The 288,358-nt window shown below is 40.8% G+C and overlaps 3 protein-coding genes across 8 annotated transcripts in view; all 3 read left to right on the forward strand.

The window, feature by feature from the left end:
* The window catches only part of LOC309573881 (uncharacterized protein C11orf24 homolog), a 23,665-nt gene extending 20,750 nt beyond the window's left edge, over window positions 1–2,915 (forward strand). For all 3 annotated transcript variants that reach the window (XM_082283113.1, XM_082283115.1, XM_082283114.1), the window contains 2 exons: window position 1; window positions 1,144–2,915. The exon at window position 1 is cut by the window's left edge and continues 116 nt beyond it. In XM_082283113.1, coding sequence (XP_082139239.1) covers window position 1; window positions 1,144–2,291 — 1,149 coding nt within the window. In that variant the 3' untranslated portion in view covers window positions 2,292–2,915. The remainder of the gene's footprint in view (window positions 2–1,143) is intronic.
* Window positions 2,916–43,023: 40,108 nt separating this feature from the next.
* Window positions 43,024–179,432, forward strand: LRP5 (LDL receptor related protein 5). Of its 2 annotated transcripts, none has more exons than XM_082283112.1 (23): window positions 43,024–43,165; window positions 75,139–75,290; window positions 90,353–90,550; window positions 94,118–94,314; window positions 96,001–96,132; window positions 111,749–112,145; window positions 112,620–112,791; window positions 149,231–149,447; window positions 151,004–151,293; window positions 153,297–153,523; window positions 153,860–154,044; window positions 156,273–156,596; window positions 157,467–157,669; window positions 157,967–158,178; window positions 160,054–160,244; window positions 163,621–163,830; window positions 167,129–167,254; window positions 170,266–170,502; window positions 171,066–171,176; window positions 173,844–174,080; window positions 175,345–175,484; window positions 178,420–178,517; window positions 179,018–179,432. In XM_082283112.1, exons 2-23 carry the CDS (start codon window positions 75,238–75,240, stop codon window positions 179,277–179,279), a joined length of 4,419 nt encoding a protein of 1,472 aa, XP_082139238.1. In that variant the 5' UTR covers window positions 43,024–43,165; window positions 75,139–75,237; the 3' UTR covers window positions 179,280–179,432. The 2 variants fall into 2 exon arrangements, with proteins under 2 accessions (XP_082139238.1, XP_082139237.1); XM_082283111.1 differs by having other exon boundaries at window positions 43,030–43,165; window positions 75,139–75,535.
* Window positions 179,433–204,783: 25,351 nt separating this feature from the next.
* On the forward strand, window positions 204,784–255,454 carry PPP6R3 (protein phosphatase 6 regulatory subunit 3). 3 transcript variants are annotated; one of them, XM_082283034.1, is made up of 24 exons: window positions 204,806–204,892; window positions 218,578–218,744; window positions 226,434–226,666; window positions 227,609–227,795; window positions 228,616–228,753; window positions 229,276–229,341; window positions 229,790–229,902; window positions 230,360–230,473; window positions 231,138–231,267; window positions 232,372–232,524; window positions 234,448–234,597; window positions 235,077–235,141; window positions 237,593–237,708; window positions 238,101–238,186; window positions 239,366–239,452; window positions 241,070–241,167; window positions 243,110–243,164; window positions 243,843–243,973; window positions 244,609–244,727; window positions 246,066–246,219; window positions 247,511–247,617; window positions 248,554–248,704; window positions 251,957–252,079; window positions 253,997–255,454. In XM_082283034.1, exons 3-24 carry the CDS (start codon window positions 226,440–226,442, stop codon window positions 254,046–254,048), a joined length of 2,622 nt encoding a protein of 873 aa, XP_082139160.1. In that variant the 5' UTR covers window positions 204,806–204,892; window positions 218,578–218,744; window positions 226,434–226,439; the 3' UTR covers window positions 254,049–255,454. The 3 variants fall into 3 exon arrangements, with proteins under 3 accessions (XP_082139159.1, XP_082139161.1, XP_082139160.1); XM_082283033.1 differs by lacking the exon at window positions 218,578–218,744 and having other exon boundaries at window positions 204,784–204,892; XM_082283035.1 differs by lacking the exon at window positions 218,578–218,744 and having other exon boundaries at window positions 204,784–204,892; window positions 241,121–241,167.
* The last annotated feature ends 32,904 nt before the right edge of the window (window positions 255,455–288,358 follow it).

The raw sequence follows: 288,358 nt of genomic DNA on the forward strand, positions 1-288,358 counted from the left end.
GGTAAAGCCATGTTTCAGGCTTCTGGGAAATCCAGGATCCTGGTTCTTTTGCTTTAAATGCCTGTGTTTAACCCTTGATAGGCTTTCGGCTCAGGAGGATGGGTTGTGAAATGCCTGCAGGGTGATTCTGTAGGTACAGTTCACTGGAATAACTTTCACTTTGTCCTAGGGACTCTGGCACTTGCATGAGTGCATGATGTCTTTGAATAACACTTTTGTAACACTTACTGAGTAACAGTTTGTCTCCATGTTGAAGACATCATTCATTCAAACCATTTGCACGCCACACGCTGTCCTAGCAAAAATAAAGGCATAACAGATGTATTCGTTTTTTTTCAGAGAAAGGAAAATGTCCTGGCATTGTTTTTCTCTGAGATTGCCAGGATTTTGTTCCAGAGTCAACAGACTGCTTCTTTAATCAGAGCAGCAATTGCTCATGGTGACTTTCCAGTGCCAGTTTTAATAAAGTGACACAATAACAAAATGGAGCCTATTTATAATTGGGAAATCAATCTTCTAAAGTCTGTTTCAGGAGTTCACTGTGCCCAAGTTTAAAAAAAGAATTTGTGCATGGTTCTTTTGGATTGGCAAAGGTTTCTCTGCAGTATAACAACCGGTCTTGAGATAAGCAGGTGGGATTTATGTCACTATAGATCTAGCTCACTAGTTGTGAAGGAAATTATCCTGAGGTATGAAGGTGTAAGTAGAAATTTCTGCTCAGCTTTGACAAGTGAAAATTATGAATCTAAGCACAAAGGCTTTGTTGATGATGTGTAACTTTGAAAGCATGAGTCTTCTCAGGAACTGACATTTGTAAGACTGCTCCTGTTGATAATGTGCTTCTGCATTGTAGCTCTCTACTTCATTACTCCCCTTTTGTGAAATTAACTCCCTGGTTGGGCAAATACTAGAGGTCTGTGGCAGAAAAAACCAAACCAAAAAAACCTCAAAGGGATTATGTGCAATAAGGGCAGGGGGGTCTTGTGTTTTCATGTTCTTGCTGAATTCAAGACTGATTTATTCCACTTTTACTGTGTGTACTGCAGAATATGTGTTCTGGTTTGCATGTTAGGGGATTGAAGTTAGATTTGAGCTTGAGAGATTTTTATTCTTACAAAACTCATTTGTTTTGTCTTTTGGAAGAAATTGTCAGCAGCAAATGGGAAACAGCCCTGTTTCAGCACCAGAGCCATCCACAGAAAACAGAGAGGGTGCTGAATGCACGGATTGACCGACACAGTGTGGAAAACACATTTTCCTCAACTGCTCAGACTCACAGGATTCATTTGAGGCATTTGACTCAGTTTGAGGAGGAAAATGTCCCAACAAGTACCACAAAACCAACTGCAAGCCATGCTACCACCACTGCCCCTGCAACAAACATTACAAATGCATCTTTCTCTGTTGCTATGACCACTTATGAAACAACTGCCAGAGCCTTGAACACCTCTGGAGGCTCTGATACCTTTACTAAAGCCAAGTCAGCCTCTACCTCTTCTCCCTTTCATGGTAACATCTCTGCTCCCGCTTCCAGCCATGTCACCCAGATGGTGACCACCAGCCAAAATTCAGGACATAATAGCTCTGTCTCAGTATTGTCCCCCACTTCTGGTCCCCGCAGTGTTACTTCTGAAGCAGGTACCCAAGCACAACAGCCTAGCCCGGGTATCACCAGCACCAGTGCTCCTCACCCTGACAGCCCCACCTCTGCTGGAGCTGACCTGAAGGCACTGACCACAACACTGACCACCCCCATCCCGCAGGATGCAGTAACATCTTCCACTGCTTCCGCGCATGCCACGACACCCATCCCCATGGAGAGTTCTCACTCTGCAAACCCAGTGCATGCCAGCACATTGCCAGACCTAAAGCCAGAAGAAAATACAGTCACAGCATCCTTGAGTGAATCAACTTCTCCCCTGGGCTCTACTAGAAGTGCTGTGGTTTTAACTACAGCCTCTACAGTAGCAACTACGACTGAATATGGGATGAAATCAACATCTGATGTCTTTTCAACAACCATGGCTCCAACAGATGCAGCCAAAACAACAGCTTTGGGCCTCACAGAAACTCAGGACACAGACAATGAGTATCTTCTCATTGCTGCGGAGCCTCTGACTCAGTACTTAGTGGATAAAAGTTCACTTCTTGCAGTGCTTTTAGTTGGTACATTCTTTTTCATAACTGTTATAGTTCTTTTCCTCATGCAGGCCTATGAAAGCTACAAGAAGAAAGATTACACACAAGTGGATTACCTGATCAATGGAATGTATGTGGACTCAGAGATGTGAAGAGGTGGGGATAAACAGTAGGCAAGAGAGGAAGGGAGATTGAAAGTCTGCCTGACTTGTTTTTCCTTTCTATCTGCCTATGATGCAAACTGAAAGTGCTTCCAAATTTACTTCTAGTGCAATTGAGGAGAAATGCCATGTACTGTATTAAGAAAAAATAATAATTTTTTATTCAACTGTGCAACAGGTTGCTGTAAAACCATAAAAAAAAATCATTTTTAACATTTTCATAATGCACAGTAGCTTTGGCCATTATATTTCATTGCAAAACAAATCTAACAAGGTGTAAGTTGCCATCCTCTGAAAATGCTGTAGCACTTTTCAGCTGTTTACAGTGCAGGCTGTGTTTCATTTGTTTCACATGTGCTCCTCTGAAAACAGAGCAAAGGATGCTGTCACCTTTTGTGAAGTGCTCCCAAATAGCCAGATGAGAAGTGTGGAGTACTGTTGCAACAGGGGAGTTTTAATCCAGTGTGTGTCATATTTCAGTATGCTTCTTGCTTATGAAGAGATCTGTTTACAAGGTATTGTAAACTCTGTTTACTGCTAACCCAAGGTATCTTCACCACAGAGTGGATTACTGTGCCTCTGCACTTAAATGATCTTATTTTTATATTCAGTTAATAAATGGGGCCCTGGAAGGGCAGATCTTCTTGTGTTTCTCATTTCATTCCTGTCCCTGCCAGTTCAGAAGCAAGCAAATGGGCTTTTGGGGCTTAAGTAAATTAGCTCCACTTCAGTATTACAGGTATGGGGGCTTTGAAAACCTCGCTGAAAGCATGGACACGTCACAGAAGTTACTGATCATCTTCCAGAGTACTGCTTCTATAATTTAAGACCATTATGCTGCCAGTCTCCCAGGTATGCAGACCCACTTACTGCTTATTATCTTTCATGCTTAGAGCATCAGCCTCTGTTTTGGTTTTTCTTTTGCATTTAGGACCAGCACAGAGTTGTTAGTATTTTGGAAGGTTAATTGCACATGCAGTTGCAACTTGCCTCCCAAGATCTGCATCTGAGAGAATGAGTAGAAAGCACTTGATTTTTAGGCAAGTATTTTTCAGTGATTAATGCATCCTGTTTGGATGACACATATATACCAATAGCAAAGTGCTGGATTGAGGTGTGTTGGGGTCTTTTTAACCATATTGATAGCTTGTCTCTCACTTTGAATTAGTTGGCCCTTCTTAAATCAACCTTGCATGTAATCTTGAGTGAGAGTGATAATAAGCAAACCTCAGAATTTGAAACTGCTGAGTTTCAGCTTGATTATTTATCCAAAAATCTTGGGCTGTTTAGAGTTTGGAGGGAGCCTTTACCCTGGAAGAGGCTACTTTGTAGACGACTTCATCATCAGCTGAGAGTGCTGTGAAAGTGGCTGCAGAGAGCACAAGCAGCAGCACAGCCAAGGGGTTGTTTGAACAAAATAGACTGGAGAGATTTTTCTGAGTCAACACAAATTTTGAGGGCAAAACTTCAGCAAGTATTGAGGAAAGAGATGGTAACTTGGTTTTCAGCATCAGGGTGCATTTAGCAGTACTTTTGCATGGACCTCATCTGCATGCCAGCAGGCAATAGGTTAGAGCACCTATCAGGGTAAAGGGGGTAGTGTGGTTTGGGGAATCTACCTCCTTGGAAAGTTTGAAGTATAAGCCACAAAATTTACACCATGTTTCCCAGAGAAGGGGGGGAAAAAAGTTTTGAGGGTCTCAGTTTTATTGTATTCTAAGATTACTATTAACTGGTTTGCCCTGAGCAGAAGAGAACTGAATGCTGATTTCTCCATCTTCCAGGAGCCACCTGTGCAGAGCATCTGTGCAAAGAAGGTGCTGGGAACATCCCCCAGCACAGCTGGGGACTTGCACCCTGTTGAGATGCTTGGGACTGTGTTGAGCTGTTAGCAGATGTCTGGCAGATGCTGCTCTACATCCACAAAGTCCAGAGATTTATCTTTACATAGGGATCTCAGGTTTCACCTTAATTGCAGGTGAGTCACTAACCACAGCCCTAAGCATGTGGTCTTGAGCTCTGCTCCAGATACTGAGATAAGAGCTGTCTGCTGGCTCCCTGCCATCTCCCAAGTAGGGAGATGAGCTTTACCTCAGACTCGGCTCACTTCTTTTCCTCCTCGTTTAGGCAGCTTGGATAAATGCGTTATGATGGGATGAATCCAGGCAATAGTGCTCTTCCTTTTAACTTCTCCCAGTCTATGTGGTGAATTCCTGCCTTTAGGAAGTGCCTTCCTACATAAAGGGTCAGTGTTGCAGCTGTTCTGCTGGTTCTCTACGGTAGTTTTTTTTTTTCTAAGTGGCCTGAGCCATTTCCACAAACACAAGCTATGATCATCAGACTTGTAATTGCTTATCCTGGAAATGGGAAAATTTCTGATTAACAGTGGCCTTTATCCTTTGGTCTCTGTGGATCTGTTCGTAGAGCTGAAGTTGGACACCAGGTTCTGTGGAGTGGAAATTTGTGAAGTTGCATTCGTCTTTGTTTTCCTCCTTGAAGAGGTATTTGATTCCTGTACTGATTTCTTGGAGAAACTAGAAATGGAAGGGAGAGGAAAGTGACATTAATTAAAAGAAATTCTTGAGTTTTCTTTTCTAGAAACTTAAAGATTGGTATATTAAAAACAAATAAAACCCTTCAGGGATAATTTACATGGGTATGATATAATTGCAGGAGTTGGAATTGGGTTACAACTCTATTTACAAGAGTCTTGGGGAGTTTCTCATGGACATAGTGAGAATATTACAACTACATCATGGCTAAATGAAACCACCACTATAAAAATCTTTGTGGCTTTTTAGCAGGTCCCTACAGGAAGGTGAGTACTCATCAGAATCTTGATGCAGTTCCCACAGCCTGGTACGTTTATATCCAGGTCTCCTCATCAGATACTGGTACAGCCTGTCTTTGTTGTTCTTATTTGAGTTACTGCCCTTCCAGGTGTGAATTACTTTCTCAACAGAAACTGAGCCTTTTTGTGTAAGGCTGAGCACCAGAATGAGTCTTACCTCTGCATTTCTGTGTACAAGGTGGAGATCTTTGTTTGCCACGGAATTGTAGAATGGTTTGGGTTAGAAGGAACCTTTAAAGGTTTTCTAGTTTTAACCCCCCTGCTATGGCAGGGATGTCTTCAACTAGACCAGGTTACTCAGAGCCCAGTCTAACCTGACCATGAAGGTTTCCAGGGATGGGGCAACCACCACCTTTCTGAGCAACCTGTTCAAGTGTTTTACTACCCTCATAATGAAAAATGTCTTTGTTCTATCTAGTCTGGATTACCATTTTTAGTTTAAAACCATTACCGCTTGTCCTATCTCAATGGACCTCAAATTGCAGTAGCAGCTGTAGTAGATTTTTCTTTGCATCCCAATGGTCTCATATCAGCTCAGTTTAGGCATGTAAAAACAAACAAAAAGCCCCAAAACATAAAAACCTGGGCTGGAGCCTTGGCTCTGAAAGTGTAGGTGTGTTTTCTGGCTTGTACACTGAGACCCAGTTGTAAAGATTTGGCAGCTTTGATGTTTTGTGTCTAGCTGCTTGTAAGCCTTGAAGAAAGAGCAGTGGGACTGTGAAAGGTGGGTTACATGTGCAGTTTTCTAAAGGGCTCTTCTGTAGTGGTGACTTGATCTGCAGGTCTAAAGCAATTAGGATTTCTTCCCTTCTGGCTCTTTGAGCTGGAGGTCAGCAGCAGCAAACATCCACTTGGTTGTGTCTACCCCCAACCCATTGTTTCTCTTTTGGCTAAAATCATGCTCCTGGAATGGCTTCCCTTGTTTTGCTTTTCAGGCCACAAATGGGGGCACATGCGTTTCATGATGTAGTGTTGAAATAGTTAACAATATGTTAAGGGAGAAAATGCAACACCTTTGGAAGTTTGCTTGCAGAATTCACAATATAACAATAGATAGGGTCCTACCAAGTTATCTAGAAGACATCTGCCAAGAAAGTGCCAAGAATGATATTCTGCTGCTGTGAAGCATATCTGATGCATACCGGGATTCAACCTGTTGCATGGCCTAAAACAGGAACATCCTGGAATTAAATTTAGATTGGATTAATTCTAAATGCCACCTCCCTTTTGTTTAATTACCTGTATTAGAAGGACGTTGCTCTAGACAGAAGAGAAGAAAGGAAATAATGGAATATTAAACCATTAGTAAGAATTAAGAGCTTTTCAATTGCAAATTTGAGTTTGCAGTATGCCATGTGGTGTCCAGAGAATGAAAGAGCACATGCAGAACTCTTAAGCAGGACCTTTAAAGCAGCTAATGCATGTAGTTGGAAAATGCTCAGGAAGGTCTGGAAATGGAGGTATCGTGGAGTTGGTTTCTCTGGATTTGTCTGGTGGCTGCTCATTTTTTGGCATCAAAAAAGGAAACCTGAGCCCTTAGCTGCTGAAGCATTTCTGAGGGCTTTTTCCACTGTGGGTTCTCTGGTATGCAGTAAAGGCAAGTGTTCTTATTTCAGCTGGGGGAGAGTTAATTTTCCTTTCAGTAACTGGTACAGTGCCGTGTTTTGGATCTAGTATGACAAAAACCTGGATGATACCCTTATATTTTAGTTGTTGCAAGCCACCAGCTGTTTGGTACTTAGTTGCCAGCTGGGGTTAAGCTGCGACAGCAAGTTCAGATTGCAACATCTCCCCGACCAGGGCAACTCCAGCTGCCTCCCTTCCATGGCCTCTAAGTCTCATGAAACTTAATTTCCTTTGTTGTGCTTGGCTGAAGTTGGCCCGTGGGTTCAAAAGCAAATGCTTTCATCTTGCACGAAGTATGGGCTCGTACGATTGTGCTTTTCTAGAAGAAACCAGGCTGAAGAGCAGCAGAGCCTAGCGCTGTATTGATTCCTGTCTGCTGGAAGGACTAGGTGGTTCAGGGTTAGGGATTGCTTTGAGGTTTTGGTGTTTCTGGATAGCTGGTTATTGCGGGGAGAGCTGGTCTTTGCTCTACAGCGTTTGGGGTCAATGTCCTTGTAGTTTCACGTCCTTGGATCTTGTTTTTCTGTGCTGCTGCTGGGCTGGGTGATGTATTTAGAGCAGCCCTGCCTTGGCTGAGAAATGCCAGCAGGTTGTGCTGCGGGGCTCCACGAGAGCTTGCCTGTTCAGCCTCCCTCTGGCAGGGAAACCCCAAAGGATCTGGGAAAAGTCTCCGCCTGATCTGGGGCTTCCTGGTTAGCCCTGGGTGATGTTCAGCTTGTGCTTTGGCTGGAGTTATGTTTGTATTACGATGTTTGAAGGAGAGGTCCTTTGCAAGCACGCAGAACTTGCCCAACATCCTGCTGGTCGAAATTAAAAGGACTAAAGCTGTTTGGACTGGATTGTACAATCCGTTTGAAAAAGCAAACAAATAACTTGTCTTCATGAAAAGTGGCTAAATTATTTTAACTCTTTCAAGCCGGGACAGGTGAAACCAATTCCACTGGTTTTGAGGGTCATGGACTTAAGCAACTTGTTCCTGTTCATTACTGCATGCAGATGATGTAGCCAAAGCTTGCAAGTGTGAATACTGTTACATCTTTCACATAACTCTTATAACTTTGAGGAATGGAAAAGAAAGGAGGAAGGATTTCTGGAAGGTGGAAAGAGCTGGAAAAAGCTCACGTTTAGAAGTGACTACCATGGCTAATTAAAACAAAAACAACCAATCAAGATTTAACAACATTCTAAAGTTTAAATTAATCTCTGCTTTCAAATCTTGAGATTACAGCCACTGCTGCAGATTAAAAAGTGGGAATTTTCAAAAGTATCTATGTTGTGATTTCTCACAAGTGCTGCACCCGCTATTGGCATTTTCCTGAGCAACTTTGCTCATCCTTGGCCCTTGGTGCAGTTAAGCTGAAGTCAGAAGCTGACTAATGACCGATGTGGGCTGTACCACAGGGCAGAATTCCCCTGCTCTTGGGAAACTGAAATCTTTTACTGCAGTAGAGGAGTGGGGACGTGCACAGTGGCTGCCAGCTGGTCCTGCACCCTTGTGGCATCAGGCAGTGACAAGAATATCCTTAGTCTGGTGTGGTAGCCCGTGTGCTCCAGGTGATGCCAGCGAGCAGATACTGTAAAGTACCAGAAAAGAGAGTTTGCTCAGGGAGGAAGCTTTGCTGATATTGGTGCACAGGGCAGGACTGTCAGGGAGCAGCTGAAATCCCTCCTGATGGCTTTTATCAGAACTAGGTGAAGCCTGTTATGTAAGTAGGTGCTAATATGGCTGTTCAAGGGACAGAGGGTAAACGGAAGCGACTTCTGTATGATTGTGCTGTGTACTTCTGACCAGCTCAGCTATGGGCACTTGTTGCTGGTAGAAGACAGCTCTAAACTGATTCCTCCTGCATGCATCCTGCTGAGTATTCCCAACAGTGAGAGAGCAGCAGCAGTGCTCTGTGTGCTACAGTCAGTGCCTACAAGTTCCAGGCAAAAAGCTGTCTGATCTGCAGAAAAAAGCCAGCTGTCCTATCTCATTCTCCTGGTTGCTGGGTCAAAGTGTACTGCAGAGATGTTGTAAGAGTTCAAGGCAAGTTGTTTTCAGCTTTTTTTCCAATTTATTGATTTTTACATATACCTACATGTCTTCAGTATTTAGACTAAAGTAGTATTGGGTTAAAGATCTTCAGAAAACCACAAGCTTCCCTGCTAATGGAACCCTGGAGTGGGTCAATTTTCAATGGAGCTTTCCCCAGGGGTTTAAGTCCCCAGCATCTTGAAGAGGGTCAGGCATGTTCCTGTGGTCCAGAACTGCCTTGGGAATTTTTGTGGAAAGTTTTATACACTTTTCATCCCACTTCAGTCTGCAAGGAGAAGTAGAGAGACTCTTCTGCAGGAAAGAGCAATCTCATACCCCAGCAGTTTGTGACATGCAGTGAGCATCCCATTTGGAAGGAAATGGTGAGCCTCATGAACATGGCCTCCATGCCTCTCCTGAATCACACGCAGTCCTGGGGCCTGCTTATAGCCAAACATAAAACTTTTTCAAAAGATGATCTCACCCATTGAAAATCACATCCATGTGAACCAAAGCAGGAAGGAGAGCAGTGGCTGAAAGGGATGAAGGGGGCTCCACGTGGGCAGCAGATGCACATGGCTTGCAGTAGGACAGCCCGTGTGGTTTTTTCCAGCTGTGAACCTTGGTTCTGCAATCAGTGTGTGTGAGGCTTGGTAGAGTGTACTTTTTGTTGAATGTTTGCAGTTTTGTTAGACAGCGGGAAATGCTGGAAAATGTTAGTGAGAGCTGTCAAACCCTGTAATGATCTCCCAAGGAAAGGAGTAGCATCCCTACAGGAGTACAAATCTTTGCAGCACAGGAAAAATCCTGGCAATGGAAGGATGACCTGAGAGCTCTTCTGTGGAGAAGTAATGAGTGATACGAGCTGGAGAGAACTGTGTGCATGCTAAAGGTAAAGGAAGATCAGGCATTTCCATGAAGAACAGTCCTTCCATAACTGGACTGGGCTATTAGTCTTCATGCTTCCGGGTGTACAGGATTGCTGGCCAGGTAAAAGCAAAATATACCTTTGTACAGAACTGTCTGCAGTGGGAATTAGAAGTCAGAACAGAAACGTTCTTTGAGGTACATGATGTTTGTGCTCAAGTCAATTGTCTCCCCATTGAGTTGCTGGCTGAAAACACTGGGCTGAGCAGATCCGTGTGGCGGAGTCACAGAGCCAAGTTTTGGCCACAGGACTGGGTAAAGGTTTGCTACTTTACCTTTTCTTAACTTAGCTTTAAAGCTGTTCTGATGCCTGTAACTAAGGAGAGAGCACTGCAGCAGTGAGGTGAGGTTGCCTCATGTCCCCACTATGGTGAGTGGATGCCCACTGCAGCTGCTCCTTCCCTCCCTCAACATGTGTGTTCATGTGGGCATGTCTTGGTCTCGGAATTGTCCCACAACAGCTTTGAAGTATATATACTTCACCTATTGCCAACACAGATGTCATGGCTCTTTTCAAAGGAAAATGCAAGATCTCTCCTGTTTAAAAAAAAAAAAAAAAAAGGCATGTCTGAGATATCTCCTCCACATCTCTGAATCTGGCTCCAGCCCTGAACTGTGAGGTTTAATATTCCTTCATGTCTTGCCATTTCCTGCCAAAAATGACCAGCAAGGTGCCACAGGGAGGCTAATTCTTATTCTGAGATTTATTACACTACAAATCCCCCTATCGCACTGCAAATTAAGTCTAAGCTCCACTTATCAAATGACCATGTACCTTTTTGCAGGACTGCCATGTGGTATCTGTTCTCTCTCCCTGGGTTTCCTGGTCATTCCAGTGGGTTGAGGAGGTCATAATGTAGTTGAGACTAATAATAAACCTGCACTAAAAGCAGCTGCATTGTGGAGGAACTTTAAGCCCCAAAGCAAAGCAGGCAGGGACAGTTTTAACCACAAAGTGCTCTTTAATTGAAACCTGGGCTGGAGCTGACCTGCCTGCCTTGTGATACTGTGTGGGCTGGGTGGGGTTGCAGCCTGTGTTGTTAACCTACTGCTGTAATATTTACACAGATAATTTTAGCCTCTGACATTGAGAAAATGATTTTCTGTACAACTTTTTGGCTTGGGCCACCTATGTACTTTGGGAGAGAGGAGATTGCAGGAGTGCTGGCATGGGTTCTTCTGCAAATTTCCCATGCTCCTGACAGGTAAATAGTCACTGGGTAGGAGGCAGGAGTACCTCTGGGGAAAGTGCATTTTAAATCACTTTGCCTTGTCTTTGGCACATCCCCTAGCTAGATCAGCCTTGTTAAAACCTTTTTCCCAGTGCAGATTCCTCTTGCTGGGTGCTTATGTAGGCTTCACAAGAGACCCTTATCTTTAGCAGCTGGCTTTGAATTGCACTGCTGGAGCTGAGCAAGGGTGTGGGACATCCAGAGCAACCTGTGCTGCAAGCTGGGGTGGGGCTGAGGTGCCAAGGTCACTGGAAGGCTGAGACAGCCTCTTTCTTTTTTTTTTTTTTTGACTGCCAGGTTTCCAATGTGCCTGACCAATACATTTTAGCTACAGCTGTCACTTATTGGGAAGTGCTGGGGCGTCACCTCTTTGAGCCAGCAGAACTCAGAGAGAAAGGCATGTCTTCAGAGAAAGGCCCTGCTAGTAAGGTCTCTGGGCTGATTTGCTGAAACAGCTCAGGCAGATGAAGACTTTGGGTGCTGACTTCATTGGGACCTCCTGAGGTGCCTCCTTATTCCTTGGATCTGGACCACAAGTTAAAGCAGAAGGTTTCTGGAGCACAGCTGCTGCTCAGCCCCCTGCAGGGGTGAGCAGTGGCAGCCCTACCCAAAGTACAGCTGTTTTGTGTTACTGGGGCCTGATAACTTCCTCTTCCCTGTGTGTGTGCTGGTGGCCTGGCACTTGTGGGGCCAGAGCTACTGGCAGTCCTTGGCACTGCTCTCTGGGTGATGTGTGTGGGCAGGCAGCAGAAGGGAGGCCACTGACATTCCAGCTTTGGTTTCAGGGCAGGCTTCCTCCTGTTGGGAGAAGAGAAGGGGCTAGGAGAACTGAAAATGAGCTGAGGGGTGGCTGTTCTTGCTCTGTGGCGCTCATAGCTTTATTCACCAGAGTCAGGGAGTGTTGGGGTCACTGAGCCAGCTGGTGGGCCAGAGATCCCCGAAACAGCAAAGGCCTGCTGGTGGAAAAACTCAGATATTTGAGATATCATTATTAGCTCTGTAAAGTAAAGGAAAAGCCTCTCCCACAATTCCTTGCGGAAGAAATGTAACCTTACACACCCCCCAGACCCCGGGTCGGAGAAAACTACCTCTCCCAGCAGCCTGTGCGGCCGCATGCCCGCCCGGTCCCCGCTCCGCCCGGTCCCAGCTCCGCCCCTCCCCTCCGCTCATTGGTTCCGCTGCCGGGTCCCGCCGTGCGCCGCCCCCGTGCCCTCAGAGCGCTGGCTCTGTGGCGCTGTGTGCGGCTGGGCCGGAGCGCTCTGCGTGTCCTTCGCCAGGGAGGGCAGAAAGGGGGTGTTCGGCAAGCTGTGTAGAACAAGCTAAGGTAGAAGTAGGGAGCAGAAGGAAGAGGAGGCAGGTCCTTGAAGTTTTGTATCAAGCACCCCATGTGTTGAATTTTGGCTGCCTGCTCAGAAAGAGCGGTCCTCGTGTGGACAGGCTGGTGAAGAGCAGCAGGTTCCCTGGCTTGTGAGACTGGCTGGAGATGTGGGCCTGGACAGCTGGCAAAGCAGCAGCTGTGGGATGGGTGAGAGCATGGAGGGATGAGTGGCTGTACCTTGTTCCTCCCAGAGACAGGGATCTGAAAATGGATTCAAATGGCACGAGCCAGCCCTGCTGCTCATGCTCTGAAACACCTTACTGGTGAGGTCTGTCCTCCATCCTTCTGCAGCTGTCACACAAAGGCCAGAGGTATTTTAAATGTGGAAGGAGTAAGAGATGCTTCCTTAATGTTGCACTTCCCAGATTAGCTGGCACAGAAGTGTGCTACAAAGCATTTACCCTTTAAGCACGTAAAAAGAAGAAACGCTGACCAGCCCCTCCTATACAAAATGGAATTTGTTATTTAATGTTTAATTATTTAAAATATTTTAGCCATGCTCCTCATTGAATTAGGCTGGAAGCATACATATACTGAGATGCTGCCATGGCTTAAAGAGCTCATGACCAGTACAGCCTAGACAGCTTTGGGGTACAAAAGAGAGCAAATGCAGAGAAGTGGCAAGTAACTTAGGGAGAAAGAGGAGGAGAGTGGTGAAAGCAAGAGAAGTGGCTGGGCCTCTTGTTTCCAGTTTCCTGCTTCCCATCCCATCCCTGACAATACAGCTTCCCCTGTTTTAACACAAGAAGGATCTGTTGTAAGGGGGGAAGGAAACAGAAGCTGTCCTGCTCCGGAGGTAGTGTCAGTCCTGCATTGCAGCTTTCCACAAGGCACTGCCTCCCTGTCAGAGATACCAACTCCAAACAGAGCTGTTCAGGAGGTTTCCTCAGTGTGCTGTGCCACAGCAGTCTGTGTTGGCTGTAAAGCTGAATAGACCACTCAGGGTGGCTTGGAAACAAACTGCCTGCCAGGAAACACACCTTTATTTATTGCCAGGTGAAAATGTGTACAGGGCCTCAGTGGTTTTGCATGTAAGAAACACTGGGTATTTCACATTGCAGGAGAGAAAACATGGCACCAAGGCACAGTGTACCTTGAAAGGACAAGAGATGGTCTGCTGAGTACAAAGACCTAAAATCCATGGATTTTCATAAAGACCCATTTCTAACCTTGTCTGGAGTGGGGGTAGTAGCCATGGCAAAACCAGGGCGCTTTTCATCGTCTGATATCCCCTCTCCTTCTGCTAGCTGGATAAGAATCCTGTGATGAACCTGTGGCTTCATGATGCTGTTCTCTCAGCTACAGGCCCTGGTTGAGGTGTCACCTCATCAGGTGTTTGTTTCCCAGGGGTTACTGCCTCATCTGCAGTGCACTGATTCAGCTGTTTCTGCTGCTCTGCTCTGTCCTGAATTAACAGCAGGATTTGTTGGGGGTAGGTGCTGATTGCTTTTCTACTTTTTCAAACAAAAATCAGGAACAGGTTTTTTCCAGCATCATCTTCCCCTCTTCAGGAGTTGGATGCAATATTTCCTTCAAATTACCTTCCTTTGACCTCAAGGACAGGCTCTGAAAAATGACTTTTCTAGCATTCAAGGGCCATGACCTCTATCACCATTGCCACTATGGAGTGGTTATTGCCTAAGACACTCATCTCTGGATTTATTCCTGGATTTTAAGTAGAAGATTCTGGGAACGTTAGCTCAGTAGGCATTGATGTGAGTCAGCTAATTTGAGATGTGTTTTCACTGGAAAACTAACCAGTATACATCTGAGCCAACTTTAAGGTTCCCTTTTCTTGGTGAAGTGAGGGATTGCTCAAGACAAGGTGACAGAACATTTATTTTAACTTCTAAATCATGGCAACAGTTGTATTTTCCCCCGCCTACTCACTGTCTTAAAATCAAAAAACAGCTGAACCAAACTTTCCAGAAAGTTTTCTGGCAGAAACCAGAAGGGCAAAATTCCACCTGAGAAGGTTGAAGTTGCTTACAACTGAAAAGAGTCACTTGGGAATAGAAGTGTATGTGCTTCTCTTCTAATATTAACAGTAATAAGAGTCCTAGATGGCCAAGGAGTGCTTTATAGGTACTTCAAGTACCTAAGAAGATGCCAAAAATCTGTCAGGTTGACAAGCCTTAACAGTACATGACAGCATTGCACAACAGCTCTTCAGAAGTGGCGAAAACTGGTTTCTGGTGAAAATTGAATTAAAGAAAGGGAACTGTAGTTACTGCAGCTGGAATATGGTCTGGCCAGTAAGAGTTTGCTTGCTGTGAGCTCTGTCAAAAGTGGTCTATTCTCTACTTTGCATGTCACACAGAAAAGAAACCTCTGAGAGCAAAGATTAGCTGGCACTGTGCAAAGGTACAGAGTTCAACCTGGGAAGGGAATCATCAAGTAAAATTCAAATGCCACCTTTCGCAGCACAAGGTATTTTATTGGCAGCTGTTTATTCAAGTGTTGACTCAGCCTAGCTTTTGAGATCTAACAAGATTGAGAGCCCTAAGGGCTTATGGCCATGGGCATTAATAAAGCAATCTAATTAAGAGATAATTAAGTCCCATTTATTAAATTCCTAATTAAGCAGCCAACCGTAAATTTGTTAAGTAAGGCATGCTCGGTTGGGATTATTCACTTTCCACACCCTAGCAAAAGGTTAAAATGGGGGGAAAAGAACTCCAAAAAAAAATCCTCCCCTGTCTGAAATATGATTTATATTTTAGATGTGGTGCTTGTGGAGGAAGCAAAGACTAAACACCTCTGCCCTGCTGAAGAGGAGGGAGAGCATTTCCAGAAAGTTTCCCTCCTCCTAGCAGTACTAGCACAGTGGGAATGGATGTATCTGCATAGGTGCTGCTCCTCAGGAAGAAGAGAAATGCAAATCTGAAGATGGAAGGGATCTCTCTTTGCCTTCCTTGGTGCTGGCATTAAACTCAGCTCTACTGTGAACTCGTGGCCTCAAGTCTTAACTAAGACAACAACCAGACCTGAACTTCTCTAGGATATAGTATCTGACCAGAAAAAAAAGGATGTAGAGAAATAAGAGGTCTTGCTACTCCTGTCTCACAGATGAGGAAAAATAGGATGTAAGAAGAACTGATGACATACCTAAGATGACTTTGGGAGACCATAATTGAACACTCAGCTGAAGGCCTCTGAGCAGCCTCTGTTAAACAGCACGTGCTGTGAAGCCTGGCTTGTCCTCTGTATGTGACACTTCTCTGCTCTTGCTTTCCACTAGCTTCAGCTCTTCTTAGCAGGAATCCCAAACAGGCCAAATTTTCTCTGCTTAAATTCAACAACAACAACAAAAAAGCCTGCTAAATTGGTATTTATGGACTTGGGAACATGGGAATCCAGAAGAAGAATGTGCCAGTATTATCTCAGGGCTTTTTGTTTGCTGATGTAGAGAGTAGGATGACAGGAGAGGACTCCAGCAGTGCCCATGAACCTTGCACAGAGCTGGCGAGGGCGCGACGGTACCGCTGGGTTTGGCCACACCTTGGGGAGTGGATGGGAGGCAGCAGCGTTTGGCCTGGGGCTCTGGGGCAGGCTTCTAGGTGGAGCCTCATAACCTTCCTTTCCTGCTCCTCCTAGCTACTGACAGCAGTCTTGGGAGCTGTTCTGGGTTACTAATTTGCCTCCCAAACTGTGCTTCTTTCCTGAAGACTTTTTTGGACCCTATCACTAAGATAAATGTCTTGCCACAGGGTTTAGCTTCCCTCTCTCTAGTTTATATTTGAAGGGGTGGACGCACTCATAGCTGTAGACAGCTGGTGTGTTTGGACTGATCATAGGCATCTCTGAGATTTAGTTTCTCTTGTTTTTCTGTCTGGTTCAAGCTCCTCAGTTTTCCAGAAGAAGATGACAAAAATGCTGATGGAGTTACAGGAATGGTTAATCGTCTAGGGCACTGGCAGATGTCCAGGTTTACCAACTGCTAAACTGTGGCTTCAGGGCAGTAAATTCCAATTCCAAGCTATTTAAACACCTGGCCTGTCTGGGAGTTGTTTCTTTCAGCAGTCAGAGTCAGGAATATGAGATTTCCAGATCAAATGAGGATTATTTTCCTTTCTTGCAGGAAACCATGGCTGAAGATCATATCCCAGGCTAGCATAGATCAAAATAAATAGTGACTGAAGGATAAAAGTGTTAGGCGTGTATGCACACAGCAATAACCAGTTTATGAATAGTTTGTACTCCTGTTTTGTCCCTTCTGCCTTTCTCGGTGTCTCTGTCTTTGCCTCCTACTGTGGTATGGATTCCTCAGTCTGTAACAGGACCTATAGCTTTAATGATATTTTCAGGCAGAGCTGAGTCTGCTTTTTGCTGTCCCGAGTCCAATAAACTCCAGTCATCAAGTTTCAGGCTTTCTTTGGCTTGCCTAATTTTGAGAGGCCCCTTGCTTCTCACAGGCTGGGGTTTAGGGACAGCAGTAACCTCAAGGTGCTCCGAGGCTCTCAAACCCTTAACAGCCCACAGCAGAGAGCCAGTGCTGTGGATGGGCTTGTGCAAAGCAGGCTGAGCTCACCAGCATAGGGATTTAGACTAAGCTTCCAGTTAGCTTTATAATTTTCAGTATCTTCAGCCCTTCGCCATTATAGAGCATACTGGTCAAAGGGAGCTTTCTTTTTCCTTGCCCAGCTTGGGCAGTCTCATAGAAGATCTGGGTTACAAGGTGAGTTGTGAAGGTGATGGTTGGACTCAATGATTTTAAAGGTCTTTTCCAAACTGAACAATTCTATCGTTCTATGATTAAATCCTGATGATGGAACAAAAGCACTATGGTGTGGACACAGTTTTTCTGCTTCATCTAGTGCTGCCTTAAGTTATGCTGTTGCATCTTGACACTGAACCGTGCCATAAATCAAGTCCCTCCGGATGGGAGAGAATTTGCCGAAAGTCCTTGCAAGGAGTTTCAAAGATAAACTGAGACTTTCCCCTGAGCTCCAATGCTTCCAGATAGCTGTTCACCAAGTCTCATCAGAGGAACAGAGCCATCAGTGCGACTCAGGCACAGCATAGAGCACAGAAAAGCAGGAGTGAGGCCTCTCTATCAAGATTTACACAGCCTTTTAAAGATATTTTAACCAATAGTTACTAAAAACGTACATTTTTTTCACTTCCCTACCAATTATTCAGTAACATGACTAGGAACTGCGGAATTCTCTATCCAATCATTCCAAACTACTTTTACTGCAGAACATGGAGTAGTAGAAGAAGGAGAAGACGGTTTAGAGAACAACAACAATCCTCCATTTTGATATTTTTTACTCTTATCTATTTACTACAAAGAGAAGCCCAAAACCTCTAAATTTTTCACCCTGTGACAATCTTACATAGAAGTCTATCACCTAATTCACACCACTGTATTTCCTAGTTCTTGTCTGACTGTTGGTAATTTTTTCCAAGGTTTGATGCTAAAACAGTGTTGTTCAGGGGGGTAAGAACCCTTAAAAACAGGCAGAGAAATATTCTCAGCACTCTGGGTTCCTACACATCTAGTCCAGCTCTGGATTCACCTTCAGACCTTCTCTAAGGAAAGCAGGTCTGGTCAGATGAGCTGGGTGAGGGACAGAGCAGGAATTAGGGACTGAGACTACAAGGTGGATGAATTAGACAAGGAGGATGTTTTCTTTTGTCCTGTCCTTTTCCCCTTTCAAGTAGCAGGATGGTCACTCAGAGCAGTATTTTCTTGAGTGTATTTGTATCCAGGACCTATTATTGCCCCCAGTACCTGTTTTGATTTCAGCCACGCAGGAAGGCGGCTAGGCTAGAGGTGAGATTTCAGATCTGACAGCTGCTCAGAGCTAGAAGTTATGAGGATATGAAGTGCCTGCAAAATGATCTGTCAGTCTTGCCTCTGTTGAGCTAGGTCCATGATTTTGGAGGAAGGGATGGTCTTGGGAAGCAGGCAGGGCTGTCTTTGAAACACCAGGAATACTATCCAGCACTGAAGCCTTCTTTCATATGAACTTGTATTTGCTGATGTGAATTTGCACTTGCAGAAGCTGAGGGTTGCTTGTCACTTTTGTAGATTTATATTCACAATCACCCTAAGCATATGTTCCCCCATTCCCCCTCCCCCCTGCTTTTTTTTTTCCCCTTTCTCTTAGCTTTGCTTTCTCCATATGAATTCTGGTTTCTAATGAATTTCTTTCTGGTTATTAAGACTCTTTTTCTCTACACCCTTCCTCATGCCTCTTTCGTAGTCTAAGCCAAAAATATTTGTCTACCACAACTGATCAATGCCAGATTTGTTGTGTGGGCAGGATTAACAGTGAGGGATAACAAAAAAGAAGCAAATTGATGCTGCACTAAAAATAGACCTGCTGCAGAAGGTAGAAACTATTTCCTCATGTTGACGCTAAGGGATAATTAGTAAAGCAATTGGGTTGAATTTGGGAAATGATTCTTGGTGAACCACATCCTTCCTGCACTCAGTAAGGAGGCAGGGGATGGTACAGATTTGAAGCAAGCACAGCAGTGGTTAGAGGGTCAGTGTTTGCAGCCATTAATAACTAAAGCTGCCTGTCGTTTGACTTTGTTGTAAGTGGCTAGAGCACTATTGCCCAGGGTGATGCTGGCAATTTTTGATATCTTCCTTTCTGGATGAGCAGGAATCTGTATGGACCTCAGTCTCAAGTGCAGATGGCAGATTTTGCAGTGAGGGGGCTATGACAAGGTTTCTTGCTTGCTTGCTTGTCTGTTTTACATTCAGTGTTTTGCATTCTGAATCAAGCCCTGAGACTTAATCCAGGCTATTTAATTGCACATAATTTAATCTGTTGTCCTGTAAATCATGTTCTCTCCTGTAAACTGTCTGACCAAAATGATGTTTTCATCCTTTTAATACAAAATATTATAGCAGCCAATTCCCAAGGCAGCACCTGCTGCTTAATTATAGCTAATAGATTATTACCTACAAGCACTACTGTTGCCAATACAGGGAAGAAATCTGTGCCAGAAATGAGACATTTCTGATGCTGAGAAATTGGAAGTGGCTGGAGGACAGGGAGAATGTCCAGCTGAGTCTGGTGCATACTTCTTTGAAGGCAATTTGCAGTGAGAGCAAGGGAGAAATGATCATATAAAAAGTTCTGGGATAAAGTTAAAAATGTGCACTCCTTTGCTGGTCAAGTTACTGAATCAGGATATGGCATCTGGGGCCCCCAACATATGACACGCATGCTGGAGTGGGTCCCAAGGAGGGCCACTGGAATGGCTGGAGGGCCACAAAAATAACCGGAAGGCTGGAGCACCTCTCCTGTGAGGGAAGGCCGAGAGAGCTGGGGTTGTTCAGCCTGGAGAAGGCTCCAGGGAGACCTTATTGTGTCTTTTCAATGTTAAAAGGGGGCTTATAAGAGAGATGGGGACAGACTGTTTGGTAGGGTCTGTTGCAATAGGACAAGGAGTGGTTTTAAACTAAAAGAGAGTAGGTTTAGAGTAGATATTAGGAAAAAATTCTTTACTCTAACGGTGGTGAGACACTGGAGAAGGTTGCTCAGAGCAGCCCCATCCCAGGCAGTGTTCAAGGCCAGGTTGGATGTGGCTTTGAGCAACCTGGTGTAGCAGAAGATGTCCCTGCACATGACAGAGGTGTTCAAACTAGGTGATTTTGAAGGTCCTTTCCCACCCAAACCATTCTATGATTTTAGTATATGACAACTTGTGTTTATTATATCTTCGTCCAGTGATGCCCACTGATGGCGAATTAGGCAGAGGACTTGTAACAAGGGTAGTAGTTGAGCGTCTATAAATTCAGTGAAGCTCCTGGGTGGGCAGAAGAGAGGAGCACAGGTTTGTGTCCTGACCAGGGATGAGACTGGCAGGACTCAGCTGTCACACTGTCCCAGGATCTGTTTTGCCAAAGAAACATGATGTGGGCTGGCCAGCCTAGTACATGTGCTGGACAGATGATCAGCCTACACACAAGTCTCAGCTAGCAGCAAAGCCATATTGTTTTGCCTGGTGGGCATGAAACAGGGGAGGTAAAGGGTTTTTAACTGTGCAAGTCTCACAATGAACACTGGACACAGATTGCTGGAAAGACCATTGTAGCAATTCTGCTTTTATCAGAGCAGCTTATCATCATCAGTGCAGATTTCCCTCCTCTCCTACTGCTGAGTCTTTACCACATGGGATCTAGCAATTCTTTTCAACATTCTCAAAAGGCTTTAGAAATGCCAATGTGATGAAAGGTATCATTTTCTAAGGGCAACTCTGACTTCTCTTGTGTATTGCCTTGTCTATATTTTGCATTCTTTAGTCTTTGTTAATTTCGTTCTTCGCATCTTGAATCCATGGGAGTCCTAGACATGTAGGCTGGAAAAGACTTGATAAATCATGCACTCCTTCCTACAAACAGAGGTAAGATCAGCATACCTGGACCACCCTGTTGACCTTATCAAGACATCTTGACAATGATTTGTCTACACCTGTTCCTGAAGATCCTACATGAAGAGGATTCTACTGGAGGATCTGTTTCTACTATAATGCTTAACTAGCTTTATAATCAAGGAATTTTATTGGAATTATTAACTGAAGTCCTGATTATTATAAATGTAGTTCTATATTCTTATCCAGGCAGGGAACAACTTGAACAATGGAATTCAGTTTTAAAAGTTTATTGTTAAGGTGTTTTACCATATAGTCCTAGCTTTCTTCCTGTAAGGCAAAACAAGTGTGTTCTTTCTAACTTCTTTTAGTCATAATTCCTAAACTATCAATATTGTTCATTTTCCTCTAAGTAGATCACATTTTGGGTGAGAGAGATTTGAAAGAGGTTAAAACTCTGCTAAAGTAGAGATCTAGAAATAGTAGAAAGACACCAGCTTGGACAAAACAATAGTGGGTGTCTCATATGTCCAGTAATGAATAGGGAAAATTTAAAAATTGGGATATGCTTCCTTCATAAGGCACACTCAGCTTTCAGCAATCAGTGGTTTAAAAACTTCCTGAACTGGAGGTTGCATTTCTATCATCACATTTAATAGACCCTGATGGGCTAATTCAATTAACTGAAAAAGAGATTAGACAAATTTTATGGTTAATCTTCAAAGCATCTGGTGACATTGAGTTCCTCAATTTACGTGCTATCCACATGAAAAACATATTTCCCACAGCTTGTCTCAGACGTGTTTGCCTGGCAGCTTAACCACTGCTCCCACCCCTTTTATCCCCCATCAGTTCTTGCATTCTGAGAAATAGCAAGTGTCCTCCATATCATTCATGTTTGCATAGACCAGTGGCAGCAGTGGCTTTTTTCCAGAACTCAAAGTATATCACTCCAGAAGTCCTACAGTAAAATGGACTGTCTCTAGACAAACTGTGATAATTGGTCAGCACTCCTGGCTCTCCTCTCACAAGACATGCACCCAAAAGTTTGCTTTGGTGTTGTCCACTTCTGCTTGGAGTTGTCCTGTATCTTTGTTTGGCAGAACAGAAGCAGCAGCCTGTCTTCACTAAGGATCTAAACTGACTCATTTCGTCTGTGGCAGGGAATGGGAGCTCGCTTGTGGACAGTTACTGCACATTCCTGTCACATGGGCCATGAACTTTGAGAAATTGTTACTGGCTCTACAAAGCTAGACCAAGAGCCTTTTTCATCCACTTTGTTTCATGTCTCTACAAGAGAAAGTAAATATTAAATGCTGGTCCATGGCCAAATTAGTCTGCCAATTCTTCACCTTAACAGTTCCATCCAGCTAAACAAAGAAGATGATCACTTAAGGACCCAAGCTTTCATCTGAAAATTTATGGATGAGTAGATGTGCTAGGAAATATGACCCATAACAACAATTAAAACAGTCATGGGAAATTTTTGATTTTTTGAAAGCTTAGGGAGGAGGTAATGCAAAAATTTGATTTTTAGTATTGCACTGTAAATCACTTAAATCCTTCTTTGCAGGGCCTCACTACCAGAACTCAATGACTGCTTGGCACACAGGCTGTTGGGTTCCAGCAGCTGGCTGGGAGTTGGATGATAATCTGTCTCCTGGTAGCACCCTCAGCCTTGCTGTCTCTGTGCTATGCTGTGCCACCAGAGGAAGATGGAGGACAAGTTTCTTGGTGGATCTCGTCTGGGCTCTCCTGCTTGTCTGCAAGCTTTCCAGGGTACTGCATGCTGCTCCAAAGATGGATTGGCTCTGCTGCAGGTATTGTGTGTGTGTGTGTGTGTGTGTGTGTATTTGTACACATCAAGTTATCAAACTAGATGGCCTAAAACTATTACAGCTCCACAAAGTCCTCAGCAAAGGTTAGCATAATCTCTTGCCTCTCTTCCAATTGTGACCTGGCTTAATGGCTTTGGGTGTGACCATATAACCTCTAGCACTTTGTAAAAGGGAGTTCTTGCATCTCAACAAAGCAGCATTGGCAGTCAGTCAGAGAAATGTAGTAACTTTACATCTTTTCCCCTTTCTGTCCTGAAAATAGTGGGTCTTTCCTGTTCTTTATGTGTATTTCATCATGCACTCTTACTTGCATGTATTTAATACACACATTTTTCCAAAACAGCAGGATGGCAAGTTCTGGTCCAAATGCTAGCAGGGATGGCTCTGCAGGATTGTGGCTGGACTGACGTGACCTGCAGGTTTAATGCTGCTCTGGAGGACTGAAGTGCTACAGTATTCTGTGCCAGGACAAGTCCTGCTTCATTGATTGTTTTTGGAAAAGCACAGTAAATGTATTTTATGGTTTTTTATGAAGTTTTAGAAAAGAGGTTGCACATTTTTTTATTTATGAGGATAATGAAAGATCAAGAAGCATATTATGATTATAGTTTGAAATTACCAAAGCTGGTTTTTTTTTCCTGTCTTGACTATTCCTTGACCCAATCTAAAACTTCTTTCCTGCACAGAAGTGTCCCACACGCTTTCCTCCCAAAAGAGATCCACCCTGATCATTGTGCTTCAGTAAAGTTACAGGTCTGATTCAGTGAGAAAGGAATTGCTGTACAGATGTCTCTATAGATATAATGAAAATGTTTTTCTTCTCTTCCTTTTCCTACTTATTCTCCATAGCCTATCTCAGGAAAAGTATGAGGAATCTTCCAGAGAGCGCAGCTGGGTGCTGGAGCTGGTAAGTAAGTGTAGGGCGGTGTAGAAATCATACAGTGGCCCTGCATCTATGCTAAAGGGTAGTAAAGTTGTGTGTAAGGCAGGAAATCATAGACCAAATATTGGCAACCACATCCTATGTAGATTTTGCCGAGATTGGCTTTGATTGCCAACTGGTGGCCAGAAGCTGTCTCTGATTCAGTTCTTCCCTAAGGCCACCCACCTGGTGGCTCAGAGGCACTGGAGCACCCAGACTGGTTGTAGCCACAGCAATGCTCTAGCCAAAGGTTAAGTGAGCATCTCCTGCCAACACAGAATGGGCTTATTCCTTCTTATTGGTAGATTTGTATTAGGTGAGAAATTAGGAATGCTCTGTGTACTGTGGTACTAAAGAGTTGGATGTATTCATTTACCTCCTTCTTCTGGAGGAGTGCGGGTATTGGGGTTTGCCAGTAGTTTGTGAAAATCTGTTGTGAGGGTGGGTAGGAGGAAATGTTTCCAAACCATCCCTCTGGGGACTTCTGCTAACAGACTCATCAACTCACTGCAGTAAATTGGCCAAGGACCTTGTTGGGAGGTGGAATTTGAGGTGGTTGTGGATGTGGCTGGGGCTGCCCTACTTAACAAAAATACAGCTGCAGGTACAAGCTCTAGAGAGTCCCATGAAAGCTGGTGTTTGCTACTCATGGCCTTTAGGTACTCTGGTGAAACTGAGCTTCCTGGGGTATCTGAGTGATTTTCTCATCATCTGGAGCAAGGAGGAGGTGGTAGGGGAATGATCTCTCTGTAGTATGGGATCTATCATGCTGCCTATGTAGCAAAGTATCTGGACTGAGAAGGAGAACCAGGTAAGAGTTAAGAGGCAGGAAAACTTGCTTTTTGGCTCTCAGGCTGACAGAAGACTTTCCTTTCTAAGCCTCAAGAATTCCAGTGCTGTGGCAATTGTTGCCTGAAGATAGCTCAAAGGAGGGCAAGCCTTGAGGTGGTAGTCTTAATCCATCCTGGCTATTCAAGAAATAATGTTCCTAAAGGTCTGATGGGACAAGAGGGTGCTTTTTGACCTTCCTCTGCTTGGCTTTGATTTCAGACTTTCCCTCACTTGTTTGTATAACACTGGTCCAAACTTTGATAACTTAAATTGCTGGTCTGGTGCTCAAACAACTGGCAAAAATGGTCAGGAAAGAAAGTGCAGTTCTTCTGCTTTTGCCTGGCTGGTGACCACTCCTTCCCCTTATCACTGACGCCATTGGTAGCTCAGATTGCCCTTGTTCTTGTAACAAAGATTGCTGGGTAGGAGGAGAATTGAGCAGCAAAAGGCAGACAAGACCTCAGCTTTGCAGGAGCGTGTATTAAACCCCAGTCTAGACTAAGGGGTGAGCACAGCCTGCACAGGAAACCTTCTCCACAAAAGACTACACGGATCTTAGTAATATGCATCCCTGTGCTTCCCTCACCATTTCCAGACTGCAATCTGTGACTGGTGGAATTGGTTCCTGCTCATGAGAGGCTTTTGCTAAGCTCCATCACCAACCTCGTCCTTGGCAGTGACTGAGAAGAGCTGGAGGGGAGGAAGAGGAGCAGAATGGTGATGTGGGTACCAGTCATCATCTATGGAAAGATACCCTACTGGGTGTCCTAGGACCTGTCTGAAATCCCTGTGTGATAGCTGAGGGACTTGATCTAGTTCACTCTGAGATCACTGTAATATTTAAATCCACTTCATTACAACAGCGCACATTGACAGGTACTGCTGGTGCCTGAACTTATCCTGTATGTCTTGGCTAAGTCAGTAGCTTGCATATGGTGTTTTTTTCCTCTTGTGAGTAGCAAGATTTACAGATGATCATTCAGATGATCACAGAGTGGTTCAGATCCTTGCATGTTTGTCCTCGTGTTTCTCAGAGTGCAATCTACAAAAATCAATTTAATTGCTTTTGTGCGTGCAAAGGTCAAGTTCAAGACCTGGCTTTTCACAGTCAAGCAGAAAGGGTAAAATGTTTATTGGTTCACAGTAGGCACCTATCCTTTTTCTTTGTATTGGAACCTAAGCTGAATTACCCAGACTGCTTCAATTTGCAGAACTGGACCTGAAATATCCAGAGTCCAGGCTTTCCCTCTGAATTTTGCCATACTAGTTTCTGGGAAAAGCTATCAGAAAGCAGAATACAAAGTAAAACACAGGAGAGGAGAGGTGTTCACCACCTGCCAGTTTCTAAACAGGCATCCACCTGCTGAGAAGGTCTAGTACAGTTCAGAGGGATTCTTGCTGTGTCACAGTGATTTTCCTATCTCTACTTCAAACCACCCTCTGCAGTCTTTTTCAGAGAAGGGAGAATGTGCTACTGTGTTCCACAGAAGCTACTTATAGCAATGTTCATGGTGCTGGAGAGCTGTCAGCTTTGCTAAGTGGTGAGGCAGGGGGGAAGCAGAGACTCGAGATAAGAATAGTAAGTGAAATCTTAAATTTGACAGGCCTGTCAAGGAGGAAATTACAGCTTGGAGGAGGAAAAGTGGTTGTGTTTTGAATTTTCTGTAGTAAATATAAAGTCTGGGGGTTTTGGCGGTGAGGAGGCAGTTCCACCAGGAATGTGTAAAGCTTTGTTTTGGACATGCCTGCCACAGCTGTTTTTCATTATAAGAGAGCAAGAGAAGGACTTGGTGACAAGGAAACCTTGTATACTATGGTAGAGCTGGTGTAGAAGATGCCAGAAGGCAGGCGGAGATGAGTGTGGAGGGAGCCTGGAGGATGCTGGAAATCTCTTAAACAGTCCAGGTGGCACCTGAATGAATTTGGCATAAGGTTACCCTTTCTTCCCCATCTCCACTGAAACAACAAGTTGCTGACCTTACCTGGCAGTAACTGTGTGCAGTGCAGTTCCCAGCTGTGCCAGGGGCCAGGCACTTGTTTTTTCTTGGGCTGTGTTTAAGAATGTGATGCTTGCTTTTTAAATTTTATTCTAAATTTTGCTCCCAGGCCAGCTTGAACTTGTACTGTGGAAGAAGTGCTAGTATTTATGGCTGCTCTTCTGGGTTTCTGTCAAGATTTCTGCCAGAGGGAGTGGAGGGTAAAAGGGGAGGTGAGGGATGTGCAGAAGAGCTCTGTGAATCCAATCTAGAAAAGTGCCAGCACACAGGCACTCACCATCACCTGCTGTTCACAAGAGGCAGAAGGGTGAAATAATGTGTCCAGGGCCAGGTGACAAGCTGCAGTCAAAGCATGAGCAGTGCAGCACGTCTCAGCCGCTCCTGTTGGACTCTGCACTGCTCTGGATAAGCTGTCCTACTCATTCTGGGCTCCTCCATGTGGAGCATCAGCTTCTTTTTCTGCAGGATGTGTTCCTGCAAACTGAATGCAATTTCCAATGAAAATAGAAGACAGATACACCTTCATCCTTTTCTTTCCCACCAGGCTCCTGAGAAGGTTTGGTGCTGTACCAGTAATACCAGTGATGAGTTTGGTGAAGGGGGGTCTGTGGCACCAGAAATGAGAGTACTGCAGTCACAGGATGTTCTGGCCTCACTTTTGAGGCAAACTCTCAGTGCATTGTCCTAGTGTTGGAACAAAGCTGTCCAGCAGGACTGACAGAAACATTCTCTAATGGTGTGCTGTGCTGTGCAGTTTCCCCTGGATGGCACCTCTTGGATAGGCTCCTGGGCAGCTGCTTCACTGGATTTCACTAGTGATCCACATGTGAGCCATCCTCACCTCAGCAGGCCTAGGCTGCTTAGGTTGTTGGAAGGACCTTCCCCAGGGGAAAAGGGTACACTTCCCTGTGCATGAGTTAGTGGAGTGGGATCAGCTATCCTGATGTTATGAACCCAAAACAGCAGGGCTTGCGTTTCTCCAGTGTGACCCCTAGGCCCAATCTGTCCATACTTAGTGCACTCAGATGTTTAAGATATTTAAGCCCTTTATTTTGATGCTTCTCTGACTGCCAGTCCAATTTAAATTCCTGTTCTCAAGAAGTGAATTCTGAAGCACTTATGAACATTGCTTGTTCAACAAGCCACTCTTAGCTCGTGGTTTGTAAGAGATTTAGCGTGTAGCTGCCTGGGCAGATGTCAGAATGAATCTGCTCCCCTATGGATCTTTTACAGCTGGAGCCTTCAATGCTTAAGAGAGAAGATCTGATTTGAAAAATTACCTAGACATGAGAGTCCAGTAAATGATCTTGACCTGTAGAGATTCTCTAGTATCTAAGAAGAGTTTAGGTCCTGCCTCTCCCTTCCTTCTTTATGGGAATACTAGGCATCTATTTCTATGAACTCATGCAAATCTAGTATCTCTGAGCTCTCACTTCTTCTGTCAAGAATGACAGACAGTTTTAAACTATTTCAGGAGGAAAAAGAAAATTATGGGTAGCAGACAGGCACAGGTAGAGCCCTGCTATGTAAATCGAACATACAGTTCTGGTTCTGAGCCCTTATGGCCATTTAAGAAGGCCATGATAGTCCTGGAATTGTTTGTAATAAGATACCAGGATGTTTCACTTTTCCTAATTGTCCTCCTAGTTAGACAGAAGGGGTGAATGACTTTTGCCACTTCTTGAGGTGAAACTCTTAGCAGTGACAATATCCCAGCATACAGGGATATCATGTTATTGATGGGCTTGGACTTTGAATACAAAGCTGTTTGCTCCCACCTCTTCCAGAATGGATTGTGCCCACGAAGTTTCTCTCTGCCCAAATCCTTTTGGGTGCTTTCTTACTGTTACAGAGCAAATAAAGGAGAGTTCCTAGTGCAGACAGCAGGGAAATAAGGTCAGAGCCAAAAGCTGTTCTGCTCCCTGTGGGCACACACGCTGGTGTGATAAAGGGGAGCAGGGTAGCCAATGGCTAAGCCAGGGCAGTGCCAGAAAATCAGCCTGATCTTCTACCAAGGGTCTGATGTTGGATTCTTATGGTGCTATCACAATGCCAAGAGCCTGGGTCAGGGGAGTCATGGAGCCAAAGTAAATATTTTAGCAAAGGCTGATGAGAAGAGACTGCCTCTCTAACATCATGGGTTTCTCAGAAATTTGAGTGCTAAGACCTTTAGCTTTTTTCCTTTCTGCCATAACAAAAAAGTCTGCTCAGGTGACCTCTTTCTTTCCTGTCTCTTTTCCCCCATCCCTCCTCTTTCAACTTTTTTTTTCCTCCTCGGTCCCAAATCACCATTATTAATGACTTTAAAGGGCTGAAAATAAAGGTGAGAAATTGGAACAAGTATTCTACTTCTCACATTCAGATTCAGTTTGGGCTGGAGCACAAGGTATGCAACGGGCTTTGTGTCCTTGCTCTTGGAAAAGACAGTGCAGAGAAGATGTGCCAGCCATGGTGGCAGAGGAGAAGGTGGTGATAAAGCACTGCTCAGTTGAGCCTGGGTGTTGCTTCTCTAGATCTCTCTTCCTTTAGCTCCACAAACAGTTGGCAATACTTGCAAAGAAGGGTAGGTCTGGCTTCTACTTCCCAGTCAGCTGAAATGCCACAGGATGTGGCTTCTCGTTTTTTTCCTCTCTAGTCCTCTGGGAACAAAACCTTCATGTTCCAAATACAGCCACTTCAGAGGGGAGGTATAGGCAGATTTCCCCATACTTGCCTCTCTGTTTTCCCCCTTTGACCCAGCAGCACTGCACTGAGTTCTTTCCACAGCTTCTTGCTTAAGTTAACTGCTACAGATTTACCTATCACTTGCCTTCTTTTCATTTCAAATTATTCACAGACTAAGAAGTACCTTTTAGTTCAAACCCCAGGAGTCCTCATATTTTATAGTAAGCAGACACATGGTCATATTTCAGCTTGCAGTTTTTAGAGGTCTGGAAATAAACATTTGGCTTTTCTCAATGCCAAGCTACTTAATAACCTGTTACAGCCTACACCTACTAATGCTCTCAGACACAAAGGTGTTGCCTCTTTATAGATGCTTTTTTCCCTGGCATGCCTTTTTGAGGTTGATTTTTTTTTTTTTCAGTCTTGGCAGATAAAGTGCAAGCTCTTTTTTTGCAAGTAGCCACTTTAAACTTTCCACTTCAGCTTGTTATTGCCCAATTGCTAAGAATCTTATTTCCTGTTGTGTTTTCTCTTTATTTCCATTTGGTTTTGGGTAGTTCCTGAGTTATGGTGTCTTCTCACAATAACAGCAGATGTCAGCATGGTTTGTCTTGTGGCATAGATTGTATAGAGCAAACCAGTATTGCCCACTGTGCCCATTCCTGTGAGCTGGCAGTGCATCATGAAATTCCTTTAGTGCATAAAAGGTAAAGACAGACTGATTTTCATGTGAAGAACTGATGGAACCACTGTGTGACAGTTAGTTAGTGGACTTTACTGGTGGAATTGAGTGTGTTTCAGAGATTGCAGCAAGATTAATTCCCACCCTTTTATAGGTGGGAAAACCAAAGCACATGTAAAAGTTATTCTGCATATCAGGTGCTGAACTGAGAATACAACCAGAATTGGTCTTCAGCCTCTCAGACCTGTGGCTTCTCCCTTCCCTGTGTGGAGAGGGTTTATGCACAAGCGTGATTGAAAATGCCAAAAAACTATGCCTTGACTAGGTTATTTCATGGCAGCTAATGTTGACATCTGTTGATTTTTTTCCAAGGCTCACACAGAAAATGGAGAGAAAATAGAAAGGATTGAAATGTGTTTACAAAGTTATAGCAGTGATGATGAATCAGGGCAACACAAGTAGAAATCTTTCTGAAGGGGGCAGAATGCTTAAGAGTTGCTCTGACGGGAGACCGTGATGAATTGTTCAAGAGGTTGCATGAAAAGGCAGAGGGTAGGAGATCTGTCATAGAAGAAATGCTGGGGAGATCCATGGGGCATGGGGAACCCTATGATATGTCCCAGCTTCAGGACAGAAATGACTCTGTAACATCAGTCTGAGAAGTGTTTGTCATACTTGACTTCCTAAAACCTCTGGCAGAGCTGATTTCTCAATCTCCTTTAGTTTCTATTCCAGCAACCCATAACACTGTAATGTTATTCCTCATATACACCCCAGACCCCCATCTTGCTGTGATTTGATGCCTGTACTTGAGCTATTTACCAAGGGCATGGAGGGTAGGTTATTCTTTTCCTCTTTACAGCAGCTAATACTGTTCTCACCTCTCCTCTCTGTCCTCCTTCCTTTAGGCTACCAATGCTGATGAACATTGTGGCTACTAATGCAATTTTTATAATTAATATCCCAGTTGCTCTGTAGCATTTTCATCCAGACCATATTTTTCCTAGCTGTTTTTTGCCAAGGTCACATGAAACACTGTTGAAGCCCTCAGCAGTCAGTGTATGTGGTTTTATGTGCTTGTCTGATCTCTCTATGAGGTCTTTGTCATAGAAAGAAATACACTTCATTGGATGTGTTTGTGACAGATGTTGGTGGGAATTTACCTACCTCCCAAATACTGGGTAGAGGCTCCCATGTGGTTTGTTAGTTTTGTTTTCTCACAGAGTTGAAGTTTAATGAAGCAAACCATAATTCTGCCTCCTCCCTTCCCCCTTTTCTAAGATGGACATTGTCTTTACAACTCTTCTGGAAGCATCCTAGTTCTGCACGAGCTGTCAGATACCACTTCTGATGGCTCTGAGGGTTGTTCTAAATTCCTCTGGATTAATTTCATCCAACTAAAAACTATACATCTTATCTATTTTTTTCTTTATGAATTCTAACCTGAAGTTATCCGCGATATTACTGGTATAAATTTTGTTGACTGCCTGATCTGTAGTGGTTTTTTAATAGACACTGAAGCAAAAAAATTAATTAAACACTTCCTTGCTTAGTGATTTTTAATAGGAGCTCTCAATGTCTCTTAATAGATCTGTTCATCACTTGTTTTCCTTTTATGAATATTGTACAAATGCAAGCTTTAACATGTTTTTTTCTCTGTTAGTTGTATGTTACTTTCTGCCATGGCCTCTCTGATTTTCATCTCTATATATCTGTACCATCATTGCTTGTAATTTGTATCTCTTTTTCCAGAATCTACATGCTTCCCTCTCTGTGGGAGAGGTTGCTGAAGAACCATAAGATTTAGTCTCTTTCTCCATGCCGTTTCTGCATGAGGACAGTTTGTGAGTTAGGTATGCTTCGTTTAAGGATTGGAGGTGCCTATGCACTTTTTTCCTCATTGGATCTGAATTCTGTTCATTTCATTCTGTGTTCAACAACTTATTTTGCTCTTCTCCCTTTTCCTTCTCCTGAGACTTTATAGTTTTCTCCTTCTCTATCAGTTTCCTCCCCTGCTTTTCTGTTTCAGTGCATTTCACTACTGTCAGCATCAAATACTCCTCTGAGTGATTTCAGAGACTTTGCATCTACAGTATTTCTTCTTGCATATGGCTGAACAACCTGTGGAGCAGCCTGTGCTCTTGTCTCAGCTCATTCCTTGCTTCCCCTGATTACTACAGGTAACCACTGTCATGTTTCAGTTTGGCTTAAGTTTCATAATTTGGTTTCTAAATTGTTTTCTTATGGCCTGAATTTACCCCAACCATCTCTGCCCTCTCCATCAGATCTTACTCCAATTTGCCAGCCACACTGAGGAGTTAAAATGCTTGTTTTACAGAATCCCTCAGGGAAGACAGCAGCAAAGGAAAGTCAGAAATTCTGGATGTGTGTGTAGTGGAGGGTAGTGAAAATCAGTACAGCAAAGTTAACTTCAAGGCTAGCCTGTTTATTAAGTGAAGTCACTATACTGAAGATAGAGCTGATAGAATTTTCTTGTAAAGACCCCATTTTGCTCTTGAGTGAAGAGGATGAAGACATTAACTCAGTCACATCCTCCTTGTCAGCAGAGTGTTCTGCTGCACTGGATGAAACCATTGTTTTCATCTCACAGAAGTCCAACAAGTAATGAAACCTTAATCCTTCTGTTTCCTAAGCAGAACATCATGTGTTCTCTATTTTAATTGGATTGAGGCCATGCTGATACTTCATTAGTACAACTATGAGCCTTACATAAATTCTTGTGTGTGAGTTCTGATCTCCTGGATGGTGTTTCAGCTTCATGTTCCTGTGCCTGTGCGTGCTTGCTGTATTACTCTGTCAAAACTCCTGTCTAATATGTATTTGTGTTGTGCAAATATTGTATTTTTGATGTGTACTTTTATCAGACAAAGATGGGTGGAAGAAAACTGTGAAGTCCAGAAATGCCCAGTATCTGATCACAGAATTATTTGGATTGGAAGGGACAATTTAAAGATCATATAGTCCAATATGATCTTTGAGCAGGTGCATCTTCATCTATATCAGTTTGCTCCGAGCCCTAGCAGGATTTGTTCTGCGATCTTCCCAGGCACAGAGGTAAGGCTGGCAGGTCAGTAGTTCACAGGACCTCCCTTTCTACCCTTTGTTAAGATAGGTGCAATGTTTCCCTTTTTCACCTGGGACTTCACCTGACTGCCATGACTTTTCAAACATCATGGAGAGTGGCTTGGCAACTACATGAACCAAATCCCTCATGACTTTGGTATGCATCTTGTCCCATAGACTTATATATGTTTCAGGTGGTTCCTCAGCTGGTCTCAAACCTGATCTTCTCTTACAGTGGGATGGACATTGCTCCCGCAGTCCCTGCCCTGCCTCACTCAAGGGGTGTGGGAAGAGTGAAGAGACAAAAAATGGACTACCTTGTCTGTTGTTCCCAGTTTGCCAGGCATATTTATCAGAAGTAGTACATTTTTTTTACATTCTTTTCTGACAGATATACCTATAGAAGACTGTCTTAGTATTCTTAACATCCCTTGCCAAGTTCAGCTCCAGCCACATCTTGGCCTTCCTGACCTCATATCTACACATACAAAGAATATCCCTATATTCTTCCCAGGATACCTCTCCTTGATTCCACTGCCTGTGCATTTCCTTCTTGCCCTTTTATTTTGACCAGCAGGTCTTGACTCATCCGTGGTGGTCTCTTGCCATCCTTTCCTGATTTCTCATGTGTTGGGATTGAGAATTCTTGTGCTCTGTGGAAGGTGAGATCCTTGAAGATCTGCCAGCTCTGCTCTGCTCCCTTGTCCCTGAGGGTGGTTTCCAGGGGGTCTTATTGACTTGAACTTAGGAAGCAAAACTTAGGTATTTTGCTTCCCTAAAATTCAGTGGCCTGACTTTACTCAGCCTGACCCATATTCCCCAGGATTATCAACTCCAGCAATGCAGGATCACTGCAGCCCAGGTTGACTTCAATCTTGATGTCACCAATTAGTTCACTTGTGCTGGGGAGTGACAGGTCTGGTATCACATCTCCTTTGGCAGGGATGTCTATTACCTGACTGAAGAATTTGCCCTCGATGCATTCCAGGAGTTTCCTGCATCACCCACAGCTTGCTCTGCTACTTTTTCAGGATGTTGAAGCAGGATGGTAGCCCTAATCATGACTTTAAGCTTCTCTTCTGAATGCTATAGGTTTGTAAGGTGCAAACTATGTGAAGAACTAAACAGATGCAGAAAATCCAGCCCCAAAACCAGTTTACAAGAATTAATGGTTAGAGGATAGAGAAGCTCACAGAAATAGTGGTGTTGTGTTTGCTTATCACTGTGGATACAGTTCAACATGTTCAGTTCCCCCATGCTGTTTACAATACAAATTCAACAGCCACCTGCTGGCACATGAGAGTTTGAAAGTCAAATTAACTCTGAAGCGAGAACAGGTTTTGTAGTTCTGTGTGACCAAAAGTTTGTTAGTTTTATAATTAATATTGGACTGTCAGTAAAAGAAAATGAATATTCTTTAAATAGTGTTGGCAGACCAATAGGAGCTCAGGTTTTGCATCACTAGACTCCTAACTTACCTTGAATTAGGACTCTTCCAGGAATAGCAGCAATCCTTATTATAGCTGGATACTGCCCATTGCAGTGAGTCCCTCACTACTGTCCAGAGTTCCCTCGAGCTGCTGACACAGCTCTGATTCGGTTCAATGTGCTTTGTCCGACAGGGATGAGAGAGGAAAAACTAATAATTTAAAAATAAAACCCCGTGAAAAGTAGCGTAATGGCGAAACCCGCTCTGTGTTCCACATCGAGAAGTGCTACAAGCACTCGCTCTGAAATCGTAGGTGCCAGCTCGGCTCTGCGAGGCTGCGCTTCCAGGAGCGCCGCTCCCCGAGGCTGCCATCTGCAGGCTCTCCAGCTCCGCGCCGGCCCTTCAGGAGCACGTCACGCTGCGGCACGACCGCGGAAAGAACTTCATTTGGCTGTACACGCAGAGTTTCAGCCGTCTGATTTGCCACACAGCAAACTCAGGATAGGCAATGTGCACTCGCAGCCCAGAAAGCCAAATCCTGGGCTGCATCCTGAGCAGCGTGGGCAGCAGGACGATGGAGAGGATTCTGCCTCTCTGCTCTGCTCTGCTCTTGTGAGACCTCACCTGCAGTGCTGCATCCAGCTCGGGGGTCCCAGAACAGATAGGACATCAGCCTGTCGGAGCGAGTCCAGAGGAAGATCACCAAGTTGATCAGAGGGATGGAGCACCTTTCCTATGAGGAAAGGCTGGGAGAATTGGGGTTTTTCAGCCTGGAGAAGAGAAGGCTCTGCAGTGACCTAATTCTGGCCTTCCAGTACTGGAGGGGAGCCGACAGGAAAGAGGGAGAGGGACTTTTTATGAGAGCATGTAGTGACAGGACAAGGGGCAATGGCTCCAAACTAAAAGAGAGTAGGTTTAGATTAGATATTAGGAAAAAAATTTACTGTGAGGGTGGTGAGGCCCTGGAACAGATTGCCCAGAGAAGCTGTGGACGCCCCATCCCTGTCAGTGTTCAAGGCCAGGCTGGACGGGGCTCTGAGCAACCTGATCTAGTGGAAGGTGTCCCTGCCTGTGGCTGGGGGTTGGTACTAATTGATTTTTAAGTTCCCTTCCAACCGACACCATATTATGATTCTATATACCTTTATTCTTTACAAAGTGCAGATCAGGTACTGTTCAAGAGAATATTAAATGCAATTAATTTTTGTGTGTATTGACATCTAGAAACACATAAATCTTGTAGGAAACTTTATCAGGGCTTTTTTTCCCCCTAGTTTTACTGGTCTGCAACTTTCCCACACAGGTCACTTTCCTTTTTTTTCCCTCCCTTAACTTCTACTTTGTTTGGCAGCCACCAGGAGCATGCAGTGTAATCCCAGCAAGAACTGCTCCCAGCATTCTCAGTGAGTAGACGGTAGGTAGAATTGATGTAACTGCATTCAGGGCTGGTTTCAACATCCACCATTTTAATATCTAAATAGTCATGGCACTGAGCCATATCATAAGGGCATTTCCCACTGCATATTTCCATCTTGCTGGGACAGAGCAAGTCTTGCCTGGCATCTTAACCACCCACAAAAATTATTCATATGGTAACTAGTCAAGCACGGCTTTACCCCTGCTTATAACATTTTTTGTGTTTCAAAAAATGAAAGAGCAGCTTTCAAAAGCAAAAGAAACATCTAATGCTGAAAATGTCAAAAAACCTACCTCTGTCTGTGACCTTGTCAGTGATGTATTTAGGGGGGCACATAACCACCAGGTTGTTCTGATACTCTTTCTTCATCTTCCAATTCTACTTGGTTGATGCTTTTCATGGTGGAAGTGAGCTTTGTCACTGAAAGTATGAATGAATATGACAGTCATGTATTCATGTCATGTACTACTGTTTTACATGTGTGTACCAACAGCACTTGGTTGGGGTGTAACGTGAGGCAGAACCTGGCAGATGTATGAGTACGAATTGTGTTCGTTCTTCCTTCAAAACAACCGCTTGTTGCTCTCTTCAGTACCCAGACACCTGTGCAGTGCAGAGATGTTTGGAGCAGTGCAAGGGCATGTAAACATGCTACCCTAAATCATGTCAGTTTTCCATGGCCCATTCAGCATCTGTTCTTATATCCTCAAGGCAGTTCTGTCTGGTGAATACTGCATTTGGAGAAGGCTCCTCATGCTACCCTTCTCCCTGTGCTGTGGTGAGGCTCCACCTGGGGTACTGCATCCAGCTCTGCGGTCCCAAGCACAGGAAAGGGTGTCAGACTCGCTGGAGTGACTCCAGAGAAGGGCTGCAAAGATTATTAAAGGGCTGAAGCACCTCTGCTGTGAGGAAAGGCTGAGAGAATTGGGGTTGTTCAGCCTGGAGAATAGAAGACTGGGGAGACCTTGTTACAGCCTTTCGATATTAAAGGGGTCTTCTAAGAGGGATGGAGCCAGACTGTTTACCAGGACCTGCTGCAATAGGACAAGGGGTAATGGTTTTAAACTAACAGAGGATAGATTCTGACTAGATATGTGTCCTGGTTTCAGCTGGCATAGAGTTCATTTTTGTCCTAGTAGCTGGTACAGTGCTGTGCTTTGGACTTGGTATGAGAACAGTGTGATGCCACTGGTATTTTAGTTGCTGCTAAACAGTGTGACTTTAACTCAAGGACTTGCTGGTTTTCTATGCTCTGCCAGTGAGGAGGTACACAAGAAGGGAGGGAGTATGGCAAGGACAGCTGATCCAAACTGGCCAGAGGGATGTTTTGTATCATAAAATGTCAGGCTCAGTAGAGAAACTGGGGGCAGTTGGCTTGGAGCCACCAGTCACTGCTGGAGGATGGGCTGGGCATTGGTCAGCAGGTGGTGAGCAGTTGTATTGTGCATCACCTGTGTTTCTTGGGGTTTACTCCTCTCTCTCCTTTTAATTGATATTTTTACTCTTGTTATTGTTATTATCATTGTTATTAATACAATATTTTGTTTTAATTCAATCATTAAACTCTTCTTATTTCAATCCATAAGTTTTATTTGTTCTTTGATTCTCCTTCCCACAGCGTGGTAGAAGGGAGGGAGCAAGCAACTGCGTGGTACTTAGTTGCGGGCTGGGGTTAAACCACCACAATATAAGGAAGAAGTGTTTTACATTGAGAGTAATAAAACATTGGAACAGGTTGCCCAGGGAAGTGGTGGATGCCCAGTCCCTGGAAACGTTCAAGGTCAGGTTGGATGGGGCTCTGAGCAACCTGGTCTAGTTGAAGGTATCCCTGCTCATTGCAGGGGTATCGGACTAGATGATTTTTGAAAGATCCCTTCCAACCCAAATGATTCATATAGGGATTTTTTTAGTGTTTCTTCAATATTTATCTCTGTGATGACTTCTTTAATTTTTGCTATTGCTTTTGCTACAGAAATATTGATGTTGCTTGTAATAAAAGATGGTCCTTCACAACTTTGCCTTTACAGGGCAGAGAAGAGGACTCCTACTTTGAGACACTGAAGATGGTCATCTTCTCCCTCCCCTGCAAATGAATTTCCATGCCCCTTCACAATATTTCCTCTTTTTGATACAGAACTTTGATGACTAATGGTTAATTTTGCAAGCAGCTTTGCAAATGTAGCTCTCATGGATGTTTTAAAGAAAGACTTTAGCTCATACAGTGCAGGGAAATGTGGTGACTGCTGTTCTGGTAGCTGTAGCAGGGAGTGTAGTTGTAACCAGAAAAGCATTCAGAGTCCAAGAATCACCACTAAAAAAACCCACTGAACTATTTTTATGTTTTCAGAACTTTTTATGGTGACATGTTTCTCAAGCAGTGTCAGCCCCTCTGTTCCTGACATTGCTAGCCAGCAGGAGGCTTTGGGAACAGGCTCTTTACACTCACTGTCTCACTTAAATGTTGTTTCAAATGAGCTAGCAGTGGGACATCTGTCAGACTTTTTTTAATATTCGTTTTCCTCTTGCAAACCTATGTGAGCCATCTCTCTCCTTAAACTCATTTCTGCCAGGGAGCCTCTGTCCTGCAGCACTCTGATCCCTTGGCTTGCAGTGTCTCCTGATTTCCCTGTATTTGAGTTCCTGGCATGTGTGTCCCATTTATCCCTCTTGGAGCAGAAACTGTTGGCAGATGGGCCATGGGCATTGCGGGAAATCTCAAGCACTGGCAAATGCTGAAAGATTGCCATTCTCTGTCTTGGTCTCTTTCTGTGGTCCCAGAAGGTGATTTGCAGCACTGTCTTCCCTTGAAATATGCCATAACTATTTGACAAAACAATTTTTTTTTTGTGATTTCCCAGTCCTGTTTGTGAGTCCATAACCAACCTCGCTGGGGTTACCGCTCTGGAAATGCTGGGGCTGCAATTTCAGGTGTGGCACTGGAGCCCTCTCTATGCAGGAGAGTTCTCTAGCTTATATGTAATATGAAGTAAGATAATCATGTGCCTAATGCTCTCCAGTTATACCTATAATGCACCTGTGCTCTTTCACATGGCTGCCTGAAAAGAGTAGTTTCCTTCGATATTTAACTTTAACCTTACACTGAGCATCCTAAGTTTTCAAGCTTTTTCAATCCTTAAAGATTTCCCAATAGGCATAAAGAGTTCTGTATGGAGATTTTAAATGCACTAAAGTTTGACTTCCTTTTCATTGTTTCTTTTAGGACTGCCTTAAAAGGACCTTACAAGCCACAGGCTGAAAGAGCATTGATTTTAATGTGTCTGCATGGCAGACTGTGGTGGTTTAACTGTTCAGTTCATGTCAGAGTTGATCTGGGAAGGAGCAGAAGGAAGGGGAAGAAAACTGCCACACAAAGTTGGGCTGCTGAGATGTTTCGGGGAATAATTAATTTGAAAAAAATTCGGCTGTTATCCTTGTGCAATACCGGGGAAAAGCTGCATGATATAAACAAAGGTATTATTTTTCTTACTGTCATTTTCTTTATGGATAAGAAGGTGGTGATGGTGACACTTTCCCACCCTTTCAGGCAGCTTAATGAGTGGCAGTGCAGTGATTTAGGTTTAAATAGTAAGTATTATTTGGCACCTAAAACCCCACCTTTTTCAAAGCAACACCTAAGTGCCCCATGCAGCCTCAAAACTAAACCCACCCCTTACCAAGATTTCTTCAGATTTCTGCTCAGGAGTGATAATCTTAAATATGGATGAATGTGTATATATGTTTTTCTCTGTGTCTATTCTTTTGAGGAGATGAGGGAACCTGTATCCAGATAATACTTTCTGCTGTAATTTCTGACTTGTTCTAGATTACCTGTAAATGTTTTCTCTTCTGATAGAGGGTGATAAAGAATAGAGGTCCCTACACATAATTAGGTGGGCACTGCTTTCTAGATGGAAGCTGGGAGCAAAAGGGTGAAGAAGTGTTTGAGACATGGGTAGAGGAACAATATTTTGTCATATGGCCTTAGAAGAAGGAAAATGTTTTGATGGTGTCTTTGTTTTTTACTGATCATGTTACCTTTCCTTTGCAAAGCACCAAAGAGCAGCCTCAGTCTGTTCTGGTCTAGTGACTTCATCTTGACTGAACTGCACTGTCCCAGAGGAATAAAGATGTGTGTCTTGGTACTGATATTCACCATGAAATAAACCTGGGTGTCAGTTGTAAAACAGTAAATTCACTTTAGGGCCTTCTGCAGTTGTCATGAAATGTTAGCTCCACAGGAGCTGAGACAGCTCTGGCAGCTGGGAAAGAAGGATACTGTCAACTAGGGTGGGAAGGAGAAATCCAGGAGGAGTAAACATGTAGAAACATCTGGAGCATTTCAGTCAAACCAAGTTTCCCAGCTATGGCAGAATGGCTACATTATCCTGGAGGACATCTCTGGGTGCTCAGACACAGCTCTTTGTTTTCCCTGCTATATCTCTGCATGTCCCTCCTTTCTCCATCTGGGATGGCAACGGAAGAATGCAGGAACTGATCTGCTTTTACACCTTGGCAGGGGATTGGGCCCCCAGTCTGGATTTCCTCCCTTTCCTGCTTCCTACAATTAGGCTCCAAACTTGCTGCAGTTTACGTCAAACTATAAACAGAAATTATGAAAGTTAGGCAAATTATTCCCTCTGCTCTTTTATTGTAGGAAGAGAAACTGAGGAGATGTTAGACTGTGATGTGCTCAGAATTAAACAAGAAATATTAGATGAAATGGGGTATTGGCTTTTTTTTTTGCATTCTTGGGCACTGCAAGATGCAGCAGTATGAAAAGAGATCCCTCTTTCTTCAGTTAAAAGGAAGGATAGAAGTATGCTTTCGCTATCCTGGTAAGTGGTTTTTTGTTTGTTTATTTTCACATTGTTTTTTACTTTCTTGCAAAAATATGTACATCAGACTTTCAGGAATGTCACAGCTTTGCCTCCCCTAGTTTTGCTGGAGGACTTTTTGCAGGGCTGGAAAAAAGGTGGAAGGCAGTTTTCTCAGCTCACGACTTCAGATTTGCACAGCTTTAACTCCCTCCAAATTCCCCTTACAAGATATTAACTGAGTTTAAGATGGCATCTTCTGGCTTGGAGAAAGACTGTGTTCGTGGCTGCTACTGCATCTGCCAGTGCTTTAGATGAATGTCTTTAATGTTTTTTTAGCAGAGGTGTCATGGTCAAAGCCCCAAAGGTGTGTCCTGGTAAGATTTCTCTTCCCTAGTTGCCTGCCTCCATGGTCTGATCTCCTCATTTTGTTTTAGCCTGAGTTGGCCTATTACCCAATCTGCTAATTGCTCACGTGCTGCTATCTCTCTCTTTTGGTATAAACTGCTGCCATTCCTAACTTGACCATGCAGTTTGACAGGGTCAGATAGGGGGATAAGCAACTCTTGGATGGAGCAAGGATAGCAGCAGGCATATTGCATCCCAGTATGGGACCTTAGGACCCAAGTTACCAAGTGCTGGGAACACCTGCAAACTGGAAGAGAAGTTGCTGCTGCCCTCCAGCAGCCTGTGGGTAGACTCACCCCCTCCACATGGCGTGGTGCTGGCATTGGAGTGAGGGACAAGTCATCTCAGCAGCTGATCCCTGATCCTGTTCGGGCGAGGGGCAGGAAGGGCAGGGAAGCCAATTGCCCTGGTGCCATGGAGGCCATCACAGGACAGCCCGGCTCTCCCTGCTGGCACAAAAGCCAGTTTTGTATATGGCCCCCAAGCTGATTGGGGTTTGGGATGGCATACGTACACCACTGTTCCCCACTGCCTGCTGCAAGTACAACTGCTTCATGTGCCCTTTCTCTGCCTCTAATTAACCCCAGCTACTGTGATGCCAGGACTGCTGGGTAATTTCCACGATGCAGGAGGTCAGACCCATCAAAAGTAAAGTCCAATCACTGTCTTCAACAAAGAAATCTTTCTTCCAGTTATTTATCTGGTGTCGGGCAATTTCTTTAAGCAGATGCAAAACAAACCCCTTATTCAGTTGGTGTTCACACAAAGTTTTTGCATTAATGATTTACAGCAGCCTAGATTTTGGTTCCAGTTTATTACAGATCTATCACCAAAGACCAACTTCTGCTTTTCCTGCCTTCAAGAAGTTGAGATTTTCCCAGGTTTTAAATGCTGCCTAAAATGAGCCCTCTTTAAAATAAATGTTATCTGTATGTTAAACCAGAAGCGAGAGAGAGAACAAAATCTTTCTCCCTTTTAGGTGATCTTTAATGTCACACTATAAGCCTTTTGTAACTCCTTGAATTTTTAAACTGCTTTCTGAGCTAACTTGAATATCGCTGACTTTAGAAACAAACCAAATCAAAACACTTGGCCTTTTCCCTTGCAGGGGACGTTGGCAATGGAGTAACCAACAGGACCTAAACCAACCCTTGAATATTTGATCCTGGTATTTGAGTTGGGCAGGGGTTCATGGGGCACCAAGAAGAAATCTCAGCTGCTGCTGTAGCATCTACAGCAAGGCAGATAAATTAGTACATGGCACGGGGAAACCTGGAAGTCACTCAACTCTGAAATGTAACAAAACTATTAAATATCACATCCATTTGCTAAGTGCTCACTTGTGATTTATGGCTACTGCTCTGAGACTTGCAAAAATCGCTTAAAGGGGATGCCAGGTGGACCCTTGTGATTTCCACCTCTATACAACGCCATCTAGCAATCCTTCTTCTTTGTACCAAAGCAGTGACAGCACAGGGGAAAATAGACACTTAAATGAAAATTCTTGACTTATGCCGTTTGTTTTTATCCCTGTGAGGGATGCGGGGGGCAGTATCTGGCCTGTGAAAGGTGCGGGATGTTTCAGTGTGAGCCGGGTGCTGCTCAGCCCTCTGTACCCGGCCCCGGCACTACACAAGCCCCATGTCACCGGGCAGTTTCTGCCTCTTTCCTGGTGGTAATGTGTTTACAGGAGCAGGTGGCATGTTTAACACGGAGGGGGGGAAGGCAACAAAAGACTGTTGTTGAATGCATTTTCTTTGAAAACTGGTGTTCTGTAGAAGAGTGACTTAATAAAATGTTTGTTTTGGTGGGAGGAGAAAGGCAAAACCGAACCTCCAGTCGGGAAGAAAACAACCACCCTTTTTCCTGGAGACAGAAAAAGGGGCGGGCGTCCCCCCTCTTAACTTCCAAATCCACCACCGAAACGTTGCTTTTTGAACACGCAGCGAGCCATCTTCTCCAGCCTTCCCGGCTGGTTCTGGAGTAATCGCTCCTGAAGGAACGAGTTAACAAGATGAAGAAGAAAGCCCCGGAGCCCCACCCCCTCCCCGCGCGGCCAGGTGTTCCCACGCGTGGGACGCGCCGCGGCGGGACGGTGCGCCCCCGCCCGCTCCCGGGATGCGGTGCGAGCCGGGATCCTCCATCCCAGCCCCCTCCCTGGCGGCGGCGTGAGGAGGAGGAGGAGGAGGAGGAGGAGGAGGGTCGGCTCCAGCGCCTCCCCCCTTCCCCGCCTCCCTCCTCGCCGAGCGCAGCGCCCCGAGCATGGAGCCTGCCTGAGACGCTCGGTGCGCTCCGGCAGCTGCTGCGGCGGCACAACATGGAGGCGGCGGCGGCCCCGCCGCTCCCGCTGCTGCTGCTGCTGCGGCTCCTCGCCGCCTCGGTGCTGCGCTGCGAGCCGGGCTCGGCCGGGGGTAAGCTCGCCGGAGCGTCGCGGGGCCCGGGCGGACGGGGAGGCGAGCGCCGCTGTCCCTTTTGTTGTCGGACTTGGGCAAACTTTCCCCTCGCTCCGCCGGGAGTGCGGCGGGGAGGGGCGGGAGCGGGGCCAGGCTCCCGCGGACGGAGAGGACGCGCACATGGACGAGACGGGGCGGGAGAAGGACGGGAGGCTGCCTGCGTCGGTTCTCCCCCCTTCCCTCCCCCTCCCCAACTATTGCTCCTCGCCCCTCTTTTCTGCAAAAAGGGTGCGCAGGAAAAGGAGGCCTCTCCTCCCTGTTCCCTCGGGACATATCCCGCTGGGGGGACGAGGTTGGAGGGGCGAGGAGGTTTTCCCTCAGGGGTGGCTCAGGTAAATGCGCACAGTTGCAAAAAGAGAGACAAAAGTCGCCCGCCCCCCTCGACGCCCCCCACTCCCGTCCTTCCGAGGTCCCGGGCAGGGATTTCTGTGGAGTTTGGAGGGGTCGGTGTCGGGTGTCGCTCAAACTCTTGGCCGGGCCGGGGAGGGGGTGGGGGGAAGGCGAGTTTGGTGTGTGTCCCCTGTGTTTTCCCCCCTCGCCCCAGCTCCGATGTGAGGCTGTAGGTGGGCGGCGGGGGTGGCGCTGCGGCGGAGGGCCCGGCGGGAGGCGGCGGGCTGGGGTCCGGCCCGGCCGGGGCGCGGGGGTCCGGCCGCCCCAGCCCCGCGGGCGATGCCCGAGCTGCAGCCCGGGTGCCCCGTCCCGGGCACGGAGCCTGCCCTCCTCTTTCCCTTGGCCATCCCGTTTTTAAGTGAGTGTGGTAATCCTTTTAAATCGCAAATAAACGGATGCGGTGCTCTGCCTGCAGCATCCGTGGGGAGCGGGCCGGTGTCCGTTCCTCCTCCGTTTCTCCTGCGTGCGGCTTCGCTCCCGACTTTGTCTCGCCCAAAACGGGGAGTTCGGGCTGCGTGTGCAAGACTTCTGTCTTTTTGCTGCTGCATGTGCTCTGCCTGAATACATCGAGCCGGTGCTTGAGCAAGCCGAAGCCTAGTTGTTGCGATTTCCTAGGTAGTTTAGAAAACTCGGCAGTGTGGCCAAGGCTGTCAGAACATCACCTCAGGGCCTCTTTTTATTAGGCCACCCACCTTTTCAAACCTCCTGCAATTATTAGAACTGCCATTTAGAGCAAGAGAACCGACCATTTTCTGCTGGCATCATCATTCTATATTTTTAGTTGGAGCTCTGTGTGGGTGTGTATTATGTATTGCTTATTCTGTCTGCATTGTATCAAAAAGATACCCTTCATATCTCAGGGTTCACCTTCTCCATACACCTTGCCACAATCTTTTAAAAATGTTTCTGAAAACCGGAAATGTGGTTCATTCATTTCTGAACATTTATGTTTGTGTAAAGATGTTCATATTCCTGCTTGACTGAATGAAGCTAATGTAGCTTTGAGGGGGGGGGGAAGGGGGGAATCAACTTCTAGGAGTCCTAAACGAAGGCTCCTTAAAGGATCCCCTTACATTAACTTAGCAGGCTATAATGGAAAGGGATATTTTCAAAAAGGGACAACTTTGCATTTGGAATTCTTAGGAAAGTAAGAGTTCATGACAAAACTAAGGAATAAGTTCTAACTTGGAGTTTGGTTTTCATTCACCTCGTTTGAGAGACAGTGATTCTTTTTATATATTTTATGTTTGGTATGAATAGTTGCCTTCCTTAATGTGCGTGGAAGAACTCTGCTACAGATGTACCATTTTTAATAATTAGTTAAAGAGTCTTGGTTACAGATCTTAATGGCATTGCCTTTGTTCTGCCTCCTTAGTAGGAAAGTTTTGTTGTGTTGATCTGGACAGCACTTTTAATGACAGTTCATCTGTCCTTTTTGAAGGAGCATGGATGTACTATGAGAGGCTCTCCGTGGATTTAGTTCCCTTTCTGAGAATCCCTACTCTGTAAGGAGATGCCTGACTTTTAGCTATTAAAAGTATTTTGATGTGCTTATCTTACAAATATGTAAATGCATCTCTGCACGATTGGGGATCTGCTGGAGCTTCTGCAGTACTAAAGCTTCACTGAGGTTTGGCATGTTATACTAGATCTTGAATACTTTGGCTGTGAAATAATTTTGCTGTAGAGCTAAGTTCTTGCTCTGTATGTGGTGGTGTCAGGAGTGGTTTTATTTATGTGGCCTGAAATAATGATAAACCTGTTTCAGATATGGCTTGTACTTGACTCTCATTTCACTGTGAAAAGACAAAAGAATCATTGCATTTGGTGTTTCCTCAAAGGGGGGAATCTCTTGCTCATGCGAAGTACTCAATGTTTTTTCATTTTCATGAAAATATTGTAAGTTTTGGATTCTTAATATTGCACAGTGGGTATTTCATGTGGGGGCCTTAAAACATTCAAGTAAGTTGAGATAATTCTTGCTTAAGAACTATCTCAAGCAAGAATTATTTTTACTTCAACTTGCGAATACTTGCTTAACTGTGTCTTGTCATGCGCTTGAATGTTTCCCAAAATTGTGAGATTGTATCTTAGTTTTCTTTAATGTAACAGCTATTTGCCTGATACTAATGAACACAGGATACAGAAAGGGGAAGAGAGAAGCGACACAAGGAAGTGTGATGGTTACAAATCTTTGAAACTAGGGATGCAGCATGAAATAAAAAATGCATTAGAGCACAACCCTAAAGTGGCTTTTAATCCATACTGTTTTCCTGAGATAACCTAAAGCTAGTGAAACCTGTTGCTGTGGTTATATGAAGAATGTAGCAGGAAAAAAAATCACTTACTAATTTTATGACAGGGAAATGTGCTGTGTAGGAGTCTTCAAGCACATTTCAGTGCCATTTCAGTCAGTCTGTCATTGATTTAGGGGGCTGTTTTCCTAGTAACTACTGCTAGCATGATGTGAGGGTCTGTCACAAATTATGGTCATAAATCCTCTTGAAATAGTGAGGAAATACTGAAAGTTCAGGTTGACTCTGAAGTTTAAGTTGATACTTTGAAAGCAGTGAGTCTTCTCTCTCCAGGGAAAGTTAAATGGGTTTAACTGTCTTAAGGTATGGTATGTGAACTAATTTGTTACTATTTCATTTTAAATGAAATTATTTAAATTTATTTTGAAGTACACAGAGATGCTTTCAAATCACTCATACTGTAGATGTCTGAAATATGTGGATCAGCATGATACACAAAGTCAATACTTTAGAAGAACATGAATGCATCTCATTGTTACCCCAGCGTAAGTTCCACCTTTGCCTCTTGCTGCTTTAGCTTAAGAATTTTTTTTTCAGTTGTTTATAATGTAGTTGTTAATAAAGTAGGCCATGGGTTTTGTTCCAGCTGTGAATTTTCTCGGCCCTGCATGTTTCTTGATTAAGGCAAGCCAAGGTAACTTTTTAGCAAACAGAGATTGTTTCTGGGAACGTGTTATCCTTTAGTGTTAGGGTAAGATTTGGCAGCGTAACAAGAAACAAAGGTTACAAAACCTCTCCTGGAATACAGACACACCAGACTTACTATATAAGAGAGTCTACTGTAACTGTGCTTCTAGTTAAAAATTAACCAGTAGTGTACATTTCAAAGCAATTCTCTCTCTTTTTGTCAAAGCAGAAATAAATTTCACTTGGTGAATTTCAATTGGTGGTGCTCAGAAGCAGCTATAATGACAAGGCTTAGTTTCATGTTAGATCAGTATTTCTTGTGAACTTACTGTATTGTACCAAAGCAGCCTACCATCTGGAGACTGAGGACAATAACTAGGTTTAAATTCCTTCTTAGAAGGAGGAGAAATAAAGTTACATACAATACCTTCTTTCTAAGAAATCCTCTCATTTTTTTCCTTACATGTTTAACACAAGGGCTATTAAACATTCAAAGTGTTTGGCTTTTGTAAGTTCAGAATTTCTCTTGGGAGTTGATGTGACTAAAAAAACCACAATACAGCTCTGAGAACACTTGAAAGAAATTATATTTATTATATAATATTTTCTGCTCAAGGCCTTTGTGGAGAGCTCAAATAGGTACCAACCTGAGCTTTGGGGGAAGAATGACAGTAGAACAATTATCCCCCCAAGTTTGTGGCACAGGCAAGCAACAATGCAACTCTACTATGCACAGTGGAAAACAGCATTTTCCTTAGATTTTGAGTGATGTGAATTGTTCTTCTTTTTTTCCTATTCTTTCTGACAGGACATGTCCAACAGCACTGCAAGTGCGCTTAGGGCAGGAGCAAATAATTAAGATGATGGCTACGGATGCTGGCTAGCCAAACCCATGTGCTGTTTGGACACTGAGGCCTTCCTGAAGAAGGTAAAGATGTGCCATCTCCTAGTAGCTCACATCTGGGGCTACTAAACTGGAAAAAGTACTTCTGGAGAGTCCTACTGCTGCTAAGTTAGGCTATGGAAAAGCTTATGATAGAGTCAAAGGATATTTTTAGCAATTCTTGAGATTTTGTGTGATGAAACAGTTGTGGTAAGAGCAGGAAAGAAAATGGGAACTATGTCCCACAAAGTATTGTTCAGTACAGTTGTTTGTTAGGAGCTTATGGGCCAACAATTCTTCTGGTTTCTTCTCTCTCAGAAAAATCAGAATGTGGAACTTAGCAGTGTCTCATCTTTGTTGTTTCTGTTTACTAAAGATTGAAAATACCTGTTAAGCCACACAGTTTCACTGAGAAGCTCCAAAGAGTGTAAGTAATGGCTGATGGGCTGGTAAGGGTGTTGAGAGTCTATGTAATAAACAGGATTTTTAATTTAGCTGTTCTTTCCTTTATTCTTGCTTGACTCATGCTCTGCCTGCCAGCACAGACAGATGTCAGGTGTCATTTTGTATTGATGTTAAATCCATGGGCGACTTTTGCAAGGATGCCAATAAATCGACACATGCTTGATATAAATTGGTGTGTTTGCTCTGGATGATAAAAGTGTAAAAGCAATTGAAACTGCCTTTAAACCAATAACTTAAGTTGTGGTGTGTTAGATTAACTTAATGGAAACAGCCTACTGGGAAAAGAGATTTCTTGACTGTAAATCAGCTACAGAATTGTCTTCATTTCACAGGATGAAGGCTTTTTGCCATAGCAATAAACAGCACTGACAGCAGACGCAGTAGTAAGTTCCTGGTGAGATTGTCAGTGGTCTGAGAAGCTCAAATGTTGGCATGTGTGTTTAAAAATGTGCCTGGTTAATTATATAATAATTGTTGAATTCTGTTTGGCAGTTTTACTTTCTGAAATGCTGTATGTATTTTAGCTAATTCTGAATGTTCTGCAAGGATGGCATCTATTATTTATCTATTATACATAGGGAAATTGAGTTTACCCAGTTAAAGTTCACTTACTAGAAACAGTAACAAAAGCTGTCTTTGTGGCAGGCAGAATTTTTGAACTCTGGTCTTCCTGTTGAGACTATAGACATGAGGCAGGTAATTGTTCGATAAATCAAGTGTGCTGTTCCTGAGCTATGGTGAAAGATGATGCAACTAAAGAAATGAAGTTGCAAGTGTGTTAGGGTGTAACTCTCCCCTCTACTATGGAAAGTAGAAAGAAATTGTATTTCTGGTTTTTATTTGGTTACACAGAGGTCTTGATTTTCATTTTTTCCTCATGGATACTTGTTAAAGGGCATATGGAGTTCTGTGAAAGTGTATGCTTTTAATTTGGTGGTTCTGTCCCTACAGGGACACCTATGTGCTTGAGTTTTATCTGAGAGGGAGATAAATGGCTGAGTTACTTAGCTTGGCATCTCTTTGTGGCTCAGAATTTGATAATATTTTGTGATGGCGATTCCAGAGGTTCTCTCTTGCCCTTTCTTTAGTTGCCGTGACTGTATATTTAGTTTATTTCACCATGTTGTTGCATTGAATGTGATGCATTATACATTTATTAATACAGATTTTTGGAAGTGACTTGTTACACATCATTGCTAAGATGATAAATTAGCCCTGGGGCATTCTTGATCCTCGGCCTTCAAGAGTTAGACTGGAGGCAGGAGGGGGCAGTCAGTAGAGACAGATGCTTGACCTCTTCTTTCTGCAGTGTTTTTAAGAGTAAAGCAAGGCCAGAGAGTGTGAGCAAGTGTTGTCTGCTTTGTGTTTCTGCACCTCTGGGCAGATGAGGAGTAACAGTGGATTGAGTGAACTTGCTTAGTGAATTTCTTGGCTTTGGGATTTGGGAATCAAATAGTGTTACTATAATGTTTGCAGATGTTCTTTTTCTGCCATTTGGTGGTGGTTTTAACGAAACCAGAAGGAAAAGGAGTAGGGAATCTGAGAAGACTCAGATGATGAAAGTGTACAGTGCTGCTATAATCTATGGGTTGTTGATACGTCATTTGAGAACTTCTATGGAATTCTGTATGTACTTATGTCTTAAGCCATATACTCCAGGGTTTGAATTAGGCACAGATTATGCCTAACAGCAATAATGCACTTAAATCCTTGTCAATAACGTCAGCAAGCCTTCTGTGGAAATTGTGATTCCAGTTTCATGGATGCTTTTTTCAGTCCCTGTACTATTTTTCATTAATTTTGCAAAAACACATTATTTTCTGTTCTTCTAGATTGAACTTGTACTACCTGGGCTTAAGAAGGGGAAAAAAAATCTTCAGAACACAAGAAACGTAATTAAATGATGCGGTTTGGTTTTGGTTGGTTTTATTTTTGTTATCACACAATGTCACACTGTAGAGTATGGCTATCAAGAAGGTCAAGTTGATTCCTTTCAGCCTTGCTGTAAGAGATGAAATGCTTTTTTAGTGCACTTTCTGTGACAGTGGGGATCAGAAGTACCTTGTTTGTACTTAGTATGTGCTCCTAAGTGAACAGCTGGCCTGTGCATGGGATAGGTAAAGGTTTTGCAGGGTTCCCACCGTGACTCACCTCTGGGGGCTTTCTGGCTTGTGCCACCTGAATCTTGATTTCTCTGTAGTTAAGATTTTTTTTTCATGTTTCTCAGACTTCCTAAATAACACATCCTTTAAATCTGTTCCTTCAGGTAAGACTGAAGGGTATTTTTTGTGGCACTGAGTGAGTGATCTGCCAGCTACCTTATTGTTATGAAGTTTTGCTCATCCTTGCACCCAGTGGAGTGATTGGGCACTTTGTCATGTTGTTTTCCTTCAGCCCATCATTTCTAGGGTGTTGTGAAAGCTGTGGCATATTTCTGTGTAACTAGACTTTGTCTGAAGAGGCTGTTGAGTGTTGAAATCTCAGTGTGTCAAATTTTAGAAAGTCTCCTAAGCTGATTCCTCTAGTTTTAGTTCTAGAAGTGGAACATACATGATACTTGAGGCAATGTGAAAGGCCTTATGTCTTTACTGTTTTTATTATTGTTCAAGGATTATTTTCAAATAATTAATAAAGCACAGTTTCTACAGGTTTTTGTGCAGATACAAAAGTAAGATTTTTGGGGCAAAAAAGGATTGCTTTAGAAGGACAATCACAAAGCTGTGGCATTTGGAAATGTTTCTGCTGCGCATTTGTCTTCACAATCCTGTTTTTTAGTTGTGTGGTGGTTTGACCTTGGCTGGATGCCAGATACTCACCAAAGCTGCTCTATCACTCCCCTTTTTGACTGGACAGAGCAGAGAAAGTTTAGGGGAAGGCTCGCTGGTCAAGGTAAGGACAGGCAGAGATCACTCACCAATTACTGTCATGGGCAAAACAAACTCAGCTTGGGGAAGTTAGTTGAACTTATTACCAATCAAATCAGAGCAGGATAGTGAGAAGTAAAACAAAATCTAAAAAATACCTTTCCCTCACCCCTGCTTTCCTCCTGGGCTTAATTTTATTCCAAATTTTCTCCCTCCTCCCCATCAGCAGTGCAGGGGGACAAGGAAAGGGGGCTGCAGTCAGTTCATCACACGTTGTTATCTACACAATAACTTTTTTTCCTTGTTAAGTATGTTACCCCTGGCACACTCCCACCATCACTGATGGGCTCAGCCTTGGGCAGCAGTGGGTCTGTCCTGGAGCTGCCTGGCATTGGCTCTATGGGACATGGGGGAACCTTCCAGCACCTTCTCACAGAAACTACCCCTGTAGTCCCCTCAGTTACTAAAACATTGCCACACCAACCCAGTACAGGTTCAGTCACTTAGACCTGTGTCTTGCTGATGCCAGGAAAATATATTCTAAAATAGACCTATCTTTTTATCTGTTTTACATTTTATTATAGAGGAAGAGAAAAAGCAAGAATTTGCCTCTTGGATAACAACCTGTCTCTGCTGATGACAATGAATGATTCAAGGAAGAGAGACTGGGAGGTTATGAGATTTATTCTCTGTTGTATAACTAGGGAATGTCTATATGACATACTTTGTGTTCCTTCTTAGCACTTGAAGCTTGATACAAAAGTCAGTATGCTGTTTCTTGAACTTCTCAAAGCAGCAGAACTTAAAAACCAAAACCCTAATCCTTTGTTTTGTAGAAAGTTTCACCTTTGACCACTGAATCATAAATTACCCAGTGTTAGATGTATATTGGTCCCTACTTACATTGTGCATATTGTTCCAAGAGCTTTGGAGGCTTTGTGTAACTAGTTATTTCAAATAAAGTGTCACTTATGAATTCTGTCCCCTTTAAGGAAGTTTACTCATGGCTACCAAATTTCCTATTTTCTCTGTTCTGTCACCTTTTGCTTTCTTTTCAGTTGTTGAAAATTTTCTGGTTTTAGAAAAAGCTCGGAATAGAGTTGCCTGCCCTATAGGAATGAATTTTGACATAAAATACGATATAAATGATACAAATAGTTTTATTCTTGCTTTAGATTTTTTTCTGTTTGCTTCCCCTGCTTGAGATTCAGCAGCTTGAAGTATGATGTGTTTAAGCATCAATGGTATTTTTTTTCCAAAGGGAAAATGTTTTAGCCTCAGAAATCTGTATTGCTGACTTACCTGGATGTGGCTATCCCAAAAAATATAAAAGCAAGTTAAACTGCACAGTTATTTGTGTTCCCAGGTGAGAGCTAAGAGGATGGAAATGCATATGGGTGGCATTTTCTACTCAGAAAGTCTGCCCAGCTGTGGATGATTAAAAAAAAATCTATACATTATCTGCATCTTCAAAAGCTGAGTTAAAGAAATATGTAGTTTGGGGGAATTTTTGTCTGCCTGGGTTTTAACAGTATGTTTTTTACTGTCTGAATACAGTAGATTATTACTTATGTTTTAAATCTCAAGTTTGCAGGTGTTCAGTGATAGAAAGGGCATACTCAGAGTTACACATCTGGACTTACTTAGGCAAGCTGTGTAGTGAGAGTTAGTAGATCGGGTGTGACTAATGCAGGCAAAATTATAGTGGAGCCTCAATAAATTGCAATTGAATCATTTGCAATCTTTCTCTGCCCCTGAAACCTGTATGAATTTGGATTCTCATCTCATCTGATCTATCTTCAACAGCCATCCCATCCTGAGACACAAAACCCCCTGACTCGATGTCAGCTGTGACTTTGGAATCTGTGCACAGGAGGAGAAGGTTTTTTTATGATGCCATTAAAAAGGTGCACTTTCCAATTGCAAAAGCCAGGTATGGTGACTAACAGAAGGAATCATGCATCCCCTAAGGAGTGGGGAAATATTCCTTGAGACTTTTTGAGTAGTGTAACTGAATTCTTACGGGTTCTCTTAACATAGTTTCTGTGAACATTGTAGCTAACGGTGAAATTTGGAGAAATTCACAGACACCAGGAAAAATGTGAGTGTTGGATATACTTGCAGTGAATAAACCATGATCTGCAGGTGTTCTGTAAGAGTTGCAGACAGCTCAAGTGAGCTCTGTAGCTTGTGTGTAGCTACCAGTCCATTTGGTTTTTCCTTGAGCAGAGACAGAGTTGCTCCTAGTTCAGAGAAGTGCTGATCTAGGCAGAAATAATCTCTTGCAAGGTCCTGGCTAGTTTGTGGTGAAGTATTTACACAGGGAAAGGTGTGAGACTTTGGGGGGATGGGGTGGTAGTGGGGAGGTTTTCCTCTATGTCTACCATAAATATCTATGTTCTCACGTGCTTACACACTTGGTTAACCAGTTTCTCCTGCTCTATTTTTTTCCCTTTCATTCTAATGGTTGTGTTATTGAATAACCTCCTGTTTCTGAAAAAAACCCCTCCATAAGCCAAAAACCCACAACCTTGCTTTTTTATGTAGACTTTAACTCCTAATATTAAGTGTCGATACAGAATTTTAAGGAGGAGAGTTCCACAGTCACCAGGCATGGGACTGGAATTCAGTATACCTGGATTTGGTTTTGGCAATGTTACCAAAGCACGCCCTGAAGTCTGTGAACTCTCAGCATTTCCTCTGAGAACAGGTGACAGTGATACATAAATGGTCTCTGAATGCATCTTGGAGTGTTTTATACAAGAAGCCCCTCAGAGCTATCTTCTTCTGTGCACATGGTTTTTAAATAACCATGTAGTACTAAACTTGCTTTGTTTGACTCCATTGCATTATTCTCTTAATGACTGTTGTTCCATTAGAGAGAAATGAAGCCTCGAACTAACAGGATGGTAGGTAAGTTATTCCTTAAAAGGCAGGGCAATGAGTATTCTATTCATCAAAATTGTATGCCTGATCAGTGTTCTGCACCTAAATACTTGACCTTGCATAACCACTTTCCATACCTTTTGCAGTCTTTGTTTTACAATTTCTGCATGCTGTGTCACTCTCCTGTATTGGTAGTATTTCTTCTTAGCTTGAAAGCTCTTCTAGGCAGGGATCTTGTATATTGTTTTTAAAACTTTTACCTGCTTCCTTTGAGTTGTTTCCCCCTCTCCCCTGACTGAAGAGCCAAGGTTGCTAAAGGCTGAAATGTCTGTAGGTGGGTAATTTTTATTACTCAGTGGTCAGGAGAGCTCTTGGAAACTTCTTGGGTTACTTCCCTAAGTAGGATGATGAGGCAGCATCATTGAATGAAAGGCAGAAACCCAAACCCTAAACAAAACAAAAAAGCAGCCCTAAACCACCCTTCTATTTCTGGCAGTTTGGAAAAGCTGCCCGCTGTCCCTTTAGCACGTGGCTCCACTAACATTGTCTGCCCATGACAAAATTGGTAAAACTGAAGAAGCTGCAACTGAGTGTGTGTTTGAGAATTGCCGCTTTCCATTCAGCGTAGTGCACAATGGAGAGAACATGAGCAGGTGGAAATATTTTGCTTGTGACCTCTGTTGATTTTATCTCTCAACTTGCACAGTCCAAATGAAGGTTTTCATTGTTACCTGCAAAAGATGTAAGTGATCTAGGATTCATTTACCTTGGGCATTAACCACCTCGACACATCGGGTCCTTCACCATCTTGTGACAGCAATTAATTCATGGAAAATAACTCTGGTTGCTGATTCCCAGGTTGTGGAACTCCTGGCACCTGGAGATAGAGCACATCTGGTGCTGGTCCTCAGAGGCAGAAGAATACAGCCAGCCCAAAGCTTATTGCATGTGGGGAATGATGCAAGTGACTTGTTTTCTCTGAACAATGGCTATGGGATCTTTGTAAGTGTTGGCCTCTTGCCTGGTTGAGTTGTTTTTTTTTTTTTTTTTTTCCTGAGGAAGTCTGTGCAATGAGGGAGGATGTGGAGTCCTGTAAGTTCTTGGTGCAGCTGACTTGGTCCTCCAAGCAGTCTTTGCTTCATGACGATGGTGCTCTTATATTTGCAAAATGCCTGTTTAAAAGCCACTGTAGAAGACACTTGGTAGATACAGGTAAAGATTCTGGTGTCCTGTCTTTTGTGCTTTTCTAACTCCTAGGATTTTGTACAGTCATAGAAGACCATAGGGCCATAGAAGAAAGTTTTCTTTCTAAAGGAGGCGTACTGAAGTGCTCAACTTTGAGGAACTTACTCGGGGCCTGTTAGAATCTCCTTCCTTGTAGAGATGATAAGGCTTTTTCAGGGTAACAAAACTTGCTTTGTTTGAGGTAGAATAAGAATTCAAAAGCTAACAGCTATTCCACAATTACTTCCCCTGGGGTGCTTGTATTTTGGAATGGTTTCCCTGCAAAGATTAGTTCTGGAATACTTTATTGTAGTCCTTTATTCATCTTGGTCTTGGAACTTGTTTCACACTGTGGGGATTGAGAGGGAGTTACAGGCTCATGTTACTGAATCTGAGCATCTTCTGGTCACATCTTGATGTAAACTTTCATTATCATGGTTGTTTATAACATGTCACATTTCCATGTGCTTGCTGATAGCCTCTTAGGACCCTTTTGTCCACAAATAGTCGTTCCTGAGGGCGGATGCTTTCCTAGAGTCTGTGGGAACATTTTGGGTCACATGGCAAGAGTGTTTTTCAGACACATTTGGCCGCTGATGGGCAATGAGGCAGAAGGGGGTGGGAGGACTTGTTCCAATGGACAGCAAGAAAAATACCAATTTGCTTGGGAGGCCATGGTGTAGGACAGGTACACTCAACTCGTGTGTACTAGTGTGGGGTAGGAATTAGTTCTTTTACTTGTAAATTCTGCTCTTCTGGTTTTTAATTACTGTTCAGTTCTCTGGGTGTTTAGATCCCTGACCATTAGTTGTGAAGAAGCTGCTGCTTTACACATTCTTTAATGCTTATTTTGAAACTGTAGCAGCAGGTTTGTTTGGTTTTCTGTTGTGTGGGTTGGTTTTGGTGTTTTTTTTTTTTCTTTGTTTGTTTGTTTTGTTTTGTTGGGTTTTTTTTTTACTTATTTAAATTTTATGAATAAAACCTGGTCTCTGTTGGAAACTAAAATGGCTCCAGGGATCTCTTTACTGATGCACAAGTGTCATTGCTGTTGCAAATCGCTGTGTTGGCAGGCACTGATCAATGGGTCAGCAAAGCTTCCCAGCACTTGAGAGACGATGTACCATTACTAATGAAAAGCCTTTGCATGATTTGTCAAGGCTTGGGCATCAACTGGAGATTGTGGAGAGGTTGCAGAGATAAAAATATAACTTGTCAGCTGCTGTGCTCTGACTTACAGCTGCATGCAGTGCTTTCTCCTGTGTAACTTGTCTTCTGCTTTATTGTGAGGCAGAAGCAGTCCACCAAATTCTACAAAAACCTCCCATTTTCTCCAGGAACTAATTTTGATAATTTTTTTTTCTTTTTAAATGGAAATGTTTTGTATGCGAGAGTAGAGCAGTCAAGCACAGTGGGGGATGTTTAAACATTGTGTGCACACACTTAAAACTGCAAAAAGAAATTTTAGCACCAGTTTGTTATTATAAAGGCTGAACTAATGTTGGCTGTTTATAAAAGGGAATGGACTTCACAGGGTTATTTTCGTATTTAAACTTCAGCAGGACACTGGGAACAGATTACTGTGAGTATTTGAGTAACTTCTGTTTGCTTAGTGTGCTTGGCAACATTTCTTCTAATAAAAGTTTAGCTTTTAAGCTGTTCAAATTCAATTCCAAAACTTTGGCCTTCACCAGGAAGGTAAGATGACTAAAAAAAAAAAAAATCAGTGTGTTTTTTTTCCCCTTTGTTTGTTTGTTTGGGGTTTTTTGGCATTTTTTGCAGTTATTGATGTGTTTGATGTCAGTTGTCAGATCTCTGTTGTGTATGTGGCCAGAAGTGACTGTGTTTTATTATCTTTATTCAGAAAGACTTAGAAACATGGAATGGTAGTTTATTCAGAGCCTTGTCATAAATATTGCTTAATCCTAAGAGGAAAATTTTTGCTGGGATGATCCCAAAACATTAACAAATACATCAGTCTACAGCAGATAGGCAGGCACAGAATGCTTTCTCCCACGTGTGGCTGAGCATGTGCCAAATGTATGATCAGACTCTGCTGGATACTACAGATCTCCCAACTTCAGCTCCACCTGTTGCACTGGCTAAGCAGAAGTGGTTTCAAAATTCTTCCCAGTGTCTGAAATGGCACAAAACTTTCTAGTTCTGACAGCTGCAAGTTCATGTTAAAAAAACAAGGTTTCCTGAAACTTGTCTATTGGCTACCTCAAAGCACATCTTGTTATACAGTTGTAAGATTGGCAGTAGAGAAAAGGTACTAATTTGGTTTATTTGCAGTTTATTGTTTATGTTTTAGTTATTTTTTTACTCTTCCCCAGAGGCTGATTTGACACATAGACAGAACTCAACAACTGGTTCTCTTGCTGCTTCCTAAATCCTGGAGAATGGTTGTGTGGGGTTTTTTTTTGGTGGTTTGTTTTTTTTCCCCCTAATACAATATATAGGCAGAGATCATGCAAATTAAGTTTTGACAATGTAATGCCATCCAGTGAATTTACCAATTTTATATTTTTTAGAGTCTACTGGGAACTTTTCATAACTAATGGTGTTACATTAAGCCAGGAGGAGCTTGTTGGCAACACCTGGTGTAGATCAGGACAAGACTGTTTCAAATGCAGCGTCTTGTCAGGTGGTTTTAGTTGAAGCAGCATTCTGCTGCAATACCATCTCCTTCCATGACAGCACGAAAATGCGTGGCCGTGTAGTAAACCAGCGCTGAAAGTAAGCTGCTTAGTTGTCTTTGTTTTGTGGGATATCTTATCCTTAGCATTTAAAAAAAAAAATATTTTATTGCTTGATCTTCCTTCTGTTCTCCCTTCATCACTAACCCCTCCATCAAACGTATTACTAATAAATACCTGCATCAGAGAGGAGAAAGAGGGAGACTGCTCAATGACATAGACTAAAACATAACTTAAATCAATTTTTCTCTAGTCTAATAAAACTGTGATACTGAAAGATCAAGGATTTGATGGGTCTAACATATTCAGCTTTGAAGGAAGGATAATGCCACATGTTTCTATGCAATTCACATGTTGGTGAATTGCACAGCCTGTGACGTGATGGTTTTCTGTGTTGGGTTGTTTTTTTTTTAATAAAAAAATCTAAGCTCTGTGTGTTATTTTTGCAAGTCTTTAATTGTTTATGCTGCACCTCATTAGTGACAAGAATAGCATCTTGGAGAATCTTCTGAGCAATGCAGAAATGGAGCATGTGTTCACATTTATAGTGTGATGTGATGTGAAGGAGGGTTAATTGTATGGATTAACTGTTCTCTGGAGTAGAGAGATGTTTTCTCCTTTGATGTTGTGGTGTCCTTGGACAACTAATGCATGAGCTGAAGTTTTTGGTTTGAAAGTTTCAGCTTAAGTAGCCTTTAGAAGTGTTTGGTGTCATTTGATGTCAAGTCTTATTACCTCATTAAGCATATATATATGTGTGTATATCAATATAAAAATGTATTCTGCATTCTGAGGTTTTATAAAGGAAACAAATTAATGCTATAATCAGTGGAACACACTCTTGAGAGGTTTTAGATGCCCTAACTTCCTCCAAGTAAGACTTAAGAAAGCTGATGTTTCTCATATGTTGACAATAACATTGGGGAAATAAAGCGTCTTCTCCTTTCAGAGCTTCTTGATGTACAACAGTGAATGGGTGATAATGAATTGTAGTTACTGGCCCCTTGGTGGCTTTTATGAAGTGAGTTGGTGGTTTTGCATCTCCTTCCTGCTGAGGTGATAGCGTATGGCACAGGGCTGCTCTGCACTGCAAGTACTGGTCAAAGCAAAGAAGACAAAAACCTCTGAACTATCCTCAAAAGTGAGTTACTTCCTTCACCCAAGAGAAGTCTGTTGATATCAAGGGTGACCCATATTGCCCATGATAATTAACAGAAGCCTGACATAAGTAGGGAGTTCTGGATTTTAGGTCCCCTTTTCAAAGGAGAAAAAGTTTTAATTTTCATTTGCGCCTTAGTTAATTTCTGCACCAGATGAGCTTGATAAGGGACTTTCCTATTTCCAATTTGTACTACTGTTGTTGCAAAATTACAGTATTTTCTGTAAGGACAAGGTGAAGGCTGCCTTAACTCTGAGCAATTATTTAGTTACAGGAGCTGCCTAAGTGTAGTGTAGAAGTGAAGGGCTTTTGTTAACTGTGCTTCAAGTTAGTGCTTGTTTGGTGTGGCTTGGGCTGTTTTTGTTGTTGTTGGTTTTGTTGGTAGGTGCTTTTTTTGCTGTTTTTGAGGAGGAAGCTGTTTTTCATAAAAAGTGAATGTTTTGTGGTCTAGTTTACATCTAGTTTTTAGAGAGGGTAGGTTTTTCCTCTCGTTTAACAGTACTCTGGCTGTTCAGCCTTCTTTTTCAGACAGTGCATCAAAGGTTAGGTGGATGCAGACAACATGTTCAATTTTCTTGTATTTCACAAATGAAATGTCTTCTGTTTGCTTTTGAAATTACTCACATAAGGCTTACATTTGGGCCATAATATATTTTTAAGCAAGTCTTCCATCTCCAGTATGGAAAGGAAAAAAGCCCTTCCCTTTGCATGTAAATCCATGGGTTAAATTAGGTTCATAGGCCCCTATCGTATAGAGGGCAGATGTTTGTTTTGTATTTAGTCATTGTCATTCATACCTGGAGGGAGTCACTTAAATGCAAATGCTCATTTCTTGCATGTATTTCATGTTTATTAACAGTCTGCTGCACAGTCTTGGTTATAAAAAGTTAAAATGCAGTTGGTACTTGACAATGTGCTAGTGTCTGACATGTTGATTGTATGTCTAGGTTTGAAAGACAGGTGTCTGCTAAGGAAGGCAGAAGCCTCCCTTGGAATGGCAGATGCAACCCCCTTCCCTTCGAGTTATTATAATTTTGAAATCAAGGGGCTTTTAGGCAAAGATGTGGGAAATAGGAGTAACAGTTCTTTACTATTATATATCTATATATATATAACCAGTCAAACAAACAGCAATAACCATGGCAGTAACAGCAAACAATCACAAACCCAGTCCCAGCCTTCTCGGCTGTCGGGCCCTTTCCCCTCGGGTGCAGTTCCGCTCGCAGCCGGCAGGGGCGCTGGCGGCTCCCGGTGAGCAGGGCAGGTGCGATGGTTCCCCCGTGGCTGCAGGGGGCGCTCCGGAGCGAGCTCGGGGAGCACGCGGCACTGGTGCCCTGGGATCCCGGGGAAGGGATGGGACAAAGGCTTCACAAATCCCTGGGCAGCCGATCCCGGGGTCCGGCCGGACCCTCGGGAACAGCAGCTGGAACGGCAGGGACGAGCACAACTCCTGGGTGGCAGACGCGATGTATCCAAACGGGGAAACCCCCTGGATGTGTGGGCAGGTCGAGCAGGGCTACAGCGTAGCAAAGGCTCGAAGCAACGGCGGGGCAGGGCGGCCACAGCCCAGCTCCCAGCGGGGCAGGGAGGGCGGCCTTGGGGTCCCGGGGCTTCTCCAGTAGAAAGGAAAAGCAGCCGAAGAAAGCAGCCTCCCTCTCTGTCCGAACTCCGAGACCAACTGCCCACACACCCAGGTGAAACAAAAAGAGCAGCCAGGTCTTTTGTTTTTCTTAACTATCTGGCCATTTGTTCCCCTAGCAACATGTATGGGGGGGCAGGGGGGAAATTCCTTTAACAGAAAAAAAAACCCCAAAAAAACCAGGAGAGCTCCTAAAACCCCAACACTGTGCCATCTTTGTCACATTTCTGGATTGGAAACCTGATTTTAGGCTGTGGGTCATCCATAGCTTTTTGTATTAACAGTTGTATTTTGAAGTGTTTTTAGTAAGTAAAAGGATATGCACATGTTTAATAGGGAGGGTGGGATCCAGGGCATTTAAACTCTGAAACAGTCTGCAACAGATGGAAATAGAAGAGGTGTAAAAATGGGTTGTAATAAGCTTTCTGTGCTAAAAGGCTTTCACCAGAGAGCAGACACACATGGCACTGATCCTTAGTCCAGCTGTGAGGGTGTTCAGTGCTGGGCAGAGCACTGCAGTGGTGAGCGTGTTACGTGTGCTCTGCCTCAGACTCCCAGTCTGGTGTCTGAAGGACAGCAGAATTTAAATTTTTCTCAAATGCTGTGTGAGATTGAAATAGTTGTTTGGAATATTATTCATCTGAAGTGCCCTGGATGTTTTCCAGACACCAAGAAAGGTTCCCGCTGCAAAAGTCCTGGGTCATGTCTTCATTGCTGAAACAGGTGTAATTACTACAGTGATACTGCAATCTTGACGTAAAATTCCTGATAGAGTCAGTGCAATTCCATGCAGCTGATGAAATCTTGGGTGAGGAGTGAAGTAATGACACTGGCTTTTATTTGATGTAAAATTTCCAGTTCATGTCTGGCACCTTTACATTAAAATAGCTATCTCAGTGGAAAATTTACATCTTTCTCTTTAGCAGTGAAGGCACAGCCAAATAGTGCAAATGAAGGGTGGAGAAAGGTGATACGGTGCATAAAACAGGATGATCAGGTCACTCATGGCCACACATTGCTTGAGTTAGTTTTGTTATAGTAAAAACAAATGCACTTTGTTCTGCCCTCCATGATACTGCTTCCTTGTCTAATGCTAATGGGCTTGTAACCTTCCTTCTGCAGAAATAAAGGATAGGATTTGAACACAAGGCACTTGGTTACACTTCTCTAGATGTGTTGTTTATCAGAAATCCTGTTTCTTATTTGCAGTACACCTTGTCTAGGCTGCCAAAGGAATGGGAGATTTGGGGTGGCTGAGATCATTCTGAAATGGTTCATCATAGTAAAATCTATGCCTTTTTTAACAAAAAAATTGTAAGGTAGCTTGAGGCATGGAAAGGATGTAAGTTACTCTCTCTGGAAAGAAACACTGGCTATGGCTCTACTGTGGTCCTGATTAGAGCACTGGGCTCTTGCCTTGCTTGTGCCATGGACTGCATGACCCTTGATGCTGGTCCTCTGTGGGTTTCCGTTCATTCTTTGCCTTGTGTTTCTAGACAGCAAGTTTTCCAACTGTGACAGTCCTTCCCAGTGTGTCCACACTGAGTCTTTCAGGGTGCAGATCACAAGTCTGGCTTGTAGATGTCTCCATAGTATGAGTGACCACAGTTCATGTTGTGTAAAGTTTGTTGTTTTCTTTTTTCCCCCCCACCTTGTTTCTCTGCAGGGACAAAATTGGCTTTCTTCTGATTTCCCCCCCACACCCCACTTTTATAATGAACTTCAGGTTTTTTTAGACATTCATTTCCTTTCTTATTTGGGAAAGGCAGAAATGTGTTGGGTTAAAACAATAATTAGGCTTGGCTGTTTATACAGGTGGGGAAACCATGTGTAGAAGGAAAAGGAAGAGTTAAGTCTTGGCGTGACCTGGGAAGAAAAACATAATTGTGGTTCTTTTCCTTCAACCTGCTGTCAAAGTTGAGGTGCACCATATTTTTCTAGTACCCCTCCTCCTTTATGTTGCTGTATTAAGAGAGTATTTGACAACCTTGTGGCAGCTTTTCTTGACTATGCAGTGCAGACAGTTAATTTCTTATGCCAGTAAGATGTTATTGGGACTCACATGAAAATTTCAAGAGGCAAATAAGACTAACTTGAAAAATAGCTAATAATTTGTCATAGCTCTACATGGACATATTTCAAAATCTTTATTTTGGGAGTTTGTGCATGGCTAAGTTTATGCCTAAAGCGTAAGACTACAGCAGACCTGTGCGTACCAATGTATTATTTTTTTTAAGCACAAAACCTCTTCTAAAGTTCCTTTCCCTGAGCACTGTGTGGACAAGACAGGGCAGCACAAGAGAAGGTGCACTGCAGCTCTGCAACTGGACAACATTCTGTCTGCAGCTGAGCTGGGCAAAGAAGTTGCCTTACTGCCTTTTATAAATTCTATATGCCTGTTAAAACCCAGATCCTTTTGACAGGATCAGCTCAAGGAAAGCAATCGTGTGAGCAGCCAAATGGGCAGATTTCAGGACACCAAAACATCTGTGGTGTAGCAGGAGACTGGGGGATGGGGAGTGACATGTCACTGGGGAAGGGTAGGAATGGGTGGCCAATTCAATCAGACAGCAGAACAAAACCCATCTGACCCAGCCCAATACAAAGGGCATATTAAAATCAAGATCCCTCCTAACACGGTGTAGCTGCAGTTTGATTTGCACAGTTTCTGGTTTGGCCTGGAATGCTGCATTTGTCAGGGGTGTGTGTGCTACACCCTGAACTGCCCCGGGTGTTTGGGGAACCCCTCCAGCTGCTCCTCATTTTGCAGTTTTACAGCCTTCCCTTGGTGCACCACGCCACCACTTCTTTAATACTGTTTTTAGTATCCTTTTTGGGTTCTTTATCCTTGATTTTATACCACACTATCAGTAGATGCATGTCACACAATTCTGCAAACACCAGAATTCAACAGACACCAAGGAGAGTGACCAATTAATAATCTTGAGATGATAGAGAGCATTAAGTAACTGTCAAAACAACAAAACAAAAATGTTAAACAGCTCCTGTGTAACTTACCTTTTAGAGCCCCAAATTTCCAGTGCCTCTCAGACTTTGTTAATTTTTCAATAATTGTCTTGACTCGAAACCTTTTCCAAAACGGAAATGAGGCATTCTGGGGCTGTATTCCAGAACGTGTTTCCCTTCTTGCACACACAAACTACCAGTCTATAAATTTAGGTACAGAACTAATACAATCTGCTTTCTTTTGAATATTACCAACACTTCTCCAAATGTGGAGACATGTATTTAATCCTCTGGAGGATTTGAGCTGACAACTGTGTTTTCTGGAAATGTCCTTAAACTCTGCATTATGGAGAGACAAATAACATAGATGATTATTTTATGTTTCTTCAGCTAAGCTGGCAGAAGATGTTCCTTTTTGTAGTTCCATCAGTACAAACACTCCAGATAACTTGCATGACAAATACTGATGTTACAAAGGCAAAAGGAGCCATAAGGAATTGATTTGGTTGCATCAATCTTCTTGGCTAAAGCAGAATCATCTTCTGCAAGGAGTGATTTGCAAAGTTTGGAACAGGTTGTTCTGTTTATTTGCTGCCTTAGAGGTGGTAAATTAAGTTTTAGCAGTGATAAATAACCTTTTTCACCTCATCCTCTATTTTTCCTCCTTCCTAATGAGCGCTCACAAAAACTAAATCTGGAATATTTGACTGGAACATAGTCTGCACAGAAAACAGAAGTCGTGTCTACAACTTGGCACTGAAAACTTCTCTTAACTTTACACCCTCTAAAGCTCAGTATCATGTAGCAGGTTCCATTTAACAAGCTGGTTTTATTTGGGAATATTCTTAACTGTTAGAAGAAAACCACAAGTTGTGGAACCTACCTTTGAGACTGCACTTTTGTTCCAATGAGTAACATTTGTCAGCAGCTGAATCCAGCACTTGCTATTTCTGAGTCTCTTTTTCTGCAATTTGCAAATACAGTACGTATTGTACCTTTGGTGGAAATAGAAGTAAAATATCTTTTTTTCAGCTTTCTTAAGATTTGTGTTTTTTGGAGTTAATATGACATCTGGAACTGGAACTAAAAATTGGAAACAATTCAGATCAGAAACAAGCATACCTTTGTCAAGCCTGTATTTGTTCAAGTCCTGGATAAAATTTGCAAGCCAGATTTTCCAAATTATGTAGAACCACTATTTTATCCATTAAAAGTTTGGAACTTTCATCACTGTGTAATCTACTATTATTGGCCAGACAGCTGTCTGCCAAACCAAGGAGGCATACTGAAAAAGAAAAAAACAGAAAAGAACCTTGCTCCCATTGACATCCAGGATCTAAAAAGGGGACACTGCAGGGTTTTTTTCCACTCATGGATTGACCTGAACTGTTATTCCCAGAAAAAGCAATGTTTAGATGTTCAAGGAAGTCACCCTTTTGTCTGCGTTCTTCTAAACCAGTTTATGCAGAAGTAGGACAAATCTTCAGTTTCCTCTGCAGTTTTAAAATTGTTGAGGGTATCATGGGGGTGGGGGGAAATCCACGCCTATTGCATTTAGAATAACAACAGGAAAATTGTTGCCATGTACTCTGCATCACAGAATGTGAAACATCCAAGTATATTTTTTTCCTGTCACATCCCCCAACCCTATTTTTAAGCACTGCCTTCTGCACTTACCCATTTTGGCAAAGCCCAACAGCACTATCATATAAGAGACTACTTCAGTGCCACTTCTGCTTATTCTAAAATCAGAAAATGCCGGAAATCTCAATGGACAGGCTGTTTCTCACTTTTGTGGGTACAAGCAGAGTGCCATATTAATTCTCACAAAGAAAACAGTCGTGAGCCACCTGACAGTTCCAGTGTGAAATATGGTAAACACTGTTACAGAATTGGAGCTATTCTTGGTTAAGCTAATGGTTTTAGACAAAATGCAGGTTTGTACTTTAAAGAATCCTTAATCAAAATATGAAACCTACTGACAAAGCAATGAACCTGCTATTGAAGTGAATGTGCTTGCAATAAGAATCTCTATTTCTGTGACGATACCTTCCCAGTGACTTGCCTCAGAACACGGTCCTCAGAGACTTCTGAGCTGAGCTTCTGGCAGAGGTAGGGGTACTATGGGCTTTTGCATGAAAAACACTGTAAAGCAATATTCTTCTTCCTTCAGTGCAAGTAATTAGTCATTACAGGTTACCCATACCATTAGTTTTCTTGGCCCAGGGCTATAAGCTGTGAGTGCTTAGAGCATCTTTCACTCTTAGGGGGGCAGCAGCACACAGACCATAGCTTTGTATAGTTGGAGGAGGTGAGCATCCTGTGCAGTAACCTGTGATGGGTCTGGAGAAGTTGCTTGGTACGTCTTGAAATAGCAGGTGCTGTGTGGGATCTGTGACAGCCTTCCTTGTGTCACACTGTTTCTAATTTAGCACAGAGGAGGATTGGAGGCTGGCTGTGGTGCCAGTGGATCACCCATGTGTGTGTGATGGGTCTGTACTTTCCAATTCCTCTGTTTCGGCACCGTGTTGGACTCAAACATCCCAGTGCAGACCTGTGCAGATCTGCTGCCTACTTGTTCTTAGAGAAGGGGAGTTTTCACCTTTCTTGTGGAGTTTACTGTCTTTATTTAGACTGGGGTTTTCAGTGTACCTTGGGAGCTCTGACCATCATCATTGATGTCTGATGGAAATTGTCAGTTTAAGCTCCCTTGGAGTTCAGTGCAGGTTCTAATCTCCAACCAGCACCAAACTCAAAAGCTGACTTGTAAGACTGGAGGATGCTCAGTTTAGCAGCCGTTTTCAAAGTACTGGTTTCCAGAGCTTGTCGGTGGTGTCTGTCTGAAGCCAGCTCCCTAATCCCCAATAGATGGTATATTTGTATTTAAGCTGTCATGTGCATTGTGGTTCTTGAATAGCAAGTTGCAGCAGAAGCCTCAGAAGAACAAACAAATGGTTGTGAACAGTATACTGCTTTTGGGAAAATTCCGTGTATGTTTTAACCTCTGTAAAAAGCTCGGGTGAGAACCTTCCTGAGGTCAGGAAGATGTGGAGGTTCAGACTGCAGAGATTTTATCTGCTTAACATTAGCTAGTCAGGATTGCATGAGGTTGCAATCCTCAAAACTGTTTGGCTGAACACCAGTTGTGCATTGCACAGAGAGAGATTGCCAAGAACCAGTTTTGCAATAATGTTTAGAAATTTCCTCTAATGATACAGACCAAATAAAAATTGCTTTGTGCTCCAGTGAATCACATTCTTCTCTAAAAAAAAAATGTTTCAAGTGCTTGCAAGTCTTATCTGATGAGTCTCTCATCATAAGTTGATGTGTCCCCAAATCACAGCTGATATTTTGGGTTTTGTTTAACTTTTCAGTGGATCTTTAAATATGTTTTGTATGCTGCTTGGTGGTCCTTGTAGTGTTGTCAGCTCACATGGGCTTGGCTGTCGTCCTTTCCAGCTGCTAAAGCTGTGCTAGAAGATGAAATATGCTGTTCTATGTAACCAGTTTCAGTATTTGCTACAGCAGTATTAATGCAGTCTGAGAGACCTGTTGCCTGGTGCGCCAGGAGAGGCATTTGTGTGGTGTGCTTAATGGGTGGTCTTGGGAAAAGAGAGAAAAGTTTGAGAAACCCTCCTTTAAAATAATGTGTCCACATAAAAGTGGTCTTGAACACATGTAGCTTGCTTCCAGGATCTGCAGAGATGGAAGTGCGCTGAATTGTGCACACTGAATCCAATAACTCAGCTTTTTTCACGTGTGACTTTTTTTAACTTAAAGTAGGTAATATAACTAGAAACATGACACAAGAATAATGAATAAGTTCAGAGCATATTGTTGGAGATTTTAAAAATATTTAGTTGCCACCCAGCTAAATAGAACAAATCCTAAATTTCATAATTTGTGTAAAGCACCTTTGCTGGACTTCTTCAGCGCATGCTCTTCAGAGAAATACTTTGGCATCTCTTGACCAAGGGAAATGAACTAATTTAGGCCAGTGGAGATGAAATGGTATATAATCAGTGCTATATTTTGTTGTTACTGCTAACATTATTATTTAAAAACTAGGTTGCCAAACAAAACCAGTGGTCTGAAGTAGCTCTCGTCCTCCTAAAACCCTGTCATTTTTGTGTGTGTGGGAACCCTATGCAATGCGAAAAATATAATAAGATCTTCAAAAGACTTGCTGCTTGTTTATTTAAAAAACAAAACAAAAGTAGCTTGAAGTTTATTTAACAATATTTTAACATTACTATTTGATAAAGCTGCTAAATTTATTTGGGGGGGGGCAACACAGACAGTGATGTGGGTTACCGTGAAGTTCGAAAATATTTTGCGTAAAACCTGGCATAAACAAAATCAATCCCAGACCCCGTTAATCAAGATTTTCAGTGAAGCAGCATGGAGAGTTCAGTCCACTGAGCTCTTTTTATTTTAATTAGTTTTTGAGTTCAAGACTTATAAAAGAAACTCCTTTCTTGAGGCAGGACTTAACTGTACAAAAACCGTACCTGGGGAATGTCTATCCAACTGCTATTAAAAGTCACCTTTCACAAGCAATTTTGTAGCTTCTGTAGCATGCTCCACTATCTTCAGAGCACGTTCCTCTCTGCATTGTGTCTGCATTCTCTTCCCCATCAATGAAAGCCACAAAGCCTAACCTGATCTAGTTTCTTCAGTGTGTCCTGTCTCCACTGGCTAAGAAAAACTGAACTTCAGCTTCTCATAAAAGTGTTTGCTGATTGGTCTGTTGTTTTACTATTTTTTTTATCTCACAGCCTTCCCAGCTCCTCCTCTTGTTGAGAAGAACAAGCTTCATATGTTTTCTAACCCACTTAAACCTTTTTTATATACTTTCTGTGGACCCTTTCCAGCTTGCTGCTGCTAAACCAGATGTCCTTTAAACTTGCATAATTTATTTACATAACCCATGTCCAGATGTATTTGTGGCTAAAGCCGTGTCACTTCTTGCAGGTACATTGATGGATGAACAGCCTTGCTTTTACCATAGCCTGATAGCAAATAGATCATTGAGATCCTGTCTGTCTTCTGGTATTCTGCAGTGATACTCAAGACAATACCTAGCATATATAAACAGAACCTTTACCAAATACATTTTATAATAGGGGATACTAGTGTGGATTGGATTACTGCACACTGGTGTATGCCTGGTGTGACCATATAAATAATTTAAAATATAGACTGGTGAAGAGGAAAGTTTACAAAAATTGCCTGCTGTACACAATGTGTGTAAATGTATGGTGTTCTTAGTGGTCTCATCCTGAATTTCAGACCTTGATTCTAAATAAAATCAGATAAAATGGAAATGAATCCTCCTTATTTGTTAACCAGAACTCCTCATGGTTTGGAAAGCAAAATTCCTATCAAATGGATTGAACAGGAGGGTTAGAGGAGTGGGATGTAATTTGGAGAAGGAGTGTATTTTCCTCTTCAAGTAGTGCTATAAACCAGCTGTCACTGACATGATCAGCTCACAGAGAGGAGAAGTCTTAGCCATGTCGGGAATGAAAAGCTGAGTGCATCACTGAGCCTTTTGTTGGAGTATCTTCAAGTGCTTTACTCAAGCATGAGTGGCTTCACTGCAGCCCTTTGAGGTAATTAGTAGCAGAAGGAAGGGTATGTTTGTAGCAGGAGGAATGATTTTTACAAGTTGTTGGGCTGAGGTTCCTGCTCAAGTTCTTTGCTAAGGGAGAAGAAATGCGTGGGAGTGAAACCAAGAAGTCCTGACTTTTTTTAGTCTTGTGCCCTAAAACTGCTATCACCTACCTCTGTATTGGAACAAGAATATTCTGTAATTTAGTTACTACACTGGGAATTCACTTCATTTTCAATAATGTGTTTTGAGGATGGTAGCCACAGCCCTCTATTCTTCAGAGGGCTCTACCTGGCAAGCTGAAACTCAGGTTGAGTATGTGCAGTTAGTACTGGAAGATCAACATTCAATCTTGTCTTCTGATATTGTTGGTTTCCCAGCACAGGACGGACATTGACCTGTTGGAGAGTCCAGAGGAGGGCACCATGATTAGTGGGGTGGAGAACCTCTCCTACAAGGAGAGGCAGTGAGAGTTGGGGTTGTTCAACATGGAGAAAAGAAGGCATTGAGTTGACCTAGTTGTATCTGAAGGGGCCTACAAGCAAGATGGAGAGAGACTTTTTTCGAGAGCATGTAGTGACAGGACAAAAAGGAATGGCTTCTAACTGAGAGTGGGTTTAGATTCAATATTAAGCAGACATTCCTTTGCTGTGAGAGTGGTGGGGCACTGGAACAGGTTGCCCAGAGAAGCTGTAGGTACTCCATCCCTGGAAGTGTTCAAGGCCAGGTTGGCTTTGAGTGACCTATTCAAAGGTCTCCATGCCCATGGCAGGGGGAATTGGACCTTAAAGATCATTTTAAGGTCCCTTCCAACCCAAACCATTATGTGATTCTATGACATTAAAGGTCTAAGCCTCCATGTGCTCCAGAGGGTTAGGGCTGGGCAAGAGGTATCACTTTGTGTTGTAGAGGTGGTTTCTCCAATTAATTTATGGCTGTTAGGACCCTACTTACACAGTCTTGTTCCTGCATAGGAGCTATTTTTAAGCGTTCAGAGCTGATGCATGCTTGCTCCATATCCTGCCTTAGAGTTTCCATAACATGATGCAGCCTTGGGTGCAAACGTTTTGACATGTTTGTTTTTTACCATCTTGCATGCCTGTGGTAGGGGTGTGGGGGGGTTTTTTGCTCTTTGGTAATAAATGTTTTTGTGGTTTGGGACATTGACTGCTGCAAGAATTATGCTATTCTCTCTGTCCAGCCATACAGATGGCTTAGCCGCAGAGGTCTCCATTGCAATTGTCCTGTTAAGGATTGAAATAATATTTAAAATATAAGTTGGTGCACATGCTGTAATTTTGGATGGCTATTTTCGCTTGTATGCTTATTAAAATGAGATCCTCATTTTATGTTGTGTGCCAGCTTCCCAAGATCCTCAGTCACTTGTCTTAAAAGCACAGTTAACTAGGCTAAAGTTCATGGAAAGGTTTAACTGGTTTAAGAACTGGTAAGTTAGGCTTTTCTCCTGTGCTGTACATAGGATTTGTGTTTGTTCTGTGCTTCTGGTGCTTTCAAGGGTAGAAATCATGCACGTGCCTCAGTATTCTCATGTCTTTCTATTTTGGCTTTAAGGGGAAGGACACAAAATGTAGGCATGTCAACAAGTATGAAGCAGTAGTATAAATAGAACTTTTTAAAACTCTTGCTCAACTTGTCTTAGAACTGTTGCAGCTTTGCAAAAAACCATCAGCTGATGACAAATGTGCTGTTGATTATTATTCATGATCATCTTAGTCTAAATATGTATGTTGAGCCCTGTCAGACTGGATTTTAGAAAGCTATTACTAACAGCAAAGACCATATAGTGCACTATTTAGTTGTTTGTTTCATGTCACTTTGGTGGGGCTAATGGGTACTCCTGAAGCACTTACTAAAATTCAAATGCTCTAAATGTGATTGGTACAATTAAAACAAAGGAAGTTAACAACTGAATTCAGAAACTGATACTGTTTATGGTGGTCAACCAAATGAATTATACAAAAGTGTACAAATCCTCCTGTCTTAAGTTATGTCTGCACAAAACAGCTTTCCAGATTCAGGTAAAATAATTAAAATTTAGTAATTAGCCACCGACAAGGAATGAGCATTTAAAGGATCAAAGGCAAAGCTGGAAATTGAACCCTTGCTTGATTCCAACCCTGCCTGATCAGAAATGTTTCCTTTTCTGCAGTTAATAGACTGATGAGAAGCTCTGTTTTCACACAGTTGTACAAATAGGTCTCTGTGTAGATAGCTCACTACATTGTCAGGTCAAGGGTGTGTTTTCCAGTTAGCAGAAAACCACAGGAAAATTGGTGGGTTTTTGCACAGAAATAATATGTCTTTCTAGAATGAAATGGTTTTGATCAAGTACTGCACGATCCAAGTAAGATTGTAGAATTGCTGCAAGAAGAAATTCTGTAACTTTGTATAGTTCAGGCTGTTATCTGTTTAGAGTTTATTTAAAAATTTGTGAGATTTCAGGTTCTTTTTTTGTTTTGTCCAAAGACTGTGAGCTGCAGCTATGTACAGACGTTTTAAATACTGCCTATTATGGAAAAATATGAACTGTTCTAATTTTACTGAAAAAGAATACTTTTTTTTTGTGACTACATTAAAATGTCGTTTCAATTGGGTGGTAATAGACTGGATATAAACAGTTTATCCTCCACATTCAGCATTCATCCTTTCACTGTTTATTCTTCTATTTTTTCAAAATAGAAACTAGTGTTTCCTTTTTCAAGTAATTTGCAGTTGTCAAGAGTATTGCTGATCAAAATAGAGCGTAACACTGAGTGTTTGTTTGAGTCTCTTAATCTTCAAACCATGGAATAACTTCTCAAGCAAGGGATATTTCCTCCTGTGAAACAAATAAGCTCATTTGAAAGTTAATGGTAGTCAGTTACTGCTGTTCTTTTTTGGGTCTCCCCCACCCCTCTCCTCAGAAACTCCTGTTAACTGGCCTTCCAGTTTGCCTTGTCAAGACTTGTGCAGTAAAGAATTAAATGCATCAAGGATAAGCATGTTCTGTGGACCATCAAGCCCAGTTCAGGACTGAGAAGACGGCATGATTTGGAAGGAGATGGGTCTTCATGTTCTTGGGAATGAAGTTTTGATTCTATTTTCATGTGGGATTCAAAATAAACTTGCACCATGTATGGGTGGGATGACCTTGTACCTCTAGCATGGTTTATTGATAGCCCAGCAAATCAGTTTTGGTCAATGCCATTTGTTTTGATGCTTTTTGAGCTTTGATTCTCATTCTAATGCCTTAAAAACCCTGTTGGTTGTCACTGTGTAGAGTATGAAGGTATCTTTTGAATTGCTAAACTGTTTAGTTTAGTAATTTTATGAAACTAGATGCTTTGCATCTATCTTTCTAGAAACACATTTGCTATCTTGGTTGCCTCTTCCAGATTTACTGCTTACTAACTGAGAGTGTTGAAAATTTGAAAACTTCTGTGAACTTTTCTAGGGACATCTTGGAAGTTGTATTTAGTGGAAGCTGTAGAGTTACCAGAGCTAACTTTGCCTGCTTGTGAGCCATCACATTCTGATCTGAAGTTATAAATACAAGATGGTGGAAGCAGAGTACTTAATTGCTTTACTGACTTTTGCTTTACTTCTTTTATTTATATGACAGACACGAGGTTTCTTCAGCAGCGTTCCAGGCAAGAATTAGTGTAGAGAAGCAGTTCTTTTGATCACTGTTTTTTGTTAGAGTTTTTTTCTTTTCCTTGTTTGTTTGTTTGTTTTTCCAACCAGTATTGCTCTAAAAGGGCTCTGTAACCATTTTTTAAATAAAATTTGGAATCAAAAAATAGGCTGGTGGGGAGGAGCAGAGAAGTGAACACAGTTTTCAAAATCAGAGTTCTGCCTTCTCTTTTTGCCTTTTTCTAAAGGAATTGGAATACTTACTCATTCTTAAAGGGGATAAAGCCTGGCCATCTTCAATAATCAATCAGTTTGCAGTGAAGTTCTAACACAGTTGCAAGCAGGGCGATGTGATTTCCCTGCTGGGTGCTCATGGCCAGCACAATGCGGCTGCACTTCAATCAGGATGACTCTGAGGCACAGAAGTGACAGAGAACACGGTGGTTAATGTGTTATCTGCATGCTGCTGCCCTACTGTGTACATCAGTGGGGAAGAAATCCGTTGAAAGGGATGGGGAGCTGGGATAATGTTGATACTGATTGGATTAGACATTTTTCATGTCTGATCTTTAGTTAAGAAGCTGTTGAGTTCCTCTGCTGTTGATGGGACTTGATATTTCAAGTTCATTTTTCCTTTGTAGTAGCATTATTAATGTCTTCAGCATGGAAATGTCTTGATGAAAATACATCTATTCATGTTGCTCTAAACATGTTTTTTGGACAATATTTTTTTAAAATTTCTACATAGGCTTTTTACAGCTTTATTCTTTGACTGGATGTGGGGCTGGTTTTGTGAGGCAGTGTGCATAACTTGAGAAGGTCTTTGCCCGAAATTTGTGACTTACAGCCTGCTAACATGAAACTTCCCAAGTGTTCAAATGGTTTGATGCAGTGCCACTTAAAACAGACGTGGCTATGGGGAGCCAATGAGTTGCAGAGAAGAAAACAAGCACTTTGGTATTCTAGACATTTTTTTGTCTGTTTGCAATAACTAACCTGTCGGGCTTTCCTGATACTATTCCTAGTGTTTTTGAAGATGACTGAGAGGAGGACTTGGCAAGCTAGGAAATGAAATAGGAGGGATGCTGAAACTTTGTTTCTTCAAAAGTAATTCTCCTCAAGCTGTATAAACTTTCTTGAGTTAAATGTTGTAGAGAACAAAGATACTATATTTTCAGTGAAACATTAATGATAACAATTGCTTCTCTTTGCTCTCCAAGACCCTCACTAAAATAACCAGGTGATGTAAATTTTCCTTATTACATCAACATACTATTCCGTCAAAAAGGAAAATAAAGCAATCTCTTTCCTGACTTGGGGGGGGAAAAAAAAGACCGTGGAGAATAACAATAAAATCTCCGAATTTTTATGCATATTTTTGAGGTCGTCTGAAGTTGAATTGTATATTCTGACTGAGGTTTTTGGCCTGCATGTAAACATGTTAGCAGTTGTCAAGGATGTGCAGTGGCACACACTCTCCAGTAAGAATGTGCCCACAGCCAGAATTCATGAGAAAGGCAATAGCATCTGACAGGGCTGCCAGCATTGCAGACCTGCAGTTCAGACACTGTGTAAACTGTCTTCTTTTTTTAAAAATCTGCAGGAGGAATTGAATCTGAAAGACAATATCAAGAAGCAACTCTTACATGTTGCATACAGTAACATGAATTTAAAACTAAAGGTGTTTATATGGCAGGCTGGAAGCCACAGGAGATGTAATATATGCTGCTCTATTCTGTGTGTTGTTCCTTGAGTTGAGTGGCAAATGATTGGGCCTTTGCTGACTGTGCATTGGAGGCAGCACGTCAGGGGAAATGATTGCACATGAAGCTGGAAGTCAGGAGGTGACTGGTTTAGAACTACAGCAGCTACTGCTTGAGTTAGAAAAATTGGGTAGATTGGGGAAGCTGGGAAACCTTTGTCTTTTGGCTCTGGCCGCCTCTTTCATCTAACATCAATCTCCACAAACTTCCACAATCTACATCATGTCTGCCTTCAAACTCTGTCTTGAATTTCTCTTTTGTTATTGTGTGGGAGAGAAGACAGTAGTTCTGAAACTCTGTCACAAGTGTTTGCTGTTTGGGAGGGTGCTTGGTAGGAGCATTTCAGGGTGTTGTATCTGGTGCTACTAGCCTGCTACTAAAAGGCATCAGGGCTTACTTTCTGTGTGTTGTTACTAACTCAACTGGTTGAACCCAGCTTTTAAACCATGAAGACTTTAATTTGTTCTAATTTGTCTGTTGTTAGAACAACAGGCAGAAGGTGTTGTTGAAAGTGTTATTGAAAGGTCTTGGTTTGAACTCTTAACTATGTGGAAGATGCTATTCATATTCCATAGACAAAGAATTGGTCCTGCTCTTCCATCTCTCTTTTACACCTCTGTCTGACATAGGGAAGGAAGAGATTTTTGGACACTGCGCATTTTTCTCCTATGTGACACTTCTTCGGTACTCCCTGCCCTGCTGGTCTGGGAAAAGAAATCCTCCTGTGCCACCCACATACATAGTCAGCTCTTTAACATCTGTAGATGCCTGTAATGCTAACATGTTTTCATTTTTTTCTCCTGTAGCGTCTCCCTTTCTGCTCTTTGCCAACCGGCGGGATGTCCGGCTCGTGGACGCTGGAGGCACGAAGCTGGAGTCCACTGTGGTGGTCAGTGGTTTAGAGGATGCTGCTGCGGTTGACTTCCAGTATTCACAAGGCATCGTTTTCTGGACAGATGTGAGTGAAGAAGCCATCAAGCAAACTTACATTAACCAAACTGGGAATGTGGTGCAGAATGTCATCATTTCTGGTCTGGTTTCCCCGGATGGCCTGGCATGTGATTGGATTGGGAAAAAACTTTATTGGACGGATTCAGAAACCAATAGGATAGAAGTAGCTAATCTCAATGGAACATCTAGAAAAGTCCTCTTCTGGCAAGACCTTGATCAGCCCAGGGCAATAGCTTTGGATCCGGCTCACGGGTAAATATTAATTTGGCTTAAATGGACATGGTGGTGATTTACGTTGAGTTTTTAGTTCTGAAAAGAAAAAGAACACATAGCCTTTTGTTTCATTTTACATTTTCCCGAGGTACTTTTCTAAAGATCTGTAACTGAACATATGTTTGAGCTTAAATATTTTGTGGCAAGAAATGGCAGCCCAGACCTTGAGCCAAAAAGAACAGTACAGCTGTTCTTAGGTGCCAAGCCAAATATTCAACCAGTACAATTACCTGGCTTATCCCATTGCACTTTGGAAAAGTAATTAATTTTCCAAGCATTTTATTATTATTATTATTATTATGATTTTCTCAGTTATCTTGTCTGGTAAGTTAACTTTGCTTTTATATGTGATGTCTAATGTAGACAGCAACATATGCAAATCTGCATGCGTTGAAACAGGAATTCTCACTTGCTATGCTGTGGTAAACAAAATCAGGATATTTTTAAGTGATGATGTTGAATAATAATGTTTGTGCCAGCAAGGAAAAGAATCCAGGTGAAACTGTGGATTCTCAGTGGTGTAAGGTGACATGTTAGGAAGTAATAAGAGTACAGGCTGAATGTGTCACTTCTAGTGCTCTTGAAAATACTTGCATATATGTATGGTTCCTCCCTCCCTCTTCAGTCCTCGCCACTGTTTCATGTGTGCTGTTTGCTCTCTCTGTGCACAAGCAGTGCTGGTGTTGTGTCCTTTGGGCCTGGCATTCATTGCAGTGATGACTAAATATATTCTGTGTTAGATGGACCCTTGTGAAAATGAGGAAAGAGAACTGAGGTGCATTTCTCTTGTGTGCCCAGATCCACTGTGCCACTGATGTGCCATTTTCACACTTTCTCAGAGATCACTTTACCTTCCTCTAGGGTGTATGTAGGTAGGTTTCTCACCTGTAGGAAAATGTCATTGACTGATATTTTCACTGAGTCTGGCCTCTTTGTAAAGTGATGCTGAGTTAATGCAAGGGCTTAGTATAAACCATAAAAATAAAGTGTTTGGTGGCTTATCCTGCTCTGAGAGATGGACACTTTCTTGAGAAACTACCTGCTTCAGGTGTGTGAGAAGCAGAAATGGAAACTAAGCAACAGAGGGCAACTTAAGATCACCGTGTGAGCACCTTCCATGCCACAGACTGGAACTTCGTCCAGTTATTTTTGCAGTGTTTCCTGCATAAGGCTTCCCAGATGAACGTGAGGAGTTACAGGTACATTTATGATTAATACATAAAGGGTGTACAAATGCTAAATGAAACTGTGTGTACCCAAAGAAACAAACCCCTCAGTTTTATTGACATACCACATGCTGGAGCTGCCTGTACCCTTCAGGTAATGTTTGGAAAGGTACAGCCATTACCAATAAAAGGGGAAGTGGAGTGACTTTGGGCCAAAGGACTTTTCCCGAGGCATCCTTATCCTCTTAATCCTGCCTTCCCTACAGATACCTTTAGGTGAAAGGAATTCTTCCCACAGCAAATTGTTGTGTAGAGGTGTTTTAAATAAGTTAACAGGTATGCTGTTATATCCTGACAGCAAGTAATCTATGCAGAATTAATTAATGTTGGTTAATTAGATGTAGAGAGAGAATATGATGTTAAATTGAGTATTTCACGGTGAGATGGATTACAGAGAGTGGTATGGCACTTTGCATGAAATGCCAATGCCACTGACTTCTCCTAAGTGGATGCAGTTCCCTGCCTTTTGACTGTTTCTTTAAGTGTTGAATCAAAGACAGGGTTGCCCAAATAACTAATATATTAAACTTAAAAGAAAATTTAAAGAATCAGGCATCACATATATTTGTGGAATAAAACATTCAGGTTTCCTTTTACAACCCCTTCATTTCACCTGGTAGTTCTGAAATATTTCCTGGGTGCATCTGTGAAATAGTGATCATGACATTTGATTTTGGCACAGCAGGCTCTGGGGTTGAGCTCCCATAGAACCAGTTGTTCCTTGTTCCAGGTATTCTCAGGGGAAGAAAAGTAGGGGACAGTAGGAGAAAAGAACCACTTAATACCTTTCTATTTGCCTTTTTTTAAATAAGTTTTTAAAATCAGGTGGCTAATACAGTTACTACAGCTATCAGAAGGGTAAGAATTTGTGCTAAAATTAGATTAGATCAGAGCACCTAAGTAAGTTTATGGGGTTTTTTTCTGGATCATGAGATCTGATGAGTCTCATACTAGGATTCTTAAAACTGGTTGAGGCAATCTGTCAGTGGCTAGTCATTTGCTTTCAGTTTGGAAGAATTTCCATAGATGTGATTTTGTCCTTTTAGCAGCTTCTACTAGAGAAGTGTGGGTGGGAAGCTTGGAAAACGAGGAAGAAAACTTCATTAATCAGCTTCAGTTTCCAGAAGCAAAATGGGACAAATAAGCAGTTTGCAAATGCTTAGCTGATACTATTAGTAACCAAACATGGGTTTGTCTAGAATGCTCCAAGTCAAGCATATCTAATTTCCTTCTGTTGAGGAAATAACATGTCACTGTGCCGAATGCTGACACCTTCTCTCGTCTTTCAGCTTTAGTAAGGCTGTTCTGCAGATGTGGATGGAGGACTTTGTGTGGTGGTGTTTGCAGTGGGGTGTTATGCCCAGAGTGGTGTTTGCTTAATGAGTAGGTTTTATTCCATTTTGAGTGCAATTCTTCGAGACATACACTAATTTGAGAGAATGGAGAGCATATTGAGTATACTGTGATCATCTGTCAGGAACATCAGAAGTGTAATGACCAAGCCTTAGGACATGGGCTAGTTGATGTCTGGAGTTTCCTTTTGAAGCCTGTTTTTCTGTGATTTCCAGCTGACATTCAGGAGTATAATTTTTCAGATGTTCTGATGGGCTTCCTAAGCAGTAAGTCAGATGATGGTGGTTTAGTGACATTTTTAAAGAGAGCCTCGTCTTTTGCACACTCAGCCTATCTTCCTTCTTCAATCTCAAGGTTGACTCAAAAAGAGAGATCCCTCTCCCCAAATGATCATTCAATGCATTCCTAAAATTTCACTTTTCTAAGGCAAGCTGTGAGACACTTAAAGCTTATCTGTGGGTCTCTCTTCTTCCCAGAGCTAATGAAAATCATTAATTGTACAGGGTCTTCTGATGCTCTGAAAGAGTATCCTAATTAACAGGAGTCAGCTTGATATGTAACATCATTCTTTCCCATACACACTAAGACTTTTTTGCTGTACCCACTGTATATTCTAGGAATTAAACGAAGCAGAATATGTGATAATCCAATTATTCTTCCCTGAAATGAAGAATAAACTAAGAAGACAGAGGAGTGTACAAAATATTTTTCCGTAAATTTGCTGATGCTTTGTTTTGAACATTTAGATCCCAGTCCTGCTGTGGATCATGTGAAGCTGAATTTATATAGTGGTGGACATTAGGCTAAAATTCTTGGTATTGTTTCAGAGAACATTAGCATTTATATACGTTCTTGATAGGTAGATGGCTGATGGGGGATTCAATAGTGTTGGTGTTATTAACTTTGAATTTGCAGCCTTTGTGTACGTATTTCCATGTTTTCAGGATAGTGACTTCTAACAAAACTGAATTTTTTGTGTGTAAAGATTTTACTTGAGCCCAGATAAAAGAGGTAGCTCAAATTCCCTGCAATGCAGAAAACTTAAGTATCATGGACATTGTCTGAAGAAGGAGGAATGTATTTGAAAAACAAGTTTTTATCACATGTCATGGCAAGCAAACTTCAGTTTCCTGAAAAGAAATTTTCAGAGGAATGCATGAATGAGTAGCCAAAACAAATGAGTTAATTCTCAGTCCTGTAGGGAAAGTCTTAGATCTGAACACCCTAGAATGTGTGTTGACAAGGGTCATTAGGTCTACAACATAAAAATCTCGAGGCTTGCTACCTTCTCCGTGTAACACAGGGCTCTGGTTCTGAGCATCTGTAGCATATCCATAATCCTCATATCTGATTTTCACTAAGTGCTTAAGTTCACATTATTAAAGTCTACAATGTATTAGGGATATTGACTTTGGTTAATATAAATCTTCAGTTTGTTCCTACTTGTGTGATGGCTGCTGTGTTACCTTCTGGAGTGAGCTTACTGTCCAAGTTCAGGCTGTATTTTCTATAGCTTGGCTTGTTCAGCAGACAGTAATGCTTGAGAAATTTCTGCCCCCTCCATTTGCTGAAGCACAAAGAGGTAAATGAGACATCTGTGAAATGTCTGTGAAATGATTATTTCAAGGAAAGATAAAAATTGCTTACCTTAATAAAAGTTGTGCTGTCTTTTGGGTTTTTTGGTGTGGGTATAACTGCAGTCATCACTTGGTGTGGTCACTGAGGTTGTTGAATTTGCCATACCTGAGCTGGCCTGCTAACTCTGGTGGGGTCTGTAGAAATGGTGCTTGTGAAAGAGGATAAGGACCTTTGAACTGGTTTGACTGACTGAAGGAAAGCTGTAAACCTCTCTCTACACTCCCTCCCTCATTCTAGTTCTTGAAAAGTCTTCCATGGCGTGGTGTGGGTCTGTTGGGCAGAGGCAGTGCCAGTACCAGTGGACCACCACAGAAGCTGACTTCATTTATGGAGCAATCTTCCCCTTTTGGAATTGCAAAGGCTTCGGGGGAAGGAAATAAGATACAAATTAAAATACAGCAATAATAAAAAAATTATGGAGTACTAAAAATAAATAATCTGTTTTGGCATTCCTCAGAATGGCTATTAGTTTAGAGATTAAAACAAGTCTAATCATGTTGTCAACAGCATTAAGGGAGTGTGTGCCATAGCCCGGCTTAGCCATTGCCTCAGGTTGCTTATGGTAAATCAGCCAAAATCTGCAAGCAGTGGCTGTCATTCACCTAAAGTATATTTGGCACTGAAGAAAGGATTAGATGACAAATGCCCCAAATGGGATATTAAAAAATGGGTATAGAAGGAACAGCTATCACAATTAGAAAGCTTTCAGTTTAGAGTCTAAAATTAAAAGCCTCAGACATGCTTAGTTGTTAATCCAGTGTTTCCTCAGCATCAGAGCAGAACCGTGAACCAGAGCTGTAGGTGTTCTAACTCACAGCTGTGTTTGTATCAGCACTTAAAACTGCAGTGGTGTTTACTGAAGATTCACCTGGACCTTGGTCCCTCACAGCAGCGTGGCAGATACTTAAGGTTACACATATTGGCCTGCTGTCTTGAAATTATTGGGATCTGTATGAGCTGCAGTAGACTGAGCCTTTTGGTACAAATAAGCATGAATGATGACATCTTTTAAACAGTGTATCTTCTGGTCTAATCTCCTTTGAAACAGTTCAGAGGGAATACTGAAGAAAAACTTGTGGCTGTTGGAAGTGGTGGGGAAAAAAAGCAAGAAACGTCCTTTGAGTAAAGACTGCTTTTTAGAGACTCTAACTCATGGCTACTTGCTTAAAATGCAGAAGATGCTCGGGTTTTGAGTGAAACATGCTTGTTGCTGCCTGAAAGCTAGAGATTAGTTTATATCCTGTGTGCTTCTAGTTAGTTATTAATTGCAAGTATAAAATTATTTAGAAGCTTTTGGTTAGTTATTTGAAACTCTGTAATATATGAGTAGCACAATTATTATCTTAAAATGAAAGAGAAGTACTCAACTGCAAAATTGGTTCAGAGTCATATCCAGTATCTTGATATGGCTGTAATTTCTGGGACTTGGAAAGCTTTTGATATGTTGTCAGTCCAAATAGCTGTATATTTGCAGCAATAGCTGCAAATAGTCTCATGCATAAGAAAGTTGAAGCTTTTGTGGGAATTGTTATTTACTCTCATTTCTCATTTTCAGATGAGTGTCCTTGATGGTGATAGCCTTTCTTTAAATAGGTCATTAGTGTCTTTTGCTTATTTCTCCCTTTTCCTGCTCATAGATATGACTGAAGATCATATTGTTCAAAGACCTTCTGCTTCATTTGAGAGCAGACCTGCCTGTTCAGAGATGATGGGAAAAGTGATTTATTTCTCCCCTACCCCCCAAAATTGCATGGGAAAGGGGTGGAAATGTGTAAACTTCCTTAATAAGCCCATTTAGCTCCCTCCCCTGTTAGCACTCTTCTTTTGCTGCAGATTCTGTGATTCCTCCTATCCTGAGCCCTGGAGACTGATACTTCTTTGCCCTGTACACATTTAGTCTTATTAAGTAGTTTGGGAATTGTATTCTTATCTTCTAAATTCCTGCACCATTTCTTGAGGGAACAGAAGGAACAACAGGATGGCTTTAGTTGTCACAGTGCCAGTGTGTGTTGCAGTGGTTTCTTGAGTGAAGTCAGGAATGCTCTGGGACCAAAGAGGTGGTGGAAGCTCTTTGATTAGATGACTTAATGGGTGCATTTTATAGCTGCACAAAGTGGAGATTATGGCATATACAGTGTGTTGGTCTGGCTGGACTGGCACAGTTCTGTTTGTCATGAATGGGTTGCTTTGGTTTAACTCAAAACATGTTTCTATTTTTTTTTTTAGTATAAAATTAAACATTAGTATAAGCTGAAATAAGAATTTTTCCACCTGCTGAAGGTGCTCTTAAGGTTTTGTTTGTTATTGAGTTTAAAATTGCAAGCATGCAAATGAATGTGCTTAGGTTGCATGCCTTGACAAACTCGTGTCTGTAGTTGGAGTGTACTTTTCCCCAAACATTGAGTTAAAGCACACCAGCACAGTGAAACATAAAATGTGTTGGTTTGAGCGAAATGTTTAAGAGCAGCTGTGAGATCTGTGCGTAACAGAGCACCTGACTTGCACAGTTGGATTACTCTTGTTCAATACGTTTGCTGCACCCCTCTTCCATTAAGTCAGTACAATGTGTAGATAGAATTTTTTGGACTGTCCTGATACGTTGTAATGCAGTGTTCCTTATGGAGAGAGGAAGGAAATCTAGCTTTAACTTCAGGTAGGTGTAGTTAAGTCATGTTCACAAGCTGATGGAGAGTTTCAGCAGTTCATTCTGCGCTTTTTGATACGAGGATACCCTGAATTTTGAGTGTCTGCAGTGTATCTTAAAATGGGTTGAATGTAGTGACATTTGAATTGTTTTTCCCTTTCCTAAAATAACTCACATTTTGTGAAAGGAGAAGGGGACCTGGGGTCAATGGACTGAATATGAGGCAGCAATATGCCCTGGCTGTCAAGAAAGCCAACAGCACTCCTGGGCTTCATCAGGAGGAGTGCTGCCATCAGATCAAGTACCTCCCTCTCTACTGAGTGCTGGTGAAACGACCCTTGAAGTGCTGTGCCCAACTCTGGGCTCCTCAGCACGAGAGAGACATGGACATGCTGGTGTGAGCCGATCCAAGGGCCACAGAGATCATTAAGGGACCAGATCATCCATCATAGAAGGCAAGGCCAATTGAGTTGGGATTGTTCACCCTGGACAACAGAAGGCTCAGGGGATCTTGTCAGTGTGTCTGAAGGAGTAAAGATGGAGCTGGACTCTTCTCAGTGGTATCCAGGGAAAGGACTAGAGGCAACAAGCACAAACTGAAGTAGAGAAAATTCTGCTTAAATGAAAAAAAACCCCAACTTCTGGTGAGGGTGATGAATCACAGGAACAGGTGGCCCAGAGAGGTTGTGAAGTCTCCAGCCTTAGAGATACTCAGAACCTGGCTGTGTGAGTTGTTTTTCTGTTTTCTGTAGCTTTTGCATACAAATGTGCTAGAATGTGCTTTTAGAGGGGAAAGTGCATAACCTCCAAAGCATGTGCAACACCCCCCAGTAGTGTTGCAAGTGTCTCCTTACTGCTGCCCCCCTTTAGCAGGTGAATGTTTTTGGAAATCTTCTTGAGTCCTTTCCTCCAAGGATTTTTCAGCTTCACACTGTCTTGTAACGTGACTTTTTAAGGGGCTCTTGAAACTGTATTGAATGTCAGCTTGTTTAGCTTTGAGAGATCACTAGGATGTTGTACTCCTTTTCCATATGGGTGAGCAGGTAAAGATGTGGGCTTTTCTTGGAAGCACTTCAATAATACTTGAGCATCCATTAGTTGACAGGCAGTTATGTCTTTCTTCTTTGTTCTCAGTTGCCAATAGTATACTATACTATATGTCTGTAATATATGTATTTTAAAATAATAAATTAGAATAAAATACCTTGTAGGAAAACTGTAGTGGAGAAGGCTGGTTCTCAAGGGTTCTGTTTGCTTTGTACACATCTTTGAATACAATGTGATTAGTTGTAATGATTACCTGCTGTGGCATATTTTTGGGTTTGATGTAATGATTTTGTTGAGAACATCCAGGTCTCAAAATTCAGTGCTTGAAAAAAAGGGGGGAAAAAAGGTAATTTGAGTAAGTAATTTGCAGCTTAATGCTCTGCAAGATAGACATTCTTTTCTTCTGTAAACAGTTGGGGCTATTTAATTTCACTGTAGAGTTTTTGTAGCTTTAAAGGTGGGATGGGGGAAGTAAATTTTAAATGTGCAGGAATCTAAACTTCATAGCAATTTCCTGTAAACTCCTGTTTTGTGCCATGGGCTTGTATAAGTTTGAGAACGTTGTTGAAATTGGAGAGGTTTGAACTGATTTATATCGTCTGTACAACTGGCCCCTTTTGTGTAAGCAGGTTATGTAAGGTTTGGCAACTGTACTGCATTTTGGGAAATGGAAAAAGTGTTTGGGCAGCATTGGCTGCTTTTTATTATGTCTGTGATACCTTCCAGCTCACATGGCTGATTGGCTGCTCTTGGAGGGCACAGCCCTGATTTCTAATCTTTGCAAAAATGATGACGAGAGACATGAAGCACCAGGAAATAAGAAATGACCTGCAGCTCTAAAACTGAGGGGAAATATGGTCTTCATCCTGGTTTTGCTTCTGCACCTGGAATTTTAAAATGAGTTAAGCAGGGGAAAGAAAGCAAACCAACCAACCAACCAAAAAAAACCCCCAAAACAAAACCCCAAAAACAAAGCCAACAAAAAAACTCACTGGGGTACAGTTTGCCAACTTCAAAATCTGTTTATTTTTGAAAGGTGGTTTTCAGTCCTATTCTTCTGATAGACAGGAAGCACCATTTAAGCCCTGATTCAATGTGGTAATTTATATGCCAAAACCCAGTGACTTGTTGACTGCAGTTGAATTGCATTTAATTAAGTTCTGACTAGAAAGCTTGGTAGCGAAGTTTGCAGCTGCTGTGCTTACATACAGAGCAGGAACTGAATTTTATGTGCTCTCTTGGCTCTGGTACTTCTGGCTATTGGGCTGGATGGACTGATAGTGGCTGTGTGTTCAGAAGGAAGTGTACATTTACATCCTATCTTTGGTGGAGCTTTGGCTTTTGTTCTGCTTTGTTCCAGCCGGTTTCTTTGGTCTAGCAAGGTGCAGTTCAGTTTAGGGACAGAATTGGTGCAAGTGCTGTGAAATTATTATTTGATAGTCTCTTTTTCACCTTGCCCCTACTTCCTTTCTGCCTTGAAAGTCTGGAGTTAGGGTTAAAAACCAGTAATGGGGGAAGACACTTAAGCATCTCTGAAGAACTAAATCAAGTCACCCACAAGTTTGTCCAAGGTCTGCTTTTTGTTCAGAGCTTCTGTAGTGCTGCTTGGTTACATTATTTTAAAGAGTGTTGATTTGTGATAGCTGCTTAGCAATGAATTTTGCTCACAAGGGCTTTTTTTTTTTTTTTTTTTTTCTTTCATTAGCTCTTTAGGAAGTCTTGTTTTCATTTTCTTTTGCAGCCTCAGTGCTGTTAGACTTTTATTGACCTATTGCAGTGCAAGCAGGATATAAAACTCCTCAGATACCAGATCTCAGTCCTGAAATGTGATTGATCTAAGGTGTACAAAGATACTGGTTTTGATATTTTTAGTTTCTTACAATTCTTATGGTGTGCCCTGGCTCAGGGATATTTTAAACTCTGTAATTTACATTTAAAAACACCACCAACAACAACAAAATCAACCAAACAAGTACCCAAATGCTTGCCTTAGCGTCTTCATTATCATTCAATGTGCATCATTTCAACGGGCTTCAAAAACTGGGAGGCATAATAGCACAGGTAGTACCAGCCTGAGATTCTTTGCTTAGTCTACTTATTTTTCTGAAATGTTATCTGGGCTAAATACCCATTTTTTTTTAAATGGTGAAATGAAAATGATAGGGATTGTTAATGTGTTGGGCAGCAGCAAAATAGGTTCTATTTGAAAAACAAAAAGCCCAGTCCTGAACTGTCATTTGTCCCAGAAACACTGGTGATGTCTTGACTGTTTGAAAGTGCATATTTTTTTGTTGAGGCCAATAAGAGATGTGGACTCTTGAGCATTCTTTAAAAAATAAATTTAGGAGAGCCCTTTTTTATTTCCATCTACAGAAATGATATGTCAGTTATCACTCCAGGCTCCTGAATTACAGTTAATTTAAATCAGGATTAATCAAATCAGTTCCTTCATATAAACTGATAAACTGTTAAGACATGCAGACTGATTTCTTTCTCTGAGAAGCCACTTGGAGCTTTTTGCCATGTTCTCCCCCTGTCCTTAAAGCTCCAATCAAGAGTGTCTGTTTTTTGTGTAAGAATTGATCCTGTATACTGGAGGCATTTGGAAGATGCAAGCCGTGAAGCATAATGGTGACGTCAGGACATTATTAAAATCTTTAATTTCTCCACTGTTTTTTCCTGTATTGCTCTTTCTCTGATGAACCAGCTAGTGCAAGCAGATTTCAGAAATTTTGACAGGAGACTAATATTTTTAACAAGATCTATGGGTTATTTCATGGGTAGTTAGCCTTTGTTTTTCTCTTCATCACAAATCATATCAAGGAAGCTTTCCCCTTGCCCCAAAATTTTCTCTTGTTACTGTTCCAGTTAAGTTTGCAGTGCTGGTTTAGCTAAGCTTGTGCCATTCTTTCCATAATAACCACGGATGTTTCTTTTCTCTAGGATTTATAACTTCTGCAAAAAAATTTCTGTCTTCAGGTGACTCTGTGTTTCAGCCAGGACACTGTATTTTTAACTTGGTTTGAGCTAGCTTTGTCACTCAAAATAGAAGAGGGCAAAAAAGCCAGGAGGACTTGACACTATGCATTCTTGAAAATCCCTCTCAGGCATTGCAGTTAAAACATGACATTTTATGACCTGTTACAATCTCATGTCCAGTGCTGTGTTGTGCCTTGTGCTGCCAAAAAAATGTCAAAAGAGCCTAGATGTTAGGCTAGAGAAGGGTGGAAGAAGAGGGATGAGAAGGACTGCCCTAGCTAATTGCAGAGTCAAAGGTGAGAGACTGAGACTTGCCTAGGGGGAGTTGATGAGAAATGCCTCTTTCTCTGGGCAAGTTTCACAGGCGGCTTCAGCTGGCTGGTTGCTGCCTGTATTTGCCTCCTCTGTTTAAGCACCACTGCTGGGGGAACATTGCTCAGGCAAATCATTTGCTAAGGTAACTGAAAGGTTTTGGGTTTTTTAATTTTGTTTCCTTGTAGAATGCTAACATCAGCACCAAGGGTGGGCACCAGAGAAGAAGTGCTGCATTTGGCAGTGGTATGGTTTTAAATGGGCTCACTTAGACCAGAGAAGAGCAGTCCTGCTGCAGGAGCAGCTGATCTCTTCGTACATTGATTTCCAGACTCCCCATTCACAGTCTTGGTGTGCTGAGAGATCCCCAAACCAGAGCAAATTTTCTAGAATTCATGGCAGTTCAGCACCTGCTGCCTGATGAAAGGATGGAAACCTCTTTGGAAAGGAGAGGGGGTTAAATGGGGGCAAAAATTGTATTTTCCTTTCCATGGCTTGGCACGCACTCCCATGATGGGCCACGGGGATTCTGTGGAGCACACAGAGGGAAGGAAACTTTTACCTCTTTAGGTGTTTGGTTAATGCAGAGACTCAGGACACTCTGAAAAGTTCACCAAGAAGATCAGCTTTATGATACTTGCGAGGTGGCAGAGACACCCTGTAGTCAGGACAAGGTGGTGACAGGATATGTTGCTTTAAAAAAGTCCAGCTGAGAGAGAAGTGCTTTGAAAGAAGGCTGCTGCATTTAGAGTGTTCTCCATGTTGTCTAAGTGCATCTTCATCCTGCTAACCCTTCATTTTTGGTGCAGTTACTTTGCTAATACCACGTAGTGTTAAACCTTTGAATAATATTGAGCTTAGTGCCTGGTAATGAGCTGAAATGTAGAGATGTAATTTTCCTGTGACAAATTTGTGTGTGAATTTGAAAGTACTACTTTTGTACAGAAGTCTCTGTGAGGCCATGAGTAAATACACATCACCTATGAAATTTAACAACAGGTTTTTTTGGGAAAAGGGCTCTTTACCTGGAGCTCCTTTAATATTATAGAAAAGCCATGAGGGCCCTTTGGTTTACAAATTTATATTTTTTTCCCCTTCATCTGAATGCATTGAGCTTCAGTGCAGGCTGCAATTTTAATGGGAGGTTTGAGGAGAGGAATTTTGTTCCATGATAATTTAGGGGATGTTTGTTCTTCCTTTTAACCTGCTTTAAAGGTTTAATAGGACTTAGCTGGTTTTGTCTCCATTGTTTTTTCTTTTAGGTAACTTAAATGGGATTTTTCATTTTGGTCTAAGCTCCTTTTTAGTCTGCACTTATACATTTCAATGGCCACATTATATGGCCCAAAGTCACTTCTAATAGCCATGTTTTTCTTCATTCAACAGTCCATCTTTTGTCTGTCTTTATTTGTGTAGAGTTGGATGCAGGTGGTGCAAGCTAGTGCAGATGAGCTGGATCAAAGAACTGATTTGACCTGACCAAAAATGAGTATTTGGCCATATCAGTGTCACAGTGTGATTCAGCAACTGGTTGTGCAGACAGTTTTTTTTTTTTTGCCTGCTTTTCTCTGTCTTTAGTTGTTTGTCAATAGCTGCTTCCCTACACAGTCTGAGTTGCCACAAATTACAGCCTGACTTGTTAAGGAAAACCAAAATGAGTGGCAATTTACATTCATAGGTTGTCCTGTGAACTGGGGCAGCTCTCAGCTACTGCTGCTGCTTCTTCAGGAGCAGTCAATCTATCCTGGTTGCTGGAGCTGAGGAAGCTTTGGGAAGGCATCTGGGGACATGATTCTGCCTCAGCCACTCTAATGTGAGCTCTCTCAGAAACCTGAAGACTCACCTGCATGGAAGCTTTTTTATTTCAACTAGAAAACTTGTTTTACCCTCACACTCAGGTGTGTGTGTGTTGTGATACAAGTGAGCAATTTCTGTCTGTCTCTCTCTCTATCTCTATGGTTATCTATATTCCCCTCTTCAGTGGGGTAAACTGCTCATGAATATAGATGCTGCTATGATCAGAGTGGTCTAAGTAGGTGCTGTGACTGCCCTGGAACTGCCTCTGGGAACACAGGCCCCTGGAACAGCACTTTAGATCTGCTTAAAATTGGGGTGTAGGATGTACCTAGAGATCAGAGCATTTTAAGGTTGTGTTGTGAGGGACACTTGCTGGGGATAACTGTAGAGTTGCCTGTTCCTCCTTGGCTGAAATGATGGTTCCAGCTGCAGGTAAAGCAGCTGCAGGTAAAGCAAACCTCTGCAGTTTGTAGGAGGATCTTGGGCAGCGAAGGGAGACTGCCCTGCAGAGAAACATGACAACAATTACAAATGTAGTCCCCACATCATCCCTGAAGTGAACAGCATTCTCTTTCATAAAATAAAGCACGAAGCTTTTGTGTATAAGTGTGTTTTCACAGTCCACACTCATTTACTTCCTTCGTGGTTTCTACTGTGATTGCATAGCGAGTGCTGTCTTCTTCAGGGGAGCTGAGGGTCTGGGATAATCCAGGTTTTGAAACATCTGGCTAAGCATTGTGCAAAACTGAATAGATGTCTCTTTACCATGCTTTTCTGGAGCTCCAGTGCTAGGAGGACTCAGCTTTGATGCAGCTCAGTGTGCTTGCCCAGCTGATGCCCATCTGATGCTCCTGTTGATCTAATACACCTTGGGGAACCTGGGGAGGTGATGGGTCCAGTGCACAGATACCTGGTTTTCTTTGAGGCCTTACTCAGGGCAAAGGCTTCCTGATATAGACCCATGCCCCAAATGGCTGTGAAGGCACTGGGAAAACAGTATCATTTCTCTGACTGGCCTGGGGCAGCTGTGCTAGGAATTGGCTGTGTTGTGTTTGCATGTGGAACTTGCAAGCTGGGTCTGTGATGCTGGGCAATGTTTACCAGCTGTGGACTGGCTGTCCTCTTCCAACCAGACCATTTCTCTTGTAACTGCACAGTCTCAGCTTTTCATGCAAATGTTGTGTGATTTGCTACACTTTGACCTGGTCCTTTCCAGTTGATGCATGCTGTTAATGTCTGTTCTGGCTACTTGAATTGCCTATAGGTGGAGTGACAGGGAAACTGGGACATGGATGAGAATGGGGAAACACATCCAAAAATTTAATGTCTTTCTAAGTCTTCATGGAGTCATGATTTATTTACTGACAGAAGCAAATTTCAGGACACTGGATTTTATTCATTTTTTTCTCTCTAGATTTGCAAAAGGATGTTAAGCTGTGGCCATTGCCTGCTTGGATAGGTAATTAGTTGCTTCAGAATGTGATTTAGGATATTAACTATAATAACTGGCCACACAAGGATGGTACTCAGTTGTAAATGCTTATGACAATCACATACTGCCCAGCATTGGAAAAGAATGGTAAATACATTATGCAGAGGCAAAACTTGTGAGATGATTTAATGAAGGACTTCTTTTGTGCCCTGTGGGCCTGGGGTTTGATTTGCTTTAATAAGTATGCTAAAGTTTTGGGAGTAAACACTGGTGTCTGTACACTGCTGTATGTTTGTACCACTACAGGCTTTGCAAAGAGCTGCTATCCCAGCGTGTCTTGTGGCTTAATTTGTGTATGTCTCTTTCAGGTACATGTACTGGACTGACTGGGGTGAAACACCCCGAATAGAACGGGCAGGGATGGACAGCAGCATGCGGAAGATAATTGTTGATTCTGATATTTATTGGCCAAATGGACTCACGATAGATCTCGACGAGCAGAAACTTTACTGGGCTGACGCAAAACTGAGTTTCATTCATAGGGCAAATCTGGATGGTTCCTTTAGGTAAGTTTCCTTTTGTCTATAATAAGGTGTAAGTTATTCCTCACTTTCTGTGTTCATTTTGAAATGAGGCTTTTTTTTTTTTCCCCAGTAGTCTAGAATAATGCAAATATCTTATGGGTTTTTTAAATGCAGTTCTTAACAACCTTGCAAAAAATAGCCTCACATACTATAAAACTGGTTTTAAGACTATTTGTATCAGTATTTCACATAGACTATTCACAGCCTTCTTGTACGGCAGGATTTTTCATTTTTAGGCTCTTACTTTTCTTGAAAATAGTTGGAGATGCTTATTTTTGACCCTAGGCAATATAACATTTAACTAGTGATTGGGATTTTACAGTAGTGTTAATATTTTTTTTTACCAACAGGAAATACACATTGAGAGACACTTGTCTGTGGCCCCATCCAAAGATGTCCTTTATGTCATGCCTATTAATTAACCAAATTCAGGTTGATTCAGACAACAGGCAGTTAGGAAGCAGATTTTCCTAAAGCTTGCTGGAAAGTGCAGTATGGAAATTCTGTTTGGTGGCTCCTTTCCAAGTGTGCTGTTGAGTTTTGGCTTTTGTAGACATGGAGAAGTGACACTTCAGGCAGGGCAGACAGGCATTCGAGATTGCATCTTCAATTGTGTGCAGTGTTCAATGGGAAGGCTGTGTTGGTCCTGAAGGGTGAGTATCATATGCAGTAAAATGTCCTGCCAGAGTAATCTCTGCCTTGGTGTCTGGCTTTGGTCTTCAGGTAGTTTTAAATGACATTTTAATTTTCATGATTTCATAACATTTTAAATGCCTGTGTCAGTAAAATTGTTTTGCCTTGGTGAAAAGTTGGAGGAGTTCTATTTTACACATTTCTGTGTAATAGAATAATATGCCTTCCCAAAAAAACCCCCCCATTTTCCATGGTGTTTTTCAATTTTATGTTTTTTTACTGAGAAGCACTCTATGCCTGATTTTCACAGTCATAAAAGACCAATAGCAATATTGACATGCTTTATAAAACACCCTGAAGTTCCTTTGAGAGCACTGTGTAAGAGCTGGATAATGGGGGCATTGTAGTAAGTGACAAGTAGTGACTGACAGTCCAAAGTGTCGACAAGGGAAAAGGCCTTTGCAGAAAGCAGTGGCAGCTCAAAGTCTGGCTGCAGGTTTGTAGACAGAAAGAAAGATTTTCATATAATACAACAGGAATGTGTTTGTCTGATCTGGGGACGAGTGGCACAGGGTGAGATTTCCAGGTCGTTTCTGCAGTTTTCATGCACATACTACCTGTGTAGACTTTACTTACATGTGTGTGTAAACCTTGAGGTTATAATGGGCAAGTAAAATCTGTTCTGCTCATTTTAAGGTAGAGAAGGGCCACCTGAAAGGGAGAAAGCCTTTGAATACACTAATTCCAGCAATCTGTCAAATTACTCTGTGATAGATCAATGCCCCGCCTCCCAAACAGATTTCTGTTGAACCATAAATCAAACAGTGTTTTAGGAAAAAATAATGTATTTTGCATTAAGAAAAAAATTGGCTCACTCTTGCATATTTTACTCAGCTGCTAGAGCATGTAAATGCATGCTTGAGGTCAGAATATTCCTGTACAATGTACTTTCTGGAAGTTCCTGATGTCTAACTGAATGTGAACTTTCAGGTATTGTCCAATGTAATAACTCCTGAAGTGTTAAGTATATTCATAAAATGCCATGTAGATTGATATTAATCATAATTCCTTTTAAATGAACTTTTTATTTATTCCCTTTTCCATTCCCCTGATCAGTGTTGAAACAGAAGTCTGTGAAGTTGGGACTCCTAGATTCTGGTGTCAGGGTGGACCTTCAGTAAGAGTTCAGACTAGATGGTAACTTCAGAAGTTGCTTCTGCTCCTTAAACATGGAGCAAACAAGTTTCACTCATACATGACAATAAAGAAATCTGTGATGTTTCAAATGCTTCCACCCCTCCCATCCCAGAATCCATTCAGGATTACCTCAAAATTCAAATAAAAAGGAAATTTGCGTTTTGTGTGGTGGATTAATGGTACTGAAGCAATCTGCCTTTTAGCAAGCTTCAATTTGCAACCACATTTTCTGGAACTATTTCAAGGGATGTAATTACAGAAGAAAGGGAGACTTGATATCTAAGAATGATGGAAATAGGGGCAATACATAGTGGAAAACAGCTGTTATGATATTAGGACACAGCCACTGCTGTTATTAGTTAAGGAGAAAGAGCAGTGGTGAGAGTGGAAAGAGAAAGTGAAATTAGTATTTGTACTTGTTCTGTTGTGTTTTATGGTAAGAGAAGTAGTGGTAATTAGAAAGACAGAATTTTTAGAACAGTTTCAATTTTATCTCTGGAAGAGAAAGATTATTAATCATTTTGTTTTCTCATGTATATGCCAGAGCTCATTTGCATGTGTCAGTCTGTTTTAAACTTGTCCATGTCTGAATATATATCAAGAATTTTGGGGGTACTTATTCCCCCCCACCCTGGAAAATGCAAATAAGTACCTATGCTGCTCAAAATGAAAGAGAATTCTTTCCCTGCCAAATTTTAACTGTTTTTTGTTTTTCCTTGAATATCTTCAGTGGAAAAAAAAAAAAAAAGAATGCAGATTGAATATAGGTATAAGAAAATTAAGTTCCTCCTTTTCCTTCAGGATGGCACTGAGACTTCAGCTATCTCAAAGTTGTATGATGAAAAATTTTGAATAATGGTTTGCTGTGTCATAATGCTGATTTGAAAGGTGTATGCATACCTTTGTGTATACCTAAAATGCATGAATTTTGTGGAAACTGAGTACCTAGTGTTTTGACCAAGGAATTGTCAGGCATCTGTCCTCCAACTTAATAAATATCTTCAAAACTACTGAATCGAAATGATATACATTTATTGCAACAGGTATAAATTTTGGGAACCTGTGAAAACATGTTAGAAGTGTCATGTGTTTTGTGGCTTTCAGTTCAGCTAATTCTCGGAAGTGTGGCTATATGTCATTGAAAAGAACCTGAAATGTTTCTGATTTGTATTAATTATAAATATTTAGTTTTAGGAAAAGTACAACTGACCTTTGCTCTACATTAAAAATTAATCTGAAAAATACTTGTTTCTGCTGCAGACAAAGTTAAGAGGGGTTGTTTAATGAGACTCATAGGTCATTTCTTCTTTTTTCTGCTAGAAGAATGAGTGCAACTGAAGTTCTGGGCAAAGATGTCATATAATACTTTAATCAGAGGAGCACTCTTTGGACCTAAGTTTCCTTGAAAAGTCACTTGTGTTTGAGTATTTGCACAGCTCCTGAAGTTAAGGAACTTCAGGGGTCAGTGTAGAGCCCGAATCAGATACTTTGATGCTCTGAAACCCAATATATTTGTGTCCTTATGCTATGAAGGGATAAAACCTTATTTTACGTTTTTTCAGTCTGATTGCCACTTTTATCAGCAGGTGAATCTCTTGGTCCCATGAATTTGTTGAAAGATGACAGTTCCTCTATGAGTTTTTACAAAGCCAGGTTTTTTAATGTGCGGTAACAAGTGGAAGCAATCCCTTTTTAATCCTTACTCTTTCTCCCAAAAAGGCAAAAAGTTGTTGAAGGTAGCCTTACTCATCCCTTTGCTCTGACGTTGTCTGGGGACACTCTGTACTGGACGGACTGGCAGACGCGCTCCATCCACGCCTGTAACAAAAGGACGGGAGAGAAAAGGAGAGAGATCTTGTCTGCCCTGTACTCGCCCATGGACATCCAGGTCCTGAGTCCGGACCGGCAGCCGTACTGTATGTCCTGCTTTCCCTCAAACCCTCTGCATGACTGCTACTTATCTGTCAGGGGAAACCTTAGTCAGAAAAATGAGTCGTGTGCAGTTTCAAGGTTTTGCATGCTTGTCAAGGGATTGGTTGCTAAAGGTAGAAGTGCTTGAATCCTGTATGTTCTTTTGAATATTCCTGCCTGAATTGGTGTAAGCTCACTCACTGTCCCATTTGGTAGCAAAATCCAGTGCCGTACTTCAGTGAATTCTTTTGGTTTGGAATATTTGAACAAGAACGGTACCAACTCACCTGACATCTTTTTAATGCCATTACTTTAAAGACAACTGTAAGAAATGCTTATGATAACCTTTTTTAAAATAAGTAGAATTGCCATGAAATATATAATGTTCACGTTGTACTTGTAAGTGCAATTTTTGCAGTCCAGACTTGATCATGGTTATCTTCAATACGTATCAAATCGTTTGTGAATATCTTAGTATGGAAGGGATTTAGTTTTGAGCTTTTATATGAACACACACGTGCCTCTATTTTTCTTTATGTCCTATGGTGCTGCGTCAAAGGAAGGCACATGTAGAGTATTCAGAATCGCGTAGAGCTGCATATATTTTGTATGTGCATGTGTTATCATGTGGCAGTTGGTCTAGGACTTGGGGTTTTTTAGGATTGTGAGAATGGGACTTAAAAGCAGTGTTGTAGAAATGTATATAATTGAGTAGCTCTGGGAAGAATCAACTCGTGTCTAGAGGAAGTACTCTTGCTGTTTGGACTGGCTTCTTTATTTATGCCAACTGTAAAATCTGCTTCCCTAAAGATAACATTTGTTATTCCAATGAAGTTTATAAGAGGTGAGTAAACAGGCCTGAAAGTAAGCAACAGGATTTTGGAGATCATCTTGGGGATGGAACATGTGCAAGTTTTCACTGAGGTTGCTGGATATGCACAGCACCCTGGTCTATCTCACAGCTCCAGATAAGAGTGTGTCTGTGCTGAATTCCTGTCATTGCTTTTAGCTCCAGGAATGTCCCAGCCTTGGGTCATAGTATTTCTGAGTCAGTCACAAAGAAAATACAGCACATAGGGAAAGAGCATATGCTGAAAATAGCTCAGATGCCATTGACTTCATTAAGATCAGGCTTGGATTCCTTCCTCACCATTTTTTTTTGCTCTGTGAGTGTCAGTGGAAGTAATATGTCAAATTAGCCAGACATTTTGTGCTTTCATATGAAAGTAGTTCAGGTGATGATTCAAACTATAGTTTTGCAGAAATCTTGCAAAAGTTGCAAATATTTTTTATAAGTGGCAATATTTATGCATAATTACTTATTAATACGGTTTTATGTCTTGCTGCCATTTTTTTCCCATCTAAAGGAGAAAGGAGTGTTCAGTTGTCCTATGTCCATCCCTGTCCTGTACATGCAACACTACTGTAATGGAGGAATTGTACAAATTGTTACGTTTTCTTTTCTTTTATAGAACTGGTTGTCCCATCAGTTGCGTACATCTCAATTTAGGTGCCCCTGGAGTTAGATACTGGGGAGGGGGGGGAATCAAGCATTTTATATTGTGATTCCTCTGTCTTTTAGCACTAAAGCTTATGCCAGTCATTTGGGAACTATAATTTCTTCCTCATGGAGATAACAGGGCTTTAGGGCTTCTAGAAAAATTAGAATAAATCTCTTTTGTTTCTTGAAGTTCACACTCCATGTGAAGAAAACAATGGTGGTTGCTCCCATCTGTGCCTGCTGTCTCCAAGGGACCCCTTCTACAGCTGTGCCTGTCCCACTGGTGTGCAGCTGGAAGACGATGGCAGGACGTGCAAAGCAGGTAGGAACTTGGCTTTTCTCTACAGTCACAGTGTTGGCGTCATTTGGGTTCACTGCTTCAGAGCTGATCCTTGAAGAAGTGAGTGGAGAGGAGATGCCTGATACTCTGAAATGTCATTTTGCATCCAAACCTCCCATCAAGCTACCAAAGTGGGTGATTTTTATGAGCTAAAGTAATCCATTGTAGTAGAAATCGGAGAATTTTGTCTGTATTTAGTGTTGCCAGTTCCCTGTAGGAATGAAGTAGTATGTGGAACCCACTGCTGAAGGATTTTATTAAAAGTAACTCAATGTAGGACATCTTTCCGTTTGGACAGTGGCCAAACTTCTGCTCCCTCCCATTCATTGTGCAGAAGAGGTTAAGGATAAAGTAGTGGTGGCTGAGTTGTTGAGATAACTGAGAAAATACTGTTCTAGGTGAGTTGTCCATGTCGCTGAGCAGTAGGAGAGGGTTGTGTATCACCAATAAAAAGCTGTTGAGGGAATAACAGCTAGAGTATATGCTGTAATTAGAAAGTGTAACTAGATCCACGTTTTGTATCCACAGGTTGAATGAGCCTTGTGGTGTCCTTTGAAAGCTTGGTTTTTCCATTGACTGGGAAGTCTCTTTTAAAGACGCATCTTACAAAAGCAGGCAGCTAACACTGTGGTAGAACACTAGGAAGCAAGGATTTGGAGAGTGTTCTGCTGACTCTGCTGCCTATCTCCAGTGCATTTTCGAGGCTAGTCAAATAGTATAATCATTTTCTGATGTGGCTTGATTCCTCTGGGTACTAGAGCAAGCATAAGGGATGCCTTTCATTTATGAACTAGAAGCACAATTTAAACACTGAATCTCCAGGGTTTAAGGGCCGGCTTTATTAGCTCATCCTGCTGTAATTGAAAGGCTTATAAGGTAGTTTTGCAGCTGCTGAGAGACTTTTCCCTTTCCTCCTTCCAGCTTTGGAAAGCTTCCCTTTCACAGCTTTAAAAAAAACCTCTCTGAATGCTCGGGACAACCGTTTTAGACGTTCATATTGACCTCATGTTTCTGCCAGTGGGAATGAAGGTCAGCCTGCTTTTGGCATTTTGGCAGATAGCACAAGCAGGAGCAACTGCTTATACTGTGCTTTCACCTTTCCATTGTCAGGCCAGACAATCTGCCAAGGGTTTTCTGTCAAAGGAGGGCAGAAAAGTGGGATGAGAACAGGAAATCTGGTTTTGCATAAGAATGTGGCTTTTTGGTTCAATTTATGGATTATTTCTTTCCCAAGCTCCACATCTTTTGTTGCCCTGTCTGCCTTATGCCAACATCCATGTGCTTCTCTTTCCCATCTTACTATTAACTCCTTGGTTGCAAGGAACTGACTTTTTGTTCTCCACACGAGCCCTTTGTAGTGATGTTGTAGCGGGATTCAAGGGTGTTGACCACCTCTTCATTTTGTTCCCTGTTGGCTTGGGCAGAGGTGCAAAAGTACAGAGTGACTTGGGCATATGAGCTTCTTTGCCTTCAGGCTGTTAAATGAATTACACAAAAGCTGCTGCGGGTTTATCTGTAGAAGTAAAAAGCATTCTGTTCTCAAAATCCCTGTCCACATGGGGAGTTTACTGGTGCAAATATAACTGTATAATGTTACTGTATATATCTGTTGGAAAGAATTCTTGAGAAGAAAAGCCGTGGGGCTCTTAGGTGATTTCAGCTCTCTTGAATATTGAAGAATACATACGTTGATAATGTTCGGGTGAGAGCACTCCATAGCTCTTTACAAGTGGTAAAGGGCCTAGGTAATTAACAAAAAATATGAATTCAAGGACAGCCTGTGCCAGTATTTGCCTTGCTGAGTTACATCTGTGTGTAATGAAACTCTGGAATTTTATACTTCGACTAAACTAACTGTTGATATGCTGGAACCCTAAGTATTGTGCCTGTTTAAAAACAATAGCTCGTTTTCCTGTAGTTTTAGCTTTTGGTGTTGATTCATTCTTGCTTTCTCTCTGATTCTAAAGACTTGCCCCGAATAAAAAAAAAAAAAAAATTAGCTTTACAGTAAATATCTATCACTAATAATGGATATCAGATAGATGGATAGCAACTCACATCAAGTATATGTTCTTCTCTGGGAATGTGTACTTGTTTTGTGAAGGTAAATGTATTGTTTTGCAGACCCATGGTGCTAAGTCTGTTTTCCTCTATTGGCTTGAAAATGTTCTGCACTTCCTTGAAGTTCCCATATCAACAAGCAAAGGGGTTATAAGTTTGGAAAGTAAGTCAGCTGCTCCTGACCATGTACTCTTAACGAAGTGAACATTCAAGCTCTGGTCTTTGAAATTACTTAGGAGGTTGCACTGGACCAATGGTGTCTTGTTGCATGTGTCAAATACATTATTTTAGAGAGATATCTGAACCTAATCTTGCTGGCACCGAAGGTAATGAAGTCACAGTTTGTAAAGCCCATCAGAGTCTGATGATTCTAATTGTGCCTGTGGAGAGTGGCCTACTCAGTAGTAACTGGTAACACCTTGTATGTAACTTTGAAGAATAACTGACTAGTGAAATTTCATGTCTCTAAATGGATCTTCAATTCTTAGACCAGATAGTTTTCTTGATTTGTGTTTTGTTTGGGTTTTTTGTTTGTTTTGTTTGTTTGTTTGAAAGCCTTTCCTAAGCTAACTTGAGGAATTGCATGAATATTTGAGAAAGGAACCAAACTTTGGTTGCAGTCACTTAGAAGGGATGTATAATTGTACCAGCAAATAGGCCAGCTGAAAGCAGAGCAAAAGGGTGGAAGTTTCACAAGCTTGGGGATCTTCTTATAGTAATTTTGCTGATTTAGGACTATCCTGAAGTTTTTCTTTCTTTCTTTCATTGTTTAAGGTTCACATTTACTTTCTTTATGAACAGAATTATTTTGATTCACGAATCCTCTGTTCATGCACAATGTCTCCTTTCAAGAAGCTGTTCCTTCTCCTGTCCTGGGGTTCCTGTCCTAGGATTTAGTGAGTTCTGTTGTTGGGCCAATAGTAGGTTGAAGTGTTGTGAGAAAGACAGATGTATTAATGGCTACTGTCTCATCTCCAATTTTAACCCTCGCAGAGTAGAGTCTTCAAGTGATACCTGTCACCTCTTATGAGCAGATTCACCTTCCTCATTCTTCTTGCTTTCCACAGTGTGCAGTGAATGACATGAATTATCTGTTTCTCACTCCAGCTCTGGTGCACCTTTGGTATAATTTGTACCACTTGAAGTGAATGTTTCCAGATGAAATGGAGCCCAATCTTTGCACCCTGTTCTGCTTTCGTGGAGCAGGTTTGTTTTGCTTTGCTGGGCAAAGCTGCAGTCTCAAAATATTGGATGACTCTCCCTGCTTTTTCCTTCCTTCTGTGACTTGACCATGTGGTTCAGTTTAATCACATTCAGGCAGCTCTAGATGTTTTTTGTGTATCTTGCCAGCTAACTGTGATTAAACCCTGATCCCAGGCTCTTGTACAGCAGCTATGTGTCTACATCCTTCCAAGACTGAGCTGGTTTTTGTAAACAGCATTCAGCAACATGTTTCTCTTATGTTTCTGGAACATATATAATTTCTTTCTGCTGCATTCAGTGTTGCTGGCATACAGCTATCACTGCAGGCCTTCTAAAGGAATGTTAAAAGCCTCATCTTTTTTCTAAGTGGATATATTTCCTGTAAGCAGTCGCTCTGACTTCCTAAATTCCCTCTGCCTGTCCGTGTTGCCTTCCCAAAGGTTCTTACTGTCATTGCACATAATTTTCTGATATCACAGTATCAAGTTAGTCAATTGTATATGAACTAAAATTAATTGGATAGCATTTTAGAACCTATTATCCACGGCTGATGCCTGCAAAATATTTTTAATATTCAGTACCTTGCTCTCCCAAGTCTCTACTAGCTTGGCTCAATGGCTGTGCAGCTGTAATAAGTAGGATAAACTGGGACTTCAGCTAATGTTCTTTTTTATTCTATATTTTTAACTTCAGCAAGGACACAGAGCTGCACAATGTCAGAACTAGTCCAGATCCATGCAGCTTCTGGAACCTGGATACCCCTAGTTTTAAAATAAATATTTTTCAGGATTTTGTTTTGCTTCTCATTAAATGTGTAGTGCTTGCTGCAGTATATAGATAAAATATTTCAGTAAATGCTACAGAATTTTACTCATTATGCAAATTCATTGCAGCAATTTCATATGGCCTGGGTATCATTAACTCTTGATCCATTTTACATATCTAAATTCCTCTCTAACCAAATTTAGGTCTCTATTAAGAGGAACCTTTTTTTACTTGCTTCCACATAGAAACACAAACCAAAACAAGCCAAGCCTTTCTGTGACACTGGAATCTCTTGGAGATTTAATTTTACTCTGATTTATTGTCTTTCCATTTGTGTTGGGAAAGGTCATGATTCTGTTCCCTTTCTTGTGTCTGAAAGCAATGTGAGAGACCTCTTGGTAAAAAGGCATAAGGGTGGTTGAGATATAGATGTATTTGCATGCCATGCAAGGAGTACATGACAAATGTGACATCCAAGTTTGCCATAGTTTTGGAGAAATGCTTCTGATGTTTTAAAGCTTGCACAAAGGAGGGATGCTGGGAAGTAAGGGCAGTACCAACTAAAGTAGGTTCCTTTAATACACTAGGCATTGGCTCAGTACAGATCTAAGCCAGGGGGTGTCTGGACACTGTTCTTGGTCATAGGGTTTAGTTTTAGGTGGTCCTGCAAAGAACAGAGAGTTGGCCTCAATAGTCCTTTACAATTTGAGAAATTCTATGATTCTAAGTAGACTAAGCAAAACTGTCTCCAGGAAGGGCTGTAAAAACATAAATGATCCTCTGTCATAGCAGAAGACAAAGAATTTGGCTGCAAAAGCAACCATATTCTAATGGTATTTTAGCTGCTGCTTACCCTGGTATTATTACTGAACTCAGAAAAAGCAAATGCCCATGTACTGTGGACAGATTTGTGAGCTGATGCTATCTGTGCCATGCTTGGTAATGGATTGCTCCTAGAAGGGGTCTCTTCCTAAGGCTGTGCAAAAAATATGTTGAGGATAAATATCCAAGGTTGCATCAACTCCTGCTAGTGACTTGCCTTAATGCTGAGGTAGCTGGCAGGTTTGACAGTGAGACAGGTACTTGAATTCACAATTATCTTGGTGGCTTCTTTACCACATCAAATCTACCCTTACAGAAAAGAGGGTTTACACTGCTTGAGGTGTGGAAATTAAACTCTTGCTGTGCATCAGCATGAGTGTTCCTTAAAGCCAGCATGAGAACTGCTGCTGTATATTGAGCTTTAAGCATAACATGACTCAAACTGAAAAAGTTACTCATTTTTAGAACCTTTTATTTATTCAGTAGAAGAAGTTTGGCTGTTTTAAAGTGATAACTAGGAGAATTTCTTCCCTCTTCTGTTCTTCCTCCTCAAATGTAGTTCAGTTGATAGGTACTTCCCAGAAATCTGGCTCCTTATAGTTTCTTTTGTCTCAGTCTAGATGTTGTAACTAGCCAGTCGCTTTTTGCAATAATATTGTCCCAGCTATGTCAGAATGTAAGTGGCCATTTGAGACGTGGCACGTTGACCTCAACTCACCAGAGGCATTTCTCCAGTTGAAGACAACTGTTCTTTGCTTGAAAATGGGGGAGTTTGGCTGTGAGTTAGTCTTGTGTGGTGACAGAAGTTGTAGGGTTTCTGCCAGGAAGGTGTGACAGCTGCAGTTTCTCAAATAAATGAGGAAATTCTGTTTTCCCAAATGAAAACCAGAAAAAAGCCCCCACGTTTTTATAACTGGAGAAGAAAGTGCTTGCTTCAGGTGTTTGAGGAGTCAGCTTCCCTTATCTATCCTTGATCCTGTTGCTGAAGCAGTTGATCAGGGTTGGCTACTATCCCCAGTGTCTTATTTCTCGTTGCCATTCTGCACGTTGCAAAATAAAAAACAGTGGTTTTGGAACCTGCTGCCTAATACTGCAGGGCATATAATGTTTTTTTTTTATATGCAGGAGATAGGAGATTATTGAAGGAAGAAATGCTAAGGCACTTTCCTCTCATCTCCTGTGTATTTCTTGGTGCACATCATGCATTTTAAAAGTTTTGTCTGTGGTTCCTTGGTGAGCAATCATGAGCTGATTACAGCAACTAAGCCTCCAAGCAAGACAATCAGGCAGACAAATACCTTCCTTCATTGTGAAGTACTTACCCCATACCATTTAGCCACCTGGAAAGGCTTCTTTGCTAGCATGTCTTCCTCATAAATAAAGAGGAACAGTATGGATTAATCCAGACTTTCTCATTAAGTCGATCAAACACTAATTGGAGAAGATCAGCCTTTTTGAGAAAGAGAAGGGTCAGGGAGATATTTGTTATTTGGGATAACTGCTGTAGAATCAGTTAATTCAAGTACCTGATAAAGTTTCTGCTGGCATTGTGTGAATAACTGTCTGCAGTCTTCTAGCACTTGGAAGATGCTGGAAGAGAAACCTGGTGTATCAATAGATAAACTCTGATAATATTCTAGAAGTGATTTGGAGTTGTATTGGGAAGCAGCCCTCATGTCCTAATCTGTTTGTCAGGAGATAAAAAAAAATAAAAGAAAACTGTGTTTTGCCTTATTTCCTAGAACTTTGACAGCTGACTGGATACCTGTCTCTCCCTGTTGACAGCTCTGTGATTGAAATGCAACTGTGGAAAACCATGGTCTTTTGGTTGCAAGATGCTTTGATTTCTTAGGTGTCTTCTGTCCTGTGCCTGGAGTTTGACTACCGTAGGGAGATATTATCCAGAAACTGGAGGACTTTTTCTTCACTCCCTCTCTCCCTATTGCACTCCCAAAGGTGCATTGTACTTCCTTTGCTTATCGAGGTCTTGTTGAAACTGCAAGTTCGTAAGTAGAAACTGTCCAGTAATGGGTACCTGAGAGTCTGGGAAATCTAGAGCCTCCCTCTTCTTGTTCTACTCCATTTCACAAAAATTTCATGAGTGTTTTTTTTTCCCTTTCATTCATGTGTAGATCTTGTTTGAGTCTGTTTTCCCTTTGCTTTATTTATTTTATTTATTTCCCTTTTGCTTTATTGAATTTTATTTATTTAGTTGTGTTGATGATTTTATTTGATTTCTATGAAAAGACTGTATTATTTTCTGTTCATAGCAAGTTTCATGCTTATAAATGGGGACTACTTTGTCTAGTGACAAAATTAAATAGCCTCATATGGAAATGGCCGTATTTATAATTTCATTGGATAAAAGCCATTAGAAACATGCCATAAGGAACAAACCTGGAGGGAGTGAGGAGCATTCTTGAAGGTCTGCCACATCATCTAGTTCTGTTGTCGGTGGTTTTCCTGTGCTATGGTGAATGAAACTTTCTTTTCAAGCTTTGTTGGTGCATGTTTCAAATTGATGACTACTTTCCAGGACTCTGAAACACTGTCTAGTTAGAGCTTATTTTTGTGGTTAGAGATTTTTGTTTCGTTTTTTTGGGTGGGGTTTTTTGGTTTTTTTTTTTGGTGTGTGTATGTATAAAGGAAATAGCACCACTCTCCCTTTTCAGCATTGTTGAATCTCTGGATTGAATCTGGTTTTATGCTGCAAAAGAACCACACCCTGGGTCTGCACTGAAAAGGTTTATGTGTAAACTTTGTTATCTTGCATTCACTATGTGCTGGGAACAAACACAGGCAGCATCACCAAGACACAGTGATAACTACCTAAGCTGCTGTAGCTTGGCTGCCTCTTCCAGCATTGGGTGGCTGAGCTCTGTTTTACTGTGTCAATGTAGCAACAGTGAGATTGAGACTCTCCCTAGATTCACAAACCCTAATTTGCAGCTATTGGTATCTTCTTTGTTTCGTTTTCTTTTGCTGTTTTGGTTTTTTCTTGATTGTGTCATCTCAGAATTGAATTTTCTGGGGCTCCATCAGACTTGGCACATAATAAATAATGCTTTAATTTCAAAGCATTATACAGTTTTCAGCCTCAGAGAGGGTTTGTGGGGTGTAAAGTATTTATTTCTGTTTGTGTAAAGGATGACAACAGTGAAGAGAAACTTAATATGTTCAAGGTCTCTTGCTGAATAGGAAACATCTGCAATTAGAAGTCAACAGAAGTGGGATTGTAGAAAACCTACTGTATTTCTGTTCATTTTTTTATATATATAAATTATGTATCTTGTTGAGTTGTAATGAATTTTTGATTCTTGTCTCTGTGCATTTGAGGTGTTAGTACCAAAACTCTCTTTAACAGAAAGCACGTGGTAAAATGGATGTCAGTTCTAAAGTCGGTGACTCCTTACTCAGTGGAATTGTGTCTCCAGCAGAGAGTAGGTACATGTAAACTTTAGAACTGTGCTTTGCAAGGGAGCACCACAATCCGAAGCCCACCCTTTTTCCAGCAGTAGGGATTTCTGACAGACTTTTTCTTGGCCCATCCTTTTTCCTATGGCTTGCAATGAACTGTTATTAAGAATTCTGTGCAAAGGGATGTTAATTTTTTTTCTTTAATAAAGAGTAGAAGCTGGGAGTATGATATCCATAAGGGAACAGTCAGATTTACCGCTTAACATTTCCAACTCTCCTCTCCCTCTCCTCTCCCTCTCCCTCTCCTCTCCCTCTCCCTCTCCCCTCCCCTCCCCTCCCCTCCCCTCCCCTCCCCTCCCCTCCCCTCCCCTCCCCTCTCCCCCTTTAAAGCACACAGAGCATGGACAGATCCAAGGGCAGGGTAAGACTTAGTTGTTCAAGTGCTTCGAGGTCTTTGGATGAAACCTGTGTGTAAGGGCAGCTTCTTTGCTTGGTAAAGCAGTAGCCAGATGGCTGTGCTGACCTTTGGTTCTGGTTACTGCCAGTGCAGTTGTGATTGTTTTGAGTAAATCTTCCTAAGAGTTTTCTTCTCCTCTGTCAGTAGTAACTTTGCAAAGCTGTGTGCTCACAAGTGTAATACTGGGTATGTACACACTGAACGTGTCTCACAGAAGCTCCGTCCTAAACTAGAACTGTAGTAGGGTAACTGTGTTTTCTGTGTTGCAACAGCTTTTTCTGGAAGAAGCATTACTTTTGTCCTAGTCAGCTGCTTTGTGCTAATGATCTTATCAGCTGTGCAGCTTAACTAATATTCCATTTGTGGGATTTCATTTTGGTGGCTGTGTGAATGTGTCAAAACTCTGATTTGTAGGTGTTTTTTCTGGTTCAGGGAAAGTTAGAAGTCTGCTACTGTGATAATGGAAGAAACAGTAGACAATAGCTTTTCACTGTAACATGCAGACAGATATGATGTAATTTATGAGTTACGTAAGTGCTCTGGTATTTCCTTTCTTTGTCACAATTGTTAGTTTTCCTTATGCCTACTTACCTTTCAATTAAATCAAGTCCTGCCTGAATGTGGCCACTCAAAACATTCTTGCAAAGAAACCTTTCCTGTTTCTATTTTGCTGGTTGCACACTCCCACTGCACAGTCCTTGGTTTTAAATTGCATGTGCAGTGTCCAGTTGGAGAGTACATGGCCAGCCTTTCACAGCCCACCACTGTCACACAGTCAGAAGCAGCAGTGGTGTCTTCCTCTCAGACTGGAAGATAAATAAAGGCCTGAACTGGAATGCATAGTGCTGTTCGTGTTGCAACTGGCTCTAGTAAGGTAACCAAGGAGAAAGTATAAAAAAATTTCCATGTATTTCTAGGTACTGCTAAAGTTTGTTTCAACTCCTTAAATATTACTGTTTTCTGGGGGAGGTTGAGGAACACAAAGGGGGTTTTACAGAGTTTTGCTGATTTAAATCTGTCGGTTTCATTACATCATTTTTCTTTTGGTGTAAAGAGTGACTGAAGTTAAACCCTTGTGCAAGGTGTTGTAGATGTTTTGAATATTGGAAAGCTTATTAAACAGCATGGCAGTGTAACCAATTTTCATACACTCCATGTTTTCTCCCAGAACCGTACTCTGGCCCCCTTTTTGCCATACACTGAAACTTTGTCAGGTAATTCACTGTATGGCAGCAACCAACAAGATCCCTTGCTTTTTTGATAAATCTTTTTAGTTTATCAAGAGTGCTGAGGTAGCTGTGCTCAAACAGCTTGTAAAGGAGTTGCCTGCAGTCAAAGTATTTCTAACTCACTCGCTTCAAAAAGCACTTACCATTTTTTTCTTTGGAGCAGAGCTAAAATCTTTCCTGTTTTTACAGTGTATCTGATTTTCTCCCCACAAGTATAGAGATTTCCAGGGTTGTTTGTAATGAGACTGAGTCTGTACATGCAGGTGCATGCTCATGCATATACATAAAACTGGGGGATGAGTCCTACAATAGGTCGTTGTTCTAGCCTAATTAGCAGACAGACAAATGGGAAAGGAATAGCATGGCCTTTTCTGGCAAAGAGGCAGCCACTGCAGTCCACATGTTTAGGTTGGGTGAATAAATTGGAGCATTTGTTACTGTGTTACAGATGTCTTGTTACTTGTCAAATGTGAAGTGGGCCAAAGGAAGACTAAAAAAAGCTCTTGTCAAGCTGGTGAGATGGCCTGCTTTTGCTGCTGTCAGCTCTGATTGCAGTTAATTTTGCAAATAGAATACAGTTGCCATTTCCAGCAGTGAAGCATGAATTTTTAATAACAAAAGCCCAAACCAACCAAATCAAAGCAAGCATGATATCCTAGCACAGATATTAAAATACTGATTTCTGGGTATGGCAGGAAAGCACCTTGTGTAAGAGCAAAAAGGAAAAAAGGTCTCCTAACCTCTTTCTCTAGGATTTATTAATTGCAAATAGAGTATATAGTCTTCTTATTTGGTTTTTTGGTAAAGTCAGATACTGTTCTGGTGCCCCATCCCGGGAAGAGTTCGAGGCCAGGTTGGGTGGGACCCTGAGCAACCTGATCTAGTGGGTGGCATCCCTGCCTATGGCAGAGGGGTCAGAATGAGATGATCTTCAAGGTCCCTTCCAACCCAAACCTTTCTGTGATTGTATGTTAACTAGAACAGCTCATCAGCTCTTGTGGTTATTAGATCTGCTGAAAATTTCTATTGAAGGTCTGCCGAAAGCTTGTGCTGAATAGAGTAGAAAAAAAATAAGCAGTTCAAAATTTAAACCAGTTGAAAAAATCATACAATTTGAATTTGGGTATTTTAAAATACTTTCAAAATGGAAACTTTAGATTGACCTAGTTCCTCCTGGTTCTCTATTTATGGTTTGCATAGAAAAGTTTTCATTAACTTTTGCTGAAGTGTTTGGTTGCTGCAGTTGTGATGTTGGAATAGCTTGCATTTCCCACTCACCCTCCCCCAAAAAGGCTTTTGTTCACTGTGTGGTGTTATAAATGACCATGTTGTAACAGTTAGCAATTCTGTCGGGAATCTCTTATTTATGTGGTTAGAAAAGTGAATGCAGTGAGAGAGGTTTTTGAAGATTAAGTTAATTAAATATATGCTATAGCACTTTAGCACTGGGTAAATAGCTGCCTGTAATGTGTTAGGCAGGTTCCAGGGTATCTAGGATAACACTGGGCAAGTCACAGCACAACACTTCTGTAGCCTTGAAAACATTCCTACCAATATTAATAATCAAAATACCTCCATGATACAGATAAAACTAATGAGCCAGACAAGCATGTTTGTCCAGGTTTTTAGAGAGAACCAGTGTCAAGTTCTCATCTCTTGGTGATGTGCTCAGAGCCTGCTGCCAACTCTTTCTCTCTAGCAGAAGTTTGCTAATGGAGTCAAATACAATTATAACCAACTAATTTTAAACTGCCTTGTAATAAAAGACAGGATTTTTTGCACCTATCAAAAGTAACCCACGATAACAATCTATTACCAGCTTTCAAGTGGGGGGTGTAACATAGTGCTGCATGCTGTGGCAACATTTTCTCCAATTGTCTGTTTTTTAATGTTCAAGGATGTAGGTGCACATCTGTCAAGAGTCTTTTTGCGTAATATTTCACTTAATTTTAAGCATCCCGACAGAATTGGCTATGTAGCTCATTCCCCTTGTTGTTTCTCTTGACCCACAAGCCTCAGTTAGAGGTATGTTAGAAGAAATTACCAAGAGGCATCCCATTCAACTACCGATAAAATGTCCCAATTGTCAGCTGAAGATTTTCTTTTTCTTTGCTAGATCAGCAGAGAGAAGTTTTCTTCTTTCTGTTTATTTTTAGCTTTAGTATAGGTCCATGGGACAGAACTGAGGTTGGGAATAGATCTACAGTAGTGTTTGCTTGCAGAAAAACTCAGAGCAGCTAAATATGTCAGATACAAATAGTTTCCTTCAGTTTGCAAGAAGATTCTAGTCATGTAGTTACTTTGAGGTGTCTGGGCTGTCCTGTAGCTGGTCAAAAGAATATTTTGCGTGCAAATAAATGTGCGGTCTTGTGCAGAGGTGAACCTATCACAGAGCTGGATGAGATAAATCTAATTATTACTGCTGTGAGGAAGTGAAGGCTGTTTTGGTACTACTTGTGAATTTTAGGGGATGTTAACTGTCTTTCAGCCTGTTGTCTAGTCAGCATTTCTAGACATAATCCAGGCCTTGGACTGACTGTTCCTTCCTCTGTCTCTGAACTTGTTCACAGTGAATCAAGGTGAACCTGTAATCCTTTGTGTGAAGAGGCAAAACGCATGCATTTGATTCTTATCTGTTTGTTCCCATGCAATGAGGCTTGTAATGTTGGTTGTCCTAGAAATACATGTAATATTAGTAATTGCTGTGTTATCATTTGCTAGGCATGTATTTGATGGTGCTCTGCTTCACACTACTTGTACTTCAATATTGTGATTGCATTAATACAGTAGAAATTTGGAAGTTAAGGTGGGCATAGACTTGAGTGCTGTCAGTGTCTGAACAGCTTCTGTGCTGTTCCCTGGGTATTAACGACATCTCTTGGACCCCTCTTCCCTCTAGGGTATGTTCCCATGAGATTCTTTCAAGAAGATGACTGAAGAGATCAGTTGTCTCTTTAGGACTTTACTCAGGACCCTGCTTCTTCATTGCAGGATCCTATGCTGCACCATCTCATGGTCACTGCAGCCAACCAAGGCTGCCCCCAACATTCATATCCCCAGTCAGTTCTTTGTTGTTAGTACGAGGTCCAGCAGCACATCTTTCCTCGCTGGCCTCTCTGCCACTTGTGTTAGAAAGTTGTCATCGGTGCTCTGCAGGACCCTCCTGCACTGCGCTGTTCCTCCAGCAGAGATCGGGGTGGCTGAAGTCACCCATAAGAAACAGGGACTGTGACTGTGAGGCTCCTTCCAGCTGTCTGTAAAAGACTTCATCTGCTTGCTCCTCCTGATCTGGTGTCCTGTAACAAACACAGAGGTTCACCCTTGCTGGTCTGTTCTTTAATCCCAACCCATAAACTCTTGGTTTGCTCATCATCCTTCCTGAGACAGAGTGCCATGCCTTCCAGGTGTTCTCTTCAGTAAAAAGCAAATCCAACAGCTCACCTGCCTCACCTGTCTTTTTAAATGTATAATTTAAAACCCTTCTGTGTTTGTGGAGCACGTAGATGACCAGATACATCCCCCTTTCCATTCTGAGTTTTGAGGCCTGAATTTTTACTTAACTTTCACTAAACAGTTTTTATTTTGACTCCCATAATGAAATATTTCAGAAGCATAGGAGCTAGACCTAAAACCTTGTTACATGAGATATTTGGTTCTGCTGCAGTTGCTGTGTTGTGATAATTTAAAATATCAAAATCTGGTTTATGTATCCTATTGTTTTTATTTAGTAAAGGTGCTAAAATCCAAGACATTCATAAAGCTTTTGAAAATGAATACTTTTGCTAGCAGTGCCTTCTACTGATTGCTGAGGCATGATGTTCCCTCAGCAGAAAGGTTACTAGTTTTGCTATGTCCAGAGAAGAGAGCAGAAGTTTCAAGCATAAGGAACAGTCTTTCTGAAACCTTTGAAGTTAGAAAATCTATTGTGGATGTGTGATGGTAGATGTCTCTCTTGCTTTGCTGTCATGAATGAATGGGCTTTCACTCCTCCCTTTTCTCCAGGGGGGTTTTGAGCTCCAAGTTGTTGTTTCTCTCCTTCTACCCAAGCCTTCCCTCAAAGTGGTGCTGTCCTTATCAAACCCGGCCAGCTGATGCTGACTGGGAGAAGTGTTCTTGCTGGAGCCCCTCCCTGTGCCCACACAAATGTTTGTGGAGCTGTGCAGGTCTGGTTGTTAACTTAGGCTGATGACTTTATTTCTATGGAGTTAGTTTTTGTTTGGATTAGCTCTTTGGTGTGGTTTGCAACACGCAGCCATAGTACAAAGCCATGCTGTGCTTGTGTGTGAGAAGGGGGTGATACAGAAGTAAGAACAAGCAGCCCGTGGCAAGGAGGAGAGCAGCACTGCTTTGTCCAGGAGCTGCAATGACTTGAGGTAGTTCAAAGTGTTTAAATTATGTTAAAATACTGCTCTTTTAATCTTTTTAGTTTCTGTCATTATACCCTTGTGTCCTGAGCATTATTTCTTTTCAGAGCTTCTAAGATATTATGCGGAGGCTAAACCCTGACTTCCAAACCCAAAAGTAAATCCAGCACCCATAGTGAATGTGAATTTACTTTTGTTGTACAATAAATTCAACTTCTGAGTCTCCAGAACTGCATAAGCGTGTCTGGGTGTGAAATATTTCTAGAAGAATATTCTCATGAGGATTTGAATTTCTGTTATTCTTAGTGGGCTCAAAAGATATGTCCCCATGTTGGCCATTTTCATTCAGTCTGAGCTGTTGGGGGGAACTGGAAATTGCCACCTCCTACTAATGTTTGCTGGTCTGAATGAAATACAACAAATGACTTTTATTCAGGTTTCCAGTTTTGGAGTATTGCTAAACAATAAAATTTCCTTGTCAGTTTTCAAAATACACAGCATCAACTTGGTAACAGAAGTAGGAAAAAACCCTCATACTTCTCTTTTTGTACTGAAGCATGCATGGGTGGATGTAGGGAAACTTTATTAAGCAACTGCACATTCTGCTGTCTGTCCTTTTTTTTCACTAATAAAAGAAGCTGCCGCTTCAGTGTCAGACAGCACTAAAGATGCCATTTGTCCTTGAAATATACTCCAAATTGTTGTTTGGCACCCCTTCCACAAGCAGGGAAACTTTGTGGTGGGGAGGAAGAATAGAGGAGAGAAAAGAGCACCAATCCTGTTACCTTAGAATTAGTTTGGCGTCCACTTTGACCAAATGATAAATACTTGCTGTGGCTGTGACTTGTTTTCTTGTTGGACTGTCTGGAGCAAATCATTAATGGAGTTTGTTTACAAAATACTCCAGTCTTCTGTTAGCCCCTGTCATTTATTGCGTAGGGCATGTGTGAAAACTTGTTTAGTGCACTGATAGAGCTAGTGAGACATTTGGCTGAGCAAGTCTCTATAATGTGATGAAATATTTGGACCTGCACCCACCAAATTATTTTTTTTTTTAGATTCTAGAGACAGATTGCTATGGTCTGTACTAGTTTAGAAGGCTAGGAGAAATTGTCATCTAAAATATAACCAAGTCTATATTTTCATGAAAGCTTGATGTCCTTATTTAAGGAAATCTCTTCTTGTTACAGCAACAGTAGCAGTTCACAGCCTGCTGTGCTCTACTGAAATCTTCACGTCAGTAGCAATGGGAATGATGCCGTGAATGCTTTTCTCTCCAGGTGCTGAGGAAGTCTTGCTGCTCGCTAGAAGAACTGACTTGAGGAGGATTTCCCTGGACATGCCGGATTTCACTGACATTATTCTGCAGATAGACAACATCAGACATGCAATTGCCATAGACTATGACCCTGTGGAAGGCTACATCTACTGGACTGATGACGATGTCCGGGCGATTCGTCGGGCCTATCTTGATGGCGCTGGAGCCCAGACCCTGGTGACCACGGAAATCAACCATCCAGATGGCATTGCTGTGGATTGGGTGGCCAGGAACCTGTACTGGACTGATACTGGCACAGACCGCATTGAAGTGACCCGGCTGAATGGGACGTCAAGGAAGATACTTATCTCAGAAAACCTAGATGAGCCTCGAGCCATAGTGCTCAATCCTGTAATGGGGTAAGTTTTGTGTTTAGTGGTAGCCCTGTGGTAGCTCTTTGGATCCAGCTTATGGTCTCCTAAAACTGAGAAAGTGCAAATTGCAGGATGATGTGTGTACTGTTTGTCATATATTCAGAAAATGGCTGCTTTTCCCTTGCTTCATCCCTTTTATAACTGTGTACACAAAAGGTGACTTATAAATATAGTGTTCTTCAATGAACCTATACTCTGGGTGTTTGGTTGAATTTTTTTTTCTCTGCATCTTCAGTGTTATCCTAACTATGAAAGAATTGGGCCACTGCGTATTTTCAATAGTTTAATTTATTTACTGCTCAAACTTAATATTGTCTTCACTGATTACAGTTTGAGTTAGCTTGTTTGCTGCTGTTGGGGAAGCAGAAAGCAGCACAGATCTTAACACTTACTTGTTTTGCCTGTTGCATACATTAACTGTTCCCCCTCTTTTATTTTTTTTTTTATATTTTTTTACAGCTACATGTATTGGACAGACTGGGGTGAAAGTCCAAAGATAGAATGTGCTTATTTGGATGGCTCAGAAAGGCGAGTTCTGGTGAATACATCCCTTGGGTGGCCTAATGGCTTGGCACTGGATCTTGAAAAAAACAAGCTTTACTGGGGAGATGCAAAAACAGATAAAATCGAGGTGAGTAATAGAGCCATACTTGGGTGCATTTGTAGAAAACAAGTGCAGTTCTCATCTGCAGCCTTGTCTTGGGTACATGTACCCATTTTTGAAGGAGTCTGTTGTTTCATTAATATTAAAATGATATTTAGCATAACAAGACATTTTTGAGAAAAAAGGAAGTACATTCATACGGTTCAGAAAACTTCTGCAAGAAATGTTGTGTTTGTTATGTCTACATTGCTCCAAGTGTAATTTAACTGCTTGAAATCTCAGGTTTTACCTGAGGCTTTTGCAACAAATTGGGACACTCAGGTAAAATTTGTTTAAAAGATGTTTTGGCTTGTCTGTGATGCTTGGAACTGCTATCTAAAATTGCTGTATGCAGAAGGCTTAATGTGAGGTTCATGTACAGGAGCCAGTGGATGGAGGCTCTGGAAAGCCATATTTCAGGATGTTAATGATTATGTGGTGTCCAGATTTGTGGACAAGAAGTAATTTTTAAAGTACCTATGGCTTTGAAAACCATGTAGGCAGTCTGCACCTGAATTTGAGGGAATTTTCTACTTTGGCCTGGGAAATCAATTGAGTTTTAATGTTGTTTGGGGCAGTAGCATATGCAGCATTTTTTGATAAATAATTTAGATAAATAAATTTTGAGGAATTACTGCTTTCTAAAGATTCTGCCCTAAGGAAGAGAGGAAACTAGACTGTCTGCTGGCTCCAGAAATTTAACTTCAGTGTTTGGCAGTAGCTAATACTGAGTTTGACTACCAGAGAGATCCTGTCTCCCCTTACCTTTCAGCTTGCAGGACAAGGAACATTCCAGATGCCACCTTTTATAGCTGGGGCCAAAGTTGTGCCTTGTGTTTTATGGAGTTAAGCAATCTGTTCAGTCTGTCTCACTTCACTGTCAGGCAGCAAATCCAGTGACACTGTTTGGTTTGACATCAAAGTCTAGGAAAACCAGAGAAACCAATGTAAGGGCTTTTTATTAACTCAGATTTTCTTTTGTGCAACTCTACTGGCCCTAATATGCACAAAACCTCACTGTATGGTGTTTGAGGTGGGGCATTTCCAGTTTCACTTGCTGCTGAAGTCATTCAGCATAAACTCATTTTCCCATGCTTGTGTTTTGTTGCCAAGAACATGCCACTGTAGCAGCAGCCAGTGTCTCAGTGATCTGTTCTGTAAGTGTATGTAGGTATCCACAGCTTGTCAGAAACAAAAATCAGCAGATTTCAAGTTGAAGATACATATGTATATCTTATACTATAGTTGACCCAGCTGGGTATTGGGATTTTTCTTTTTTTCCCAGTAGGCACCTAACACTACCTTGAAGTGTGTTACTGGATAAATTTCGTTTCTGTTAGCACCTAAGACCAGCATAAATGAGATGGTAGATAGTAAGCTCCAACTGTTTTGTAGCTCATTAGGTAGCAATAGGAAAAAAAAGAAAAAAAGCTAATGTTTTGGGTGGTTTACTCTCTTGTTACACTGCAAGGAGGGAGTTCTTGCTTCACCTAAAATGACATTCAGATTTATGCTGAGTGCTCCTGAAGAAGGAAGTCTTCAACCAAGTGTTTTGCCCCTACACAGTTCAGAAAGTTGCACTCTGCAGCTGCACTCTGCTGCAGAAAGCAAAGAAGGTGCTGCCTTCTCTATGCTGAAGGTGGGATCCCAAATCACTGTTAGATGGTAATTGACAATTGCTTTCATCACATGGCATGCCTTCAACTGCTTTCCACATAGAAAAAAACACAAGAGTGAATATAGGTTGTGCATATTTGTGTGTATCTCTGCTTGGTATTCTGCTTTGGTTTCTGGTATTTTAGATCTGCAGGGAGTCATCTTATTCTCATTGGGAAGGCCTGTTCGAATTTAAAGTTCCTAAACAGTGAATGAACTTTGTACAGCTTGGAAAGTTGATAGGCTGAAGGCATCTGTCCTGTTTTTCCTGGACCTCGGGTTTGAAATGTGCTCTGAATGCCTCTGGGTGGGTTGGCTGGTTTGTTTCAGGGGTGGATTTGTTCGGTTCTGGTAACACACTGCGACGTTACTTTTGGGTGCGCTCTTGCACAATTAGAAAATAATCTCTGCAGAGCTGTTGAGCCTACACCAAGCACCGTCCTGTACCAGGAGACTGTGTTTTATTTGTGCACAGAGAACTTCACAGGGTGAAAACAGCAGTTACCCTTTCCTGTCAAAACCCCTTTTCTAACCTTCCCATCTGCAGCATTCAACTGTGACACAAAGGGCCCAGTCACTTTGCAAGCAGTTTGCATCCTGAAGAAACCACTTGGCAAGGCTTGTCAAAATTTTGCGTGACAGGAGCCTACAGGGCTTTCGCTGCAAATTTGGCACCCTGTGGTAACATTGTTCCCAGGTTTTAAGTTTATTTTTTTTAATTACTTTGACAAAGTGTACGGCAAATAGAAAATAGATAGCAAATTTTGAGTCGTGTCTGTCAAAATCGTGTCTGTGCACACAGCTTCAGCTACAAGTAAGGGGCATGGATTAATCCAACTGAATTTTGGATTTTACTGACAGAGAAAAGTTACTTTCCAGGAACAAACAGCAGATTAATAAGGATTACAGGGTTCCAGCAGAGAGAGAAGCAAAAGCCCACGTGTATAGTTTCCTAATTCTCCTTTCAAAACATTTGTGGTAAGCCAGGTTTTCCCATGTATTATTTCTTCAGTATTTGCTTAAAGTGCCTAAGGTATAGTTGCATAATGAGCAATTATGAAATTTTCAGGTGCCTGTTATTACGTATGCATTTTAACTGAGCTTGTGCAATATTCTTGAAATAAGTATTTGGCGGACTATCCCTTCTGTCAGCTTCCCCTCATCCCCCTCTTCCCTTTCCCTTCTGTTGACAAATGTCCTTCATTTGTTTTTTTTGTGGGAGATTCATAATCACATAACTATCATGTACACAATAGCACATCACATACAGTAGTTCTTTGCAAGTTTATAAGGTGTTTTAAGTTTAAAGTGTAAGTCAGCACCAGGTGACAATCAGGGAGCTCATTGAAGTTTCTTTCCAAGATGCAGTTATGTGCTCTGTCCTTGAAATTTCAGGAAACAATCTTTATAATTAGTGTGTTGTTGATCACATTCTGCATAAATAATGTAAAAGGATATTTGTAAGAGTTTGTAACTTAAATATAGGGGTAGGATTTGTGGAAGTCAGTTGTACTGGGGAGAAAAAATAATAATTAACGTATGGCTGCGTTTTCTAAACAAGTCCAAGTATACTTCATGTCTTACACTTTATTTTCCAATCATTTGACCTAAAAGATGCAGTGTTTACTTTATACTTGAGACATTTTCTCATAACTGATACATTTTTGTGTGTGGTTTCTCTGCATTGGCATTTTTCACCAAAGGATTAAAAAAACCTATGTAGTGTAATAAACTACTTGGAAGATACTCTGACTGGTTTATTGAAACAGGCAAATCTCATAGGGAGATCAACTAATTTAAACTTATTGCCACACGCTAATTAGCTATAAAAATCACAAAGCATTTTTTTTCTATAAATATAAATGTGTTTCAGAAGACCTATTTATACTTATTTAATGTAAATAATCCTCACACCACATATTTATATTAATATATGAGAACAGAAAAGTTAAATAGATCTAGAAGTAAGGAATGCAGTATCCCCTTAATTGAAAGAGCAGATCTGCAATCTCAGATCAGTCTAAATAGGCAGGTGCATTAATAAAATCACTTTGATTTGTAATTGTGAGGGAGCCTTCATTTCAGTGGGATTTTTTTGGAACTTCTTAGTGACATTTGATCCAATTCAATTTAAAACTGTGGCAAAGAAATGTTATTAATTGAAGCTTACACTGTGATCCTTAGATGAATTAGATATATATGCACCTCCTGTATTTTTTTACTACATCCTGTGCTTTTTAGTCCTCATAAATTTGTAAATTACATTGTTTCCCACTGCAAGTGCTACATATCTGAAGTGATACACATCACGATGTTGACATACAATATGTTCATGTTGAATAGCACATGTCAGAATTGGGCTGGCAAACCATGTGTTCACCCCTGCTGTTGATACAGCTCTGTTCAGCAATGTATTCCTGCAGCCTGGGCTGCTCCTTTGGATGCTGCCACTTTTCTTTTCTCTGTTTGCAGTGCACTACTCTCCTGACTGGCATTAAGCTGTGTTGTTGTTGGAGTGACATGTGTGCATGTTTATGGCCACTGGGTATGTTTTTTGTTGGAGATTGTCTGTGTGGTTTGTGAGTGTTATATACCACTGTGTTCTTATTAAGCTGAGGTAGCTGTTAGGCCTCTGTATTGCCCTGTGTTTAGCTTGAAGCACCAGCAAGCATGAATGCTGTTGTAGGAGGATGGGGATTTTTTTGTTTCACTTGAAAGGAGCTGCTTAGCAAACTTTATCACATGAGAGCTCTGTTTGTAGCAGTGTCCAAAAACCTGGTGTATAACCAACTGTCTTTTAAGCTTCTGGAGTGGAATAATCTGTACTAGTGAGCTTGGGACCAGATTTTTACCAGGAGCCACATAGCCATTGTAGAATGGACAGGAAGAGTCATTTGGAGGAAGGATACCTTAAAATGTTGTTACAGGGTTCTGACAGTTCTTAGACTTTGTTACTACTGATGACAAATCAGTTCTATTTGCTTTTCCCAGAGGGACTTTGCTGGGATGGAACACAGACTTTCTGGGAGGGAAGAGAGCTGTATCTTCGACAAAAAGAAATTCTAATTCTACGAGATTATATGAGGTCTCACAGGGGTGTGCACTTGTAGGAAGAAGAAGGAAACGTGGCAGCCAGGGGAAGAGGGTCTTTTATTCTCTTTTATTTAGGAATCCCCACTCTCTCATCTGCCTGTTGGCTGTGTTCTGCTTGCAACATCAGCCTCATCACCAGATTTGGGGTCAGGAGTAAGCACCTCAGTTCAGACTCCCAGGGATGTGTTGCTGTCTGTTCCCACAGGGATGTTAATGGAGTCTCAACTTCCTCTGCAATTAAGAGTTTTCTGCTCATGCATATTTGGAATGATCTTTCTTGACTAATTTGCTGTCATAGAAATGATGCTGCAGTTTGTCCAGCCTTGTACACACCAGCCCGTAGTGGGGAACAGACTGCTGAGATGGCATACAATGGTCTGTAATGTTCAACAGGTCAGACTGATGAGTGATTTCAGATCTTAATGGCTTTTAGTGAATTTAAACTCTTCTGAGTGTGTTACATGTTTCTCAACCCTGAACTGTGGTTCAGGATTTCCTGATGTGATACTACCTCTTTCTGGAAAACAGAAATATAGCCAACCTCTACCTGCCAACAAACAATGCACATATCCTGTTCAGGAGCATAGAGCCTTCTAGCTCCACTCTTCTAATTACAAGATCAGTTTGTCTGTGTTTTGCTTACTGCTTAGTTAGGCATTTCAATATGTTATTTTATACCTTGCACCACATGAGCTTTGTTTATTTCTAAGAGGACTTTTGCCAAGTGTGGGAGCTGTTGAAAGTCAGATCCAGTTTCACAGAATGAGATGCTTTAGATCAGAACAGAAGGGTCACACCTTTCTGCTCTAAGCTAAGTAGAAAGGAAGTGTTCACAGAGCAGAAAGACTCATTGACCGAAGGGAAGAAGATAAACCTAATGGAGGTGCATTTCCTCCTGTCCCCTTTCAGTGTTAGCTGCCAGGTGAACTTGTATCTGAGCCCTGAGCAAGTGAAAGGTATGACAGTGTTGGAGAAGAAAGTGTCTGTTATAAGGAACACATCCTAGCTGTGGCTGGTTCCATCCTGTGTTCAGTAGTGCTCTTGGAGACATATAAAACTTTCCATTCTTCAGCAGTCTTGAGAAAATTTTTTTCTGCTGTTCTGGGTGGGATGGGATGGGATGGGGAGTGCCTCTGCAGGTGAATGATGACCTAGCCTCAGTTAGTCTGGTCTTTATCACCTTTTGGCTGAAGTGCAGCAGCCCAGTCTACAGGGGGTGTGGAGGCTTCAGTCCTCAAGGTAGGTACCGTGTCTCCTTGACAGCATGAGGTGCCATGAGCACATTCTTAATTCTTTAAGCTGAGATTTCCCAGATAACTAACTACAAATCAAATTCAAGGTGCCAGTTCTTTTCTTCACAGCCTAGGCCATATGTATGGAAAAGGCAGTTACATGTCTGAAGTGAAGACTGTTGTCTGGGCTACTGTTGAGCATAAATGGATTTTCTACAATAAAGGCGAATCTTTTCTGTAGTAAAGAGAATTTTTTCTTAGGGGTTGTGCTGAGTACTGGATTAGCCTTCTCTCTTTCCCCCTTGCCCAATTTTCATGAACTGAAAAACATCAAGGAGTTCTGTTTCTCTGTTCCAAGTGCAAGGTTCATATTAGTTAACCTTGTCTTCAGCATCATAAGTAACCAGAAATTCTCATCTGTAAAGAAGTAGAGCAAAACCAGGCTTGCAGCAAAACCCCATTGTGTAGAAGCAGTTGTAGCAGGGACTTCTCAGCTCACCTAGATGATACAAGAGATGATGTGGCCTGTGTTAGTCACATCACTTAATGCACTAGTAGAAAACTCAAATAATGTTTTGATTGAATGAGATCCCTCCATAGGATGGTTTGATCAGGGATTCTCCTAAACTTTTGTATGCCCTGCTTGGTACTGTATCCAATAGCTTTGAAGTGAAAAAATACACAAATATTGGCTGCTGCCAGTTTAAATACTCCTTTGAGTCTTTCCAAACTCAAATTTGTACCGGTATGAACTTACATTGATCTATAACTATTTGTGATTTATTAGAGCTGCTGCATTGCCATAAAAACCTCTAAATCTTGTGGATTTATCCAGGAACTCTTTTGTTTTGTACTACTCTTTTAAAGGGACAACTTAAAAAAGAAGCAGCTGACAGGCAGCTTCTAAATTTGGTCTTTGTGGAGTGCTCAGGAATTACTTCTGTATGTGCAGCTTTTGCTGTATTTATACAGGAAATCCTGAGGATGTATTAAACTACAAAGTTGAAGAATTATTTGAGTTTTACATTTTTGGGGCTCTCCTTTCTCCCTGAAGAATTATTTTAGGCTCTCTGATATCAAATCACCCTTTTCCTCTTGCTAGGGAGAGAATTCTGCTTTACTTCCATGGCTGGGATCAGCTTCCTGTATTTAAAAGAGGGATTTTGTATGTAGTGGTACAAAGGCTTCTGTACCTATGAAGTGTGGAAATGAGCCCCCTTTAAGAGAACCTGATGTATATTCTGGCACAGAGTAAGCATGTCTTTTTCCAATTGCTGAGAAAAAGTTGGCTTCTGTGGAAGTTGGAGTAACTTTGAGTTTGTCAGACCAGCAGGTAGGATAGTTGAGAGAGGTTTTAACTTGGTAACCTTCTCGAAGTTGCTTGCTGTATTGTTTGCCAATAGCTATGAGTGATTTCCTTTGAATACCTTGTTACCTTTTATGATTTAATTTTCCTACTTTCTTCTGTATTTTCCTAAGAATAATGGTGAATTTGCCTTACACAGCTTGCCTCTAACCTAGAGGGAAGGTGATTTTTGCTGCCCAGCAGTTGTGATCCCATGAATACTGTCTTACAGCAGTGTTGAAGGACACTTGTTTCTCTGTGTTTTGGAGATAGTGGTGCCAATATGCAGAGTTTGCCCTATTGGGTAGGTTGGTTTGTCACCACATTTTGTTAACTAACTTTTTGCTGGGAAAAAGTGCTCCCCCTGCTCTTGTGTGAACCCTTCCTTGACGTTTAGTCACCTTAGGTGTGAGCTTTTCAAATGAAGACTACAGAGTTTTGTGCCACAAACACAAATTCCAGCCTCCTATTTCAGCTTTGTTGGGTCATTTTTTTTTAAGGCATCTGCATTAGTGATGGTATTTCCCAGCACCGCAGAGCATCATATTGGACTGTTCCATCTGGATTGTCTTGAGCAGTGCTGGGAGGGCAGGTGATGGTACCACAGGTGCCTATCAGCACGAATTCCTGCAATTTTTTGGTTATGAAACATGTGAAACCTGGATGCTGTAAGAAACAGGAAACTTGGCATGCCGGGCTGGCCTGGTGAGGTTCCCATGCTTCTGAAGAACTCACCCTACAAATAAAGGTGTGGAACTTGCTTTTCATGCCACATCTTATTAGTGAAATTTTGAAAGCTGGCAGTACCATTTTTAGACTCATATCATCCAGGCCTAACGAGAGAGAAATCTAACAGACGTACATGACAGCCACCACCAGCCTGCCCCAGTTCTCCCAAGATTGCCTGTAGTGGTGGGAAATTTTTCTGATAAATGTCGGTAGTGTGGATGAGACCAAAGGTTTTTGTGTCTATTTATCCTTTCTAAAAATTCTTCAGTGCACTGATGGGATAGCAGTCACTCAAAGGAAGACTTCCTTTGCTTGGCTTGATTGACCAGAGTCATTCTGTGGGAAAGGATGCTAACTTATTCTAAACTGAAGGTGAACCTTGCCTTTTTGTGAGCAATAAAGACATAATAGAGGCCCAGTTAGGGTTCAGCGGAACCCCCACAGCCATCTGCACACTTCATTGGCAGAAGTGGCTTTCACTTGAACTTGCATTTGACAAGTGTTTTCTGTCTCTTTCTCATTCAGAAGGGTCCTTCAAAGCCAAGTAATTGAAATGCTTTCACCCCTCGCTCCTTTTTCTCCTTCCCCCAGACTTGCTTAAATTGCAGGGCAACTGACATTCAGTGTTAAATGAGTAAAAATGCATCCACTTTCAAAGCTCGCACTTTCTTTCCCTTCCCATAGGGAAGTTTCTAAATAAAAACCCACCCTCTTTTCCACACTCTCCAGCACCAGCTTCATAAAGGACAAGTTGGGGGGAAAAAGTGTTTCTGTTGCAGGATGCGTTGCTGTTTTTCTCCCTCCCTCCCTCCCTCCCTCTGTTTTTTTTTTTTTTTTTCCCCTCCTCATCAGGCTGGACTTTTTGAAATGAAACACAAATCAGGTCTCTGGAATAAAAGGTTGTGAGTATGCCTTGTGGCATTTGGAATGAGGCTATTCACTGCCTGAATGACTATAAATAGAAAGCAAGGAGCTGCGTATTTCTCAGTTCAGACTCCCTGCAAAGAAGCGCCCTTCCCAGTTAAAGGGTGACTTTTTGAAAGAAGCCTTGTTCCTTGAGCTGAATTGAATTGCTCCAGGAATTCTTCTCCTTGCAGCTTGCATAAAAGGCGTTAATCTCTAATTTATTTCTCCTTTTAAAAGGCAGTGTACTCCATCATAAATGTATATTCTTAGCCATGTTGCCAGATATGCCTGTCTTGTCTGTACAGAGTTGCATGTAAAAAAATTCTGAGTGCAGAACATTGTTCTCGGCAATTTTTGTGCCTGAAAGCTTTCTTTTTTGGCTCTGGGCCAGCTGTCGGCTCCCTTTTTATCTGGTATTCATTCTTTAGTGAGAAGGCTAAATTAGCAGCACTCAGGTTTTTGTGGCTTTTTTTTTTTTTTTTTTTTTTTTTAAGGGATCGAGGAACAGAATGGGAATTGTGATTGATTTTTATAATAAAAGATTTGATTCTCCCAACACACTTGTGATGTTGCCGATGGTAAGAGCTCCAATAGGTTACTGTTGCAGTTCTGCAGACAATTTGTTTGGCTGATTTGGCTGTTAAAAATGCTGATAAATCTCCCTTGTTGTGCAGTTATGTAAATTTAGTGCAATCATTTTTCTTCTGCCTCCCCTTTTCAGAAGGACTGTAGTATTGAAGAAAGAAACGTAGTAGATGGGAGGAAAATGTTTGACAGGTTTGTGAGTTGGCAGTGTTAAAGATCCTAGCACTCAAGCTATTGGATTGGCTTTTTTTCTCTTTTTCACCCCTTTTTTGTTTTATTTTACTCTTTTTTTGTTCTTTTTCTCCTCACCCTTTTTCTTCCACCTCTTCCCCTTTTTTTTTCTTCTAACACAGTGGTGTTTTGTGTGGTGTTATTTTGAAAGCTGCTTCTTATATTCTCCTCAGACCTTTTGTTCCACAGTTTTTTCTACCTTCAAAAAAGTAGCAAGGGCAGCCTTTTTCGTAGTCTTCTTTTCCCTGTTCATAGTTTTTAAAGAATGGGTCTATAGATTCTTTGCATTGCTCTTTCCATTACTTATGGAAACCTAGTTGTGTGAGTGTTTTTTCTGTTCCTTTGTTTAACAGAGGAATTAAAAGGCTGACAAATAGGGTTATTTTTTTAAAGCCTAGCCTGTACATGGTTTGCAGTGGTTTTTGCATAAGTGCTAATGTAAAAATGAGAGCGACAGTGAACGGGGGGAAATAAGGGGAGCAGTATGTCAGTGCTGTTCCCATTTCTAGTAGAAGGGAGGAGAAGCAGAAAAAGAAATGTGCTCTTCAGCAAGACCACGAAAACAGTTTTTAAGAGGTCACCAAGCAGACTAAGGAGATAAGAGATTCTGTAATATTTAATTTATTTGTAGTTTCTAAATGGTAAACTTCTTAGCTTAAAACTGATGGTCAGTGTCACTCAATGGGGTTTTTCATAGGTGGACAAATGAATAGCTAACTTTGTAGAGAAATCTATTCCAGCTGTTCATTTCCTTCTCTTGATTCCGACTATTGGGACATCTTGATCATGGTCATTTCATTATTGTCATTTTACATCTTGTCTGTGTTCTGGCTTCTGTCTGGGGTGCTGTGTGTTTCCCTTGTCACCTTTATTGTCTGACTGACTTCACCTGTAATGGCCTCTAATGTCCTCTTGCATTTGCAGGTGGCGTAGGTATTTCTGTCACCTTGCTTTGCTTCAGGAGCCTCTTGTGAGCCATTGTAAAAACACACGGGGCTCTTTTTCATCTTTCCCTGCCTCTAGTGACTTCAGTATAACATTTAAGGCCACCTTGTCAATGTCACCTACCATCCACTCACAGCTGTAAAATTTGCCTGATGCTATTCCCATCCTAGATTTTATTTTTACAGTAAATTTTTTTCTGCTTCTTAATTTGAACTGACTTTGCTTCATGGGATGTTTTACCTTTATAAATCCCCTTGAGAAGAGCTGTTAGTTTAGAAAGACAAGAGATTGCTCAGATTATATTTTGCCATTTTTTCATCTGAGTTGCCTTTGAGTTCTTCACTGGACTTAAAATTACTTCCTAGCTGAAAAAAAGGTGCATTTTTTCTTAGATCAAATATTGCATTGGTTTATTTTTAGTTATGTTGCCCGCTGGTTCATGATTATATGATACTTTGGATCATGTGCTTTTTAAATTTATTGGTGAGATGATTTTATGTGTTTAAAAGTAAAACATCATGATTTGTAAAATGGGTGGCAAGGACAGAGTGCATTTTTCTCCTAGTTATGGATCTGGTTTTATTCCTTGTTAAAATACCAAACTTTTTTTGGAAAATTTCCAGCAAGGAGAAACTTTCCAGGAAGCACATCATTAGAACCTAGGTAGTTGCATCTAATGTAAAACTGGCCTCCTTTTTGTCATATATATTAATATTTAAGTCTTATTTTGAAAACCCTATTGCTCTCACGTAGCAGGTGAAGCACTGGAGAGGCCCTAGGCACAAAAGCTGCATCCTTGGAGAGAGGTCAGGTGAGATCTGTCTTTAGGAGAGCAGATCTGGTTTTTGTTCCTCTTCCCTGGGGTTTCTCCTTATCAGGCTGGTTCAAGCCTTGAGGCTGTGGGCCCAGCTACCCTGCTGTCACCTTCCATTCCTATAGCCAGTCCATCTGTTTAAGGCCCCAGCAGTTAATACAGATCTACAGGAGCAAGGTCCCCACTCAAACCCCATGCCTCTTGAAAACATCTCAGAATGCATCTTTGTTTTATCAGATAATCAGAGTTAACAAACTCCATGCAGCAATTTTGGCAGTGTCTGTGATGAAAGATCTGGTTTGGTTTCAGGTCTCGCTTCCCTTAGACAGCACTTAAAGGGTTTTACAATTGTGCTCAAACAGGGTGGATGGTCAGTCCTCTAATTTACCTTCTGGTCCTCACTGCTCTTGTCATGTGAGTGTTTCCTAACCCAGAAACAATGGCTGTTTGTCTCATCCAAATTCTGTGCTACCTGTGACCAATTCAAGTGATGTAATTGCCTTCTCCAGTGAGGTGAGATATAAATAAAAATGTTTCTTTAATTTTAACACTGTTTTTAGTGAATCCTTCTGTGCTCCTTTGTTTTTTCTTTGCTTTACTTTTCTTCACTCTGACCCTGTGAGGTAGCAGTGATGTTAACTCTCATGGCTCCAGCTGCATGCCTACAGAAGTCAGGTTTCTGTGTCTTGTGTGTAAACAAGAAGACCTACTCACCTTGGCCACATCTGGAGGCATGACACTGAATCATTGTCTGAGGTGATACAGAAAATCCTTTCTTAGGAGGTACTTGATGTGCCTTGTGTGTGTATGCAGATCTGGGGTTAGGAAGGAATAATCCCTATAATTTGCTATCCAGCCTGACATATGGTCCTGCTCTTGTTAGCACTGTATAGAAGTGGGAGCTGTGCATCTTTGTGGCAGTGTAGATGTCATCCACTTTGCCTGTGGCATGTGGATGGGTGACATCCAGTGCCGCTAGAGGGACTTCAGTGTGGAGCAGTATATGAATTTACCTGGACCCTGTGTTCTTAAATGGTTTTGAGATGAACATCTGTGAACCAGTTAATGAATTGGTAATTTGGCAGGTGTCAGGTTTCTTTGTTGGAAGGCAAAGCAGTTGTGTTTCTTTTTTTGAAAAACAGTTCTGTGCTTTCCACTGATAAATGGTGTTGTCATACAGCAGCATAGGATACTCAACATATTCCCTGTTCTCTCCCTATGTATCTGTTTCTGAACTCTCGGTTTTCTGGTGCAGATTCATCCTCACTGGAAATAATAGAACGACACAAGTCTGTTGTCAGATCAGAATATTAATGGGTGGCATATTATTAAATCAAATCAGTAAAAATGCTTAAAAGAGAAGCTGCAACCAGCAGCTGAGTGTAGAGCCACTACTCCCTGCATGTAGCAACATGAAGCAAGACCTGGACTCGAAGCCCAGAAATGTGTCTTTGATAAAATGCAAATGAAATATTTGTCATGAGCATTAAAAAGAGAATTGTTTGGGTTTGTTTGCACAGCTCCCACAAAAATAGTGTCAACTTAAGCAAATTTTTAATGCCCAGCTTGTCACTGCCTCGACAGCTTGTCTAGAAACGACTGTAGCTGGGGAATCTTGTGCTTGTGAATTTATGCTTAGATTGGAAGTTACTCTTAAAAGCTGTGCTGTGCTTTGGAAATTTCTACTAGTCCAAACTAGAAAAAAAGTACAAGAAATGTACATTGCCCTGCTGAATTTCTACTTAAAAATGGCAAAGACGAGCCGAAGGTGTGATGTTACCTTAGTGATTCAGAAATGTTGGGTGCAGAAGAATGAGCAATTAATGCCAGATTCCCTGGGGAATCTTGGAGGTGGCAGAGGTCAAAACCAGAACCTTCTGAAGATTGTCCCAGAGGAGTAATTGCAAAACTCCTGGGGCTGGGAGTTTTGGTTTGGTGGGGGTTTTTTTGTTTGTTTGGTTTTGGGTGGGTTTTTTGGGGGGGCTTTGTTTTGTTTTGTTGTTTTTTTCTCATGGGATGGTTGTGTTTAGCAGGGTTTTAATAAGGTCCAGCCTTGAATTGTCTCCCCTAGGGTGATGCTGTATTTTGCATCAACTTTCTAGAACATCTTGTGAAGCAGTAAAACATAAGTACTTTCCATGTAGAGAAGAATTAAAGTTTGCACCACCCAGTTCTACAAAGTTGAAGAGCTCTTGTGAAGGGCAGTGTTGTTCCCTGCTTAGCTTTACAGATTATTAAATTGAGACATTAGGTGAACTGCTGGGAGATGGTCAGATGTGGGGCTCAGGCCAGGTCTAGGAGTTGGGAGGGTTGGGAGTGTGGAAGAAGTCGTTTCCCTCAGCCCTTGCGAGGGCCAGGAAGGTCATTTGCTCAGAGCACTTGTGTAACCCTGAGAGCACCATCACTCTTCCTTCCTTCAGTATGAGGTGTTCCTCTGCTAGTGGGTGTTTCTGGCACAGCTGCACTGGGGAAATCTTCCAGCACAAAGTAGATCCCCAGGGGACAAAAGTAGGTGGTGCTTGTACTGACTTGCTGCGAGACCTTTGGCTGAGTGTTTCAGCATCTTGTGCCCCTGCAGTGGAAGAGGGTTAGTATTTTCCAGCTTGTTAAAGCCTTACTAATTTAAGGTTTATGAAATGCTGCATAAATGCAAACTTACCGTTGCCAGCAAATGAGATTTAAGGCATCTTTGCAGAGTGCCACAGGCTCTCCTTTGGCCTCTGCTCTTTCTTCTGCGTGGTTTGACTTACACTTTTAATGTTCTGATCTTGTGAGGATTCAGCAGCAGACCAAATGTCAAAATTTTTCTTGGTACAGACATTTGCCTTTTGTCTTGTTCTGTCAACAGGCTTTCTGGCATGGCCATACAGGCAGCAAAAGCAACATTGTCTTCTCCTTGTCTTTGGCATTTGTAGCCATGCCATTATGGGATGTGGGTCTGTGGACTTTATGTGGTGCTTATGCATGAACAGGGTTTCCTTTTGGTGTTAACATAACACCCTTGTGACAGTTCTACCTTGTGTGTCACCTGTTTGTTCCCACTATGGAGACAGTTCACAGGGAGGAGGAATCCCATTTGTTCCACAGAACCAGCGCACCTGATATCATCCCTGTGTAGTCAAGAGCTTCTCATCCATGGTTTTTGTCCTCTTCTACTTCTGAGATCTACAAGGCAACTGTCCTTTTTTTTTCCTCCCTTCATTTTCATAGTTATCAATAACCTGTTGATTGTGCTGCAATGTATGAAAATCGATGTTAGCTGTTACCATTTTTAAGAAAACAGTAAAGGTCGTATCAGTCTGTGCCTTCATTATCTGTTTCCTGGCTTTTGAAAGTTTGGATTTGTGATTGTAATACGGCACAGGATTGTAGTAGCACAGGACAGCTTTGTCAGTGCAAAGTTAAAGTTGGTTTTGTTGGTGAATATGCTATGCTGACAAAGAAGTGGAAAACATGTAACAAATGATTCTCCAAAGATAAAAGATTTCCAGTGAGCTTTGGGAGGGGGAAGATGGCTGAGGTCAAAGATAATTCGCTGCTACAGATTGATAATAAAACACAAATCATTTTGTGATGGAGCAGCAGACAGACTTCTTAAACATGTCAGATCAGTCTTGTCTCCAAAGTGGAATGGGATACGTTATGCTATGGGTTAATTTCTTTTTCTTCAGATTGAACTTGGTACAAATGCACATTTTTCTATGCCGAAACAAGCATTTGTGTGAGAGGATGAGGAGGCCCTTTTATCTATTCACTGTTAACATCTGACAGGTTTATGCCAGTACATGAGACTCAAACAGTTTATTCTGATAACATCTGGGTCCTTGCTCGTCTTTTAGTTCTTGAGCAACAAATCCATTGGTGAATCAACTTGAGTACCGCTGTCTTTTTCAGCCTTGGTGCTTTAAAATAAATGGACTCGAGCTTCTCCATTAGAGACCCCAGCAAAGAGTGAAATGAAATTCATTTCATTAAGTTCTCAGGTATTTTCTGCTTTGGAGAGGTGAGTACTAGACAAGCCAAAAGCATCTCGCTTGTCAACTTCTCACCCTGTTATCTTTCCAAATAAGTGAGTTAAAGTTTTCACCCTAGCTTTTTGCAATTCCTTTTATGTTCATGTTGCAGCTTCTTTTGACAGCTCCTTAGAGAACCAATGGAGTAGGCAGTGCCAGCTGTTCATGGTCAGGGGGTAAAAAAAGTCTCATGTGTTGAATATAGAGTTGGAACTCTGACATAGACATTAAGATACAGGCAATGGAAGGTCATGGGAAGTCTCCTATTTATGATCAAACCAGCTTCAGCTTCCTTTTTAAGAGGAATTTCCTTTAAGTATCTAATAGTTTACTGTATAACAGCTGCATAGTCCAGGCATTCCCAAAAGTTGAAATATTTTTTGTGTGGAAATGGGCAATTCTTTTATAAAAAGAATCAGGATTGGATGTACTGAACAAATTCACCGCAGGCAGTCTTTGAGTAAATTAGTTGATTTTTTTACTCACAATTGACATGAAATTGGCAAATATAAACACTGTGATCCAACTCAGGAAACTGTCTTATCCTTAATATAAACAAACAAATCAACCTTCCTTATATCCCGAGAAACTTCTCAGACGATAAGCCATCAAGTCTAAATACAGTCCCAGATTTAAACAGGAAACTGATATTTTTGTAGTCACAGTGGCTGCCTCCTCCCATGTCCTCGTGCTCAAAAACCCCATACATTTCCAGTAGATGCATGGGATGGTTGTTAAAAATGCTGTTCTTTTAAGTCAACTTGGTATCTAGGGGTAAAAATTTCATTATTTTGGTCTGTTTCGATGCTCTCTCTTGTTTTCAGCCTTGTTTAATAAAACCAGGGGAAGAGGTCCTCCATCAGTCTGTACCTCTGCTGACACACAGGGTTCTCTGCAGCATCCCTGTGACTTGGTTTGTCATCCTTGCTGCCAGTGAGCTGGGAACTGAGGCTCAGACATGGCCTTAAGCCATTTTCTGCAGCAGGTAAGACTCGATGTGCTCAGCTGGGGCTGTTGCAGTGCCAGGCACACAGGGCTGGGGGGTGTCCGTCTGTCCTTACCCTCTGCTGCAGAGAGGCACTGTGCCACTTTACCTTGGTCACTTGGGTCATGGGAGAATGATACAGTTGAGTCCTGTCACCCAGAAGTGCTGTCAGGTTTTATTCAGGTGGCATTTGCATTCCCTAAATAAATGAGCAATTACAGGAGCTTTCCTAATGAGTGGTTAGAAAGTGTGCTGCTCTCTGCATCAGAGGAAAAGGCCGGCTTTCTCACACAGCTGGGAGTGCAGAGCACAGTTCTGGCACCCAAGGGCATCCAGGTTCTCCACGTATTGTCTATGAGCCCTCTTCCTTCCGTAGTTCTGCAGTGTCTGACTGTGTCTGCTGAGAGGTTTGTAAAAGTGCCTTTTCTACCAGATCTGGAGTGTTGTCACACCACTGGTCTCTCTTCCCTCTACTTTCACCCTCATAATTTCTTTCCACCAGAATACTATAATCATAAGTAACTAAATTGGTCAAAACTTAGTGTTGAATAAATATGAAGAGACAAAGATATACCCCAAGTAGAAGATCTGTTCTGAAAAGGAAGTTCTAGAGAGTCCACAGAGTATTTTAAAAAGGTCTTCTCCCGTTGTAAGTGGCAGGTACTGTAATTTTAAAAGCAAATGTTTAAATGATGCTAAGAGGAATTTGTGAAGCTAAAATGATAAAAGCCCCTGCAGCTGGGAAGCAAAACTCAGTTTAGCAAGACAGATTTATTTTCCAGGCTTTTGTACAGTAAAACCTGGTACATAGTTAGGCTTAAATTTACATGAAGTGAGCTGTGTCAGAAACTTCATTTAATGGCGAGTTTGTTTTTATTTTCCAGAGCAGTTATCTCTGTCTTGGGTACTAAGTACTTGACCCTGGAGATTAGCAGTAGATATAATTTTTCTATATTGTGGAGATGCAGTTTCCTTTTTGCCTCCGGCACAAATGCCTAATTTCAAGATTAAATAATTGCAATAATTTGTACATTGACTTTGAGCTTCTGAAGGGAGAAAATAGTAGTGCTGTAGTTTTGTGGTCTCACCATTTGGAATTAGGAGGAGTAACAGGAGCCATACATATTCCCTTCGTTAAAATTTTTGTATTCCTTTTAAAAACATGTTCAGCCAACCCTTCCCTTCAACTTCATCCTTTCTACCCTCTTATCCACTGTCTGTCAAGGACGTAAAACCTACATCCTTATTTTTGGTAGTTCCTTTGTGGTTTTTTCAAAATGTGTGTGTGGCAGTGCCAATCTGGAGTCAGCAGTGGGTCCTGTGACTTCACTAATGCTGCACTAACCATCCATGTGACCTACAGCAGTGTGTGGTGGTGTCCTGACTGTTCCCTTGCCTGCAACGTGGGGATAGCTGATAGCTTTCTGTACAAAGTGTTTGGATCCATGGATGGAAAGAACTGAGAGAGAGGCTGAGCACTGTAGTTCATGAGTGGAAAATTGACCTCTAGTTAGCCTCCCCCTTCTTCTAAGTATACACTGTGTTTTGTTTGATATTGGAAATCTAATCCTTTGGGAAGCACAAATTCCTATAACAGCTCTGATATGTATAAATAAACCCATATTCCTCATTACAAACAACATCAAAGCAATCACAGTATGGATTAAAATACACAACCCACCCTCCTCCATACTAATATGCAGCAATGCCGAGTTCAAATGAAGCCATTAGCAGTACCTCCAAGTATTTGGCAAAAGCAACCACACTTGTGTAGCTACAGGCAATGAAAGTCCCTACTACAAAAAGGGAGGGACAGGGGGAGTAGCCGGCATTGATCTAATTAGTCAATGAAGCACAAAGAATGTAAAATCTCATTACGTATCACCAGGAAAATTTGGCTTGAGAAGTAAAGAATATGTAACTGATTTGTCCATGGGTGGGTTATTCATGTCTTTGAATCTTCCAACAGGAAATGGGATTTCTGAAAACATATTAGAAACACGCACATGCACATACATGCACACACAGAGAAATATAAATATGTGTATGTTTGTGTGGATACATATACACATGCAGACATACAGCCAGATCCTGAAACTTCTCAGCCCCTTACTCAAGGTGTCTTTTCATGAGAAAGTTCCAGACAGGGGAAATTGAAGATTTTTTTTTTTAAATTTTGGATTGCTGATGCCAGTCAAAGCCTGGAAACACGGTGTGTGGGTGTTCCAGTGTTACTAAACCCAGACCCGGGGTTTGTCCCATTGCCCCAGGCAGGGCAGCTCATGCATGTAACAGCTCTTCTTCCTGAAGATCTGCTTAAAAGTGGGGCCTTAAAATTACTTTTTGTAACTTGTTTTTTGCCTTTATCTTTGAAGCCTTTCAGGGATTCATGTTACATTTTTTGAATTTCTCTGAAACCCAGAGTACTTAAAACATTTCTATTTCAATTTAGGCCAAGTTTCCCTCCCAGTCAGTGTCTCTCAAGAGCTGAAGATAGAAGTAAAGTGCCAAATAAAAATTACAACACATCCCCCCCCCCTCGCCAAAAATTTAAAAACCAGCAAAAACAACCCCAAAAAACCACAAACCAAGCACAACACCCAAGCAGCCACCCACAAAGCCCCGAAGCTAAATAGCTAAACAGACAAAACAAAAGGGGAGAGGAAGAGACAGAAGCACTGAAATGAAGAGACTAGTTCAGTCTTGCAGGTGGCCAGTAGCAGGAACAAAGGAAGAAGTCATCCCACTTCTTCCACACAGAGAGCAAAACAGAAGGTTTGTGAGCCTCCAGAAGTTTGTAGAATTAGGAGGGATGACATTTGGAGAAAATATGGTGTTAACACTGCAGGTGCAATTAGTGACTTCGCTCTTGATTGCTTATTTTTAATAAATATTTAATGTTGGCTGTGTTCCAGCTGCGTTCTGCTCTGCCCCAACCAGACCAGCAGGCTCATTTTTGTTGGTCACTTTGGCCTCTGTCACCCTGGTTCTGCTTTGCTTCTTTCCCTTGAGCTCTGCTGAAACAAAAGTCCTTTACCAAACTCAACTTTTACTCTGGCTGAGGGTGTAATGTGGATTGTGGCCATATCGGCAGCAGCTTGACGAAGAGGAGAAAGATCTTGTGACCCTCAGAAGTCAAGGTGATCCACAGTTCTGACTGGGTGTTGCATGCAGTAAACTGGCAAAAAGACCTTCACTTCTCCCCAAAACAAGAAGCACGTATCTGCTGGTCCCTCTCAGAGACTGTGAACCATCCAGGTCCCATCTTGAGCTATTTCTGAGCAGTGACCACAACTTGCCATGTTAGAATAGAGTCTGAAAAACAGCAAAACTATTTAAGTCCAGATCCGCACAAAGAAAAAATGTGCATCTGCACCACTGACAGTGGCACTGAACTACCCTGGGGTTATTGGTAATTCTCTGCTCTGTGGGGAAAGACACGTGGGAACACAGAGCAGCTGTAGCAAGGTGTTTTCTGGAACTAAATCCCTGGTCCTCTGTTGCCTTGTGCCTATGCACAGATCATTTGTTTCTGAACATACAAGTCTGCTTCCTCTTTCCAAAAGTCAGGCGATTGGAATTAACAGTGCTGGTTTTTCAGTCTGTGTCACAGTAGAACTCTGTTAGGTGGTCTTTGCCTTGCAGCTCCCCATTGGCATTGTTCTGTTGGCAATGGTGAAGGCACTGGGAGTGCTTCAGTGGAAGATACTGAACAAGGGAGACTGATGGATTGGTGTATAGAAGTTAATGACTTTCACCAAATTATAAATAAATAAAAATAAAAAATGACCAGACTGAAAAGGACCAGGTTTTTGATGAGGCCAGTCTCATCCCTTTCATTCTGTGCTTTCCAGTGAATGGGACAGGAGCCATAAAGCCAGGAGTGCTGTGCAAGGTATGAGATTAAAAGGATAGCTGGAGCTAAAGCAGGAATGCTGAGCCGTTTTTGGAACAGGAGTAGAATGCTTCACAAGTGTGGGGGCTCTGCCCTTTGAGCTAAAGTCTAAATCTAACTTTAGAAAAGAAGTTGAGTATTTGTGTCCATTTGCAGGCCTGCAAACTTGGTGGAGATTATCGTGAAAATAAAAAACATTGGCAATTTCTGAGTTTGCTAAATGAGAAATTACTTAAATATCATGCAGGGTTGGCAGAGATCTCTGGCAGAGGGTAGAGGGGTTGTCTCCACAGCCCAATAATATTTCAGCTGGTACCAGGAGCTTAATACCTAGAGCCCTGCAGGTGGCATGCTTTCCAAGACATGGACCTCAGCCATCCTTCTCTGGAGCTAGACTTGACCCTTGACTGAGAGGCAGGAGGGAATGATTTATACTCATGAACTATGAATGCAGCTCAGTGTCTCATTCTGAGTATCTGCTGTGCTTTTGCAGCAGACTTCTTAAATGAAAAGGCAGAAGGTAGCTAAAACAGACTGTCTAGCCTTTTTATGAGCTGCTTTGTTTTAAAGTTGGCTGTAGGAGTGAGTGGAATATTAGCTGTGGTATGTTGAGGTAGACTGAGTCTTGACCACACAGCTGAAAAAGGGTGCTCGAATACACAGTACAGTGTGTAAAAAGAGGACAGTGACTGCAACACTTCTACTGATATTTCGAAAGCTGGGTGTGGTACCTGTGTCTCAAACTATGATCACAAGGGTTTCCTGAACCCACGTAGTACTGAGAGAAATAGATTTGTTTTTCTCTTTGTTTACAGTCTGTTGTTGTCAAGAGGTTTTTTCATTACTATGTCAAAATGACTTTTAGATCCAGGACATCCTTAGTGTGAAGTCTCCTGCTAGTCTGACATGTGGCATGCAGGTTTGCCCAACTATAACAATTCCTCAGATTTCTCTAATGTGTTACAGTGAGGTTTTTTAATTTAATGAAACCACATAGATATGAAAAAAAGTCTTCTGTAGATCTGGGATGATACTGCAGATGCTCTTCCTCTTCTACTACTAAATATCTTGTCAAGTGTATGAAAAGGTATGGGGGCCAGGAAGAGAAACAAGATTTCGAGAGTGGGTTGTCACCTATATTTGCTTCAGAATATGCTTACAAAGACCATCTAGAAAGATGCAGCTTTAGGCTGCATGAGGGTGACTTTACACCTATGGGATGGTAATTACCTCTAGATAGCAAAACCAGACAGAAATTTTACGTTGTTAACTATACATAAGTTTTAAACAATGCCTGAAAATATATCTGAAATCTAAGTTTACCCTGTAAGACTAAGTTTTGAAGTACTTTTTTTTTAATTTAGAAAAGAAATTAGAAGTTCTGTAACTTGCCACGGTGCAGCTTTTTTTTTTTTTCCCTTAATCAAATTATATCAATCTGAACAAAAAGAAAGTGCAGATTTTTTTTTTTTTCCTGTTAGGGTTATGTTTGAGACTTACTTACATAATCATGCCAAAAGGGGGGTTGAAGTTTCTTGTTTTATAACAGCGCCGCTGTTTTCAGAGCTGGCAGATTGTCTGTTCACAATGGATTCCATATGTGCTGGAGACCACAATATGAAGGGATTTACAGAGTACAAGTTGGAGTGCAAGTAGTGGAGGTGGGAAGCACTCATCTCCTTGTTTTTTAGAATAAAAGGGCTTTATTACACATCAGTCACACAGAATCCCAGAATGGCTGATGCAGAAAGGGACCTCTGGAGGTCGTGTCCAGCCCCCACACTCAAGCATGGCCACCTAGAACTGGTTGCCCAGACCACATGACTTCTGAGTATCTCCAAGGATGGAGACTCCGCAGCCTCCCTGGGCAACCTGTGCTGTGGCTTGGTCAGTCTCACAGTGCAAAAGTATTTCCTGATGTTCAGAGACTGTGTTTTAGTCTGAGTTCATTGCCTCTGGTGCTGTCACTGGGTACCACTGAAAAGAGCCTGGCTCTGCATTTGTTTCTCCTTTCCTGCAGGTATTTACATACATTCATGAGATTTCCCCCTGAGCCTTCTCCAGGCTAAACAGACCCATCTCCTCCAGCTTTTTTTTTCATAAGAAAGATGTTCCAGTCCCTTCATCATCTTTGCATCCTTTTTCTGTACTCACACCAGCACGTCCACATCTTTTTGTGCTGAGGAGCGTGGAACTGGACACAGTACTCCAGGGGAAACCTCATCAGTGCTGAGTAGAGGAGGATTGCCTCCCTTGACCTGCTGGCAGTGCTCCTGCTGATGCAGCCCAGATTACCATCACCTTCCTTGCAGCAAGGGCACGTGCTCAACTTGGCCTCCACCAGGACCCCAGGTCCTTCTCTGCCAAGCTGCTTTAGAGCTGAGTGGCCCCCAGCATATGCAGGTGCCTTGGGATTGCTCCTCCCCCAGTGCAGGATATTTTGGTACATTCTGTGTAGATTGTTGTTGACCTTGCCACAGAGAAGGCTAAAAGAAAAAGTAGTGTTATGTGGGCCTCAAGTTCTGTGTGAATGCTTTGTCCAAGGGCAATCAAGCTACCTATATTCATAAGATGTAGTGTGCACTACACCCACAAAAATAAATGAGTGACCAATAGATGTAGTTCTTTACTGCATTTCTGTCATTTTAAGCAGTTTACACCATTCAATCGTTTTGGAAGTCTGAAACTGGAATGCAGGAGAAGAATGTGTCACTCTTGTGTCTCAGAGTGGCTCAGTCTTAGGTTGCCTTGCTTCACCTGGACCTTAATCTCAGAGCACTATAGCTGAGAGAGGACAGGACAAGTTTCAGGTTTTACACTGAATCAAATTCTTAGTCTGTCTGGCTGTACAGCCACAGAAAGGCATGTGCTGGCAAAAAGGCAAATGAGAACGAGCTGCAAAGTCTGATGTGTAGGAAAGGTTCTTGAACTATCTCTTCCAGTGGCTGAAAATGATCATGAAGTTGTTGGGCTATAGTGTAATAAATTTATAACCTCAGCTGTGTTGAGAGGCAAACGAGTATCTTAAACCTTTACTGCTGGCTTCAGTTTTCTCAAGTGGAGCCAAGTATTCACCTGGGGAAAAGAAGACTTAGCTCTTCTTGTAGATACCTGTGGAACAATGCTGGCTTTTGTAACTTTTAATCCAAAGCAAGAGGAGAATCAAATGTAAGAACTTTTTCCTAGGCATATCAAATGGTGTTGCACTAGTAGCAACAAGGCCCAGGACAACCAGGTTGTTGTCTTCACATACCCCTTCAGGAAGCAAGCAGAGAGAACTGGAGTCTTCAAACACATTTCTAGAGGTACCAACTTCCGAAGAAATAATACTGTTTGAATTACCATACTTCAGTTTTTCTTGGCTGAAAATGCTAAGAATCCTTTTTCTTTTTGCACAAAAATATTTTCAGGAAACATTCTTTGGTTATGTAACTGTTTCCACAGAAACAGCTTTTAAATTAATTTTCTAGTAGAATATGATTTCTAATATTGGATCTCTGATTCCTGAGCAGACTACTGTGCATACCCTTGCAACATCTTTCATTTCTGCCATTGGCCGTTTCTAAGCTGAGAATAGACTTGTCTCTAATTCCTTGTTTAAGAAATGAGCAAAAACGTTTGCATTGCTTTCATTCTGTGTTACTGAGATAAATTGCTGCTTTTTTTTTTTTTTTTTAAAGCCTTTGTTCAGTATTTCAGGTATTTCATGCAGAATTTTAGATTTTTTTGTGTGTTCTCATAGGCAGCTTACCAGTGATTCCTTTAAGTTTTTTTATTGTTGTCAGAAGGTCCATCAGTTTTAAATAAAGCTTAAGCATGTGTTTCTGATTAATTGAGTTTTCTGTATGAGTGTTGGAAAGTAGACTGAAACATGACTGCAAATAATTTTGTTAATTTCGAATACCTGATTTTATGCTGCTTAAAAAAAAAAAAAAAAAGAAGCAGTGTTATGCCATGTACTCCTGAAGATGAACAAGTGCAGTGGTAGGGTTATGTCTTTATGTTCCAGCCCTTAACATTCTATATTCTGTGTTACTCTAGCAGATGGAAATTGCATCCAGGCTAGATGCTGTTGTGCTTACTGCTGCATATGGATATCATGTTTGGTGGAGTTCCACCAAAGCCTGGAGTATTGGTCAAAGCTTGTCCTTTTCACCTCTTATTTCTCTATCTATTGAAAGTGTTATGAACTAGAAACGTCATGTCCAGTCTAGATGCAGACTGTCTGCTACTACTGAGAGACAGGGTTTTGGGTTGGTATTAATCACTTCAAGCTATCTCTCCTTTTGTACTTGAGAGCTGTATTTTTTGAAGAGACATTGTAAGATGTTGGCAAGGAGCAGTGGGTGCAGCTGGTGATCTCCTGTGATCCCTCACTTCCCTTTAAGAGCCTGAGTACTGCTAAAATCATGCTTGACCTCAGGGGCCTTGAAGATTCCAATTTGGAGGTTCTTCCCCTCCTAATTAATATCAGAAAGTAGGAAATACTTTCCTCAGATGATCATTTCTAGCCTTTCTTTCCAAGTCAGCTTTACTTCTTGTTCCTTTCAGGACTTTCTATTAAATTATTGAGTTAGAACTTTAAAACAGGCATGTGGGCTGAGGCCAAAGTCCTTCTGGTACTCGTTTCTAACTCCAACAGTGAACCAGACCAGGTATCTATAGAAGAGGAAAAGCTGGGTGTGCATATGCTGTTTACCTGAATAGCTCTCTCATCTTTCAATTATTTTTAAGCTCAGGGGCTTTCCCTTGACATGGCAGGACAACAATTGATCCATATAGTTTGGGTTCCTGGGAGATAGGAGTTGAGTGATCAGCATTTCTGCCTTTACCCTCTACCTATACTAAAATGTACTGTTAGAGGAGTGTGTTTGTGGCTCACACCAAATGCTTTATTTTTTTCATCTACTGCTCCATCACTGTTGCTCTAGCCTGAGCAGCTGCTTGTCTGCTACAGAAAGAACTACTTGAGAAATAAACATCCTTGAAAAAACAAGCCCTCCAATACAAAACTGTGAAAATGTAGTTACTGGTGTTTCATTGTCCTTGTCTTGTAAATCCAGTCTTCAGTAGGTTTTCAGTTGTGCTGTCCTTCAGGGAGTGAAATACTGCCATTAATTAATTACTTTAAAACGTAGATTTCCCATCCCCACCTCTTTAAAACTGAATCCCAGTTTTCTGCTGAACCCCTCTAGACTTGGAAGCATCATGTTACAATCTCTGATGAAATGAGGTTTTACCCCAATCCAGTGTTTGCACAGTCAGGGGAATTGAGGGCAGAAAGACAAGTCTTGGAGGGCAAGAAGGTAGAATCGTTGTCTGCTCTGCAAGTTCAGGGTGAAAAAGCTGTGCTCTTCTCCCCATCACTAGGCTCCTCACCTTTCATACATAATAAATAGAAAGCAAGTTTGGAGCTTTGGATTTTAGTTATTGAGGGAGAAAGTCATTAGCTGGCAGATTACAGATGAGATTGGTGTTGGGTCAGTTTTCATTGCTTGGCTTTGCAGATGTACCCCGTGGGTGACTCAGTCACATGCACAGATTGTATTTTGTCCCTTTTACTTGGGATTGAGTGTCTTCAAATAATGCTGATTTCACGTTAAATATGAGCTTTTGGGACATTTGCATAGGATTAAGAGAGCACAAGCTTTATGATTTGTTTCTAATTTAATGCCAGCCCTCTAAGGTAAGATTGTCAACTATATATCATGTAAGTCATCAATTATTTACGGTTTTATTGTTACACAAGTTCTTCACATCAGTACCTGAAGGCAATCCCAGCCCTTGCTCTCTCATAGTGTGTTCCTGCTCTGTCCTGGCTGGCATAGCAGTGTGTGCAGCCATGTGGAAAAATAGAGCAGGGAACTGATCCAGCTGAAAAATAGCTAGCCAAAAAGGTTTTTTTATTTTTTAGTCTGATACATTTTCTGCCACACAAGTAGCTGTGCTAGCATGGCAAGAAAGTGTCGGTATGAACAGGAGAGTGAGGGGCCAGAGGCGGAGTGGCATTTGCTTGAACTGCTCTGAGCAGCACTGCCTGCCAAATTTTAAACTGTGCTCTGAAAGACATGTTATCTTGTCTCCTTTCTTTGGTATTGAGAAGCAGTTTGAACAGACAAGGCAGGGTACAGAAAAGAGGAAAAAAATTTATCTGTTTCATGCATGTGTAGAAATAATGTTTGGAGAGACAGGGTGCTTTACTTGAGCGTACATGCTGGGTTCCATCTTTGTCCAATATTTGAGCTGTAAAACCAAATCATCTTCTTGATACCTGAGTTGATTGCTTACCTTCAAATAGAAGGGACTCTTAGGTACTTTTCTTTTGGAGTAGAGCTCTTAACTGTGACCTTAGACCAGACTGATAAAGGCAGAGAAGCAGCTTGCAAGTTGCAGTTGACTGTAGCTGACGGCCTGAAGATGTGTATGTCTGCTGTTCTCTTACCAATAGAAGCTAAATACACCTCTTTTATTTACTTTTGTAGGGGTGCAGGGAATCATGCCCTAAAAATCTGTCTTGTAAGCTAAAAGGACATCCTAAATTTCAACTAAACTTTTGACTCCACTGTTTCATATTGGTTTGACCTGGGAAGCTCTTGATGAACAACCTTACTTGGATTTACTCTCAGGAGCCTCAGGGTGTTTAAGAACTGGGGTGGGACAGTTAGATCATACAACTGTGAGAGCTACATGAAAAATGTAATATTCTGGGTAATTCATGTGATGGTCTGACCTCCAGAGAGGGCTGATGAAGAGAGAGAGAGAGAGCAATGTAATGGAGCATCTTCCTGTGTTCCATTTACCCCACGAGAGACGTTTGCCTTTTGGCTGCAGGAGTAGTGGCACCCTCCCTGTGTGACACCATGGCACACATTCTGTACCACAATCATCAGAGACAGGGCCTTCAGCTGTGCAGGACTTGGTTTCCTGTGGGGAGCCTTGTGGGCTGAGCTTCAGGCTATCCTCTAAGGGTCTGTCTTGCCTGGCTTGGCAATAAGGAAGGTAGCTCTCATTTGAAAACAGATCAAGATTGTTCTGGCTAAAAGTTAAGTGCTTTGCCTTTTTAACCATTTGCAGGGACTGGAGACCATCTGGTAACTGCATTTTTCCAATAAACTCTCTGAATGCTGCTTTGCATAACTTACTAATATTAATAGTCTCAAATAAATATGATTAATAGTGTTGCTTATCCCAAGTGACAGTGGAGTGCAGGCTCTTATCAAAGCAGAAGGCTTTGTCAGTATCTGTTCTTTCAGGAGACACATTTCAGCTGTTAGAGGGCTTGTGTGTGTCAGGGGCACCTGGCCTAGTTCTGCAGGAGGTGACAGTGAAGTTGTGTTAGCACAGTGTCATAGCCTGGCCTCTGTGCAGCTGTGGAGACTCCAGCTAACTGTGGACAACCTGGTTTAGGTTTCTTTGCATGGCTTTTAGTTATGCTTTGTTGACATACACCCCACATGGTGGTATGTAAGACTGGATTTACTGGATTAGTCTATAAATGGTACAAATGGAAGGGAATCATGATCAGCATTTGTTGTTTACTTGTGCCAGGAGGCTTCATGAGATGAGGAATGGAATGCATGTTTGTAAATACATACAGGAGTCCTTAGACTTTCACTGCCTCCCTCCAAGGTGGCATTGCATGCCCACTGCCTTTAGTTGTGTTTGTATTGGATTAATATTTCATATTTCCCTTGATAGAAAAATTTAATGAGAGAATTTTGATTCGGCTTCTGAGGAATAATGAAGGAAGGTACATGAGACTTGGCTGATAGGTTGTTAAATGAGGATAAAAGCATCCATTCTTGAAGTGCCATAAATGGACGTGTCAGCTAATCTAGGGTCTATTCTTTAACCTTTGACTTCCAGTGGAATTTCTGTGCATGACACTTGTGGTGACTTAGAGCATAAGGGGTTCATTACTGGGCTCTTTGAAGCGCTGTAGGTGCCTAGCACGGTATGAAGAGGGTGTGAAGAGCTACAAGTGACTTCAGATAATTGCACTGTGGTGAGGCTGAGAAAGAGAATATGTTATGATTCTCCAGGGCAATGCTAAGAAGTTGAATTCTGAGCAAGAGGTCCCACTGTGCTGGACAAAACACCAGTAGCTGAATCTCACTTTGCTGTGGATGGACCTTGCATTGTAAGGCCTCGGGAGGGGGGCATGGCTCAACCAGTGTTTCTCAATCAATTGTTCAGTGACTTAAAAGATTATTTTCAAAAAACCCGACTAAAATCCATGTATTTTGGGATAAGGAAACAAAAAGGATTAAAATAGCAGTAGTACATACTACGTTTATCTTAATTTTTATTCCGTTACAAGTTAACGTTAGGCATGGTTACATTGGACAGGAGACAGGTTTTTTCTTTGGAAAGATTGTTGGTGCCACTTTCTGCTTCGAGATCTATTGTAGCTGCTGTTTTTGGCATCCTTCTGACTTTTTAAGAAATTCTACTTGGCTGCTGAAATTGCTGATTTGTTTTTTGGACTCAAAAGTTTACCACAAATTTTTTCTCGTATCAAGCTCATTCTGTTTTTTCTCTTGTCTTTCCTGCATGTGGTACATATACATTATAAATGTTCTTGCAGTCCCAATATCACCAGCAGAAGAACAACATGGTAAATATTTACATGACGTGCTATTTCCACAGACTTCTACTGGTCCGTTGAATTGAGAAGATGTTTGAATTTGGAAAGGAGAGGGTAAAGACCTTATGGTATTATTCCAGTCCCTTTGAAGAAATGGGAAATCAGGAGAGAAGTGAGAAAAATTAAAAGACATTAGTTTTAAAAATATTCCTGTGAAAAGTCTAAATTCTTCTTCACCTTTCCCAGACTAGTAACCTAGAAGTTGGAAAGGCATACTGTTTTCATAATGGGTGTTAGCTAAATTTCTGAGTTGTTGCATGCCTCCTTAAACTCAGTGGTCAGAATTTGAGAATGAAAAAGTATTTACAGAAGGTAAAATTTCCCTCAGGTGCATTAAATAAGCAACTTCGACCTGAAAATAAAACTGGAATACCAATTCAGTAGCTTCTTCATGCTTTAGGGTCTAGCCACCCTTTGCCATAAATTTTTTTTTGTGTTTAACTTTTTCCCCTTTTAAGTAGTTTCGAAGTATGTGATCGTGTTCCTGCTTATGAGAGGTAAGTTACAGAATTGACCAGCTGCACCTTTAATCCTCTGATATCCTGTAAGCAGAAAAATGTTCTGGAAATGTCAGGCAGGTGTAACTCATGAAGAACATTAGCTACTCCTAGATGAGGCTTATAAAACATAAGCAGGGTCAGAACTGCAATCATGTTAACACAACCTTTCCAACAAGAAGTAGTTCATCCATCTATCAGTGTCTGCTTGAGCCTATTTCATGTGCTTGTATTTTGAAAAGTCGGTCTGAAAATGCAACTCTGTGAAACTAAAAAGATTTTGTGAAGTCTCAAGAGAACACTAGGTGTGATGGTGATTTGATATGGAAAAATATGAACAGATCAACACTGTGAATAAATAACTGCTTCACATGGTGATAATATGAGCACAAGGATAAGTTTTGTTTATATTATTCCCAGAGAAAATGGGGGATCACTATAAACGACTATTTTTTATCATGTAAATTTATGTTCTGTTGCATTTGTCAACTTTGTAGGTGGTCAGGTTGGTTTGTGGGTTTTTAACAAGTCACTGCTTAACTGTCTTACATTCCTTTGTAAGTGTAGATTTTATTTTGTATGTGACAGAACAAAGTGACAAAGAAAATATGTTGGAGTTGTTGCCTTTGGAACAAAGTTTTAGAGTATTCTGTCAAGAAGCAGACATTGCTAGATTGTAGAGAATTTTGTTTGTAAGACTATCAGAGAAACGTTTGAGTGTGAGCTCTTTTACCAATGGCTATAATTTGGCATTTTACACCACCTACTTTGCCTTGCCTGTCTGAGAACTGGCACATCTGCCCTGCCAGCCGTGGCGGGCCACCACCACAGCTTCAAGAGAGAGCCAAGTACCAGGGATGTTTTGCCACCACTGCTGTGCTTTAGCTCTAGGAGCCTGCAAAGATACTTCTGAAGGGACACTGTCAAAAAAAAAAAGAGTATTGACATTCAATAATCCTCTGGAATTTTCTTTCTTGAGTATCTCAAAGTAGCTTTTGTATTATGAGTAAAAATACAGCCCACCTGTGTAGCCATACAAAGTATGTTGTGATGCTGTGTCTTCAGCAAGGTAAAATGACATGTCCTTCAGTGAGAAGTGAGAAAATGTCTTTTAAAGAAAGGAAAAGAATATGAGAGAAAAGGGTGGTGATGTGTCACTACGTGTATTTGCAAATGACAAATGGTTGTTCACAGGTCAACAGGGGTGTTGCACTCATAGTATTGTATGGATTGATTCTCTGTGTTCTCTTGGTTTATGGCCTGCTCTGAATGCAGGTGGGTGATCATGGTTTGCAACTGGAACCAACCAAGCAATGTAAGAATTCATAAAATAATAATATAAATGTATGCCATCATCAAACCTTGTCTGAAAGAAGAGCCACAATAGAACATGTAGGACGAATCCATGAAATGTAGTAGCGGTAGAAACCTGATGATTGTTATTTATGAGGCAGCTTTTACCAGGTAGCCAAAGTATTGTCAAGGGGGACAGAACTATTGACAACAATGAGGAACAGCTTCACAAATTCTTGAGTCTTACTCAAGTGTTTGAGGCAAGAGTTTGTTAAGAGACTCATGCAGTCTGTATTTGTGGAAAATGACCAGATGTGTCTGTTGTCCATCCATCTTTTCCTTTTTGATATATGGGTTCTGGTACTGTTGGTTTAATGTTATTCCCTTTTCTGCTTGCCAGTATCTGCCAATACATGCCTGACACTAAGCCCCTTCAGACATTTAAAAAAAAAAAGTGTTCATTTTATCCCAAAGCATCGATGAAAGGTGGCTGTGTTTCAGCTGTTGGAAATATTAATGAATGGCTTATACTCAGCTGAATATAGACTGTGGTATAGACTTCTCACAGCTGCTTCAGTCTTCTCTTTTTGGGGCAGGCTTCTTTACCCATAGGAGTTTTCTGTGTCATTCTGGGTTTTGTTGTCTTTCTCTCCCTGCTTACTTCCCTGTTTTCTTTTCCATGCCACCTACCTGATCTGTCTCACAAGGTCTTTCTCAAGCCAGAGAAGGCTGGGCATGTTCACTTGAGGTGCCATTTCAGTCTGCTGGTGAGAATCCTTAGAAGCCATTCAGAGAAAGGCTGAGGTTGGAAGGGACCTCTGGAGCTCAGCTGGTCCAAACCCCTGCTCAAGCAGGGCCACCTGGAGATGGGTGCTCGGGGCCATGACCAGATCACTTTTGAATAGCTTCAAGGATGGACACTCCCCAGCCTCCTTGAGCAACCTGTTCCAGTTCTCAGTCACCCTCACAGCAAAATTGTAGCTTCCCACAAGACTCACAGAGCCACAAGCCCACCATGAGTCTCCTGAATATGTCAAATGTGTCATTTTACTGTTGCCAACCTGCTATGTCTGCTCACACAGTGATTTAGCTCAGCCCAAGAATTGATTTCCACTTGACTACAGCTTTGTCTGTAGCAATCGAATAAATTTTGTTTTATCCTAGTGACTGAAAAATAGGAGTAAGGTCTTAGAGGTCTCTTTGTTGTTCTTGTCAAAAGATGTCCTGTATCTATGCTGAATAGCTGTTTTTTTCACAGATGCACCTGAAATACAGCTTGACTACATGAATCATGCTGATGTGTGGAATTTAATTGCATTCTTTTACTTTAATCTTCTTCAAAGAGCCAAGAGCTTTTGAGTGTTATATTTAGAAATATTTGTAAAATCATTTTGCATACATTGCAGCAGCATCTAAAAAAAAATCACACCTTATCACCTTCTCGTGTTTTTTGTGTAATTCAGTTCATTAAGGCGTTTGATGTTGATTTCACTTTGCCCACAACAGATTTTAGCTGAGCTTGGCAATGCCTCATTAGGAGATTTGTCATTGAAGTCTTGAGACTAATCAGGGGCTTTCAGTGTTTCGTGTGTAAAGCACAACACATTTAGTGTTTCATTTATCCTTTGAGATCCATTTATCACTTGCACAGAGAGAAAGAAAACCCTGAGTGGAATACAGCCTATTCTAGTCAATTTGTGCTAAATTATAAGGATTGCACCTTAAAGTCTTGCCTTTTGTCTGCAGCCGGCAGATGTTAATTGTCAGATATTAAAAGATGAGTTAATATGGTATTTTATTATCTTTTCTTGTCTTTCCTGCGTGTGGTACATATATATTATAAATGTTCTTGCAGTCCCAATATCACCAGCAGAAGAACAACATGGTAAATATTTACATGATGTGCTCTTTCCACAGACTTTTAGTGGTCTGTTGAGTTGAGAAGATGTTTGAATTTGGAAAGGAGAGGGTAAAGATCTTATGGTATTATTCCAGTCCCTTTGAAGAAATGGGAAGTGCTGACTTAATAACACGAGTTATGCCTTTGGCCATATTGTGAGGCCTGTTTGTAGATTTTTACTTTGAATCCTCCTGGTTTCATCTGATATGCTAGAGTGGAGCTGTATCTCTGGGAAGGTGGATGGCAGCAAAATTTGAAGCAAAGACTGTGTACATGTACCTGTATTGACCTGCATGTGACACCTCCCTGTTCAAGCTTTGCCCTGGCTCCTACTATAAGATCACCTCAGGGAGAGAGTTAGCATTTCCTGCTTGTTGCCATGAAGTAACTATCACTTAGAGGGCTCGACTGCTCACAGCACAGAAAGATCCTCCAAGTCAGAGCTGTTCTTTCTGCATGCAAGGGAAGCCTGCTTGGATTTGTAGGTGTTCTGCCCATAGTATTGGGGAGGAATGTTTGGGAGACAGCAAGCATTTATTCCATCATTTTCTTAGCCAAAATATAAGCTATTAAACATTTTATTGCTGTCTGATTCCACATTTTGGACCTATGTTGAACAGCCTTATAATCTGAGAGTGCTGCAGTAAGGTCTCACCAGAGCCTTCTCTTCCCTCAGCCTTTCTTCACAGCAGAAGTCTTCCAGCCTCCTGATGATTTTTGTGGCCCTCCTCTGAATCAGCTCTCAGTCTCTCTTGTACTGGGACCCCAGAACTGGATGCAATACTCCAGGTGGGGTCTCCCCAGAGCAGAGTAGAGGGGGAGAATCACCTCTCTCTACTTCTGGCTGTGCTGCTTTGGATCCAGCTCAGGATATGAGTGACTTTCCGGGCTGGGAGCACACATGGCTGGCCTCTGGAGATTTCTTTCACCCACCAGAACGCCCATGTCCTCAGCAGGGCTGCTTTCAATCCCATCATACCCCAGCCTGTATCAATACCAGGGTTTACCCTGACCCAGGTGCAGCATCTTGCACTTGGTCTTGTTGAACTTCATGAGATTCCTGAAGTTCAACAGCTTGGTGTTGTCTGCAACATCCACAGATGTGCATGGGTTTAAATAAATATGTCTGCATCCTTGGATTCAATCTTCACTTGTACATTTTAGTCAGCAGCTCTAGTATTTGATTTTACTGTCCATTTCTGTAAAAGTAGATGGAAATGTGGAAGTTTCATCCTCATCCTGCCGATGCACTGTTGTAAGGGAAATGGTGTCCTGTTTACTTAGTGTGGCACCAGTTTGTCTCCGGCACCTGAGTATGCGTGACAAACTTTTGAACCTGCAGTATTGCCTGTGGGACTAATAGTGTTCTAAATAAGTGAGCATTTGGGGTTTGCCTGGACATGATGTAATGACATAATTGCAGAACCATTTGGCTTTTAACCACAGATATGGCTTTTTTTTTTTAATGTACTCTATTTAGCTTAACAAAATGAAAAGATATTAATCTTCAGTCTCTGCTATTCCATCAAGTAGTAGAAGAATCCTAAGTTGATGGGCTGATACAAAGCTCCCTTGAAACTTAGTTTGCAGGAATGCCAGTGTATTTTTAACTGTCTCCAGCAGGAGGCTTTTTGTCCGGAAGGAATCCAGAGGTGTACATTGTAGCTTCTGTTCAAATTCACATCTGCTATGGCAATGATTTTTGTGCACAGCATAGGTAGGTACAGTTGTAGCAGTAGCTGACTGCTCACCTCTGCTGTTTGGTTGGTGGTAGCTGGAAAATCCAGTGCATTTCCCTCGTGTGTGGTGGGTTGGCTTTGGCTGGATGCCAGCTGCTCACCAAAGCAGCTCTGTCGCTCCACTCCCCAGCAGGACAGGGGAGAGAAAATGCAATGAAAGGCTCATGGATCAAGATAAGGACAGGGAGAGATCTCTCAGCAATTACTGTCATGGGCAAAACAGGCTCAGCTTGGGGAAATTACTTTCATTTATGGCCAATCAAATCAAAATGCATATTGTTTTCACAAATTTATAGAGTATTATAAGGTATTAAAGTGGAGATTTCATTTTAAGATTTATTTGGATATCTACTGTGTGTGCATGAACACAGTGAAATTCACATGCTAGTTTAGAAGGATGTGGTAATTGTTATTGGTCATGTTAAAAAAATTAATTTTAGGTGCTTCTGCTGTTAATTGTATATGAACAGAGCCTTACAACTCTATTAAATTGTGGTAAAAGTGATGGTTGATTCTGACTGCCCACATTTAGGCACTTAATGGTTTAATATTACGCTGCAATAAAGTTATAGGTATTTGTAATAAAAAATAAACATTGCTCAAACACTTAGAAATTTAAAAGTTAGGTCCTTAAATCAGAAGACAATAGAAGCACTGCATGGTGAAAGCAGCTTAATCACCTGGTAACAAGGTACAGGTTTAATATGAGTCTGAATAAACAAATAATTTCCAAATAGTAACAAGAGGAGACTGTTTAAAATCTCAATCACAGATAATGATAGCCTAAACTAGAGCAGAGCAGTTGTCCATCTGTAAAGCATTTCAAGCAAAAAATGGAGATTTGACTGGATCATGTTGGAAAATAAATTGTCTGAAGTTGTGGTTTTTTTGTTTTGGTTTTACTATGAACTTGGTGCCACTCACAGTACAAATTTTCAAACAGCACCTTAGAAATAAAGTAGATACATTGCAGCTACCAACTGCAATAAGGAGAGGAATCCAGGGGTTTGTCAGATAAATATTTTGTCCTGGTCCTATAAATACACATTCATTGCTGTGGGTAAGAGATGTCTGGGTGATTGAAAAGATTATTGCAGTTTGTGTAGTAGATGGAGGTGACTTTAGGCATGTGGCACATGGACATTTTAATTTCCTGTCTTACCCAGTGATTGCTGAACAGGGTCAGACTATATGAATCCCTTTCCTTCTGCCAAAGTAGAGTCATAGCACAAGGTCATTGTAGTAATTGTTTATGAAATCATTAACCAGTAGCACATATATATGTATATATGTATGTATGTACGTTTGTGGGGCTTATCCCATCTCCAAAATTATTTTTCCTTCTCTGCAGCTTCAGTAAAAAAAATTTTTATAAGGCAATACTTATTCCATATCTGAGTGGGGAAAATGTAACTCTGTTATGGTATAAAAACCCCAAAATTTCAGAAAGCAAAGATTTTACATGGCCTTGTTATGCTCTGAAGGAATTTTGATGGCCTCTGTTCCCCATGATTGAGGACTGAAGTTCACTCCAGCAATCTCTTGTTTCTGTGGAGAGGGTTCTGTAATGAGACCAAGACATAAATGGAAGTTAAAAATCCCTTGAATCTCACTCCCATCCCAAAAAACACTGCCTCTGCAGCAGTCTTTGCAGGTTTGAACTGATGCAAGTTAAATTCAAGTTGCTTGGATTTTTCAGTGGAGAAGGGGTGACATAAGCCACTTTCAGTCTTGCCATTTCAGTATATTTAATTTTCGACAATCCTAGAGGTATGTTCTTTTGAAAGGACATGCTGGGAATTTCAGGAAGTTCTTGCATAGCAGTAATTGTTCAAAATCCAATTGATATTGCCATTTGAATTGTACCCACATCAAAGAAGATTATTTCTTCCTTTTCCTTTTTTTTTTTGGGCATCCCACAGGTCATAAATGTTGACGGAACAATGAGGAAAACCCTCCTAGAAGACAAGCTTCCACATATATTTGGGTTCACACTGCTGGGAGATTACATCTACTGGACTGACTGGCAAAGACGAAGCATTGAAAGAGTTCACAAGATAAAGGCCAGCAGAGACATCATTATTGATCAGCTGCCAGATTTAATGGGCCTTAAGGCAACGAGTGTTACCAAAGTGTTTGGTAAGCATGGGCAACATAGCATGGGTCTGTGGGAGTCTCTCGATGGGCTTGCTTTCATTAAGCAGCTGTTGATCACTTGTAATGAGAGTAACTGTGATCTGATGGGTTTGAAAGGAAAATGAACCTGTTGTTTCTAAAGTTGGGAAAATGCAGTGTTGCAAAAGAAGTAGCTTCCAGTTTTTAGTGACATAAGTCTTCCACAGCTTTCACTACACTCTTTGAATTTTTAAGATAATTTTATTCCTCTATGCCATAGGAATCATTATTCTCACAGAAACGGTCTATTTCCTGCTGCTCTTTTCTTCCAGTGCAAGGTCCCATGATGTTCAGTTAGCAGAGTGCTTTTCACTCTTGGGTGGTATAGGCACAGTCAGTCACCATTACAACGTTGCCTCTAAGTATGTGGCACTTATATATTAACTCTTAACACCTCAGTTGTACCTAAATCTTAACTAAAACTTGCCCTTAGCATGGGATCAGCGGCTGGATCTCCATGTCCTTCCATTGCATCTCTGAAAGGTACAGCCAGTGCTTTAGGTCCTCTGCTGGCACTCTGCAGCAAGTATGTCACAGGAGCTCCGGGCTTCAGTGCACCACAGATTTTCCAGCTACCTGGAACACCCGAATTCGGGTATAGCAATAAACAGATTCATTAGTCAGCTGTTAAAATTAGTGAGAAGAGTCACAATGGAATCACATTAAGTATGTTAAATCATACCCTGACAGTATGTGGATTTCCAGCCTTCTCTACTTGAAAAATAATGAAGTCCTCAAGCTGCGGGTTATGGCATCAGTCTGAAATATATATGCCCTAAAAAGGGAAAATGAAAAGAACACTGGTTGAGACTGATCTTTGAGAACTCTTTTTTTTCTGTGTGTGTGGTAACATTCTTTAAATACCTACATCCTTGGTTCCAGCAGATGGAGAAAGGCACTCATTTATCTGTTGGTCCTTACTTTCCCCTACACCTTTCGTCCTCATCACATGAAAAAATAAGTGTGAGATTGTGGTGATCTTGTTGGAACTGCTTCTGCTAATGAATCTTCTCAGCTTTAAATTAAACAGGTGGGAGAGGACTGTGATTATCCAGCTCTTTTCTCACCCTTTTGTATCACTGAACATTTGTAAAAACTGGTGGTTTCAAAGAGATACAAAGATGGAGTACTTGGTCAAAAATAGCTAATTCATTATCTGCCTTCAGTGAACAAATTTAATATTTGGGGAGACAAGAAAGAGGTGTTTGTAGATGGTATTTGTACAATAGGAGGGACAGGTCCAGCTTCATAATCCTGGGTAGATGGAAAGAATCCACTTGGAGTGTTTTTTATTTTTTTTAGAATTCCCTGCTGACAACCCATAGTGTTAAGTTATTTTGGAAAATTATACTGTGTTTTTGCTCAACCTCCCGTGCTCTCCTTTTCCCGTTACCTTCACAATGCACTAATACCTGTTTTGTTTTGGTTGTTGGTTTTTTTGGATTTTTTTTAAGGAACTAATTCAATGCATTAATATCTGTTTTGCTTTGTTGTTTTGTTTATTTATTTATTTTTTTAAGGAACTAATTCATGTGCGGAGAACAATGGAGGCTGCAGCCATCTGTGTTTCTTTACACCCCAGGAGGCCAGGTGTGCCTGTCCCATTGGCCTTGAGCTGCTGAGTGACATGAAGACTTGCATCATTCCTGAAGCCTTCTTAGTTTTCACAAGCAGAGCAGCAATTCATAGGATTTCCCTTGAAACCAATAATAATGATGTTGCTATTCCTCTTACTGGAGTCAAGGAAGCATCTGCTCTGGATTTTGATGTCTCTGATAACAGAATCTATTGGACTGATGTTAGTTTGAAGGTATTACTGATGTGTGAATTCCTTGAATATAAAGCCATAGAGCAGTTACTTTGATCTAACAAAGGTCTCTGTTACATGATCTGTCCTGCAGTTGCCAGTGTTGTCATTGAATTGCATCCAAGGAGACCCTTGGAGATGAAGACAGTTGCACTGCTGAATGCACAGTAGGGTGACAGGCATCTTCCTGCTTCAAATAAAGATCCAAAGTGGTGTCTGCTCGTACCGAATGCCCAAGTCTTGGATGCGGGATGTGTTGCATCCATATATGTATCTGCTGTAAAAAAGCTGGGTTTATGTCACAGAGTAGAGTAATATAAACACTGAGCTCAGCAACCCCCCCGACCTTTCTATCCTCTTCCAATTTTGACTTGAAAGACAATTGTACTCAATATTAACATCTGACAAGTGAATTTAGGATTGTTTGCTGCTAGTCTGTGGCTCCAGATTGGCACAGAAAAAGCCAGGGGACATGTCCAGTCTCCTCCACACTGTGTTAGTGGCCCACCTGCCCCCAGTTCTATCTCAGTGTGTTCCCCAGCAGTTTGACATTTCCTGTGATGTTTGGTTCACATCCAAGTGTGTGCTAAGGTGAGGGTTGTGCTCTTCATCAGTGTTACTTGGCCTTTTGAAGTGAACTAAGTATATGGTAGAAAATGACAGATTCACTTCACTGTAACTAAATTATTCTATTTAGACTCTTAATAGGTTTTCCAAGAGCAATCAGAGTTTCCTTGCCAGTGTGCCCAAGCCACAATATGGCAAATCTCACTTGTGGAGCCTGCAGGGCTCGTGCAGTTTCCATAGCTTCTCTGTGAAGACTAATGAGGGCTGTGCTTCAGTGGTAACAGTGCTGCTTGTGGTGTGGATACCATTCCTTCAGGAAGAGTGCCAATGTAATAAATTAGTGTAGTGTAGACACAGTTACTAAATAAATCTCGCACAAGCACTTGGAGAGCAGGAGTTATGGACATCTTAACCATTTGTACTGGAAACCACATTACTCCAGCTGCATCAGTGAGTAGATCTCAGTCTCACTCTGTGCAGGACTGGAAAACATTTTACTCGTTTGTTGCCTCCTGAATTTTCCAGCATACTGTATTTTTGTATACACACCAGGTATCTTCTAGCACCTCTGTGTTCTCATTCCCCTTGTCCCCCACATCCAGCTGCTTAGCAGAGATACTGTAACTTCAGAGCTTATAGTCATCTCCCTTTCCTTTGGTGACCACCACTTCCCTGATCTCCTCCTGCCTCTGGTTATAGGAGGATGCATTTTCAAAAACTACACTGTGTGATTTCTGGGTTTGGCATTTACCTTTAAAAATATAAAATGTCTCTGACCCTTACACATTCATGTATCAAATTATTAAGAAATCAATAGCTGAAATACTGGCAGGCATGTAGACTGATTGCTCAGCAGTTGATAAGCAAGGGTGGGTAATTGGTCCTGGAAGTTACTATTTACCTGGGTTTGTTCCAGTGCTGTCAGGAGTGACTTATTTGTAAGTGTGCAGTCCTTGCCCTATGCCTTATTTTGATGAGTGTGCATAACCAAAATGTAGATGGGATCAGTAAATGTGCTCCAGGTGACTGTTTATGAGAAACAATTGAATTTAGATGCCACTGAGATGTGTTTCTGAGACTTAAAAACATTACAGTGAATTAAATAATTTTTAAAAACAGCTTCTTGTGCGCAGATAGAAGAGGGGGAGAGGGGTAAAGGAAGAATCTGCAGCTATATACTGCTTTCTGAAAATCATGTCCTTTTCAGATGTCTTGGTCTGGTCATCAGAAACCACTAGCTTTCTGAAAATTCAGGTGTTTTTCTCCTGAGAATTTCTATGTCTTTTTTGACAACAGAAATTAATTTTTTAAAATGTAACAATGGCTGGGTTTTTTTGTACTAAGTTCTTTCTGTACACCAAACTTCATGATAATTATTCCTTTTTATTTCACTGAGGTATCCATGAACACTGTCATATTTTTACACAATTGTTTTCCAGACCATAAGCCGAGCTTTCATGAATGGGAGCTCTGTTGAACATGTGATTGAGTTTGGGCTAGATTATCCTGAGGGAATGGCTGTAGACTGGATGGGAAAGAACCTCTACTGGGCAGATACTGGAACCAATCGCATCGAAGTAGCCCGCCTGGATGGACAGTATAGGCAGGTCCTTGTGTGGAAGGACTTGGACAACCCAAGGTCTCTGGCTCTTGATCCCACCAAAGGGTAAGGGACTCTTGTTTTTCAAAGCTTTGTGTGAGTGTTCCTGTATGTGGCAAGTTATTTGGCAGGTTACACAGCTCTGTTTCTTCAGAGTCTTTGAAAAAGCTATAAACCTTACACAATCCTATGGGTTACAATGAAAAATTAATAATTGTCAAAAATACTATTCTGCCTTTGTGTAAAAAAAAGGAGTATTGTGATGCTGCACATAACCACGTGGGTTATTCTTGGTTGTTTTTTGTTTTCAAGTGCTGCAAAGAAATTTAGAAAAGTCAAAGCATCCAGCTAAACATCATCATACCTGGCTGATGTCCTGTTTTTGTTGCATTCTCATTGCAGGTACATGTACTGGACTGAGTGGGGAGGTAAACCCAGGATTGTTCGAGCCTACATGGATGGGACAAACAGCATCACTTTGGTGGACAAAGTGGGGCGTGCCAATGACCTCACTATTGATTATGTGGACCAAAGGCTCTACTGGACTGACTTAGACACAAGCATGATTGAGTCATCAAATATGCTGGGTAATCTAGTGTTATATTACATCAGCCAGTACAGAAATATACACTGGCCATAGTAAAGTAATTGAATAATATGAAATTTGAATAATATAACTGGTAGTAAATCTGTGTGTATATTTTCTTATGAAAGGAAATGGAGAGTTAAGTGTTTAGAATATTAAAAAAACCTTCATAAATTAATAAGCGTATGGTGATTTCTAATGGTGGTGAGATAAGATGTCATTTCTCTCTATTGGTGTGAAACTGTCTGTGTTGTACCAAAGCAGAGATGGCTTCTGAGTTCTCAAAGTGAGGACAACTACAGGTTCAGTGTACATCATACCTGACATTTCAGCCTGGACACAAATATTCTGTTGAAGTATTATCTCTTATTTCTGTCTTCAGATGAGTTGTATTAGTTCTAAACCAAAATACTTCTTGCATTTCTGAGAGGCTGAAAGGTTGTGCAGCTACTTCTGCAGTGTATGTTTCAGATACAACTTTACACATGTTCATGTTTTCCATTGGCATTTCATTTACACATACGAGGGGTGTGCTCTGACTGACAATATACATAATTTCACTGCAACTAGGTTTTTTGTTTGTTTGTTTTTTAATCTGTGAAAAGATATTTTTAGAGTGAGATTTTTTTTTTAAGCTGTCATTGTGTGTGCTTATCTTTGGAATTCTGAGATTCTGAAGTCACTCCATCGTAGAAGGCCACCAGGGTGGTCAGGCTTGATTTGTCCTTAGTGAAGCTGGGCTGGCTGTGTCATGTCACCCCTCTGTCTTGTATGTGCCTTAGCATTGCCTCCAGGAGGATCTGTTCCATGATCTTCCCAGGCACGGAGGTGACGCTTACTGGTCTGTAGTTCCCTGGGTCCTTCTTTCTACCCTTTTAAAAATGTTTCCCTTTTTTCTAGTCACTGTCAACTTCATGGCTTTTCAGATACCATGGACAGAGGCTTGCCAACCTCATCAGCCAGTTGCCTCAGGAGCTGCATCTCATCAGGCCCCATAGACTTGTGCCCATTCACTTTTCTCATGTTGTACAATGTCCTTTTAGTCAGCAGATTATAAAGACTCAGGTAGACTTGCAGCAAGTGGGCTCATCAGTTGAGGGATGAATAAAGCACTCTGAAGTGGATGAGTGAATGCTGTTCCAGCTTAATCTTGGGCATTATAAACAGCAGGGGGGGAAAAAAATCACACTTTTTGGAGATTTTCCTCCATCTACTATGAAAATTCAATTATACAGCTTATCTGCTTCCTTCAAAAGAGCCTTTCTCCTGAATTCATCACTGCGGACCAGAATTGCTCTAAGAAGTCCCTGAGAGCATGCAGGATATCCATACCCCTAACTTGGAGAATTTAGATGCCTGAAAGTTACATGGGAAGGTTGCCTCTATATTTAGGTCTGGTGGTTTATAAGGAAATGGCCTCATGTTCTGGTTTGTGGTTATTTTATTCTTTCTCAAGTCTTGGTGAAAGTAGGGTAGAGGAAGAAAAGTGAGGTGTTCCGTAGAATCTGGCATTAGACGTTTGAGGCAGGAGGAGATGGTGCTGATAAAGGCTACATCTTCATTTGATGGCAGAGATTCATAGAGGCTTATGCTTGAAAATGTTCCGGAAGGTGGTTTGCAGTAAGACTTTATCTACTTCAGTAATGCATCTCTGTCAGAGGCCATGCTCTAGAAGGTGTTAAATCTGTTGTGAATGTTGCTAACTGAGCCACTGAGTGTGGGAGTACTGAGACTTCTGCCCAACAAATGGTTTCCTAAATTCTTGGGATAGCTGTATGTTAAACTGAACTGCAAAAGATTTGTTTCTTGAGTGAAGCACCATAATTTCTCATAGCAGTTTCTCTGTGAATCTCAAGCTTGTTGTTGCTTTTATGCGTATTAGTTGGCTTTTTTATTGGCCTAAGTGATTACTGGAGCTGGTGGTATTTTTGCACATGTTTTTCATGTCTATTTGGGTTGATAAGCATGAGACGTGAAGTAGTATTTATTTAAATTACAGTACACTGGCATCATTTCAAATTGTTCTGTAGGCAAGAGGGTATCAGGGTAAGGGTTTTGAATGCCACTGGTTACGTTATCTCTTGAGCAGATACTACTTAATAAAGAATCCCATTATGCTGATTTGGAAAATGAGGTTTTATTTTAAAAAAGATTTTTCTGAATGCCAGTCACAGTCTTCATTTTATGCCATGGGAATTGTCCTTTAGTTGGTTATCCTTGTTTTTGTAGGACAAGAACGAGAAATCATAGCAGATGATCTACCTCATCCATTTGGATTAACCCAGTACAGTGACTACATCTACTGGACAGACTGGAATCTTCACAGCATAGAAAGAGCAGACAAGACCAGTGGGAAGAACAGGACACTTATTCAGGGCCATCTGGATTTTGTCATGGATATATTGGTCTTCCATTCCTCTCGTCAGGATGGCTTGAATGACTGTGTGCAAAATAATGGCCATTGTGGTCACTTGTGCCTTGCCATCCCAAATGGATTTAGGTGTGGCTGTGCTGCTCATTACACCTTGGATCCCAACAGCAGGAACTGTAGTTGTAAGCCTTTTTATTTGCTACTATATTCTTCAGTGCTTGTGGCTCCCAGGTGCTTAAAGGAAAGGGATCCCAAGTGGGTTTCAAAGGCTCTGGCTTTAAAGGTAGTCTTTGAATATGAGGACAGAGTATGGAATTTCATATCCACTTTTGTGATGTGTACTAAGCACGAAGATTTGTATTTCAAGTCTTAGAAATGACAGTGGTATCAAGTCTGGTCTTTCTTGTTTTACCAGAAGTGCTTTCTAAGTGATTCAGCTGTGTGAGTGAAGCTTTCCCACTCCTTACCTAAGTGTGTAGGTGGGTGGAAAAGAAATTACGAACAAAAAATGTCTTTTTTCTCTTACATGTTTAATAAAGTCAGCTAAAATAACATTGTTAAGTAGTCTAACTTCTAAGTAGTTAGTCTAACTCCTAAGTATTCTGCACAACTTGCAGATGCCCTTGAAATACGTGTAAGTTTGTTTTCTCCCTGTATGTGATATTACGAGCCTGCCAGTTGACTGGCTGTCCAGTAGGAACTTAAGTTTCTAGTAAAAATAACACATGAATAGAAAATAGGCTGTTGATTTAAAAAAACACAAAACCCCAAAGCTTCCAGCATCCTGCATAGTAGCATATAAAGAAATTTTAACTGAATGAAAGGATGAATTTTTGAAAGGTAAGTCCTGCAGACTTAACCTGATCTCCTTCTATAACTACAGGAAGAAACATTTCATCTTAATAGCAAAAACCTCCAATTATAAATTACTTAATTTTCATTGTGAGTATTAGTGTCTCTCTGGGATTTTGTTCTAAATATTCTTTTCCTTCTGTGGGGATATATTTTGGGGAATTTTACTTTCTCATGCATTCTGTTTTGGCTTGTTTCAGCCCCTGCCAGTTTCCTGCTATTTAGCCAGAAATCTGCCATCAGCAGGATGATACCTGATGATCAGCAAAGCCCAGATATCATCCTACCCATGCACGGTCTGAGGAATGTCAAGGCTATTGATTATGATCCCTTAGATAAATTGATCTACTGGGTGGATGGACGCCAGAATATTATAAAAAGAGCCAAAGATGATGGCACCCAGGCAAGTGTACATCTTGTATATAGTTTTATGTCAGTCTTTTTGTGTGCTTTTACTTTATGCTTGACCCCTTCTATCCTCTTCTATCTGCTGCATCAAGGGATCGTCACTGTCAACTGCTCTTGCCAGCACTTACTCATGGATATTCTATTTATATATGAGAACTATTGAACGTTTTTAGGATTGTGGATTTAGGTGTTTCTAAACCATCAGGCAGGTAAACCATGCTTTCTGTGCAGTGTTCTTCAGTTAATCATCAGAATAATGACTGGAAATCATTGCCCATGTGTTGTCTTGCAGCCTTTCACTGTAATGAGTACTCCAAACCAAAGTCAGAACCCAGAGAAGCAGCCACATGACCTCAGCATTGATATATACAGCCACACCTTGTACTGGACCTGTGAGGCCACGAATTCCGTCAATGTGCACCGGCTGAACGGCGAATCCATCGGGATGGTGCTGCGAGGGGATCACGACAGGCCCAGAGCCATCGTAGTGAACGCAGAGCGAGGGTGAGCTTCCTTCCTGTACCTTGTACAGAGCACTCTTGGGATGTGTGTCAGCTCTGTGTGTGGGAATCTTGAGCTGCATCTGCCTGTTTTTAGAAAGAGAAGTTTTGACTATTGTTCGGGGTGTAGGTGACTGCTTGTCCAGTTCTGGCTTCTGAAGGTATCCAGCTTTCTCTTCCTGCTCCCTCCTTTGCCTCTGTTCACACAGCTGTGTGGGAGGAACTAACCCAGGTGGTGACAGCAAAGTAAAACCACCTTGTCCTGTTCTCTGTGTAGATGCGCAGCCCTGCCACCTAATAGGAAAAACAAATCTGGGAATCTGGCTAATAAATGTTTAATCATCATTAAACAAATATTTCCAGGGGTAAAAAAAGGAGCCTCTAATTTGATGCAACTGTTCCTGCTAATGTAGTAGAAGAAAGCTTAAAGACTTAAACCCCTTATATTCTGTACATTTTTCAGTTATTTCTGCTGTGATGTGTATCTTAAAAACCTCTGAAATGAATTGAAGCAGGTAGGATGCGCTAGAGTGATTTCCCATGGGATGAAAATATGTTGTTTTGCTGCAAACCAGTTTTGGTTAGATTCAACAGACACTACCTCTGCTTCTGGTAGTTAGTAGCTTCCTTCTTAGATGTCAAAGATGGTCCCTCACTGTTCTCTTTAATAAGTTAGATGCTTAAATCCCAGTTTACTACTAAATGGCTTACCATGTGCTTGACAGATGTTGAATGACAGTATTTCACAACTGTGTGGATGCAGTAGTACCCAGAGAGACTGTCTGGAGCGTTTATAGGACTGGTGTTTTATACCAGTGTACTCTGCACAGTTCAAAAGCTGTTGTGGGGAGAGGGGGATTAGAGGAAAGATTCTAATCTTATTGGGACTAAGTCACTTGGATATAGTTTGTAGTTATAAAAGCTTATCTGCTTTCTCCATTAAAATGGGAGTTTGGGTTTGTTGATCTCTAAAACTCTTAACTTTTCTGGTCAGGTCTTCAAGTGATTTAACGCTAAATCTGTTTATAAATTAAAGGAGGAAAAATGAGGAAGACACCATGTTAAACACTGTGACTGTCTGGGAGAGCTGAATGAGTGATCTTCAACAGCTTCTGCCATGGTTACAGAAATCTCTTCCTCCCCCTCTCCCTTGGCTGCATGTTCTCACTGCTGCCTCCCCTCCTCGTGCCATAAGGAAAGGCTGTGCAGCAATGCAGCCCATGCTGTTGGAGAGTTTGCTCATATTACTCACCACTGAAAAAATAGTGGACTTTTCCTTTAAAGAGTTCTCAGTTCATCGTGGGAGGGGTGCACAAACCCTGTTTTCTCTAAGCATGAGGAGGGCAGAGACTGCTTTTGTTTGCAGCTGACCTGGCTTAGACAGATATAAAGAATTCATGGAACTAAGATGTCAGGAATATGCCATCCTCAGTTATTCTGTAATCTTTTCTCAAGTTTGGTAGGAAATTTTACTTGCTAAGAAGGAAAGGTAACCTAGAAGGAGAGGAGGTGGTGGTTAATGTTTTTTTTGTCAGAAAGAACTTTTGGACTCAGATTTGCAAGTGGGGACAGCTTTACCCAGGGAGAATTGCAGAAAATCTGTGCTAATCTCTTACAACCCCCAGCTCTGTGCAGGAGCAGTGCTGCTGGTGAAGCAGTGCTGAGGCATTTTATGGCCTGGAGATAAATCCTATTAATTTTAGGCTGAGTGTGTCAGTTAGCAGATGTTTGGTTCTGGATCTTTGCACCTGGGAGCAGTCACCCCAGCCACGCCTGTGAAACCATTCCCACTTACAATGTGGGTTACAAGACCATGCGTGCAAAGGGGAATTGGCTCTCCCTGGAGCTCCCAGTTCAGTGGTGCTATCTCTGCTTTCAGGTACATGTACTTCACCAACATGCAGGAGAGAGCTCCCAAGATTGAGCGTGCAGCCCTGGATGGCACAGAGAGAGAAGTGCTTTTTACAACTGGCTTGATCCGACCAGTAGCACTGGTGGTTGACAACAAACTTGGAAAGCTTTTCTGGGTGGATGCAGATCTGAAGCGCATCGAAAGCTGTGACCTGTCAGGTATGTGGTATGAAGTGAAACATTTGCAGCACAGTGTTAGCATGTACAGGACATCATTCCCTCTTTGATGCTGACCCTGCTGGCTTTCATCTCCACTGTTGCCAGTTCTGTGTAGGCAGTCACAGACAGCAATTGCTGGTGGGTTCCCATCTTTGAAGTGATTAGAATAAACATGACTGTAATGACTGACACCCTCCAAGACAGCCATTTGACTTTTGATATATTCTGAAAGTGTTGTTAGTCATGAAACCCCTAAATCACCTCCCCTGAGCCCCTTTTCTTTTCTTAGTGGTTTGGAAAGTGCATATTTTTCAATTTTTCTTTCTCTGGAGCTTACAGGTTAGTAAATCAAGGTAGCTTGAAAAAAACAAACAGAAGAAAGGGCAATGTTCTTTTTTCTAATCTGGGTGATAAGACAGATCACCTGAAATAGCATTGTTGCAAGACAGGGGAGAGATGCCAACTCATCACAGTTTTCCCACATTAGTAAGATAAAGCATTGCTCCATATCCAATGTAATAGCAGCACCTCATGGATCTTAGAGAGCATGGTTCATCATTGACTTTCAAAAGCACTTGATAGGGCTGAAGAAGTGGAGAAATTGGCTCTGGTAGGCAGTATAGAACAGAGGATGCAATGGTCCTACTTTCTGACTCATGACTTGTTCTCTCATGATCATCCATGTGTCAAGAAATGAAACCCGTAAAGGAAGTGCAGAGAGAAGGGAGTAAGTGTGAGGGAATAGAAGCTGGGCTGTTATAGTCATTGGTACATGCCACAAAGGGCTGAAACCCCGATTTTGGTGACTCTTCTTGCCACGTAGTCACATCCTTCCCTTGTGTTGCAGTGAAGCAATGAACTAAAACAGAAAGTTGTTCACCTTTTTACAAGGGTAGTTTGCTTTTGAGCACCTAAAACTGACTCAAGGTGAGACTTTTCCAAAGGGGATAAAAACAACAAAGCTACAGATGGAAAGGTAGAGCAGCCCATGTCTTTCATCAGTTACCAAGATGAATAGGAGAGTATTGTCAAACTGCCTGAGCAGCCACAAAATGTTCAATCCAAGATAGGCATCAGAGAACCTACAAAAATTTGTAGGAGAAAAGAAAGTAAGAGGAAGACAAACCACATTTGAGAAGAAAAGGTGACAGAGTGGAACACATAACACAAAATGCACCAGAGATACTGAGGGGGCTTCTCTAGTGATAAAAGAAGTGCTGTAGGAGGACATTTAAAAGTAAAATGACAAGATGGCAAGGCTTCATGTTATGCAGGTATGCTGAAGTGATACCCAAGAGAGATGGAAGAGGCACCAGATTAGAAATCATATCCAGTCACAGACAAAGAATCAAAGCTTATAGGTAATACAAAAGCAGGGGGAAGCTACAGGATTAGAAGAAAACAATGTTTATGAACTAGAGACAGATGTATCCTTAGCCAGAAAACTGTGGTTGTTATTTGATCCAGCTGAGCTCACTGTAATTTGACTCATTGAGATGTTGATTTTTTTTAATGGGTTAGCAGCGTATTTTTATTTTAAAATGCTCTTCAGGCTTGCATCACAACTTCAAAAGAAATTTGAGAGCCAAAGTGATGTTGATTTGAATTACTTCCTCTAAATATTATTTTCTGAGCAAAATACTTTAAAATGGGCATATGTTAGGAAAAGCTTTTTAGCATAAACTAAAGCTGCTGAATAAATGGGACCAAAATTGTGTATAGCATCCTTCATGCCAATTAAACTGGTCTAGACACCCTTATTCTGCTGTAGACTTACAGAGGTGATATGGTTATGGGGGTTCCTGAAGTTTGCGCTGCACCCTGATTAACAGCATCCTGCTAAATCAGGGAATAACCTCAGATGTCCAGTGCTTAACTTTCAGAGAGGGATGAAAGAACTATAAACCCATCTAACAGTATTCTTTACGCAGTTCTGGAATTTTTCAGTTTGAATTAGACCAAAAGTTGGTTTTAAACTCCTTTAATTTAAAAGCATTCACCCTTGTCCTATGACTATCTGCCCACGTAAAAAGTCACTCTCTTTTTTTTATGAGCTCCCTTTAAGTATCGTGAAAGGCTCCTTTAAGGTCTCCCCAGAGCCTTCTCTTCTTCAGGCTGAACAACCCCAGCTCTCTCAGCCTGTTCTCATAGGAGAGGTGTTCCAGCCTTCTGGTCATCTTTGCGTCCCTCCTCTGGAGCTGTTCTAACCATATGCAAAACTAATAGAACCTGTTAATGTTACATTCTTGTGCTTGGCTGAGCTCTAGATAATTTATGCAGCAGATTAGTTGAATCCAGTTCTCATAGCGTTTTTATTATGTAGATTCTCTAATCTCATTTTGTGTAGATACTAAAAACTTACATTTTTTAAATACAAACAGACATAAGGTCTTAGTTTCAAAATTAATTGTGAGGGCAGAAGCAGCACCAAGTTATGATTTTGTTATAAATTTTAATTTTTAAATCAAATATATCCAGTTACATAGGCATACACAGGGTCAGAAGGGTTTTGGTGAATTAATAGAATAATTTTGAATATCTTTTTCACTGTAGAAAAGAATAATAAAAGCAATAATTAAATGCCTCTAAGTGTAGGGCAGTACGCAGTAGAAGACTGCAAGTAATTAAAGTGAAAACTGATAATAAATGCATTTTTACTTGACCTCATTGGTTTAAAGCAGATTTTTACACATTTTTATAAAGCAGGGAGCCCGAGCATTTGATAGTGTTCCTATTTAGGAGCATACTGAGTCACTTGGAGTTTGGGTGTTATTGTGTGTTACTAAATAAAAAAGTTGGGGGTTTTTTTAAGAGCTGTTCTTTTCTGATCATATATCTGTGGTTGTCAGATAGGCCAAGGTTTGGTGCTTGCCTCTTGCTTTGTGTGATAAATGTGTTTTATTTGAGTAACAGCAGTGAAACTAAATTGGTTGTATTTCACTCTTGCTTATAGATTCCAGAAAAAATGTACTGCTCCATGTGTGAGTGCACTGTAAAACTTTTGGCCCAAGAGCTGAGTCTGTATCAGCTTTTGGGAGCACTCACAATTGCACATAACAGTGTGAGGCTGAGCATGCCTGACGGACCAGCCAGGCTGTGCAGGGATGAGCTGGGTTTCACATTGCGTCTGCTTGCCCTCAGGACATGGCACCTGGTATTTCACCATCATTTACCTGAGATGAGAGTGAACTTTACCTGAGCAGAGTCTTGGTCTGCATAGACTGATGAAGCCAGTGACCTTGTAGCTCACTCTCTCCAAGCTTTCATTTGGTTTGGTTTTAGATGGGATGTTGCTTTGTGATGTTGTTTTAGGGAATAATTTAGAAGTCAACTGGTGTAAAACTAGTCTTCAGTTTTTGGTTTTTCTTGGTCTCAGGTGCCAACCGTGTGACCTTGGAGGACTCCAACATCCTTCAGCCCACGGGACTCACTGTGCTGGGGAATCACTTGTACTGGATTGATCGTCAGCAGCAAATGATTGAGAGAGTGGAGAAAGTGAATGGGTACAAAAGGACTAGAATTCAAGGCCGGATTGCTCACCTGACAGGCATTCATGCTGTGGAAGAGCTTGATATGGAAGAGTTCTGTGAGTTTATTTCAATACCTGATGTATCTTACTCTTGGTCATTGTATCTCAAAGTCCTCATCCAGCTGAATATTGTAATAATGTTGCCCATTGGCTTCAAGTAAGCCATGGAATGCTTTCAACTTGGCCAGTCAGGATGGCAGGAGAGCAGGAGAAACAAATTCCTCATTCTTGTCGAGGAGACTATTGCTGCACAGATAGGACATGTGACATCATGGCACTGAGTTACCTGCTTTGTACAAGCTCACATGACACTGAATTCAGTCTAAAAGATACTAATAATTCTAGTTGTTCATTTTCTAAGTACAGTCAAGTAACAGGTCTTGGGAAAACCTCTAATAAGAACCAAAAGGACTGTACTTGCCTTTTCTCCAGGGGTTTCAGACTCCTGTGTAAAGTATGACTGGTTTGACTCGGCACAGTGGATGATGTAACAGCCTGCAGCGAGGGAGGCAAAATGGGGATGAAGCTCCGACAATGAGTTGTACTGTGGATGTGGAATTTCTCTCCCAATAGAGGTGGAGCATTTTAGGTGCTCACATCTGAAAGGAATCATTCATGCAGGATGTTCTTTTTCTGGACTAGTGGTCCAAATTACTGTGGTTTGGTGGAGAGTGCAGAAACCTCTTACAGTAGTCACTCCTCAAAGTGACAACCTACAGTTCCTCCTGCTTAACAGGATTATAAAAGAGAGTACAAAATCACAAAGAAGTCGTGGGCAACAGAGGTCTCTTTGTTGCCTGTGATGAGTTGCCTTATATAGGGAGGGTACATTGGTGTACAATGCATTAATTTTCAGAAGAAATTATTCCCCTTCACAACAAACATACAAACAAACTGTGTCACATACATTAGTGTCTGTGATGGCTGAAACTGTTTTTGAGCTTGCATATGTGGTAAGCTATTAATAATAAGGTGGTGTAAGTATTTAAACTGTAGTAGATTCTATGTGCTAATCATGACCCAGAGGTTCTTTTTTTCTTTCACAATACCCTGCTTTTCTTCTTCTGTGCTATTTCTCATATATTTTTGCATATTTCAAAGGTAATACTGAATGAAGCAAAAAGACTTTTTTTTCTTTAATTTTCAACGGTGTTAAAGAAAAGGTTTGCTTTTACCCCATGTGTTTATTTAAAAGGAGGATTTTTGGTTTTGTTTTGGGCTTTTTTAATGGCAAGAATACTGTTCCTTTAAGTCACACTGAAAGAAATCCTCTTTTGCGGCTGAAAAGTTTTCTATATAGGTGATTTCTGTTACAACAGGGGAGGAAATATACCTATGCACATGCAGGTATATGTGCATGCACTTCTGTGAACAACTCATGCTTCAAACACTGTATTAAACTAATAAATTCGTTAAAGGTAGAAAGCAGGTTGCTGAGAAGCCTGGACAGATGGAAAACAACTTTGGCAGAGAAATTATGTTATCTATACAATTTCTTCCCCATGGAAATTCTTGGTCCTTAGCAGTAGTATGCACTGTTCAGCAGCATCACAAATAACACAGGCTGTATCCCACAAATTGCTGCAGCAGATGCTCAGCTGTCAGCCTGAATAAGCAGGCAAGATGTGAGAAATGAGACAACTCTTAAAAAGATTAATTTATTGAAAACAGAAAGATTGAAAAATTACAGAAATTTTAAAAAAATATATAAAAAATTGGGATCCTATGGCTCAGTAGATGGTATGCCCCAGGAGCGCAGGGATTTGAGATCTTCTGGCTGAGACAGCACTAGACCTCAGGTAGAGAAAAAAACTTGCAGTGCTGGGTTGACTTAAAAAAATTACTAAAAGCCCCTTAAAAGGGGTAAGGCTTTTAATGCCCAGCACCGACGTCTCCCACAGCTAGTCTGGAGAGAGCAAGAGGGGACGAGAGAAGAGGGCCCACCTCTCGGCTTCGTCCTTTTTATAGTTTTTGCTCCGCCCCCAATCCGCCCACAGCCCGCCCCTTCGGTCCAAGGCGATTGGTGCTTTCCCTTTGATGGATCATCTCTGTCCACCAATGGCTCATCGTTGTCAAGGGGGGTGGTATCAGTTAGAGATAAGGGAATACAATGCCTTCATTAAAATTCACGTATTCAGGTTGCCATGGAACTTGCCTGCAGAGTAATGGCTCTGTAGCTAAAAATAGCTGCTGGCTATTAAGACTGGGTGGGGGGGTTTTGGCCTTGGAATCAAAATGCAAGTGAAACACCTACAAAAAGTATTAAAATACATCCAACACACCTCAAAACACTTGTATAAGTATACAGTAAACACAGGAAAGGTAACTCTTATGGTGTACCAGTGGTTTGTAGCTTGAAAAGGGGCAAGTTTGTGATTTTTAACTGGGAAAATTTTAACTGGGAAGGGTGCAACTCTATTAATAAACTTTAAACAAATAGAAACACTGATAATGGAACTGGATTTTTGTACCTGGGCTGATGGGTTAATTGTAACATTCAATTTAAAAATAATTAACTCAAAATTAATTATTTAAAGCACTTAATATGCAAAGACCAAGCACAAATAGGGATTTCATGTATGACACAAGAGACTGGGTCTCTTCTGACTCTGTTGGGCTGGGGTCATCAGACAGTGACCTCCCTTCTCTCTGCCTATTTCTTATCCACCTAATGTTCGATAAAAATCATTCTATTAGGACCTCTCAGTGCTTCTGGGTAACTGATTGGGATCCCAAACATGTAGCTTCCTACCTTTAGAAAAAAACCCAAAAATATACATGCCTCTATTGCAGTTTTGTGAGGAACATAGAAGTTGAGGCACTAGATATTAAGAGCTCTTTAAGGGAGAAATCCTGAGGGTTTTGCAGGTTGGCATTCTGCAGTGACATATATCATTTCCTGATACCTACTCTAGAAATGCAGGTGGGATGTCTAGGTATGATGTAAATATAGCCTTCTTAAATCTGCCTTTTCATTTCCCTTCACCTCAGCTCCCAAATTCTTTTTAGAAATCCTTGAAAGGTGTCCATATGATAGAATCATAGAATGGTTTGGGTTGGAAGAAACCTTTTAAAGGTCATCCAGTTCCAACCCCCTGCAATGGGCAGGGACATCTTCAGTTCAATCAGGTTGCACTGTTACTGTGACTGGGAGAAATTTAATCCTTATGAAGTAATAAATCAGCTTTCAAGCATTGAACTGAAAAATCCTGCATTTATCTTCCTAATAATTTGTAGCAAATTCTTGGTTACTCAGACAGAAGTGTTTTGTGAGTAGTTTTTGATTTTGTCCTAGTGAGGAATAGTTATCATTTCTTTTATGCTATGTAATACTCTTTTCTCTGTGTTTCACCAGCTGTGCATCCATGCTCCCGTGACAATGGTGGGTGTTCACACATCTGCATTGCCAAAGGGGATGGAACTCCAAGATGTTCATGCCCCGAGCACCTTGTGCTTCTACAGAATCTCTTAACATGTGGAGGTGAGTTATGTTTCACACTACTGCTAATCAATTTGTAACGAAACGTGACTGAGGTTGCATTCCAGTCCAAAATGTTCGCATTCCAGTCCAATTTTTCTGTGCATGATGTGCTGCATCATGTGTTAAATTAGTCTTTGGTAGTTCTACCACCTGTTTTCTGCTTGAGGTTTTGGGCACATGTGACTTCTCATTCTGAGCAGAATATTCTTCTTTGACCTTAAAATTCTTGAATCTTCTACTGAGATTTTTATAATTGTATGATGTGACAGGTTTGTGCTTTAAACAGTGTTTAAAGTGTTTATAAGATGATGTTGCATCAACCTGTGATGACCTAGCAGCAGAAATTGTGCATAGGATTCCCACAGTATGAGACTCCAGTCTTTGAAATTAATTTGGCCTCATTATGTGAAACACTATACTGGCTACTTATCAAATGTAGCCTCCATTGCAATTCTTTTAATTAAGGTATCTCTCCTCTTTCCGTATGGTAGACTTTTCCTTTAGCCTTCCCTTTTACCATTCTAGGATATTTAAAAACTGTTAACATTACTCTTGCAGAGGGAATTCAAAACAAAACAAAACATTGTTTCTTTTTGGGACGCATTATATCTTTCGTCGTTTGGCTCTGTTGGTCCTCTTTGACTTTTTTTCATGTATTTATTTTGCTGTGGATTTCACTTTCTGGCTGAACTCTGAACTCCCATGGGACAGTCATTTCCATGATAAACTGTTTTCTTTCCCATGACCACAACACGTTATGTGGCTTTAGAGTAGTGGTGGTTACATGGGGAGGGCAGGGTGGATCAATCTAATTATACTTCTTGCTGTAGTGTTGTTGCACAACGTGGACAGTGAGAGAGGTTCACATTCCACTCCTTTGGATCTGCAGCTATAAATCTAAAAATTCAGGGGCCTCCGTTTCTGTCTTATTTTTTTAAATTCTAATCTTTCACTAAGCCTGCACCAACTTTAACCTATCTTGTCTGCCCTAATAACAGCCACTACCCAGTGTTACAAAATAGCTTAGCTGGCTGGAGAACATTTGTCCATGTTCTGGACATCTTTACAAATGCTTTTGTCAAGTTTTTTAATGCAAGCTTGTGCTTGCCAAGTGCAACCATAGTGCAACATTGAATGTGCCTTTAAATGCAGAAGTAGTGATCTGTCTGTTGAATTATCCAAACAGCACACGTGTATCAAAATCTAATTCAAGAATTATCTTAATGCATGCATCTGGCATCTTTATCTTACCTACAGCTGTCAGGTCACTGGCTACATTTGTAATTCTCATATTGCTCCTCCAAATAATCATAAATGAGGAGCTTAAAATCATAATTTTTACAAAACACAAACATGTTTTGATATTTATTCGCATTTTGTTTTTCAAGCTCTTGATTATAGTTTTGTCTCGTTCTTGAACTTTTCTCCCTAATGAAGAAAGGACCACAGCACTTTGAAAACTGTTTGCATGCAATTGCATAATTCTAGAATTTTTAACACCACCCTCAGGAGAAAAAATGCTCATTCAAACATCTTGCCATTGGTTACAGCTAAGAAACTTTCCTTATGCTGGGTTCTTCATGAAGTCCATTCCTGAGCCTGAATCTTAACAAAAGCTCACTGGGTTTCCAGAGGAGTGTTACCATCCGGTGCCAGAGCACACCTGTAGCCTGATCATAGCGTTGTTGTAGGCCAGGTGTGATGTGGTACTCTGTTAATCCAGGTGGTAAAGTGTCTACTCAGAGCACTTACTGGGCAACAGCAGCTGTGGGGATGAGTGACTGCCTCTGCTAAATGACTTAACTATGTCACAGGGTTTTGACCCAGCAGCTTTTCAAATCATGTATGTGATTGCTGCAGGGGTGTTTTGAGATGGCCCCCTCATTTTGACCCTAACTAACTGCTACTGATAGCAGCTGAATGGACTTGCACATTGTCTGTTTCTGACATTGACAACAATGGTGGAAAATTGTGTGCTAACTTGTTGTATGTAAGAATTTGGAGCATTTTTTGCAACATATTCTTGATCTGGATTGTGTTTGTATTCTGACATTCTGAAGAAAGCAACTATGGATGCCTTATAACAGCATAATTGTTGCATCTCTATGTGGGGTTGTAGCTGCTGCCTAATGCTATCAGTGTGTCACTGCAATTTGAACAACAGTATGGATATGAAAAGGAGTGATGCCAGAATCTTGACATCCATGAAAAGTCAAACTTGAAGGAAGTCCCAGCTTTTTGAGGTCCAACAAACATAAAAATGGCTGTGCACAAGTTAAAGTATTCTTAACTTTAAGTCTCTGTAGTGAGAGAATATAAGATTAGGGCAGGTCTGCAGTGCTCCTTAGACTGCTCTCTGAACCTTCACTGACCTGAAGCCCAGAGACTTTCCAGCAAGAGGACTTAGCTTAATGTTTACCAGTCCTATACAGATATTTTTTTCTCTATTCCTATTTTTCAATTCATATCTGACTCAGAAATTTGTTTGTGGAAAAAACACTGGAAAAATAATGAAACAGATACTGTAGAAGTTATGCTATATGTTTCAGATGTATTCATTGCCAGTTAACCCGATGTGTCAGGTTTTTAATGAAGAATTGGTCCAGGCTAATATAACTACAGGGTTTAGAATTGTTTGAAATGTGGTTTGCAATCAGAAATTATGTATTCTTTTGAATTTATATATATGACAGTGTCTTCCAAAAGGTGGCTGTTAGAGACAAAGCAAGTATTTGTAGAGTAAATATTTGCAGCTCCTTTCCTTAGTTCAGTGCTTGACTGCTAAAGCAAACTTCTTTAATCAGCATGCATCCAATTTTTGTTACGAAGTTGGTAAAATTTCATTCCCTATGCAAAATCATGTTTTCCTTGTTGCTGGAATCGTAGTGTAGTCATGGAAGAGCTCCAGGAAGGAGTAAGTGTGCTTTTCTTGAACAATGCTCTCATACTTCTACTCTGTTGAAAGGGATAAAATTGAGTATACAACTCTGGTCTGTTTTCTCTTTCTCCAGAACCTCCAACTTGTTCCCCAGACCAGTTTACCTGTGCAACTGGCGAGATTGACTGTATCCCAATGGCATGGCGGTGTGATGGGTTTCCTGAGTGTGATGACCAGAGTGATGAAGATAGTTGCCCCATATGCTCTGCATCCCAGTTCCAGTGTGAGAAGGGACAGTGCATTGATGCACACTTGCGGTGTAATGGAGAAATCGACTGTCAAGATAAATCTGATGAAGCAGATTGTGATAGTAAGATCAGTTTTCCTGAACTCAGGGCTCTAACACAAGCATCCATTTTGGGATTCTAACTGTTCTTGGAATGTATAGATACAAGTCCTTTTTGTTGAGACAAAAGTTCCTGAATATAGATAAGAAATTTAGCAGTTACTTAGCAAGGATATATTATACATAATATATCTATTATGTATACATAATATAGGTATGGAGTACATAAGGTTTTATAATATGTCACGTTACTACATTTTGTTAACAGGTCAGATGATCAGCTACGCTTTGTTAGTTATTGTAAGAGATTCTTGCTGATCTGATCGCAGTTTTGCCTCAGCAGGACTGATTTGAGAAAGGATTGGGAGTTACTTGGACCAGAATTTTATTTTAGCTCCACTGAGTAGGGTGTATAACAACAAGCAGGAAGAACCAGAGATAAGCAGGCTTGCAATTTACCCACAGCAGCAAGCAGGTGTTCTGGTGCCTACCTGATCATAATATGAAACCCACTTCTTTCAGTTTTCTTAAGAGGCTCAAATGCTCCCGTGCTGTCAGTATTTGATCTTTCCTTTCTTTCTCTGCAGCAATTTGTCTGCCCAACCAGTTCCGATGTGCGAGTGGCCAGTGCATCCCCCTGAAGCAGCAGTGTGACTCCTTTCCGGATTGCATTGACGGTTCTGATGAGCTTATGTGTGGTGAGATGTCTTTTCTTGAGATTCAGGTGCTGTGTTCAGGCATGTTCTACAGCCCTGTGCAGAGCCCTGGTCTTTGCAGAGCAATATTCTTTCAGGGAAGAATACTTCAGAAGGGCCTTCAGAACTATCCCTAGGGAAACCTGATTTTACTATGCTCAGTACCTTGGAACTTGCAGATCTGCTGCTAAGCCTGGAGTGGCTTTTAAAAATGCACAGCCCTATCCACTGCAATAACAGGGCCAAACTGGAGGCTAATTATGTGGAGGAACTAACATGCAATGAGCAAGTGTCCACAAGAGACCACAGACCGGTCTCTTGAAGTGCAGGTGCGAAAAGAATATATGGAGACACGTTGATTTTTCTGGGAAAAATGCAACTTTGAATTCCCATGGCAGTAGGTATATGCAAGTTACAGACATGCTGATGGCAGCTGTTGTGTTTGTCCTTAGAGAGTCTGTTACTTTGCAGTCCAAAGTGGACAGTAAAAATCCACTTACTTTTGCTCTTCTTGCAATTTCTGCTGTATTGCACTGTTGGGATGACTAGAGCATGGAGTATTCAGGCAATGGGGTAGATAGAGGGAGCATTTAGAATCACACAAGCGGTTTAACAAAATAGCTGAAAAATAGCATTTTAGAATAAAAGCAAATAGATGTGCTGGTCTGAGTTCATTCTGAACAAATACCTTGCACTGTGTTTGTGTAGAGAAATGCGGCACTTACTTTGCCTACAGGACCAACCTTAGCAGATTGTGAAGTTTTTAATATCTTAGATCTTGTCATTTTTTGAAGCACCAGTTGTCAGAAGCTGTGCCACTGCTGGGATGAGAGGAGGGTTCAGCAGATTTGGTCCAAGGTAACCTTGTTTCTTCCTTCCATCTTCATGGTGGATACTGCAAGGAAAAGTATATTCATGAGTAAGAATGGTGAAAGGAGCCCTAGCTGTGAATAGAAAAAAAGGCTAAAAGAATGGAGACAGAAACTCTTGGAAATTTCAGGCTGAACATGCTTCTCCCACATCATCTGTTTATCCCTTTAGCTTTCATCCAGTTCCCTCAATTCCCTGGATAATATAAGGCCACTTCTTCCTCTCTTTTTTTTTTTTTTTCTTTTTTTTTTTTTTCTCCAGTTTCTTTGTGCACTTGGCGAGCTTTCATGCTGCCAAGTTAATGCAGCTGTTTCCTGTTTGCACTTTGGGTCCAGTCCTGCAATTAGGTCCTAACTGATTTAAATGTGTCTTTATGTAGACATAGGATTGTCTCCTTTGGACATCTTTGTGGAACAGAGCATTCTGTGGTTTCCCACTTGACTGAGGGAAAGAACTCAAGTAGGGAATAAAAATGATTGCTACCTTCTAGATAAGGATCTTGCATTTAAAAGAAGCTAGGTTTAACCAAAATGAGAATTGTGTGTTTTAAAATAGCTGATTTGGGAACATGTTTTAATTTTGGCTTTGCTTTTTTTCTGGTACCATAGCTGAATTAATCTATTTGAAAGTTAAGATCTTAGCTGACATAAAAGTTGTCATGCACTAATAAGTATGAGAAAAACATAAAGACTTTAAGACAGAAATGAGTTCTTGATGCTGAGCTGTTAAGAGTTTGTTGCTAGATCTTTGTATTTCCTTTATGTTCCTTCTCAAATTTCAGTTGTTTTTCATTCCCTTCCACTGAAGTGGAAACCAGAATCACTGGAGAAACATTTTATGAAGTGAAGGCCTGAATCTTATATGAACCCTTTTACTTCTTGCAACTTCATTAAGGGGGAAGGGGTGTATAGTTAGAACTGAGCGTGTAAAATTTGGACAAGTTTATTTTGAGTTTTTCACTTTTTGACTATATCTATTTGTGTATGTTAAAGAATAAAATTAGAAGTGTGTGAATCAGATGGAAATTAATTGCTTTCCATGAAGAGCATTGCATATGTGAAAAACAGAGAGGTGTCAGGTTTATATGGCAAGAATTTTGAATGTGTTATGCATAATCAGGGAGAGATGTGAAGTTTAGCTCATCTCAAATACTGCAGCACTTTTCGTTATTTAACTTTTGGCTACGTAAGGGGGAAAAACAATGAGTAGAAAGTATTTGAGATATTTTGGATTGTGTTTTCCTTCCAATTTGTAAGGTGGAGTTTCTTTGAAAGTAAGTAATATTTTAGGAAGCAAAAGTATTCTGTTTTAAGACCTGTATTGGCTAGGAAGACATCCACTGCTTAGTATGTATGGTAGCTTCCTTACTGGTAAGTTTTCTTGATTTTTCGTGTTATTGCTAGCCCAAATGGCTTTTGAGAGAGCAATCCCTTCTGATTAAGGACTTGATATTTATAAGTATCTTTGGCCCATAGACTTTGAAGGGCAGGGAAGAAAAGGAAACTTTCCAGATTGTTGTTCTATCAAGATGATAAGTAATCCCGTTACAAGATAAATTGCTAGACAAAAGGAGAGTACTTTGCTCATACTGCTTTATGGAGGGGAAGAGGGAGCATGAAGTCTTGTGTATTGAATCAGAATATCTGGAGTTGGAGATGCCTGAGTGTGATGCAGATGCTTTTAAAGCACTGTGTGAATGACTGTGCGCTGACTGATTTGCTGCATGAGCTCCAGGACAGCAGCATATTCACTGCTCCATGTTTAATGACCATGTTTGATTTTCTTCTCCTCTCTTTCCAGAAAAATCAAAGCCAGCCTCAGATGAGTCCCAGCCACACAGCAGTGCCATCGGTCCCGTCATTGGGATAATACTGTCCCTTTTTGTCATGGGAGGAATGTACTTTGTTTGCCAGCGCGTGGTGTGTCAGCGCTATGCCGGGCCCAATAGTCCTTTTCCACATGAGTATGTCAGTGGTACCCCTCATGTCCCTCTTAATTTTATTGCTCCAGGAAGTTCTCAACATGGCACTTTTACTGGTAAGGGTGCTAAGGACCTTGCATCTAATCAGTACCATTACATTGTCTGGATTTTGAGTTTTACACATTATTAAGGGTGCTGGATGTGGAGTTTTCAAAGAGCAGAAATTTGATGTTGAACATCTGCTCAGTGGTTTTGGAATAAATCTGTCATTTGAATCAGATATGTAAAATCTATTAGCTTTTCTTGCACTTTAATGGCTATGGTCAGCTATTCCTGTGTAAGTTATATTACTATGGTTATCAAGAGGTTTTTGTGGTAGGAAATTAGACAATGAAATAATTGCAGGCGAAATCTTCGCAGGGGTGTTTTAAATTGGACTTCACACTAAAGCTTTTTTAATTAAAGCAAGTATCAGTGGCTTTCATCTGTACTTCTGTAGGTGCTAAACCAAGCTGTCATTCTGATTCTCATCCATAGTTGTTAGTTTTTTCTAATCCATATTGCTGTGACAAGATACAACAGCTGAAAATATTACTATTTATGTTAAATCTAAGGAAAATACATAGGTTTCTAATACCATGGCATTTCCAAGAAGGATATATAGTCATGAATGAGGATTACAAATACTTACTCTGCTTGTAATAAATATTTCCTGCATTTGAAAATAAAAGTTCTGAGAAGTTCCCAGACTTAACTCTTACATTGGCACTGAATAGTGTCACAGGAAGAAGCTGAAAATGAATTGTCTGGATTAAGAGTATCTTGCAGTAAAACAGATTGGAGAATGATGTCTTCCATTTTCCTCTAACTCAGGTTTCCTGCCTTTTGTCTCCACTGATTTTCAATTTTAGCTGTGATTATTTTCAATAAAAGTAATTGGGTTTTGCAGTTATTCATGTACTTGCAATTAATTTATTGGGATGGAAATTGAAACTTTGGAGGCCTCTAGCTTGTTTTTCTTGGGCATTGTATATTGCTTTTTCTGCAAGTGCCTAAGTTTGTTTAATTGGAAAATTTCTTAGTTAATTTGGGTGAACAGTTTGGGTCAGCTCTTGTGAAGATTCCTTTCTCAGCAGTTGATAGTAGGTTGTGAGGAGTTCAGTGCTGCAGTGAGACAATAGGTGGTCTGAGGGTGAGATGTTTTCATTACAAAAAGTGCTGTTCCTTGTAATCCTGAAGTTTTTACATAAAGCACTCTTCCTAAAGTGTGACAACCATTATCGCTGCATGGGTTTGCAAAGGTAGGGATCTGGTTTCTGTTTGGCATTGATGGACAACATTGTGGTTTATCTAACCTTGTTTTCCTCTGTTTCAATGCAGGCATCTCTTGTGGAAAGTCCATGATTAGCTCCATGAGTCTCATGGGAGGAAGCAGTGGTGCCCCATTGTATGACAGAAACCATGTTACTGGAGCATCTTCAAGTAGCTCATCCAGCACTAAAGCCACTTTCTACCCACAGGTACGTCTTGAAAATACACCAGTGAGTTAGGTATCTCCTGCTTCTGAAGAAAAGAAGGGTGAAACTTTGTGCTTACTTAAGTAGGTGTTAACAACTGTTAACAGCTCTTGGGTGTTACTGTTTATGATATGCAGGCCCATTTTGACACTCACTGAACTTCACAAAGAGGCTTTGTTGTAGTCCATCAGGATGATACAGTGCTCCATGATGTCCAAAATGTTTTGTTACCAGAGTGGTACTCATCTGGTTTGTTCTTGGCTACTTCCCTTCTTCCCTTGGAGATGCCACCTCCTTTGTTCTGTGTAAACTCTGATGGCAGTGGCCCGGTGACATTTTGCACTGCCTAATGCTGCAGGCACACATGGAATAATTAGGCAAACAAGACGAAACAGGACTGGAATGCAAACGTGTATGAAATCAGCTTGACTTGCTGTTTAGATGAAGTGTCGATTGTTGATTCAGAAAACCAAGTGCACTAACGGGGGAAAAACACTGGTACAGCAGGGTGAGGCAGAGGTTACTTTGGTTGCATTTTTTCAGCTATAATTTAGCTCCATTTCTGACTTTCAAATGTTGAAACTGACAGAATTCTGGTCCCCATGTCACAGTTCCACAAATTACAAGATGAATATTCTGAATGGAAAGAGTCCTCTCTGGATACGCAGGAGAGACACACAAAGGTTCCTGTTTGCCAGCATATTTTGTCATGACTGAGCATTCAGGTTTTTTCCATCATGCTTCTGACCACACAGTTTTCTTCCATCATGCTTCTAAGCAATATATCCATTGGCCCTTAGGTACACACTGCAAGCTGCCAGGGTTGATCTGCCAGCTGCGGAGGGGGTTTTTGTGCAGTATTGAATCAGGAGCCCACATGCTGTGTGGGTATACATGCATTTGTGTTTACATGTAAGCTGTTATGCTCTGTGTGGGCATTTTGATTCATAGTGTTTTGGCCAGTTGCAAAGGTGCTTTCTCTCCCTTTCAGAAGGGCAAAAATGGAAAAGAGAGGCTTGTGAGCTTATCTCTTGGTAAGGTAAAATTGGGTACTTACTTCTTGCATTGCCTTCTCTGTGAAGCCGTCAAGAAGCAGATGTGTGGAACTCAGCAGCCCTCCTAATTTAGCTTGTCTCCTGCTTCACCAGTGTCTCTGTAGTGTGCTGAACAATTTCATGCTAGACCTGATTGATGTGTCAGTACCACACTAAAAAGGATGAACAGAAAAAACACTTACTTAAATAAAGCTTGAAAGAGAAAAGAAGCCCAAGAGCTGATCTGCCTGTGTGATTCTATGGGATCTATGTCAGCCAAAAGATCAACTCTTCCGTTTGACTTCTGGCCTAAGTTAATCTGACTGTTGCTGGGAATTCTTTTTTCCACACTTTGTGTCAGCCAGGGCCTGCAGGGATACCAGCATTTCCTTCATGAAAGGCATGATGGGTTCTTAGAAGGAAGCTGTTGCAAGGGCTTTGTTACATTAAAGTTACTGCTTAATCCCAATGTTCTGGTGAGTTCTGCCTGGTAGCTAATTACCCAGCTTTATATTAATAATCAAAAGGACGGATCTGAGCATCTAAGTTGTCTTGGCTTTTTTGGTTCGTGTAACAGATCTTAGTGGTACTGAGAGATGCTCCAGTGAATAGAGACTGGGAAAGAATCAGTGTCAATGAAGTTATGCCAGTTTATATACCTGAGAAGCTGGCCAGAGGCATCCTGGCTGACACTGTTTGCTGTATTTAATCTCAACATGAAGTGATATTGATGCAGCTCAGGGCATCAGTAGGAGTGAATCCACAGGTAGCATACAGTGCTCACCCGAGGAAGAAGATTTCTGGGAGATCCTCTTGGGGAGGTTACTCATCATTCCCTACAGCTGGCAAAGGGGGGTATTCAAGCATGTCTCCCTTCACACGATTTTGGGTGCAGGGCTTGTCAGCATTAGTAACAGTAAGCTCAACTCAGTGGCCAGGAATCGCTTTGCTGGATGCTGCACAGTGAAGAGCCAAACAATGATCTCCACTCCACTGATCTTAGAGTGTTTTTGTGGGAGAAGAGCAGAGACAGAGGAAGGATGGTCAATGGGGCAGACCATGAACTGGCTGAATGCCCAGGGCAGGCAGTGTACAAGATGCTCACATCAGTAGCAAGGCTCAATCAACAGCAATGGTGTAATTTTCCACACTGGAAGAGATTAAATGCTCTTCTTGGGTTCAGGCCAATGTCCTGCTGGCTGTGTCAGAGGTTCAGCTTCCTGCTAGGGGAAGAATCCTGAATAATTTTGAAACATGCTAAGCTTTTTTCCTTGTGTGAAGGCTACCAGCAACTGTGTATAAGCACTTACAGCTGAGACATATGTGTGTATGCTGTCTATATGCACACATAGGCAGGCTATAAATATTTTTTAGCTCATAGGCTTTTTGCATTGTGAACTGTGCCAAAATGATATGTTTATAGAACAAGAGTGAAATGAAGCATTCAGGGAAGGATGGGGTTGTATTAGTAAAGAACCTGGCTTCCTGACCCTACTAATGACTGGGGACGTGTTTAGGGTCTGGGAGTGGAACATACTTTATTTCCCATTAGCATCTGCTGAGGATGCTATCAGACCTTATGTCCAAGGAAGTGCACTCAGATTCAGCCAAACTGGGTCTCATTTCCAGCTTTATTCCAGCCTTCCAGCATAATAACAGGTGTGGCAAGGAAGAAAATTCCCTGTACTGAGAACTTTGAAGGCCTGCACAATACCTAAGTCCAAAGTAAAGTCTTGTAATGAACATCTGTGATCTTTAAAAATGCATTAACACATCCAAGCAGCCAGGAGAGGAAACTAGAATAAGGATGAATGACAGGGTGAAGCCATAAATACTGTTTTTAAACTAAGTAAAGTTGGATAATTCACCCAAAATTTCACACTTCTTTTTCCTGTTGTTTCTAGATTTTGAATCCACCTCCTTCCCCAGCTACCGATCGCTCCTTATACAACGCAGAGATGTTTTATTCCTCAAACATTCCTTCAAACACAAGATCTTACAGGTACAGTTCAGATAAAAAGGCTTGCCAAGTCTTCTATTAATCTGCCTTTAGTTTTGGATCTTGTACAGACTTCATTTAAAAAATGTTTTGCTCTCTTAATAAATGACTGTTCCAATTATGTACATTGTATTTCTATGTAACAGTCCCTGAGCATCCTGTGTAGAGGAGGTTGGTGTTTTCTGTTATTTCCTTAAGCTTATCTTAAAGGAGTCAACCTATTTGTTAGTGACTGGGCTAAATGGTCATAGTGGTCTCCTCTGGTAGGTTAGGGGCTGGAAGAGTGTGCTGCTGGCTAAGGATAGTTGTGCCATTCAAATGTATCACAGTTCAGGTACTTCTTGTTGGATTTCTCTGAGAGCCTGCATTAAGGCTCGTGTAGTACTAATGAGCAGGTATCTTGTCTGACCACACAGAGCTGTTCAATCTCTTTCTTTTTTCTTTCTTTTTCCCCAGATTGCAACTAATGCATGTGCTTTTTCTTTTTTATTGTTTTTGTGCAGGCCATACCTTATACGAGGGATAGCTCCACCCACAACCCCATGCAGCACAGATGTCTGTGACAGTGACTATACCACGAGTCGATGGAAGGCCAACAAATACTATATAGATTTAAATTCAGACTCAGACCCTTATCCCCCTCCACCCACACCTCGCAGTCAGTACATGTCGGCAGAAGAAAGTTGCCCTCCGTCTCCTGCCACTGAACGAAGCTATTTTCACCTCTACCCCCCTCCACCCTCTCCTTGTACAGACTCTTCATGACCTCAACAGAAGGAACTTTTCCTGTAAATATTTTAAAATATGAACAGATTTAAAATATATATTTTATGATTTAAAAATAAATCTGGGTGGGAATTAAACAAAACTAAATGTGAATAAAAATGGGTGGGAGGGGTGGGGCTGTGAAAAATTGTACAGAGGAAGAATATTTATAAAATTGATTTTTTTAACTTAATTTCCATTCTTTTGTGCCATATTTGCCTTTTTGAAGTCATGTAACTGACTCAGTCTCCAAAGGATTTGGAGAGGGAATGTTGAAATTTTCTGCATTTTTAAGTCACCTTTTTACATGCAAGAAGTGAAGTTCTTTTTATTAATGTGAGACAAGAAAACTAAGTGGCTTGTGGGAAGGGGAGTCATCTAAAGAAAGATGCAGGCTTATTCCTAGAGAAGAAAAACACATTTAAATACAATTGTCAGTATCATCCCTTCACCACCACTGGAAGAAAACGTGCATGATCACAACCCTTAGATGCTCCAGTTTGTAAGTGAGCTGAATGCTTCCCAGCAGAACTTGAGTGCCAAAACCCGAATTTCAAACCTTCCTCTCCATCTGCTTAGCATTGAACTGAAAGAACACTTCTTTTGGCCAAGCCTTCCAGCTTAACTAAACCCACAGGCATCATGTCCTACCTCATGTTAGTGCCACTCTGCACATGGCCAATTCTGTAACTGATTCAGGCTAAATAAGATCAGTCCTAAAAAACCTGGTTTAGTTCCAACCAGTTCCCCACCTGACTGGGTGAATGGTAGCAGAGGCAGTTGTACTGACCTGTGGGTGAGAGCAAGGGTTAAGTTTAAAGTGGTATTTAAGCTAAGAGAAATGCCCAACAAACTGCAGATTTGGTCAGACTCACCACATTTTAATAGTGATGCAGCCAAGCTCCTTCATCCTTCCTTGTGAAGCTTTGGTGACTGGGACAAAGCTGTAACTAGCCAATGCTAGTTTTCTTTTTCTCAAAAGTCCTGTAATCACTGTGCCTGGTTTCTGAGATGTTCACCCATGTTGACTTGATCAGAGAATTGCTTCATCTTTTAATATTCATTTTCCAAAGCAGAATGAAGTGGTCACTTGTATTCAAATGAGGAAAGTTGTTTGAGTTTTAACTGGTGTTTGTAGAAAAATGGTATCTGCATAGCTCAAATCAAAAATCAGTTTAGTCATATCTCATAAAAATTTGCCACATAATTCAGATTTAGAAATAGATAGAAGAAAGAACACAGGAGGAAGAAAAGACAAATACTTTTTTTTTCTAGGCATGTTGATATAGAAATGATTAACTCTCATACAAACTGCTGTAACCTCAGGACATCAAGATCAGCAAAGTGCTCATATTCCCAACTCCTACCAAAAGAACCTTTGGGGAATGGGGGAGCTAGAATCAGTCCCTTTCAAATTCAGAAGACAAATTTTTGCATTCATTGCTCTTTGTAGCAAAAAGGATTGGGTATTGTATGGCACTTTATAAATTCAGCACTGGTGATGATAATGTGAGGGCCTGCTTGGGACATCTGAGGGAAGTTCTGAATATGCAAACTTGCACCTGTTTCTGCAGCTGCTCAATAACAGATGTGTTGGGCCTTCAACAGCTTTAATATTGATGGCAACAATGTAAACTTTTTTCTTGTTTGAACTAAAATTGTACTTGGCTTTGGGTCTTTTTAGCAAGTTATTTGAGAGCACATCAGAGGAACCTTACAGCTTCAGGAGAGAGGTGTTTGTTGTGGCAGTGGAAGTGCTGGGACCATGGTGTTCTGATCCCCTTGGTGTTTTCAGATTTATCAGTCCAGATCTGTTCTTCTGGTCTGCATAGTTCAAGGGTTGTGCTGTTACTGGTGTGTTACTAAAACTCCTAAAGTAGCTTTTACTACCTTCATGTCTAAATTTTCACTTGAGAAATTAAGCACAAAGAATATGATTTTTCACAGAGAAAAGTACAGAAGTGGAATTTAAGAATGGGTTCTTTCCTCATCCCCTATGAACATTAGCAATTTTGTAATATGCTGTGATGGGCAAGGTCATAGTTTGTTACTCTTGGAGTTACTTAGCCAATCTCTGAACTGATGGTTTGGTGAAAGAAAGCAATTCTCATGTGATCATGTTTCAATTAACTAAATTAGGAATATACATCCACAGGATATTTTATGTGCCACATGAGTCATATAAAAGAGTATTTGTTCTGCATTACAGCAGTTGGTAGTCCAATTTCATATCATATGTAATTTTCTGCTTGATAACTATTCACTGTTTGTAATGAATTCATTAGTTGTTTCATGTCACAGTTCTAGCTTAGAGACATACCACATTAATTTTCCTGTACTCCTGTGATGACACTGGATGCAGAATTGCTTACTGTTTTTCATTAAACCACTGATCTTTTTTAAGAGCCACAACTATAAGAATCCTGACCACTTCATTTGAAGATTTGTATCCTATTACAGACATTGGAATTGAGTCCAAGAAAATTACCATTTTTACTGAACTGTCTTAAGAATCACATTCTTTTGGAGCTTGGGTTTTCAGAAGGAAGGAAGCACTTGCTGAATGGGCTGAATTAAGTGTACATTTTTATTTCAGTTGAATATTCATAGCCTCTTGCTGTTGATGTTTGCTGAGGAATTGCCTTCTCTGAGGCACTGGAAGTTTGGTGATGAGAATCAAAGCCCCACACTGCTCCATACTACTGACATTAAAAGCCTTTTCCAAAAACAGATTGAATACAAATTTGGCATCTTAACCTTTAAATACTAAATATTACTATTTTTATTACTGTAGGCTATATACTTGAAAAGGATTACTGCACTCCTGGTGTTAGCAAAGACCAGGAAGAAAATCTGAGCAACAAGAACTACTTCTTTCCAGAATATCCCCACTATTTTCTTAGTGGTTTCCATCCTGTGAACTTTCAGGCTAAAACGCAGAAAATTCATATTTTCTTCTAGGTAAGGATGAGAGAAAGAGTTGCAGGGAATTAGTGAATGCATATGAGCAATTCTGGCAGTTCAGGGATGAATAGGAGATGTGTGGGGGAAAGTTGCATTTTGGTGAGGCTTAAGCATAGTTTTAATAATGCAGAAGTCTTCTGTGAGAAAGCTGACTGAAACATTTTAAGAGTTCTACCCTAAGAACTGCAGGGGGGTACATGTGATTCAGCTACCTGTGTGAGCTTATGCGTACTTGAATCAGTGTTTTCAACCATTATTTTCCAAGCCCATTGTGACTGCATATTAGCACTTGAAACAACTCAGGGTGGAACAAGGAGTGGTGTCTGGACAGTAGCCGGTAATGGGCAAATGATATGGTTGATTCTGTGTTAGACTTAAAGGACAGATGTCCCAGCAGAGAGCAGCTTACCTGTCCTGCAGTGCTGTCATGAAAGCAGCCACTTGGGTCTTCCCTACTGTGGAATTTGTCCCATCTGCAGGGCAGATGTAGCAGCAGTGTGAGGCTGTAAGGTAAATGGACAAGTAATCATCTTCGACAGTCAAGGATTCTTCCATTTCAAGGAACAGCTTTGTGCAAATTACAGTTTGACTTCAGCTAGACTGGTCAATAGCCACTGCGCCTTTAAATTTGCAGTAGAGGTAGTGAATTTGTTCTGGATGAGTCTGAGGAAACTTCATGAGCACTATCCCAGCTGTCTTACTTAGATTTCTTACTCAGATTTCTTCTGTCTGGACAGATCACTAGAGAGCACTTAGGCTAAGATTAAGCTAAATCTGTATGTATGACAAATAATAATTTCTTCAGGATAGTGTTATAGTACAAAATGCTGTGTCTAAAAATGAGCTAATGCCATTATCAACATATTTTAAAGAGGAAGGCAGAAGTGAGTGGGGAAAAAATTCTTTTGGAATAATGAAATTGATTTTCAGTAATAAGCCTTCATTTCTGTAGTTTGCAAAGGTACAGGCACTTCCCTAAAAGTTCTGATTCTTTTCAAAGTAACAACAAAACGGTCTGTTCCCTCAATACCTGTTTTAAACACCTAGGATGGGCTTTCTGGAATTCTCCAGGCTTGTTTACCCCAGATCTATTTTCCACGGGGTATCTAGAACATCATGGGCACAGTCTAGGACTCATGACGTTCTCCCCATTTTTATGCCAACTGGTGCCTCTTGGATTCTGGGGCTTTTGACATTCTGATGCTCTGTGCACAGCAGTGAAAAAGGATTTGGAAGCAGGAGCACTCAAGTAAGAGCTGGTGATGTCCTTCCTCCATTGTCTGCAGGGTCAGATCCCTTTGCTGGGGAGGACTCTTGTGCTGCCGTTTCTCAGAGCCTCTCAAGCGTGTTGTGCTACTTCACAAGTGTGCTCAGTTAAACATCACAAAAGTTGTGTGTCCTGTTGGCTTCAAGCATTTTTGGAAGCAGATCTCTTCAGTCATTTTGTTGGGGTTTGTGTTGAGTCAGTCCAAATGAGTAGCTGTGCTTACGATTGTACTACAGATGATATCCATTAATGTCAGGAAATGAAAACAGAAGGCAGGCATGTTCCCAATAATTAATAACACACACGACTGCCTGGCACAGAGCCCTGAATTAGAGGTAATGTATTTGCTGTTACAGTGCCGAAGGACATTTTATAAATGTCCATGCATGGACAGAGCCTTAGACAAGTCACAGTCAAAGATAACTGTTTACAGCTCAGTCATTTGGTGGTTGTTGTGTGTTGTGACTCAGTTATGAATTATGACTACAGCCCTCCTTGTAAGTTTGGCTTGTCTATAAGAGATTCATAGAAGACTGAATCCAAAACTCTGAGAGGTGTCTGCTGTTCCTGCTGCTGTTCCCTTAGGTACTGCAACACTTTCTGATCATTATATATAAAACCCCCTTTCTACAGCAGCTGTAAGTTTAGCTAAACAGCTTAAGGTATTTACTACACATTAAAAGAAATACTTAATACGCATAGATATTTTCAATCCTGTTAGGTCTTCTACCTCTCCTTCCTGAGAACACTTACTCTAGATTTTCTAAAGGGTGTTTTTCTTTGATTTGTTTATTTTGAGGTTGGCCAGCTATGCTGTGGGCTTTTTCATACTCCCTTTAAGAAAACAAAAAAAAGAAGGAAAAATTAATTTTAAATCAATGTTAAGCCTGCTGATAGGAATGATGGAAACCAGTCTGATATGTCTTCTGTATTCCACAACAAAATCCTTCAAAATTCCATGTCCTGACATGCTGACAGTGCTCCCAGCCACCTGTGACAAGCTGCCACATGCTGGCTGTTCCCAGCATGAACCACAGCCCTTGTTGCTGCCCACCTCTGGAGTCAGGGCTAGGTCCTCACCAGCCAGCACAGAATCCTGGTGGATAGAAGATCACCATGGCAATTCCTAAACAGGTTGGTTTATATTTACAAAACACATGCAGAGAATGTGCTTAGAAGGACTTGTCAGAGGAGAAAAGCAAGTTTGACGGCTCCAGTGACAGACTAATTCAGCAACATTGACACCTCTGGAAAGCGAGTGCTCCCACTGATGCACCTTTCTGTAAATAAGAATGAGGCCACTCTTAGTGACAGCACTCCTGGGGTGGCTGCGTTTGACAAAGGGAGCGGTATTCCCGTTTGATTTGTACAGAGATCCTGCAGCCTGTAAATAGTTGTACATGGAATTCATCAGCCTGTGGAGGTAAAACAAAAGCTGTTGAAAGCGGGAGGATGGCTGTGTGAAATTTGGGGGGTATCATAACCACAACTCTAACCCAGACCACTTTCCTACTCACCTACTTGTATCGCAATTGCTGCTATTGTAAATGTACAGGAATATACAAAGAGTACCAAGAATTTTTATGATATAACCCACACATAATCTTTTTATATTTATATTAATTTGTGTATTCTGCAAACAGCCTAATAATTACAGCTTTATATGTGTATCATTTTGTAGTATTTGTTACCTCAAAAGACAACCAAACCCAATACTTCAGTGCCTTGTGTATTTTAAACAGATTAACATATAAACTGGGGGAAAAAAATGTAGATTTTACTCCGCTGGTTTTAACAACGCTTTGTATTATTGTTAGGGTTCTCTTCAGTTAAAATACATACAGCCACAAGTTGTGGAACTAACTGAAAGCATACAATTTTGGAGGTTTTTTAGAGCATGCATGTTTTGAATTTGTAATATATTGGAGTTTCTCTCAAATGCATTCTTTCAAGTTAACTTTGATTTATATATTCATATCTATTTCAACAGACATCCCGATCCCTGTCAAAAATATGTAGCATTAAAAAAAAAAAAAGCCAGTAACTGATACTTACATGTTTGGGGATTAAATGAGTGCTGTTTTCAGCACGTCACAATTTTCATTAGAGCCACAAAATCTTTATTGTGTTACAGAAAGTCTTGATCAATTATTTTTCCAAGAATGGCCTTCTAGCACATAAATGACTTGGTAATACTGTTGTAAAAAAATCTTCTTTGGGGCTGTCATCACTTCAGACCATTGCACGTTAACAATTTTCTGGTCATGAAACTGCAATGTTTCTTTACGTTAACAAAACCAAAGGCTTGTTTGAAGTAACTGGTATTTTGTATAAATATTTGTACAGATAACAGACTCTGCTTTTGTACTATAGATTATGTGGATTTTGGTTTATAATAAATGCTTTAAAAAGATTTGCTTAGCAGCCATTTTATGAGCAAAGCTGTTTCATCACCTTCAGTAGAGACAACCAGCCAGTATCACAACTGTTGTAGATACTATTTAAGATAAGGATAGTGCTGTCTCCTTGGTTTTAGTTTTAAAATGTACAACAACAGCGAGAGCTGGAAAGCCAATCATCTTTAGAATTAGAGTTGTTAGCTATAGAACTTACCACAAGTTTGTCAGCTTCATGACCTTACAAAAATTGTTTACACTCCATAGGACCTATCTCAAGTGTTTTGACTAGGCCAGATCTGATCTGTATTTCTTTTTTAATTGTATGATATCTTTTAAATGGATGCCATAGGATGTCAAAGTAAATTTTTTAAATACTGGCTTCTTCTTTTTATGGTGAACATACTTGAAAACTAGTTCCATTGAGTCTAGTTTTGTCTTGATTTGTGCAGTCAATATTGGTGGTTTCTGATTTGTGAGATTTAACCTAGAAGTCAAAAATTATTTTTAGTGGAGATATCCTTTCTCCGGCTTGCTGGTGAGATGAGACTCAGACTGAAGCCTTCCTGAGCAGTCATCAGCAGACCTGGTGAAGTCCAGTTCTGTTTCTTCTGATTATTCCAGGTTAGAGAAAAGATAGAACATACACATTCAGAGACCTGCTTGTTTCCTACAAAGTTCTTCCAGGTTTTGTATTATACTGAACCAGAAAATGTCAAAAGATTTTTTCCTCTTAGCCACATTATCCTTGCTAAGAATGCTTAACATAAATGGACCCTGGAGAGGCCATATGATGACTGCCTAGACCTAGTGATTTATACCATCACTGTGATTAGGATGGATTTGTATCTTGAAGGAAAATGATGAATCTGAACTTCTGGTGCTGTGCTCAACCTGGAACAGGCCTTCCATTATCCTATTGTCTTAGAAAAGTTGGACCGAATTATCCAGAAGTACAGAAAGATTTTTGGGATTACATATGGCATGAAGCAGAACAGCCCCACTCTTCTTTCTGGAGCTCCTGGCTATAGCTAGGCTTTCTCTCCTGAGAAGATGCACAAGGTCCTCTTGGAGTGGACTCTGTCTGACACAGGCTGGTTGCAGGGAGGTGTCTGATATATGTATCCCACATAAGAACACAGATTTCTGCACAGCATACTTAGCATTCCTACTCCTCCAGTTGCCTTAATCCCAGATGTTTTTTGAAACCAGAGGACACAGTATTTTCTTTTTGCTCCAGAAAAGCTTGCTCAGCTGTCTGGATCTTTGTAGCCTTACACTCCCACAGCTTACAGATTTTTTAATGTGTTAATTGGGAAGTAAAGCTCCGATACGTCATTTGTCTGAATGGAATCTGAATACATTCCCAGGACGGAACCTGTGATCACAGGGAAGGGTGCCTAATTCCAAATCCACTGGTCCTGATCTTTTATGAAATTGCCCCAGCTGTTACTCTCCGTGGCAGGGCAGAGCAAGGTGTTTGGCTGATTTTGTGCAGCATCACTGAGGATTGAACTGAATAACTGTGTCCGGATGTGCTAGGAAGTGGCTAAAGTGGTTGAAATGCATTCTGCCACAGCATGGGTGGCTCACAGCTGCACTCAAGAACAGCCTGGACCTAACCTATTCAGCTCTATGGACCTCCTTCCACACTTTATGCCAGACTCAAAGCTTATGTACACATGGTGGCTGTTCCAAAAGAAAAAATATCATAAATAACTAATGTCCTTCCTTTCTCCTCCTTTCTCCTAGCTTTTATTGCTGAGCAGACATCATATCACATGGAATATATCCCTTTGGTCAGTGTGGGGGATGCCCCCTCCCAAGATCCTGCCCACCCCCCGACTTACTGCTGAGGGGTTAATGCTGGAGAGACAGCAGTGGTGCTGTGGGAGTGCTCTTCAGCAGTAGCCAAAACATCGGGGTGTTACCAACAATGCAAAGCACAGCACCATGAGAGCTGATCTGGGGAAAATTAACTCCATGTCAGGCAGACCCAATACAGTGCCCACACGCTGCCAAAAAGCCCACATGGAGTTATGGGGAGGAGTTCACGTGAAACTAACACATTTTAGGACAGGTATTGCCTAGATATGTTTGCTTTTCACCCACTTGTGCTCTGAGGGGTTCAGTACAGGTTGTCCTTTCAGTGAATGGCCAGGGAATGGTGGGGCAGTCCTTGAGGCTTGTAGTATGCATGGTGCTGTGGAGAGCAGGGTGGAGGGAAGGCAGTGCATGCTCTGTGGTTTCTGCAGGAGCAGCAGTGCAGCAGGCTGCTCACATCCCTGCTGACAGCACAGAGCTACACACAACCTTCCACTGAGGAGGGCCGGTGGTTTCTGGAATCTGTTTAGAAAGCACAGATAGAAAGAGGGTTGGTGTGCACAGGAACCAATGCTGTTGTGGTTTTAGGCATCACAAAAAGGCACCTGTCTATAATTAAGACTGAGACAAAGGCAGCATTTGAGAAATGGAGGCTTGATCAGCCAGGCTAATTGCTGGACCCCGAATAAATTGCAGAAATGAGGCAAGGATTGTAACTGCAAGGGGTATTGCCAGATCAGCTGGCTAAGATCATAGCTACAGTGAAGATTAGGATAAGAAATTTGCTTGAGTCTGCCCAGTTTGGGTTTTGATGGATTCCTCACAGAACACAACAGCTGAAAGAGGCACAGCAAGGGCAGGATAAGGTCTTGAATTTCCTGTTGCAATTAGAGACTGGTCTCTTGTCTGTAATTAACAGGAATACTAAGTAGACTTGAAACTCGGGTGGTTTTTGGGATAGAAAAATATCAACAGTTTACATATATTCTGGACAGCCTGCAAAGACAGGATCTAGGCTTGCCCTAATTGAGGTTAATGCCTTCTGTTACAGTTTCTCAAAGGCAGAGCTACTTTAGCAATAAATCTGATTTAAGGGATGGCAACAGCTTTGACAATCTATTACTTAGGGAGTGATGTTTGTTACTGAACTTTTCATGGCCTAGAAGGTATAAGAAAGACTCGTGAGAACAAGGGCAACGCTTTCCATTGTATTTTAATTTGGCTTATCAGGCTATTGTTACAGGTTTAACTAGGACTTAATTCTTAGAAAATTTCTCTCATAGCAATCTGAATTCCTTCTAGGTTGTAAGGAAACAGATTTAGTGCTTATGCTCATTTTACTGTAGGCATTGTACATAGGCAGTCACTAAAAAGGAGAATAGAATTTGGGCATCAGGCTTCAAAAGTTTGACAATTCCCACACTATCCAATGCCTGCAGCATTGGGAAGGGTCAACCTCCTTAGCTTCTCTTTCCTATTGTAGGTTGTTGTACCAAAAGCCCAGGTACTGGGAACAATAGAGTGGCAAGTGTTCAGTAGTTAGATTCCCTGGATCCAGAGTAGACAGAAATGCTCAGGTAGGTGAGAGCTCATGAACTGAGGTGCTGTCCTTGTTTGGAAATGGTACAATTCAGTGCTCCCACCACGACAGCAACAATACCAGTAACAAAAGTGTACAAAAGTGTACAAAAAGAGGGTGATTTACATGCACAATGCTCGCCAAGCCCGAGATAGTGACAACCAATGGTGGAAGGCTTCCCTCTGCCTGCCACACTTTCGCCTGACTGGAAAAGAAACCCTTTATTCTTAGAAGTGAGGGAAAAGTCCCTTTTCCCCATCCCTGGCTATGACTTAAGGTGGAATTTGGGTCTTGGCTATGCCCCCTCTCACTGATCTGGGCTGGGACCAGGACAGGTGCCCTTGGCTCCCCTTGCACAGCAGCTGCCTATCCTTTGCCTATAAATCCAGGGAAATGATAAGGTTTAGAGACTGAAATATGAAACCTATTGCTTGGTTCGGTAGGATCCTGGAGCCAGGAAGAGTGCTGGCTGATAGTGGCAAGCATCTGGTCTCTGGTCTCTCAAAACTTTAGTTTCCCTGGTCTTATACTTACTTAAATGCTGAGAACTGATCTTAACAAAAAAAAAAAAAAAAAAAAAAAAAAAAAAAAAAAAAAAAGGTAAAAAGGTTCCCTTCCCATTCAGTTCCCAGTCTTTTTTGTTAACTCCTGATATGCTACAGGACCCAGCAATAAACTGAAGCCCCGGTGTTTTACATTTCTCAACCTGAATATTAAGCCTAACCCTTACAGGAAAATTAATAAGGAATCCTGGCAGGCTGGCAGGTATGCGAGTATTTCATGGGTTTTAGTCCTCATTCTTACCCCTTTCCTCTGCAGATGTGGCTGGTGTATCCATGAAATACTGAAGTCTGAAGTTACAGGCAAGGTAAGCAAGTGGTCAGAGGACCTGTTTGTTACACCCAGTTCCTGGGGAACAGTGTTACCTGGGGGATGAATGCTGTATGTGAACAAACTCAGGAAGAATTAAACAGGGTTCAGGGAAGTTTGGAGAATCTAAAATGTAGGAAGCTGACTGCTGTATCTGTACAGGATGAAGTAGCACATTTAAACTGAAAGCTAGGCTGAATGGCAGCCCACTTGCCTTTACTTGCTTGGAGGACCAGACCTGAAAAATTAGGAATTGATGATGAATGAGATTGAGGAATATGTGCATCCTGTCCTAAATTGGGCCTTGTGAAAGATACTGTATTTTGTCTCATTTTATAAGTTGGTGTCTTGCTTCCATCTAGAACTAAGGATTTTGTGAATTGAGCACCCGAAAAGTCTAGTTTATTTCCAGATCCTGCTGGATTTCTAGAGATGCAGTCAACAAGGAAATATTTAGAATCCCATCTTCAATTTTGTTCCAGAAGTACTTCTCAGAGATTAGGCCTTGTAAACACAGTAGCAGATGTAGGGACAAAACCTCCTCAGTCTTACAACAGACAATTGGATTTCATTGCTGTGACTGCAGTTAAGGTTGGGGAAGAAAGACCTGAAGAGGCATAGGATGGCTTTTTAGCTTGCTCACAAAAAAAAAAAAAAAAAAAAAAAAAAAGGGAGAGGGCAGATGTCAAAGGAACAGTATCTTTTCTTCCAAATTTGCTAAAAGGTTATTTTTTCTTCTGGCTAGAGAACAGTAAATGACAGTAATTTTCAAAGGAATTTTCACCTCCTTCATATGTTCTGGGTCACTTGAGGTTGTTTCAAACACTTTGAATTACATCTTTTGAAGATGGATTAGTGATTTTCTTTTTCCTAAACTGGAGTGGCATGTTCTACCCGCACATTTTCATGTCAACCACTTCTGGTTTTTGGAACCTGTCAATTTATATGCAGCCTCCCCAGTACCCAATACAGGGGGACAATCACTGCCCTGGTTGTCCTGGTCACATCTGACACTTATGGGGAGATATCCATGTTAAAATACACATTAAATACTTTAGAGCTTAGTACTAAGCAAAGCCACAAGGTGGCACAGTCATCTGCTCTGAACAGTTGCTCACCAAACTTCATTTCCCAAAGGAAACACAGCTCCAGAGCTTCCCTTTTCAAGGGGGAATTAACCCAGTCTCTCTCCACCCCTGCATTCGATTTCACAGAGGAAACACTGATGGTGGGTGTAGCTTTCCTAAAAGTGAGATTTTTTTTATATATATAATAAAGCCCTACTATGGAAATATTTACATGGCAATAAATATTTTGCTGCTACTGCTAATTTTTCTCAGCCCTAGAAAATCTGCACCAGTAAACCCCCTTTTTTGCTGGTGGAAGCATCATCTCTGCTAGGCAACAGTTTGTTTGGTGCCTGATTTCAGCAATAATATCATGAGACTTACGCAGGTTTTCCGAACAAGTTAATCAATCTATCTATCCCCTCATTTTCTTCTACGGAGGGAAACATGGAAGGTATGGAAATCCTGAGATGAGAATCAGGAAAAGGTAAATGCCCAGAAGCAACAAATGATCTTTTGGGGGGGAAAAAAAATGAGAGAGAATGTCCTTACAGCACTTGTTTGCAGAGACACCTGCATGTGTCAAGGGCATAGGGATGATTTAGCATCACCAGGAAGAAGCAGTGCAGTAAAGGGAATCATCAGCATGTCTGTATTTTCCTCTTTTCTTCTTGCCTACCACAGAGTAAGTGCAGACACTTGGAGCTACTTCTGTTTGCTGACTGAGTGCTGTGCAACAGCAGGTAGAAATAATTTCTCTCATGTAGACTGTTTTGCTTGTCTCTAACAAGAAATATGCCAGTGCCCAACCTGCCCACAGACGTCCTGGTCCTTTGGGCTAGAAGAGAGCGTTTGCTGTTTACTTCTAAAAAGAAGGACACCCAGCAATGATGCCTCTCTGGCTTGGTGTTGAAAAGTTCTGACAACTGAGCCTTTTGGTGTTGTTGAAAATAGATAGTTATCTGTCTATACACATATATATACACATTTTCTTCCCTGTCCCTCACTTCTGTACTGTCCCTTTTTGGAGGTTATATATAAAAAATTGCTATGTGTATTATATCTCTCTAGATACAGATTTATAATTTCTACATGTGCTTGGGAATCCTGAGGAATTAACTAACTATCCTTGACTCTGTCGAATTGAAATCAACCCCTACATATATCCCAAGTCAAGCCAGACTTCCCATATAGAAAACTTAGATTTATTCCCCTGTTCATCACTTCTGTACTGTCGCTTCTTTGAGCTTTGCTCCATGCCACAGGCTTAAATGGATCTTTTTGGTGGCAGCTTTAAGTTAAGATGAAAAATTAGTGAAAGGGCATCTCTACTGCATTATTTTTTTCCAATCACTGTGCATCTCCCCCTGCCCCCCCGAGTGTGAGACAGAGCAATTATATTCTTGATCAAAACATGCCACCTGCTGTTTGCCAGAAGGGAGACATGTATAGTCAATAAAGCCAGTGCATAAACTAACCAAACTGGAAATATATTTGCATTGCAAAACCAGTCAAAAGTCCTGGGTACCACAGGTTAGAAGCTGCTCTTGGCCACAGTACAAAAATCACCTGGCAACACTGCACTCTTAGAATCATAGAATCATTAAGGCTGGAAATGACCTACGAGTAACAGACTCTAACCATTAGCAGAGAACCACTGTGCTCACAACTAAACCTTGTCCCAAATTGCTGCATCCACATGCCTTCTGACCACTTCCAGGGATGGCGTTTCCAGCACTTGCCTGGGCAGCTTGTTCCAATGCCTGACAACTCTTTCAGTGAAGAAATATTTCCCAACATTCAGCCTAAACCTTCCCTGTTGCAACTGGAAGCAATTTCCTCTTGTCCTGTTACTTGGGAGAAGACATCAGCTCCCACCTTGTGACAATCTCTCTAGATTGATATGATGCCCCTGAGCCTCCTTTTCTCCAGTCTGAACAACCCCATCCCCCTCAGCTGCTCCTCGTAAGACTTGTGTTCCAGATGCCTCTCCAGCTCTGTTGCCCTTCTCTGGACTCACTCCAGCACCTCAGCGTTTTTCTTGGAGTGAGGGGCCCGGAACTGAACTCAGGATTCAAGGGGTGACCTCACCAGTGCCAAACACAGAAACACAGATCCTTTCTGTAGTCCTGCCAGGATGCCATTGGCCTTCTTAGCCACCTGGGCACTGCTGGCTCATGCTCAGCTGCTGTCAACCAGGTGCTTTTCTACCTGACAGCTTTTCAGCCACTTTTCCCCCAGCCTGTAGCATTACATGGGTTTATTGTGACCCAAGGGCAGGACCTGACACTTCACTTTGAACCTCATACCATTGGCTTTGTCCCATCCATCCAGCCTGTCCAGATTCCTCTGCAGAGCCTTCCTACCTTCTAGGAGATCAATGCTCCCACCCAACTTGGTGTCATCTGTGGACTGACTGAGGGTACATGATGCCCTCATCTGGCTCATTGATAAAGACATTAAACAGGACTGGCCCCAACACTGAGCCTTGGGGAACACCACCTCTGAACAGCCACCATCTGGATTTAACTCCAGGCACCACCATGTCTGGGCCCAGCCATCCAGCAAATTTTCTACTGAGCAAAGAGTGCATACATCCAAGCCATGAGCACCCAGTTTCTCCAGGACAATGCTGTGGAAAACACTGTCAAAGGCTTTACTAAAGTCCAGGCAGATGTCATCCATAGCCTTTCCCTCATCCACTAAGTGGGTCACCTGGTCATAGAAGGAGATCAGGTTGGTCAAGCAGCAGATGCCTTTCCCAAACCCATCCTGGCTGGGCCTGATCCCCTGGTTGTCCAGTATGTGCCACATGCTGGCACTCAAGACAATCTGCTCTGTGACCTTCCCTGGCAGCAAGGTCAGGACAGGTCTGTAGTTCCTGGGATCCTCCTTCCAACCCTTCCTGTATATGGGCATTATAATTGCTGGCTTCAGTCAGCTGGGACATCCCTGGTTCACCAGGACAGCCGACAACTGATTGGAAGTGGCTTGGAAAACTCTTCCACCAGCTCCCTCGGTGCCCTTGGGTGGATCCTATAGACATGTGTATGTCTAGATGTGTAGCAGGTCACTGACCATTTTCTCCTGGATTATGGGGTTTTGTTTTGCTCCCCATCTCTGTCTTCCAGCTCAGAGGGCTGGGTACCTGGAGAGCAACTGGTCTTGTTATTAAAGACTGAGGCAAAGAAGGCATTAAGTAGCACAGTCTTTTTCACATCCTTTGTCACTATTGACCTGCAAATCTGCAAATGCTGTGGTCCAGGAAGGCCAGAACCTGGACAACCTTGCAGATTACCAGTGCCATGCAACTGGCACTGCCTAAAAAAGCCACAGAGCAAGCAAACACCCCTACTGCCTCTAGCTGAAAGTTCCTAAGACAGGGCAAGGAAAGGTCTAGCCAGGACAGCAGAAACAGCTGTTGAAGCAGATTACAAGGCAACACCCAATATCTGCTTCATAAGAACAGTGATAACAGAGGAGGCCTCTGGGAGGAAGCACTGCCTCTGTCAAAGGGAAAATTCTGAATGGAGAGATCATAACATGCTATAACTTTTGGTAAGCCCTGAAGTGGTTGGGTGGCTGTGAGAAGGAGGTGAGGTGTCCTGGGACTTTTCCGCTGGTACCTGGGCGTGGATGGCTTTTGGGATGCTATTGACATGACATTCTGTAGCACAGAGGCAGAACTCCAACCCTCTTTGATGCCGTGTGTGCAGTCCTGCTACAGCTGTGCCTCCTAGATAATCTGCCTGTTGCTGCAGAGCAGTCCCCACGGTCCTAAAGGAGTCTGCAGGACAGCCACAGGTCCCTGGAAGGGCTGGGAGACACCACGTGCTCTGCAGAAAGGAAGGAGGAAAGAAGGGGTTAAACGACAGAGGGAGGGACGGCTACATTAGCAGATGTCCAGGGCTGAAAAGTAGGTCACCTATTTCTGCCTCGGGGGGCGATTTGAAAATCGACGCTACATCAATGCACAAACAAAGCCAAGTAATACAGCAAGGAATGAGCCTTAGAAGCCTGACAGAAATCCTCCTAGTACACACACAGCTCTTCTAACACACCATACAGTGATTTTAATTACGACTAATTAAAAAATATATTTTTACCTGCATAAACGTATATACAATCACATAAGAGGAGGGGCTAATGAGAAAGAAAAAATTGAAATAAAAATACCCAATAAAAGCAGAATTTCTCTTATTACCCATGTGCAAGGCTTGGACAGGTGTTCCAGGTTTTTCTCAGCAGCCTTATGCACATTATTTAGGCCTAGACTCTCAAGGATAAGTACTAACTCCTGTTGATGCCTTTGTGAGTCCTTGGAAGACGGACACTTTCAAATACCTCTGAGGCTGGGATCCTCAGTGTTCCTGTGTCTGTCTTAACATGAGAAGTTTGCACAGCTTCACTGAAGCAGGTTAGGTGGTCTCTGCAAGGCATTCCCTACCTCAGATGGTGAAATTACGTGAAGAGTTAATTGCAGTCACCTACGCTTTTCAGGAATCTAATCCCATGCTATGGGGGCAAGAAGGTCAGGACAGATAGGATAAGAAGGAGATGAGATACAGGAAATTAGGTGGATTTCTTCAGCCAGGTCAGGTTAGAGTCATTCAGTATTTATAGCCTCTAATTTATTCAGAAAAGAATAAAATTGAGGACAAATTCTGATAGACATAAAAGCAGCAAATATAATGATCACTCCTGACTCCACATTATCCCCAAAGGATGAAAGCTAGTGGACTCACTGTAACGCAAAAGATCTTTCAGGTAGGAAAAAACAATGGACTCATTACATTGTATAATTTGTTCAGAAAACAGAATATTTCCTAACTTTTATAGGTTTTTAAAAGCTTTAATGAGAAACTTCTGAAATATTTTGAATGCTGCGGAAAACATATGGGTGTGGGGTTTATCTGTTTTGGGATATCACAGAAAAGTTACCAGGTACTCTTCAGAGCTCTCTGGTACGGGTTGTTCCAAGCACAGTTTAAAAACTCTTATTCATTCATGTCTTATTTCTTTTACACCAACAGTGAAATTATTCTTTGGAGAGAAGCTGTCAGTTGGAATCCTCAAACATAAGGAATTAAATCAGCTACCTAAAATCCAGACTTGGAGGGGGACTGAGGGCATGTTACATATTTGCTACAGTCAAGTCCTTAGTGAGATCAATTGAGTTTGGAGATACTTGGTCTCAAGCAGGGCCTGGAGAACTACCCTTGCATTGTGGCATCTGTCTTAACCAATCCTAAAGTTAGCTCAAGCTCTGTTCAGCCTGGATATGGCATCCTTAGTGTGCCTGTGCCACTTTCCTAATTTAAAAAGGGTTAAATAGCATTGCCAAGTGGGTCATGAGGTCTCTGCAAGGCGTTTCCTATCTTAGAGATGGGAACTGCCTGCAGAGTTAATTGCAGTCACTTAGATTTTTTGGAGCCTAATCCCTTTGACAGGCACTCCTCATCTTTGCATACATGTTCTGTACCATGAGGGCAGCAGGTCAGGACAGCTAGGAAGAGGATGGGACCGAGATAAAGAAAGCATCTTCATTTTCCTTGAAGTACTGAGAAGGTAATTTCTCCACCTTGTTTTTTCTTTGCTCATTCAGTCATTTTAGTTCTCAAATGATGGACCAACTTATCATAGTGGTCCTTTCCGGCATTGAGACAGGGAAATGTCTTCCTTTGCTCCTTCCTACCCAGTGGAACAATAGGTTAAAACCAAGAGTTTGGGTCTGTATTTCAAAGTTGCAGTACTTAAACTATGTACAAGTTTTCATCTTGACCAGTTTGGGGGAATGACACACCCTTTTCTGTGGTGGAGTTGAAGGTAAAGAAAGAGAAGAGAAAGGAAAAGCTTAAAGCAAAAATAACCTGCAACTGCTGCTTATGACATGCACCTGATTAAAAGACTTTCACAAGTTTGCCTGGCTAATCCAGCCTGTTTCTATCATCGCTTTTGGTCCCCTGCTACCGTTTCACAGAAACTCAGTAGTTACTAGGCAGCTGTATCATGGCCAGTTGGGAAATGACACAATATATGCACTTTGCACGCTTGAAAAGCACCTTAATTTTCCTAGGAGAAGTACCATGAAGGTAAATTCTCTAACTTGTTTTTCCTCAGTGCTAGTTTAATCGGTTTAGCTATTAAAAGATAACATGGGTTTAGGACTATCATTAGACCAGAGTGGTCATGTGCTTATGCTGGTAATTAGCACTGCTGCTGAACAGTGTTACATTTTTTTAATAGGTAACTACGTAACAAAACCAGTACCCAGTGCACACCTAATGAAGCAAAAGAAAAATGAACACTCTCTCTCCCAGGATCTGTATTCAACCACTTGTGTAGCAGCTTGCTTCTCTCTTTTCTCCTCGGTCATACTAGTATCTATATCAAAAGCATTTAATTGCTTGAAATAGGATTAAGACACTGAAGTCTAAAATTGCAATCCTGCAATCCTCCTGCTCAGCTGCTCTGTAAACTTTAAGGTATTAAAAAATCCCTGGGAGGGCTCTGAGAGGGCCAAACAGGTGACATCTGAATTATGGCGCAGAAGCTGTGTATTATTTGGCCTGAGTCCCCAGGGAGTTCAGTTCAGTCAGCATTCCAAATCCTAGGCCTACTTCCCGGGTACTGTACTCTTCACAACTCAAGAGTCTTTGGGTATGTTTTCCTCTGAAGCACAGCCAGAGGGGAAAGAAATGGAGACGGGTGTTCCTTTTATACAACAGCTTAATGAGACTGTGGTGTAGCTCCCATTCCCTTCTTTTGCCATGGAAATTTCAACCTGCCCCTCTCAAATGTACCTATAATCACCAGATTACTCCTGAGGTGGGAATGTGTTGCCAGGCTCCTGTCAGGCCAGTTAGGACTGGAGAAGGATGAGCAGTGCTGTACACCAGTCATCAAAGGCAACTTCTCTGTACCTGAACTGGGTGCTGCAAGTGTATTTTGTTTAATGGATATTAAATTAAGTTCTGCTCACCTTTATCCCTAGACTTGGGTTTTAGCCTCAGATGCTTGTTGGAAACTATACATTATTTCTTCTGCTTACAGTACACAACCTGTTTTATTACTAGAGCGTAATTTGCTTCTGATGTTAATAATTGATGTAACCAGGTCTTCCCCTGTTCCCCATGATTCCTAAGTGTTATGTTTGGATGGGAGATAAACTGTAAGCCTCCAACCCTTTTATCTGGACAAAGTAACCCAAAGGCTCAAGGGAAACCACACTGCATATATATGGGGACAGTGGTAGCACCAGGACCTAATGTTTAGGATCATTAGGCTTCCATTTCTGCACCCATTTCCCCATGTAAAAAACTATATGGAGTTTCCAACAAATTATGTCAAATTTCCTTTTGACCATGCCCTCACCAGTATGTCACTGCTTCCTCTGCTCTTTTGGAAAATGGATGGGAAGAAATTGGTGCTTCACCCGTACTGCTGGCACACCTTGCCAGCCTTCAGCGTCCTCTCAGAAAGAGAGAGGATCCATCCCAAGAGGGATGGGGTTGGTTACTCAGGACAGCTTTTCAGTGCAGCCATCCAGCAGGCTCCCACACCTGCATGCTGGGCCCACACTGTGCACTTCGCTGGCAGGTCACCAAAGCTAACAAGTTCTGTCTACTTGTTGCTCCAGGTGATATGACATGATTGCTAGTGCTGGGCAAGTGGGAGAAAAGGATGACCAGTATTGATATAAGCCCTCCCATGGAAATGGAAGGGGCATGGCCAAAGCACTCAAGTGAAAGCAAAATGGGTTGTTGCCAAAAATTCCCTCCGTGCCTGTGTTTTTTCCAGCAGGGCCACAAGCATGGTATGGAGGTCCTATCCTACTCCCCAGCAGCTTTGCCTTAGAAATGCTAATAGGATCAATGCTTGAAATGAGATTAGAAAACTGAACTTGGACATTTTGTTTCAACTAAATGGATTAACTTGTGGGTCTGGTGCAGCCAAACATCTATGGTCACCCTCAGGAGCATAACCATGACGTTATTGTTCAGAAATGCTCCTTCTCTCTTCTTAAAGCTACTTAGTTTTCGCAATTTTAGTAAGATGTTGAGCTAAACATTAAATCATTAAAATTCTTTAATAGGCTTTATTCTCTCCTGAACTATAAGAGGAACAATGGATTTTCTAAGAGCTATGTTTAAACCAGAGGTGTTTTTGTCTTGGCTGCCCTTACTCTACAAATACTCATTCAGTGTTAACAGAGATGGGGACTCTGGTGCAAGGCACCCAATTGTCCCACTTTGTCTGTTTCCTACATGTAACTTGTCAGTGCTTTGAAGAGTGAACCTCAAACAGATTAAAAGAGGTTAGGCTATGACTTCATTTTATGCCTGAGTTGATTGAACAGTCAGATATCACCAGTGGGGAGGTTCAGCTCCAGACCTGTGTGCAGGTGCTCCCATTGCCTTGCAGGCACTGGTGCTTCCCTGTGCCTGTGGGAAACCCAAGTCTGCAAGGTGGGTAAACTGGAAATGAATAACCCCTCATAGGGTCCCTCAGCTGCCTTGGAGGGACAAAGGGAAGACAACATTTGGTAGGGACAGGACTGTGGTTGTCTTGGCAGAGCTGAAGCAGAAACACATTTCACGTGCTCATAGTCTGACATTATGGCTCCGTAAGAGCAGCAGCAGCTAATGGTGAAATGCTGCTGAAAGGCTACAGTCCTGCCTGCCCTTCTCAGCCGTCACATCCAGCAATTGCAGAGCCACGGGACAAGCTGGCTTGGCAGGCTGTGCCACTGCTTGGGAAAACAAGTTTGTTGTCCAAGGTGTGGCAGAGCTGGGGAGTCACAGCAAGCCCTAGGAAATGCTTCCCCTGGCACCTGCAGGGAGGCCACCAGAGCCCACCAGCTTCTGAAGGGAGCATAGGAATGGCTGAGGGGTTAATGGTACACACTGAGGAAACACACTCAGCATTCTTTGGTGGGGTGACAGTGACGAGCAGGCTGATTATTTGTAACTTTTTTATTTGCCTATCACTTTATGCTGAGGAAATGGCTTCCATGAGGGAGTAGAGGAATCCATCAGAAGTGCTCTCTCTCAAAGTGCCACAGGCAGCAGCCATCGCCAAGTTAAGATACTGACACTTGAAACACTAGCCAGAACTCATTTACTAAAACGCCATCAAGCTTCAGGTCTGCTGCCTAAAAGTTGGAGTTTCCCTGCCAGCAACAAAATACTACAGTCACCTGAAGCAGGCTAGGTTTTTGTTTCTGATTTGCCTGTAATCACAGGCACAGGAATGGTGTCGAGATCTTCAGATTTGCACATAAGTTCCAGGGATAAAGGACAGGGATTTCACTCTTTTGCCTCTGGTTCAGCGTACTGTGTGATGCCGGGCAAGCCACGTAACCTCTTCATTTCCCCCAGCTGTTCAGTAGTGTTTTGAGATCTTCCTTGTGGACGTGAAGTGTTTCTACCTTGAGGTAGTAGTGCCCTGGTATTAGCAACTTATACGGTAATGGTAGTTTCATCTGGACAGATGTAGTTTTAAAAAATAATTTCACAAAATCAAGATTTAGAAATACATTGACAGGAAATCTCTAAGATAAAAACAGGGCCTATGAAGTCCCAGACTTTTCTGGAATTGTCATGGTGGTGATAGAACCTTTGAAAACCAGATATGTGCCAGTGCAAATATTATCCTGCCTCTTCTGAGCTAAGATGCATCTCTTGCTGCCAGGGCACATTTGCTCAAGATACAGGATGTGTCCACAGTGGCACAATTTAACACTTAGTTATTTGTGAGGACACTTAATATTTACAGGAACTATACCAGGTACCAAAATATTTTACTGTTGTAGATGTTCTACACTCAAGCTATTAATCCCCTCTCCAGATACCACTTCTGGTGCTTGCTATATTATATTTATATGTATATGTATATGTATATAGATGTATTTTCTAATCTCATTATCCTTTTAACAGGATACCTGCTTGTCCTGGGGATGCCATTTAACATGGTACACTCATCTATCCATTCTTTAGATCCATTCTTTCCTGTTAACTCTCTGCTCACAATTTCCAGTGTCTTTCCTACAGACTGTCATTGACAACACAACCAGAACTGCCCCTACACAGTTTATATTGTAAAATCTCCATTTGTTGTAGGTAGTGCAGGTGCTCAATGCTGGAACTTGCAAGTGGCATGACATAAACAAAACCACCCCACAAAAAACCAGACACAGTGAAAGGAAAGAAAACAAAAAGAAGACAGCTAAAATAAAAGTGGAACGAATACATTCTAAAGAGCTTTCTGGACTGTCCACCAGCTGAAATAATGAATAAAGAAACAATGTCCCATTTTGATCGTTTTGAGGATAAACTTTTTTTTTTCCCCTTTGGTACATTTCACTAAATAAATCTGCTTGCATGAAAATGAGCAAAAACCGGGCTGACACTCAGAGATCTGTGTAAATCTGTGAAGTAGATCTCAGCAAATACATTTCATGCTGCTGAGTTTTCACCGTGTGTTTGTGACACATTAAGATCACATGTATCCATAATTGCTGCAGCTCCACCAACTTACTCAGGCAGAACAAGATGATCATGTGTTCGCACTGGCAGCCAACAAGCTCCTTTTAACAGAAGCAGCCCACCAGGCTCAGAGCTTGGGGAGGGCTTCTGTTCCGAGGTTTTGTGAAACAGGGATGTGCCATCATATACTGAAGGGGAACAAGCACAAGGATAGCTCTTAATAGGTTAATGTGCACTGCAACTCAATCTTTGGGAGAGCCAGTAATGCCGATAGAGAGCACAGGAGCCAAAGCTTGGTCAACTGGTAGGAAAGACATAGGAACACAAAGAAAGCTGACACTGTGGCCCACTTTTTATGCAATAAGCATTATGAAACCAAGCACCTGAGCAGCTGGCAAGAATTCCCGGACAAAGCACAAAGGGCAGGCCATGTTAGCCTGTTTGCAGCTATTGTAAATCTAACAGCTACCTTTTCCTTAGAAGCAAGTGTCTTAACCTATTTTTCTGTAGAGAAACCCCAAGCAGCCTGTATCCTATTTTGAAATTCTTCAACAGAACTCAAGAAATTCTTGAACATTGTGAAGGAGAAGATGTGGAGTCCCTCTGATCTGAAAAGGACCCACACAGAAAGGTAAGCAAACAGCTTTACTTATTATACTGTCCCTTTGTCCAAACCCCAAGATGTTTTACACAGAGACAGGCTCCCATTAGCACCTTGTTTTTGCAGACCAAGATTTGAACCCATTTCTAGCTTGGATCATTGTTTCTCTCCTGAAAAAGATGCTGCTTTCTGCAGCAACAACCTCAATATTTATGTCTCTTTGTAATATCACTACTTTGTCTTAATGGGAGCAGACCTGCTGATTGATTTTCAGTAAGTACAGGTGTATTGAACTTAACTTTGTCAGATGAGCATGTGAAAGACGTGAAGATACATTATTCACAGTGGAGTTGCTTTATCCTAGACTGCTGATTCATAATAAAGTTAAAGAAATATATTGTTTTCCTCTCCCTTGAGTACATGAAATAAATACAGTGCCACCCTTCAGTTTTCACGTCCTCTACATGAAGGTTCCGCAAGAACTACCCTAATGCTAAACTATCATTTCAGCTCTGTTGTTTCTTTGCCCATTGTAAATAAATGAATTAATGAGTCCTTGCCTTAACCAGCCCATGCCCTCTTAACAGGAAACTGGTCAAAACCACATTGAAACCTGACAAAATCCCATTGAAGCTAGGCAAAAGCCCACCAAAACCAGACAAAACCTGTGGACACCAGGCAAGGCAGGTACCTGATGGTAACCTGCTGCCCACAGGCGATGTGCTGCTGACCACGGTGGCATGGTCTCCTGCAGGGACATGGATATCATCCTGACAGAGACATTCTGAAGCCAGCGAGGCTGCCCTGAGGGGCCAAGGGGCTGCAGCCGGAGGGGTCACCACCTTTTTGGGCAGAGGTGATTCAGGAGGCTTTGTGAGGGAAAGCCAAAAGCGTCCTGGCTGGCCAGAACTTGTTCATGCCTTTAAGACACAGGGCGCTCAACATGCACCGTGGGTGTCCTGTGCCAGCTGTGGGGCTGTTCAAGTGTGTCACTTGAGCTTTCCAGCAGAGGCCCTTGCCCGACGTGCTCAGCCAAGCGGGGCTGCAGTGCAGCAGCCACAGCCCTCAGCTCCGCAGGTGACAGCCAGGGAGCTTTGCCACGGCTGAGGCACAGCACCCGCCCTGGATCTCACACACGGTCATTCCGGAGCACTTCGGGCTGTATCGGGAATAGCGTGGCCACAGGACCCGGGCGGTGATTGCCCCCCTGTACTGGGCACTGGTCAGGCCACCCCTTGAGTGCTGTGTCCAGTTCTGGGCCCCTCACTACAGGAAAGACACTGAGGTGCTGGAGCGTGTCCAGAGAAGGGCAGTGGAGCTGGGGAAGGGTCTGGAGCACAAGTCTTGTGAGGAGCAGCTGAGGGAGCTGGTGGTGTTTAACATGGAAAGGAGGCTCAGGGGAGACCGTATCACTCTCCACAACTGTCTGAAAGGAGGCTGTAACCAGGTGGGGGTTGGCCTCTTCTCCCACCTAACAAGTGACAGGCTAGGAGGACATGGCCTGAAGATGCGTCAGGAGAGGTTTAGATTGGATATTAGGAAAAATGTCTTCACTGAAAAAATTGTCATGAATTAGAACAGGCTTCCCAGGGAAGTGGTGGAATCAACATCCCTAAAAACGTTCAAAAGGCAGTTTTGGGGACTGCAGGTGGAACCTGGGGACATGGCTTAGTGGTAAGCAAGGCGATGTTGCTGGTTGACGGCTGGACTTGACGACCTTAAAGGTCATTTCCAACCTTAATGATCCTATGGTTTTATAAAACACACACTGCCGGATCTTAAGCGGCGCTGGGTACATGCACAGGCACGTGCACGGAGGCAGGCTCAGAAAAAGGCAAGACCCGCTAGTGGAGAAGGCGGGCACCGATCCCGCTACCTCGCGCACCCCAGGCGGGCACTCTGCCACCGGACCCACCTCACCCCCCCCCACCCCCCCCGGTGCCCCTCCGCGCGCCGCCGCCGCCCTGTTGTCAGGCAGTTTGGCGCCCGCGCGCGCCCCGGGGGCGTGGCCCTGTGCACTGGCCAATGGCGAGGCGCGGCGGGTGAAGCTGCGGGACGGACGGCACCGCTGGCTCCCTCCCGCCCCCGCCGCGGCCTCTGAGAACCTCGGCTCCGGATTGGACAGAAGGGGTTTATTTTTAAAAGGAATCTGACTTTTCTATTGGCCAAAGGAGACGCCTGTCAGCGTGACGTTACCTTGTTGCTAGGCCGGGAAGGTGGGAATCGAGGTACACCCGCCCCATGCGCTGACTGGCCAACGAGAAGCCGAGAGCCCGCCCCCATGCGCGTCCCACCCTGTCGGAGGCGCGTAGCCGAGTGACTGACATTGGCCAGGCGGCCAGTGAGAGGCCGAGCTCCGCACAGCGCCCAATAGGAAGGCGCGAACCGGGGCGGAGGGCGGCGCCGGAGCGAAGTGATTGGCAGGTGGGCGGAGGCAGAGGAGGGCTCGCCGGAGCTGCCATGTCCGCCATCTTGGAGCGTCGGTGATGGTGGCGAGCGGAGGTTTTCCCGCCTGAGTGGAGGCACCTGGAGCCTGTGGCGGGGGACGCGCTGCCGAGGTACGGCCGGGACGGCGCCGCGATCTCCCCTCCGCCGCTTCCAGCGGAGCAGCGCCCCGGTGGCGGCTCCTCCGCGGCGGCGCGGGCCTGGCGCCCGCTCACCGCCGTGCGGGGGCTCCGGACGCTGCTCGGGCGGCACCGGGCCGGGGCCTGCCGGGGCCGGCCGTGCGCGGCCTCTCGCACCCGCAGCGCGGGGCACGGAGCGCCCGAGGCGCGGCTGCGGGGCGCGGGGGCCTGGGCGCGGCGGGGAGGCCGGGCCGCGCCTCGGAGCCCTCCCTGCCCGCCGCCCCTTCTGCCCCTGGGTCCCGCGCGGGGTTCCCCGATGGGACGGTTGGGTTGTTTTGGATTTTTTAACACGGCAACTTCTTTGAATTACGGTGTTTTAGGAGCGTAGCACTGTTTGGGTAAGCTTTAACTGCTGTTAAATACGTTTGGCAAAATCTCACTTAGAACCTGCCAGTTCTTCTGGTTTTGTTTTGTACTGGTTGCTAAGAACTTTCCAAAGTGTAAGAGGAAATTAGTGTTTTAGTCTGTTTAGTGTCATATGAGACTATCTTGTATGACATAAGTGCAATTGAGGCTAAAGATCATTTCTGTCAGCATAAATGTTACTTAAGTCAGAACAGTGGGATACTTTGAATGGGTGTGTTGCTATTTTAAAAAAGTGTTCTGAGTGGAAGAGTGGAGAGAAGAACTTAAGAGTAGGTGGATAGCTTTTGGAAGGGATTCTTTGAGATGTTGACAACTTAAAAATGAAAGATTGTTTTACTGCTGGTGGTATTACTTAGGTTTAAAATGTCCTTCAGTGGAGTGAGTCTAAAGGTACTCTTAACAGTGTAGTGTGTCTTTGGATCGCACAAATACCTGTGTGGGGTTTTTTTCTGGAATGCTGAAAGATGGGAATTATCTATTTTTCAGTGTTCCAGAAAGATTGCTGCAGTTATTTGAACTGCATGATCTATTTCCAGTGCAACAGACATTCTAATAAGACTCTGATTACTTAACTCTGTTTTATTTATGTTTCAGTAGCAAGGCATGGACTAAGTGAAGCTTGCAAGCGTTTTTTTATTATACAAATAGAAAAGAACACTGCAGAATTATCTTTCAATGTGTAAATTGTTAATGAGATGTCATGCAAAAGTGATATCCAGTCTGCATGTTTTTCTTGACAATTTGTATTTTTAAGTGCTTGTTTAGGTTCATTTAAATTAAATATTTTGTCCATTATGATTTTATTTGAACATTTATTTGCTTTCTGTGTGAAAAGCAGAATTCATAGGTATTGAATCCTGCACTGTATTGAGTTACTAAAGGAATTTATTTTCTAAAACTACTTGGAGTTACTGTTTTGGCCAGAAGATCTGTTGATGAGGTCTGTTTACAGTGAACAAGGAAAACACTGAGTTAAGTGAAAGTTGTAGTTTAGAAATTCCGGACAAGCAACCTGTTTAACAGGAATGCCTTTAAGTAGGGTAGTGCATTACAGCTTCTTTATAAGCAACTTAGATTTGTATGTAAATTGCTGTAAGCATCACAGCTTTGGATTTTTTAAAAATACAAATCAATTAGCCGTTATTCCCTTATGGAATTAAAGATATTGCGTAGTTTATGTGTCTCTTCACAATACTGCCTGCAGACTGCTCACTTCTGCTGAGTTGGTGAGGAGCAAAAGTGACTTTTTCCGTCGGAGTGCTTCTGTCTTGCACTTACGGGAGGTGATGCTATAGCCTGTGTATAGATCGTGTTCTAGGAATGAAATTCAAGTGAATTAATAGAATGGAACCTGAATTTAGCAGTATTAGAGCAGAAATTTGTGTATGTGGCTTTAGTATTGGCAGATGTTTAGAGAGTGAACTCTGTTGTTATGGCTCAACATCTTTGCTTATTTACTCAGCTTTAGCTTGGCATGCATGTACTGTGAAATGCTAAAGAGCTGGCTCAAAACCAACCAGTATGGGATTGGGACAGTCAGAAGGGAGAAATGTGTTGAAGAATTGTCTGGGCCACTCTCCTTTCTGTCCATTAGTGTCCTGTTTTGTCCAAGTACTTAAAAAGCTTTGAAGCATGTACTTAGCTCCACAGTTAAAGATTGCTCTTTGTAACTATATTGCAATAAGCCGTTTTTTAGCTTCACTGTTTCAGCGTACTACACAACATCTTTGTAGATGGGAGACTTTTGTGTTCACTTTTCTCGGATAACTGAGTTAATTTATGGCCTTTGGAAGCTCTGATGGACCCATGGATTTTGTGCTTGGGCAGAAGAGGTGCTGGTAAGAGCATAGTGATCTGTTCCTGTGGTAAGGTAGGATGCCCTAAGCACATTGTCTGCCCTCTAGATTAGTCTTTTGTAGTAGTACCTTCACCTGTGATCCTTAAGCTTGCTGTGTATTCTACTATCTCATATGCCAGGTTTAGGAATACTGTGTTATCTCAAATTGATCTCTCAAGTCCAAATTCTAGAAGACCAGATGTCTGATAGGGTTATCATAAGAGCAGGATGTAGAGCTGTTACTTTTGGCAAAACTTTTCACAACAATAAAACAAGTACAGGTAAACGAGAAATAGTATCTTGCTTGTGTCTTCTTATTTTGGTAAGTTGGAGGAAGCGAGCAAAGAACTTGAGAAACTAGTGATCCTGATATTTTCAGGGTGGGAAGCAAGCCTTAAAAGATCAAGGACAAGATACACAGAGAATGTGAACATCATGTTGAAAGCTCTGCATAGCATGTTTAATTGTTTCTGTAGTGTGTCAGGGTGCCAGCATCTGTTTTAGAAACTATATGCTACTAAGCAACTGAAGTAAAATATTTTTCTACTCTTGGATATTATATGTAGCTTTATAGCTAGTTTGGGACACTTCTCAGGAAATAGGATAGACTGAAAAGATTGGGAAGACGTGGTTTAAGCTTGCCTGTTTATGGAATAGCTCTTCACACAATATTGGCAAAAAAATTGTTGGTCTGAAATACGAGACTTTTCGTGACCCTTGGTTATTTAATAGCTTCCGTAACGTGTCAAGAAGCACGTTTGAAATGGTATATGTGATTTGGAATAGGTGAAAAAGTTCCCACCTAACCCTTTGACTTTTCTTTCTTCTTGCCGTTAGTTCATATAGTCATCTCTTAATCCTGTTAAATGGATGTATCTTTTCCTCTTAAACTTGAAATGCTCAATAACAAATCTGTGGGATGTGTTGCATGCCAGCTGTGGAAAAGAATACCAAAAGCACTTCAGCATACAACCTTATAGACCAGTGAAGCTGTAACACACTCCACTGGGGGGGAGATTTATGTTGTTAGGCATGATGGCAGAATGGCTAGGAGTGCCTAGGAAATGCATAGTGGGGATTTGATTAATGAAGGAAAGGGGAGTAAAAGAGGAGAGTAAAAAAATGTATATGTGCACAAGCAGAAACTGCCGAGTGGCGAGATTTGGGAATTGATTATTTTCCTTGGAACATTCTTAAAACTTTATCCTATTTCATTTTGAATGAGATGATTCCAAACATTTATGCAGTTTAAGTTGTGCATCTGTAAGGAGGTGGTAGTACATGGCCTAGTGGTCTCTGGCCTGTGTCCTTTGGGCCTTCTTGAAAATGAGCACTGGAACACCATAGGCTGCCTCTTGTCACCTGTGCCAAAAAGATGCTTTTAAACGTGAAGAAATCTCTTAATGCCTTTTTATGATGCTCAGGCCCGTCCTGGGTGAGGCTTGAGAAATGGCCATGGCATTTCCAGTTTGGTAACAAAGCATAGTTGGGATGGAGGATGAAAATGTCAAATACTTTAGTAAAAAGTAGTTTCTGAGTTTATTTAATATGTTCTAGAAGAGCTGTTTCAGTACTAAAAGCATTCTGATTGTTAATTACAAAAGTGAATCCCAGGCCTCCCGGCCCTGTTATGCAGTGGGTGAGTTCCCTTCTTAAGTGACTATTGGCAGGATTTGTAACCGGATACCAGTATGTAAAATAAGATTTTGTTGTACAAATTTAACTTTTGCTGTGGGTTTTTGAAGTGAATCCCATTATTTCCCAACCTGTTCTGTAAATGTACGTGATGCTCCTTTAGAAGAGCAAAGCCTAAGACCCTAATCCTCAATTGTGTGTTGCACATTTCTCTCTTGTGGGAGTAACCTAATTGATAGATTAAAAGCTTCAGGTAGTGCTTTATGCAGTGGCTGTAGGCCATGCTAGTGCAGGTATGACTGCATTTTCCATTGTACTGTAACTGGTTTGAGTTTTGTGTTAGAGCAGAAAACAATGGGTATTTCTCAAGGCTTGCCTTGCTGCAAGTTGATATTATTTCAGTACCGTTTGCATTGTGAAAGGAATATAAGCTGCTGCCTCCACAGGGTGGATTTTTGCATCTTCGTAGCAGAGTGCTTATACAATTAGTGATTCTCATAGAAATGGTGAAAATACAATGCTGTTTGCTTTTTTGTGTAAGCATAGTGGAAACCAAGTCTTGTGTTTCCAATATACTTGGGGGGGGGAAGGGGAAGGTGTTTTTTTTATTTGGTTGGTTTTTTCAATTACTGCAAGTTTTATTAAAAAAATCATAGGTTAGGTATTGATGAAAAATCTCTTTCTTTCTGTGATATGCAGAAGTGGGGCTCTCCATATTCTGTTCCTGCTTACCATGTACCTACTACTTTGACCAGTCCCCAATCTTAAGAGTTCAGCTGCAAAGTTTAGGTCTGGTTTGAACTACAGAATTTGAATTCATGTTATTTCTTCTGCTACTGTCTTGACGGTCTTGCTGGAGGTCCATGTAACTGAAAGCTAAGTCTTCTAGAAAATAAAAAGTAGTAGGTTACATTTGACAACTTTAGCTGTTGTTACCAAACTTCTTGGAAAAGGATGGGAAGTTTAGAGACAGCTAAAAGCTGTGGTGGTGGCACGAACAGACCCACTTTTAGATAGGGGGGTTCCTACTGATGTAAGCAGCTCCTTTCTCTAGGAACCCAACATCCATTTCATTGTTGGTCAGTCCAGATGGAAGTGCACCTAGAAGTTGCAACAGCACAGGGGTATTGTTCCCATTGGCCATGATTGTCTTCCTCTGTTCTTTCTGGCTATTACAAAGAAGGAGGTTGTCACTGCTCATGGCAGCTCTATGGGGTAAGGGCATGTACGTGTTTTTTCCTGTCTCTGAGGGGCAGCTGTAGAAGGTACAGTGAGCTGGCTATGAAATATCAGTTCTTCCTCTTGGCTGTGACTAGCAAGCATTCATCAGAGGATCCTTCTCTGTGTGTACTTGATGCTGATGATGGGCCCTTTGTTACAGCTTTAAGCCACATCTAAATAGCAAAGAATTGTTCACTGAACTTTGCATTTAGTGAAATTTGTTTGATAAAGGAGATGGTAAAGGTAACATTAATGAGAGGTCTGCATTTCTTAATGATCAACATAAAAAACTGTGTTTTTTCAGGCTGCTTGCCTGTACTGTAAGGGCGAAGGCTCTCTTCTAGAGTCACAATACAAGTTTACAAATTTTTATGATACAAGTAATATGTGATTGAAGACTGAACTTGCGACTTTATTCTTCTCAACCCATTAATGCTTGATTGCTTTAATTACTCAGTAGTTGTGCCAGGTGCAGTTGTCTTAATATGACTTCAGTCATAGATGAGCACTTTTTTTTCCTGTGACTGCCTGTTACAATATGCCCTCCTGCTGTACTTAAGTATTACTTGAGAACAAAAACCAAACAACTTTAACATAGCTGAACTGAGTACCAGCTACACTTGGCTTGGATGCTCTGCTTCAAAAATGCAAATTTATAATTTGCAAAAATGCAAGTTATAAATATAAATTAATCCCTAATGCCTTGGTTATTGACTAGGGAATTTAGTTGCCCAGCTTGGAATTGGAGAGATAGGATATTGAAGGCAGACAAGAATAATTCTGAATCTTTTATGTATGAGGGTGTCTGTGAAGAAAGATTCAAAGTCTGGAAAACCCATGGGGTTTATGTACGTATGTATTTATTTATTTATTTCATATAGGAAACACCTGCAGGTGTTTTTCACTGTGGGAAACTGGATGCCTTTTAGGGCATAACAGAAAGCAATGATGTTAATACTTGTACAAGATTGTTTTCTTTGAAATGCACTGGTCCAGTTTTCCTCTCCTCTGTACTTCAGAAGTCAGCAGTTTAACTTGCAATTCTAGCCATAAGGCTGGAGATCAGAATGCACTGGGGTTGGTTTTTTTCCTCCCATGTTGAAGTTGTAGCCCCATGCAGCCAGGAATGAAATTATTTATTGAGACAATAAAAATTTGTAATATGGTACTGATCTCATCATCATAAGAAAGGATTATAGGTTATCCAAATGTCTATAATTTTTAAAAAAAATTATTGTAGGTAGTGAACATTGAGCAAAACCACCTAAGAAGTCTTGTTTTAGACTTTAAGGTATTTCAAACTAAGTTAATTTCTGTGCCACTTGGCACAGTAGTAACTTGACTTTTTGGAATGGTAATAAGACTGTCTTGACGAAGGTCTGTGTGGAACCCTAAATGTTACTGAAAAGAATGGAAGACTTAAGTTCAGGTCTTAAGTAAATTGATTTCTAAGTCTTCAGCTCAGCGGGGTATTTCTCTTTAGGGCTTTATCATGTAATGCTGTAATAAATACCATATTAAATTCTGAGATTGCATTTTAAGTAGCTTGGTTTCTTTGAAACTTTATTCTTGAAATCCCTTGAGTAGGCATAGATACAGAAGTATCACTGTAGTTTTCTGTAACTATAACCTATTGGTGCTGTTTTCAGTCTTGCATTTGGATTAGTTTTATCAGTGTGCGTTTAGTAATTCCTAGTTAGTAAAGTAACACTTGGTGAGAGTTGAGGCTCTTCTTGCAGCGAGAGAAAACTGTTGGCAGATACATTGGTATTAAGAGAAAGAAGTTGTAGGAAGGAATGGATGCAGAAAGTATTGTGGTGAGTTACTGTGTAGTAGCCTTCTCTTGAAAGGGCATAAAGAAAATGAAAAAGAAAACAGCCAGTTGAAGGAAGGATCAAAAGGACACTGTGTCCCTTAACTATGGCACATTGCTTGAACAGCTTTTTTAAACTCTGTTTGCAAGTACATACTAGTGTACTTATGGTATTGCACAGCTGATGATCATTCAGTGTAAAAATTTAGACTAATCACCTTTTGGAAACAGTATTATTAAGAGCTGCTGCTAAATCTTTGAGACAGACTTGCCCCATAGTTGCCACTTGCAACTGCGGCAGAATTCTGAAAGGCAGTCCAACAAATGTACTCTTCTGATGCTCCAGAGAGAAGCATTGAAGTAGAATTTAAAAAAGATTATTTTGAAGATAACAGAGAAAATAGTTGGTTTGGCATTTTTTTAATGGAACCTCAGCGTTTTTTTCCTTAAACTAGGGTGAGTGTTGCACTTGGAAGAAGGTGGCTTATTCTGTTAGGCGGTCTTGATTTTTGTGGTATTGTCCAGCAAAATAGAAGAGTTCCATGATCAAAGCATTACTTCTGTTCAGTTGAGACACCAGAGTCACCTGTGCCTGAAAATGTCGTGTAATTCCTCTCTGTGTATGGTTTGTAAAAGCACAGCATGGCAAAACTCACATTACTGGAGTCTCCAGAATATAAATTGCCTGGGGGACTGGGGAATGGGAAAGAAAAATGGCATTAGCTTAATAGCCACTTCAGACTTCACTGGGAAGGCTTTTTGCACTTAAATTTTGTGATTTTGCTGGTTTTCTAATTTCTTTTCTAGAACATATTTTTGCATGCACCTAAATAAAAATGATAGTAATTCATTAAACTTACGTAGGTGAGAATTGGTGGAATCTTCCCATTCAAAGCAGTATTTTCTTAGTTTTCTAGGATGAGTTTCTCAGAAAAGTAAAGCTGGTCATGCTTCTTTAATGCTCGTTGTTTAAGTAACCTTGGACTGTTGTCTTCATAGCATTCTATATTACAGGAGGAGGATATTGAGTCACTAGTCAACGTGACTAGTCAACTGTCTTAGTCTTTGAGTGATAAGTTAATATGACTGTTTGGCATCAAGTACTTAAGTGACATTTCATATATATTAAAATATTTTTCTTTTCTAAGTACTTGCCTTCATCCTCAGGATATCTGCGGAGGTGGGGAAATTGTTGTATAGACTATTTTCCCTGAATATGTAGAGTATGTTTTGTGAAGGAAAGGAGAGTGTTCTTGGTTAAAGGCTCAAATAAAGCTGTAAGATGGGCACTAGGCTGGGGAAGATGCCAAGTGGCACTAAAGCATTTTGCTAAATGCAGATACCAAAATCTAGAGAAGTGAATATGCTAAAGTAGCATCACTCCCCTTGTATCTAGGTGCTGCTTCTGTGTTCTGTTTCTCTTGCTTGGCACTGGAAGAACTTTTCTACATTTGTCCTAGGGGGATTGTATTGTTAAACTTGAAAATACTGGGATTCTAGAAAAAAAAATCGATGGGGCTTAAGCTCTTTGGTAAATCAAGTCAATCTAGTAGTATTTCCCCAAGAGCAAATCAAAATAAAAGATGTTTTAACTGCCTTAAATTAAAGATTAGAAGAAGAAATGTCTTCTACTTTTCATTTCATGATGTTGGCTCTGAACACTTTGAAGAGTGTTAGGGATTCTAACTTTCATTTTGAAAAGCAAAACATGTTTATGATAGTCATTAGGGGAATATTTCGCTTCTGTATGCGTGTAGGGTGGGTTGAATAGTTCTGTCAGCTTTTTCAGGATACGATAGCATTTCTTGATATCCTTATTAAAAGAACTTGAGAACTTGCAGCTGTCAAAACTTATTTTAATTGTTTTGTAAAGCTTAGTATGAGGAAAACTAGGAAGATACTCTTGCCCACAGCCTTTAACTAGTGTAGTTCAGGTAACTTGCAGTGAAAATTTGTGTTACCTGAACAACAGGTCCCAGAAACCTTTAATGAAAGTGAAGAGTTAAGCAAGAAGTTACAAACTGCTTTGGCTTTAATTTTGGTGTTGCTACCTTAATGCAAGAATATGCTCCAGTTCTGGCAGCAGCGGTAGCTGAATGGGACTTCAGGAGGCAAAACATTGATGTGCTCCTAGAAGCTGCTGGCTTCCATTCTGAACTGTAAATGATTTTTAAGTATTTTTTTAACAAGACTGGGATTTTGCATGAAAAAAAGAAAGCAAATAGCAGACATGAATGCACTGTCTATACAGAGGGAGCACTGGTGTCCTGGTTAGAAGTTGCTGAAGTAGCTTTCTTTTACCTCCATGTATTTTTCATGTGCCTCAAAATCTGATTTGTGTCCGTCTTTCAAGGTCTAATCCACAAGGGGAATAGGAGGATGAACTTGAGAGAAAAAAATTCAAGTCCATGCTCTCTTTGAACTAGTACAGTGAACAGAACACATGCTTATAAAAGAAACCTCTGGTGAAATTCATGCCTTTCAACTTGAAGCTGTGTCTTTAAGTTGCAGTAGTTGCTTCTAAAATGTTCAAACAGAAAAGGTTAAGTTTACTGCTAAAGCAATGAGTCAGTATTACTGGGGTTTTTTTGCATTTCCAGATTAGTAGTACAGGAATTCAGGACTCATTTACACTTGTAAATTATCAGCTGGTTGAGGCAACAGTAGAACTGATGTTGAATTGTCCAAATTCAACATTACCCATTTATCTGATTCAGGAGAACTTCTGCTCTGCAATCCTGAGCAGGCTTGAGGTGATATAATTTAGGGCAAAGGCGAAAGAGTCAAATCCTGATTGCTCTGTCCCTAATGGGGTGTTCCTTCTTCCTTGGCTGCACTGGCCCTGGTGATTGACAGACTCTTTGAGCTGTTTCAGTCCATAGATGTGGCAGAAAAACCTCTTTCCCCTTCTTCATCCTGCATTTGCCACTTTTGGAGTAGTTTTTTTCATTTGGAAATGTCTTGGCAGAAGTTTCATCAGTGTTGGGGAGCCAACAGAGGGAGACTGCACAGCAAGGGGTAGTACTGAGCTGCTTTACATAAGCTGATTTAGCATCCGAAAGCACTCCTGTGAGAGAGCATGAGGAATTTCAATCCTTATCCTCATTCTGAGTGTGGATGGTGACCTTTCAGCATACAAATGTATCCTCTAAGCAAGGTGTTGGGAACTGACGGCCAAAGCATTCAAAGTTTAAGTAAGTCCTGACTTGAGATGCTTCTTAGTGTTTAAAAATTGCCTTGGTTATCATGAAGATTTTTCTGTAAACTTAATTAGTTAACAAGTGAGAATTCTAGACTAGTTCAGATGCAGCAATGTCTTGGCCCTTCAGCTCTCACCACTACCAAATAGATGGTTGTGGACAACACTTCCAGGTCAAGTTTGTTTGAGAACCGTCTGTCCAAGGAGTTACTTAAAAGTTTTTGGAAAAAGATGTTCCTGATTGTGTAGTAAGCTGTAAGACACGAGTGTTCTAAGGAGTGCACATTACTTTGATTTTTCTCACCTGACATTTGAAGAGTTGTGGTAAGGAACAATGCTGAGTCTTAAATTACAGTTTCATAGTGCTCTGCCTAAATATAACATTAAACAGCTTTATATTGCTAGACTGTAATTTCACTGGGGGGTCTTTCTGGGCCAGTAAGCCAGTGCAAGAAGGGAAAAAAATCTATTATTTTGTGCTTCAGCTGTTGCATGTATGTTGCATAAAAATTCTTGGACTTGTTCTGGCCCAGAGAGGTGATAGGACTAAACCATACCATGCCCTGTGCTTCCCTTTATTAATTGTAGTCCAGACCCTTACTGTTCCAGAGGAGATGCTGGTGTTCTGCTAGTGGTTTTGTCAAGCTTATGTAACAACTTTATTTCAGATATAGTAAGTTATGTAAGTTAATGCATGCAGTGAATTACTGTAAGAGCAGCACTATTCAGCAGCTTGCAGTTCTTGCACTTTTTTACCAGGATGCACAAATGTTGCATTGGTTTCTATTGGTAGAGACACTTGTGTAGTTTCAGTGTTTGGGCCAATAGAGATGCGTGAGAATGGTTTTAGAAACTGACATGGCCCAGTTCATGCAGCATTAATAAAATTAGTTTAGTCCTCTTTGTGGCAACTGGTCACATAGTGGTTAATTTCTCTGATGTAAAAATGTGTAAACAAAGTTTGTTAGGTAATACTTAAAACAGAGTTTACTTCTGTCACCTCTCTGGGCCAGAACAAGTCCAAGAATTTTTCCTGTGAAGATGGATGCTACCCTGGGTGGTTGTGCCTTGCTTTGTTTTCTGGGTATATCAGATAAACACGAACATGGATGTGGTCCTAGTTGTGATGATGAGTCTTCATAGTTCTGTGTTCGAATGTAATATGTACATACACATGACAATACTTCATCCTGCTTTTGCATGCTACCTTCAGGTCTAAAGTTTTGACTTCCATAATGTGATACTTCTTCATGACAGGACCGTATTAACCTGGCTGAACTCTTGCTGAATGTAAGCCATCCCTGGATGTAGGAAAGTCAGATTTAAATAGACTTGAACCTTATCCAGTCAGGTGATTCCTTTTTTATAATATTATGTTCTGGAAAGAACTGTGGGTTTGAGGGGGGGAGGGGGCGGGGCAGGGTGGGGGCTTTTCCCTTTTTTCATGATGCAATACCTAATCTGTGCTGCAGAGAGGAACAGTCTGAGCCAATAAATCATCTGTACCACTAAGTGGAAGTCATTGTTTAGACCAGTTTCTCTATTCTTGCAGATTCTGAGGTGGACTGATAAAAGTCCTGATTGACCAGAGCAGAGTTCTGGGGGTACACCCTTCATAGGGTATGCTATAATACATGCACTCTGAGTATCTTGCTAATTTTGATTACAGTGGTGTCTCTAATTTACTATGTAATCCTACTGTATTGAATTCAGAAGCCACCTGTTCTGGTGCTAGACAATGGTATTTAGACTGAAGTTTTCAAACAGAAAGCAGGGTAGAGAAATAACAAAGACATCCTTGTAAGGGGGGTAATAGTGGTTTTCATTTAGATAGTTCTACTAGCAATTGAAATCTGTGGATCTTAAGAATGCGTAAACTCTTTTGAAAGTGCATTAAGCTAAGCAGGCTTCTTCATTATTTCCATGTCACATAATTGAGGAAGTGATGTTCTCTCCCGTTTTGGAGCTCTGCTCAGGAATATAGGTACACTTTTAAAATGCAGAAACAATAACCTAGAAAACTTCAGTCAAGTGAACTGAGTCCAGGAAACTTGTTTACTTTTTCTGCTCTAGTTCATCACTTGACTCACAGGGGATTGGCAGGTCTGTCAGCCATGTAGACCTGAAGGTTTGCAGGTGAAAAAATGCTTTTAAAAGACCTTTAAGAGAATTATGGTCGGTGTTATTACACTGAGCTTCAGTTCATATGTATGTTGGTTACTAAAATAACCTGAGATATTATCTTTAAGGTCCTTTCCAACCCAAGCTATTCTTTGAATCTATGATCTTTAGGTTGACAGAGACCATCTGTTAAATCACCTGCAAAGATCAAAAACCAGCTTCGAAGACACAGCTCCTTATCTTTAACATGGAAGGTGTAAAATTAAATCACTAATCTCTTTGGCTGAATACTTGAAATCCTTTTGTGGTGAATAGTTTGGGTTTTTTAGCTGAAGATGTATTTGTGACAAACTGATAGCAGAGCTTCTCAGCCAAACACTGGGTAGTCACTGACCTGAGTTAATAAACGTGCTCCTAATTTTGTTCCCCTTCTTAGTTGCTAGTACTTCATTTTCCATAAACAATATTACCCATGTTTCCAAAAGAAACCAAAGTATTGTCTGGCTTGAAACCTGTGTTCAAAAGCAAAATCAAAAAGCCCCTCGAAGTGGTGGAAAGTGAAGGTGAATTTTTATTTTAGAAATTCTTCCTGCAACTACTACAAACAGCTAATTGGAAAGAAAAATCAGTTGGTAGGATGCTTTTTCTTGCCTGTTTGGTGTGGACTAAAGCACAGACAGGTGAGTGTCACTCTGAAGAGAGTTAAGGATATCTAATTGAGCTCTTTAATTCCTCCCGTGTAAAGCAAAGTAACATTAAACTATCAAAAGTAGAGATTTTCATAATGGTGACTGAATGCTGTCTTAATTCAGCTTGTTGCATTGGAAGCCTCGATGTGGTCCGTATTGGTTTTTTCCAAGTTGGCCTGCTTTCAGATTGGAACTGGCTGAATTCTTTATAGACCTGTGCTGACATAACAGGCATTCTTAATGCTTCTTAGTTTATTTCTGTGCAGGTTTGTGGATAAATGACGTATTAATATAAGGAAATAGTTATGAAGATAGGAAAAAACCTACTGCAGAAAGCTCTAGTAATGGGTATTTTGGATCTTTCAGATCTGAAGTTGTTACTTTATGGGAAATTGCTAATAGTTCTGTTAAAAATTCTGGATTTGTGTTAGATTTCAGTGAAGTGCAGACTATAAAGGCAGTTTCATTTTAGTTTCTTCCTTTGACTCCCTAAAATGGAGGGAAATGTTAAAATTCGTTTAAAAGTAAACAAGTACTTCAGATGACATGCTGCTTTTGATTTTATTTTCAGTGTATGCTCTGCTGAACTGACACTTTTCTTCCTAGCAAGTTGTTTCCTTCCTCTGTTCATGTGTTGTACTTGTTGCAAAACAGTCCTTAGTGTTCGTGCAGTTGTCGAGCTGTTGAATAGAACCTATTAACAATATTAAATTATACAATTTTTTTTTGTCGTTGTAGGAAGAAATCTCCTTCATCTAATTCAATGCTAATTCAGTCCTGCTAATCTGCTAGTACTGTAGATTGAAAGATTTTTTTGCTGTTGCCAGGATACCCTGTAATGGGCAAGAAGCCTGAGAGAATACAAAACTGATTTTTTAACTTTTAAAAACTTTTGTGTTTAACAGGTAAGAAACTATTAAACTTCACCTACAGCAGTAGATTTAGCTTCTGCGTCTATAAAGCCTTATCCTAAAGCATTCAGAAACCACTTAAATTTTAAGCTTTTCATGTCCCTGATGTCTGCTAAGGTCACCTGATTTCTTTAGGTTCACATTTACCGCTTTCTAAGCTGCAGTTCCTTCTTCAGTTCAGTCTTTGTGGCCATGCCTTCCCTTTTCTTGCATCTTTTTTCTGACTACTTTCTAGCTGGCTGATTCTAACTTTGTCTTTTAACCTACCATGCTCCTGCACTATCTTCTTTCTTCACCCTGCTTTGGTTTACTATGACAATCAGGGGTGTTCTAGACACGCTGTTGCAGATATTCTGTTTGTTTTACAGTGCTTTGCTTTTGTGCCAGGAAGTGTATCTGCTGCCCAACCTTTTTGAAACAGTTTCAAAGCAAATGTGTTCATGAACTGACATATAATAGGTATGAGTGATGTTTAGCACTGTAGATTATTAAACTGAAGTAATACTGTCTTCTGAAATTGATTTTTTTGGTACTAAACTTCATGTTTCAATGCAAAAGTATTTGCTGGGTAGCTATGCATTGTTTAGCTTGCATTTTATATTATTTTAAGTCATGCGCTTTTCTCAGTGCAAAGATACCTTCATTTTCATTTTGAAGATAATTGGGAGAATTCAGAATAGGAAAAGTCTAACTGAATTCTGAGACCTGTGAATATTTTAAATTTGTAATTTGCTGTTGGTGTGGAATTACTAGACAATGATTCATCTTCTCTACTTGGGCAGGGGAGATTAGTGTCTAATTTGTAGTTATTGCAGGTAATTAAGATCTTTGTTAACACTTAGTAACCTGTGATTTGAGATTGTTTAGGAATTGATGAGGATATACTTGTTGCTTGGTATAAAATTGCTCTTCTAAATTCACTGCAGACTGTAGATTTCACCTGATTTTTGTACTTCTGTTGAACAGCTATGACCTCTTGAATTTTGGGGGATTGATGTCTTGGAGTAAACTTTAACTGGTTTGGATTTATTTACATACTTCAGCATGTCAAAGCTATTGATTATTGGGGCACTCCGTCATAAGGGGGGGGTGTATATGCACATGATGCGTGTATGTGTAGATATATATATTATGTAAAAGATCATAGGATTACAGAATAGTTAGGGTTCAAAGGAACCTCTGGAAATAATCTAGTTTACCCCGCTGCCAAGGCAAGGTCACCTAGAGCAGGTGACACGTGAGCATACTCAGGTGGGGTTTGAATGTCTCCAGAGAGCGAGACTCCATGACCTCCCTGGATAGCTTGTTCCAGCCTCTGCCTCCCTCATTGTAAAGTTCTTCCTCATGTTGAGGTGGAACTTACTGTCATTTAGTCTATGGCCGTTGCTCCTTATCCTGTTGCTTGGCACCATGGAAAAGTCCAGCACCATCATCTTGACACCCAACTTAGATATTTGTATGCAAGAATGAGATGCCCTCTCAGTCTTCTCTTCTCTGATCTAAAGATGCCGAGCTCCTACAGTTTCTCCTCATAAGAGATGCTCCAGACCCCAAATCCATCTTTGTGGCCTCTGCTAGACCCTCTCCAGTAGCTCCTTGTCTTTCTTGAACCGTGGAGACCAGATTGAATACAGCACTCCAGATGTGGCCTCCCTAGGGCTGAGTAGAGGGGCAGGATCACCTCACTTGACCTGCTGGCCACACTCTTCCTGACGCACCCTAGGATACCATTGTCCCTCCAGGCCACAAGGGCACACTGCTGACTCATCCACAAGTGTGTTTTTGTAGTTCTGATCTAGATAGGAGTGCAGCCAGCATTCATAAATAAGGAAGACTAGGTTGATAAATATGGGTAAGAGCGATTTCACTTCAGTTCTTACGTGTTCTGTAACAATAGCAGGCTCCTCCTCCTCATGTCTGATGGGGGTGTGAAAGTCCCTGCTTAATAACTTGACTCAGGTGGCACGTTGTTAAAGAGCGTGTTGGGAGATCACTGTCTGTCTTCACACAGTTTTCTGGTGTGTTTTTCTCCCAGTCAAGGAAAGACTGCCACATAGCATCTCCTGCATTTCTCTCAAGAGGGTGTAGTTACCCTCTGAAAGCTAGTAGTAGTTAGTAGAGGAGCATGTGTGCTGTAAATCAGTATAGTGTCTGGGAAGAATCCTGTCATGACATCAGGAGACCACTGTGGTGGCAGTGCATGTGGCCAAGTATGGCCATCCTGGGAGTTGGGGAGGCTATGGCCTGAGAGATGCCCTCATGGGGGAGGAGGTGGCTTAGGTAGACTGAGGGCCCCTTTTCAGGGATCACTCGCCTGTTCCTGCCATTCCTTGTGCACAGGGACCGCCCTCTGCCTTCCCTCGTGCCGAAGCTTCAGCCTGCTCTTCATCCTTGGGTCAGAGATCCTTGGTAACCTCCCACTCTGCAGCCCCCTGTGCCCAGCAGTGGCTAAGAGAGGGTGAAGCATCCAGAAATCCTGCTGTGAGGAAAGAAGTGCAGCCAGCCTGCGTGATATCTCCCAGCCTTCTGTGAAGGGATTGTTGGTTGGTTTTGTTTTCTTTACAGTATCTCTTCTGGTTTGTTATGCCTGGAGACTGGGAAGGAATGTGCATGGTATCAGATGTATGTATTAAATTGTTGAGTAGAGGTGTTTCTATTTTTGATCTACTTAATTCCTATTAATTTCAAACCATCTATTCGCTCCTTTCTCCACAAAGTTTCTTTGAAACTTCACTAGCTTATTGTAACGTAAGTAATGAAGTATTTCTTTTCCCCTAGGTCTCACATTTGTCACGTAACAGGCTGTTCTGGCACTGAAGAAACAGCTACATGCTATTTTGTATTCACTTGAGACTTGTATTCTTTGTCAAATTGATCTTACATTTTGTTTAAGAAATGTAGCAGCTGTGCAATGAAAATTGTCCTTTATTACTGCTTTTATTTTTTTCTGATTGCTGGGTGTAATGTAAAGTACTGTAATTAAATCGAGGGGCTTTGAACAGCAATTTACATCTTTCTAGCTAGTAGTACTCAGTGAACCTCACTGCTTTGATTGAAAATAAATCTCTTTCAAATAGGTTAGGACAGGCAGTTGTAGACAGCAAGTTTACAATGGGTGATGCTCTGCTGAGTACAACAGGCAGTGTGAAAAGTAGCAGCTAGAGTGTCTTCTGTCATTTTGGGTCGCTGGTAATTCTCTTTAGCTCTAACTTTTTTTCTGACATGCATTAGTGCTTAGTTTTGTTTTGAACTTTCAGTGTCAAATTAAGCCCTTTGTAAATGTTAGTGCAGTGTCTTATTACAGTCCATTGATTGGAGAAAGGGGAACCCCCCCGGCCCCAAACTGGAATCTAACTAAACATACCTAGATGGTAACTAGTTGAGGTTATGTGAAGCTGGCAGAAGAGCATGCTTGGCATTTGAAATAAATTTCTTAATGTGTTTAAAGGTCTTAGAAGATAATTTACCAAGATTTTTCATGATAAACACTTAATAATTCATCATTAATTTGTCCTTCCTTAAACTTACCTACCTACATGGTTTTTAGGAGGCAGGGGATTCTCTGCATTGGAAATGATTTTGTCATTAAGAAATGCAAGACTGTCTTAAAATCCAGGACTCCTTTGGTGGTTGCTCTCCTGACATCCAACAACTAGGTTGGCTTTTGCTAGCTGCTGCACAGAATTTGTAAATCCTGTTCTGCTGAAGTAGGCTGCACCACTTACGATGCGTTTCAGTCATGGAAACCGTTGGTGCAAAAGTAACTGGTTTTCTTTTCCATCTGTGTACTTGAACCCTCTAGTTAGAAAATGCAATGGCGCACAAAGAAAAGTGACAGATTCTGAGTTTGATTTTTTTTTTTTATAATGCAATAATTGTTACAACTCTATATGTAGCATTTCCCACAATTTCACATATTACAGAATCTTCAGCTTGACACTGATACACTTAAAGTTTCTCTTGCTTGAAAAGTGAAAATGGGCATTGCAGTAAAATCTGTGAAGTTCCTACCAGAAGCTCTGTGTATATGCCTTTGACATCTGTGTAGCTGTCAGGTAAAAGAGCCTTCAGATGGTTACTGGAACCCTTCTAGTTTTCCATCTACACTAGTCTAGATGCCCCTGTCTTCTTGGAGCTGCCAATGCTCAACTTTTATGTGGAAGTCTGAGGTGCCGAGTTGGAAGGAACTCGGTGTAAAAACACCCTTCTCACGTTCGTTTAACCTAAGTATGATGCTTAAAAGTTCCAACTCAAAGGGACAGCTTACTTTAGTTTTCTTACTTACTGAAAAGATTTCTGGATGCCTTAAAGACTTGTTACTCTATTTTGTAAAAGGTTTGGTATAGGAGATGTTGTCCAAAATTAAACCATGTGCTTCTCTGACTGGACTGGAATTCCCCTCTTAGTCTGGTAGCTTGAAAACAGGAATGTGTCTATTCAGGAAAGATGTGTGACAGTTACTATCACTTGAAGCTACAGAGAGACTTTGTGATACAACTGTTACCAGCTTTTTTTGATGGAAATGCCACTTAAGCACTTGATCTCCAGAAAGAACCACTGATTAGTTACTGTTAAAAATACTTGTGTGGTTTTCTTTCCCTGTAACAGAGAGATGATTTAATTTTTCTTCTTGGTCTGAAAGGATTGTTTCTAAGCTTTATTTCTTTCATTTAGCAGATAATAAAAGTGAGAATTTCAGTTACCTGTATGCCAGCAGTTGAAAGCAGGCTTTCTTTGCTTTGTTGAACTGCTTTTTTCTTTTCAGATTTAAGTCAAGTGTTTATTACATAGAATGCTATTCAGCATTCATTCAGAGAAGAATCCGTTAACAATATTAAGAAAACAAAACAGTATTTTTTCTGGGTATTGGGTATTGCTCAAGATCTTGAATTGTCATAAGCTGTGCATCAGCAAGTTGATGTAAACTTTCATAAGTACTGTTTAATGACCTGGATGTTAGCCTTGCTTACTGGGAACTTTCAGAGATTATAGAAGACTAACACATTACAAAAGACAGTCAAATACATGCAGTATCTTTACCATCTTTAACACATTTTGTCTTTACACGTGAGAATTTTTAACATTATCCTGGATTATTTTGCTTCTTGTAGTTTCTAGTCTTAAGCATGTCTTATATTTGGAAGTCTTTTGTATCTTGCATTGAATCCAGATGTCTTTTTCTGCTCTTATTGAAAGTGAAGTAGCGCTCGGAGTAATACAACCCATTTGACCCATTGAGTTTTTTGTAATTTGCAGGTACTGAAATTTTGGAAGGAGCACACATATGAGTTTTGGACAGAAGGCCTTAGGCCAACTCTGTTAATGGGACTGAAATTTGAAAAAGCATGATGATGATTCAGAATTTCAGAATTAGTAGATTTTGGGAGGGAGGGTAGAACAGTAGGCTCTGAGAAAAATAGCAGTGACATGTTTTGATTTTAAGACTTCCAATCGAAACTATGCTAGGCTGATTCTAGATTATTGTTAGTTATAACGCCTAAGAAAATTCTCTTCTCTTCAGGGTTCCTGGACTTTCCCTTTGGCACAGTTTATGTTGTTTATTTTTCCTTATTTCAAAGGACCTGGGCTCCTGTTGAGAAGTGATGGAATAATCTGTGGCCGGCACCTGACATGTTGAGGGAGCAGCCCCTAAAACAGCTTGCCTGGGAGACAGATTGTGAAATAACGCAGTAACATGTTTGCAGTAGTACGCCTCTTTTTTTGTTATTGCTCTTTTCCATTGTTGAATTTCTCTTGGAATAAGTAACTGAGAAATACTGAAATGAGCATTAATTACTACAGAGGTATTTACATCTGGAATTAGCATTGATGGTGGTTACTTACAAGAATGGTACTTTCACTAATTGGGGCAAGGGGAGGGATTTGATCAACTTTCTAGAGATTTAAAAATCCCAATCAAAAACTATCCTCTGACTTTAATAATGCACTAGTTTCATTTCCTCACAGTAAGTTTCTGTGTAGCTAGTGTTTTTCATAACAGTGTAAATTGATTTAAGCTGATCTGTGAGATCAGGTGTTTTAAACCCTGCTTGTAAGTTTACTAATACTTTTAGTCCAAAATAATTTTTTTCTGCCTCCTAATCATTTAATACTTGCATGGGATGTTAGCTAAGCACCAATACTGCAATTGAATAAATCTGTACATTGCCTGATTGATTTTGTTTGAATCCCGTATCTTTAAACAGAAAGCTATGTAATCTGGGGCCAGTTATGTGTGTTACAACTTCTGAAAAAAGGTTAAGCAGAGTTGGGAGAGATCACGTGATCAGTATGTAGTGCTTAAAGCAACAATTAAAACCCTAAAAGCAATTAAAATGTCTCTATAGTGAATATACCAAGCTTTACAATATTTATGCTAAATACTGAAAGTCATGCTAATGGAAAGATTGTGCACGTAAAAGTTTTGCTAGATCCTTGAGGTTGTTTCTGTTTCCAAACTGCTCAAGTACTAAATTTGACACAATGCTGTTCAAAGTAGCTGTAAAAGAAGTGCTTAAATGCTGCCTCTTAGTTGCAAAAGAATTGGATATTTCAATTCTAATTTTTATGGGATGTTTTGAGTGTGACAACAGCATTGTTGGATTATTGCCTTTTAGCTTGCTCCTGTATACAGCCTACAGTTTACAGAATTGTCCTTGCTAAAATACTACTATTCACTGAAATTCTCTGCCTTAACTGCATGTCCTCACAGCTGATATTCCTAATGCACAGCAGTAACTAATACATTGAATTAGTCTTTCACATTTGGTAAACATTTCCTAAAGGAGCAAAAGGAATGTTTCTTCATTTAAGAGTGCTGCTCAAAACTGCTGCTTTCACTTGTAAGGAGAGGAAGGTTTTTCTTATTGTGTTCTAGTATCTCTGGTATCTCTTTTCAGTCCACTTAAAATCTGCATTCATTCAAGCCCAGTTAATACTGTTTAAGAGGTCAAATGTCATGTAAAAGCCCTGTTTTCAGGGCTGGAGGGAAATGAAGTGAGTGTTTGTATTGAGCTTAGTGAGAGGTGAAAGCAAGAATTTATTGGATATATTGTAGACTGAAATACTCTTTTCTGGTAGCACAGTTGTCTCAATAGCAACTGTTCACAAGGTGTCTTAGAGAAACAGTATTAATATAGAGGTGCCAAAGCATTTTATAGGAAAAGGTGAAGTTGTTCATTCTTCTACATCTGTTACAGCCTCTTAGAGTATTTCAGTGGTTGGGGCCACTGCCCTTGACATATTTGTGTAACACATCTTGTCCTTTGATGTTCCTCCTCTGTCAGGTTTGTGGAGGCAGGTACAATCAGCATAGTGTTGAAATTAGCTCTTGCACTCTAAAGTGTGCTGCCTGCAAACTAAAATTCTTTTAATTCCTCTACCTTTATAGGTGTTTTCTTCCGTGGTGAGGGTGGTACTTCAGTGCAGTTATGCTCTGTCCATTTCATCTTCCCCCAGCTCTGTTAATTGCTGAGCAAATTGTTCTGAATCTCTGACTCAATGCATAGATTAAAAACAAGGAATGGGAAGAGCAAATTTAGTAAATTGAAAACCAAAGTTTATACTATTTTCTTTAATGCAAATTAGCGTGTTCCTTTCATGTAAGTAAAACCCTGCCTAACTTTCATCTTTGGATGTTAGAATAATGGCTACTGCTAATATACTGCTATTCTTCTTACACAGACCAGCATGTTTTGGAAATTTGATCTCCATTCGTCATCACACATAGATACACTTCTGGAGAGAGAAGATGTAACGCTGAAGGAATTGATGGATGAAGAGGATGTTCTGCAGGAGTGCAAGGCTCAGAATCGCAAACTTATAGAGTTTCTGCTGAAGTCAGAATGCTTGGAAGACTTAGTTTCATTTATTATTGAAGAGCCACCTCAAGACATGGATGAAAAAATTCGATATAAGTAGGGAAACTTTTGGGGTTGGGAAAGATTCGGAAGGTGGGAAGAGGACTAACTTAATCTGATAGTTAATTTGATAGTGTGAATCCCTTTGTGCTGGTGTCTAGTACAGTGTTGGTGTGTTTTAGATTAAGTCTGTTTTCAAGAGGTTTCATGGAACTTTTAAATAAATAATTCTAATACATGCATAGTTTTCAAATGGAAGCTTCTTCCCCACAAATGCTTCCAAAACCAGTTCATGTCCAAAGGACAAAAACCCTTTTTGGGTAGTATAGCTCCATGGTTAACTTTGTTTTGTTGACTTGTAAGATGTTTTAAAGATGCCTTTTAGAAGATTTGTGGTACTCCTTGAAAGAATGTCCTTAGGGTCTAAATGCTGATGTTTTTCTTTCTGGGATATGGCCATGACTTCTGGCTTGCTGAGGAAGTTCAAACTCAAAATTTGTGTAGCAATTTGTATAAAGGCACTTCTACTGCTTTTGGCCTATTTTAGTGTTGTCCATACAGAAAGCTGCTTTTTTTCTTAAAATGGTGTGTTAAAATAATGTGAAATAAGCTACACTCTTAGTTGCTAAACTTCACCATTTCTGGTAAACCAAGCCTCCTGTAAATGTTTCTAGTAGAGTTGGAAATTGAAGCAAATAAGAGGTCAGTACTTGAACAGATGGATGTAACAATAGATCCTAAAATACATGCTTGCTCTTTCCTTTCTCAACTTCCCTACTGGTATTCTATTGCTACTGAAGATCAAGGTAGTCCACTTCTTAAATGAAAACAGCTTACAGGCTGAATGTGCAGTTTTATTACTTTGTGTTAGTTTGCTAGTTTACTGTAGGCCAACCTTGCTTGAAAATTTGGTCAGATGCCTTACCAGGTTCTGAATTCAGAGCTGGAAGTATGAGAACTCTGAAGTATGAATGATGGATAATTTTTTCTTTTCCCCAGATACCCAAACATATCATGTGAGCTGCTTACATCAGATGTCTCACAGATCAATGATCGGTTGGGAGAAGAGGAATCCTTACTCCTGAAACTGTACAGCTTCCTCTTAAATGAATCTCCTCTAAACCCTCTACTGGCCAGTTTCTTCAGCAAGGTGTTAAGTATTCTTATCAGCAGAAAACCGGAACAGGTAACTATTTGCAAACTCACCAATTTAAGAAGTGCTCTGATAAAGTTGTAGTACTCAGCAATTCTACTTTAAGACTACACGATTGAGGGATAGCAGCAGAGTCAAAAGAGAGTGTTCAGCTTCCATGCTAGCTGAAGACACCTTTCTGTTATGCACAGGATTAAAAAATACACTTGGATGAGTAAGATGTATTTGATTCAGATTTGCCTAAGCTTTTGATGGTTTATGCAATCAGTGTTTTGGCTTAGCTCAGTGTTTTATATGCTGGTATTTGCATTTATGCCTGTTAGAAGCAAACGTAAATGATTTGAATCAGTTGATGGTGAGTCTGACTTGGTGTGAAGAATTATTTAGAACAAAGCTAGAAACGTTTGGAGTACTTGCTCAGAAATGCTCTTGTACTCAGTGCATGTGGCCCAATACTGCAAGCAGCTGCAAAGACTTGACTCTCAAACCTGAGATACTGTTTGTATTATGTTAAGAATTTTGCTGTGTTGAGCTTTGCTCTCCAAGCTGAGACTAATTCTTATCAAAAAGAAAACCTGACTGTGTTGGATTATAAGTAGGTTATGGTCAGCAAGGTGGGTTTGAGAGGAGGCTCAGGACATACTGCATGTAGTATGGATCTGCCCTGTGCCACTTTTGCTGTTCTCTGTCTATTATTTTATCTTGTCTTGTACTGCAGGCTTTAAGTGGCAGAAGTGTTTAAGAAATTCTCATCTGTTTTCCCAGTTTGGTAGAAGAGTGAAATTAAACGTGATTGATGTAATTTGTTATGTAAAATACATGAAGCAAATATAAGCTTACTTTTAATTTCCAGATTGTGGATTTTTTAAAGAGGAAGCATGATTTTGTAGACCTCATTATTAAGCACATAGGGACCTCTGCTATCATGGACTTGTTGCTCAGGCTACTGACTTGCATAGAACCTCCACAGCCCCGGCAAGAAGTGCTAAATGTAAGTAAAATGTCTCAGAATTTTTGTCTGACATGTGTGAACTCTAAGGTGGCTTAACTTCTGCTGGCTTTACTAAGTTTATGTCTTAAATATGCTGAAATTAGATGTATGGGGGTTTGTGGGTTTTTTTGTTTGTTTTGGGGGTTTTTTTCTGAGCTGCCAATACTTTTCCAGTGAAGCCCCAGTGCTTCTGGGGACAACTTAGAACCTGAGTGGCTAGTCTCTTCCCTGATCTTAAATACCTAACTTATACCTGACAGATGCAATTTTAAAGTTGTTTTCGACCTTACCAAACACACTTTTATCATCAAAGTTTGCTGAAATTAACCTAAGGCTTTCTTTTTTACTATGGCTCAGAAACAATAATTTTGCTTTTTTTCTGAAGTATTGTTAATCCTTATTTAGAAGTATTGACAGTATGACTTGTGGCAGTTGTCAAAAGACTACTTTCAATTTCGTGAATTCATTTAATTCATTCACTTGGGAAAAATTCTTAGATAACATCCACAAACATTTTTACAGTGGCTAAATGAGGAGAAAATTATCCAGCGGCTTGTGGAAATTGTACACCCGTCTCAAGATGAAGATGTAAGTATAGGTGTGACACTCTCCTGGGTCTGTCTGTTCATCTGTACAACATGGTCTTAGAACTTTTAGTTTTACTGTTCTCTGCTCGCTTTTTTCAGTAAGCTCATTTCAGTATTTAAGTGTGGTTATTTGAGGGAGGGTATGTGGTTTTGTTCACCTCCCTGCCCCCTTTTTGAAATCCATATTGAAGCCTTAGGCATACTTGGAGTTGTTTGAAGATTCAGCTCTCATATTTTGCCACCTTAATGTTGGAAATAGATTCTTGCCTTGTGCTTCAAGGGTTTTTTTGTTTTGTTAAGGGTTAGTTATAGCGTAAAGCTACTGCCTGAATGTTTTTTGGGTAGGAGAGCTCTTGTCCATGTTGAAGATTTCACCTTTTTTTAACTGAAGAATTAGAGTTCAGCATGCTATTACTCTTGTAGCGAAAAGTACTGTTTTTCTGTTTCAGAGGCATTCAAATGCATCACAGTCACTCTGTGAAATTATTCGTCTAAGCAGAGATCAGATGTTACAAGTACAGAACAGCTCAGAACCAGATCCACTGCTTGCAAGTTTAGAGAAGTAAGTTGGTTTGAATTTTTGATTTTATTCTCACTTCATAAGAAACTAGTTTTTAACTTTTGACCTTGAAAACCTTCAGAAATGGCAAGCTCTGCTTTTCAGGTGAATTTTCTTGACTACCCATCTTTTGTTTGTGTACTTGGCAAGTAAGCAGAGCAGACCTGGAGGATTTTCTAGTGGGGAATGTGGGAGAGGAGTTGTCTCATTAAAGTATTTCCTGTGCTGCCAATTGAGTGAGATCTTACATGTGGAGGTCAGCTTGATACTGTGCAGGCTAAGTATGGGAGACTTCGGCTTTGTTCTGTTACTTAAGTTCATCTAAGTGTATGTTTTTGCCAGAGAAGATTTCTCCTGTATTCCCTTCTCCTTTTTTTTTAATGTGGGCAAATAGTAGTTACTTCTGCTAACAGCTGTATCCTGAAGTGGTGTCATCTGGTGCAAATCCTTTTCTTTTCAGACAAGAAATCATAGAGCAGCTTCTGTCTAATATTTTTCATAAAGAAAAAAATGAATCTGCAATAGTCAGTGCAATCCAAATCCTGTTGACCTTACTTGAGACAAGACGACAGACGTAAGTGTTATTATTTCACTTGGTTTATGCTGTAGCAAATGCCTTCTTTGTACTCGTGACCAAACCATTTCTGTGGCCTGTTGTAACTGGAGGAGTTAAAATGCAAATCAAGTGATTGTGGTTGGCATTACTACACTTTCAACAAATGACTGGTCTTTCTGCAGCTTTTTCTAGAAGCTAGTGTAAGTACCAATTGACAGATCAGACTAACTACATTTCATCAGTTTGTTCCTGGATACAAGGAATAGAGTAAATATGTGTAGTGCAGTGACTGAATACTGACCTTCAGAAAGTTATTTGTAATGTTATTGCAACTTCATTTGGAGAAACTGCTGAGCAGATCTCTCTGGTACATTCAATGTACATTGTTTGGAATACACAAATGAAGCTCTTTATCTGCTTCAATAAATCAAAATGTAATTTTTATTCTCAAAACTATTTTGGGGATTTCAAGCACAGTAAATGTAGAAATGCTGGGGCTAATGTTTGGGAAAATCTCTTGTTCAACCATTATGCAACACTTAAATTTTATGTACTTGTAACCCTGCGGTTTTGCATTTTTCGCCTCTTCATTTTGCATCCTTTCAGAACTGTTACATACCTCAGAGATGGATTACAACTAGTTTTGATACTAATTATCAGTTTTTGCTTATGTGTGGTTTAGGTTTGAAGGCCATATAGAGATCTGTCCTCCAGGCATGAGCAATTCCACATACTCTGTCAACAAAAGTGTTTTAGAAGCCATAAAAGCTCGACTTTCATCCTTCCATGAGCTCCTACTTGAGCCTCCAAAAGTAAGTGAAATCTTGCGTCGTTACCAAATTAATTGAAGCGACACTCACCATGTGTCTGCTTTAAGTAGACTATAATAACAACCAAAACCCAGTCTGACAGCTTTCAGGCCAAGTGCCCAGGCTGCTTCCTAGCCTGTTGTGAGCTTTGGCTCAGGCAAACAGTAATAATGAACAGCAGTGTTTTGTGCTTTTCCAGCACAAACTTTGTTTAATTAGCAAAGTGACCTTGAAGCAATTACTTCTTTCTGAAAGCAACAAAAAGAGATTTGCTATATATTCTCAAGACAGGTCCTATTTTCTGCTTGGAAATCCTATCTGGATAGGAAACACAGACTATAGATGCTGCTGGTGTTTGTAACTTCAGAATGGCCCACATTAGGCTTGTGCAATTCTCTTGACTTTCTGGGACCCAAGTGGACCAGCTCCATGACACATCCCTGTGCTCTAGGCATGTTAAATTCCTTGGGCTTTTTAACTGATTCAAGCAACTTATCTATGTCATGCTCTTGCAAAAGTTAAAAAGTGTATAAATAGGGGGTTTACCTGTGATCCATTTGTATTTTCTACTCACGTTTATTTTCATTTGCAGAATTTCAGCTGGAGCACTGCACCCTGAACTGGGTGCTGCAGATTTTAATAGAGAAATGAAAACAAAATTGTTTTTAAGTATACAAAGTCACGGTTGCTGAGGCATTATAATATATTTAGACTGTCTGCCGAGCTGTTCTCTGTATACTTTAGTAATGCAGAATATAGCTGGATTAGTGAGTGAGAAGAATTTCTTAGGAACTATCTCCTAATTCCTTTCAAGGTTGAGTAGACTTCATTTACTTTGAGATCCTGTCTATAGTTAGCAATCATTTTTTACAAAGTTCTTGCTTTCATGTGACTGATTTTAATGCTTCCTGTCTGTGGAATTAAGATAAGCTACAGTATTTGGAATTAAAAATAGGGTTTTTTTTCAGGATGAAGGTAACACAGTTGCTCAAGGACTAAATGTGTCTATTTTTAAGCACTACTCAGTCATTGTATGTAGTAATGATGAGCTGATTTTTTTAAAAGATATTTTAATGGGTTTATGTATTAAACTTTTTTCTTTTTCAGAAAAGCGTCATGAAGACAACCTGGGGTGTACTGGATCCACCTGTGGGAAACACACGTTTAAATGTGATTAGATTAATATCTAGCCTTTTACAGACAAATACAAGCAGTGTGAATCAGGAGCTTATAGAACTTAACAGCATAGGAGTAATACTGGTAAGAACTTAATGCTGTCTTCTTTATTTTTATGGATTGCTATTAAGATCTTGTCTGCTTTTTCTGACACTGCAGCTAGTTGTCCAGCGTAACTTTTCAGCACCTTTGTACTGTGATGTCTATTGCTTGTTTTAAGAAATTTTAATATTGGATTTTACTGTTAATCCATCTGTCTGAAGTCAGTGTTTTCCTCTGACCACTTGAATGGTTCTTATTTGCTATACCTTCATAAATACGTGGTTTTCTTAATAAGCTTGTTTTCAACTGGATGTTCTCAAGTTTTCAGCCCTGTTAAAGGCTTCATTGCTATTTTCAGTTTTTTTCCTAAGTTGATCCCTCAAAGCCCTTTTTCCTCACTTAATATATGGCCTACAAAATGGTATCTCAGCCATGTCCTGTAAAGGAACGGTTATTCTTGGTAGCTTATATTCCTTCAAACTTCAAAGCATGGAGGTGTACAGCAAACTCAGTTACCTAACTCTGTGCTAACGTGAATATGTACTTTGAGTACTTCCTACCTCACACTTCCACTTTAGCAGATGTATTCTTTGTGTTCAGGTTCACCCAAGAAATCCAAATACTGGTTGATTAAAAGATAGCTAGCAAATCATGTAGAACTTAAGCTAGTTTGTGAGTAACAATATGTAAACTTCCAAGTTGGCAATTGCAAGCTTAAAGTGTAAATACCTTCTCTTTCCTGATTTTAGTCCAAAACCCCTTTCTCCTGTGACTGATTAATACAGTGTGATTGAAATGTTTTCATCTCAAATTTTCTTGGCAATTGGGTTTGCAGACAGGTACTAACTTTTATACAAATAGCTGACTTCACTGTAGCTGATGTTTTTCCTAGATCCATTGTCTAAGGGAACATACACACTATGAATACTTGCATGTTCTTGTAAATAGATTATTTTGTAAACTAAGTTCAGTGAGGTTTGAACACACTTTTCTGTTGCAGGTTTTACATAAGGAAAAAAATAATTGTAGCCATAGAAGCCTTGGTGCTTCCTGCTGTTTGCTGAAACAGCACATGTTTTACTGTGCAGACTTGACTTAGGAAAAGTTACGGGAGAATGCCATTAGTTTAGGAGGACTGAAGGTAGATTGAAGACCTTTAGCTGTACTTTGAATGAGACTAAAGTTGTTCAATGCTGTTCCAATCACTGCACATCTTTCCAGAACTCATTACATTTTGCCAGTGACAGCAGTCATTTGCATTTTGCAGTGAGTAGCCTAAAATAACTAGGCTTGAAGAAAACCTTTCCTATGTTTAAGAGAAAAAATGGGGAGAAGCAGGAACATGACTAAATGGATGTTGTGTATTGTATCTCAACCTCAGTATTTGTCTTGTGCTTTGTTAATAATCTTAAACTGTGTCTAGATTATCTGAGGTAGCTTTCTGTAATAGGAGGATAAAATTAGTGGGTGATGGGTTTAAAACAGGTAGATAAAATTTTGTAAGGAATCTCACTGAAATTGGGAGCACACTTATAAAAGGGGATTATAGATACCAGGAAGGTTAAGTGAACTGGACAAAGTCAAGGACTTCTAAGGTCATAAATAACACTTCTGACTCTGGGACTTTCTGGGCAGCAGCTGGCAGAAGGAATGTAAGTGGGGAGCATTATTTCTCACCATCTTCGTAGTCTGCAAGTGCATTACTAGTGACCCCTGCAATAAATCCAGTTACAGTTGCATTCTTGTTTTGATCCAGTATAGTATTCCTTGCATTCAGATAATGGCAAGCACAAGAATTACTGTTCTTGTGGGTCACAAATTTTTTCTTGCACAATAATACTTAGTGTAAAAACTTAAAGAATTTCCTCCAGTGTAGTAATTCAAATGATTAGGTGGGTGAGACTGTTGGTTATGTTTAATGAAAAGATCTTGGTTTGTGTAAACCTCGGTGAATTTGTTTTTCAGGACATGTTTTTTAAGTATACGTGGAATAACTTTTTGCATAGTCAAGTAGAAATCTGTATTGCATTGATTCTTGCGAGTCCTCTTGAAAACACGGAAAATGGCACAATTACAGATCAGGATTCCACTGGGGACAATCTCTTACTGAAACATGTAAGTTGTGTTTTGTGAGTCTCTTGAATTTTCCTGTTCCCACACAGTTAATTTTACCTAAAATATACCCCAATTTTATTTAATGTATAGAATGAAAAAGAATGTCTTTCTGGTTTTACTTAAAGTGTTAGTTCAGGGTGTTAAACCTGAAACTGCCATAGAGTAGATTTTTTTTGTTGCTCCAAAGCGAGCACAGGGAGGAAATGCAAGTATTTATTTATTTTCCTTGAAGTTCCTTCTGTTTTTGAGACTTAAAATTGCTATTTCAGTAGCTTTATGCTACTACAGCAACTCAGCACTTAGAAAGGGGAGTAGGATTAATACAGGTTTAGCTTTTAGGTTTCTGGTTGTGATCTGACTGCTGGGCATTCAACCCTTTAGTGAACCTGAAATTAATTGTCTTGTAGACTCTAGTAACTGTAAAATGCATAAATAGTGTTCTGCTTTACTGCTGCTGAGCATATTTTGCTTTTTTACAGCTCTTCCTTAAGTGCCAATTAATAGAAAGAATACTTGAAGCGTGGGAGATGAATGAGAAAAAACAGTGAGTAATTAGTTTTCTCATTCCCTGCAATTGTCTAAATAAGACTTGAGTTGTGAAATGAATGTATAACCAATTCAGAAGTGATCTAGCCAGTTCTAAAATCACTTGTATGTTAATATTTGGGTTAAAGCTTTCTCTTGTACTTCTTGGTAGCATTCTAATTCTTTTTCCTGTAACCATTTAAGAACACAAGAGTTGTCATTCTTGCCGTGTGTAAGATACTACTGTGGTCTCTAAAGTTTACCTGTGTTAGAGTACAGAAACATACTATAAAGTTAGAGAGGACAGGAGATACTTTTCCCCAGTAAGCAGTTGAGAATTATTTGTGAACACATCAAAGCATATCACATACTGGGGAGCATTGGACACCTAAATAGTAAAAGCCAATTCCTCAGCAATAGAGTACCTTCTAAAATTGTGTTTGAAAGGATGTAAGCTTCAAGTAGCTAACATTGTCTGAAACTGTTTTTGTAGCAGGAGAAAAAAATCCTCAGTCATTATCTGAGGTGGTAAAAAGTTCTCTGAAGTCCTGTACATAATTTTAGCTCAGGAGATACTGAACAGTAAATGTTAGTTCTGACCTGTCAAAATATTGAATTAACTAGCTGGGGTAGTGCTGCTTGTTTGGTGGTATGTTGAGACAGTTCCACTCCCCAAAATACTCCTATTCCTATCTTAAGTGAATCAGATAGTAAATATACAGCTAACTGACCTGGAAATAAGGATGGTGAAGAGGCGGGGTAATAAAAAAAGGAATGTGCTAAATTTAACTGTAGAAAACATGCTCTCCTGAATGTCTTCCATTTTATATCAATTCTCCTGAGATTATAGAGAATTGCCAACTTTACTGACAATTAGATTCTCATAGGAGAGAAATATAAAAAGTTATCTCTCTTACTCCAACCTAAAACTTAAATTTTACTTGGATAAGACTGTTCTTGGTCCAGTGCTTACAACACAAATGATTTAATTAAATATTTAGTCTTATGTTTGTGAGTATTAATGAAGAAAATAGTGTTTCAAACCTTAGGTTGTGCTTTTATCTGGAAACAGACTGTTGTAATTAATTCACTTCTTTATCCAATTTTGTACAGGTATGGCTCCAGCTAGAAAAGATAAATCTTTAAGGGTACTTCTAGCTTAGCTGTTTCAGGAAATGGGAATTTTTTTTAGTCCTTTTGTATTCTATCACTTAATGTTATTTCAAGCAGCTCTAGAAGCTTAAGGGTGACTGCTTTCTGCTGGTAAAAATCTGATATAGTAGAAATTGTTTGGTGCACTGGGATTAATAAGCATTTGCTAACAAAAGATACAGTTGTATTCCAGACTTTCTGGCCAGGCAATGACAATCAGTCTGGTTTGTCAAATAGAAGCACTTTGTGTCATATCCTGTATTAGAAACTATAGCCTTTGCTATCACCATGTGCTGATTGTTTAGAATGTACTTGTTGCCAAAGCACTCTGTCAACAGTGTGATAGTTTATTCATGATATCTTGCGTAGACATAACTTAATTTCAGTTACCTCATCTGTTAGGTGATGATGGTGGAAAATAAAATCATGTGATCTGTGTTTGTATAGCGTAAGTTACTTCATGAGCTGCAGTCACTTTACAGAGATTTCAGTCATGGGAAGTTTGCCTAGCTGTGTGAGTGGGTCTTTCTTGGTTTTTATTTAAAATACAAAACTTTAAACTGGTGCAGCAAAAGCTTGGTTGGCTTGCAGCTAAATGCTAGAGAATCAGTTCAAGTTGGACCTCTCATGATTGCTATTTGGGCAGATTTAGAATGGTTCCAACTGGCAGTAGGTGTTCAGAGCTCTGCTCTAACATCTGGTAATTCCTGTTTCTGCGAAGCAGTTCTGTCTGAAATATTTAAATGGCATTGTAATTTTATCTTTAGTAAGCATGTAAATGTCATTCCTAAATTTCAGGAAAGCAATGACCCTAACTTAGATGGGTATGCTAAGTGTAATACTAAGAAGCCCTGAAATACTAAAGCATACTTAAGAATGCTTTTTCCTTTTGATCATGGGCTGAAAGCTCTGAGGGAATACTTGGTGTTTCGGGGTTTTGCAAAATGCTCTCAGCAACAGAAATTTCCTAAAAACTCGGAATCTGTTGCTAATTCTGTCATTATTTTGCTAATGCTGTGCATTTTGCTTTCTACACACACACACACACGTACAAGCAGTACAAACACTTGTATGTCCTTCTTGGTACTTTATGTGCTTGTTAAGTCTCCTCAACTGGCCAGTGTAAACAGTGTAGTCAAACCAGTTGATACCTTAAATTCTTGAGTATTGTTGTGAACCTGTGGTTTTAGGGTGCGACTCTAACTTAAGAACCCCAGTTGTTTGTCTTGTGTAACATCTTGACTCTGGCACTGTTTTATAACAACATACAGTATCAGAGTCACTCTGAGTGCGGGCAGTTGAACTCTGTCTCTTGCAGGGCTGAAGGAGGAAGAAGGCACGGCTACATGGGTCACCTGACAAGGATAGCAAACTGCATTGTGCACAGCACAGATAAGGGGCCAAACAGCACACTAGTCCAGCAGCTCATCAAAGGTATTCGTTCGTGGTCTTAACTTTATCTTCAGGGTTTTCATTATCAAATGCTGAGGAAATTAAGCAAACTTAAATTAGAAGGCAGGTGTTGGATTAAAGAAGAGAATAACTGGATTACTTCTGAAGCATTCAATTTAAAGTAGCCATCCTTAAACAAATGCTTAAGTATTTTCATTTCAAACAGTGTCAAAACTCCCTGAAATAGCTGCAAAGAGATGCTGACCTGCTGAATTTGGACTTGTTTGCTAGATGGAGTTACATGTATGAATTTAGGAGGATGTATATGTTCTTACCAGTATTTTTAGTAGAGCAGAAAAAAATATTTGAAAATTAGGTGATGCTTCATTGTTGATAGTTTCTAATTGGTTTGGGTTTTTTGTTTCCTGTGCTAGAGCTTCCAGAGGAAGTCAGAGAGCGATGGGAAACATTCTGCACAAACTCTTTAGGAGAAACTAACAAGAGGAATACAGTGGATCTGGTAAGTAGTGATGGGTAAGGTATGAAAATTGCTGTTGCTTTACTTGGACAGTTTCTTTTTGTCAGCAGCATTATCAGTCTTCCAAAATCCAGTGTACTGGTAAGGAGTCCCTCAAGTTGCTGAGCTATGGAACTGATAATTCTTTAGTTTACTTTTCAGCTAAAGCCATATCATTAATATTTGTGCTGGCATATTGCAGAAGATCAGTCTGTAATAGCCAATTACCTAGTGTGGCTAATCCCAGGCAATCTACAAGAAGGAGGATTTCTTTACTTTTTGAGGGTAGTGTATTTGAAAACTCCTGTCTGCTTGAGAGTACAAACTAAAAAGTTCAGGAGCTGGTGTTGGTTGCTTTATCTACAGGATGTAAATGACCCAATACAAGTTTAATAGAAGACTGCTACCGGCATTCCACTGCCTGTGTTACTGACCTTGCTTAAGTAACTTTGCATACTCTTGTGCACCTGCCACATTTCTTCTGCATGCAGCTGTAGTGATTACACTTTTGGAAAAACACTAAACTCAGGCAGAAGAGGTTTGTGTAATCATGTCAAAAATACAGTCTAAGAGTAATCACTTGGAGACTTTAATAAGCAGAGGCAGTTTCTGATGTCAGTAGACCAGTTAATGAATTTTAATATACCTGACTTCTCCAGGAATGCAGTGCTTTGCATGTAGCTTCATTAACTTGTGCTAATCTTATGTTATTTGGACTATAAGACTAATTAATCGTTGAATTTGCTATTTCAACATAAATATTAAATGGAGCATAATGTTAACAGGTGTCAATAGAAGCAATAGGAAATTAATCTGAAACTTTGCAACTTGTGAACAGGACCAATTTTTTCTTGAGCCTGTGAATGCAAAGAAGTGTGTAGTGCTTGCAGATAAATGTTGTTTTTCCTCTGGGTAGAAACTACTTCTTGGTAAAGACCAAGAGAAAGATCATGTGAAGACGAAGAATTTTAGGCTTATAAAAATAATACTAATTGGCTCTTTGGATACATAATATGTGCTTGGAGGTACTTGATGTAATAACAGTAAAACTTAATTGAAAACTTATCTCCAAACTACACAGTTTTCAGTAGAACGGAAATACAAAGCATTAAAACAATTTCTTTTATCTGAAATAAATGAGTACATTATATACTATGCCGATGACCCGGTTTCTTTGTATAGGTTACTACCTGCCACATTCATTCTTCCAGTGATGATGAAATAGACTTTAAAGAAACTGGCTTCTCACAGGATTCTTCTTTGCAGCAGGTGAGTTGAATTCTTTTAACAGCTTAATTTGCTCTTTCTGTAAAAATAAATTACGACATTTTTTAAAAAGCAGTGGAACTTTTATCTACTCTCACAAGCAAATGTAAATCTAGAAGGTTTAATTTAAAGCTTAGATGTGTGCATGCACACAACTGTGTCTTACCAAACTCATAATATGCATCTCTTTGAATTCTTTTGCTGGTAGTGAAAGAGTGGGAGCCTTGTGGCACAAGATTGCCAACAGATCACTTAGATGGAATCAGATGCATTAGATGGCATTACTTGTCTGGGTTACTAACCAAAATCTTTCAGATCACACTGACAGTTGTGTAGTAACTACCTAGTCTTAAGACTGGCTTTGGTATTTTATGCATTTTCTATAGTTTTTATAATAAGTAATTGCTTGTCTAAGTTTGAATTGTGGGTGGTGGCTCAAGCTTAAAGAATCTGATGCATTTTTATCTGATTAAGTGCTTTTGTACCTATAAGGTGTACCTATACAAAAACTTGATAAGTTGGGTGCTATCTGTAGCAGCTTTAGTGAGAAAGTAAGATCTTCTAATATCTCTGTGCTTTTCATGCATCCCCTTAGTGACCTGCTGTGCCTAGGCAATCCCAGCAGTTCCAGGTAGTTAATCTGGAGAAATGCAGATGGTCCAGTGCTGCTTCTTTCAAGTTTGTCTTGCTGTATACCTCCTCCTTTTATATATATATTTTCTTTTTCCTTCAGTTTTCATAATGCCTTAATCTAAACTTGGGGTTTTTTGATTGTTCTTTTGTCTTCTTTCCATATTCACTTTGTTCAACTTTACCACCATACTGTGTCCCTTCAGCTACCTGGGCAAGAAACCAAGAGAGTTGACATGACAGCTTTATTATTACTCTATTTCCTAGAATACCTTTGCATTGGCTGACTTTACATATGGAAATAACATTATTAAAAGTCCCTAGATGATGTGTAATAATTTATAATTTAATTATAGTGCTGGGAAATTAGAGACAAAAGCTATTGTTATGGATAGATGATGCCCACATGTACCTTAGTGTGTTTATACCCATCTGCTGGCAGTTGACACTGGCATCTTTATTTAAAAAACAGCACAGTTGTGTCAGTGACACTGCACTGAGATGTAAAATGTTCAGTGGTTTCATTCTTCTAGATATTTAATAGATGCTTCTGGTGTGTGCCCTAGACTGATATTGCTAGTGATACCTGCATCATAAATATGCAGCTGTGCTTTAGTATGTATATATAGTTTACCTTTCTGGTTCTTACTATTTATAACTTCATGTTATTTTGAGCAAAGACAGCTTTTTCTTATATATAGTGTTTCCCTGTTTCTTTGGGGTGCATTTGGAAAGGTGCTGGTTAATGTGATTAAACTACAGATTTAACTTTTTTATTGAAAGCTATTAGATTGGCGTTCTAGTCAGGAAATGTAAATAGAGTTGTAGTTGATGCTGCCTTTCAAAATTCAGAGGTTAAGGCAAATCCTTTTCCTGTCCTTTTATGTTTAGTTTAGATAGACTTTTATTTCTTTGAAGCAAAATGGGCAAATAGATTTTAGAGTATTAGTAGAATTATTATATCACTGTCGTTGGTCCTGGGGTTGCCAGGCCTTTTCTGATTATCAGATGCAACAAATGACGTCCAATTTTATTGACCAGTTTGGCTTCAACGATGAGAAGTTTGCTGATCAAGATGACATTGGCAAGTGAGTATAACATTACACTGGATTTGCATATAGTCTTGTGAGTTTTCTTTCTTCCTGTGTTTTTGGCTGTGGTTTTGCTGATAAGTACAAGCATTTACTGATGTGAAGCAGTTGCCAATCACTCCTGTCTTTTTGTCCTATCTGTGTGCATTGATAGAAGCCTCCCTGAAGAGAGGAAAGCAACAGCTTCTCTTCTTTTTGTAATCTCTTGGTTGTGCCAATGTTGAGAATGCTGTGCTTGTGAATAAAAAACTGAATTATAACTCTGCTTTTTGAAAGCTATGGCTTTTTGTTGACCTGACATTGTTTGGGTCACTTTCACTTTCTTTCTGTCTCAAAGTGGGTTTTTTCCCCTGCTGATGACCAGATGAATAGCTCTACTTCTAAGTTTTCCTGGAAGAGATGACAGTAATAACATGACTCTGAGTATACTTTTCTGTAGGGGAGAGTAATGAAGGGCATTGTAAATCTGCCTTTGTTTATAAGGTCGAGGCAGTTAAAATTTACTTCTACAAAGAGTCTTGGGTGAAAGATGAGGCAATGAGAACAGTCTTGGTCAGGTTAAAAAAACCCAAACTAAACAAAAACCAGCACACAATAGAAAACACCCCTCACAAAAGCTGGTATCTTTCTTCATAAATAAACTGATGCAATAAAGGGAAAAGGGGAGAGTGGGGGTTCTTGCTAGTAGTAGAGTTGATCATGGTTTTTATAAGATTTCATGGATTGGGTTGCCAGAACATGCAGCAAGGAATAAAAAGCATTACTCGAAGATGGTTTTTATAATAATCTCAGTGCTCTTCTGTAAGACATGTTTAGTAAGTGGTGTCTGACTAAAGCTTGTATCTTCCATCCAAGAAGCATTGCTGCCTTTTTATACCACATAACCTGCTGAGATTAGAGATGAAGATAGGATAGTAGAGGAAGTAACACAGGATACTCCTTAACTTTGTTAGAAGCAAGTGGATTTTGGCAAGGATAGGAGTTAAGAGTTCCTTTAAGTTCATGCCTTTGGAAGTCTGTTATCTTGGTAGAAAGAAGATGACTACTTATGTAAAGAGGTCTCAAGATTTGTGACAGGTACACTGATGATGTACTCGCGAGTTGAATTGAGCTGTAGGTGAAGTTAGTTTAAGGTTATGCCTTCTGTGCAAGAATCAATTACACTGTAAGTTACCTGCGTACTATTGTACCATAATTCAGATGGTGGCTTGCATAGTAATACAGTCACACTTGCAGCTTGGGTTCCCTTAGACCACTTACCTTTTTCCTTACTTTGTAATGCAGTGAATATTAGAGGAGGAGGAGTATGTGTTCTGCTGAGTGCACTGCTGGCTAGACAAAGAATATATTAACTTTTCTGATAGGTAAAGATGTGTCAAGCCTATTAGATAATGGTATGTTTGGGAAGATGTTTCAGTGATTGGTCAAAAAAAACTTTATGGGGTTCTTTTGTTAGGAAACAGAATTTGATATTATTTTTATTTTGTCCCTTCGTGTTGAAAAGGTCATTTGATAGAAGGGTGAAATCAGTTAAAATATATAAGAACTGCAAATGCAGATATTTGCAGGATTTTGAGCTGTATCATGGTAGACCATAGTCAGGTTAGGCATCCTTTAGGCATATCCTTTTTTCCCATACAGTATTTGAGATTTGGGTATATAGTTTCAATTATGCTTGTTTAGGCTTCTTGCATCTTTACACCTAACTGTAGATGGCAATGTTCTCTGTTTGTATTTAAAAGATTTAACAGTTAGAAATATCACAGGAATGCCAGGCCTCCTCGGTGTGTGATTTTGACTGTTTTGTGTTGGAGACTACTTTGTCTTTTATCTTCTGTTTTTAGATTATTGGAAAATAAGAAACCAAAGAGAAATTAAATGTCTTCATGTCACAATAGAAAATGTTGTTTTACTGAGTACATTTCTTTTTTTCTTGTAGTGTTTCTTTTGATCGGGTTTCGGACATCAACTTTACCCTCAATACAAATGAAAGTGTAAGTATGTGTTCCAGTATTATCAGAAAAATGACTGTCTTTTAAACTTTAGCATGACCTCAAAGTTTTGGCAGTGGTTATATTTACTCCTTTTATGTGGAAATCATTGGAAAATAATTACCCTACCTTATTCCCATATCATGAGATTTGCTAATTGGAAGACACGATTATTGTTCTTTTTGACCAGTATTAAGCAGAATTGTGTCTGATTTGTATAGCTGGGTTTAAGATTGGACATAGATCTGATTTGTGCATATTGCACACTTGTGTTTTATGATTAGAAGTTACTTAAATCTTCAGTGAGATTCTAGTGACCAGAAAGTAAGAATGGAGACTCTGAACCTCGATACTATTTGTTGATTGAGCTAGAATGACCCACCTCTACAGAAAATAAAGCTGGAGTACTTCGTGCTCTGGTTATCTGGAAAGCTCTTTGGGGTCACTCCCGCATCCCATTCTTAAACATGATGGAAGCTCCTGAGTGTTCTTTGGTCCACTCAGCTTGTTAGTAGCCAAGTAAAACAAACAGCACTGCATATTTGCTTGACAAGCTTTAAATTAAGACATTCTGGCTTGATGCTGCTTTTAGAGAAATGCTAAAGATTCTCTTCAGAATAGTCATATATTTTTAAGATGTTTATTAATGTAACACGGATTTTATACTTTTGCTGTGTTTAGGGCAATATAGCCTTGTTTGAGGCATGCTGTAAGGAGCGGATACAGCAGTTTGATGATGGTGGCTCTGATGAAGAAGACATTTGGGAAGAAAAACATATTGCATTTACACCAGAGTCTCAGAGGCGTTCCAGGTGAGAAGGGCGTTTCTCATCCAAATAGCAGTGTCGTGAGCCTGCAGTAACACACCTGTCCTCTGGTTCAGTCTGTCTGTTAGTACAGATGGTCCAGAAGAACTGGTATTTCCATTCTGTGGAGAAATAAGTGGAGATGTGGCTCTAGTGCTTTGTTTTCCAGCCATGATTTGCAGAAGATGCACTTTGGCTTTCATAGCTTGCTGGTTTTGGTTTTTTCCCCTGCCGTGTATTCCTTCCCTCTGCTTTTAAATTGGCCCAGCTGTCCTTGCTTTGGACAAGGCAGCCCAGCTCCACACCTCTGTTAGACCTTGGCTCTCTTCTCTACAGTAGCAGTGTGGCTGTGAACATAGGAAAATGCATTGAGTGGAAGGAGCATCTAGTCCCTGAAACTCAGGGCTGTGCAGCCTCCCTCGATATCTACTGAAAGCCTCTCTGTATGCTCAAGTGAAAAATCTTAAACTTTGTTTTTTTGAGAGAGAAATGAGGGGAATACTAAGAGCTAAAAATTATACCTCAGATAATCTGTCAGAAAAAATTTTGTAATTCTCTTTAGCCTGAAACTCTGCACTCTTTCATTGTGCCCAGAGTGTTATACTAAAAACAGAATGTAAACTCTGTCTTTGTATTTGAAGTTCGGGCAGTACAGACAGTGAAGAAAGTACAGATTCTGAAGAAGAGGATGGAACTAAACAAGACTTGTTCGAATCCCACACCAGTACAGAGGACAAAATGGAAGTAGATTTAAGTGAACGTATGTAGCTTTTTTTCCTGCTGCTTTGGGTTATAGGTAATGGTTAGCTCTAGCAGTCTGATTTTGTAGGAGCTTCCTTGTTTACTGCTTTTATTCCAACTGTCTTAAAGTAGTCTTTCTCACTTGCCACAGAGCATGCACGTATTGGGAAGTTTGAATTCCTTACATGTCTTAGGTTACTTATTTTCTCTAAAATTCGTGTTTCAACTCTTCAAGAATTAAAAAAGGAGGAATAATCAGAAAGGGGAGAATTAGATGTACTCATTTATAAATATTGAGTGCCTACAAAAACCTAATGTGTTTATCTCCAAACCCAAAAGATGGAATTTTTACTGGAAGCCTTTCAGTCCAGCTTTTCATCTAACAATGCTCTTTTCAAAGACTTCCTACAGAAGCTAAGTGAACTTGTATTGTTCTGGTTTCAAATGTCAATGAAAAATGCAACATCAGGAGACTCTTATGTGGAATCGTAACTGATGGTTGAAAAGTTTTCACATTCAAGTCAGACTAAACTGGCTTTTGTTAAACTGGCGATGTCTGTAGGTAAAAACCCTGTGTTTATCTAGACTGTAAGGAATTAAATTAAAATAGAAGGAAAAGTTAAGGGTTTTCTTTTCTTTTGTCAGATTGGTGTCGTTGGCATCTGTGTGTCAAACAAGTTTTGATCCATGTGGGTCTCCTCCCATATCTGCCTGGGTTGGAATTTCTAATTGCTAGTCAGAGCTTCCTTTTCAGCCTGTTTTTTTGTATGTAAGTGTTAATGAAAAACATGTTTCCCTTGGGTAGGTGAAGTATTTTGAATTGACCTATCCTAAATTAGATGCTATTCACAGTTGCTCCCAAATTTAAAATATCAATAAATATTATAAGTTGTAAAAAGCCTTAAACTTTTCTGAAACTTAGCAGTGGTGTTAGTGCATGAGAAATTATTTGAAGAAATTGAAAAAGGGATGAAAACTCCTAAGATTTTCATTATTATAGAAATTAGTTGAAAACTGGTAACAAATGTTGAGGTTAATTTAAAGGATAAAGTGGGATTGTACTTGTGATCTAATATGTTTTATTAGTTTTGTTCTTCAGATAAAATACATTTTTTTTAGCAGAGTACTCTGAGATACTGATCCTAAAATTCTGCCTTATTAGCAGAATTTTCCTTTTAGGGAATACATTTATTTTTTAACCTGATGTACAGGATTTTTCTGCATGTGTTTGAAGTCTAGTTATGAATTTTGCTTCTCTTTATGGAATGTACATAGAGAGAATCAGTGTGTTAGGCATATGTGCACTCATGTTCTTTATTGAAATTTGTTCCTAATGAACTTCATGATGGTTTTTCAGCACCTAACTGGTCAGCGAATTTCGATGTACCCATGGAGACTGCACATGGTGCCAGTCTGGATTCTGTTGGCTCTGCTGTGTGGAGTACTGAAGCACCTGTGCCAGCTAAAGAAACTGGCTGGGCTTCCTTTTCTGACTTCACATCCTCTTTGAGGTAAGGATGTCAGTTATTCACGGTGAGTTTGGTTTTCTTGGTGTGTCCATCTCTACATAAGCCTGTGTTGCTGGTGTTCTTGTGAAATACAAGGTGTATGTAAAGTGTCTGAAGAGTCCCATGCGTTCCAGTGGCATGTGTTTGCAGGATCTCCCTTTCCAGGATGGGTGGGTACTAGTGTCATTGTTCTAAAGAGGTTTTATGAGCATCTGGGTCCTTTCATATTGGTCTCTGACCAAAATTTGGGCTGTAATTTTTTTATTATTTATTTTTTAGTGTAGACTGAACTCAGTGAACTGTTGAATGTAAAGGTTACAAAAATAGTTGAAGATGTGAATGCTATTCTGTGGATGTTATAAAACAAATAGGTTGGGGATTTTCTTTCTTTTTTTTTTTTTTTAATTTCATATAGTTATGCAGCTGTGATAACTAGGTTAAGCAGTTCTGCGCTATTTTGAGAACATCCAAGATATTGCTGGTTTTTTTTGGATTGAACTCTACACTCAGCTGAAGTCGTGTATGTACCTAATCAATAGATGTAAATTTGGAGTTTCCAAATACTGGCGGTTAAGAACTGATTCCTTCTCATATTAGAAGATTCCTTTTATACATTTGGCTTTTGACTTTCTGTCTGGGCATTAAAACAGCTCAGATATAGAAGTATTATTTTTTCAAACATACAACAGTGATGTTTCAAGATTGAGGCAGGTAAATTGATAATCAGATTAAGGGCCTAGAAAATGAAGACTTGGAGTTGCCACATTACTGTATAGAAGAGACATTCTGTGAATGGTGAGACTTTTTTCAAGTGGGCAAATCTTGTTGTCTGAGTTCCTTTAGAATGAAAAACTTGTAGCTGTACAGTATATAAGTAGTGAAATCACATTTGTAGTGGTTGATGACTGCATTGGCAGTCTCAACAGAGAGCTATCCAGTTCAAAAAATGCATTTAGAAAATTAGTTAAAAATATTTGGAAACACTGCAAGGAGCTGGTGATTACCTGTAGGCCTTACTTACCAGGGACATGTCCACCACTACTTGTAGTGTAACAAAATCAAACAAGTGAAAATAAAATGACCATCAAACATCCTCAGCTCTGTTCTGGTGCATTTTGCATTACTAAATGTCTATTTAACATGTCTTTCCAGGACTCTCAGAAACAGACTTCCTGTAATTCAGTTTCAGTATAGTTCCAGGCCTTATAGCTTTCGTAGAGAACTAATACTGTTTTAAGAACACTTCATTTTGCTATTCAGAAATGTTTCTAAAGTTCTTTTATTCTACTTGAAGCTCAAAAGACTCCTTAAGAAGTAATTCTCCTGTGGAAATGGAAACAAACACAGATCCAGGTGATCCCTTGAGTGCAAATGCAACTACTCTTACAACACAGCTAGAGAGTAAGTAAACTGCATTCACAAATGCAAATGGCTTGATTGTAGGAGTCGTACATAAGAAAAATCTCCATGAACCTTAAAGTTTTAATTTTCCAGAGACTCTTCTCTGGCTCTGCTGCTGTTCTACCAGGTAAGAAAAGTGACTGGTCAAAGAATTTCTAAACTATTTTAGTTAGTTTCCCATTTAAAACAAGAGCCAGTGTTACTATTGCCTCTAAGAAGTCTGCAGATCATGAACAGCAAAGCATTACAAAGAAACAAAGTGTGTTCTGTTAGAGAATCCTCTCACCTGTGTCAGCATTTAGCTGAGCTGATGCCCATAAAGAATGGTAGGTTCCTGTCTTGTCCTATGTGGCAATAGGCCAGTAGCCTCAATGTGTTCAAACTTCTCCTTCCTGCTCATGCCTTTCTAAGCCACCTTCACTATGCACGCGCTAATTGTTTGTTCTACGTGCATGAACTGATTAAAAGGATGAAAGTATTTTAATGAGCATTTTTTGTATGTTATTACCAGAGAGAGCAAGAAGTGCAGGTGAGAAGTCCAGGCAGACTGGACATCCCAGAGGTTTGTCAGTACTTGGAAACTTAGTGTCAAATTTGTACTGTGTAGACTTGTCATGAATTTGACTGTACAGAAAAATAATTCATCACTGTAATCCTACTAAGGCCTTGTTTAGGCAAAACTGTTGCAGTAACCATTGTCAGTCAAAATGAAAAAAAAAGTTACAGACTGTGCCTTTTTCTTAAGCTATCTGTGAGTAATGCTCATGCTCTCTCTATACGTGGCACTTGCAGAAAGGTGGCATTCTCTGTAAGGAAGAATTCAAGAAGTATGCAAAACTGCAGAAATACTGTTCTTGTTATATTGGCTTATGTGCTTGCACATGAAATAGAAATGTAGCCAGCCATGTACTAAATTGCTTCTATTTCTACTTGTAGCCCCAGGAAGTGTTGCTATGGAGGCCAGCTCAGATGGAGAGGATGATGTGGAAAATGCAGACAAGGTGACTGAGACAGTCATGAATGGCAGCATGAAGGAGACACTGAGCCTCACTGTAGATGCTAAAACTGAAACTGCTGTTTTCAAAAGGTGAGAATGCCTATCTATTGTCTTCCCACCTTGTAAATAAAATGATGGAATGGTTGATGGAATGCTGTGTCATCAGAGAGTTCTTTTTAAGTGATAATTCCTGAGGCTTTAACTAGAGACCTTTCAAAGTAATTGTTTTGAATTTTTTCTTCTAGTTAGTTACTGTAACATGCCTTATCAAGCCTTAGTTTCAGTGGAATACTTGACGCAGCTTCTGTCCCTGATGCGCGTTATTGTGCATTTTTCATGTACGATTTTTTAACATTGCTCATCAAAACTAAGCTTTTAAAATTTTGCACAGAATTCTTAGAGTTGGATTGGAATTTCATTGTTCTCATCCAGGAGGATGGAAGACACAAGCTGAAGGCCAGCCAGGCACTGCTCTTGAGCGTAGCTCATCAGACACTTGGGGTGATCACTGTTGGTGGTATGCATGATGGTGTTAAATCTATTCTGGACTACAGGTGGCACATGGAATTCTAGAATAACTGGAAGAACAACTTCTTTATTTTGCTATTTTCTGATACAAAGATTCAGGAATAAGTGTCTTACAATATGGTCAAATTCTGTATTATATGTATTGTGATCCTTTTATGAGAATAAAGCACATTTCAGTGTTGTCTACTCCATCCCATCTACTAAGATACTGTGATCTCAGATTTAATGATCATGTGTTTTTTATTTAGTATCAAATATTTTTGTAGGGAAACAAAGGCTGCAAACAGTCTGACCTGCAAAAATTTTGCCTTCTTTGAAGCTGGTGTGTCCTGCCTCCACCCTGATGTTTACAAATTGGAACATGCTGCTAGAGCATTTTGACATGCAACCCTCTTCTCATTCTTTTAGAATAACTTCCTAGTATCTGTCCCTATTCTAGCTTTAAATATTGAAAAGAAATTGTTGGTATGTCTTGAAAATTGCTTAAAAAAAACAACCCTGATTTCAGTATAAGAAACTTTTCCAGTGTTAGTCCTTACCTAATTGCCTGTTGTTTAAATTAGTTTGACTTCATCCTGTTAGTGGTAGGAGATAACTCCTGAGCCATCCAAAATGCACAGACCTTGAAAACCAAACAGCTTTCTGTCACTCTTGCTTCCATCCTTTTGATTATCTGAGTGACTTAACTTCTGATGGTTTTTCAGCACAGAGGAGGGAAAATTTGGGACTGCACAGTGCTTCTAAATCAAATGGCTTTGATAGAGGAATGAACCAAAGCAGTTTAGAGAAGTGTTGGGACTCTGTGCAGATTGATATGACATGAAGCCATCCATAGAGCATTGTTGATTTAGCAAATGATGTGTCTGCTCTGCAGTTTGTTCGGTCTTTTGCACAATGCTTTTACATGGTCTTCACTCTTAGATGTTTACAAATTTGATTTAGTTATCCATGGTGTCTTTAAACTTCTCCTTAAACTAGTTTAGCTCACATGCACTTCCAAGTTGTGTGACTTGTCATACTGGTGCAAGAGCTAACATGAGGAGGCAGAATCTGGTGACAGTTCCTGCCTACCTTCATGGAATTACCTGCTGGAACTGTACTTAAAAGGACATAGAGGTGCAAAGGAAGGCAATATTATAGAATTGCCCTAGTCAGAAGGGACACTGAAAGTTTATCTGATCCAATCTTTTATGGGAAATAGAGCCCAGATGAGATTACCTGGCACTCTGTCCAATTGTATGTTGAAAACTTCTAGTCATAGGGACTCTGGGATCTTGATTTGGAAGGGAAATGTTGAAGAAACATACAAGGGGGCTCAAAGATGAGGTCTTAAGTGTAGAGACTGTTCTGCTCTGATAGAGATGTGCAACTTCATAATGAGTCAATGCTCAAGTGGCATTTTTAAAACCAGCTTGTTGGGAAAAGGTCCAAATTAAGGGACAGTTAGAGTAGTGAGAGGAAGTCCTACTCTGACCTGTTTGCCTTTCAAAGTGGATGCTTCCAGACATCAGCTTTATCTAGGTTTCTGTCAATAGAAAAATTGATGGTGTGGAAGTCAGCATTGAGGCGATTTATAAGCACAGTAGTTAATTTGTGGAAAGCTACAAAGGACAAAAACGTGATTTCTGAACTTAGTTCAGAGTGGAGAATAAGAAGGAAGAATGCTAGCAGAGACTGCCTCTTTAAAAAAAATAAATAAACCAAGGACACCACTTCTGATGGTGATGGTGACAAATATTTTATTTGGAAGGAATGCAAAGACTATCAACGCAAATGAGATGGGGAGATTAGATGGGGAAAACTTGATGAGAGATTGCAATGCAAAAGACAGTATTTTTGCAGGCTCTGCAGGATAGAAGGAGAAAAGAGAAGGATTCATTGAAATTTAAAGGATCCATGGAAAGGAGAACTGTGAGAATAGGAAGAAAACCAGCAGAGGAGATTGGCACTTCTTGAATAAATAGATTTGTTGCCACAGAGGTATATAAGATTGATGTTTGTCTACTTCAGAGCTACTTTATAACTATCTCTTGCAGGTATATACGCTCAAATTTGTATTTTAGTGCACTGATAATGGTGTGACTGAGGTGGAAGAGGGTGGAATAGAGAGGCAGAAAAGTTTGGGTTTGGAGGCAAACCAGAAGATTTGTTTGCTAATGACTTTTGAGGCTGCCTGGTTACATGTACTGTCTTATATAGTGTGAGTGTACAGCTTTTTCACTGAACTTTGTTTGATTTTTGTCTACAAGAGGAAGTTTGTGAAGTAGCTGCAGTCTTTGTACTCCATAAACCATACATAGTATTCACTGTGGAGTTACTAGGGAGTTTATTATGCAAGATAGTGATGAGTTAATGATTTTGCTGATATGTTTCATGGACAGACTTTATTAATGCCAGTTTCTGAGGGAATCTTGAATTTCTTTTATACTTTCTTCCATTTTTGCATACTTCTGGCTTCAGAGTGTTGAAATCCTATCGGTATGTATAGTAAAGGATTGTGGCTGTGATTGTTATCACTTCAGGCATCACATACATTCCTTTTTTCCTTTCTGATCTTATTTGCAATCACTGTGTTTCCTGCCCTTTTATCCAGTAAAGTTTTAATGGATGTAAACACCAGCGCATCATTAGGTGTTTGTAAAGTCTAGAGCCATGTGCTTGATCTTCATGTTGCAATCATAACTTAAAATCCATTTGCATGTGAAATATGGACCTGTCTCAGTTTTCTTCTGTTGCCTGAAATTCCCTATAAATAAATTTAAAAGTTAAATACATTAAATAACTTTTTGCCTTTGTTTTCTTTTGTTTTTTAAGTGAGGAAGGAAAATTGACTACCTCGCAGGATCCTTCTTGTAAATATGTAGTAGAAGAGAATACAGAGGTTGCAGAAGAGGTCCCTTCAGGTCTTCAGCGTACTAACAGCAATCCAGAACAGAGGTAACTGCATTCAAGGATGCTTTCAATTCTCTAAATAGCAGGCTGTGTGCTTTTGTAATAGGTTTGATCTAAAGAGATTGAGTTTAGTTTGATCTAAAAATGTGCTTGTGTTTATTTTATTGAATTCTTACAAGTTGAGTTTTCTGTTGATTCTAAGACTCTTGAGTCATCAAAAATCTATTTTTTTTGCAGAGAGTTGTAAATATCGCCATTCTGTTTTGTGATAGTGTTACCAAGTTAGAATAGTGGATTGATGCACAGAACTCTACTGCATGTTCTGATTATACTGTATGTAGACTAAAAAGATGTAAGCATGTTTCACAAATTTTAATCAGCTCCTTTCTTTTAACTTTCTTCTCTGCATAAATCTCAAATTTGATCAAGAAGGGGATTCTAATCAGAAAATACTTAAAGTGGGAAACCCAAAAACTCTTTCACAGCCTCTCCTAGAGATACTGTCTTTATCTAGATGACAATATTTTTTTGATGCTCATAAGCATTAAATTGTCGGGAAGAAGTCCTTGGGTACTAGGTGATTACCTTTTGAGTAAAGATGCTTGTCTGAACCAATAGAGGGCTGTCAGAGCTAGCAGTTTGCTAGATTGCTTCTGAGTTGTGGGAAATACCAAGGAACTCCTTTCGTTGAATCCTGCTGGCTTCAGCAAATCTCAGGACTTTCTCTAAAGGTGGCTGTCACAGTAGATCCTCATAAGTACAGGATAAATACCAAGATAAACATAATGGTGCTTTTGGGGCTCCATGTATGTATGACTAGTGGAAGGAGTCCCCTAGGTTGGTCTCTGGCTGGTGGCTAGCAGGAGTAATCTCTGCTAGGAGCCCTGTTATGTCATGGACTTTTTTCTGGTTAATAAGTGAGTGACGGTTGTGCAGACTGTCACACTTCCTGTCCATGCAGCATTTGTTTCTTATCTTCCAGGTTTCTCTAAAAAATGTTTGCTTTTGTCTAGTGCTGTCTGTCTTTTCTCTAATGTTTACGTATGTTTTTTAAAAAGTGTTTTTAGAGCTTAGCAGCCAAAGACTTAGCTAGGGGGCTCCTGCTGGTCATGTGCATGTAGAGCACGGACCCCAGAGTGGCTTCTCTGTGATGTCCACCATCAGAGAACAGGAGTTACAGGTAACTTTCCTCATCTGTAGTTTCAAGCAGTATTTGCATTCTTTTAGAGAATCTTCAGATGTATTCCATGGACTTGCACTGAATGGAAGTTGAGATTTTTTTGCCTCTATTGCTTGCATATTTTTAATGTCCTTATGCATTGGTTTGATCTCTTCATGCTAGTCTAGAGCAATTAAGCCCATGTTTATACTAAACTCCATCTAGAAATGTATATACCGTTACTGTTTTCACTCTTGAAGGTTTGCTCTCCATTTTCCTCCATACTTCATGAATGTTTCATCCCAATGGACTGACATTCGAAGTGTTTGTGAAAGGCTGTTTGTAGATTAGATTAGTAACTAAAGCAGTCTTTTAAGACGCTGTTGTTTTTCCTGTTGTGTCTTAGCTGCTGGCTTTCCAGTGCAGCCTTAAATACTCCCAGTATCACATTTTGCCTCACAGAATAAGATTTGGATAAGTATCAGAAACGTGCTTTTTATTACTAATTCTCTGACACACCACATCTCTAGAGATCACTTAGTTAATGAAGATCACGCATTCTTCAGTGGTGTGCTCAGTTAATTGAGTGCTACGCTTAATTAGGAAACAAGGACTCCAGAAATGCTGGACTGCAGAAGATAATTGGGATGAGCATGTTCTTAGCATGTTTCCTTCCTTCAGTTCACAGGTTGTGCTATGCAGGATCTGGGGCTGTTGGTTTTTGGTTTGGTTTTTATTGCACCTACCTGAATTAGCTTTGAATCTTTCCTGTATACTTACATTTGGTTTTTTTGGCCTCTTAGGACTGATCAACACACCCATTTAGGAGAGGCAGCTGTTAATGGCCCTGTATGATATGTGATGTCTACTACCTTGGCTGAAGAGAAAGAACTGATGTCCAGGTGTTTGAGTGTTTCTTGAGGATATCATCTAGACCCTGTTCAAGCCAGTCACTGCTGCACTAATTTCGCAAGGAATCAGGACCAGCAACATTTATATTCTAGATTTTAAGACATTGTACAGAAATTCATAAGTGTAAAAATATTGCACATTGAGAAATACCAATAATTTTTGCGTATGTTTATATTGTATTGTTCTAAATAATGGGGGCCTGTGAAATAAGATCCTGCTACCCATGTAATGATGACAGTAGTGTTACTATAGTTAAAATGGCTGTAAGAATAGTTTTATAAAAAAGTGAATACAAAAATCTAATGTATTTGAGACATAACTATTTGACGATTAGTGTGACCAAAGTATTTAGCAGTTTTCTTACATTTTTCACCTTGTAAAAAAGAAAAAGAAAATTCATGTTTTTTCTGAAACTGAAATGCCCTATAAATGTTATTTTGGTTGTTTTAGCTTACAAAAGTGATTTAAATAAGAATTTTTTGGTGTTCAACATTTTACAACAGGTTTTTTAATTGGTAATTGTTTTCTGTATTGTTCAAAACAGATCAAAAAATGTAAGTCTATTGGTAGAGATTTAAGTATTTATTGCAACAGCTTAGTTGACAAATTGATGTTACTGTAAAGCCATATGTTCTGTTAAGTCTAGTTTGCTTGAAACAATACCTTCCAGGTGAAACACTAGAATATTTGGAGTGCACATGGCTTGTTGTGTTTAAGTGGTTCACCTGCCTTCTAAACAGTTCACCAAGATTTAGTTTAATACCAAGCATTATACAATGGAACATTTCAGAACAATCTGCGTATTTAAAACGCTATAATCCTTTTAGACAAGTCAAGTAAAAGAAATGCCCGTGCTGCTAATGTAATTACAGTACATGCATTTTAAAAGTAAATAGTGTTTTTAATACAAATTTTGGCAGCAGAGCATGTTAATTGTTAATTTCACTGTACTGATCTGTGTGAGGCTTTCATTTGTATGTTCTAAGCCAGTTTTTTCACAGCTGGTTTGTGTATATATATAGTGATTATGGAAACTAATTCTGTGTAATTTATAATTTTCTATGTCAGTGTAAAATTCCAACAGCCTTCTCAAACAAACAGAAGCAATATACTGTATATTGCCACATTGTCTGGTGAAAGGGTTAAAATACTCCTGCACTTTTAGACGCAAAACCATTTTTGTTTCTGTAATAGTTATATTCATTTATTTTTTACATCATTTGTTTTCCTGACCAGTATTTAAAGCCAAAAGGATATTCTAAACAATGGCCAATGATTTATTCTAGAAGGCGTCCCAAGCAACGTGCCTAAACATTACATTGCATACAGAAATAAAAAACCCACATGTATGTCACTGCCCTTATTGCTTTCTCTTTTGCATTTTCTGCAATGTTCAGTGCACTTGTCCGTGGAAATTTTTGCAAATTGATCAGTTGTGTGAAAATGAAGGGGTAAAACCACAATATCATAGGAATTGGTAACTACGGTTGCCCTTTTATTATACATTATAAGTGATGGGATCCAGTCAGTTTCTAAGTTTTCTGTCTCAGGTCAAAATTACTTTCAGATCAGCTTGACCAAAACTATTTTGTGTGTTAGCTTTAAGGTTGGCAGCTGTCCTCAGTTTCTGATCTGTTACTGAAAAAGCAGCTTTGGAAACAAAACTGCTCATTTTGACACATGAATTGCAGTCAAGCAGAAATTCCAAATGCAGGCAAGCAGCAAGCTGGTTTGCATAAGTTTGATGCTTGTAAGGAGCGTGAATCCTTTCCAGCGGAGCCATTTGTCACTTGCTGAAAAGTTGATTTATCCAGCTCTGTAGCCATGAAAACTGGAGAACACAGTAGTTGAAGTGCAGTCTGGGCCCTGTTGCCTTCAGTTCAGCAAAGTTACGTACTTGTCCTTCTGTTTGTGATCTGTCCTATCAGTCCACTGTTTTGAGGAAGTGTAGGGTGTGTTTTACCCACTCACTCTATTACTTGCACAAGGAATCCTGAACTTGAAAGCATTGGAGGTGTGGTTGGGGTGGGGGGGGAGGGGCGTGTGTGGGTGTGTGTAAACACGCCTCTTTTGCTGTCTTTTATCAACACTGCTGCTGATACGCTGCTCATGTAGCCTTACAAATGTTTGAACGTACTGGGAGAATCCTGAACAGCTGTTACCCAACCTGTTTAATCAGATTTGACTTGCATGCAATGGAATTTGAGTCTTCTTTATGAACAGGTATTTTAATGCATTTTGCAGCATGGGCTAAAGTCTAATACCTTTGCACAGGTTTGAGTTCCTACAGTATTTTTAGCAGCAATAAGGATGAAAATGCCTTGAAAGGCTTGTCCGCTGCCACATTCCACAGTGCTCTTTGAAATGACTAGAGGCTCAGTCACTTGAAACTGAGGAATATTTATGTCAGTTGATGTCAGTGGGCAGTGGATTTAACCCTCGGGATTTCTCTGGTAAAGGATTTTTACTCAAGCAACAGTCTGTTTCAAAACTGGCTAGACAAGTAATATCTGTAGTAGCTCATTGCCTCTTCCCACCTGGCAGAGTGGATGAATCATGCCTTCTTGACCAGTGAAACCATTATTTTTAAGTGTAAGCCCTGTATTAGTTTTACAGCAAGATTATTCCATTTAAGTAAAAGCATAAGTCATCATCTTGACTAACATTGCTATTAGTTTGCTGAAAAGATAACAGGATAGTGGAAACAATCTCATTATGTCGTTGTACATGGAATCCCGTGTGACCATGCTCTTGAGTGGGATCTACATTTTTGCACCTATTAAACCTTGTATCTACCTCTTGAAAACAGTGAGTTCTGTGTTGTCATCTGCATACTTCTGTGGAAACTTACTGTGACATTCATTCTTTGTGTGAAATCCATTGAGGAGAATTGTGAGGAAGATGAATCAGGTTCTTACTGTCTGTCATTATAAACTTACCTTTCTGTTCAAATTAGTGTTAATTTCCTCGGAGATTTTGTTTTCTGACATATGTCTCATACAGTTACATCAGGAAGTACTTACTGTATATAACTGGCTCTATTAATAGACTTAATCACTTCTGACTGTCTCAGAATAAATAGTGCTTTCTCCAGTGTAGTATAAGTGCTTTGAGTTTCATTATGAAAGTGTCTGTATTGCCTCCCAAACCAGGATGGAAAATGGCTGTTACTGCAGCAGCAAAACGCCCTTTTTGGTAAAGTTCTTAACATCTGTCTTTTAGTTTCTGCATCTTACTTGCTAGCAGGTAAGGATTTGGCATCTTCCTATTCCATTATTGTTTGAGAATGGAAGGAGATGAAGACAGTAAAATTAAAATAAAAAATACTCTTATTGTAAATATAGGCGTTTTTCTGTCTCCTTTAGGTAGGACAGGTCACAACATTTTTTGGACTTGCTCAGACCTTGTTCTGCTATTTGTTTCAAATTGTGATTTGTCCTGTGTTTAGTCTTGATTAATGACTTGTGTCTTATCACACTTCCAATGATATCCAAAGGAAATCTGTGTGCTTCTTAATGTGGTGCCACAAGCTAAAGCACTAACAAGACCCAGACTTTGCCTTGTGTTTTGCTGATGGCATTTTTCCGAATTCTTTTTTAGGTGAGTCTGGGCTTAGTGTTTGTGTACTTTTTATTGGGGAGGGGAACTTTTTCTGTATTTCTGCCTTCTCTAAGTCACTAAGTACCTTGCAAAGTGAGGTAGGATTCCCTTTATCTTTCTGGTCATAGCTTAAATACTGTAATTCTGATTCTAGGGCCTTGTTCTGGATTTGAGTTGTATATGGTGTGGGTGCTTTCCTGTGATCTGTGTTTTCTGTGTCTCAAATGATGATTCTGAAGACTGTAATTTAGATCATGATTGTCTGTTGTATACAGCCTCCCAGAGTAAGAAAGTTACACCTTGCCTTGTATAGATTGTGTATAGGTTGTATAGATTTTGTCGCTCATGTCTCCTGAGATTTAATGCTTACCCATTTGCACAAGGAAAGTTTACCTGGTTTTCTCACTACTTTGATCTGTGGATGATATTTAGGTAGATGGGTGTTTGATTCTCAAGAGCCTAATAGACATCACTTTTTCAGAGGGAACCTGGACCTGTTACGGATCAGTTAGGTCTGCTTTTAAACTCCACTATGTGCCACGCTTACTACTTTCTTACCTGGGAGGGGTTCTTCTATTCCTGTTATGTACACCAGTTATCTATCAAAGGTTGTCACAATTTCATCCTGGGTAATACACTAACCTGGCTCTTCTGCCAGGGCACTGAAGCCTGACTGCAGACATTGCAAATAAAACCTGCTTTTCCTTACATCAAACAGAATTGAGTGTTTGGGAAATCCCTCTGCTATTTTTTCAAATGAAAGATAAAAATTGTTGACTGTCTTCTACTGACTCTCACATCAGACAGAGGCACAACATTGCTAAGATAAGCTAAGACTGCTAAAACTCCAGTGACCTTGTTTCTGTTGTTGGGAGTTCTCCAAAGCACTTTTTCTCCCATATGTTTATAGAAACAATTGTTAATGCTGTATTTGTTTAAAAGGATTGTTTTTCTTGAGTCACTGCTAAACTTAAAATTCTGAGATGTGCTTTCAGATGAGAAGGGCTCTGCTTTGGAATGAGCTATAGTGGACTGTGCATATTGGCAGACAAGGTAGTAACAAGGAACTGTGAGATATTCATAGGACTGTAGGGCCCTACTGTTTCTCTCTAGTTCCTTCAGAATAAAGTAGCTTGAAAAGATACAAGGGCTGACAAAATGTGCCACTTTCCTTTTTAATGCTGGTACTTTGCTTGTCTAGTTTGAAATACTCCAAAGACAAATCTCTGAACTTGGAAAGTGGTGGGTGACTCCCTGGTAAGTAAATTGTTTCAAGCTTTAGTTACACAATTCATATGGAATTCATACTTACTTCTATGTACAAGCACTTCAAATAATTTTTAACTAAACTATTTAAATAAATAAATATAGATTCACGCCTGCATGCATGCACATCAGTGTGTGGGATATATTCTCTTAACATGGCTGGTGCAGTGCCAGTGGTGCATTTCCGAAGTGCACTGAACTGTGGAATACCAGGAAGAACAAAGAGATACTTGTGCACAGGTTACAGCCCATTCTGAAGCATTTTAGGCTTGTGTCTCTGTGTGTGCAGACATTGTCAGTGGTCTCTTCACAGCCTGAAGGTATCTTGATGGGAGGAGGTACTGTTGCCTCTGGTGTCTGAGGCAAACTTCAGCTTTTGTCAGATGATTTCTCTGATGCTCTCTTAGTCCAGCTGCTTGATATATTTGAGCCTGTGGTAAGGCATATCCAACTGGGAGTCTCTTTCACGATCTCAATTATGATCTAGAATGGAATAACTCAAGAAAGGACTTGGATTGCAAAACTAAGTGCAGGGCAAGGGTTATGTTAAGCATGAATTTGTACATGTGCATGCTTGGTGCTCTTCCATCTGAGCTGTTCTCCAATATCCTTTTTTGTCATATGAGAAGGTATCGACTATGTGTAAAATGACTAACCAGTTCCTTCAGTGAGAGAAGTAGATGCTACTTCCGGATGTGTTTTTGTGCCAAGTGTCTGAAAAGGCATAAAGAAAGAGATGGTGGTGTAGTGTGACACTTGTACAGAAACTCGATCATCTCGTCACACTAAAATATTTATTGGGAGCAAGAAGTCTTCGTGTTCACAAATGTGCAAAAAGGTTATAGGTAGGCAACCCTCAAATGGAAAGGTGATTGCTTTCAAGTATCAAGATACTGGCTTGAAAGAAATAAAGCAGGGAAATGGGAAAGCCTTGAATGCAGGGGAAGGAAGTTTGAAGTTCTTAATCTCAGGCAAGGTCTCATTTAACTTTTTGGTCATTGCAATGCTTCAGTGAGCTAGAAAAAGGTGTAATCTTTCTGGCTGGCTATCTGCCTATGAAATGATGGATTGCTCTAAACAGGAATCCTCAAATGGCCTTGGGCTCCTGGGAGAATTCTTTTTCATAGTTTATGGCAATGATGCCTGTGGCATGTTATTCATGAAGGGAAAAAATTTTAAGTTGTGAGTTGCAATAGGAGAAAAAAATACGCACTAATGAAATCATCTGAATAAGTTGTTGATATGAAGTCAGAATTTATACTCATGGTGTGGCTGTGTGTTATGTAGTGGCATCTGACCCTCTGGAATGTGAGGATTCAGAAACTTGAATGACTGCTGCTGCTAGACAAAATTAGAAGGTTTTGTGTTAACATCACTTGCCTTATGAAACCTTCTTCTGTCTAAACTTGGTTTGAGGACTGTGAATTTAGTCTTCATTTCCTCATAAAAGCTATGACTGATAAAAGATATGATGGCATTTGAAAGAGCAACCAGTTCATTTTTAAGATTATTTTTGTGACTATCTTCATGTCCAGCCATGGGTGTCATCAGGGTATCCCACAGGCACTTATCTGACTGTAGGACTTAGTATGGCCTCTGGACTTTTAATTTGCTCCAGCTTTGATGCAAAACAGTATTTCACTGCTTGAATACTGCTATCTCTGACAATCTTCATTGTATGTTTTTATGACAAAAAGTCTTCTTTGACCTCAGAGCAGAAAGGGTAATGGAGCAAGAATGACTTGTTTATAAACAGTGTACGGCCTTGGTATGTGCTACAAACCTCTAAGAATGTCTTAGAAACTCAAAAATAAGCATAAAGTTTTCTATTAGCTACAGCTTTCTGTTGAGGAGAAATAAAGGTAGCGAGGCTTACTGCTAAGCTGACAGGCATTTATTAGGTGTTCAGTTTACTGACTGTCTCTGAGTCACTCTCTTCTGCTGCCATAGCAGCTTCTGTGGTGGCTGAGGATGGAACTGATGAAATCCTGCCGTAATAATACTTGGACTTTGAAACAAACCACCCTTAGTTTAAGAAGCAAAGGGGAGAGCAGAATCCATGTCAGTACTTCCCAATCCTTTTCATTAGAAGAGGCTTGTATCCTTTTTCTCCAAGTGCTTTATCAGGATAATTTCTTGCAGAAATCAAGGAAGAGGAACCAGTGCTAGAGATGGGGTTTTTTTCTACAGTCAAAGGATGAAAATAACAAATAGGGTGACAGATAAATGTCTGCAGGTTTTGAATTATTTACAGGAAGCTCTTCCTTACTCTACATTAAGAATGCGGGCAGTATTGCATTTGTCATTCCCTTTTGCCTGATGTCTCATGGAAGATTTCACAGAATAATTTGGGATTGTGGAAAGATAGAATGAACAGTTATCAGGACTGCAAAAACCACACATACTCAAGACATAGGTGTTTATGAAGTAAAAGTTCCTTTTTCATAGACGTTACAAGTTAAATAGATGTGATGGCTGCTGAGTAAAAGCTGAAAGGTAATTAAATATATCTCTTATACAAATCTTCGTAACAAAGACTAGAATTTCACTTCATTCTAGATCAGCTTGAACTCTGGATCTGTCACATGCTCTGTGGAAAGCTCAGTTTAACTTGACTTCATACAGCATAATTACAGATCACTGATGCTTAAATTCTTACTCTGTTTATCCTCCCTGCCCTCACATTTCTTGAGAAATGACAAAATGTTAGAAATCCAAATACGATGTATTTTTCCTGCATGGGAGACTGAAGAAGACTAAAACCAAAATAATACTTACTAAAATGCTGGAATCAGGGAAGAATATGAAACGAAGAGACAGGAGAAGAAATTGAAGAAATGGTGAAGAAATGAAATGGTAAAGAAAAGAAGAAAAATTCTGAACTGAAGTGAAAACGACAGAAGTGCATGGGATGACATGAAGTGCAGGGAAATGGAATGAAGCTTGTGGAATGAATCCTCACTGAAATGACAAGATTTCATTTCTTTTCATGAAATGAAGAATTTATTTTCATATTAGGAAATGAAATCTTGAAATCAGGGAACAAAGTGTAACAGTCTGGAAAGTAGGTATGATCGAATGAAATGCAATTGGAAAAAGAAAAGAAAATCAGGAAACGGAGTGACTACATCAGAAAAGAGAGTGACTACAACCAAATGTACTGAGATGAAATGAGGGCCAGTGAAGAGGACTGAAACTTGCCAAAATTATACACATTGAAATCCTGAAATCTGTGAAGAAAGTGAAAGGAAGAGACAGGAGAAGAAATTGAAGGAATGAAATGGTAAAAAAAAGAAGACAAAATTCTGAACCGAAGTGAAAACAATAGAAGCGCATGGGATGACATGAAGTGCAGGGAAGTGGACCGAAGCTTGTGGAATGGATCCTTACTGAAATTACAAGATTTTATTGCCTTTCAGGAAATGAAGAATTTCCTTACATAACAGGAAATGAAACCTTGAAATCAGAGAACAAAGTGTAACAAACAGTCTGGAAAGTAGGTATGATCAAATGAAATGCAATTGAAAAAACTAAAGAAATCTGGAAATGGAGTGACTACGACCAAATATATGGAGATGAAGTGAGGATCAATGAAAAGGAGCAAAACTTGCCAAAATTATTTACATTGAAATCCTGAAATCATGGAACAAAGTGAAATGAAGAGAGAGGAGAAGAAGTTGAAGAAATGAATTTCAAAGAAAAAAAAAGAAGATTCTGGACCCAAATGAAAGCAGTAGAAGCGAATGGGCTGACATGAAGTGGAGGGAAATGGACCGAAGCTTGCAGAATGTATTCTCATTGAAATTGCAAGATTTCATTTCCTCTCATGAAATGAAGAACTTTTTTTGGCTTGTGTGTTTGACTGCTTTTGTCTGACTGAGTCAGTCTGTGTCTGCCTGTGCCTGTGAGAGTGTTTGTGTTGAGTGGTTCTAACCTTGTGTGTTTGTTTTTTGCTGGTAAGTTTTTTCAACTAATTTTTAAAATTAGAATAAAAGAACAGCTGGGTTATTTTTTTTTTGTTTTTCTCTCACCTGGGTTTTTTTCTCTTGTTCCTGGCCGGTCTGCCAGGTGATGTTCATTGCCAAGGTTTGGGTGCAGACCGTGCTGGGGCTGGGGTTTTTCAGGCAGGACGATTTTTTTTGAGGCTCCCAGGATCTGTGTCTCCATGGAGTGCTGTGAATGTGCGCTGATGGCCCGTGGTGGCGCGGAGTAACGGAGCGATTGACATGAGAGCGAAGGTGGGTTGGTGTGTTAAGCTGAAGGAGGTGTGTGTGGTGGATGAGTGTTATGTTCTCTGTGGGCTTTTTTTTTTTGTTTTGGGTTTGCTGTAATAAAATGTAATAAATTTTCCAGGAATAGAAAAATGGTTATATTGTATTGCTCTGTATTGTTGTGTATTTGCCGCCGCATTTCCATGTATCGCTCTGTAGGTAAATTGTACTTTTACCAGTGTGTATAGGGAGTGTATTTGTTACTTGTATTGCCTTCTGGTTGGGAATTGTATAGATTTCTTTAGAGAACTGAAGCAAATTCAGTATACACAGATAATGTTTTGCATTTTACTGCCTTCTGTTTGTGTACATTTTTGTTTCCGTGTGTTTTGCTGAAGTGTAAGTAAAGTAAGTAATAAAGTTGAATAAACCCTAATAAAGATAATCCACCCCCCAGCTAAAGGTAACACCCCTACCCACCCCCTTTCTGGTTCCTGTCTTTCTTTGCTGTGGTTTAGTCATTTTTTGTCTCTTGTGTGTCCTCATTTACTTTCTATTTCTAACTTCATTTCTATTTCTGACTCTGTTTCTGACTCTGTTTTTCACTCTGTTTCTAACTCTGTTTCTCTGTTTCCTCACTCTTCTTTCTCTGTTTCTCACTGTATTTCACTCTTTCTCACTTTATTTCTAAATAAAGTGAGAAAATAAGAAATGAAGTTTTTTTTCTCTCTAGCTTAAACTAAAAAACAGCAGTAGAAAGTTGCGCCACTCAAGGACTCCCTTTTAGCCCTCGCAGCAGCAGCAGGCAGCAATCCTCACAGCAGGACAAGACCACACCAAAAAGGGAGGGATGACAGCAACAGGTGGGAGAGTGACAGGTAGGGGTTGGGGGCTGAGCAGGACACAGCAGGAGTGAGGGGCACAGGACACAGGAGTAGGTATGGGTACAGACAGGGTACACTGGTTAGGGACCAGAGTAGGGTCAGGGTCCAGGCTCCAGAGCCTTGGGTCAAGGGTCAAACCTCAAAGGTCACAGGGTCAGAGGTCAGGGGGTCGATGCCTGGGAGTCAAGGGCATGCCCCTTGCCCATTAGCACCCCTCTCCTCATACAGCCCTGTTCCTGCACAGCATGCCCTCTGGCATGGACGCCCCTTCATGCTGCCCCCAGTGCTACTCCTAACACCACTCTCAGCAGCACCCGTAATGATGCCATTTTAGGATGACATGAAGTGCAGGCAAATGGACCAAAGCTTGCCGAATGGATCCTCACTGAAATCTTGAAATCAGAGGACAAAATGTAACTCTGGAAAGGAGATATGATTAAATGCCATGAAAAAAAAAAAAGAAAATTTGGAAATGGAGTAACTACAACCTAATGGTTGGATTGGGATGAAATGAAGTGCAGTGAAAAGGACCAAAACTCTCCAAAATTATACTTCTTAAAATCCGGGAAGAATGGTAAATGAAGAGACAGGAGGAGGAATTGAAGAAATGAAATGCTAAAAAAAGAAGAAAAAATTCTGAACTGAAGTGAAATCAATAAACTAGAGTGGGATGACATGAAGTTTAGTGGGGCTTTGTACAGTTCAATTGGCTTAGATAGTAGTAGCCAATATGTCAAAACCTTTGGAGCTGCCCAGCCAAGTTGCTGTACAATGAGAAGGGAAAACTCATCCCACCCATGGCATTCTTTCCCCCCACTATGCATTTCTACACACTTTGTAAGTGTTTAAATGTTTCTAAATCAGTTCCTGTGATACATTTTACTACTGTCAGTATCTTTAAAGGAAGGCATTTGTTTAGTTAAAAGATCCAAACTTTTTTGGAATAGGTTAGAGCTGTTAACTAAGAATATGAACACTTAAATGGGTTTGAGATCAAAGCTTTTGTTATTTTCATCAAGTTTTATAGCTATTTACAACTTCAGATAATCAGTAGTAGTGACATGTTCTCCAATAGCTGTTAATGTGATATTAAAAGACACAGCTGTCCTTCCAAAACCAGGAAAGGGAAAAAATGGACCCTTTTCACAATTTGAGCATGCACAATAAACAGCATAGTAAAACTCCTCAATTGCACATATCATCCATCACTAATAAAAATCTGACTGTTGTGGCTGTGAAAGAATAAGGAACAAAAAGATGGACAATTTTATCTTTCAAGAAATTTAAAAAAAATTCTTAATTAAGTACACCAGAATAATCTTACTACTGTGAACTAACTCCGTAATTAAAAAAAAAAAAAAAAAATCAGCAGTCTTGGCTGTAGTAGTGAAGTACCACCAGGGAATTTATAATCCTCCCCAAATACTAAAATTAAAAATTTCTGACAAGTTATTAAACTGAGATTTAGTGAGAATTGGGCACTTTTGTATTGGTGAAAAGTTTTCTGCAGAAAGCACATTTGAATGATGACCAGGATAACACTTTTTTGTGAATGATCGGTGTGTTGTTGGCATCAGCAAACATTTTTAGTTGATGTAAGACTAACTTGTGTTTTTAACATCTAAAACCTTGATTGCCTATACCCATCTATTAGTGCTTTGAATATTTATTTAATCTGAAAGAAGTCACTTAATTGGTTTTTATGTTTGAGAAGGCAGTATTCCTGAGCTGCACGAAGTACATCCTGAGTGATTGTCATGGTTTGACACTGGCTAAAAGCCAGGCACCCATAAGAATTGTAATGAAGGGTTCATAAGCTAAGGATCAGGGGAAAAAAACACTATAAAGGGCAAAATAGGTTCAAACTTAAACAGTCTAAAGAAAATTTATTATTAATAGAATTGAAAGAGGGTAATGAAAACTAAAATAAAATTTTAGAATGCCTTCTTCTTCCCAGCCCCTCCCTTCTTTCCCACTGACAGTGCAGGGAGATGAAACATGGGATTTTTTAGTCAGTTTCTCACTTGAAAAATCTTTCTTCAGTTCGCTTAGGGAAAGGAGTTTCCTTTTTCTGTTGTGCTGTGGGGTCCTTCCCATGGGAGACAGTTCTCAGTGAACTTTTCTAGCATGGTTTTAATTTTCACAAATAACAGTCCTGCCTGAGCTGCTGTAACCCATGGGCGGTGCAGTCTTCCCAAAACTGTAAGTTGTGGGCAATTTAGTTCATTTAGTCTTTTAAGGAGAAGCTGCTGCAGTTTGGAAGCAAGGGCTCTCTATCTCTGGAAACAAGGGTCTTCTCTCTGTTCGAGTTTCTCACTAGATTACAGCTTTTCAGCATCCAGTTGCTCCAGTGTTAGCTCCTCTCCCTCTTTCTTTACTGACCTCGGTGCTGCCATGTTGGTTCCCCTCACACGTCCTCACTTCTTCCTCTTCCCTGACTTGGAAGAAAGTTGTTGTCCATAGGTATTGCTGTTCTCAAGTTCTATCAATTGAGAAGTTCTTACAGAGTTTGGCTGTGCTGAAAAGGTTGATCTCGTCTGTGCTCTGCGCCGAGGAGTTGCTCACCATGTTTCCGCTACTGGCCATGTGGCCCTGCCAGCACCACGTGAGCCTTGCCACTGCTCCTGCTTTTTCTGCCCGCAGCACGACTGGCTGGGAGCAGCTAGGCAGGCCCGATTTGCTGTGGGCCCTGCCGGGCATGGCAATAGCCAGAGATCTGCCGGGATGAACCACACTTCTCATAGAGAGATGATGGAACTCCGTTTATTCTATTGTCAGACCCGTAGTTATACCCTAATTCCCCAAGCACGCATAAGCAAGCTCTGTACTATTGGGTTACAGCTACTGTTCACGCGGCCTTTGATAGCAAGCGGTTGGTTACAGATTCATATGCACGCGACTAACTAACGTAAGTCTTTCTCTTTCTATGGTCAGCATCCCCCTCCCCAACATCCTGTTGCTTGCCACATCAGCATTGCTCCTCTCTTTTTTCTGTAGTCAAGGACAGTTCACTAATATAGCTTGGATTGTGCACGTATACATGTCCCTGTTCACTCAGCCATTTCCCTACACATGGTGCTGGCTGCAGCGCCACGTCCCCGTGGCCACACCCAGCATGGCCGTGGCCGCACACGGCCGCAGCCGTGCCGAGATGGTCCCTGGCAGCCGTGGTGGCACGTGGCCACGTGGCCGCTCCCAGCGCCAGGAGGGCTCCAGCCGTGGCACCTCCCCACCCCTTGGAAAAAGAAGAGGCCTGTGCATGTTTTTTCCTTCTTAAATGTGTCATAACAGAGGTGTTACCGACTTCTCTAATTGGGCACCAGCAATGTGGCCATCTTCAGAGCCTTCAGGGATTGGCATGGCTGGACATAGTAGAAACTTCCAGGAGCTTCTCACTAAGCCACCTCTGTGGCTTTCCCCACTCCCACCAAAAAACCAAGCTGTGTTAAACTAACACAGTGATCCTCTAGAGGAACCTGTCTCTCCAGTGGTTATCAGGAATGCCTAGGGAAATAGCTGGTATGTGTAATGATGTAATTACGTTAACTAAAACGGAATAATACAGACTGTCCTTTCACAAAAACAACTTTTCTCTCCCTAGAATGCTCCCATTCCTCCATCCTTGTGACAATAAATTGACTTTGTGTTGGGGAAGGCAAGAGAAAGACCAGCTACATAATTATACTTTCAAATTTCCTGCTTCTTAGTCAGCAGAACACTAAGTACAAATAAAATTTAAGTGATATTCTTTAACACTGAACAGCACTTACATAAGAAGGAGTGTGCTGCATTTCCTTCTCAGGTAGGTCAACTTGCCCCTTTGTGCTCTACTACCTGTTAGGCTGGTAAGTAACTTTGTAGAATGCAAAATCCAAAGTGAGGGCAAGAATCATAAAGCTTTCAAACTGAGAAGGATAACAAGATGAATCAGTGACTAGAAAAGTTAAAAGGAATTAACTATCCTATGACATCTTAAAGTAGCACCATATGAATCAACTGCCTCAGATACATACGAATTCTGATCAGTAGTTTTAAAAAATTAATTTAAATGTGTGTTCTGCTTCTGTTGTTAGGATTAGCTTTACAGGTCACAACCCCATTTGTAATACTGAATCTCACAGGTTTGTGGGGCACAACTTCCCTTTAACCTTCCACGTTTGCCAAAAAGATTGCATTTATCTACTTATTTTCTAATTTTATTCCTTATTACAACCTATGCTTACTTGTTATTAGCTTGGTATCCTTAAACCCCCATAAAAATAGGCCCTATTTCTGTGATTTTCCCCTCCTCTAGTACAAAGTAGCATTTATCAACCAAAACCAGTTACTCTCTATTCTGCCCTTGACAGGCAGCACTGATGTCAGAGGACTTTTGACCCTCTTGAAGGCAGATTATAACAAATACATCACCGTCTTAACCAGTGCAGAGCATCCACCCAAACTCCCTGAAAGCAAACATGAGAAACTTAAACTTGTTCCTGTCATTGCAGTCTCTCTTTTGGTTACAGACTAAGTGGTTTCTCTTCATAATCAGTCTCAACATCAGTTATTTTTGTGGTTGCATTGTATATGATCATGTGCACTCTCTTTGTCTTTTCAATCATAGTAAACTTCTGTAGCAGAGAGTATCTGAACTTGGGTCCTGAAGTCTTCAATTATAAAACACTCTCCCTAACCACCAATGCCCAGTCACCCACAAGACCAGGAGTCCTAACTGTGCTCCCTGGACAGTGTTTGTCAGTATCTGAGTTCACTCTATTGGAAAGAAAGAGTGAACTGGTTTTTAGTGCTGCTGATGAGCTCAAAAAACAAATGCAGAGTACTCCTGGGTACTCATGGGTAAAAGCTTGGGGGTTTTTTAGAGGTTTTGCAGAGGTAGGTTACTGATTTTGTGTGCCCAAGCAAACAGGATTACTGTTTCCTAAAATACAAGTACTGCTGTTGTTACAAAGGCTCTGGGAACATGCAAAGTTATCCAAGTCAAAAATGGAAAAACTCCAGAGTCTTTGGACTTGTTATGGCTTAACCCCAGCCAGCAACTAAATACCATGCAGCTGCTCACTCACGTAGGTAAAAGTGAGCCATGTGAAAACTGCCCTCTGAGCTCACAAACAAGTTGCTTAGATAATTTAAAAAAGATATTATGAAGTTGATGTTGTCATCTGGTAAAATGAAAGTTAATACCTGCAGTTCTAGATGTGATTTCAAATGTGTATCCTTGATTTTTACTGGATCTCTCAAAAATCCCAATAAAATGAAACCATTTGTGGTCTACATAAGCAAAAACTGTCCAAGAAATCGAAGCTGATTCAGAATTGGATGTTTTGTTATGGGTAAAGATCAGGCTCTTTACAATTAAGTTTTGTTGTGAAACTTAAGATTCTTCTATGAAAGAGTGCTGATACTATCCTCACATTAACCACAGAGCTGGGTCACAGTGATGCATATGATGCATATGAGTAAAATCATGTCAAATCCCAAATTTATGAGGATTTTTATGAGTACATCTGGAACTTAGAAAATGAAAAATGATGAAAAAAAGTCATGACCTTATCATACTCTGAAATGGGATAAAAGAGAGAAATTGCAATCAGCTAGGTAACATTTTGAATAATGGACATAGAACTGAAATCTGAAGTGGAAAAAGTCAGGAAAATTGCTGTAAAAAAAAAAAAAGAGAGATCACTAGAGCTATTCATAGAGCACACGTTCCCTTTCATTGAGATATCTGTCTGTGTAAGTTGGGATGGGTTGGTTTGCCTTTGCTGATCCTGAGGTGACAGGCTAGCTCCACCATTTTACATAGTCCATGAAACTGTGAGCTGTAAGGCCAAACATCAACTAAACATAAATCAATAAATCCAAGCAGCTGGACAAAAGCAAACTAAGAACTGTAGCAAACAGATTAACACATGAAATATTTACTCCATTCATCACAGGAAAAAACTGCAGCTGGAGAAATGGAGAACACTTTTGTGTTTCTAGAAAAATGTACCCATTTCGACAGAGAAAGCTATGCAAATTGGAGAGGTCTGGTAAATGTAACTAATGAAAAACACTTGTATGAATTATTGGATAATTTTGGTCTCTAAAAGTCCATTTTCAGCCCCCTGATTCTTGATAATTTAACATTTATCTTTTTGGATTGACACAGAAAATAATTATTGTTCTATTTACAGCTAAGAGTTAGTGTATGGTGCAAAAGCTTGTCTTTCTGAAAAGGATTTATTGCAAATTTCCAAAACAAATACAAAATGGATCTTTTGACTCATCCATTTTATGGGGAAATACGGTGTGCAGTCTAAATTGAGAAAATGAATGTTCTGTTACAAATATGTTCTGTTGAAGGAAATATCAGACTATATGCAAAAGAAGGAAAATGCAGATTTGCTAATTTAACTGAAATCAAACACTTATTTCAGAATAAATGACTTGGAAAGGCTTCATATCTTATTCTCTGCTATGCAGTTCTTTGTTTGAAAAAAGAAAATCAACTTTTTTAATCATCTATTGTAGTAAGAGAATCTCTGTTTCAACAATATCGGAAAGAACACCAATGCAGGCAACAGACAAGTGATTTAAAACAGATGTGAAATTCCCTCTGTGTAGAAAATTATAGGCACTGGTGATGACATTAGATGCATATGACTAATCACAGTTAATGCTTGCTGTTGCCAATTAGCTTTATTAGCACAAGCAATTTGAGCACAGCATGACATTACTTTAATTACTGCAAGCAGCTTGTTCATTTATTGAGCAGTATGCATTTAGAAAAGGGTTATTCTACCTGAAAATTAATCATAACCCTCTTTATCATTAGAATTTCAGGAACACTGAGGAAGAAAGACTTTACCATGCAAATAGAAAAAATGGGTGATGAAAGTCTGGCAGTAATTTTAGTATTTTACTACTATTTTACTTTCTTATAAAAAGACAAAAGCTATTGTATGATTTCTGTCTGAAAGCTGGACATGAGTGAGACAAAATTACTACCATTAGAGTTAAGACAAGACATTATGACCATTAGGTGGTAGCAATGCAAAAAAAATCTTATAAAAGTGTACAGCAAAAATAAGGCTAAAAGTATCTAGGACAGAAAAACCCCAATACAGACTCCAAGCTGCACAAGAAACTTATTTTCTCCTTTTTATATCATGTGAAGATAAATTTGTTATCTGTGACATAGGTAAAAATTTGCATATCAGAATACAGTCTTCAAAGGGCGGAGGATGCAGCATTTCACTAGCAAAATGCAAAAAGAGTCATTGTGCAATTATGTTACTCAAAATTGCTATGGCAAATGAAACAGAGCTGCATTATGACCTGATTGCATTTGCACCACCCCACTGCCTCACAAAACTATTGCAGGAATGAAAATCATGGTGTTGTGGAAGCAAGAATTCAAAATAAGATTTCCTTTTTCCTTTGTAGTTTCTCGTAAGACTTTAAAATATCTCAGAAATTTATATTTCTTAATTCAAAAGGTAATAGATTCAAGAATCAGAACATACCTCTCCTATATTTTATGTCTGTAGATATTTTGAGCTCGGATCAGGAATCATATTATCCATGTTTTACAATAACTATTTGCAATCTTTCTTTTAATCCTTCTGTTGCAAATCTTGTTTTGGACAAGATATTCACTGTTCAAAAATTAACTTAGGTCTTAAAGAGAGTCCTTAGCAGTTGTTGCCTTCTGTGCTGCTGTTACTCTTCTGTTCATCCACAGTTCTTGCAGAAGCAGTACTGCTAGAGGAAGTAACATGTCAGTGGCTTGTGCTGTGTGGGCTTCTGTGGCATGGCCACACATAATCAGCCATGGACTCTGCTGAGTGCAGCAAATTCCTGCTGTGGGATGGAAAAGGAGCAGGTGAGTAAAGGCCAGCAAGGCTGACAGGCTGGCTTGCCCATGGTGGTGTAACCAGGTAAGGCTCATGAGACCTGGAAGAGGTTGCAGTGAGATGTGGAAGTGTCAGGCTGGATGGAGCTGGGTGGTCAACAGCTGCTGAAGATGAGCCCGCAGTGCCCAGGTGGCCGAGAAAGCCAATGGCATCCTGGCCTGTATCAGGAACAGTGTGGCCAGCAGGACCAGAGCAGTGATTGTCCTCCTGTACTCAGCACTGGTGAGACCATGCCTCGAATTCTGCGTCCAGTTTGGGGCCTCTCACTGGAGGGAGAACACTGAGGTGCTGGAGCGTGTCCAGAGGAGGGAAGCAGAGCTGGAGAAGGATCTGGAGCAGAATTCTTGTGAGGAGCAGCTGAGGGAGCTGGGGGTGTTTAGACTGGAGAAAAGGAGGCTCAGGGGAGACCTTACAGCTCTCTACAACTGCCTGAAAGGAGATTGCAGACAGGTGGGGGTTAGTTGGCCTCTTCTCCCAGGTAACAAGTCATAAAACAAGAGGAAATGGCCTCAAATTGCATCAGGGGAGGTTTAGATTGGATATTAGGAAAAATTTCTTTGCTGTAACAGGCTGCCTGGGGAGGTAGTAGAAGCATTATCCCTGGAAGTGTTCAAAAAAGGTGTGAATGTAGCATTTGCTGTAATTTAGCAGGGGACACAGAAGTGCTGGGTTAATGGCTGGACCTGATGATCTTGGAGATCTTTTTCAACTTAGGTGATTCTATGATTCTAACCACAATGTTGCTTAAACAGAGGTCAGGTGACTTACACTTTGGTTTTCCTGTTGCCTGTGTCAACAAACCTCCTGTGAACTGTCGTTAAATTGAGAGCACAAACTCAGATTATGCCATTGTTTTGCACTGTGCAAAGCTGTGCATAGTGCTCCACGTCTGCCCTTCAGTCCCAGGACATCTCAGACCTTCCTCTTCCGACAAAACTGAATTCACCAGCTCAAGTTTCTTTTCAGTAGTGTCAATGATTTGATTACACTTGCATGAAGGTTTAACTCTGATGATACACCCACGTCCACAGAAGAAGATTTTTGCAGGCAGAGCACTCAGATAGTGGATACTGCTACACTTGGTTATAAACCATTGCATTAATCAGGCTGATAGATTCTCAGCCTAAAAGATGTAGCCTTCAAGCCAAAAATAGAAAGAAAATGATCATGGCTGTTCCTTCACTTGGCAACTTCATCATGAGATACAACAAGTAACTGAGGGTTAGAGCCACAAACATTTTCCCTAATTGCATAAGCCATGCAACAGGCATACCATGAAATGGATGACAATGAGGATGGAATAATTGCATTTCCAGATTTCTGTGTGTTCAGATCTGGGAAGAGGTACAACAGTGTTGGCAACTGGAGATAACAAAGCTATTCCTTAAAGCTGTCATCTGCTACATTTTATGTACCCAAATGGTGGACATTCATCATGGAACAGTTTCAAAATTGTAGATTTTATTTTGTGATGAGGCTTACTCATAGAAAATGGATAGAATATAGATCTTGCCATAAGCCACCACCTTGGTCAGTAGTATCTGTTACAAGCTCATGTGGATGGACAATGCTGCCCTTCTCGTGTCATAGCCATGAGGAATGTCAGCCTGTTTTGGGTTACAAGTTGCAGGAAGTCAGATGAAAATGAAAGAGGGTTCAGTACTGGTGCCAAGGATTGTTGGTTTTTACATCCCAAGATATTGTTTAAAAAGGTATTTCTCAATGTGTACCAACAACATTTTAATTTCCTAAATTTCAAAGCACCTGAAGGGGATCTGAATCCAAATCCTTACTTATTCAATACAGAGTAAAGATAAACCTCTATGACAGGAATATGTCTATGACAGAACAGGCAAAGTTGAAAACATACATAGATAATGGAAAACCCACCAAGCAAAAGAATAGATGAAAAATTACAGAAAGGGAAATATATCCAGCAAAAAATGAAAGGTGTAGGACAAGGGCAGTTTTAAGGGAAAGGCTGTCATACAGCTGAATGACTTGGAGGGAAGTCAGGACCGTATAACCTGCACAATGTGTAAAGGTACATGGAGAGCTTCATTCCTGACACCCACTGCAAGGCAAAAAGCTACAGCTTGACTGCCTGCTGGGGCTGCATTAAGCACTGGACAGACACTGAAAGAGGAGTAGCTCCTGTGGCTGGGTTCCCAAACGAGCTGTTCTGTGTGCCTGCACTCATCAACATCTCATAATACTCATTGCATGAATGCACCACAGACTTCTGTGTTGTGTTCAAAGGCCAGTCTGGGTAATTACAGTTTATCCCAATTTTCCTGGTTTTACTCCAATACAGCTGTCGGTAGCCTAACAAAGATACACATGAAATGATGCACTTTTATTCATGTGCTGCATCACAGTGAATGGCATGGTCAACAAAGCAACACCAGTGAATGCAATTTATCAACAGTGTTGTTAAGGTTGGAAAAGACCTCTAAGATGATCAGGTCCAACTGTTCACCCAGCACCAGCACCACTAAACCATGTCCCCAAGTGCCACCTTCACACATTTTTCGAACCAGGAGTGGTGTTCCTACCTCTTCTCTGGGCAGCTGTGGGTAAAATACTGAAAAAACAAAGTTCAATGAGAGGGCATGCTTGTTTTGGCTGTGGTTCACCAGGGACAAACTGTCTGCACACCTTAGGAGCAGAAACACGGAGGGAGCTTTGTGTACCACGACAAGGGAGATGTGGAACAACGGATGGAGTGGCACTGAAGTTGTGGTCACGCTCTGTTGAAAACAATGCAGCAATTAGGAACTAAGCCAAAGGAATGATCCCAACAGTCACTGAGACTGGAAAATACATATTAATTTTCATGACTCTACATATGCTAACAACTAAAGACACCCTTCCTTATTTGTCTTAAAAATCTCTGATGGAGGGGTAAGTGAGGATGAATGGGAGATTGTTCCCATGGGTGTCATTCCAAAGTAGTATTTATGGGAGGAGTGAGCAGTAATCTTATGTTTTTTCTCTTGAATCTGACTGTAGCAGTTTTAAATAGCATGAATTATAAGTGCTTGATGAGTGTTATAAGGTGAAGCTGCTTGGAGATGTTTCCTAAATAAGTTTGGATATAGGCTGACAGTTTGGGCATTTTTGGTCCCATCTCAACTGAATGTGCAAAGAATAAGCATCACAAATTTACAAAAAATAGTATTTCATGCAAAGAGGCTAATTAGAATTCACAGGTAATCAAATAATATATTAAAGTATCCTAATACAGAGTTAGAACCCTAAATTTAGGGACCTATTTTTAAAAATGCATTTGAACATGGCTTAATAAAGAAGGCTGGAGGTTAACACCTCCCCATACTGCATTTGCTGTAAAGGTAAGGCTTATTTAAAAATAACTGATTGATATATGACTGGGACAAGAGTTCACCCCCCAGGAGTGTTAATACAGCCAAGTCCTGAAGCCTTATGAGCAGTTTCATTGCCAGGGTGGGGTTGCAGAGTGGGGAACGAGAAGTTCAGAACAAACAAAAGGGAAACAAAAAGGCAAAGGGTGAGAACTACTTCAGCAACACTCAATATGGAAAATATCCAATGAATCAGACTGAACAATAAAGCAATATCTAGAAAACAGAGTGATCAGGATACATGGAAGTGCACAAAAACAAATGTAATTCACATTTCTTACAGTGGGATAATTTTGCAGATGAGACGACTATTTTGCTATTTAGTATTTTCTGGATATTCTATGAATTAGCACTTTGTTTTAAAAATTCTGCATTGAGAAAAGATGAATCTGCTTCTTAATAGCCCAGAATGACTCACAAGGCTTCATGGTTGACACCAATTGCATTTTAAAGGTCTTAGTTTACAAAAGTCTAATAAAAAATATTCTAGACAACTCTAAATATTGAAATGTCTTCCAAAGCATTAAAATTTCCCTAAATATCACATACATTTTTCAAATAGGAGTTAATGCAGGAATAAAATGCTAATAAAATAAGCAAGCTAACCATAAATATACACAAAATGAGTAAATTTCATTTATATAAACCATGAATGTCATTTTCTAACTGTAGGCCACACAGTGAAAACTGACAGAAAAATGTGATGCTCTTTAAAGAAACCAAGAGGAAGATCTCTGTGGTGACAGAATTCATAGAATAGAAAATTATCTAGCTATTTCTAATATCTGTGGTTCATGTGAGAAAAAAACAGAACTGCCACTTCAAAGGGTAAGTCTTTTCTTAGCCCTCAAAAATGACAGTAAATACATTAAAAAGGTATTATGCACAAAGTATCTACAGGACCTTTGCAATAAAGAAACCAGCTCTAATATGTGTTATGCTCTTTTATGCACAACCTTTCAGCTTTTTTTTTTTCATTTTCTGACTTTTTCTTACCTGGCTTACAAGTGGAAAAGGAAAACCACATTTTAACAGGTACAGTTTGAAATTTGGAACTACATTCATGAATGGAAACGATAAAATGAATTTTTTCAACTGAATGGTTAAGGGCTTCATTTTATTAACAAACCAGTTTTCTTCATGTTGAAATCTGTAACAGAAAAAGGATTAATCAAAAATAATATTTTTCAGAATCACTTGGCAAGGGTATTACTTATTGTTGCATTTTCTGTTTGCTTGCCTGGTAAAGGAATAAAATAAGGAAAACACGATAACTTTGATTAGTGTCTAATCAAAGACATCGTGCCACTTAACAGATGGGACAATGATCCTTCTTCCATTCTGTTCCTCCTCTTGAAGCATTTATTTTTCCCAGTGGAAACCTGGAATGATCAAAATGGAGGCATCTTGGTTTATGTGAGAGGAGCAAAGGAAAAGGGGGTGTCTCATTTTTCCTTTGCAGGAAGGTCAAGCGAAGTTCTCCAGTCACTCAGAAGATGTCTGCTGCTAAATAAGGCAGAGAAAGCACTTGCTTTGTTTCCCCACAGCACACACTGAAATCTTCCAACCACTAATTCTTCAAGTTTCTCTCTTAAAATACAAACAGCAAGCCCTTACCAGCTGTTTGCCACTGGGACTCTAGATACTGTTTTAATGTTCGTACAAAAAACTTGGAAGATTATAAGCTAAATTGTGACAACATTCTTTTCCAATTTGTTACTTCATCATCTTTCTCCACATTCAGCTGAAGTCCAATTTCACCTCAGTCTTGGATTCATCAGTGAGGATAAATGCCTGCTAACAAGACATGCAGAGTGTACTTCCTATCACAGCTGACTGCTGTACTGATTCTACTTACAAGGGCCTAGAGTACCAGTTACCAGCATAAATTTTTGAAAGGAGGCTACATTTACATGACATAAACAAATTTTCTGACAAAGTCAGTGAGGAAGCCAGAGCAGACAGTCTGCCACACCAATCAGATATTGAGAATATTGATATACATTGAACATACATTGAAGTTAGGGACTGCTATCCCAGCTGGGCCCTCTCCTGGCTTCTTGTACACTCCCATGGGAAACAGAGAAAGCTTTGATGCTGTGCAGACGCCTTTCAGCAATAGCTGGAACACTGTGCTTTCAAACATATGAGCTGCTATGAAGGAAATTAAATCTATCCCAGCCCAAACCAGTTCACCTACAAAGGCGACACATCAGAATAGACAACCCAAAGCTGGTGGAGTACAAAAGTCCTCCCCTTATAAACAAGCATGGTATTCTCATTTTCTGTAAAGTAACTATATTTGGCATGTTGTTTTCACCACTGGGTAAATAAATAATTTTCCATGCCCACCCTGTAGGTATTTACATAAGAACTTGTTGTTCAAGGTGTTGTCATATTTGAAAGACAACGAGCCAGAGGAGAAGATGATACATCTCATCCTGAGGTACACAGTTATCTACAGATAGATGGATTTATGCTCTAAGTTCCCACGGCCATGGTCTCTTTAATGGAGCTAACTGCCCAGTTCAGCACAGCTGCCTAAAGGGAGGTGGGCAAAATAAATCTTACTCCTCTTTAAATATCTTTTTCTGTAGCCTAGAGAGAATTTTGCAAGTAAAAAGAGAGCTTTACCCCTTCTTACCCTGCTCCAATCCACCTTTCCTCAGCTACCTGTTGTTCCTAATTCAAAATACCGGATACAACCTTTAAAATCCTCAGTAATTTAAAACTTCCTATTGGGAAAACACTCTTCTTGCCACAGAATATCATCTTGCAGCTGAGTTGTCTGTAAAAACGTGTAATTTTTCAATATTAGGACTTTGATTATGAAACATTTCCTTATAACCTTCACTGGAGCCTGTATTTACTAACTTTCAAAGACTAGAAAAAGCCATTTTGGTCAGTCAATAACAGATGGAAAAGCAAAGGTCTATTTTACGCATGTGTGCTTATCTTTACCCAACAGTGGAGGCAAAGCTTTGGACCACCCATATTACTTCATTTATTTGTTAACATGTGGGTCACACCAGAGTCTGCAGCTGCAGATATTAATTCTTTTTGCAATGATTTATTAATGATACCCAGGACATACAGAGAAAAACCAACTGGAAAAAGAAAAAGCATAATTACTCCTATTTTTATCATGCTGGGAAAGTCTACATTTATACAAGTGTTCATTACAGAAACCTTTACGAAATTTCTGTAGATTTCTAATGAAGAACAGGCGTAAGTATTTTCACAGTTTATAATACTTGTTCTTCTCACTGTCTACAAAGCTTATTTGATAAATATTATTAAATTATTCAAGAAAACTAGTAAGCTACTTGCCTGACAGGCATATTTCTGATTTTTTTTCTGGTTTATTTAATTTGCTTTATTCAGTTATTTAGGGAATGGAGCCTGTAAATTTTCAGTAATAATTGAACTGCTGTGCAGAAACAAGGAAAGAAAGAAAGAAAGAAAGAAAGAAAGAAAGAAAGAAAGAAAGAAAGAAAGAAAGAATAAACACACAGAGAAGTTTGAACTAATCTGAAGAAAAACTACCCATTTGTTTTACCTCAGCATTTGTACATTTAGAGAACTACATTTTTAAGTGAATAATGAACTTCTACTATTTGTAAAAATGTAAGAAGTACAACCTTGCAGTGAAGACTGGCTTATAAAGTTAGGTATTTGTGGCTGAAGTTCTGAAGAACAAAACTTTAGTAAAAAATTTAAATATTTTCTTAAAGTCTTCTGTGTAATATGGACAAGTGTCATTTTTTTCTTTTAATAAAAAAGTATTTACACCACTGATCTTTAGAACCTAACCAAGACACTCAATACAAGTTCTTAGTTGCATGTGTTTTCAGCAGAAAGAGAAATTGCTAGCAAATATTCAGAATCCCTTTCTTGAGACCTCACTGATCCCTAATTTAGGTACTTACACACCTGAACTTGGATGGTGTGAAACTTATTTCCTGAAAAATGCAATGTTAGGTTCTGAATACAGGACAAGTGCAATGATGTGTTCTTGAACCTATAAATAGTTTGAAATAATAGTCCCAAAAGAGGTATGAAGCATTCTTGTTTTAGTTTTTTTGCAAATTAATATAGTAACATTGACTAGATGGTAATAATTTTACTCTGAGTTACAACATACAAAAGTGGTCCAGTGGGGGTGACTCGGTAAATACTACATTCAATATTTTTTCCTTGTACATGTTTACATATATAAGCAAAATAAATTTAAAATTACCTGCTGGTTCAAACTCTGTAAAAACTGGAATCCCAAAACCTTCTGATGGCCTTCTTACACTGATAATAGAGAAGTGAAAGTTGATTAAAATACACCCATAGTGCTTCTAAACTTTGCAGTCCTGCTGAAGTGTTCAACCAAGTAATGATTTTCTGTACTTGAAAAATAAAATAAATATTTCTTTTCCTCATGTAAAAACAAAAATTCCCAAGTAACTCCTAGGACACACAGAACGAAGACAGCAACTAGAAATAAGGTGACATGTTCCTCTGGTAAGTGTTGCACATTTATTCCTTTTTACCCATAAAAAAAGACGTTCATGAATTAAATGGGTATAGATGGGGAAAATAAAATAAAATGCAGGCTTCATCTGGATTTACTTGGTGCTACATAATAAATGTGTGTGGGAATTCCAAAGATGGCAATCCAAAGGACTCAATGAGATATTGCTTTTTTTTTTCTTGAAGAGTCTGCAACTATTTGCTAGTGGCTAATAGAAATCTCTAACTTGCATTGGAAACAAATGAGTCATCTTCTTCTGCAAGTTCAAGTCCTTTGAAGAAATATCAGATAAGATTGTATATAGGTAAACATATCTTTTCCTTGGATAGAAGTGGGAGAAACACTCAATTTGAATCCTGCTAATTCATGTTTGGCTACCAGGAATAACAGACAGTTTTGAAAATGGCATGTAATCAAGATGCTCATGTAAAGTAGCAGTGCTGATTCACTAGGCTAAAGCTCTAACATTTCTGCAATACCTGAGAAATTCTCCCCTTCATAAATACTGCAAAGAAAAGAGCATACAGTTTCTGTGCACAAATGGCCAGGTAGCTCTGCAAGCAGCCAGATTAAGCCTCTCCTTGATCAAATATTGTGTCAGGTCCATGCACATCTAGGATATCCTGTGCTTTGTCTTGAGAGGATAGGTAGAACAAAATCAATTCCTGCAATTGTCTTGCAAACCAGGCCTTTGAGTGGGGGCTTGCTACTCTTCTTTTGTTAACTTTTTTGTGTGTGTGTGTTCTGAGGAGACTCCAAAGTGGTTTTTATGGGAGTGTTTTGGCAGCAGTATCAATTACCTCTCTGAAATGCCTGTAGACCAACACACACAGGATGGGGACAAACCAGGCAGAATGAGAGGTCTGTGTGCACGATGTCACTGCAGTTACAGAGACATGGTGGGACAGCTCACATGACTGGAACGCTGTCAAGGATGGCTACGACCTTTTTAGGAGAGACAGACCAGCAAGGGGAGGTGGTGGAACTGCTCTTTATGTGAGAGAGCAGCCGGGCTCTGTTGAGCTCTGCCTCAGGCTGGGTGAAGAACAAGACAAGAGCTGATGGGTAAAATTCAGGGACAACGTGGGTGACACTGCTGTGGGTGTTTGCTAGAGGCCACCCTGTCAGGAAGAGGAAGTCAATGAGGAATTCTCCCATCAGCTGGAAGCAGCCTCACAGTCACAGGCACTGGTGTTCATGGGGAACTTCTGCCCTGATCTCGGCTGGAAAAACAACTCATGTGGGCACACAGGAGCCCAGGAGGTTCCTGCACAGCACTGATGGTAACATTTTGACACAGGTGGTGGAGGACCCATCGAGGAGAGGTGTGCTGCTGGACCTTGCACTGACAAACATGGAGGGACTGGCTGGGAATCATAAAATCATAGGATCACTAAGGTTGGAAACAACCTCCAAGTTCTACAAGTCCAACCATTAACCATGTGAAGGTTGGGGTCAGCCTTGGCCACAGTGACCATGGAGTGCGGGATCCTACACGGACGAAGCCGGGCAATGAACCCTTGATTTCAGGAGAGACATCTTTGGCGCCCTCAACTATCTACCTGGAAGAATCCCATGAGTTAGGGATCTAGAAGGTAGGGGTGTCCAGGAGAGCTGGTTAATACTCAAGCATCACTTCCTCCAACCTCAAGACTGGTGCATCCCTATGAATAAGAAATCACACAGAGCTGGGCAGGAGACTTGCATGGATGAGCAAGGAGCTTCTGGCAAAACCCAAAAGGAAGAAGAAAGTTAAGGAAATGTGGAAAAAGCGACAGGCTGTTTGGGAGGAATATAGGAATGTCGTCAGAGTTTGCAGAGACGTGATGAGCAACGCTCAGGTCCTCTGATAAGGGATGTCAAGGGCAACAAGAAAGGTTTTCCACCCAATTTTCTCAAACCTGTTTTCAGATTACACAGTGAGCCTGTAAGATGGAATGGGTTATTTCTTATCATGGAAGAAAAAGACTAACTGGGTGCATTTACACTACAATAATGAAGGCTGTGTAATATCATCCTGCTAACTCTATTTTGTGCTTTAACAAAATAAAACCCAGTAACAAACAAGATACAAAAAAGTGAATTTTGTAGCTGAATACCTATCTTTTAACATTCTGCCTATTTTTTTTTTTTACATTTAAGTGAATTTAATATAAAAATACTTTTGGAAAATATTTGATGTAAGTATTATTCTGTAGTTCCTATTTGAATTACTGTGAATGCATTTCACGTCTGAAGTGCCTACTTGTGAGGCTTTTTGTATTACAATGTTGCAGCATACTTGCTAATTAAGCAGCTGGCACTGCTGTCCTGTTAAAAAATAAGAGCCATGGAAGCACTGACCTGCTTTCCTGTGGCTTCTCATTTTAGTACACGTAATTTTGTAAAGCACTTATTATAATTTAGCCCAGGTTGGAACAAACCTTGAAAAATCGTCTCTTGTTTAGCACCCTGACCACTTGACTTTAAAACCTCCATGATGGGGACTCCACTAAGGCCCTGGGACACTGATTGTTTTCAGTCCAAAAAATTTCCTCTCTTACATCAAAATGAAACCTCTCTGAGTACAGCTTGTGCCCTTTGCTGGTTGTGCTCTCCATGGGTGTCCTTGTGAAGAGAGAGCATCCATGCTTTTTGTGACTGCCTTTTGGGAGCTAGAAAACTATGATGAGGTTCCCCTGAGCCTCCTCTTCTCCGGGGTGATAAGACCTAACTCCTTAAGTCTTTCCCCACAGAGCAGGTTCTTCAGCTCTTTAATCACCTTTGTGGCCCCCCTTTGAGCCCTCTCCAGTGTGTCTTTTTTGAACTGTGCATACCAGGACTGGGCACAGCACTGCAGGTGTGGCCTGACAAATGCTGACTAGACTAGGATGATCACAACTCTGTCTCTGCTAGTTATGCTCCATGGATGCAGCCTAGGATTTGATTTGCCTTCCTTGCTGCAGCAGCACACTGTGGGCTCATGTAATCCTGTCCACCAGGATTTCCAGGTCCCTTTCACCAAGGCTCCTCCTCAGATGGGCAGATTCCATCATTTACTGGGAACTTTGGTTATGCCATCCCAGGGGCACAACCTTTCTCTTGTCTTTGTTAAACTTCATACTGTTCTTTCTATCCCACTTTTCCAGCCTGTCCAGGTCTCCCTGTAAGATGTCCCTTCTGACATGTTCAACGCACCACCCAGTTTGGTGCCACCACCAGATTTGCTGAAGGTGCTTTCAATCCCATCATCCAGACCACTGAGGAGGATGTTAAACAGCATGGGGCCCTACAGGGATTGGGTAGGCAGGAATTCCTCCTGAGATCTTGCAGGACCAGAAACTCTCTTGTGTTTGGTAGGTGTGAGCTTCCCCTGAAGCTGATCAAAGGAGGAGGAAGCCATTGGTGAGCAAGGAATTAAATGGAAAACTAAGCCAAGAACCAGCCTCCTTCAGGTAAGCATCAGAATTCAGAGTTTGGTAAAGGAGCCTCTACAACTATAAATCTTGAATCAGCCCTTTGAGTCAGAGGTTCCCAGCTGTTCCCAGCTGGACTCACAGTCAGAGAAGCTGAGCTCTGTCTTATATTAGCAGGAGCTGAGTGCCAAACTCAGCCCCTTACAGAGCTGAGATATTGTATTTGCTTCTGAGAGAGGCAGTGCCTCTGACCCATCCTTCTCCTTGGCCTACAAAGGAAATAGCTGAAGCAGTGGGTCTCCTGGAATTTCAGGGAGCCTTCTGCATATATATCCTGTTTGCCCAAATAGAAGCATGCTGGGCATGCATAGCCTGGGAGTGGCAATAGGGTCTGCAATCCGTATTGATCTACTACTACTAGTACCAGAAACACTTGAAAATGGTATTTCTTAGAATATTTCCAGTCCTCAGCGCTTTTCTCAGACAAATTGTCATCAGGAGAGCCTCTGGTTCTGTCTGACTTCTTCAGGAAATGAAGCTTGTGCCTTTGTGCTGGCAAGCAATCTGTCCTTGATATGTTTGAACCTACTGGCCAGTCTTAATCTAATGGATACATTACTCTCCTGTAAGGTAGCAGGAATCAAGACTAAGTGGTTTTTTTATCATTTCTCACAGTAGTATTGATGTATGTAGTAATTAACTTTCAGAATTTTTCTCTGACGTTTTCATTCTGTGGTTTCTCTTCTATATATATGCAATTAGTCTAAAAATCACCTTGCTTCTTGAAGCAAAAATAATTTTAAAAATACATGAGATGATCTAACGTGTGGTAGTCACAGTTTTGATGCAATGATATATGTTTGTGAATAATAGCTCTGGTAGCACACTGAATGATGTAATGATAGGAAATTATTGGTTGATACCAGTGTAATTCAGAATAGAAAATAGCCTTTCATTCAGAAGTTATCCATAACATTTAGTTCTATTTGATGCTGAGATGGCAAAATGTGCAACAGATTCACTCAGTGAAAATTGCCTACATTTCACAGAAATTACAAAATGGGAAGAAAACAATAGCAAAGGGCTTGGAAGGATGAAGGAAATGACCCTTCTCTTATTACTAGTTTGTTTTTTTTTTTAAACAAACACAACAACCTGTTTTCTGTTCTCCTTCCATTAAAGAAGGAAGGAATTCTATACATGTGAGGGAAAGACTAATCAGGAGGTTTCTTTAAGACTTAAGAGCAAACTACTTACAAAATGATAGTTGCATGTAGAAGTTCTGTCATCTTCAGATAAATGCAGACAGCATCATCTTCAACTTATCTCTGCTTAGATGAACAATGAGCAGCTGAGATGCAAATGTTGAGGGCTGAGGTAACGGTGTTGAGCTGAAAGAAAAACTCCATATAACTTTTCAGCTCTGTGGCACTACCCCCAGACTCATTTACCACAAGACTAGCAATAAATCTTTAGATCAGTGAAGCAATTCCCAGCCTTGATGGCAACTGGAATGCCTCCTTGCTTCTGGATACTCAGATCTTGCAGTGTCCATACTCAATTAGAAAGAGGTTTGTGCCTTTCCCACTCAGATTTAGCCACAGAAAGTCTTGCATTTGTGTTCTCCATGCTCAGTTATGATAAATCGCTCTATTCAGGGTGGAAACACTGATCTCAAAAATCTAACATTGTTTCCAATGCAGAAGACAGCAACATCAGTTACGGGTGTCACTGCATTTTAGTGATCTCCTGGTAAATACTGAATAGGATTCAAAGTAGACATCTTGAAACTTCTGCAACCAATAATTTCTAGTTAGCTGGATGCTGACACTCCTCCAATAAAGCATTTACTTTCTGTAATGTCATTATTTCACTGGAATTACTCATATATGGGAGACATTTTTTTCTGGTTATTTATCTCCCAAGCCTATAATTCATTACAATTGCTCATATAATATTAGAGATTTTGTGTACATACCTGAGAAAGGTCTTAAACAGTATGTTCAGACTTGATGTTCCCTGGGAAGTAGGAAAAAACCTCACTCATTTTTTGTGCAGAAGGACATCACTGTGACTGAAGTGGTTTCTAATATTTGATTTTAATATTCATTGGTGAGTTGCTGAAAAGAACCCTGCTCTATAGCTTCAACACAGAAATAGCAGACACACTTTTTCTTGCTTCATTCATTCATTCATTCATTCATCCATTCATTCATTCTCTCAGCAAACTTAACACTGAAGGGAGTCAACTGCAGACTCCAGACCCTTCGAAAATATAATGCAAAATCCACTTCTACTCAGTGTTTTTCCTACTATAAAAGATAGCCATACTGCATGGTTTATGTTTTTTGCTAATTAAAAGGTAAATGAGTCCATCTTACCTCATCAATTGTATAACAAAGATATTTTTACCATTAAAGACTTGATAGAACCCTTAGGGTTTACTGTTTGTTCTCAAAATGAAATCTTCAGTGACAAAAATGCAATAATTTTATTTCCCAAGTCCAACCTTTCAATACTGTCATTTATTTAATTCCTATTATAATTTCCTTAAAAATTCAAAGCTTTTTGCTCTGGCTGCAAACAGTATTCTTCCCTGTTTTTCTTTTAATTATTTTTGAAATGCAGTTACAATCACATCTATAAAATACATACACATGTTGCTCTGTGAGACAGCCAATTCTGTCTCTCATGTATCAGCTTAGAGACATCAGAGACAGTTTTGTTATCAATGCTTATCTTTCCATTGACTTGAGTGAACTTTAGATGAGCTTCATTGTGAGTTTATCTGATGATGGACCTCTGGTGAGGATTAGGCATAACCTAACAGTATCTGCAAATTGCATTTAGCCTTTACAATTAACCAGACAACAAATAAATCAAGAGAGGAATAGACTGAAGGGTCTCCTCAATGACAACAAGCTGTGCAGTCACAGAGATGGCCATTAGTCAAGCTAAGCTAGGAATGGCAGGCTTCAGACTAATGCTCTTTTTTTTTTTTTTGTCTGAGCAGTGAGATTTAAAATTTCTATGGAATAAAAAAAAGACTAATAGCATTCTTGACAAAGAAAATTGAGGGAATGAGAACATCAGTTGTAGGAATGACTGATAAAATTATTTAATTGACACTAACACAAAGATAGATTTAGACCAAAAGTATGATGGGCAAGTGATGGATTAAGCTTTTCGGTATACAAGAAGGCTTTCTTTTGCATCTGACTCTAGTGGAGATGAAGAGATCATTTCACTCTAATTTGACAGGAAGGTGCAAGTACTGTGGATGAAAAACCAGAATAAAAACTGCAGGTTCAAAAACATTATTTCAAATACTTTTTACAGGAACATCAATAGTAAAACTGTAGTCAAAGCTCACAGAATTAACATTTCTTGAATGCAAAATTGGACATCTCTTGATGTAACTTCTGTGGTTTTATTCAAATAACATAGAACATTTTGTGGCACAAAAAAGCTTCAAGTTTCAAAAATTACTTAGTGGCAATTAGCAGCTGAGATCTAGGGAATATCAGTCAAAATTGATAAGGTAAAGGAAAACATCACTTTTGATAAGGTAAAGGAAAACATCACTTTGCAAAAATTATGTTGCTGTTTCCAGATCTATCTAATCTGAATTGTGAGGATCATGCAATGGCTGAGAGAACAGCTTCAGCAAATGATAAAAAATATCAAATAAAATCTGCAAAGTTGAGCTTCCCATGTATGTACATCAGCATTTACGAATTGCATAAAATAAACTTTATCCCAGCAGTTCTTGCTCAAACACCCAAAGACAAGTCTAGACTACTACAACCCTACTGCATCTGACAAAAGAGGGTAGGAAAAAGAAATAGGGGACACAGCTTCTGCTTCTAGCTTGGATTATGACCATTATGCTACATTGCAGTAAAAAACGTTTGCTTTTAAACAAGTGAATGAGTGTATTGTTCAAAAGTTTGCAGAGACTCTTTAGCAGTTTCTGAAAAAGGACCTGTAAGTATTACTTATCCTGTGCAACATCTGACATGTTTTCTTATTGAAAAAGAAGTGAATTTGAGAACTTGCAGTGAATAAACTAATTTGCTGTAGAGAAAATACAATTTGCCACGGGGGGGAAAGGGAAGTAATACTGGAATCTCTGCCCTGTAATTTAGTTTTGCACATCCCGATGCCAGCTGTAGCCACAACTGAGATCAGCAAACTGGTGAAACTCCACTGGTTGTAGACGCACAGGCCAGGGTTAATTTAGTCACTGGAGAGAGCTAAACCGCTGGCTTTCATATACAACCCTAAAACAAGTGCTATCTCAGATACAGAGCGGCAGGCAGTAGAGTTTTAGCCGCTCCTCTGACTGATGCTGGAGCACCGGGCACGAGTCAAAGGGATTTCAAGGGGCCGCGAGGGCACCGCAGGGCGCTGCCGGGCTCGCAAGCAGAGCGGAGCTGTGTGAAGTCCCCGCTGTCCCCAAACGCCGTGCCTCTTGTCCGCCAGCAGCACACGCAGACACGTGTGTTTAGCGCTGCTGCCGTCCCGGAGTCCGGGAAAAGCGCGTGTATTCCCTTTCCGCAGCCCCGTGCCCCTCGTGCCGCGATGCCGCGGGCGGGCGGAGGCACGGGCGCAGGGCAGGGCAGGGCTAATCGCCCGCGCTGCAGCTCCGGGCTCCCTGCGTCGTGCTTCCAAGTGCCTCTAATTGGATTGCCGTAATTTCTGCCCTTCCTAAAGCGGCGGGTGGCGAGGGGAAATGGCCCGGGGGAGGGGGCAGGCGGTGGGCGGCTCTCGGCTCTCGGCTCTCGGCTCCGGCGGCACGGCCGCTCCGCTGCCCATAAAGCGCGGCGGGAGCGCGGCGCGGCCGCGGCCATGCAGTGAGAGCTCGCCGTGGGACCAGCCCGGACCGGCCCCCGCCACGCCACGGGAGCACTGCGAGGGACTGACCGCCCCAGCTCAAGGTACCCCCTCCCGGCCCTGCTCCCAGCGGGAATGGGGCTGCCGAGCCCTGGCAGCCGAGCCCTGGCAGCCGCCCTGGGGAGTAGGTTCGCCCCCACTGCCCACCCAGCCGCCCGTGCCCCGGGGCACGCAAAGCATTTACCCCGCTGCGGT

Source organism: Coloeus monedula, assembly GCF_965178545.1.
Source record: "Coloeus monedula genome assembly, chromosome: 6".
In the NCBI taxonomy this organism is placed as follows: domain Eukaryota; kingdom Metazoa; phylum Chordata; class Aves; order Passeriformes; family Corvidae; genus Coloeus; species Coloeus monedula.

Coding starts and splice junctions, on each gene's coding strand:
- PPP6R3 (XM_082283033.1), top strand. CDS start 226,440: ATGTTTTGGAAATTTGATCTCCATTCGTCATCACACATAGATACACTT. Junction 228,754..229,275: donor CCCGGCAAGAAGTGCTAAAT/GTAAGTAAAATG, acceptor ACATTTTTACAG/TGGCTAAATGAGGAGAAAAT. Junction 241,168..243,109: donor GATCAAGATGACATTGGCAA/GTGAGTATAACA, acceptor TTTTTCTTGTAG/TGTTTCTTTTGATCGGGTTT.
- LRP5 (XM_082283111.1), top strand. CDS start 43,072: ATGGAGGCGGCGGCGGCCCCGCCGCTCCCGCTGCTGCTGCTGCTGCGG. Junction 94,315..96,000: donor TCCGGACCGGCAGCCGTACT/GTATGTCCTGCT, acceptor TGTTTCTTGAAG/TTCACACTCCATGTGAAGAA. Junction 160,245..163,620: donor CGAAAGCTGTGACCTGTCAG/GTATGTGGTATG, acceptor TCTTGGTCTCAG/GTGCCAACCGTGTGACCTTG.